This window comes from Sebastes fasciatus, chromosome 1 (assembly GCF_043250625.1).
Source record: "Sebastes fasciatus isolate fSebFas1 chromosome 1, fSebFas1.pri, whole genome shotgun sequence".
NCBI classification, from domain to species: domain Eukaryota; kingdom Metazoa; phylum Chordata; class Actinopteri; order Perciformes; family Sebastidae; genus Sebastes; species Sebastes fasciatus.
This window is the reverse complement of record NC_133795.1, coordinates 25,251,778-25,512,913: the sequence shown is the minus strand read 5'-3', so window position 1 is coordinate 25,512,913 and position 261,136 is coordinate 25,251,778. Positions and strand designations below refer to the sequence as shown.

At 40.7% G+C, this 261,136-nt stretch overlaps 12 protein-coding genes across 48 annotated transcripts; 6 read left to right on the top strand and 6 right to left on the bottom strand.

Annotated features, from left to right (window-relative positions):
• Positions 1 to 39,581: 39,581 nt before the first annotated feature.
• On the bottom strand, positions 39,582 to 42,491 carry ora2 (olfactory receptor class A related 2). Its single transcript, XM_074639764.1, has 2 exons — positions 41,492 to 42,491; positions 39,582 to 39,719 (listed from the first exon to the last, which is right to left on the bottom strand). Exons 1-2 carry the CDS (start codon positions 42,377 to 42,379, stop codon positions 39,714 to 39,716), a joined length of 894 nt encoding a protein of 297 aa, XP_074495865.1. The 5' UTR covers positions 42,380 to 42,491; the 3' UTR covers positions 39,582 to 39,713.
• A 4,965-nt stretch (positions 42,492 to 47,456) lies between these two features.
• ora1 (olfactory receptor class A related 1) lies at positions 47,457 to 49,033 on the top strand. The gene has a single exon (XM_074651696.1). It carries the CDS (start codon positions 47,857 to 47,859, stop codon positions 48,868 to 48,870), a length of 1,014 nt encoding a protein of 337 aa, XP_074507797.1. The 5' UTR covers positions 47,457 to 47,856; the 3' UTR covers positions 48,871 to 49,033.
• Positions 49,034 to 50,281: 1,248 nt separating this feature from the next.
• Positions 50,282 to 64,295, top strand: phtf1 (putative homeodomain transcription factor 1). 2 transcript variants are annotated; one of them, XM_074639773.1, is made up of 17 exons: positions 50,282 to 50,793; positions 51,264 to 51,389; positions 53,161 to 53,217; positions 53,319 to 53,388; positions 53,560 to 53,718; positions 55,025 to 55,205; positions 55,446 to 55,545; positions 56,627 to 56,818; positions 56,968 to 57,255; positions 57,409 to 57,537; positions 58,645 to 58,914; positions 60,487 to 60,618; positions 60,748 to 60,834; positions 61,096 to 61,251; positions 61,414 to 61,509; positions 62,144 to 62,269; positions 63,508 to 64,295. In XM_074639773.1, the coding sequence occupies exons 2-17, from the start codon at positions 51,360 to 51,362 to the stop codon at positions 63,526 to 63,528; spliced, it is 2,094 nt and encodes a 697-aa protein (XP_074495874.1). In that variant the 5' UTR covers positions 50,282 to 50,793; positions 51,264 to 51,359; the 3' UTR covers positions 63,529 to 64,295. The 2 variants fall into 2 exon arrangements, with proteins under 2 accessions (XP_074495874.1, XP_074495882.1); XM_074639781.1 differs by having other exon boundaries at positions 50,465 to 50,793; positions 56,968 to 57,213.
• A 237-nt stretch (positions 64,296 to 64,532) lies between these two features.
• Positions 64,533 to 76,932, top strand: pfkfb2b (6-phosphofructo-2-kinase/fructose-2,6-biphosphatase 2b). Of its 4 annotated transcripts, none has more exons than XM_074639792.1 (16): positions 64,533 to 64,676; positions 65,054 to 65,209; positions 65,862 to 65,987; positions 66,976 to 67,072; positions 68,138 to 68,204; positions 68,408 to 68,482; positions 69,600 to 69,656; positions 69,813 to 69,937; positions 70,128 to 70,335; positions 70,539 to 70,685; positions 72,198 to 72,302; positions 72,411 to 72,540; positions 72,624 to 72,686; positions 72,775 to 72,839; positions 73,589 to 73,756; positions 76,285 to 76,932. In XM_074639792.1, the coding sequence occupies exons 2-16, from the start codon at positions 65,125 to 65,127 to the stop codon at positions 76,348 to 76,350; spliced, it is 1,584 nt and encodes a 527-aa protein (XP_074495893.1). In that variant the 5' UTR covers positions 64,533 to 64,676; positions 65,054 to 65,124; the 3' UTR covers positions 76,351 to 76,932. The 4 variants fall into 4 exon arrangements, with proteins under 4 accessions (XP_074495893.1, XP_074495901.1, XP_074495909.1 ...); XM_074639800.1 differs by lacking the exon at positions 73,589 to 73,756 and adding an exon at positions 74,447 to 74,469 and having other exon boundaries at positions 64,536 to 64,676; positions 76,285 to 76,489; XM_074639808.1 differs by lacking the exon at positions 73,589 to 73,756 and having other exon boundaries at positions 64,536 to 64,676; positions 76,285 to 76,489.
• Positions 76,933 to 78,766: 1,834 nt separating this feature from the next.
• Positions 78,767 to 83,166, top strand: yod1 (YOD1 deubiquitinase). The gene is made up of 3 exons (XM_074639816.1): positions 78,767 to 78,882; positions 81,238 to 81,450; positions 82,410 to 83,166. Exons 2-3 carry the CDS (start codon positions 81,243 to 81,245, stop codon positions 83,108 to 83,110), a joined length of 909 nt encoding a protein of 302 aa, XP_074495917.1. The 5' UTR covers positions 78,767 to 78,882; positions 81,238 to 81,242; the 3' UTR covers positions 83,111 to 83,166.
• A 4,604-nt stretch (positions 83,167 to 87,770) lies between these two features.
• Positions 87,771 to 95,059, top strand: LOC141770088 (specifically androgen-regulated gene protein). Its single transcript, XM_074639756.1, has 4 exons — positions 87,771 to 87,865; positions 92,229 to 92,385; positions 92,653 to 92,848; positions 92,940 to 95,059. Exons 2-4 carry the CDS (start codon positions 92,281 to 92,283, stop codon positions 94,034 to 94,036), a joined length of 1,398 nt encoding a protein of 465 aa, XP_074495857.1. The 5' UTR covers positions 87,771 to 87,865; positions 92,229 to 92,280; the 3' UTR covers positions 94,037 to 95,059.
• Positions 95,060 to 97,281: 2,222 nt separating this feature from the next.
• kif17 (kinesin family member 17) lies at positions 97,282 to 107,516 on the bottom strand. The gene is made up of 14 exons (XM_074639746.1): positions 106,986 to 107,516; positions 105,241 to 105,387; positions 104,220 to 104,321; positions 103,741 to 103,930; positions 101,710 to 102,162; positions 101,474 to 101,568; positions 101,172 to 101,367; positions 100,882 to 100,985; positions 100,609 to 100,718; positions 99,509 to 99,737; positions 99,081 to 99,339; positions 98,875 to 98,936; positions 98,677 to 98,797; positions 97,282 to 97,804 (listed from the first exon to the last, which is right to left on the bottom strand). The coding sequence occupies exons 1-14, from the start codon at positions 107,214 to 107,216 to the stop codon at positions 97,614 to 97,616; spliced, it is 2,490 nt and encodes an 829-aa protein (XP_074495847.1). The 5' UTR covers positions 107,217 to 107,516; the 3' UTR covers positions 97,282 to 97,613.
• Positions 107,517 to 108,941: 1,425 nt separating this feature from the next.
• Positions 108,942 to 116,553, bottom strand: sh2d5 (SH2 domain containing 5). Of its 6 annotated transcripts, XM_074639710.1 has the most exons (11): positions 116,231 to 116,553; positions 115,976 to 116,110; positions 114,862 to 114,927; positions 114,696 to 114,776; positions 114,528 to 114,602; positions 114,292 to 114,438; positions 112,294 to 112,494; positions 112,013 to 112,196; positions 111,500 to 111,605; positions 111,248 to 111,407; positions 108,942 to 110,049 (listed from the first exon to the last, which is right to left on the bottom strand). In XM_074639710.1, the coding sequence occupies exons 3-11, from the start codon at positions 114,910 to 114,912 to the stop codon at positions 109,852 to 109,854; spliced, it is 1,203 nt and encodes a 400-aa protein (XP_074495811.1). In that variant the 5' UTR covers positions 114,913 to 114,927; positions 115,976 to 116,110; positions 116,231 to 116,553; the 3' UTR covers positions 108,942 to 109,851. The 6 variants fall into 6 exon arrangements, with proteins under 6 accessions (XP_074495811.1, XP_074495822.1, XP_074495793.1 ...); XM_074639721.1 differs by lacking the exon at positions 115,976 to 116,110; XM_074639692.1 differs by lacking the exon at positions 115,976 to 116,110 and having other exon boundaries at positions 116,304 to 116,553.
• A 4,298-nt stretch (positions 116,554 to 120,851) lies between these two features.
• Positions 120,852 to 132,074, bottom strand: hp1bp3 (heterochromatin protein 1, binding protein 3). 2 transcript variants are annotated; one of them, XM_074639687.1, is made up of 13 exons: positions 131,939 to 132,074; positions 131,368 to 131,449; positions 129,121 to 129,301; positions 128,288 to 128,350; positions 128,020 to 128,176; positions 127,781 to 127,924; positions 126,144 to 126,203; positions 125,475 to 125,614; positions 124,873 to 124,963; positions 124,489 to 124,648; positions 123,441 to 123,552; positions 123,010 to 123,174; positions 120,852 to 122,287 (listed from the first exon to the last, which is right to left on the bottom strand). In XM_074639687.1, the coding sequence occupies exons 2-13, from the start codon at positions 131,432 to 131,434 to the stop codon at positions 121,765 to 121,767; spliced, it is 1,863 nt and encodes a 620-aa protein (XP_074495788.1). In that variant the 5' UTR covers positions 131,435 to 131,449; positions 131,939 to 132,074; the 3' UTR covers positions 120,852 to 121,764. The 2 variants fall into 2 exon arrangements, with proteins under 2 accessions (XP_074495788.1, XP_074495789.1); XM_074639688.1 differs by lacking the exon at positions 128,288 to 128,350.
• Positions 132,075 to 134,312: 2,238 nt separating this feature from the next.
• On the bottom strand, positions 134,313 to 200,299 carry eif4g3a (eukaryotic translation initiation factor 4 gamma, 3a). Of its 24 annotated transcripts, none has more exons than XM_074639521.1 (36): positions 199,654 to 200,299; positions 187,080 to 187,152; positions 186,454 to 186,558; positions 183,975 to 184,142; positions 181,679 to 181,771; positions 179,618 to 179,650; positions 172,119 to 172,139; positions 169,518 to 169,697; positions 168,413 to 168,524; positions 168,057 to 168,217; positions 166,449 to 166,583; positions 165,019 to 165,310; positions 163,207 to 163,986; positions 161,958 to 162,046; positions 159,245 to 159,536; positions 158,249 to 158,373; positions 156,706 to 156,825; positions 154,508 to 154,663; positions 153,737 to 153,934; positions 152,921 to 153,067; positions 152,528 to 152,764; positions 150,577 to 150,681; positions 148,581 to 148,719; positions 148,096 to 148,247; positions 144,762 to 144,852; positions 144,108 to 144,225; positions 143,796 to 144,022; positions 142,824 to 142,936; positions 141,700 to 141,872; positions 140,228 to 140,353; positions 139,843 to 139,924; positions 139,431 to 139,529; positions 139,076 to 139,222; positions 137,596 to 137,677; positions 137,340 to 137,486; positions 134,313 to 134,904 (listed from the first exon to the last, which is right to left on the bottom strand). In XM_074639521.1, exons 1-36 carry the CDS (start codon positions 199,836 to 199,838, stop codon positions 134,723 to 134,725), a joined length of 5,685 nt encoding a protein of 1,894 aa, XP_074495622.1. In that variant the 5' UTR covers positions 199,839 to 200,299; the 3' UTR covers positions 134,313 to 134,722. The 24 variants fall into 24 exon arrangements, with proteins under 24 accessions (XP_074495622.1, XP_074495741.1, XP_074495586.1 ...); XM_074639640.1 differs by having other exon boundaries at positions 165,019 to 165,259; XM_074639485.1 differs by having other exon boundaries at positions 187,038 to 187,152; positions 199,654 to 199,986.
• A 2,777-nt stretch (positions 200,300 to 203,076) lies between these two features.
• Positions 203,077 to 229,359, bottom strand: ece1 (endothelin converting enzyme 1). Of its 3 annotated transcripts, XM_074639469.1 has the most exons (19): positions 229,160 to 229,359; positions 220,518 to 220,604; positions 217,931 to 218,069; positions 215,585 to 215,797; positions 215,326 to 215,450; positions 215,067 to 215,213; positions 214,691 to 214,756; positions 213,779 to 213,967; positions 213,094 to 213,236; positions 212,802 to 212,916; positions 208,984 to 209,094; positions 208,792 to 208,890; positions 208,567 to 208,644; positions 208,350 to 208,453; positions 207,930 to 208,040; positions 207,136 to 207,203; positions 206,031 to 206,221; positions 205,370 to 205,465; positions 203,077 to 204,029 (listed from the first exon to the last, which is right to left on the bottom strand). In XM_074639469.1, exons 2-19 carry the CDS (start codon positions 220,602 to 220,604, stop codon positions 203,853 to 203,855), a joined length of 2,259 nt encoding a protein of 752 aa, XP_074495570.1. In that variant the 5' UTR covers positions 229,160 to 229,359; the 3' UTR covers positions 203,077 to 203,852. The 3 variants fall into 3 exon arrangements, with proteins under 3 accessions (XP_074495570.1, XP_074495564.1, XP_074495577.1); XM_074639463.1 differs by lacking the exon at positions 229,160 to 229,359 and having other exon boundaries at positions 220,518 to 220,661; XM_074639476.1 differs by lacking the exons at positions 207,136 to 207,203; positions 229,160 to 229,359 and having other exon boundaries at positions 220,518 to 220,661.
• Positions 229,360 to 233,800: 4,441 nt separating this feature from the next.
• On the top strand, positions 233,801 to 256,320 carry alpl (alkaline phosphatase, biomineralization associated). 2 transcript variants are annotated; one of them, XM_074639444.1, is made up of 12 exons: positions 233,801 to 233,972; positions 237,616 to 237,782; positions 242,200 to 242,319; positions 244,830 to 244,945; positions 246,965 to 247,139; positions 249,065 to 249,240; positions 250,086 to 250,226; positions 250,367 to 250,436; positions 250,578 to 250,712; positions 253,731 to 253,922; positions 254,084 to 254,203; positions 255,427 to 256,320. In XM_074639444.1, exons 2-12 carry the CDS (start codon positions 237,710 to 237,712, stop codon positions 255,690 to 255,692), a joined length of 1,584 nt encoding a protein of 527 aa, XP_074495545.1. In that variant the 5' UTR covers positions 233,801 to 233,972; positions 237,616 to 237,709; the 3' UTR covers positions 255,693 to 256,320. The 2 variants fall into 2 exon arrangements, with proteins under 2 accessions (XP_074495545.1, XP_074495555.1); XM_074639454.1 differs by lacking the exon at positions 233,801 to 233,972 and adding an exon at positions 235,273 to 235,289.
• Positions 256,321 to 261,136: the final 4,816 nt, after the last annotated feature.

The following is a 261,136-nucleotide window of genomic DNA, read 5'->3' as shown; positions in this document are numbered from 1 at the left end:
CACACAGAAATCAAAGAACTTTATTCCAAAGAAGCCTGTGTGTGTGTTTCCTCGACTGCCCCCCTCTCTGCCCATATGGCTTCGTGGGGTGGAGGATGCCAAGGTTGGAGGTAGCTGGCACGAATAATTACGATCAAAGAAATTACAATGCAAAAGGAACAGCTGCTACCTCCACTGCTGACAAATCACTGTGAGCGAGAGGAGATGGCAGTAGACGGCGAGCGAGGGAAAGGGAAACGGCAAAGAGGAGGAGAGACGATGTATGTTCTACTATTCAACAACTTTCCCTCTAAGTATCCGCTGCTCCAAAACCCATTTAACATTTAATCCGCAGTGCAAATACGGCCTTTGGTGGCCATTCACCCGAAAGCTGTACAAATACAAGCATCTGCCCAGATTATCTCAGTCTGTCTCCATGGTCGGCCCTAATTCTAACCTACTCTGAAACTCTATCCAGTCTCCAAAGTCTCTCAATGTGATTTTGGGCAAATTAACTTTCCATATTGTTCAGAAATAGACATAGCCTGGTGAAAAGTACAGTACCCTAGTGGACTAGAGGCCTACCAGGACTGCAAACACAGGTGAATTTCGCTCAAATAGAAATTCACTGGAAGGCAAATCAGTTTTTTAAATCTTTTTTTACAAAAGCTCCTTAAGGGATAACTTATACTGGGGGAAACAGTAAAGCAGAGAACATTTCCCATTGCTACAACCTGTCCTTCTTGATGGGACTTTATCCTCAAATTAATATTGAATTCTCCAAGTCTATTAAGTAAGTCCAGTCCCACCTGGTTTGTGGCTGCCAAGGGCTTAACACTGCTTGTCTCGGATGTAGTCCAGGTGCTCTGGGCGTCTGGGACATGTTGTAGGTAACTGATTACTTTCATTCTTTCTAAGACCAGAACCAATCAACTCATTCAGTGTTGTGTTGTGACTTTAAAGGTGCTATTGATAACATTCAGCAACAAGATGCCGCATTCTCCCTCCCCTGTTCCATTGCATTTACTTCACAACAAGTCGTTGCCAGGCACTTAAGGTCAATCTCAGCCATTTATCTGTTATTTCCACGCTAACTGACGACCCAGAGATACCATGTGATACCAACGTAGTTCTGCTATTGGCTCAAAGCGAAAAAAAATTAAATTATTAATTCTCAAACATAATGAATGATGATCTCTGCCCACGGCTTGACAACTACCTTTAAAAAGGTGCATCATATTCTTCTTGCAAGCCAATCAGAGCAGACCAGGCTTAAAGAAACGGGCGCTTAAACGGAGCGTTTCAGACAGAGGGTGAATACAGATACTGTATATTCAGACATTATGAGAAAAATTGTGTTTTTTGAACATTAAAGCATGAAAACATGTTCAAGTAGAAACCCCAAATACAAGTATGAACCTGAAAATGAGCATGATATGTCCCCTTTAACACTCCCCCAAAGACTCAGCAGTCAGCAAAAGTCACAAGGGAGAAGCAGATAAGTAGCGTTCTCCTTCTGTAATTCAATTCAGATGCTTTGAAACAAGGTTTTTTTTATCCATAACCTTGCACTTCCATAAATTCTATATTCTTTATAACCGTTAAATTCCAGCAACCGCAAAGATGCAGATCGGATTTTAGGAAACGTAAACAGTTTTAATGAGCGAGTACCTGTACCCCGAACAGCGTGTTCTTTGAAACTTGGAAGTTTTGGTAGCAGGTTTTTCTGTGAAGGGACTGGTGAATTTGGAGACTGTTCAAAAGTCGCTGATGTTATTATTGATCGGGAATTTCACCAACTTCTACGGACTTGCCATGAAGAAAGCACAACAAAGATTTAATTTTCTTAGAAATGGAAAATGATTTGAGTTGGAGGCGTTTGCTGAAACGGAGGGAAGTAGAACGTTTTAAGTGAAGTGACACACATGACTTCACTAAGACCAATTTCCATACATTTTCCATAACATACAGCACATTTTCCGTGACCAATATTTGCATTTCTGTTTCTATAATGAATTCTCACATTTTAATTGATAGCTTAATTTGAATTTTCCAACATAATTTTTTGTTACCTCATCATAATATGTATGAAATTGTGTTTTTAAAGGTTGGCACCATCCAAACCCGAAAGTTTGTCGACTTTCAAGAGACGGTACCGTACAGAAGACGCCAAGATATTCTGACATTTGGTCCCTAATACGAGTCAACAGTGGATGCTGCGTTTAATGCAACTTGATAGCATCTTCTGTGAGACCCTCCCTGCCAGGAAAACTTAAGTTTCTTTCAAACTCCAAACGACCTGACTTTGTAATATAAACTTTCTGTTAAAGATCTGTCTCAGAGCCCAACCTGATGATATCACCTATTTTCTCAGACTTTAGAAAGCTTCTCCAGAGCCACAGAAAACATTATACACCTGTTTAAATAAGCTGAATGAGTAAACTGATCCTTGTGTGTAAAATCACTGGAGTGCCCCTTTAAGAAAAAAAGATATTACAAACTCTTCAAAGTCGTCAAAAGACAGACAACATGTGACTTCCCTCAACTTTGTCACTTTTTTTTTAGATCCATATGCTGTCTGCTTCCACCATGTGCCAGAGAAAATAATACAAAACACACACATCAGCAAAGTTATTGCACTGTTTGTATTAACAACGGTGTGACAATCTGGAGGCGGTGCGCCATATTGCAAGACCGCCATCACTGCATGCTGAGCGCTGCCAAAGCTGCCATCTGGCAGGTGAGCTGCACACTTCCCACTTGTACCTCTCCTCCCTTTCACTTCCCTCCTCCACTGTTTGTTACCACCTCTCTCTCTCTCTCTCTCTCTCTCTTAGTCTTTCTCACTCCTGCTCTTTTTCCACATCTTCCTCTCCTCTCTACCCGTTTCATCCCTATTTTCCACCTATATCTTCCTGTACCTCCACCTCCCTCCAGGCCTGGATCACACACAGAAACAAGAGGAAGCATGAAGATTGAAAGGGGGATGAAGGAGAGGAAAAAGAGCAAGGACAACAGCATATCGGTCGTGCTTGATGATCTGCAGTATTTTGTTCTCTCCGTTTCTTTCTGCCGTCAGTGTCGGTTTCACTTCGCTGTTTGTGTCGCTTCCTCTCCTCTGCTCTCTAACGTACACCCTCCTATGCAGAGTCCCACTCGTAAATCCACATGTGCACGCACGCACACGCATACAGTATGCGCACACACATGCAAACACTAACACACACACACACACAATACACACACACTAGGGGCTCTCCTTCGTCTTCTTCCTCGGGCTGTAGCATCTGAACAGTCGTGTTTAATCAGTGTCTCTGTTGGCAACGGGGTAGTGGTGGGGGTAGGGTTGGAGGGTTGGAGGTGGGGGGTCTCCAGCTATGGGTAGTACTGTAGTAGAGAGCTGCTGTGCACTCACACACCGTGTAATTGTGTTACATACACTAATTCTCCTGATCTACTATTGCAGCGACTGTGCCTCGTCTTTGCCCCTGACCCACATCGCGCTCCCTGATGTTCAAATTACTCTAAAATCAATGTCACGCTTTGAACTGGTGGTCATTTCAATCAAACGCTGTTTTCCACAGCTGTAGTATAGAGTTTTATTCCTGATTTATTCTTTTTTTGCTGTCTTCTCAAACGTACTCTATAACTCATTCATCTCCGTAGAAGAGATAACACTTAACTCCTGCTGGCTTGTGGGTGAATCTGACAGAGACAGATGTTCTAAATTACTTCACCTACACTGGTCCGGCGTTGTCTCCAGGTTCAAAAGAATCCAGAATGATGCAGTTTCACCTGCAATCTCTCTACGTTATAAAAATACCATTACAAGTACTGGTAAAAATACAACACTGGGCGAATAGAAATCAATGAACAATCCAACGAACAGTCCATGCCTCATTTTGTAGGACGTGTTTTTTATCTGACTCTGCATGGTGGAAAACGGTATGAATATGGGTGAGTTCACCCAACTCTTAAAACCCAGTGTCCAGCCATGAAAGTAATATCTGCCTCTGGAACTTCAGTTGCTGACCAAAAACAATGAGTGGAAATAATTTTTTTCTCCTCAAAGCATTGAAAAATAACATTTGAAAACCTCAACAGCAACTTGTCTTTCCGGAAACTACGTCCAGGTTTAACCGGATGATCCACAAAAACTATTTCTTTAAAATTAGAAAACTGGTCACACTAAGGTCTGTAGAGTTGTAACAGACATTTGTAACAGACATTTTTCAATTGTAATTCAAACATATTCCATTGTATTGGTGTGGTAACATAACCCGGTCTCACGGAAAGGTGTATAAATTACACATTATTACAAGGACATTGCATGTGTCATGAAGACGCATTTTAGGATTTTCACGTGTTACATCCGCTGTTAAGTTTAGGTAACAAAGCCACTTAGTTAGGTTTAGGAAAAACATCGTGGTTGGGCATAAAATAAGTAAACAAAGTAAAATACGTACGGAAACAATGTATAATGAGTATGGAAAACACATTACTAAAAAACACGTCTAAAACTTGACTAACTAAACTTACAAAACAAAACACCGGTCTCGAACACCGGTCTCGTGGTCGAAAGTCTTGTGTTTGTTGGACCCATCCGCCATCAGCGGTCTTTCTCACTTTTTATTTCTAGCTCTAGCTCTGAGCGTAGCATATTTACACGGATGCATTACAGTCAGTTCAAGTACAGACTGCATGGAGTGAAAATGACACGCCAAAGGCAAGAATGGCGTTCTTATGGCGTTCTTATTGTGTTCTTATTGCACGCTACATTCCTTGCGCATTACCGTGTCATTCATACACCTTTTCATGCGACCCAGCTAGGAAGCACTAATATCAGAAACAGATATCTTAAGACCTCGACATGTGAGACCAAAAGTACCTGCATGGCTAGAAACCACCTGGAGTATGGGGGAAAATATGTCTTTTTGTATGTCGGATTAATTGACTCTTTAAAATGGATCTACCGAGTTTAGATTGGTTTTAACCCTCAACTACATCACTAAAACTCCTCTATGAACAGCAATCATCACAACCCGAAACCTCATTTTCATTTATTGCTGTAAAACACAGCGAAAGAGTGAAAGACAGAACTAATGTGGAGATTCATTTGAATTCTGAAATTAGCAGGCAGCTGATAAAGTGCCCGAGTGCATGACTGGCGTGGACACGCAGAGGGAGAAGCCAATCTCTCCCTTTCTTTCTCTCTCTCTCTCTCCATGAGAGGCTTTATCCACTCTGGAGGGGCCAGGAGAATAAAAGCTTGTCCAACTGGCCGGCCAGATAAGCCGGACCAGAAAGAGCACGCGGAGAGGAGAGGGGGTTCATCTCTGGTTTGCATGAGGAGTGAGAGTCAAAGAGCCGTGAATCCAACAAGCACCCCCTCTACGAGCACCCAAACACACACATACACGGAACAAAGATGCACTTGGTCAACAGCATTGTTGAGGTTGGCACTGCTACAGCCGTGTGTGTTTTAGTTCTTTCGGGCTCAGGCTCCATCTCAGCTCCTGCCCAGCCTTATCAGCGTCCCAGTGGCTTCTGCTCTGCCCGGGATGCCAAAGGCTGCACGAGCTCCGGCTGCAGGAGGCAGGAGGCAGGGCAGCAGTGGACTCACTGACTATCTCCAGGCTAAATACTTCACTCTGGTATTCCCAAAGCGACCACTGATCGGATCTAATGCGCTGCCCAGAATAATCCACAAGTGTAAAAGAGTTCTGGAAAAAAAAAATCTGCACAGGCAGTTCTGCTATGTAGGAGGCTTTGTCTAAAGTAGAATGAAATGCATCCCTCTGATAATGCAATGATTTACATACAGTGCTGCCCTGTGATGATGGGTGCATGTACAGTCGCTCGGTCTTCAGAGCATCATCTGTTTGGTTGCTCCATGCATGCAAGGTGGCACAGAAGAGAAATAATTTGATAATCTGCTCATGCAACATTTGATATGACACCTCCATTCAGAGTGCACCACCACCGGACGTCTTCCACTGCGTCCTACAGGCGCGTAAAGTCTACCCAACTTTACCCTCAGCCTCAGCCTGCTGGGCTGCACTACAGGCTGCTGCTCAGCCACTAACAGTAAAGGTAGAGGCTACTCACCTTGAAATAAGAGGAGACTCTTTCATGAATAGCACAGATCCGGTTATTTCTCAGTCAGTCAGTCAGTCAGTCAGTCAGTGAATGTGTGTGGACGCCAAATACAGCGAGACAAACTACCGGTTAATTTATTCTACGCGCTGCAGCCTTGTAAAGTCATCCGGACGCGCAGAGAGCATCTTCTCCGTCAGATGCTGAGAGGGAGACGACCTGCCTCGTTCAGGGATTGATCGTTTTCTGTAACCGTATCTCTCTCTCTCTCCCTCTCTCTCTCTCTCTCTCTCTCTGTCTCTCTCTCTCTACATGAAGTCACCCATCAGTTCACTTGCACCTCACGTACACTGTGCGTTTTTAGACCCAACCTCTCCGTCGCGTCATCCTTTTGGCACAACTCGAGCGCACTGCAATACATTATTTTATGTCTTTGAAGCATTAAGTGGACCCTTCAAAGTGTTCCCTAGATTTAAACATCAAGGCACATAAAAAAAATCTTTATTTATGTGGAGAAATTATCAATAAATGTGATAGAGATTCAACAGAAAAATATTTTTCTGAATATGTGTTTCTAATATATATATATTTTTAAATTGGACATAGCCTGCCTATGTTATCACCAGCACACAGGATGAAGATAATGCCAGGGTATAAAATAGGCCTATTTGTCAAATGATTGCTATCTTCATGTTTTTGTAAAATGACTGCCTTCCACATGGACAAATGGGTTGTATTTTGGGCTTGTTATGTATTTTGAGACATGCATCAACACATCCTCTGAGCTGAAAGGAAATAATGTCACAGCAGCTCACGCACGTACTGGTTATAGGCCCATGCACTCACCCAGTCGGATAGAGACTGAGACAGTCAGGACCATATTTATGAAGCAAGTAATAAACCTTTCTCAATGAATTTATTTTATTTTTCATTCAGAAGTCCAGATAAATGCACACAGCAGCACACACTCCCAAGTTTCCTTTGAAATACTGCCATCTGTAGGCCGAACGATGCAACCACACACACACAGCTGTGACACAGAGCCTTTGTTTCTACAGAAGAAGCCTCATTATTGAGTGTCTTTCTGCTTTAGGTAGAAGATCAAAACATGTGACTGTGACTGTGGAGTAAGAGGGTGTATTGTGTGATGCACGGATTGGATATCCCTGACTCTGAAGGAAAAGTGTGCACACACACACACACACACACACGCAGCCAGGCGGCAGTGTGTCCAGATGAAACTATCACAGAACTGCTTACGTTGCTGAAAAGCTCAGTAGGCATTTTTTCCCGGTGGATGGGTGGATGGGTGGGTGGCACACAGGGTCTGTCGGCCAGCTGTCGCCCCTCATTATCTGCCATTCGGTGGGTTGGAGATGAGTTGGAGATGTCAGACGGGCTACCTGTTAGGGGCGAGCAGCCCTGGGTGGCCGGCGGACTCCCTCCGGGCTGACCAGATGGCAGCTATGCTCCTCACTGGCCCCGAGTCAGGTGCTGGGGTTCATGAGGCCATGTTACACACACACACACACACACGTATACTGTAATGTGAAAACACACAAGCCTGCAGACATACAAACACATATGCAAACACACACCTGAGGCAGGCACGTGCACATTCACAGTACTGGAAATAGCTATGCAGATGCACTCATGGCTGGAGGGAAACTACAGTTTCAGGTGAGAGGAAAAGTGGAAAATGGAAAAAGTTACAGAATAAAGACAAGCTTTTTCAAACGTATATGTGTTGAATAGGCTTTTAGAGATGCGATGATGTGATTTTGCTTGTAACAATTAATTTATAATTGTTAGAATACCTTTGTATTAGGGCTGTCAATCGATTAAAATATTTAATCGCAATCAATTGCATGCTTGTCCATAATTAAAGCTTCAGTAGGCAGAATATTTTTGGCATCATTGGGCAAAAATTCCATAATAACCTTTCAGCATATTGTAATTCAAGTGTTATGTGAAAACTAGACTTCTGCACCTCCTCATGGCTCTGTTTTCAGGCTTTAAAAAATATAGCCCGGCAGACTTTGACCAATCACAGGTCATTTCAGAGAGAGAGCGTTCCTATTGGCTGTGCTCTGGTCATGTGACCGGTGCTTGGTATTTACTAAGAAATCTCAACACGGCTGCCGGGTCACAAACTTTCTCATTTTACTGCTAAACAGTACACTGCAAGATGATTCTGAAAACATTTGAGTTGAGAAATAGGCATTAACGTAACATAATATTGATTCATATTTGATGGTTGCGTTAATGCGTTCAAGAAATTGGTGCCGTTAAGATGAGTTAACGTGTTATTATTGCGTTAACATTGACAACCCTACTTGGTATGGACTGAAATACTGTACCTTTCTCCATATTTTTTATCAGATTCATCAGTAAAGGAGCTATCTATTATGCTGGGAAGGACATTACCAAGCTAAGCATGGTGATGCTTGTATGAGAGACACACAATAGTATTGTTGGTCAAGGCAGCGATGAAGACTGTGAGTAGAACTGAGTTGTAGAAGATTGTTATATTCACTGCACAAGGTAAATCACTCGCCACTGTCTAATTCAAGGGCGGTTGCAGTTGTTAATTAGTTTTCAAGCTGCTGTGCAAACTTGTGTTATCACTCGTTCAAGAGCAGCACTCGCACGGTGTGTTCAAGACTCTGGAGGAAACTCACAGAGAGGAGAAGCCACAGGTTAGCCGCTCAGATGAACAGCGTCTGAATGAGAATGCTGCTCATGCAGAAAACAGAATTGTCTTTGAAATGCCTCATTATATCACTGTAATAGTGCTCTTTGAATTTCCCCATAAAATCTGTTACTTCCAGCAGAGAGGATTCAGCTTCTTGACTTTCATTCCTCTAAACTGATAATGGCAAATATGGAAGCATCACATAACCCTGCAGTTGATACTGTGCAGATGAACATAACATTTTTTGATTAGAGTATTTATGTTAATGTTTATGGTATAACTACTGACTTAAAGGGTCAGTTCCTCAGCTTGACTGATAAATTAGCCAGGCCAATATCTGTATATGCTTAAATTGGTTCATCAACCCATTGCTAGAAAAAGATTGCAAACCTTAGATCAGGCCCAAGACGTCTTAAAATCCCTGCTTTTTTACAATATCTGCAAATGGCAACTTTAAAGGGGACATATCATGCTCATTTCCAGGTTCATACTTGTATTTAGGGTTTCTACTAGAACATATTTACATGCTTTAATGTTCAAAAAACACAATATTTTTCACATACTGTCTGTCTGAATATACCTGTATTCACCCTCTGTCTGAAACGCTCCGTTTTAGCGCCGGTCTCTTTAAGACCCCCTCCGGAAAAAGCCCAGTCTGCTCTGATTGGCTTGCGAGAAAAATGTAGTTGCAAAGGTAGTTCTCAAGCTGTGGGCGATATATTCTAATGAGCCTGCATGTGACATAGGAAGGGGAGCCAAATCTGAGTGAGCCAAATTACATGTTTTCTGATCTAGTCAGCCCACAAAAAAAGTGACTAGGTTGTTGTTATTTCACAGTTTGTGGGTTGGTCGGCACTCCAGATACCCAAATGTATGTGCACAAGTTTTTCATACTGTATGTCCCCTTTAATATGACAGTGATTAATATCCCTATGGTTGGGGAAAGATCATGATTATGGCAAATGCATTATGGTTGAGGTATGATTAGGGTAAGGCAACAAAAACGCTTGGTTAAGTTAAGAAAAAGATGGGTTGAGTTAATAAACAGGCAAACAGTAATTGCAGGTCTGTGACTCACAACACAAACTCCGGTCTCAGACACCCTAGACACTCTTAATTTCCGCCTCACTACATAAAGAACACACTGCTTCCTGTTTTGGCACTGAACGTTGGCACTGGACCAAAATCGGGAGGTGGAGAATTGTACAACATGGATACTGGGAGTTTTATTTTTAACAATAAAATGTCCTGCTCAGTACAAATGGTGGTCACAATTCTTAAAAATGTTAAGTTATGTATTTGTGTAAGAAAGAAAGGAAATTGGCTGATGTCCTTATCTGATTGTGTTTAAACTTCAAATATCAATATCAGTGTCAGCCTTAGTAATAAAATCGGTCAGAGTGATTTTTGATATGTGAGTACTTTTAAAGCAACCCAGCAGATTTCCACAAAATCCAATTCAGTGACGCACAGTGAAAGATGCAGTGTACAAGACAGTACAGGATGTCCCTCCCTTCAGTGGTGTTTATTAACCATAATTGTGCTTGTGTTACATGTACATTTTAATGACTATTTTAGAACAATACATGTAGCATGTACAAAAGGAGCCTACATTGGGCCAGATCAGTGGTTTGCATTGTGATTTTCTTTCAATGTTTAAAGTGATAGTTCAGGTGTTTTGAAATGGGGTTGTATGGGGTAGTTATCCATAGTAGGTGTATTATTTGATGGTAGAGGACGGTCGCCACGCCCCCAGCTTGGAGAAGCAGACAGAAGTACCGACACAGGAGCAAAGCAATGTACTGCTGGACGGGGCCGACAGCAAAACGCATTTTAGCCACCTAAAAGAAAGGCTCACCACCTTGATATCCATTTATGTGTACGCTACATTCAGAATATTTTCCGACAGTGAACTGAACTGAAAGTGAAACGTATCTATACTGTTTTTGTAAATGGAGTCTGGTGGCTTTGAAGAGAGCACAGATAAGTTTCACTTTCAGTTCAGTTCCCCATTGGAAAGGCCTGTCTGACGGCAAGGTAAAGCGGTGAAAATATTGTAAATATATCCATCCATCCATTTTCTTCCGCTTATCCGGGGTCGGGTCGCGGGGGCAGCGGCTAGGGAATTCCAGATGTTCCTCTCCCCAGCAACGTTTTGCAGCTCTTCCTGGGGGACCCCAAGGCGTTCCCAGGCTGGACGAAATATATAATCTTTCCAGCGTGTTCTGGGTCTGCCCCGGGGCCTCTTACCAGTTGGACGTGCCCGGAAAACCTCCAACGGGAGGCGTCCAGGAGGCATCTTGATCAGATCCCCAAACCAACTCAGCTAGCCCCTTTTCGACGCGAAGGAGCAGCGGCTCTACTCCGAACTCCCTCCGGATGTCTGAGCTCCTCACCCTATCTCTAAAGGCGCCCAGCCACCCTACGGAGGAAGCTCATTTGGGCCCCTTGTATCCGCGATCTCATTCTTTCAGTCACTACCCAAAGCTCATGACGATAGGTGAGGGTTGGGACATAGATGGACTGGTAAATCGAGAGCTTTGCCTTCTGACTCAGCTCCCTTTTCACCATGACGGTCCGGTATAGCACCCGCATAACTGCAGACGCTGCACTGAACCTTTCATCTCCTGCTCCATTTTTCCCTCACTCGTGAATAAGACCCCGAGATACTTAAACTCCCTCACTTGGGGCAAAGACTTACTCCCCACCCAGAGGGTGCAATCCACCAGTTTCTGGCATATTGTAAATATAACGTACACTTAAACTGATATTGATTGTTTTAAGGTCAGCCTTTCTCATAGGTGGCTAAAATAAGTTTTTCTGCTGTCCCGATCAACAGCACTGTTTTGCTTTGCTCCGGTGTTGGTACTCCAGTCTGTTTTTCAATGCTGTGGCCATGCTGACCTTCATCTACGGTGAAATACACCTAATATGGATACAACCCCACTTCAAAACACCCAAACTATCCCTTTAAGCGCCCTTTGTTTTGAAAACTTTATTTGGTTACGCCCTAATGGCACATTTTTGCATGCTTTGTTTTGAGTTAAGACAATTATTGTTATATAGGCTATCTGAAAATCCCAAATTTGCCTCAAAGGGCTTTGCAATATTTCTCAACTTCTGTCCTTAGACCAAAGGATGTAAGACTTAAGGAACTCCCCTCCACCCCCCAAAAAAACAGACAGGAGAGGAGGGATCAGACAGACATAGACAGAAGTAATAATCATGAACTCTTATGTTATGGATGGTAAAATTACACTAAACGCTAAAATTACACACTTCATTCTTCCCTTAATGTGGCACCGGGGGGGCACCTCAGCACTTGATCAGTTGAAATGCCTCGATTGTTAACTGGAGTGCTGCTCTGAAATGAACTCTAACACTAAATGAAACCCTAACTGTAACCTCGTCCACAATATAGTAGAGATGTGTTCATTAGGATTATTATGCTGCCTCTCCGGGCTTCTCCCACAGACAGGACCCAAGCGGAGCAGCCAGCTAGATGCAATCTACTTCATGGAAATTACCATAACAACACAAAGCTGTGGAAGGCGGCAATGGGAGGTGCATGCAAATGGAACAGCAATGAAATAAGATCGCAGGCCCAATCAAGCTGTCATGACACACGGAATAATAACAACTGAAAGCCATTAAAACCTTTCGCTCCGAACCGTTACACCTCACTGTGCAAAGAATAGGATTGAGAGACCCTCATATGCCTCATTTTGCCTAAATAGTCACATATACACACCAGGCTTTATCCAGCTCACATCCATCATCTCCAGATTATAATGAGACATTCATCAAAAGGAGTCCTGTGCTGGAAAACAATTATCTATCCCTTTGTCACTTGTTCCTGTTTAGGCTTTTCATATCAATTTCTCTTCTCTGTTGTCCATATAAACATTTTCAGACATGTTTTTTCCATCCAAAAGAAAAGTAAAACCAGGTGCTTTTTTCAGGTTAGGCTGATGGTTTGTGTGGCTTTTTCAAATCACCAGTGCCTGATATAGTTTATTCCTCTGTTTCCATAGGCTTCCAATGTTTTCCAAAAACGATTAAAAACACATTATTGAGTCACATCGTTGCGCTTGGTCCCATTTTCCTTCATTACCATAAACATGGGCACTGTAGTTTATTTTGAGTCAAACCAACATCCACCACCCTGCTGCTGTAAATACTCACTGGAGCACCATATGTGGATAATCTGCTGCTGAAAATAGTCCCCAAAAAGAGGACAATTTACTCCTGTTTTAGTAACGTTTGCTAAAAACTACAGTGCCCAGCTGGAAGTTTTAGGAAAATTATTTGGTCTTTTGAATCTATTGCTGCGTTCCAAATCTTATACTTTTTGCTTTTTGCTTTCATTACGTACTGCAGCTGCCCTTACAAATATGTACTGTTGCATGCAATATGCATACAATTGGGAAATACTACTTTGTCATAACATTGAGCCTTGAACTGTCATCTGTCATTGCGGCGTCTGTCAATGAGCTGTCAATGAGTTGTCATCAGAATGCCATCTGTCTGTGCTCTCTCAGCGACGTGTCTTCCGCTGCACCGAGGATTGTGGGTCAGAATAGCCAGAAAAGCATACTGGCTTGCATACTGCAAAATGCGACCGGATGAAGTAGGACATCCTGGTATTTTCGGCATGCTGCATAATACATCTTTTGGCATCTTTTCTTTTTTTTCTGGCATACTACATAGTGTGCTAGTATGGATAATGGAACGCACACTGTTTCATTAACTTTGTGACAAGTTTTTAAAGATCTCTGTCTGCAAAACCCTGTCTCCTATAAAATTACGTTCCCATATAACTAAACTGCTCAATTACGTTTCTGTCATATTATGTCCTGGGCAGTCTAGTAGTTTCCCTGTGTTTCCTCTGTTTCCCTGTCCTTTTGTCTCCTGTGTGTTTTACCCTGTTAGTCTGGTCTGTCTGTTGAGAAGGAGGTGTGGCCATCTCCTCCTCCCTCTCCTGGGCGGTGGTTGCTGGAGCAGCTGACAACAATCAACTAATCAAGACACACTCTGCAGTATATCAACCCTGGTCTTCCTGCCACTCATCGCCAGATCGTTTTCGTCGCCACAGTGGTAGTAATCTTTCAGGCTCACTTACCTTGCTAATTAGATTCCTTTTTGACTTTGTCCTTGCTCGCTTTTGATCTTGTTGTGCTCATACCTGTTTTTGTATTTTTGCCTAGTGTGGTATACCTACCTGCCAGCTGCCTCCGCTTCCTGCTGCTCCTACCTGCTCACTCTCCAACCTCATTGCTTCCTCTTGGATCACAGTGGATCGGGATTACCATCTGGAGGAACACTGGAACCACATTCCCCATGCTCCTCACTCCCCTTTAAGATTTCCAGTCTTGACTCCATCCACAACAGACTTGGAGAGACTTGCCCTGTCCACCATTTTTGGATTTATTATTAATAATAAATTCTTTATTGTTACACCTTTAAGACCTGTCTTGTGTGTGCTGCTTTTGGGTCCACGTTTTGTTTAACCAGAACATAACAGTTTCAAGGGAAACATATTTTCTCCCGGATTACGGTCCCAGTTTTAAACAGTTTTAAAGACGTGGTTAATGTTGTAAATTGAAACAAAACAAAGAACGCAACAAAACTACTTTGTTAGGTTTGGTAAAAAAAAACTCATGGTTTGGCTTAAAAATAGTACGTTTGTTACATTATTTAAAATAAGTGAATGTTTTTAGTTGGAAGGTGTTAGTTGGACCCATCCACCACAACTCACACCCATCCGTAGTTGACTTTCTTGATTGTTATACTGGTTATTAAACCACGTAACTTTCAATAACGGTCGCTCGATATACTATGTCACCTGCTCCGTGTGTTACTCATTGTACTGTGCGCTTGCTGCGGCCTTCCGCCAACTATCATTACGTATTTGTGATACATCAAGGACAAATGTAATCTGAAACATTGTAGTTGTATGGGAATGTAATTTTTAGGAGACAGGGCTGGTCTGCAGTAACAAATGGACTTGTATTTGGGCTGAGTATCACACAAAGAATGGGGAAGTCAAGGTGTTGAGAGATTTTGATCTTTTCATAGGATTTGTTGACGATAATTAATAATGTGCAATAATATTGTCAATAACAGCAACACCATTGAATTGAATTGTGTTGAATTGAACACTCTATTGAGATAATACTATCACTACTTCTATACTGCAAGTTTTTTAAAGCACTATAACACAAGCAGAGGCTGAAAAATGATAAATGTAGTTGTTACCTGAACTGCAGGTGTATCAGCCAAGTAACTGCTGTGTTATGTGATGCAACGCTGCAACATGGGGAACTGTCATGATATCTGCACTGTGTAGCAAACAAGAACAGCAGTCAAAATCCAATGTTCACCAGCAGCCAGACAAAAACTCTGATCGCTACTAAAGACCCCAAAGGTACGTTCTCAAACCCTCACACTTGTATTTAACACTTCCACAATAGAGTTTCTATAAAAGTAAACTGTGAGCTTCACAGAGAAGCTATTTTCTACTAGAAGGGGTGGCAAATGGTGTAAAGGGAACAAACTGTGAGCAGTTAACTCTTTATTAATTAGCCCCGTCCCATCGAATAATAATTGTCCAATCACAGCTTAGCAACCATAGCCAGGCATGGAGGTCTGTCAAGCTTTGGATTTCTCCACATGCTGAAACCTTGGATGTTTTAAGAGAGATCAATAGGGCGTTCCCATTCAGCCTTGCTGCCAGTAAGTCCCTGAAGCCACTTGCGGTAGCCTACTGCAGTGAGAAATCTCCTGCGGCCCAAAAAGCATTTTCTCCATAGGCCATTATCATAAAAGAGTAATGCATTTGACAACGAGAACTGCACCAAGGTCAATCGTTACTCTTTGTATTATGAGTTTTTTAAACTATGAAGGTTTTGTGTTTCTAAAGTTCTCCCAGAGCCTCGAAAATTGTTTTTAAAGGTGCTAAAGATGGGATTGGGAGCATTTCTATTGCCAAAAAACGTCAAAAGTGCTGACAGAACTCACAGTGTTAACCTGAGGGGGAACCGGAGGGTGGGTGCTATGCTTCCGCAACTACACCATCGGTCAGGACGGCGTTATCAGCTGTAACCGCCGTATGAGAGCAGTGCAGAGCAGCGTCTGTCAGCTAGCCGATGGGGTACACTCACATGTACTAACATGCACTAAAAGCATGCACGGCCGGCCCGGCTATGTCACCAAAGCGATGAGAAGCTCAGATTACAACACACACAGAGGGATCATTCTCTGCTCAGGGAGACATTACCCCTCTATATCTTTACATAGCAAATAATTGATTGATGCTATATTAATGCTCTGGATATTGAATTTAGCACCTTTAAAGTGCGTGACATCATCCCAACATAAAGTCTATAGGCCGAGCTGGTACCCAGTTCTTATAATACATCCATGGCTGAAACCCTCCATCAGTTTGTTGGGTTACAGTTTAGGTAAAAAAATTAAAAAAATGAAATGCCTCATTCACATCTAGCACATCCACTGTGTAGTATTTCTTCACAGTGTGGATGGCGGTCCTGGATGCTATCAGTATTTACAGTAACGTGTTCATACCATCCTGCTTTTAATTGGATTGCCAAACGGTTCATTGTAAAACGTTGTATCTGTGATGAGCTTGAACGGCCATGTGGTGTGGGTCAGTGGGTCAGGTGATTGTGTTGTAGCGGTTGATAAAGATGACATTTCACAGGACCAGATGCACTCAGAGCTGCCAACACAGTTCTCTCATGATGTTCCCATGTTCCAGGAATATAAAGCCCTTGTTTACATAAACATCTAAAAGAGAGTTTAGAGAAAAACCACGTCATGGTCAACCAGCTGACAACCAATACTTGAAAAATTTGGCACATACTAAACATTCAGAACTAAGTATGAAGTAATTAGCTTAAATGAGTTATTGATGAGTAATAACTTATATCAAAGATATAATCATCTGTATTGTAGACCTATTAGTTCTGATTTTTCAATTAAAATCTTTAACTTTCATTCATAACTCAGCCTGCATTTTATTATGTCCCGAGGGAGATGTGGCTGCAAGAATACAATCACTGATGCTTCCACTCAATCTCATTATATCAATTAGTTTCCTTGTTCAACACTGGCTTGATACATTTCGATGAACAATTCATTATTTTATTCATAAACAATCCTCTAAATTCACACTCCAGCAATATGCAAACACTCGAGCATCAACTCATTTACATAAACACAAAAAGGTTTATACACATTAAGTACATCACAGTAGGATTTTTGGCTTTTGTTTGGGTTTTATTGATACCTTAAATGGATCTTTGTGTTTGTCTCTGTGGTATTAAAGGGGACATATCATGCTCATTTTCCGGTTCATACTTGTACTTTGGGTTTCTACTAGAGCACGTTTACATGCTTCAATGTTTAAAAAAAACACATTATCTTTCCTCATAGTATCCGTCTGAATATACCTGTATTCACTTTCTGTCTGAAACACTCAGTTTTAGCTCCTGTCTCTTTAAGAGCCCCTCCTGAAAAGCCCAGTCTGCTCTGATTGGCTGGTGAGAAAAATATTGTGCACCTTTGCAAAGGTAGTTCTCAAGTTGTGAGTGATATATTTTCTAATGAGCCTGCATGTGACATAGGAAGGGGAGCTAAATCTGATTGGCTTGTTGAATAACATGTTTTCTTTATAGGCAGCCCACAAAAAACTGACTGGGTTGTCTTATTTCACAGTTTTTGGATTGGTTGGCGCTCCAGATATCCAAAGCACAAGCACTGAAAAAGTGAGTTTTTCATGATATGTCACCTTTAAACTTTTAGAAAACTGCCGAGCAATCAAATAGTTGATGCTATATAATCTTTTTTTCTTGGGTTCCCTTCATGAAATTTGAATTTCTGTAGATGACACGTTTTCCTCAGGAATGGTGGCTGCTGCTTTTCACACAAACTACCAAGTTCTTCTTATAATGATTCCAAAAATATTAATATTAATAATTTGTTGTTTGTTGTTCTTGTGTGGACCCCAGGAACTGTGTGGTAGCTAATGGGGATCCAAATAAATAAATATAATTTTATTGTAATTTGCAGGCTGTAAAGTTACGTTAATACGTCACATAATAAAATGATAAAATACAAAGAGAATAGCTATCATAATGACATGAAAGTATATAATAAAATAAAGTAATATGCTTACAAATATGACATATCAGTATGACGCAGTCCCATCAATAGGTACAGTTGCGGATGTCGTTTATAAAAAGGGTTTATAACATTGCTATTAGATTCGTGAACCACTTCTTTTGTGTGGATTCTCCTCGTTGAAAGACCTACTAAGGACTTTAAAGCAGCCAATGTTGAAGCAGTGAATAAGAACTGAGTCTCAGCGTCATTGAAGGTGAAACCAAGTAAATGAAAAAGAAACATTTCTATTTTAAGAGTGCAAGAGCGGATGTGTCAAGCTTGAGTCCAAATAGAGCTCAGTTGTTTTACCCTCACAGCTTTGCAGTCTGTTCACATTCAGCTCACTAAACTCCCATATTAGATTAAACTGCACATTTAATGACAGAGGCCTCATTCACAAGTTCATGACAGACTAGAAGTAGGGCAAAAGATTTATGAATTTAATAAACAATCCACCTCCTACGCTGATTGAATTTAGAGTAAATTGACCCTTTCCTCGGTTACAACGGAGTGCAAATGAAGTTCTCCGGTCTGTTTATGTGAGCACGGTGTTTATCACCAGTTTATTACCCTCATTGACTCTGAAGGTATTTTCGCAGGATGCCGCGTCTCGTAGCATTAAGGAGGGGGGAGGCAGACAGCGAGAGCCAATTGTGTGTGAATGTGATATGAAAACACACAGCTTCGCCCATCAGTCATGCATTTTCATCAGCTGACATTTGCTGACATTTTGCGGCTGCCTATTTATTCAGGCGCTTATAATGAGACGAATCAATACTGTAAATATTGAGAAAACTAAGTAGAAGTGGAAGACCAGAATAAGTTTGTAATGATGTTGAGTTGATATGAATCTAATCTAAACTTTTAGGTCATTGATGTGAAATTAAATGCCTTCAGCCACATTCAGAGTCATTTTTAAATAGGCATTCATGTTTTCAAATCTCTTATACAAATTAACCACTTTTATCCTGCTTTGATTTATCTTCCTCTGAGTCTCTTATTAGCTTCAAATATGGATGCACTTATGTACTTGTGTAGTTTTTGAGTTACTCTTTATTACATGTATGATTAAAGGTATAATATGCAACAGTTTCCTAAAAAAACAATGTATAGACTGATACTCAAATAATCCCTCTCAATCATCACTTACAGTGCTGTAGGACCCACTAGAAATGTGTGGCGGTGTCTGTTTCTGCAGAGATCCTGTAGCCCTCTGCCTGTATTTTCTCTTTTCTTCATATTTTGCTTTACTCAGGACACTTCTGGATGTCTGTAAACAACCTTTAGGCCCCACGAGGGTGTTAGTTGTGTGTTTAAGAACGGAACCAGTGGGGAAACAAACTGCTTTGTTCTCACTATGCCCACTCGACCATCGCTGCTCTCTGTGGCCATCTTTGAATGTGGTGTGTTTACGAACATCAACCGACAACTGTTGCATATAATACCTTTAAGTTTTGCCCAAAATAGCAGATGGCACCAAGGCAGCAACCTCCGGGTCTGAAAAGTAAAGCAAATGCAGAAGTGCCTTAAACTTGCATTCGTTCTAATAGCAAGCAGGGGGCGACTCCTCTGGTTGCAAAAAGAAGTCTGATTGTATAGAAGTCTATGAGAAAATGAGCCTACTTCTCACTTGATTTATTACTTCATGTTACGACATTGTAAACATGAGTTTATGGTCTCAATCACTAGTTTCAAGTCTTCTTCAATACAGCATGATGTTCATTTAGTAAATGATGGTCCCATTTAGAGTGAAATAAACAACGATAAAGCAGGGTATGCTTTACGGCGTGGCTACCTTGTGATTGACAAGTCACTACCACAGCATGGGAGTCGTCTGTGTTTTCGTTGTAACTTTAACCCTTTCACAGTGTGTTTTCAGTTCATGAAAGTTAGTTGTAACATTTTGGTCGCCTAAAAATGTCTTATTCAGCATTTGGTTATACTAAGCTCTAGCCTCTCGTGTCACTTCTGGTTGCAAAAAATTAACAACGTCACGGTGACTACGTCTACTTCTTATATACGGTATATGATGGCACCTTGTATTTCCAAGGTTTTTTTACTTCCTAACACGTCTTTGCTTCTTATTTAAATTTGGGGTTTTAGCTCATTCCTCTTTTCCTTACTAAGTTTATGGCTCCATCACTCGACTGTGCATCACCTACATGCTTGGCTTGAGCCTGAACTTACCCTGCTGGGATGTCTACCTGTTCCTGGAGGTCATTCCCTCTGCGAACAGGTGGAAAGAAGTTGATCAGCCCACTCAGCATTTCCCCCATATCCTGTGGAGCAGGATGCACTCTTTAAGCCAAATTGCTCTGGTAACCTGCCCACTGCACACATTTGAGCCCCGTGTATGCATGAGTTCTTCAGAAAGATGGGTTTGGAGGGAAATTAATTGGATCTTTATCAATTTAAAGTGAATTTAAGATATCCCATGTTTTGTTATCAAGCAGGCAAATCAAAGCCTATCATGTGAATGTGTTAAAAGCCAGCACAGGGCAGTGTGCATCATATTTTAGTGCGGTATCAGAGTGCTTCCATATTTAGACCAACATCAGACCCTTTTTATTAAAGAGGGCTTAGAAAATCTTGAATATGTTTGACCTTCTTTACTGGAATTAATTTGCATCTGGCTTATTGGATGAAAGCAATTTAGTGTGCCACGTAAATTGGCATTTTCTTGTCAGAGGAAGATACTGGTGTAAATATTCAGCAGGAATAGACTGAAGCCTTCCCTGGGGCTGCAAATGAATGTGATGAAATATAAAATTGGGTTCTTAAGTATACGATGGAGTCAGTTGATGTGGTCAGAAAGGGGCAGAGGACTGCACTGTTGAGGAGTTCAGAGAGAAAATGAAGGAGTGAAGTAAATGTCTATCACTGCCATTTAACCATCAGCTCAGCGAGGTTTCAGAACTGCACCTTTGCAGATGTTCTGGGGGTCGCCTATTGAAACCTCAGCACAAATTTGGTTTAATTTGCGCTGTAAGAAATGTACCACACACCTTGAGTGATGATAATTCTGAAATTGGCTTCTGAGAATGGCTACTGATGAGCCCGGCTCGGGCATACATTGGACACTGGCTCAGTACAATGTGTGGCGCTGATTAAATCTCTGCAGGGTTTCTCTCACTTTCAGCCTTTATTATTGGATTCTTTCACAATACACAGGGAGGATGAAGCCTGTGCTCAGAATAGAGTTTAATGTGCGGCGCCTCTACCTTGGCACAGGAAATCACTGCACAGTGGTTGAGCAAATAAAAGGAAGCGAGGCAGAGGAAGAGAGTGTGCTTCAGCATCCATCCCTGGCTTTTTGGAAACGATTTAAGGGAACCATGTTAGTTTCACCGTTGGAATTATTATCTAAAATAAAGTGGAGCAAAGATTTCAAATTACATTTTTCACACATTCCCACTGAAGATTTGTATATTGTTTTTCATGGCTGAGCTGCTTTGAGCTTAAAATCAGCACCTGTGTTTGGATTTATCAGTGCATGACCTTTTTTTTTTTTAGATATCTGATCTTACATAATAGTGATAGCAGTAGGCTTTTCATTAGAAACAGAAAGTATATTTCCAGATGATGTATTCTACTGACTACTGACTTTTATAGCGCCATTGTGAGGTTGACATTTGTGTTTTTTGAGTGAAGTGTCTTGACAACTATTGGATAAATACCATTAAATTTAGTACAAACATTTATGTTCCCCTGAGGAAGAATTGCATTAACTCTGATGATCCTTAACTTTTCATCCAGCGCTATCATCAGGTCAAAATTTAAATTTTTCCAATACTTGAGTTTATGACTAAATACCTGCAAAATCAATGACGTTCCCATTAGCCTCAATTATACTTTGTGTTTAGTGCTAATTAGAAAATGTTTGCATGCTAACTTATTAAAACAAATAAAAATTATGTACCTGATAAACATCAGCGTATTGTCATTATCATTGCCAAGCTAGCATTAGCATTTAGCTAAATCATACCTGTGTGTTGCAAATCATATGCAGTTCCTAGTTACTTTGCAGATTAACATTTGAAAAAATCTAAATCTAAAAATCAAATATATTGTTAAACTACCCAACAGTTGCTTGAATGAGTAGTTAATTAAACCAGCTGTTCACACAGTGATAATAATCCAATTCAGAAAACTACGGTGGCCTTCAGGTAATGTAAAATAGCCCTATTTAGAACAAGTGTTTGGTTTGTCCATTTTGGGACTACTGTAGAAACATGACAGTGAAACATGGCAGACCGTTGTGTCTAGAAGGTAACCCTTTATTGTAAAAAAACGTGCGAAAATTCTTGCGAGACTTGCTGCCCGACGACCTATCCTAACCTTAACCATTCGAGGTCAATGCCTAAACTTAACCATCTCTTAAGGGTTTCACAACTTAGGGGTTATCCTGGCTCCCTATGTAGAAAAATTAAAATAGGATTCTTAGTTTCAGGTAATTATACACGATTGAAAACATAGTTATGAATATTATATTCCATTTCTGCTGATAGATCCCCTGAAATCTAACACAACGTCCCTTTAAAGGTGCAGTGTGTAGCGGCATCTAGTGGTGAGGTTGCAGATTGCAACCAACTTAAAATTCTCCTGTGTGCCAAACATGTAGGAGAATGGTGGGCTCACGCAAAAACGTGAAAACGCGAATGGCCCGATCTAGAAGAGCCAGTGTTTGGTTTGTCTGTTCTGGGCTACTGTAGAAACATGGCGACCGGCTCGTGAAGCGAACCCGCTCCATATGTAGATATAAACAGCTCATTCTAAGGTAAAGAAAACACAACGATTCAGAAAGAACAGAAAGATTACATATATGTCCATAGATCCCCCTAAATGCTACACATTGTTCCTTTAAGTAAAGAATCTCAGTACTTCTCCCACCACTGATGGTAACTATGAGCACAGTACTTATTAAGTCTTAAATTAAAACTAATTTTGACTCACAAGCTTGAGGTGAAATGAGGTCTAATGAACATGACTCGCTTAATCATAATAACAATAAAAAGCTCTGATGTGAGGAAGGCATCAAGTTAGACAAATGGCATTTTAATTAGCATAGAAAATGCATCACATAATATGAGCAAATGCACCCAAATAACCTGTCCCACAAATCATGAATCTTATCCTGTCTACTGCAGGTGTAGCGGGAATTAGAGGAAATAATGGGAGAAAAAGTGTCTCATCCTGTGTCATAAATCTCAAATTAAAAATGGTGTTATAATAAAAGTAATAAAAATAAATCAAAAACACAATTGCAGGTGTTTTTTTTTTCATCTGCCTTCTGCTATGCGTTTAAAAATGCAGCTCACTGCTGTGCCTATCGGGCACTTTGCCACGAATGCACTGTCTGTCAAACCTATAGATAGGGAAAGCAAACAAGTCTTTGTATGTCAATTTCAGCACCACGGACAGCTGCACTCAGTCATCTTCCTCCGTGCTTCGTTTTGAAATTGCCGGCCCAAAGCAATCACAAAAGTTTTGATGAGTATATATCTGTCTCCGCAAAGTTCTGATGTGACACATTTACCCACAGAATGCCTTCAGAAACAAGAAAACACACACCTGGGGCCAAATCCATATCTCCTCTTGGTGTAAAATAATTACTGCTCTGACAGGCCTGTCCGGCCCTCATATCACACTATCATCCCCGCAGTTCCTTATTTGGTTTGACGTTTGAATTAGGTGCTGCGATGTGCACATACTCAGAGGTGAGGCTAGCTGGTGTTTGCTGTCACAAAGAGTCACTACGGGAGGGATGATGACGCGCACACCATGCTTCGCTGAAAGCTCTAATAAGCGTAGCCTGACACCCTGCCCGAGGAAAGGTCTGCAATATCAACCATCTGATCAGCAGGTCAGCTGGGATTTGTATCCTGGGCCTCGTCTGATGAATGAATCATTTCCTCTCATCTGTCTCTCAAAACACACCGTGTGTCCAAAGGCCAGATTGTGGAGGACATCAAATACAGACAGGGATGTGAAGAGAGGAGAAAACATAAACACAGTGCTGCCATGAATATGTGAAACCCCTCTTCAGGGAGAAACATGTTGAGGGAAAGAAAAAGTGATTTATGTCGGATGTCTTCAAAGATGCTTTTCCTTGGGACTGATGCACGTCAACAGAATCCGTTTAAAGAAAAATTACAATTTAACTTAGAACACCATTCCCACTTTGTCTCTCCCTCTGTGTCTCTATCTCTGTCTCACTTTTCGCTCAATTTATTTTAATTAGGACCTTGAAGTAATTGCACCTCGTTCCTTGCAAGCTGAGTGATTTTATTTTTGCGAGTGACGGTGGTTTCCTGCGAAGACGTTGGCTGCAGTTCAAGCTGGTTTTGTTGTAGCCCTGCTCGGTGGGACATATTATTAGACAAGCCCCCCTTCCACTCCTCCACTCCGTCCCCGTGCCCCATTGCTTCAAAGTAGTCATTGTTTAGAGTTTGTTGTTGTGGCAGTGGAAATATTAATAAAAAACTAGAATTATATATACTGTTAATATTGTACTAATGCAACGCAGTATTACCTATCTTTAAAGCAATACTGCAAAATGTTAGGAAGTACACTTATTCGGTTTCTTGCCAAGAGAAGATTGATACCACTCTCCTCTCTGAGTGTCGTATCGATCTTCTCATCTAAGGAAGGAAACAAATAAGCTAATTTCCCAAAATGTTGAACTATTGCTGTTAAGGGAATGGCAATTACTGTATTTTTCTTATTGTCAACAAATCCCATTAAAAGACTAAAACCCACAATGAATTGATCCAACAAGTAACAAGTATTGTCTGATTCGTTGTAGCTTTGTCCTCTGTACTATTGGCCTCCATTGTCTTCCAAAAACTATTAAAAGCACCTCATTGAGCTAAACTTTTCCACACTGTGACATCTTGCTTAATTTCAGTGATCATTGGCACTGTTTAATTATTTATCCGTGTTGGATTCATTTCTCAGCATCGGAGGTTGCCACTTGGTAAATACTCGCTACAGCATTAAAGGAACAGTGTATAACATTTCAGGGGATCTATTAGCAGAAATGGAATAAAATATTCATAACTATGTTTTCATTAGTTTACAATCACCTGAAACTAAGAATCATTGTGTTTTCATTAGCTTAGAATAAGCCCTTCATATCTACATAGGGAGCGGGTCCTCTTCACGGAGTCCGGCATGTTGCTTCGCCATGTTTCTACAGTAGCCCAGAACGGACAAACCAAACACTGGCTCTAGAGAGAGACTTTCATGTCACCTTAGTTCTCCGACATGCTTGTGAAACTGCGGTAACGTGAGCCGCAGAGTGCAAAACTGTGGTACCGACAGCCGCCGCCTGACTACCGTTGCTCCTAAAGTAATATTAATATGTTATGGGTGGCCTCTGAGCGAGGCGAACGGCGTTGCCATGGTTTTGCCCTCGTCAGCTCACGTTACCATAGTCTTGCAAAGGAAGTAGTGAGTGGAGTGGTACTCGGTTGGTTGCAATGTGCAACCACACCACTAGATGTTGCCAAATCCTATACACTGCACCTTTAAATGAGTTAATTAATCTGCAACTGAAAATTGTCCCAAAAAATCACCATTTAGTCCAGTTTGAGTAACGTTTGATAAAAACTACAGTGCCTCACTGTTTTAAGAAATTAAAGCCTTTTTTTTGTAACTATATATTTGAGCTTTTTTTAAGATTTAATAGGTAATAGTCTCGGGGCTGAGTGCCTTAAACATGGTAGGGAAGTTGGAATATATTAAGAGATGGACATTTTTGTTTTTTTCATAAGATTTGTTGACAAAAAGAAAAATATAGTAATAATATAATATATATATATATATATATATCCACACTCATCCTTTAAAGCAAATTTGATATGCCTGTTTTGAAATAGTACGTACGTTTCAGTGAGTGATCACTATTTAAACATATATGCTGCAATCCTCCAATTAACATAGGATTACACGTCTTAATCACCGGATTTCAAGCTTCGACTGCTTGTATCTTGCGTGAATCCACATTCATATTCCCCCACCTAAACGGTGATCAACTTCTGATGCTGCTTTTCTCCCACAATAGCTTCCACGAGTCGACTAATCCCGGGTTTTCTCTGCTAAGACGTGCCGACATATTATCAAAGGTTAAGCTACCTCGCAGAGACGTAGGGAGCCCGTGGAATTCAAATTTCAGTTCAAGTTTTGTGAGCGAGCTAATGAGAACCGGGGGATTATCGGAGTTATTGGCCGTGATCAGGTCAATTGGAAGGTAGTCAGGCATCAGGAGGCTGAGTTGGGCCATGATGTCTGCCAGAGGAAGGATGAGGGGGGAAACAGCAGCAGAAGCCCCAGACCGTCTCTGTGACAAGTGGACATGCTCTGGGTCATGCACAGTGGTAATTCCCAGAAAGGTCACACAAAATGACACCTACCAGCATTAAGCCTGGCCCTGCTCTCCTTCCTCCCTCTCTCTTCAGAGCTATAATCTGTCTGATTCGTCTTCCCGGCGCTGCTTGTGTCATCCCTCACACTGCTTTCAGCCCCTCTAATGCCACCTCTGAGAACGAGAGGGCAAAAAGGGCAACCTCTGTCACATCCCTCAGATGTGATGTTTCTCCAGCTGCATCGTACATCCGACTTAAAGGCACAATCTCCCGCAGTGTGTGTGTAACGCCGGAGAAATCAATGAAAATGGATTTCGCCGTGAACGTGTATAAATTTCTATTATTTTTTTTTTATCACCTGCGAAGGAACAGTATGTCAAGGATTTATTATGGTGTTAGCATTACAATGCTAAAGCAATTTGGTCAACTCCAGCAGTAAATTGGCTTGTCACATAAGATAGCATTGCCGTGATGAACGGAAAATGCCAGAGAGCACATTAAATTATGAACGATGGGAATTATATTAACATTTAAATGAGACAGTCATGGTACAGTGGGATTACAAGTTTTCAGTGTTTACGATGTGGAATGATGTATCACGAGGAAATCAGAAATTATCTTTTTTTAGAGTTTTATTACACAGCCGTGGTTGTTCTTTACACAACAGCAGTTTACTTCTAAGTAGCATCCTGATGAAACTGATGTGATAACTAATCATTGTGATAGGCTCATTAACAACACTGGTGTGGTAAATAGATAAGAGGGAGGAGGAGAGCAGCAGCAGAGAGGCTCCATAAGTTTACATTTCTGTTTACTCCATATATCTGCTTCTCGTATGAGAAATGTTGTCATCTTGTGAGTATTTCTCTGGAATCACTGCTCCTGATTCCCCCCGCTGCAGCTCGAGCAATCACACAAAAACATGTCCGGGTGGGACGGGGGGAAGGAAAATGAAAGCAGCCAGTACAGCCAATGACCTTTGCAGACTCCTAGCATGATAAATGTCAAAGGTTTTCTGTTTTTAATTTGTCAGAGTTTCCAGGGAAGCCTGACCTATGCCTACTTTCAGCCACAGCGTTCCCATCACAGCAGTCGCTGAAGCGGCACCTCAAAACCTATTACTACCCGCCTTCGCTAAGGCTGGTGCTGTCAAAGCTGCAAATTAGCCCATTTGCAACCTTTCATAATGCACTGTAGCAAGGAACAGCATGTTTTTCTCAGGGAGGGCTGACGTCGAACATTGTAATGTATTGCAAATGTGACATATTGCAGACAAACCAGAGAATGTACATTCAAATGTGGCAGGTGTCACTTTTGTGCTTTTCTGCAATCCATTATGCTTTCTTAGCAGATTTTGACCTTTTTGTGTTGTAGTGTGAGATGTTGCAGAAAAACAGCAGTATTGTGAAATCAGGGCTTGGATGTGGTGTTTGTTAAGTACTCACATCATTAAACTCCTTCACACTGCACCATCAATATGATTTTAATGACAAATCCCCTGAAATCACCTTAAACCTGTGCAAAATATCAGTGAGAATACAGCATTGTCTGTATGTGTTCTCCTGGTGTGTCTTTACCTTGAACCTTACTGGGAAGAAAATAACAGATTTATTTCAATTTAGCAAGTTGTTTTTCTGTGCAACATTATTTTAAGATTTAAAATAATGAGCCAATAAAGGGCCACTTGGGAGCTGTTCAACAACCCGCACACACAACGCTGACATATCATCACTATTTGTGTTATAAACTTGATATGGAGAATGTGTTAGCAAACAGTTGGTTATTTACACTTCCAGCAGACCCAGAGCAACATTGTCATTCATTTAGAGTTGTGTTTCTGTCCAACGTAAATCCAATATTCACTCTCCCTCTAGCTCTGTTTTTGGTCTCCTCCAGCTCCTGATGGAAATATCTGGCTCTTCAGCTGCATAATGATCCACTGTGTTCGCAAGCTAGTTGCTAACTTTGCCTGTCGACCATTTATTGCTGGGAAGGTAGCATAGAGTCAGTTTATGAACTGCTGCTGCAGCTGGAAACGAGGCTGATCACAACCAAAATGTAAAAATTGCAGTCTGTAAAACTAAAACAATGAGCTGAAAGATCCAAAAGAGAGAAGAACTGCTGAGTTGGCTGATAATTGACTCTTTGCTAAGTCCCGCCACGCAGACTGGCCAATCATAGCGTAGCATCGGCCAGCTCTGACCAGGGTCCGACAACTCTCCGGCTGTGCTCCACAGACTTTCTGGCAATCATTTCAGGTTTTCTTCATTTTCAGGCTGGTTTTGTGGATTTCGAGCTAGTCATGGTTAAATGTTGTGCCTCGGGCACGTGTAACAGTGATACCATTACTGAGAGAGGTTAGGTTTAGGTAATGATTGTGGTTTGGCTTAAAATAACTCAGAAAGTGGTGTTACTCAAGTACGTAAATTGCGTGACAAATATATCAACGTTGACTTTCACACGGGATACCAACGCCAATCTCCTGAGCAAAAGTCTGATATTTTTTGACCCACCCGCCCTGTCCTCCCTACACGATGTTCGCCGCTCTCTATACTTCCTGGTTCATGATTACATGAATTACACAAAAAATTATTTCGTGGGATATACACATATTACAGTGCATTACCTTTCATAGGTATAGCTACAACAGTGTATGAGATGGTCTCTGGTTACTTTTGCAGCTATTTGCTCATGAACTAAACTAATGGACAAGGTGAAATTTTGGCCTGATGATGAAGCTAAAAGGAAAAGTCAGGGGATCAGCAAAGCCAGTAGGAGTCATCCTCTGGGGACCATGACTGTGTGTACCAAATTTCTTGACAATCCATTTGATAGTAGAGATATTTCAGTCTGGACCAAAGAATGGTGACCAACATCCCTGGAGCCACACCTCTAGCATCGCTAAAAACATTAAAATAGAATAAATAACATGGATTTGCACAATATATAAACAATACAATGCTTTGATTAGTTTATGTATCCAATATTTGCTGGTGGATTATCCTATTTAATATTCTGTTTCACAACAGAAATGATATCATCAGCCAAAGATTCATGTACAGCATGATCGATGAGACCTTGGATTTCTTTTTTTAAACCCAGAACAGACATCTGAGTCAGAGGCTTGATCACTGATTTCTAAGGTAGAAGCAGGAGCAGAGGGTTTGTCCCCCTCAAAGCGTTCTTTGTTCCTGTCTTGGAGAGCTTGATCAATGAACGGCTCGTAATCATTAAAAGACCCTCTGGTCGATTCCACATTAGACTCCATCCTCCTTATAAATGGACTTTTTCTGCCTCCGCTTTGTGTTTCAAGACAGCAAGATGGTATTTTCAGATGAAAGTGTTGGTGATCTTGCTTCAAGGTCTAAATGTAGGAGGGAGAGGTCTGTTACAGCTGCCGGAACGAGCGTCATACTGTAGGTACAGTCAGCTACAAGCATTTTTGTGTTTCCGAGCGTCTCTGGGGAAACGACAGCACTCAATGTCACATTACATTTCTGATGATATAAAACAGGCCATTAATTATTATGAACATGGGCTGAAAACCATGACTGAAGATTTGAATACAAACTGTTTGATGTGTCAGTGTCAGAGGGATGTATCCTCAGAGGTCAAAGATGGAAAGAGAAATAATAGCAGCAGAGCTCTTCAGCATGCAGTGAGACTGCAGCACGCTGACCTTCATCCTGTAACCTGAACCTCTCTCCCCTCCTGAGGCCCGATGGGCTGCCAGTTTGGTCGTTTGCCAAGGTCAGGTGGTGGGCCTCGGTCCTGTGGGGACGGGATGAGGTGATGTGTCCAATGCCCTCTACTGTTAATGGGTGTATCGTGAAGGACCGTAGGGGAGTAAAGGATGAAGCTTGAGGTGAAATGGTCTCACTCCTTCCACCTAGGTGTGCCAGATGTGTGTGTGTTTTTGTTTGTGTTGAAGGCTGAGGAGAGGTTGGCGGTGGAGGGGGACGTACAAGACGTAGAAGAGGGGTCGTATTTTGATCTCGGTGCCGTTGCACAGCTACTAGAAACACGTCAGTTTAAATGAAATTAGAGACAAAGATCACTGCTGTGTAATCATCTGTGACGGCTAACATGAAAGTAATTATTTCTAGGTTTATTGATTTAAATGAAACGAGATGGATAGGTTCTCTTCTCTCTTTTCTTCAAGACTGTAGGCAACTTTGATTAATGCTAGTGTGTTTCAAGTAAATTAAATTTGACTTTAGTTTTGAGGTTAGTTTAGTTTTAAGGAATTAGTGGCAAATCACAAGCATGTTGCTGTCATACTGTCATACTGGATGCAGAGGTCAAATTCCATGTCTGTATTTGACGATTAAAAATAAAGTTAAAGGAACAGTGTGTAGCATTTCAGGGGATCTATTAGCAGATATGGAATATAATATTCATACCTATGTTTTCTTTAGTGTATAATCACCTGAAACTAAGAATTGTTGGGTTTTTGTTAGCTTAGAATGAGTCCTTCATATCTACATAGGGAGCGGGTGTTCTTCACAGAGTCCGCCATGTTTCTACAGTATCCCAGAACGGACAAACTGAACTCTGACTCTACAGAGAGCCTTTCGCATTTTTACGTCACCTGAAGGCAAACGTAGTTCTCTACACGCTTGTGTGACTGCGGTAACATGAGCCGCAGAGTTCAAAACCGTAGTACCACCAGCCGCCTTCTGACTTCCGTTGCCCCTAAAGTAGTGTTATTATGGTAAGGATGGTCTCTGAGTGAGGCGAACAGCGTTAACACGGTTTTGCACTCAGCGGCTCACGATACCGCAGTCTTGGAAAGGGAGGAGTGAGCGGAGGGTTACTCAGTTGGTTGCAATCAGTTGGCTAAGGAGGTAGAGCGGGTCGTCCGCTAATCGGAAGATCAGCAGTTCGATCACTGGCTCCTCCAGTCCACATTTAAAGTGTCCTTGGGTGAGATGCTGAACCCCAAATTGCTCTCGAAAGCTGTGTCATTGGTGTGTGAATGAGCATTAGTTTGCATCCTGATGAGCAGGTTGTCAACTGTTATGGCAGCCTCTGCCATCAGTGTATGAATGTGTGTGTGAATGTTGACATGTAAAGCGTTTTGAGTGGTCAGAAGACTAGAAAGGCGCTATATAAATGCAAGTCCATTTACCATAACCACACATGCCACCAGATCCTACACACTATACCTTTAATACTGTTGGACACAAGACACCATTTCTGACCAGCGCCTGCCTGTCCATCGACTCTCTACCAGGATATGAATTCATAAATTATCATCAGAATAGTTTTCTAATGCAACATACAGAAAGGTAAAAAAAGAAACCTGGCAGATCTATAAAGGCTAATCTGGCTCTACTGCTGTGCCATTGATCGTCTGGCTTACTGTGGCGCTCCTCCACACAAATGAGTCGATACATTATTCAGTGCATTGAGACTTCTACAAAACCTGTGACACTACAGAGAGCTATTGGCCTCCGCTGCCTACTTACCTAAAAATGTCTTTATTATCCTCAATGGAACCATGAATTGGCCCTTCAGCTTTCCTCGTATTTGTGTTGATTTACTTATTTTTTGGCTTTATAGATGTGTTAGGGGTGCTGAAAGGTCTTCTATGTGTTGTTCATGCATGATTTACAGCGCTGGTTAAGAGGCAGGCATCATTCGGTGACAACAACAAATATAAAGACATAAACATGTGAGAATCATTAGTTGACATGTTCATCAGTTATTCAGCTTTGTGGAGAAAGTGCTCGCACAGCTCTTATGTTCTCCAGTCTTGTTAATATAAGCTTCTTATTTGGTCACTCGGATCATGTTTTTTGCCTTAACAACACTGTTACTCAATCGTTACTGAAGTGTGTCGGTGACAAGGCTTGAAAATGCTTGATTGGAAGTCTTTTAGAATTTGTTTGGTGAGGGAGACCAATTAGGACTACTGGGTAATCCAGTCGTGACCAGAATGAAACTGCCCGTCGAAATGTGTGGATTTTTGACAGTGCAACAACTTAATATGTAAGAATTTGTTACAAAAGCTTCAACAACTTTGAAGATATACTATATATTAAACAGAAGAAAAGAAGTAGGGACGCTTTAAACCAGTCCGACAAACCTTTGTTAAAGTGTCAGGCTCTTCAGAATGACACAGATGCAAGACATGAATTTAGTATATAGATTTAGAGCTGTGTCATGCTGCTGGCTGTCATTATGAATATATGCCTTTTATTTAGGTGCAAGTAAAATTAATTTCCAAAATCAACCCAAACTCAACACTTAAGCAAGGCTGGAATAACAACTTGTTCCTGCATTATTATATAATCCTACAGCCCCATGTCAAAATTATTAGAATAATAATTATTATTATTTTAGTTAATGTTCTCACATGGTGAATATTCCTATATTAAAATGTGTTTCATCAAATTACCACAAACCAACAGACAGACAAACCACTAGGGGCCCAGGTAGTAGTCCAGTATAGATATGCTGGTTGGTTTCTGGGTCTCTGGGTGCAAAATATGATGAAGCTGCCATCTTTTAGTGTGTTGTGCACCATAGGTATAAGAGGCCTGACAGGAATTTCCCCCTCCCACATAAATGAAACCAGCCATGCACTAAAGGTTTCACTTGTTTTGGAATAGAGGTAAGCAGTAATATACAGTAATTGTTTATTTAAATTACAATAATCATACAATAATGAGGCCATTCCCAGGCAATTATATAAATATGGTACCAGTGCTGTCTGTTGATATGAATTATATCCTTTAAATAAAGTGAGTAAAAGTCACACAAAGTCACAAAATTCTGCCGTCCAGATTACTGGTTCCAAGCAACTTGTAATAAAAAAATATATACATGTTTTATTGAAGTTTTTATTTTACATGTGTGATGAGTTTTGTGATGCATAACAGTGGAGCACAGCTCACTGCATTGACCATCAGTTTAACTGCATACATTTGTCATATTGTGAAATATATTCACTTTGAAAGAAAAACAAATTATAATATTGATTTCAGCCTATTTGCCCCTCAGACATATTTAGGAATCTAGCCTATCAGCACTGCACTGGCTTTATTCAAGTTGCCTCTTTATTGCAGTAGCATAAAGAATCAACAGGTGGCACTCTCTCCTGCCCCATTTCCAAATACTTGAAGGTACACTGCCTGATTTTGTCATACAACAAGCATAACTCCCAAAATGTGGTGTGATACTGTGAAACTCTCGACTGGTATAAACTGGTATAAACTCTGATATGGCTGCGTGAGTGCTGCACTCGTGCCTTTTGTAATTGCTCTGACAGCAGCTGTGCGATGCACAGAGGATCCATCAGATCTATTATTCAGCTTTAAGTGGGTGGAGTGACACCACTTATTCTGAAAAAGCACAAGGAGACTCAATTTTTCAAAGTATGTTGGAGTAACGCTCCTTATCATCACATGTCAACAACTACCCGCCCCGGGCAATTTGTCATCTTATATAAATCTCATCAATAGTGTAGGACAGTGTGATACATGTAAGTGCTCTGTAAATACATATGCAATATATGGAAACTGAGTTTGGACACCCTGCTACAGACTGTAACTTCGGCTCCAAAGAGGCGCCATTTTCTCCGCACATTGTTCTGCACTTCCCTCACCTGTGTGAAGGGTGGTACTAGCAAGATGAGATATGTGTGACTGTTATGTCAGCACATGCCCACGTTGTATAACTTTACAAGGTCTGTTGCTCTCAGGCACAGATAGCAATCTACGTCTGTTTAATAGAGCTGCCGTAAATGTCTCCCACAGCTTTGAATTTAGAGTTGTGTTAAAACATCCTGCTGCTATCTGTGAGACTTACAAATCGAGCGATGCGCTGAAATGACTGAACGCATCAAACTAAATAGATGATAACGACATTCACACTGCATGTTACTGGACAAAATCAGACACAGCTGAGATCGTAAACTGGCCCTCTGCAGGATCCTCGCGACAATCAACAGCAACATTGGCAACTAGCAGCACCGCAGGGCAGAGCTACACTTTGAGTAATAGCTTCACAAACCCCCTGAAGGGAGAATTAAGGAGGTGGACACGATGTGCACAAGCTGAGCACCTCAACATGCTGTTACTGCCGAGATGCCGCTCTCTGCAGGCTTGCTCCATCTTGTCTGCATTCCACTGCGAACTCAGGGAAGTGGCTCATGGAAAATTCCACCTTTGTGGCATTTAGGAGGGGGAAGATGGGAAAGATAAAGGGCAGGATCCTTGTTACTGCTACGGTGTGAATTTGACACAAAGATGGTTGATTAAAGGTCTTTGTTGGATCAGCTGGTTGATTTACAACCAATTTAACAACATGGACATTCTCCTGAATATTCAGCATTTTGGAAATTAGCACTTCAGATATTTACCATTAAAGGAATAGTTCAACATTTTGTGAAATACACTTCTTTCTTTCATTTGCTGGTTTAACGGTTTGTCTATGAAGGACAGGAATTGCGTAAACAATATTGTGAAAGTCTGCTCCAAAATCATCGGAGCACAGCAGAGCGACTTAAACTCTCTCTGAGAGAAACGTGTTCTCCAGAAATATTTTGAATCACGACCACATCCTGTCCAGTGAGTTTACACTAATGCTTTCAGGACGGCGCTATCTGCCGCCTCCCAGAAAGACAAACTGCTACTCCAAGTCGTTCATTCCTTCCGCCATTAAACTGCTGAACGCAGAGTAACTATCTTGAATGACAAAAACAAAAAATGTTTTATTTACTTTGAATGTAAAGTTATTTTTTCACTAACCATATAATGGTTGTCCGTGTTTGCAATTAGGTACAGTCGTGGAATGTAATTTGTAATGTGCAATACTCTTGGCACTTTATTCTATTTATTCCTTTATTCTTTTATCTCGTCTTGTTTTTATTCTTGTATTTATTGTTTTTATTTCAAATATTTGTATTCTTGTACTTTTATTGATCTTGCACCTCCCCCCGTCACCTACTGTGTTCCCTCTGTCATTGATGATTGTGCAGTATGAATGTGTATATGTCTCGGTGGAGTGCAGAAACTGAATTGCCCTTTGGGGATAAATAAAGCTATCTGTGTCAGTATCTGTATCAAAGTTAGGTGAGAGGATTGATACCACTCTCAAGTCTGTTTGGTAAAAATGAAACCACAGTCAGCAGCCAGTTTGCATGGCTTAGTTTAGCATAAAGACTAGAAACAGGGGTGTAAAAACCAAGAGTAAAAATGACAAGTTGTGGTTTGAGGAGGAGACTATTTCGACAAGACTTCAGGAAGTAACTGCTCCCTGCCGAGAAACAGTGTGGCACATATGATAACCCAGTGGTTCTCAACCTTTTTTGCATCAAGGACCCCTAAATTAATGCGCTTTAGGTCACAGACCCTCATTTGATAAGATTTCTCTTCAGGGATCTCCATCTGAAAATATTTTGGTTGTTATATGTGATTAAGACCAGAACTCTATAGTTGTCAACTACAGCTGAGGAGATAATCGTGGAGGAAGTAAAACCTATGATCAGAGCAGTCACTCTTATGACTCTTTTTCACATTAGGCTTACTTCAATAGTGAATTAAATAGCTAATTTAAACTATTCACCACTTTTCTGGGGAGCCTCTGGGACTGCCTCGAGGATCCCTGGAGGTCCCCGGACCCCTGGTTGAGAACCACTGGGGGAACCCCCCATGAAACCGCAAACTGATGTTTTACAGTTCAGTTATTGTACGGATAAAACAAAGGAATCATAGTGTGTTAAAGGTAGGGCAATGCAAGTTATATCACACACATCTACTCTCTGTACCTGCAGAACTAGTAACACATAGGCTACTGTACTGAACAGAGAGCTAACAGCCTCCTCCGACATTTATTCGTAGAGAAGATGTAAATATCTCATAGCTATCTGAGTTGTTTCGGGGATAACTACTGTATGTAGAGACCTGATGTCAGTGTTGCATGATATTCAGGAATGTCACTGGAGTTTTTTGTGAAGTAGTGGAGTGCTGAATTTTGCATTTGGTTCAGTTTTCAGGCATTTTATTCAAAATAAAGAAATACTGTACTCAGCAGACACAGCTCCGCTATTATTCCTGGAGTTTAATTCAACTTTAAAAAAAAACAGTACGAACCATGCCGTGTTAGCAGCCTTTTAACCGCAATCATTTAAAGAGATTAAAATCTGGGCGCTGGGTTTATGCATTCACACATCATTCAGCATGAATCAGCGTCCCTGAGGGACACAGGATTGGCTCATCACAGGATAAATCTCTGCAAACTGACATGTCAGTGAAGCCCGTTCCTCCCTGATATACATTTATTTCTCTCTTTCTCTTTAAACAAAGATCTTGATCTCGATGAGACTACCTGCATAAAGATAAAACAAAAACTAATTCATCCCTGAGTAATAAATTATAAGCCACATATTGAAAGAATACTGACGTAGCACACACAGATACTTGGTTCACGTCAGGGCAGGCCTCGGCTTTCAGTTCAGTTTTCAATTCAAACTGTAGCCCCCGTCTTTCTAGTGAAAGATCATTAATATTCAGTTATTTCTCAGAAGTTCATATGACAACATTTCCATGCCCGTTTATAGAGTTTTCTTTTCTCCAACTCACGGCCAACCTTTTTCTCTCCACTCCTTCCTCTCTCTTTCTATTCCTTATATTGTGATACAGTGCTGCTGGATAGGGCGCAGTGCATCTTGAATGTCTTTCAAGTCTCGGCACAGCAGTGCATATCTTACCTGAGAGCGGTGGAGTTGCAGCAAGCTGCTGCCCTGGGGCCTCAGAGCCTTCCACCCAACCCCCACCCTCCTTCAGTGTGGTCCGTGTCCTTGCTGGTACACTGGAAATGGGCGCAATCTGCAATACAGTTTCCCTGTCAGGGATTATGCAGACATTGTAAAGGTAGAGTATAGTGCTTATTTGGACAGCCAGGTTTGTCTTTTCTCCACCTGCATTTAATATGTTCTCTCTTATGAGTGGGTTTTGACTGAATTAAAACATGCTTTGTCTTGTGACGTTTCTATAAACTACACTGATTGTACATTACATTTAAAGGAATAATTTGACATTTTGGGGAAAAGGCTTATTCGCTGTCTTGCCAAGAGATGGGAAGATCAACACCATTCTCATTCATACAGTACATATCAAACTAACAAGATTGTTTTATTAATTAATTAGCTTAAGAAGTTTTGTTACCTTTGGACAGAGCAAGGATAGCTGTTTTCCCATCTGACTCAAGCTAAACAGAGTATGAGCAACACATTCTCATCCCAACTCGTCACATACCGCTGCTTTGTCACGCAATTATTTTGCATCAAAACCACTGTAGTTAGGTTTAGAAAAGAAATACATGGTTGGTCTTAAAACTACTACGTTTGTACAGTGAAAATGAACGTTGTGAACACGGGAGACGAACGAACAGCTGATTGTAACGTGACGCACAGAACACGAACAGCGGCCTCCTGGATGAAAACCTTGTGTTGTTGGACCCATCCACCTCCCTTCCCGCCCACCCGGTGTGTCTTTTTCCCTCCAAACTACGTCACCACACTCCCGGCGCACTTTCTCCGAGCGTTTACTGTTGCCGCGGATGCATTGACATTGTAGTTAACGGAACGCCCGGTGCGTTTCATAACGGCGCTAAAGGGTGCCGTGTGCGGCGTACCGAATGCCAACGCCCGTGACAAGGCCTCGTTATTTAACGCCCTGGGAATGAGAACGGGCGAGGATTGGAGTGGTATCGATCTTCTCAGCTCTCAGAAACCAATAAGAAGTATTTCCCAATATGTCAAACTATTCCTATAACATGTTGCCACTAGATTGTCTGGTAAAATCAGCCTGTCAGAACTATAAAGTCAACCATTAAACCTGGAGCCTGCAGATTTATGTGGATATTAAACCCGACGGCTGCCAGCTGCATTTCAGCCTTTTCTACAAAATGGGTGTTAATCAGGATAAATCAAGAAATATTTTTGTGTTCATCAGGACAGAACGGGCCAAACTTTCACCTTAACTCCGTCAGAGTTCTTCTCACCGTCTTGAATACAGAGCTCTTTGCTTACGTGCAGCGCAGCATTCCAGGCAAGCTGAAACACGACTGTGTGTGTTCCCTGTCTGAGGGAATCAGTTAAACTGGGCGGATAGGAGGAAATGGGTCACACACATACAACTCTAACCCAAGAGTGCAAAAAAAATAAAATAAAAATGTTAAACTCATGTCACCTCCTGGCAGGTATTCTGAGGTAAAGTTTAGAGCACGTTGCTTTCACATAATTCAAATATTTCCACCAAATGGGCACCGCACTGAAAAAACACTTCTATGATACAATCAGCCCTGCACTTTAAATAAAAAGAAAAATACTAAATGAGTTGATTTACATAAAAGCACGGTTTTTATGGCATTCTCCATCAGCCGCTTCACTCAAACAGGGAATAAATCCTCTAAACAACACGCCTAAAGAAACATCCCTTTGAAGGAAAGGCAGAGACGGTATCAGCAAACCTTAAAAGGGCTTATTACGTCTGTCATTTCCATAAAATGTGGGTTTTGAAAGTACCCCGGGATGGGTTTATTACTGATACATTTTCACCACGGTAGTAATAAGCCGCAAAGTTTCCAGTTGCTATAGTCAACTTGAAGTTTTCAGAGAGATTTTATGGGATTAATAGCTAACTTTCAAGGTTACTGGATTTAATTTAGACATAAAGGGTTCAGGATGCTTTCAAAAATGCTTTTATGTATCATTATAAAATTATTTTGAATTGATTTTAGGAGGTTAATGTGCTGAATAGTGCTTGTTGACACTGTTTGCACGCATTAGTCATCAATTTGTTCCTGCATGTTGCACACGGTGATGTTCAGATCATGATGTTTGTATTTGAAAAGTTGTTTTTTTTGCGGGGGAGGACAGGGTTTGACTTTTTTCCTGTTTAAAGAGGTCTGTATTAGGGTGTGGACTGGCTTCAAGACAGAAAAGGGGGCGAGGTTTAACCCAGCTACTGCATCGCTATTGGTGGACACTGAGGACAAAAATGCCTGTACCTGGTGCAGGTAAACAGACTGACATCAGGCACAGCAAGGGTACATCGACTGACGGGATTTACTGCAACCCCTTCGACTTCATTTGACTGACCGTTCTGGATGACTTGACCGTTTTTATTTTGTGAGTGTGTGGCTTTTGTACAGGTTTGTGTTGCATACTTTGTCTAACTACAGACTACAGCAAAAAACAGACAAGTTAGCATTTGTAGGTTTATTTCTTTGATAAATGTCAGGCACTGGTGCTTTGTTGTGTTGTATTTCTTGTGCATTTCACACATCTTTCCTTATCGAGCAGGTGAGTCGCAGTCAGAGGTTGAACAGGTGACGACGGTGCACGTTTATCAGCTGTTGCAAGTTCTGTTTTAGCTGCAGAATTAAGTCTGAGGAGGGGAGACGTGAAGGTTTGTGAGAGAGGCAGTAATAGAGGGTTTCATTTGTGTGGGTTTGGTTTCTACATGTTTAACAGCAGCAGCCTGCATTCATTGGGCTCAAAAGACTCCAGAAGGATGGGAAACAGTGAAAACAGGTCCTGTCTTGTGCAGGGAGGGAGAGGCCGACCCGACACACCCTTCACACTCACACACAGGAAGAGACACGACACACACACCCTGTTTTTCAAGTATGTTTTCTTTTTAACTAATCTGCGTCTTCTTTCCTGACAGAAAAAGAAAGAATGACATCACTGAAAGCGTTGAAGGGAATCAGCCGTGTCAACTGTGTCATCCCCAGTGAGTCCTCACCGGAGGCGCCAGCACGCTCTAATGAAACCGTCCATGTATTCTATCCTTCATTCCACCGGAGTCTGTGTAACGTGGCAATCAGATTTCAGTGGTTTGAAGAGTAAAACACATGGGATTTGTCATCTGGAGAGAGCTGTCCAAAGAATAAATTCACATCAAAGAGGGTTTTAATTGTTGCAGCTTTTACAATAAAGGTGAATGTTACTGTGACAAAAGATCAACCTCATTGTATGTCTTTTGATGTCAACCTGGTGTTGAATGCAACAGTTCTGCACAAGCACAGAAAGAGGACTTCTCCTCCTCCTCCTCCTCTTCATCACCTGCATTGCGACAGCAGTTGAATAGCGCCGCACTGATTGCACTTTAGAGTTATTGCAGGATCGCAGAGTCCTGGCAGCCCCACTTTATGTCTTTTGGACTGTCACTCACAGGGGTTGTTATGTTCTCCTCACCCCGTCTCTCTGCCCTTGCTTCTCCAAGACATAGCAATTACATAATGACTCCTAAATTCCCACATTACCACATCCACCGCAAGCTCTTCAAGGACTGTTCCTAGACACATTTGTGTCCTCAAATTCGCCTCTTCTTATAACGGCACCCAAAGAACTCAGACATACTTATTCAGCATCGTAGTGAGTGATTCAGTATTGAGTAATGAACATCTTTTTCATCTTTTTTTTCCTTTTGATAATATAGTTTTCCCATCGGGTTTTTAACCAATTCTCTGTTGGACAATTAACCTGCCTCATTAGTATTAGCAGATTCTATTCAAAGCCTTAATTATAGCTAAATAGGCTGCTGGAAGTCATTTGACAGCTACATTGAGCCCCGAGTCACCCAGCTATAATTCTTCCACCTAATTAAGATGGAGAGAACATAAAGAACAAACAAACAAAGCCACATAGTGCCAGATCAGCAGAGATTCATACAGACCTGCATTGAGTAACAGCGTTGTTATGACAGTTTTCTTCCTTAATTACAGACTGTGAGACATGAGGTTCGCCCTGCCCACAGGTACACCATCTCATCCAGAACTACAGGTGTTAAACTCTCATCAGTAATAAACACCATATCTGAAAAGTCTCATAAACAAGATGTTTTAAAAAAACAATAAAAAAAAGCATAATCATTATGAATTCACAACCACGGAGGAAAGGAGAGTGTCTCCTGTAATTCCCTGTCACAAAACATCATATACCCAATATATACAAGACCCATGACCCATGACCCATGACCCATGACCCATGACCCATGACCCACACTTTACAAAGCTTCATCCTCATCATCTCAGCTTCCTCAGCTGCCCCGTCAGTAATCAGCCATCCCAGCAGCAGGCCTCACATAGTAGAAAGACACGTGTCTTTCTCCTGAACAGGCTTCTTCTGCACTACACACCTAAGCCTGCCATTTACCTTCCTGTTGGATGCAATGATGACCACGGGGCTCAGCGCTGCATAGAGTGAGGAGAAGAATATACGCAGGTCAGAGATCAGCGAGGAAGTCATGGTTGTCCTCACAGTGAGCGTATACACCCACAGCCCATTATCTACCCCATAAAGAACCACATACAAGGTCACAAGTGCTACGACGGCTTTGGCAGCCCGTTGCTCGGCCCCACCGCTTACCCTAACGCCACTACCGCTGCGGAGTCCCTTCACCTGCTTGCTGTGCTTGTAAAGGAAGACCAGGATGATCAGACTTGCCAGGGTCATGAGGGTCATGGGCACCACATCTCTGCCCACCTGAGCTGCCCCGTTTGCCTGTTTGGACAACTTTGAAGGGAAGTTGACGTAGCAGAATTGTACGTTGATACCGTGGTTTGTCGGGCTGGAGTCATTTTTGGTGCCGATGGAGAAGAGTATGGCCGCCGAGCTCATGCAGGTGTTGAGAAGCCAGAGGGAGAGGAACACGAAGCCCAAATACTGGGCTACCAAGGTGCGGGCAGAGGCCCAGCGTGATCCAGGAGGGGCGATGCTCAGACACTGGTAGGCACTCAGGACGAAGGTGAGCCAGATTGAGAGGGAACGGCACGTCCTGTAGACAAAGATCACAGCCTTACAGCCCACGTCTCCGAAGATGCTGGCGAGGCGGAAGGAGGCCAGGGTCTCCAGCAGACAGCGGACGCCCACCACCAGCAGGTTGACGCAGGCCAGGTGCAGGACAATGGCATCAGTCGGGAGGAGGCGGTTCTCCTGGTACAGCAAGAGGAGGAACGCCAGGATGACGGTAGCGTTACCCGGGACTCCCACAACAGTGAGGGACAGGTAGAGCATCCCACGGACAAACTCCTCTGATGGCATTCCTGCAGGAATAGAAAAAATAAACAAGGGAGCTTCACCAACAGGTGCATTCAAAAGGATGTTGGGGGGGGGGGAAACACAGCAGAAGTTGACACCCCTACCTGAGAAAAGTAGAAGCTAACAAGGTCTGAAGTGGACCTTGTCCCTGATCCCTCTCTACTGAAGTAGTCGGGTTGTTTGTGCTCTTATACTTGCAAACAGGTAACAGTTGTTGGATCTGTTTTTCATGGTCCATTGACTTCTCTTCCCTCAGCCTCCAATTACTTGAGATCAATCCAGATGACTGATTCTGTCCCCTCACTGGGTTTCAGACAGACAGGATAACACATGGAAAGCTCCAACCAGTGGACGGAGAAACTGGTGTTAATGAGCGGATAATATCTATTAGCCACATGTTAGTCAAAAAAGATTAAAACCGTTTCTCAGTGTCACTGTTCCACTGAGCGGAGACTATTGAATCCTTCTTTTCTAATTACCGATCCTATATTTAAATTTCCTTATAAGACCCTTCATATTACTTTTGTATTTTTAATTCCTGGAATCAATTTTAAAAGCCACTACCTATTAAAACAGACCTCTCTTGTGTTGGTTAGTCAAACACCAACACCACAGTGTCCTCCAGTGGAGGAAGCTGAAACAAAAACCAGAGGACGTTCCACTCAGTCTGCATGGTACTATAGATCATCCACAATTTCCTCTGTAGAGCGTGACAGAGCGTCCGATTTACGATTGTGTAATTCATCCAAAGTAGTAGAGCAGTAAAAAAATCTAAAAATGGAATTAAATCTAAACTGCGAGGATGTTGAAAGGGCAAATAAGTGTTAGTGGGCTGCATGATTTAACTCTCTCATGTCCCGCAGCAGGTAACTGGTAATGAATATTAAGTCCATTTCTCACAAGTACATGATGAGACATGTCCTCCACTGAAATAAAAAGACAAAATGCTACAATATGATCATTAATCAGATTAGTTTAATGCACATTAGCCTTGTGAAATTCACATTTTGAACACGATATAGGAGGATTTCAGGTATTGATAGTGTTGAGTTGGTTTATTGATACTTAATACGGTTGTGGAATGTAACTAAGCACATTTACTCATTGTGCATATTTTAGGTACTTGTATTTGACTTTTCCATTTTATGCTGCTTTATACTTCTACTCATTTCAGAGGGAAATATTTGACTTGTTACTCCACTAGTACTAGATACTAGTTACAAAACATACGATCATTTTATAAAATATGATGCTTTGTACACAATATTATATATAGCTTTACCTTAACTTACTGCAACAGTAACATGATACTAACACATCATTACCAATAATCCAATGATATAATATATAATAAAATATGCAGGGGCCATTTTTCTCCATTGAGTACTTTTACTTTAAGTGTATTTTGCTAATATTACTTTTACTTAAAGGAACCGTGTGTAACATTTATGGGGATCTATTGGCAGAAATGGAATATAATATTAACAAGTATGTTTCTTTAGTCTATGATCACCTGATAATAAGAATCGTGTTTTCGTTGTCTTAGAATGATCTGGGTAAATACACATAGTGGGTCCTCTTTACGGAGTCCGCCATGTTGCACCGCCATGTTTCAATAAGAGCCCAGAACGGAAAAACAAAACACTGTCAACTTTTCCTGCTTTGGCCGGAGTAGATAACGTTACTCTCTTCCATCGCCGCCGCCACTCTCACTCTTGCTTCACCACTCACATCCCACGTACACACACACTCTGCACACTGGCTCTGCTCCAAATGGCTCTAAAGAGGGCTATTTGCATTTTTGCGTTGGCTTCAGTTGATTGCAATCTCCTCACCTCACCGCTACATACCACCAGATCCTACACAAAATAACGTTTTTAATGCAGGACTTTCACTTGTAATTGAATATTTTTACACTTCATCCTCCTCCATTGTACTTCAGAACGCTTCAAAGTTATGTTTATTGTCCTTGAAGGGAGATTTATCTTTCAGCCAGGTGAAACACAGAGTGCACACAGACGTAAAGGTACATAAAGCACAATAAAAAAACTATAAAATGTGATGTGAATAGAGAAAACAGTAGACAGGTACCTAAACTGATGAATGATCTCTGTAGATTTGATTTGAAAGGTGAAGGCACTCAATGGAATGAAAACACATTTCTTAAGATCACTTTGTGTTTTCAACATTTAGTGTGATTGAGTTATTTTACTTGTATGTTAGAAGGATACGAGAAAAGATATAAATATATAGATAAATAAAATCAAAGGTCGTGGGAGGTCAATTTTGCTCCCCTCCCCTTAAATGCAAATACAGAGTCTAAAAAGGCCCATCAATATCAGACGGGAGACTGCAAATCCAAAAGCCTCTTAAACCATATTTTCGCTGTGGGACAGATTAAGTGGCACGGTGAGGGGTGCCACTTAACAACCAAAGCCCTCTTCAACAACCAAAGCCTCAGCAGCATACTCAAAGGTGCAAAAGGTTAAAAAAGTATACATATCTCTGACCTAACTTGACTTGTACATAAATAACTAACTTAAACACTTGAGTGGTGACTTGATTTAAGTTAATACAGCACATAATGATGCAAGAGGATGTATTTCTGAACCAGTTGCCAGGTACATGATATATATATATATACAGGTCATGCCAATAACTATGCACAATGTCTTATTTTTTCTGTTGCATGCAGTAATATATGTGACACATCATATTGTATTCCCGTATAAGGAATGCCTTTATGGATACAATAATATCACTTAATGGTTTTGCATGTATAATAAAATACTTTGCACAATATGAGCTGTACTCAAATGAGATTTTCATACTTTTGATAGCACTTTTTAACACACTTAACACAATCCTGTATTAAACTATAAACTTTACCTCTGAGGATATTATTGTAACGTAATTAGTTAATGTAAAATTTAAATTAAATTAGTGCAATGGGGGAAAAAAAACTATTTGCATCAGCCATAAGCAAAGAAATCAAATGTCAGAAGGGAAAAAATAAATTATTTTGCAATGCAGTGTACTGTTCATGATGCAATCCCCTGAGAAGGACATGCTTGAACTTGCCATTTTAATTAGCTCTCTGAACATGTAAACATGTACAGGGGAATAACAAGTTAGGATGCTTTATTCCAAAGCCCACTCCCGGGAGAAAACATGCTTCTCAAACAACAGTGTTTCAGCATAGACGCAATCAGACTTTTACAACTGAGAAAAGAGAAATATAGAATTGACCAATAGGTTAAAGCACTTTTAATTTAAGACACGTTTGTCATTTACAGTTAAAGAAAATCGTGCTGGAATACATTGCTACGAATTGCAAACTTCTGTTGCAGCATATGTCAGTGCTGAGAGTTAAGAACACAGATGAATAATGGGTGATTGTCCCTATGCCCCAAATTAGTACAGACATGCATTGTTTTATGGCTAATTGTCTTGCTCCTCTGTGTCCTTTAACAGGCTCCCAGGACATGAAGGAGGAAAGGAGCGCGAACTGAAGCACCAGCTGTGCGTGTAAAAGCCTCTTGATGGCTCATTCAAGGCATCATCAGGCTGCTTTTGCATCAACAATAACCGCACACTGTTGTCTCCGCGGGGGCTGTTTAACTCTATTTTTTAACTCCACAGGGAAATAGCATTATAATATTTGACTGACATGCAGTCTTTCTGTCTATAGAAGCTGAAACTGACATGTGGAAGTTAAGGTACAAGGAAATACCACTCAAGTTTAGAATTCACATATGTTTCTCTAATATGACCTAAGGCAGCTCAATTACTTTTCATAATGATGAACAATTCCCCAACTCTAAATCCTAAAACGAATCTGGAATGCTGAGATGATGTACAGCCTGGAGATGTTTGATATCACGTATGTGATTCCAACCCAGAAACTTTACTCTAATTTCCAGCTGCGCTCATCAGTTGTGATTAGGATGTCACATTAAAACTTAAAGGTACAGTGTGTAGGATCTGGCCGCATCTAGGGTGAGGTTGCAGATTGCAGCTAACTGAAATTTCTCCTGTGTGCCAAGGGTATAGGAGAATCTACTGTGGCCGGCACAATAATGTGAAAACATGACTGGCCCTATCTAGAGCCAGTGTTTGGTTTGTCCGTTCTAGGCTGCTGTAGAAACATGCATCCGGCTCCGTGAAGAGAGTGAAGAAACATATGTTGCTTGCTGTAATCCTTCCTCATGTTCCTACTGGCCACTAAAAAATCTATAACATGTTTTCAGTGGAAGTGATGGGGGACATCCATGGAGTCATTTTTGGTACCAAATGAGAAGAGTATGGCTGCTGAGCTCATGCAGGTGTTGAGGAGCCAGAGGAAGATTAACCATGGACCGTAAATAAGAAGTGGAAGTAGTCATGATGATAATCACGAGCCATGACGTCACCCGTTGGTTTGTAGACTGCCATTTTGAAGCCTCGAGTTCGGCATTTTGGCCGTCGCCATCTTGATTTTTGGCCATTACCATCTTAGGTTTTTGCAGCCAGACGTGACACAAGAGGGTGGAGCTAAGTACAACCAAATGCTGAATAAAACATTTTTAGGCAACCAAAATGTTAAAATTAACTTTCATGAACTGAAAACACACTGTGAAAGGGTTAACGTTCTAAGACGAAAACTCGGACAACTCCCAGACTGGACAACGCCGTGGTAGCGACCTGTCAATCACAAGTTATGAACGCCCTAAATCTTACCCTGCTTTATCATCTATTTGACTCTAAATGGGACCATAAATTACTAAATGAACATCATGCTGTATTGAAGAAGACTTGAAACTAGCGATTGAGACTATAAACTCATGTTTATAATGTTTACTGAGGTAATAAATCAAGTGAGAAGTAGGGTCATTTTCTCATAGACTTCTATACAGTCAGACTTCTTTTTGCAACCAGAGGAGTCACCCCCTGCTGGCTATTAGAAAGAATGCAAGTTTAAAGCACTTCTGCATTGGCTTCACTTTTCAGAACTGAGGGGAACACAATGTCCAAATACTGGGCTACCAAGGTCATCAATTTTTTGTGCTGTCACTTCCATTAAAAGCATGTTAGGTATGAACAGGAGGAATGATTACAGAAAGCTAAATCTGTATGAATGTTCATATGGGCACTGGACTATTGTTTTAATTAAGACTTGAAAAAGTGTGTGTATCCTTCAGTCGTATATTCCCTTTGTGCATGTAGTGCTTGCCCTCTGGAGTCACCTGAGTCAGATTTAGTTTGTTGCTTTAATTTGCCAAACTGTGGGTTGAACACCACAATGTTGGCCGATGATCTCGAGGGGCATCGAAGACTATAAATTGCAATCACACGGGCTATTAAACATTTAATGCACAACAGGCTTTACTTTTCAACTTCAGGTGAGCATGATTTTCACTGAAAGACATTCGGGAGATTGCATGATTATATTCAGGCTATTAGGTTTCTATTAGACTTGATCAAGTTTGGTAACTTGGAGGATGGTTCTTGTGTGCAGTGTATTCATAACAGATTTCTCTGTCTGCTTTTCAAATCATGACCGCTGCAGGATCATGGATCTGTGTGTGACCATCAAAGGAGTCTCCTTCCTCTTGCAAACAGGTATGGGCATCTTGGGGAACACTGTGGTGCTGCTGGCGTACGCCCACATCATCTACACAGACCCCAAGCTCCTTCCTGTGGACATGATCCTGTGCCACCTGGCCTTTGCCAACCTGATGCTGCTGCTGACCCGCTGCGTCCCCCAGACTATGACTGTGTTTGGGCTGAGGGACCTGCTGAATGATCCCGGCTGTAAGGTGGTGATCTACGCCTACCGCATCGGCCGGGCTTTGTCAGTCTGCATCACCTGCATGCTCAGCGTGTTTCAGGCGGTGACCATCGCCCCCGCTGGACCCCGTTTGTCCCGGTTGAAGCCCGCACTTCCCTCCCTGGTCCTCCCGACCTTTGCGTTGCTGTGGCTCCTCAACATGGCTGTATGCATCGCAGCCCCTTTCTTCTCTATGGCTCCACGTAACGGCACCGTCCCTGCCTTCACCCTCAACCTGGGCTTCTGTCATGTGGACTTCAGAGACCACCTGTCCTATGTGATTAATGGGGTGGCTGTGTCTACGAGGGATTTCGCCTTCGTCGCCCTGATGCTGGGCTCGAGTGGTTACATCCTGCTGCTTCTTCACCGCCACAGCCGCCAGGTGAGAGGGATCCGTCGCTCTCAGGGCGGTGGGGCAGAGACCAGGGCGGCCAAAACTGTTATCACTTTGGTGGTTCTGTATGTGGTCTTCTTCGGGATTGATAACGTGATCTGGATCTACATGCTGACGGTGGCAAAGGTGTCACCAGTGGTGGCCGATATGAGGGTGTTCTTCTCCTCCTGCTACGCCGCCCTCAGCCCCTACTTCATCATTTCCTCCAACAAGAAGGTCAAGGCTAAGATCGTGTGCTCAGCTGAGCAAGACCAACCGTCATCAGACAATCAGGAGTCGAGTGACAAATGACACTCGTCCTCTATCTTGACAGGCTGTTGACTAACAAGACAGCAGAGTTCATTTTCAACACTGCTGCATAGATGACAGGCATTTATTGAGACAATGGACCCTTTAGATAGTAGTACTAGACGGAAGTGTTGCAATAATGTTTTCTCTTATATGTATATTTTAAGAAAAAATCATAACTATATAGGTGTCGGTCTGCCATGTGGTTTGCAGTCTTTTTGTATGCCAGCAAAAAAAAAACACACCATCTTCATTAAAGCTGAAACAATTAGTCAATCAGTAAATTAATCTGTATCAATCTTGAGAACTGATTAATCGTTTCAGTCATTTTTCAAGCAAATATGCCAAACATCCCCTAATTCCATCTTCTCAGTTGTGATGATTTGCTGATTTTCTTGGTCGTTTGTGATCTTACAGTGATTATCTTTGGGTTTGGGATTGCAATTTGAACATAGCCACCATTAAGGGCGCAAAGGTTATGACCTCTTAATTATTTCAGGGAATTTTTAGGTTTTATTGTCTTGAGAAGGTGTTTATATTGTACAGTTTCATGTACATTTCACATGGTATGGGGTTTTTTTTAAGCCTGGTTCTGATATTTTTAGAGTCAGAATCCTTAAACTGGACTGTTTAAGGTCATTAAAATAATGAGATTTTGAATTTATCCACCAGAATCATATTCCTGGCATTATGGGAAGTGTTTTGAAATTCAAAATGTGGAAAAAGACAATTTTACAGACTTTTTCTGGTGACTAATCAAAATTTGTATATGGCGGTTGCAGTATTTCTAAAAGCTTGGTCCTAAATTTGAAGATGTCACTTTAGGCTTCAGGAAATTTTCTAGATCAAACAATTAATTGAGAAAGTATTCGCCAGAATAATCAATAATTCAAATAATTGTCTGGTTGTTTTTTTGGGTTTTTTTTTATATATTTTTAAAATTTTCATCACAAACAGAAAAACAAAAAACATCTACAGACAGACTCACAAACATACCAACCCCACATACAGAATAATAATAACAAATACAAAATAAAAATATATATAAAATTAAGTAATACAAATAAAAAATAAATCAATAATTCAAATAATTGCCTGTTTTTTTTGTTTTGTTTTTTTTATTAATTTTTTTAATTTTCATCACAAACAGAAAAACAAAAACCAAAAAAACATCTACAGACAGACTCACAAACATACCAACCCCACATACAGAATAATAATAACAAATAAAAAATAAAAATATAAATAAAATTAAGTAATACAAATAAAAAATAAATCAATAATTCTAATAATTGTTAGTTTCTAATCCACTCTGCGGTCTCACTCTTGCTGCTCTCTGATTGGCTGACATGTCAAGTCAGTGGGTTCATTTTGTCCGTATACTAGTCTGTCAGGCAGCACCTTCCCCCTTCTAGTGAGTGACAAGCTTCATCAGTCAAATGTTGTGTTAAAATGTAGCGCACACCAATATTTATTTAACATTAAAAAACAATGGTTGTTGTCTCAATCTAACCCACGGAAAATGAATCTGAACGCAAATTGAGCGATCGCAAAACTCCTCCTGAGAGACAACGCGTAGGGATTAAACATCTCACACAACCACAACAAACCCCGGAAGAGAGAAGCGGAAGAACAGAACTAATGTTACACACAAAGTGAAGTTATCTAACTACAGAGTCCCTGAAACACACGTAAAGGTAGACAGACATATGCAGGAGGAAGAAAACAGTGTAGAAACGCAACATTTGTGAGTTACTAACAGCGTCAGTGAGGTGAAGCCTCGCAGCTAGGAGTTAGTTAGCAACAACAAGACGTTACAACAGCGCCTGACAACAGATGACAAAACGTGTTTACCGAGCAGCTTGTGATGATTGTTGAAGTCTTCTTCAAGTTTGCGTCTAATCAACCCGTACTGTTTAATCTCAGGTGAGTTTCTGTAGCCTCTCTTATTGACTAACGGGATAGCTGTTGTTAGTTAACGGTTAACGGTTTGGCTAACGGTTACTTGGTTACAACGGTTTAACCGCTAGCTAACGTACATTTAAACAGATTCTTGCTTCACAACTGAACAACCGTTACCGTTAACAACCGTTACCGTGGTAACAGTGCTCCTACAGCTGTCTTCATGTTTAGTTTACTCTGTTTGATTTTATTGTGTTGCTTTTACGTCTATTACAAGTACAAGTCCTTGTTCAAAACCGTATTAAGTAAATACATGAGTATTGAAATATACTTAAAGTACCAAAAGTACACATAATGCAGAATGGCCCATTTCATAATGTTATACAGTATGTAAAATCACTGGATTAGTAAATCAATGATGTTGCTAAAAAATCTGTTGTCAAATACATATAGTGAAGTAAAAAGTACAATATGTCCCTCTGTTGTTTGTTTAGTGAACAAATCTGGATTCCTGCCCAGTCCTCTCTGTTTCCTGTGCTCTTTGTGAAATGACCTGACTGCGACTTCACTGGTTCCAGCAGCAGGTGACAATGGCCAGAATAGCCTGGTATCAAGAGAAGGTAAGACAAATGTTTTATTGTTAAAGACATATTTAAAAAGAGTACATTTAAAGGGACTGTTTGTAAGAATCAGAAAAGCTTGTTAACAGCGACACCTGTGGCCGTTAAGTCAACGAAAGTCAGCGTCGGGTTCGCGCTTGTGCTCGCTCTACATAGACATGAACGAGCATCGCTCAAAACAGTGAGGCGACACACGTCAGCTAAAACCACGATATCAATCTATATTTCACCTGCTTGGCAGTAATGTTAGCTGACGATAACGTTACTCGCTGCAGAGCTCCGTCACTTCACGAGACACGGTAAAACTCTGTTGGTCTGGAGGAGCTGCAGCAGTTATTTCTGCACAAACGTCCACTGTACATCCACTAGATATTCTCAGAGCTAAACTAACTCTTCTGCAGTGTGCGCGCATGCACGTGAGGTGGAGCGAAATAGCAAGAACGCGCGTGGTGTGTGAGTGAAGGCAGGCAGGCAGGCAGGCAGGCAACTGAGTACAGCAGAGACTCACGGTCCTGGAAACCAAAGCTACGGTCTCCCACGCATCCTCCGACCGCGGCCAACACTGTTTAACAGACGGGCTTCACTAGATATACCTTTGCGGTTTTGGTGCTTCCATGTAGTTTGTGTTGGAGTCTTGTCTGAACAGCGTAGCCACACGCAAGCGCGCATGGAACACCGACCCGGATTGATTTATACGTGTAAGAAGTTATAAACAGTCCCTTTTAATTTTTCCAACAAACCAATTTCTAATAGACATATAAAGACATTTCTGAAACATAGATTTTGTGATATTAGGACAGAAACAGCTATACATTTATATTATGAATGTACTGTATATGTCTGAAATAATAATAATAAAAAAAACATGTATTCCAAAGAGGCAGACATAAGCCATGTTTTTATATCAATAAATGCAAATGGTCTCAGAAAAAACCCAGCACACACCAGTTCAAGACTGAGATTTATTTATTTTTTCTTAATTTATTTGACAGGGACACTCCTCGTGAATCTACAATTCATCAAATATGTACTTTTTGTTCCTGTTTACCGTTCCTGTTTTTTTTATGACTGCGCACCAACCAAATAAAGTGGGAAAAAAATAGATATGACCTGTTAAACAGGTTACCATACTGTATGTTGAGACATGTAGGGAGATATTATTATTACTAAGCCTGTCAGAGCTCAACGCTGCCAAGGGCACAACATATTTCAACTCCGCTGCATTTTATCTGTGTCAATAAGATCTGACGCCAGGCTGTTTAAGACATGTGTTGAGATGTCTGAAAAGCAGTGAAGCACGAAAGAAAGTGTTTTCAGCTAGTATATAAAAAAAGTCCCATCTCACCTTTTCTTTACCTTTTAAATGTTATTTAAAATATTTTATGTAGGTCTCTTTTGAAATGTTTGTTTCATTATTAATCATTGTGATATGTATGAGCCTCTTAATTAGCTGTTTTTAAACGCAAGATGTAAACGTTTTTACAGCCATACGCCTCAATGCATTTATTAAGACACTCTGATCCTCTCTGTTCCCGCAGTCTCTGCAGAAATGGATGAAAAAAGCATTCTGTTTTAAGGTCCCTTTGATTGGAATAATTTACCATAGGCGTGAACCCAAATGGCAATTTTCTTCCATTTTAACTGGGCAAAACCTTGGTGCAATAAATATGGACAATCTCACTTTGACTAAGGGCTGCATATCCTTAGTAAATACCCCCCGTAGTGTTTAATTTGTAGGAAAAGGATGATAAAAGTTCTGTTGTTGCTACAGATCGGGGCCTATGATCAACAAGTGTGGGAGAAATCTCTGGAGCAGACGGATCTAAATGTAAGACACTTACAAATCTCTGTAAAGAAATAAATAAATATTTGTGTATTCATCTTGTGCATTTACACTAAATCAAACAATACCACTTGCCATTCATCCAGGGTTTGGACAGAAAACCAAGGAGGTCGGGTCACATCAAATCAGACCTCATCGATGTCGACTTAGTAAGAGGTGAGGATCAATAAAGAGTAGTTTTCCATCTGTTTGTTTGATAACAGACATTTACATAATCTGCATACACACAGCTACACAGTAACAAATGCATTTGTTATGGGAGATACCGTCATATCTGTAATGGTTTCGATGAAGCTGTGTAAGAGACTATCTCATTCCTCCCCTCAGGGTCAACATTCAGCAAAGCCAAACCAGACAGTCCCTGGGCAGCTCTGACTCGGAAGGGTCTGGTCAGAGTGCTGCTGTTCCCGTTCTTCTTCCAGTGGTGGATCCAGGTGACCTCCAAGTCCGTCTCCTCATGTATCCTCGTGCTGTACTTCATGCAAGGTTAGCTCACCATTTCTAATCTAAGTTCTGTTCACACAGGGGCTGTGAGTTTCTCGGGAAAACTGCCCTGAATTTGAAAATTAATTCAAACCATTAAAGTAAATTAAGACTGACACGAAAACGAAAATAAGCAGTGAAAAATATTGTTAGTAAACTGAAACTAAATATGAAAAAAACGTTATCTTTTAGGAAAAACTAAAACTAAACTGAATGGATATTGCCTGGTTACACAACTAATACAAATAAAATAAAAATGAATGCAAATTCATTTCAGTTTTAGTTTTTTAACTATAATATATCAGTGCAGATAAAAGGAGACCGCATGAGTTTCTGACAACTCTCGTGACATTGAACCACAGACATTGAATGGACTTCTAGAAGATGGCACTGTCACGCAATTGCTTCACTAAAGTAGCGTGAAGGTTAAACATTAAACATTGTGGCCATTCCTACACAGCTCTCCAATGTGTTGTGTATTTATATGTAGCTACATACTTCTAACACATTATACCTGGCCCTAACAAAAACAAACTAAAACTAAATATATCAAACTAAAACTAAACCTTTCTGAAAAACTAAACTAAAACTGGCAAATTCTGTAAAATGAAATTGAAAAGTCAAAACTAAAATAAAATATTTGAAAACTACTATTATAACCTTGATTCAAACATTTACATACTGTACTGACAAGAACCACACTGTGAATTGACTCATACTACTGACAGATTTCAGTTCTGCTCATTCTTGTCTTTTATCGAAGATATCATTAAAACGTCACTTAGATAAGAGGTTTGAAAAAATAATCCCTTATATTATAAAAAAAACTCTTTTACAATGCTATTAGCAATCATTCATGTGCTTTAAAAATCCACAGAGAAGGAGAATATATGGAGCCAGGTTATAATAAATTAACAAACTTGACATGCACATCAAGTAATGGTTTTAAAACTAACTTACTAAGGGTCCTGTTTAAAAGACTTTTATTGCTACAGTGACATTTTGAGTGTGTGTCGTCCTTCAGACTAGTGCTAAAAGGTTTTTAGATTTTCTCTTTTGAAATTGCTATGCCATGGAAACACACACTCGGTCATTAAAGGAATTAAATACAGTAAATGTTTTTTTAATATGTACCCAGTTCAGTATCTCCATTTCACAGTTTACATTCAGCCATGTGCAACAATAAACGTGTTACCCATCACACCTGAGCCACACAGAAAGACCTCATTAGTAAGCATGAATTCTGTTTATAATGGCTCCCCTAAGAGACCGTTTTGTGTGCTGTTGCCAAATGTTTTGCTCCCCTCAGTGGCAGCGGTGGCGCTGTACACGGAGGTCCCTGGGGCGAGTGCCAGCGAGGTGTTTGGGCCCATGTGTCTGATGCTGCTGCTGGGTACCGTGCACTGCCAGATTGTGTCGACCGAGTCCAGCCGGTGGCCCTCGGGCAGTCCAGCTGCCAGCTGCACCACCAGCCCCGCTCGCAGACGCAGGTGGTTTTCTCATTGTTAGGCACTGCACACTCATTTGCCTTTACAAACACACTCTCACCTCTTGGCACGTGCATAAAATCCCACATTACGCACACAAATAGACCCAAGGACTTTTAACCAACCTAAAGTTATTTGATAAAGCCTCTATGACACTCAATAATTCTCTCACTCCTGTGGTTTTAGCCTGCTGTATCTTCAATCTCTTGTCTTTGACTGTTATTTTTATCTTGTCTCCTTCAGGCCCAGGAAGGGCAGAGGGCTGAAAAAAACGGAAGAAAAGAAGGACAGCGAAGACACAGAGCAGCAGGGGCCCTGGCAGTTCGAAGAAAGCCAGGGGAGGGTACAGTCACTCATCTCACTAGTCGATCTCAGTACTGTGGTATAAAGCAAACAAAGAACTAATGACAGCAATTAAAGTAATTGTGAGAATTAAAAACAAGTCAATAAATACAGCTGGGCTGTATTGGAAAATAAGTTAGAATTAAACTCTACGCCCACAGCTGAAGTTTAAGAGTTATTCATCTGTAACTGATCTTTTTGTTTGTTTGTTTGTTTGCTGTCTCAATAGCCGTAGAAAGGCGGATTGATTTAGGAAAGATAGTGAAGAACGCCTGTATCTTTAATGACCCTCCTCGACTGACTAGAGCGTATAATAAATGAGAACCTTTGTTGATGTTTTATTTACTCTAGTGATATTGGATTGGATTGCATTAGATTGTCAGATGGTCTGTTTATTTTGTTAATTCCCTGTAGTAAAGAACTGTGCGCAAAGATGCCCTAGACCATAGTCTGTATATAAGAAATGGACGTAGTCACCGTGACATCACCCATTGGTCTGTGGACTGCTGTTTTGAAACCTAGATTTCGGCATTTTGGCCGTCGTCATCTTGTTATTTTTGGAACCAGAAGTGACGCAAGAGGGTGGAGCTAAGTATAACTGAACGCTAAATGAGATATTTTTAGGCGAGCAAAGAGACTTATAATTAACTTTCCTGAACTGAAAACACACCGTGAAAGGGTTGAAGTCGTAAAACGGACAACAGGACAACTCCCAGACAAAATGTACATTCAGCTGCTTTTTGATGCACCTACAAATACATTCAAGTGTAATTAAGTCTAGCTCTACTGACTTAGTGTGTAATGTACTGTATATTTGTATAAATGTGTTTTCATCACTGGAAAACATAAAAGCTTTTGAAAAATACATTTTAAGTTATGATATCTAATTTATTATTTTCACAAACTATGCCATTCAAAATGACTAATAATTTGAAAAAATCCTCAAACATGAGTTTACAATACAAATGTCATTTGTGAAGGTTGCTTTATATTACACTATGGTATTATAGTCTGTGGCATTTATCAAATTCCTGCATGTTTTGGAATACATTTTTAAGATTTGTCTCGATATTCTCTCACAGACCTCAATAAAGTCAGGATTTGGGGCATCCGACGAGCTCTCCAGTGATGATGAGGAGGGAGTACAACCAGTGGAAGTCCTTCTTCCAGTACCTCATCAAGAGAGACTTCCTGCTCCAACATTGCCGACATCTGCACCAGCAGCTTCTGTTAGGAAGAGAAATCTAAACCCCAAACCTGCATTAAGACCTCAGGTAAACCTTGTTGTTCCACTCTGTGTTAATGAAACTGGAGTTAGATGTGTACTTTACATCAGTTGTGTGTTCCTAACATAGAAACAAGCCTTTAAGATTGATCACAGTTCAGCATGATTTGAAACAACTCTTTTAAATACTGAAAACAGGAAGGGAGTGGGGCTTCCATCAAGGTGAAGCCTCGAGAGGTGGATCGCCTCAGGCCGATTGTGGGCTCTCGTCCCGCCTCCGACACTGATGATACGCTGTGGGAGGAGCTTCTCCAAGGGCCTGACTCCGCCTCCACGGGGAGCAGTGACAGTGAGGCGAACGGGAGGTACAACGCTGGCATGGCGCTGCCACAAACCACTACTCTGAGCAGTGATGATGAGAGCTTACAGCAGGGAATCACCGGAGTAAGATCGCCAATAACCTTAAATGCCCTTCTTCGTCAACATGTTGGTACATTTTATTCATGAACACTCAAACATTATTAGCGGTCCCAAAATCTCACGGTGGATTTCATGTAGACTGTGATATTCATTTAATTTTTTTTTAACACTGTGGAAGCCACCACTAAACCGGATGTTATTTAATGTGTTTGATTTCAGAGCCAGCTGTCTTGGCTGCAGGCATGTCACCCATCCAAGGACCGTGTCAGTGCCATAATATGGGAGCAGGGCGAGTGTAAGAAGGCAGACATGTCAGTATTGGAGATCAGCGGGATCATCCTCACACGGGTAAACATTATCCTCTTTACATTGGTATAAATTCTGTGGGTAAAATCAACAGCAAGTGCAGCATAATACAGGCGTTTAAAGCCAAACAACTGGACTGTGTGCCTTTTAAGGCCCAGAAACACCAAGTTGGCATCAAAGAACTAGTAGCGATGAAGGTCGACGACTAGTCGGCACGTACATTCTGCGCCTGCATCGGAGGAAATAACTCCACACCAGCAGACGGCGGTAGTCTGTATTCGTCATTCAAAAAGGGAAACCAGAAGACCGAGGACAGCAGACACACAAGCCATATGATACGTATATGAAATAAAGCGGTGTCTGCTGACCATTTTCACACCACTCTCACTGACCACTTAGCTTCATTCCAGATGGCCATGTCGCTGTGAAAATATACATGTATTGGAATGATCAGATCGAAGAAGATGAAAAATGAGAAGAGCCTTCTGTGTTTTTCCTCTTGACTTTACTCGTTGGCTTATTTTCCTCACATCTGTTTCTCTTCTCGTGCACTGATTCGTTTAAGCTGAGCAGCCAATCAGAGTGATTTCTCTCACCGATGAGCTCCACCGTCGATTCAACATGCTGAATCGGCCGGAAAAACTCCAACACGGGCAGATTAGAGCCGATGGTGCAGGACACACTGCAAAAACTAGGCTGACAGACGCTCACAGACGGCCCAAACTGGTCGATGGCCGACCGTCGGCTTGGTGTGTCAGGGCCTTAAAGCCGCATGTGCAACATAATACAGACTTTAAAACCAAACAACTGGACTGTGTGCCTAAGTCCAGTATTTACACATGCTATCTTCCAGTTTGTCTATCACACAGTCACATCTCTGACAGGAAATATTGTAATTATAAGTAGAGCCATCTTCAGTAATGAAATAAAGTGACATATAGAAATTTGAATTAACATTTTACATGATTACGTAAATGCCAAAATGTGATATAATCACTTGTAGACATTAGCAAAATACACATACACAGGCTGTATTAATTTAACACAATGATGTTGTCTGAGTTGCTGTAGCTTTTATCACCATAAAAATGTTGCAGCATAACAAGATGTCTTCTGTCTTTCTCATCTCTCGCTTGTGTTTCTTCCCAGGTGAAGTTGGTGGAGCAGGGCGTGGGTTACCTTATGCTTGGCGGGCTGATGACCGCCACCCTGGCACTGCTTCCCTTCGCCTTCCACGTGGCTCAGCATCTGGACATGTCGAGCCTTGGCTTCGGGTCCCTGAGAGAGCTGGGGGAAATGGTGGTGGGGCAGCGTGGTGCCCATGAATACGCCTTTTTCTTCATCACGACGGTGCAACGAGTCTGCCTCATAGGATTGTTCTTCTTCATGATGTGTGTGGCGGAGAGAACGTACAAACAGGTGAGCACTGACTTTGTGTTGTTTGGATCATTCTCTTGCTCTTTATTTCCAGTTAGGCTGTTTCACTATGGCATGTGTAGTAAAGTAATATTGCATTTCAACTCATTGAACCGCCAAAACTCACATTCCTTCACGTCAGTCATAACTCAGTCAAATCTGAATACACACACGATACATACTGTTAGATTCAGCTTGAGTTACACCTTCCATGGTTATTAATATCTCATATAAACGTCCATGAATTTTCTTAGGAATCATAGAAAGAAAATATACTCCTTAACTTCAGCTCTTGCCTCGTAATCGCCACATTTGTAAGTAATCCTCTGATAAATGCTCACATAAAAACAATACAATAAATACAGAAAGACATTATATTTCATGGTTATTTTTTTATTTGTCCTTTAGAAAAAAATATACACACAAACAGCATACATATATGTATGTAAGATTTGTTTTGGTCATTTTCAAAGAACTTTCATCCATACAGTGTCCTTTACAATCCTATTTCTTTTAGATTGTTGTATCACAGTGAGGGATATGCCTGACCAGATTATATCTGAAATACACAAAGTACATTCAACCCTTTGTGATTGCAGTTTTACTTAACAAGATATATGTTGCTATTTTTCCTTTATGTAAGCGGTCCAGTTTCATTCCATTTACAGGTGAACTGTTATACAAATAAATGATTTTAACATGTTGTCTGTACAACTAACTCACTAACTAATAATATTATACTCTGTACTTGCATCCCCCAACGCATTATGAGAACTGTTCCAAACCTTTTCATTATTACTCCAAATAGAAGTAAGAAACAGGAGTGACAAAATCCTTTCATATTATCCTTTTTTTTCGGTTCGCACTAGTGTGTTTTTTTGGCATTTCTATGGCTGAGAATATCCAATCAACACATATCTTACATCCCAAGAACACTGACACTCTACTCTATCCATTCAATCAATCAATCAATTTTATATAAAGTGTAGAATCACCATGCAGCATGGTCCCAATACACTTTACAGTTTAAAAAAAAAAAAAGCAAACACATAAAATAATAAATATTAAAAGTAAAACAACCAATAAGAACATCAGTATTAAAGGGATTTAAAAAGGGTGATGGACCCGACTAAGTACTAGGGTAAGCTGTAATAAAGTGTCTTGATTTAAAGATTTCAACTGAGCGTGTACAGATATTGCCCTGTCTTTAAAATCTGTGGACTGGCAAAAAAACAAATAACTTTTTCCGAAAATAACAATATGTCATGCCTGACTAGATGTGTAGTAAACTGAGGGAGTGGAAACTGAGCAAAAAAGCCTCAGATCATTGTTTGATTGTATTATTACAGCTGATTTCTAGAGTTTTCAATGCAATGTACTTAAATGAATCCAGACAGTACACAACTCATCCACACTCATCAATCTGTTTATCCACTCATGTTAGCTGCTCCTCCCTCTAGTGGCAGAGAAGAAACATTGAAACAGAATCACCCACTTGACTCTTTGCAGGACTGCTAAACTCTGTCAAGTGCGTTGCATCTCTAACACTAGTGTACGTTCATGTTTCACCAACAGAGACTCTTGTTTGCCAAGTACTTCAGCCACCTGACTTCAGCACGCAAGGCCAAGAAATCAGAGATCCCTCATTTCAGGCTGAAGAAAGTCCAGAACATAAAGATGTGGTTGTCGCTACGCTCTTTTCTCAGGGTATGTATTCTCCTGCTTTAACACTCCCCTGTTCTGTTATTACTGTGCACTGTTTCACCACCGGAGGGTTGCAATGGACTTGTCTGTGTGTGTGTAACGGTGTGTCACTGACTTGCTTGTTGATTGCAGAGGCGAGGGCCGCAGCGCTCCGTTGACGTCATCGTCTCCACCATCTTCCTTTTGGCGCTTTCCATTTCATTCATCATCTGTGCCCAGGTCAGTCATATATCCACTGGAACAGATCTGATCTGTTTAGAGAACACAAATCTAATAACGTTAAAATAGTGTGAGTCTTGCATAGAGATGAAATAACAGGAAGATAGACAGAAAACATCCATCCATCTAACCATATTACCTGAAGTGAAGAAAAATCTTTATAAGCTCTGCGTGATGCAGAGAAAATGTAATTTTCACAGCAACAAAGTGCTGGTGGCTACGACGAGTATGAACACTGTTGTTTTTGTGTCCCTTCGTCAGCTTCTTTCCAGCCACCAGACTTTCCTAGAGTCTCTGATAAACTGGGAGCTGATGGTGTGGGCCTCCTCCCTCGTCCTCTTTCTGTTACGGCTGGCCACGCTGGGCTCAGAGACCAACTGCAAATACAGCAACTCCTCAGTGCTGCTCACTGAGCAGGTAAGAACCCGTGTCTGCAAAACACATGGAGTTGCAGGTTATTCCTCAGTGAGTTCAGCATCATCAGCTGATTCAGTTTTAGGATCATTTAATGCAGGTTTGAATAAATTACTATGACTTTATTGCACAATTCACAGCATGTAAAACTATTTTATGTTTCAGATCAATTTGTATCTCAAGATGGAGAAAAAGCCCAATAAGAAAGAAGAACTCAATATAGTGAACAACGTTTTGAAACTGGCTACAAAACTGATGAAGGTAAGCAAAATTTAGCTCCTTTGTTTTTTGAAAAATAAATTGTCTCATTTTAATTTACCATACAGAGTAGCTTTATCTGAATTATTGTGGTTATTTACAGTATTCCTACAGCAGAGCCAAAACTTTTCACTCAGAATTGTTTTCCAAGTGTAAAATATTGTAAATACTTGTATTTTGATCCCGTCAAAGGGTGGCAGTGAGGTGAAGTGAAAGTGAAGGCAGTATTTTACAGTTGTTTTTCGCCAGATCCTAAACCAAGTCTTTTAGTAGTGAGAATTCACCGATACTGTGTCTCGAAGCACTATTTATACTGTAGACTGCATACTACAGCTGCACACAGCATTTAACAAGCACACTTAAGTCAACAAACACAAAGCCTGACTTAGATGAGAGTATGAATCAGAACTTTCCTTTAATGTTTTTAAGTTTATATTTTTTTAACTAAACCCAAAACTTAAAATAACATGCAGCTCTTACAAATCTAAAACGCTGCCCAAAAGGCAACAACTTAATCACCTTCTATACGTCACTTAGAATTGCCTCAAGACATCCCTAATAACATCCCTAATAAATTCTGGCTTTGACCCATGTTGTTAATTTCAAATGACACTGTATTCCCTCTTACCTCGCCCAGGAGCTGGATACTCCATTCAGACTGCTGGGTCTGACCGTGAACCCTCTGATCTACAACATCACCAAAGTGGTCATCCTGTCCGCTGTGTCTGCTGTGGTCAGCGACCTGCTCGGCTTCAACATCAGAGTGAGACTCTTTCTGCTAAATGTTAAAATAGAAGGGAGTTTGACTAGGGACTAAATCTCATGTTATCTTGACTCCAGCTGCTTCAGTTTGGACAATTTTTAACAATCTCTCTCTTGTGAATACCCCAACTTCATAGAATTGCTATAATAAAACACTGGGGTGGCCTTTTAAATGCAAATTGTGAAATTTTCCATTTATATTTATATGATACTAGCAATAATATATATATAATACTAGCAAACTGTTGGGGTTGTTAGCAGCCTACTGGGATAACTTAGTAATATCTCAGAAACCTCCTTGCTCAGGTCATGGCCATCTGGCAGATAAACAAAGCAAAGCATGCATATTGAGACTTAAAGGGGACATATCATACTCATTTTCAGGTTCATACTTGTATTTTGGGTTTCTACTAGAACATGTTTACATGCTTTAATGTTCAAAAAACACATTACTTTTCTCATACTGTCTATCTGAATATACCTGTATTCATCCTCTGTCTGAAACGCTCCGTTTTAGCGCCTCCCAAAAAAGCCCATTCTGCTCTGATTGGCTTGTGAGAAAAAATATAGTACACCTTTGCAAAGGTAGTTCTCAAGCTGTGGGTGATATATTCTGATATTTCTCCCCTATAAAAAAAAAATGCATGATGTTACTGATGAAGGAGATGATCTAAAACATGCTTTCAAGTTAAATTAATAGTTCAACATTTTCAATTATGTGGTTTCTTGCAGAGTAGGATTTAAAGATCTACTGTGTACCACTCTCATGTGTGTGCAATAAGTATGTAGCTACAGTAGAGCTAGGAGGATGTTAGCCTAGCTTAGCATAAGGACTGGAAGCAGGGTGAAATAACTAACCTGGCTGCCTCCTCTAATGTCACCTCTAATTACCAATTAACCACAACTTATAGTTTTTACATTTCTGTTTGTGTACGGATTAAACAAAAGTTATCCTTATACTGTAGCTGCAGGTAGATATCATTTTGAACTTTAAAGAGAGAGTCTTTATGCTCAGATAAGCTGAGCTAATAGCCTCCTGGCTCTAGTTCTGTATTTATAGCACAGACTTGAGACTGGTATAGATTAATACTGCAGCAAGAAAGTGAATAAGCGTACTTCCCAAAACTGTTCCTCTAATGAGGGATGAAGCACTGTGATTCTGCACTCCACCCTGTGATGATGTGTTTGTGTTGTTCTGTAAGATGTCTGAAAGTTTTATCTCTTCTGCTTCATTTCCAGCTGTGGAAAATCAAGTCTTAATGTGAAAAACAGCAAGCCACTAACAGTCGGACACTGGAGACCAGAAGTTCCCCACCGTCTGCTGCATACAGCATCTCATCGATAAAAAAAAGTGCAAACCTACTGACTATTCATTGTCTGTGCCTTCCAGCTGAAACTTGTATCTCTTGAGTTTCATCAGTCATTCTCAAGCCCGAGATGCTCTGACAATCGCTCTCACATACCATTACTGGCGCCTCAGCTGGTGTCCATCCGCCACGCCACTAACCCAGTGCCTAACCCCTTGAATGTTCAGTATGTGGTTAAATATAGCCCGTGAGTTTGAGGTCTGAGATCATTTCAGGCTTCTGTGGCAACCACAATTCCAAGTGTGTCTTGTACAGATGTGTTGACACAAAGTGAAATGTAAATGTAGATAGTTTTGTTTAGTCTTACACGCTGGTGTTTCTCATCAGTATCTAACTGTTTGTGCTAATCTAATGCCGGGTCAATCAAAAATTTAGGCTGCCAGCTTAATTAAATGAATTTTTCATAGGACTCAAATTTGATTTCCAACCTTTTGTACTATTTAAAGAGGAAACATTGTGTAAGTGGGCTTTTATTTATTTGGGGGTTCTGTTTTAGCACTTAAACTTGTAAATGGTACCTGTAAATCATGACTCTCTGACCACTATCTGTCGTTTTGTGTCGAGGACCATTGTTGAATGAAATAACTATGCAACGTTTGTATAGTTATATATGCTTAAAGAAAATGTTTGATAGAGTAAATAAATGTTTTTCATCCACGGTATCAGTTTTGTGATGCTTTCTTTTTTAACATGCTGACTTCTTCATCCTTTTGCAGAAATCTGATTGTATGTTTTTGTTCTCAGGTGCTTTTTTGAATGAGTGATGGATGAGGGCTGTGCTTTTGACGTATGATGATCTATTATCAACTTTACGGTAGTAATAAAAAAGTGACGTAGAGGCACACACACACACACACACACCTCCAACTTGGAAGGACACCAGCCGGCCGAGGAGGCACCTCCGCACCAAGGACAGGCCGAGCACACTGGCTCCTCCGGCCGCAGAGGAGGGCGCAAACTCTCGGTCCGACAGGTCGTGAGATCCACGTCCGAGGCTGAAGCTTCCAGACCGGCAGGACTCATTGTTTTCTTACCGACCAGGTAAAAAAATTAAAAAAACCAAATGAATAGGCTTATGATGCGTCCTGCATAGACTATTATGTCATCAATTCCATGTGATTTATACTGTCGCATGAACTCAGTCACCCTGGTTAGAGACGAAATCATTGCTTGCTCTTATGATGCGGCTTTGTAAATACCCAGTGAGCTCAGCCAAGCGGATTTCTTCTCCTTTAGTAAGAGATGATGTGGCATCCTTTTGCTCCTCTGGTTGATGCTACCGGGGGTACTTAAAGAAAGCCATGTCAGAACATATTTATAGAGGATCCATAGCTTTGTGTTGCAAGATCCTGTTATATGCATGGAAGTATAATAGGCTGCATTATAGGCCTACATTTATCTGACTCCTCTGTTTCCAGACCAGCTTGGACAATGCCCTACTGAGACAGACAAGAGAGAGCTGATTTTGACTCAAACAAGACTTTTCAACATGTCGAACATCAACATAGACAACGGTTCTGCAAACTCTGCAGAATCCAAGAAAGCAGACCTGAGAATGAATGAGAAGAAATGCTGTAAGTAAAAGTCCAAGTTTCCACACAATAATTACATTTGAACATGCATGACTGACTACTTTATGAGTCCACACAGGTGCACTCCAGTGTAACATAACACCTTGTATTGTTCACTGTGGATTATCACCTTTCTGGGACACTGCAGCTAAATGACTAATAGACTCCAGCCTGCAAAAGACAGAAATAAAAAAAGTGAATTTCTCTAGGCGGAAAAAAAACCCATGTGTGACACCTGTGGTTTCCACTGTTCTTGAGGAAATTGCCTTTCTCTCCCAGGGTGTTTCTTCTTCTAATTTCTTCAGATCCTGTCCTTGATCCCAGTGCACTATATATATATATATATATTATGATTTTATTTTTTTACCAGTACACACATGGCCTAGTTATTATTTTGTCTTAATCATGCAAAGATGGCAACAAAATGCACTTTTGATACAGCATTTTCATTGGTTATGTTGAAATACAGCCAAACTGTTCCAAGACAATAAGTTTACAACTATATTACTTAAATTTCTCTGCCTGATATGCAGTATTTTTTGTTGTTATCTTTTCTCAGGGTGATTAACATTGGAGGGTCAGACATTATCTCCATAAAACTGTGTACGTTTTCTATTAATGTGCTTGACAAAATGTATGTCTGTCTCCTGTGTAGCATGGGCCTCCTATATGACAAATTCTCCAACGGTGATCGTAATGATCGGCCTGCCTGCAAGAGGGAAGACCTACATGTCAAAGAAACTCACACGTTATCTCAACTGGATCGGAGTCCCAACCAAAGGTAGGTAGTACCTGACATGACCTGTTTTCCTTCTGAGTGTCTTAGTCTTAGTCAATTTATCCCGACTGTAAATTAAAGGGGACCTATTTAGCTTATTTTCATGTTTACATGCTTTAATGTTCAAAAAACACTTTACTTTTCTCATACCAGCAGCACCTCTTTTTACCCTCTGTCTGTTTGAGCCCCCCCCAACTCCATCAGCTGGCCCACTGTTGTGATTGGTCAACCGAACCAAACTCTTCGGACTCCGCTCCAGCTCCGCTCTAACTAGCTTTGTTCGAGGGCATGCCAAACTAGCGGTTATGCAAATGTCTTACTTGGTGACATCACCACGTTTCACAGAAGAAAAGGCAGGACTTCAATCAAAGCTTTTTAGGCAGTTCAGGAGCAGTGCTTCTGTGGGGGAGAGTAATTCCCTTTGGAGTGGACTTTGGGTTTATAACTTTGCAGACCTTTGATATGCACAAACAACTATACAACACACTAAAGGAACGGGGGCAAGCACAAAAGCATAATGGGTCACTGCACATATTTTAAATTATAATGGCCATCTTGTCTTCAACTATTCTCTGCTACTGTATATGGGTGCCATATTTAAATCAAATGTAGAGTATTTTGTGGTCTACAAACTCTAGTACTGTATTTAGTAGTTTTAAATCAATATTTTAAATCAGATTTTTATCTAAAAACCATTCAAACAACCTTATCAATATCTGTAGGAGAATCAAAAGGTCTTTGCCAATAATTCATCGAGGGTTATAAAATCAGGGTATTAAGATATATAAGATGTTAATTACTGGTGAAACAGTATTTTTTTTTTTTTACTTTCAAATACTTTGCAATGATGGTCTAAACGTTCTTTGGTATTGTTGTATGTAGCAACCCCGTTTGACATATGTACATTTAAATGTATGTGAAGGTATCTCAGAATAGGAGACTAAATTTAGCATCAGTTGAGTGTTAATGTCATGTGTTGTTCGTTTTGCAGTGTTTAACTTGGGCGTGTACCGCAGAGAGGCTGTCAGAGCTTATAAATCCTATGATTTCTTCCGCCATGACAATGAAGAAGCCATGAAAATAAGGAAGTAAGTTTCACTTTAACAAACGTGCTCATTGTGTGATGTTGTTCAGTCATTACAGAGGACATTATCTATCTATTAGTAAGAGAAGCTATAGCATCTCTACTGTCTGACATAGAGTCAACATGGCTCTGTTTGGTATTCTGAAGCCTCCACTGGCTGCATCAGTGACTAAGCTGTTTTTGGGCCAACAGTCGATATTCAGCCGGGGTCAGCGCAGTGTTCAAACTACCTTAAACCCCTGATCTATAGTTAATGTACACTCACAGACACACCAGATGACAAAGTATCACCACTAAACTCTTGTTGTTATTCGTTTGTATTCAGATCAACCAAAAAGATATATAACCGTCTCTTTCCTTCACAGTCTTATCCAGCAGTGGTAATTGAAATGGAGTTTGTCGTTCATGGCTACCATGAAAATGTGACAGCCTCTTGACAGAATGACAGTGCTGAATCGTGACCTAGATATTAAACAAGCTGCCGCTGTCACTCTGAAGCTGACAAAAGCCCGCCAGGGTGTTTCATGATATCCAACCTGGGTCAAACAGTAGCTGTAATAAAGTGTTTGTCTTCTTGCTATTGGCGGTATCGGCTGGGTGGGGTTAAAGGAATAGTACGCCTTTTCGCTATCTTGCCGAGAGTTAGATGAGAAGTGGGGGCCAGATGGATGGGATTTACTGAACAAAACAGAACTAGATTGTCCCAAATCTATATTGTCCTCCTGAGTTTAAGAGATAGTGACATTTTGGGAAATAAGCTTCTTCGCTTTCTTGCCAAAAGTTAGATGAGAAGATTGATACTGCTCTCGTCAAGCCTGTTACTTAGCTTAGCATAAAGACGGGAGACAAGGGGAAACAGCTAGCCTGGCTCTGTCAAAAGTTGACAAAATCCACCTGCCCTGCAGGTAGACTAAATCAACCCCCAAAAATATTACTTTTCTGTCAAAAGAATAGTCACAATGAAAGCCGAACTCAGTAACGGACACACATGCAATGTAAATGTCTATGATTGGGGCTTTTAGTAGGCTCTTATAGAGGACTGCTTCCATGTTTTCTCTCTCTCCCACAGGCAGTGTGCTCTGGTAGCTCTGCAGGATGTGAAGGCGTACCTGTCGGCGGAGGGAGGTCAGATCGCGGTGAGTCCTCTCTGCTGCTGTCTCTCTATGTCTCAATGTTGACTCATTTCCAAAAGCTAAAATATATCCAGAACAGAAACACATCTGGCATTATGACAGGCTTAATCCTGATCTGTCCTTCAAACGTTTCACCATAGAACGCCCACATTAATAGGCTACATGAGGAATGTGTTCCCCCCCCCCCGTTGTGTTCCTTTTATTAGGTGTTTGACGCAACAAACACAACAAGAGAACGGCGAGACCTCATTCTAGCTTTTGTGAAGGAGAATTCATTCAAGGTAAGACTGGCTAAATTCATAATATGTTCATATTTTGCAATTAGTTCATCTTTTCCCTCTTGGGTTTTGGTGAAAATTAGAATTTGCTATTTATTGACTATGTAACTTTCTCTGAACAGCAGCAGCCACTGTGGCCATAAGTGGCTGAAAAATAATGACACATTAATTTGGCCTTCATCTCCCATGACTATTTAGAGTCAGCTGCTTTTAAGACATCATCATGTGCATTTGTAACCTATAGCCTTAAGTGTGATGCAACAGAAGCACAAGTAGAGAAGGAGCAAAAAAGTCAGTGAACATTCTCGGTTAAGCATAAATTGATTTAGTTTAGATATACTCTCAGAGGTACCCTGTAGAGTTTTTGACCAGTAGTAGCACTCTGGAGCAATGTTTTGATTGCATCTCCTACTTATGCTAGAGGACGCACATGCGAGTGGAACTCAATACTCACCCCTGCTTCCAGTTTCATGCTATTCCACTCATTGACGGCTTTTTTTTTTTTCCAGTAATGCAACAAGAAACGTAACATCACTAAATGCAGAGAAGAAGACTAACAGCTAAAAAAAATACACTTTGTAAATGTTTCATGAGGGAAGAAATGCACTCATCATTAGATGTCAATAATATCACAATTAATTTTGGCAAGAGCTTTAAATTTCCCGGACCATGTATTAGTGGGTATATATATCAACTGCCAACACGATTCATTTTGAATTACAAGGAGGCCTGAGGCTCTGCCAGTGGTCGTACAGACCACAAAGCACTTTGTGTTTTTGCTAAGGATGATTTCCAGACTGAGGTTGCAGATCTGTCTGCAGCTATTAAGTGACAAATGAGAGCCGTTGATAATCTTACAGCTCGTCCAATTGTTTACAATTATAGTTTGAATTTCTTAAATTCAGATAAGATAGGAGGTCTGAGGATAGGACATTGGAATTGCTTCTGTAATAGGAAGGTAGTAGTTTTCCTATCTTTGAAACTTAAGTTAAGATAGAACAAGCAGTTAGGATATTTTTCCATCATGAAGTCCATGGCTGATAATGTGACCCATGGCGTTGATTCAATTACAGGAAGCTTTTGCACATGTTGACCTCATGAGCTGCCTTCTTTCCAACAGGTGTTCTTCGTGGAGTCGGTGTGTGACGACCCAGAGGTCATTGCTGCTAATATTCTGGTACGATCTCATGTCACCAACGAGACTCAAAGGTTTGACTGTGACTTGTTGTCTGGCTCAAACCCATCATCTATTAATATTCACACTCTCTACAGTGTTATGTGAGCACCGCCGTGCTCACTCACATTGTTTGAATGTGCTGAATGCCTTTAACAGGAAGTGAAAGTGTCCAGTCCAGACTACCCTGAGAGACACAGAGAGAGAGTCATGGGAGATTTCCTCAAACGAATTGAGTGCTACAAGGTCACTTACCAACCGTTAGATCCTGATGATTACGACAAGTAAGAACTAATCTGCTTTTATTTGTGTTTTTTAAACATTATTTTGCTTATTTTGGAATGTTTTTTAACCAAGAAGTAAAATTACTTACATCTTCATATATCATTTTGTGGAATTATAGTTGCAGTTCAGAAAAAACACACTAGATGGTGTCAGTAAACAACCATTTGACTGATTCATTGGCACCTGCAGGGACCTATCGTTCATCAAGGTGATGAACGTGGGCCGGCGTTTCCTGGTGAACCGGGTGCAGGACTACATCCAGAGCAAGATTGTCTACTATCTCATGAACATCCACGTGCACTCTCACTCTCTCTACCTGTGTCGGCACGGAGAGAGCGACCACAACGTTGAAGGCCGCATCGGAGGAGACTCTGAGCTTTCTCCTGGAGGGAAACAGGTTCTCTTTCACAATCCTCATTTTATGAACTGCAAAAGCAGCGTCTTCTGAAAACCCAATTACAAGCCTCTCTCAGTGAGATCAGCTCAGTGGGATTAGGTGTACTTATCTGCCATATTATGAGCACTCGAGTCATAACCTTTATAAGGAATTAATGATGCATAGATGATTGGAAACCTTTCTCCGTCTGTCTCACTTCCCAGTTCGCCCATGCCCTGCGAGATTTCATTGAGGAGCACAAAATGGCAGATCTGAAAGTGTGGACGAGCCAACTGAGAAGAACCATCCAGACAGCGGAGGAGCTGGGAGTCCCTTATGAACAGTGGAAGATACTCAACGAGATTGATGCTGTCAGTACCCTCATCATCTAACCTACCACATTTTACAATTCTATGAATTTTTTCAGATTCATAGAGTTCTGGTTTAGATAGAGAGAAACTATATTTTGTATGTTTCTCTGAGACACTTCAGCGTCTTGACCGTACGTAACACAATACCAGAGGTGGAGGAAGTATTCAGATCTTTTACTTAAAGAGGACCTATTATGCTTATTTTCAGGTGCAGACTTGTACTTTTGGTTTCTACTAGAAAATGATTAATCGACTAATTGTTTCAGTTGTACTTGTATATACCGTTGGGTAGATTAATTTATGACAAAACATCATATTTTATAAGCTCTTTGTATGTTTTGCATTGTCGTGGCAACTTAAAATCAGTAGCTGTCCAGATTGAATAGGCAACACAATGCACAAACACAATATTTGTAATCAATTCTCCTAAAGATCTTTAATGCATGCACGCATGGCATTGTTCCTAGTGAATGAGTTCCCTGCAATGAGTTATATACAGCCTTATAAAGTAGCACAGACAACCATAAAACACCTCTCCGTGCCAGGTGTCAACATCGTCCACAGCATGGGATCTAAACAAAAGGGAAACTAACACATGGGTGACATCTAACACATAGGTGAACTGATAACCCAGGGCCATATAATTCCTGCTTTTCCCCATGCTCTGCAGTGTTATACTGTAAATGTATTTCATTTGATAGCTTACAACATCTGTTTCTTAAAGATTACAAAACTATAAGAAGACATTTCATTCAGATTGCATGCAAATAAACCTTTAATACTATAATTTCCATTACAGCATGCACATATCTGAATTTGTAAAGTAACTAGTAAGTAAAACTGTCAGATAATTGTAGTTGAGTTAAGTACAATATTTGCCTCTGAAATGTAGAAAGTGACTCAAGTAAGTACTAGTACCTCAAATTTGTACTTAAGTACAGCACAGTACTTGAGTAAATGTACTTAGCTACATTCCATCACTGCACAATACAAAAGTGAAAAGGGCTTCAGTGTAGAGGTACAAGGAGCTACAAAGCCACGAAGTATTTCAGTGCCTTAGCTCCTTCTCAAACATAAAGCAACATCCTGAGGAGAAACTAAAGGCCTCAAGAAAACCAAAGTTTCAAAACATACTAGTTACAGAAAAGACAATCTGAGGTAGCACAAGAAGAGAAACCTTTATTTAGTCGAGCATATTAATTATAACGCCAATCGGTTTAAACCTCACAGGGACTTCATTGGGACGAAATATTAAAAAAAAATTGATTACACCTGGTACTCTATAGACAATATACCGGGCATAAATATCAATGCATTCTCCTGTCAAAAGATACTGCTGCTATAATCTCTATGTGGACTATATTTAAATCCTGCAGTCATGTTTTCTTGGCAGAAATTTTAAAAATGAATGGAAGCGTTTTTGTTGTTGTTGTTGTTATGTGCAGTGAAAGATCTTCCATTCACCTTTTTACTTGTGCTTTTGACATTAAATGCTCTGTCTTCCTTGTCCAGGGTGTGTGTGAGGAGATGACTTACGAGATGATCGAGAACACGTTCCCAGAGGAGTTTGCTTTGAGGGACCAGGATAAGTACCACTATCGCTACCCAGGAGGAGAGGTGACCTGACACACTCCTTCCATACTTACTGTATGTTTCAGTAAAAACTTGTTTAAAAACATGGCGTTGTGCAGTGAGGTTAAATAGTCTATCCTCTTTGTCTTTCAGTCCTACCAAGACCTTGTCCAACGTTTGGAGCCGGTTATCATGGAGTTGGAGAGGCAGGGCAACGTGCTGGTCATCTGCCACCAGGCTGTGATGCGCTGTCTGCTAGCTTACTTCCTGGACAAGAGTGCAGGTCAGATAGAGCAAACACACACATATACACATACTACATCACACCAGCAGATGATAACATTTACTCTCTTCTTCATCCCATAGAAGATCTACCATACATGAAATGTCCGCTCCACACAGTACTCAAGTTAACCCCTGTTGCATATGGTAGGTCTTTACCTTAGCTTTCAATGTTCTTTTTTCCCCCTCATAATATGCATGTTTTATTTAAATGCATTTTATTTTTATCTCCTAGGTTGTAAAGTGGAAATGTTTTATCTTAACGTGGAGGCAGTGAACACACATCGAGACCGGCCTCTCGTAAGTCGCTCTGGATCGAGCTGAAGCATCGCATTGTTGCATACGTGTGCATTCAGCGTTGAATTAAAGCTTCAAATGTGGTCATATATTATGCAAATTATGTTTTATTGTTTACTTACACTTTAATAATTCAAAACAGCAAATTTCCACATCTAATCCAAAATCCAATAGGCTGGTTGTTTGTTAAGTCTGCTCTTCATCCCCTGTGTGAGGCTTTGCTGCCTTGACTCCCTTTCCTGTATCCTTGTTTTGTTGTGTTCCTTTTATCTTTAACCTTAAAGAATCAGCCTGGCTTGAGCTGCGAACTAATGAACGATAAGTCGGTTGTTAATTTGGGGTTATTTTTACCTTGATGGAGGCAATGGCTGATCCTGCTACCTTGCTTGGCTGATCTAATCATTACTATTGCATCCTGATATTAAGATTATGTGAACTCTGTGAAAGACTGCTGTGTTTGAGCTATTAGTCCCATTTTTAAATCTTTTATTAATCTTGATTGGAGCCGGTGTTTGTCTTGTCTGTCCTGTGCAATCAGAGCTGTGCTTACAGTTCATTCATATTTTGTGTTGTGTGGTGGAATAACGTGGTTTGAACAACGTCTGTCGCTTAAAACGGCTTCACCTGTTGCTGTGGATCGACGTCGAGAGGACGGCTAATTTGCTTGGCTGTGTCTGGTCAGGTGTCCCTTACTTCTCCCCCCCGGGTGTTTGTATGTTCCTTAACACTTGCGGTATTTCATCTCCTACCAGGATAAAAACCCGAGGGACTCTTCTCTCATACATCGGCGGAATAGTTACACGCCCTTGTCCAGTCACGACCAGGTCAAGCGTCCCAGGCTCTACAGCGCGGGCAACCAGCCCTGGCTGCCGCTCGCCCCCACCCCATCAGCTCTGATGCCAGAGGGACGGCAAAGCCAAGTTAGTGCCAGAGTTACAGGCTCCCCCTCTAAATCAGTCACAGTCAACTTTAATCAGTCACCCCCCACCACAGTTGTAACCCTGTGTTTGGCATTACCTCGGCTCAGTTGTGTATCCTCTCGATGATCTTAGTGTCTGTGTCAAGAAATTACGTACATCATGGAATCCATCTCTCTATCTATCTTTCTCTCTCAGGGCATGTTTGGATCTTGAATGGGTTGCTCTCTTCTTTCTACGTTGTCTGTTTCCAAAGTCAGATGTTTGTCTTGCTTGACCTCTGCTTCCCCACTGGGCTGTCTCCGGCTTGAATATGCAGAACGGCATGTCTACTTCTTTGAGTTAACTTTATGGGATACAAAAGACACACAAACATCAAAGACATCTTGTACTGTATTTTGTTACAAGTGATAATGTACACATTATTAGCTATACATAACCTCCATAAATCTACAGTGATGATTCCATTATTTTTTTTAAAAACTGAAATCCATTTGGGAATAATTTGAGAGCAATTTGAGAAAATTCACATAATACACAAATGACAGATTTCAAACTTTCAAAAATGCATATTCATATTCGTATGTGTTGTGTATTTGTTGGCCTTGCCTTGTGGATACAGTGCTTCAGCCCCTCTCCACATCTCTATATCTCTCTCTCTCTTTCTCCACTTCCTCTAAACCTGTTTTACAGCCTCGAATAGGAAGCTGCTGTCTGTGAGTATTTTGGAGATTCAGTACATGTTAGGCAACCCTTCATTTTCTTTCCCACACTTCAACTCATGTCATTGTAACCCATGTCAATCTGTTGTCACAGTGGTGTATTTTTATGGTTTTCAGTCTTTGAGTTTCTCTAACCTTCCATGAACTTTGCACTTTAATTAGAACGAAAGCTGCTTTCATCTCAGCGGCCTTATCAAGAAAGCCCTATTAGACACTGATTCTTTGTGTAATGGCTAGAAGGGAACGAGCAAACTAGAGAAACTCTCGCAAGATAGTTACTGTTAGGCATTGGCCTCTAATGGTTGAGGTTAGGCATTGACCTTGAATAGTTAAGGTTAGGCATTGACCTTGAATGGTTAAGGTTAGGCATTGACCTTGAATGGTTAAGGGTAGGCATTGCCCTTGAATAGTTAAGGTCAGGAATTTACCTTGAATAGTTAAGGTTAGGCATTGGACTCCAATGGTTAAGGCTAGGCATTGAACTTGAATGGTTAAGGGTAGGCATTGCCCTTGAATAGTTAAGGTTAGGCATTGACCTTGAATGGTTAAGGGTAGGCATTGACCTTGAATGGTTAAGGGTAGGCATTGCCCTTGAATAGTTAAGGTCAGGAATTTACCTTGAATAGTTAAGGTTAGGCATTGGACTCCAATGGTTAAGGCTAGGCATTGCACTTGAATGGTTAAGGGTAGGCATTGCCCTTGAATAGTTAAGGTTAGGCATTGAACTTGAATGGTTAAGGGTAGGCATTGACCTTGAATGGTTAAGGGTAGGCATTGCCCTTGAATAGTTAAGGTAAGGAATTTACCTTGAATAGTTAAGGTTAGGCATTGGACTCCAATGGTTAAGGCTAGGCATTGAACTTGAATGGTTAAGGGTAGGCATTGCCCTTGAATAGTTAAGGTTAGGCATTGACCTTGAATGGTTAAGGGTAGGCATTGACCTTGAATGGTTAAGAGTAGGCATTGAACTTCAATGGTTAAGGGTAGGCATTGCCCTTGAATAGTTAAGGTCAGGAATTTACCTTGAATAGTTAAGGTTAGGCATTGGACTCCAATGGTTAAGGCTAGGCATTGCACTTGAATGGTTAAGGGTAGGCATTGCCCTTTAGTTTGGGCATTGACCTTCAATGGTTAAGGTTAAGCATTGCCCTTAAGGTTGGGCATTGACCTTGAATGGTTAAGGTTAGGCATTGATCTTGAATGGTTAAGGTTAGGCATTGACCTTAAGTTTAGGCATTGACCTTGAATGGTTAAGGTTAGTCATTGCCCTTAAGGTTAGGCATTGACCTTGAATAGTGAAGGTTAGGATTGGTCGTCAGGCAGCAAGTCTCACAAGAGCTTTTACAAGTTTTTACAGATCTCAGACCAGATTTCGCAATTAGCGGCCTATCTTCTTGACACGACCGATACTTTGGTAGTTTAATCAATAGCTGTGACAATGAAATCAACTTCAGTAAACTCTTTGATGATAGTATTTGTTAGACACCTAGATATATTTCTAAATGGGGAAATTAATGAAGGAAATCTAAGAGCATTTGAGTATTGATTTTATTGTTATTGCATAATATTTAGTGTGCTTACGATAGGAGCCAATCATACATAGGGTCAGAATGTGATTATTAATTAATCACTTCTTGATAATGTGCTAAAGAGTCTCCACTAATGTGGGATTCAAAGAATGACCTCATTTTCCAAATAGGAACTTAAGACTCCTGGGCCCCCCCGGGAAGCTGTTAGCTTCCTCAAATAGGATTTGCTGCTGTAAGGCATTAATTTGTGAATTTCAGTGACATTTTCTTTCTCTTGAAGGAATCCCTGTGCGAAGGAAGTGACTCTGACAGCCCCGAGGAAACTAGTGGCTCTGTCCGCTTCTGAGTGAAGATGATTGCCTCTTTCTTCATGACATGGCACAATTTGTGCAAAAGTTCTGGGTTCAGTCATGAACCAAAAGATTGTTTTTTTCAAACCACATTTTTGGAAATGATGGTCAGATTATAAGGTTAAGATTAAAAAAATTGTTTTGCTCCTATCTATCTCAACCTCTGTTTAACTTTACTCTGCATGCTGAGGCTTTGAACCGGAAGCCTTTTCATTAGTATCATAACACAGCATGTGCGACAAAATCAATCATTCAACCAAAAGAACAGGCGACTAATCCTCATTGTAAATACTACAATGCCTTACTGCACTTTAAGTATATCGTAAGCTCCTCTTTATGAATGTAACAACAACAATTATGCGTCATTATGATGAAAATCAATCTTCATTATTGCAGATAGAATATGTTATAAAGTAGATGCTGTAAAAATATTTTTATAATGAACGATCTGTAGTTGTGATTATTGTTATAAAATGTATTCTTAGCCATCATCTATTATGTCTTATGTTACTGATTTGGTTTAGATTTGAGAGAATGTACTTGTCGGGTTCTGAAGGAAATTAAAATACTATATTTGAGTTTCTTTCTTCTGTTTTGGAAGCCTTGTATGTTGTATGTCTTGTTAGATAAATCCACCACATTGCTGGACATACTGTATACCAGCAGTAGTTAAAGAAACTCCATTTGCATATATCTAATGTATTAACCTGGTGTTATCTGTCACAGTGTACACTAAATCTTTTAATCCATTGTTCATCTTGCCTGTATATCACAGAAAGGGATTTTGTGCAACAAAAATACAACATGTTGATGACATCTGTGTTCATGTTATCATACTGGCCAAACATTTCTTTACAAATGGCTTTGCTTCAGGCCTCAGTTATTGAAAGAGATATGAAATCAAGGGCATTACAGTTTATGTTTAGGGGACAGATGGGTATAAAACCTTACAAATTTATTCTGTCAAATCTAAGCAGAAAAAAACTGTTATTACTTAAACGTTACAGGGGTAGTTGAGATCAGTTAAAAAGACTACAGTAGTGAAGTACAGAGAGGTTGTGTTCCAAGGCTGCATGTTTGGGTGTTAGCGTAGTTACAAATGTCAACGGGATTTAGAATGAGCTTTTCTTACTTCAACAGAACAGAACAAGGATGTAGCCTATAAAGATAAGATAAGATATTCCTTTGTTAGTCCCGCAGTAGGGAAATTTGCAGTGTGAAGCAGCAAAGGGGATAGTGCAAAAATACTAGAAGCATCAGCTAACACAGTAAAAAAAAAAGAGCTAAACAAAGTGTAACAAAATATGAACCATTTAAATAGAAGGAAGTATAAAAATATGAGCAGTATATACAGTATTGACAATAAACAAACTATTAACAAAATTGCACAAGTGGAAAATGATATTGCAAAGAGAAATGGATACAGCTTTGGAGCCCCAGGGCCCTGTTCATTCCTATGAAAGTTGCTCAGTGGCGTATGAAACAAAAAAAAGTTAAACTTCCAAGAATAAAATCACCCACATCCTCATGGCTATTTTCCACATCCTTGGGACCCAAAGAGCAAGCGCAATTGCATTTTTTGTTTCTGTTTTCCTCTACAGGGCACTGCACAAAAGCCTGAAAATTGTGCCCAATGTTTCCTAAGCCAAATTTCAACGCTGTATTTATTTCTGATAAAATTGTGTGTTGTCTGTCCATCATGTTCCCATGGACACCCCCTGAGTGGTTCTTGGACCAGCCCATGTGAAATCTTCCTGGCCTGCACTTTATTGGCTCAAATTCAAATTCAAATAAGCTTCATTGGCATGAATGTTCAGGTTACATTATTGCCAAAGTGAAATTACATATTAATGAATAATTACATTTCACAAGAAATAATCACAAAATAAACACAATCACAAGAAATAATCACAAAATAATCACAATCACAAGAAATAATCACAATCACAAGAAATAATCACAAAATAAAAATCACAATCACAAAATAATCACAATCACAAGAAATAATCACAACCACAAGAAATAATCACAAAATAATCACAATCACAAGAAATAATCACAACCATAATAAATAATCACAAAATAATCACAGTCACAAGAAATAATCACAACCACAAGAAATAATCACAAGAAATAATCACAAAATAATCACAGTCACAAGAAATAATCACAACCACAAGAAATAATCACAAGAAATAATCACAATCACAAGAAATAATCACAAGAAATAATCACAATCACAAGAAATAATCACAAAATAATCACAATCACAAGAAATAATCACAACCACAAGAAATAATCACAAAATCATCCTAATCACAATATACCAAATACATTTTAATATATTTTATTGGCTCTCTATTATTTCTATTAGGGTATTTACGGTACAAGCCGTGTTTCCATGCGTGCCTTATCCAGACAGGGAGCGTGATGACGTCGAACAGACGTAACCTGACGTGCTACCCATCAGTCTCTCTCACTGGATGTTTATTGTTTGAAGCTTTGAGGCTGCAGTCAGTCAACAGCAGGTAAGAACAAAACAACATAACTCACCTCGTTCACATGTCGCTTCATACACCCTGTCGTGTATGAACATGTCAGCTGCTAGGTAACAGAATTCACCAAAGTTTACCTGGATGAGAAACGCCTTTAAACACGGTGCACTTTACAGGCTAGCATGCTAACGTTAGCATGGTGCTACATGATATAAGCTGCTGTTAACGTTTGTCTGTGACTCCATGGCAACTATGTTTCTACCAGGATAAATGTCACCATATCAACACGGCTTGTTCCTCAAGTTGTGCTCCACATCATGGTGTGTTTGTCTTGCTTGGCAGGGAGTTCCTAGCTTATCTGTGAGTCTAGCTAGCTGTTGAATTAACTAAGTGACAGAACAAAGAAAACAAAACAAAACCAAGCATGTGTGTCATGTGTTTCAGCCTCCTGATGCTGCTCATCAGCACTTCACTTGTGTTGCATTTACAAAGCAGCTTTATAACAACGACCAGCAACATCCAGATTCTTGCTGTTGTTGCACAAGTTAGACTAACAAACACAATTAGCAAGCTTATACAACTAGCTATCTACCTAAAAAGCATGTGAGTTAAGTAGATTTCACCACCAACTCTAGCAAGACAACACCTTGGGGCAACTTAGAGGCATGTTTTTAAAGATTAGAGATGGTCAAATCCCCTCAAAGATGTCCTAGTTGAGTTACAGATAAGGGACAACTCGACTTTTCACATTATATAATGGTTATTATGAGTCGTATTTGGCACTTCTTGCATCATTTTCTGTAGAGTTGTGCCTCATGGGATGTGGCCCAGTTTGTGCCTCTCACATTAGTCACTCTTTGTAACTTTTTGCATTGATGCATTAATGAATCACACTTTGAAAAACTTGTAAAACATTTTGATCCATTAGACATTTCTCTAACCCTGTCTGTCACCTTTTCCTGCCAAGGTGTTTGTTTGTTTGTTTATTAAGATCCCCATTAGCTTTTGCATAGCAGCAGCTATTCTTCCTGGGGTCCACATAGTTTCCATGGTGACAATACAAAAATACACATTCACACTACTCATAATACACTAACATAACACATGGTAATGCACGTCAACTGTAAATAAAACAATAACAACTGACACAGTTTAAATAACAAAAACACAAAGAAAATAGAGCGGCTCTGACTGAATCTATCATGATCTAACAGATAAATATCATCCTTTAACATGGAATGTCCATAATACCTTTACACACCCAAGAATACTTATTAATTACTAAAGTTTCTTCTTAAGTAATGCTCTTTTAGTGTTTTTTTAAAACCATATATAGTATCCTGCCAAGGTGTGTTTTCATTCCATGACCCAAATACAGATGGCAACCAGAAAGTATAGCCCAACTATCTGCTCGCCTTTTAGTTTTTTGGTCAGGAAGGAGCCCTACCTTTTTAAATACAATTTTGTTTTTATATATGTGTAAAGGCCACTCCTCAGTTGAGGTAAATATTTGAGGATTAATAGTAATCTTAAATGATACTGATACACTGCATTTTGTTTACTTATGGTAAACAATAACAGATTGTCCGACTTCTGTTACTTACTGAAATAGTAGTTTTGAAAACTAAAACGTTTTCTGTTGTGCTACAGAGATCAGAAAACTACAATACACACACCATCTTCACTTTGTGCTCATTTGAAATCAGCCATTATTGGCACTTCCAAGCAGCCCATATCCACTTTGACATGATAATTACAAAATAAAAGTGACTTTTATTCACCAAAATAATTCTTTGACAGGCCTTTTAATTACTTTTTAAAAAATACTTATTCATTCAATCCTTAGAATGGCAACAGTCTAAGTCACCAAGATAAACAACAACAAACAGTAAATGGCTTCATGTTTGTACTGAAGATTACCCCGTTGTCAAAATTTATTTCAAACCATTTAAGGAAGAACAAAGTGATATATGATATTTTTATGACATACTATACTATGACTTTTATATAACCTACTATGACTTTATTGACTCTTATTACATGCTATACTATGACATTTGTGACATTTTTATGGCATGCAATACTATGACATTTTTTGACTTTTATTACGTACTACACTACGACTTCATTTATGACTATTTTTATGACAGCAACAGAAATAATTCTATGCCTGGATATGAATACGGTTTGATACATTCCAGTTAGGGTTTTACAGTCATTCACAAAAAAAAAATTACAAGGTTGATTTAATATTATTTATTAATCGAGATGTCTAGAAAGTCTCCTCTTGAAAGCTATAGTCTCTGGACAGCAAATGCCTTGGTCGATGAGCAAAGTTCATACCAAATACCAGCTGTGTTACTGATACGTTGTCACATGTTTTTGTAGGTAGGATGTTGCGGCTTCGCTGTAAGACCAAAAATGGGAGCCACATAATGCAGGGCTTGACTCATCAGTCCTGTGTGCAAGAGCTGAAGAGTAAGGTGGAGGAGCTGACTGGTATCCCCTGTGATGTGCAGAAAATTATGGTTGGTTATCCACCCTCCAGCCTTGATCTTCGAAATGGAGACGCTCACCTCAAGGACTACCCCATCAAATCAGGCAAGTTGTCAAACATCCACATAAATTCACACCATTTATTGTTTATATGACTATTTTATTATTTAAATACATACATGTTTTCAAGACATAACATAAGTGCAATGACTGAGTCAGACATTTCAGTAAGTTTTGGAAGAAATATTCATTATGAAAATTCTGGACAGTGATCTATGAATCAGTTCATGTGGGTTGTAAGTTGCTGTGGAATATTTTGAACTTAAAGGAGCAATATGTAGCACTGACAGCTAGCGTTTAAAATGGGAAACAGCAGTCCAAATTCAAAAGATACATAAATTCAAAACATCGGAGCTGTGGCCCATCCGCTCCTTCGGTGTGACTGATAGCAGTTTGTGTAAATTTCCACAATTTGAGGGTTACCTTCCAGATGCGACCGCGTTAGCCTCTGGCCAGCGGTAGTCGGAATCACTTCACCGGCTGTGTGTCTCAAATATTCACTTCCGTGATAACCCAGCTGCACACGGACCACAGAGAGATGGGTAGAACGTAATGTTAACGTTATCTCTGTTGATCCAGTGTGTTGCTTTGCTTCCATGGCTGCAGAAGGCTGTTTGGCGCGCCAGTTTGTTTCATATGTGGCAACGGGGTGTTGAAATGGGTAGTGGACGGGGTCACACAGGCCAAAACAAAAAACATCCGGACTGTAATGGAAATTTCAAAGGAGAACACACTGGCTGTAGTGTTGTCAGAGAAGCCAGTATTACAGTTCAGCATGTTTCCTTAATCTCTGACGACATATCATGGTCATTTTATGATGTATTACCGTAAATATATTACATATTGGTCCTTTAATTCTTTAACGCTGTGAGGAACTTAGTTCATCCCATTGTATTGGAGTGGCAGCAGAAATCTCAAAACATGGCAAACAAGAGGTTTTTCCCTCTCAATCTCTTCTTACCAAAGTCTGACCAGGCTGAACTATGTTGCATCACCCTCTGCAGGAGACACACTCATTGTCGAGGAAGAAAAAAACAAACCAAAGCCTCCTCAGGATCATCCCACTGTGACTAAAACACCACGCCTGGAAGCCTCACCCACGCTGGCACGTCGAGTGGTCCCAGCTGACAACTCCTGCCTCTTCACCAGTGTGTATTATGTGGTGGAAGGTGGTGTATACGACCCCGCTTGTGTCCCTGAGATGCGAGGCCTCATCGCCCAGATTGTGTCAAGTGACGCCGCAGCTTACTCCGAAGCGGTGTTGGGAAAGACCAATGAGGAGTACTGCACTTGGATAAGACGTGATGACACCTGGGGGGGAGCCATCGAGGTGTCTATTCTGTCCAAGTTTTACCAGTGTGAGATCTGTGTGGTGGACACTCAGACAGTCAGAGTGGATCGATTCGGGGAGGATGCCGGCTACCACAAGCGTGTGCTGCTCATCTACGACGGCATCCACTACGACCCGCTGCAGAAAGAAACGCCCGGCTCCGACGCTCCGGCCCACACTATCTTCTCCACCACGGATGACGTAATCCTAGCCCAGGCCCTCGAGCTGGCAGACGAGGCTCGCCGCAAGCGGCAGTTCACGGACGTTAACCGCTTTGCATTGCGCTGCATGGTGTGCCAGACGGGCCTGGTGGGACAAAAGGAAGCTCGTGAGCATGCCAAGGAGACAGGCCACACTAATTTCGGCGAAGTGTGAACACTGTTTTTGTCTTTTTCTCCCTCTCACAAATAAAAACCACCACCAACCCCGTGCCCCACGTCTGGCAACTCTGTTGGTCTATCTGTCAATCTGCTTGTGTGATCCTCTACCTCACATTGTCCAGCGACATCTATGGAGAATCTGCAGACAGTGTGTTCAGCCTCTAACCTGTTCAGTATTACTTTTTAACTGCTGTCAGTTCTCAAAGTCAGAAACGCTACTGCAGTGCTCCGATGTCTTTAAAACCATCATTATAGTCAGTTAGGGATGGTTTCAAATCTGTTCAACTGGGTCAAGTAAAATATGCAAACCATTCTTACGATTTGTTTTAATCTCTTTTGATTACTCGATGGCTGGGTTATATTGATATAACAAACCAAATAGCGACTGATGTGTTGTCAATTAGAAAATGCGCCAAATTGCCAATACTTACCTGTGAGTGGCTAAACTTATATTTGATAAAACCACGCTATCTGGCTCTAGAAAGAGTTTAAAACTACCACTAAGAATTATTTGCACTATATGATATGATCCTATTCACTGTTGTCTTAAGCGCAGCACACAAAGTATGACTGTTATTCATCACGTTGGTTATGTAGCATGTTTTTTATTTCCCCAATGTTGACAGATGTATGTCAGAAACACTTCCAATATTAAAAAAACGGATAATTTGGTTAACTTTAGATGTCTGAATTGGTCAGCACAGTTGTGCTGTGTTAATGCTAAACTGGATTCATCTTTATACAAATATGACATCTCTTTGAATTATTTGAGATTGAGGTTTGAGATTGAGGTTATGCATTTTGAAATACAATGTCATGTTGCAAATTGTGATCCAAAATTAGCCTAATTACTTATGTGGGACTTTATCGTGTTTTTCCCTTTCCTTTTTTTGATGTTGCAATGTGGTTTATCAGTGAGCTTATTTTAGATTAGACAAAAAAAAAGTAATGGTGCTGAAAACAACACATTTCACAAAGTCTGTAGCTGTTATTCTTCATGGGTACGACAGTATTTCAGGAGTGTCATTTTTTAATTCTAGTGTGTTCATTTTCAAATGTCAACATGCTGTATTTTTTTTAATGTTTTTTTTTGTTTCATATTACTGAATATTTTTGAAAAACACCAAGCGTGATGATGTGTTTGCGTGTTGGATTTCAGAACACAAATCATGGTGAGAGGGAAGTGTACTGACTTGAAATCTGAAAGGAGTGAGTGTAAGATATGCTATATGAGATAAATCCTGCTCACTTACTGCATTTACTGTTCAGGTACAGTCCACAATGTGTTTAGCTAATCAGCATTAAACATTTATCTTTGCAATTTAAAATTTTCCGTTCACATTTGCAGCCCAAAAATATCTCTAGTCAGGGTGTAAAAACAGGGTGTAAACTATGAGTAAAAGTCCATTTTATGGTTTAATATGTAGTGCATGTTGTCCAAAAAACGTTCCACCGTATGTTTCGTACAACTGGAGCATGTTCTCACATCATGTCAGGCATCATCTCTTTACTAATTCCTTTGATATGCACTGCCTATAAGGATGAAGCATGCATTTACTTATGTTAAACCACAGCTCAAAAGTGTTAAAATGTTGTCTTTGAAGCACAGTTTATTGTGGCCTCATGTTGTGCAGAACCAGTATTTCTACTTCGCATATCTGTGATGGTAGTATTGGTACCGAGTTGTTGCCAAAAAAAATTTATTGTGGCCAACTTTTAGAGTTTTCTTTTTTCAGATTATATTTTGGGCTTTTATGCCTTTAATAATAGTGATAGTTATGAAAGGGGGAGAGAGAGAGAGAGGGGATGACATGCAGCAAAGGGCCACAGGTCGGATCTTTCTTTTTTTCAGACTCCGAGATGGCGCTGGGAATAAACTAAAGGCAAAGCTTAAATATCAAATAATTTCTTTATTTGAATGTGAATTACTATTATTTTTCCCCTCGTTTGTTACATTCAGGTGGTTAATTTCATTTTTAACAGTGATTATGGATTAGTCAGCTTGCATAAAAGTGAAACTATGAAATGGCTTTGTTGTATTTTGTATTTACCAAGTTCTCATGACTCTTCAAGGACAATAACAATGAATGTTGCACACAAAGCACTACAGAATAACTGGATTTACTTGATTTTTTTCAGTGTTGTCACAATTAAAAGTTATAACCGACTGTGTTGTGTACGAGTCGTTATCAACTTTTTATTTGTTTATTTGCGATTATGTTTTATGCCTGTAGTGATTGTTAGAAGTGATTGTTAGAATTCTACACAACCCATCTATTTAGCTCCTGTTGGCAATCAATGGCCACTGGGAATAAGCCTTTGTTGGCTAAACAACATCCTGTGCCATCGTAGTGGGATTACACTACCTGCATGTTATTTTAAGGAACTTCTACCCTTTCTTAATAGGATCTAAGATTTATTCACCAGCTGTTTGTAGCAGCAGTGATAGCTGCTACTTCTGGTCAAACAGGCCATGTGACATATAAGAGGTACAGTACACTCAACATTTGCAGTTAGCGTTTAGGCCTAGACTAGTTTGTGTCTAGAGTGATGAAGGGATATTTTTTAATATGTATGATAAAGACCCTTCTTTTTTTAACTGTATTGACCTTTCCCATGCCTCACCTGATTTTTATCTGTGCATTTTCTTCATAGTAGGCATTATTTATGGCTACATGTTGACATGTTATAGCAGAAAAACCATAGGTGTAATTAATAACTCAGCGGCGCTCTTGAGTGGGATGGAGCCATCGTGATTAGATATAAGCCCTTTTTCTCCTATGACTAGCTAATACATGTATGTATGCCTTGAAAAAGCCTGTCTTGCCAGCTTGCAGCTTGAAAAAGTCTTTTTTATCTGGTGTTGAGATTTTAGCTGTCCCAAATGCATACAAATTCTATATTGTATGTGAATTATAAATGGTATACAGTACTGGTGAAATGCAACAAAGTACATTTACTGAAGTACTGTACTTAAGTACAAATTTGAGGTACTTGTCATTTATTGTCTACTGTGTACTAGTATTTCCAGTTTATGCAACTTTATACTTCTACTCCACTCTATCTCAGGCAAATATTGTACTTTTTTGTCCACTACATTTGTCTGACAGCTTTAATTACTACTTATCTTTTCAGATTACAATTTTTCATGTCTTTTATGATTAAAACAACACAATAGACAGCTGATGCAGCTGTGCCGCAAGTCATATTTAATTGACATCACTTTAAAATGACTGCTCCGATGCAAAGATGTCTTGTTTTTTAAATGCCTCTCATCTCACGTGGGAGGGACTGAGACGCGAGGAGTCGAGGTAAGGCACCGAGGATGTACAAACTGAGAAATGGGAAAGGCCTTATGACTTTTTTTATTTTTTCAACATACTACAATAGGACTTTTTTTCAAGTTACTATACTATGCCTTTTCATTTTTTCAACATACCATACTATTATTTTTTTCGACATACTATACTATGACTTTTTCATCAAAAAATGTCGTAAAATGTCATAAAATGTCATAAAAAAAAGTCATCAATGCCACACGCACTTGGCACTGTTTTCTTTGTATATTTTACTTTGTCATTAGAAATTAGACCTGAAAACTTACTCCGCCACATAAGGATCGAACCCACAACCTCCAGTATTACCAACCAGATATCTACCACATCTATTTCACAAGTCATACTGTAGAATGTCAAAAAAAGAGTAGAAAAAAGTAAAAGTATAGTCTGTTGACGAAAAAATCATTGGATAGTAACCAAAAAATAAAATTTTACAACATATTATACGAAGACTTTTTTCATAAAATGTTTCGACATATTATACGATGACTATTTTTATGAAATATTTCGACATACTATATTATGACTTTTGTTCATGAACATTTTCAACATACTATACTATGACTTTTTTTCCATAACATTTTTTGACATACTATACTATGACTTTTTTGCTTAAAGTTTTCGACAAACTTTATTATGACTTTTGTTCATGATCATTTGCGACATACAATACTGTGACTTTTTTTCAATGAAGCTTTTCGACAAACTATACTATGAATTTTTTTCAGGAAATTTTTCGACACTATACTATGACTTTTTTTCCATAACATTTTTTGACATACTATGCTATGACTTTTGTTCATGACACTTTTTGACATACTATACTATGAATTTTTTTCATGAAATTTTTCGACATACTATACTATTGTACCCACATAATAAGTAACATATTCAATGCAGGACTTTCACTTGTAACAGAGTATTTTTATAGTGGTATAGTAGGCTAGTTTTAATTAAGTAAAGGATCTGAATACTTCATGTCGAGCTCACATGCTGGATATTGTCAATAAAGCTATTTAATTAACTTAATTATTAGGCTATTTATTTAACTATTTATTTATTTCTTAATTTAATTCATGTAACGAAAATACCACTTAGAGTAAATGTTTACATTTCCTCTCACAGTAGATAAGGACTTACTTGTGGAGTAAGGAGCCTACACACTACAGGTAGCAGAGAGAGTTAGAAACAGAGACACTGATTAGCAGATTACTGCAGTTGTAGGTACCATGACAACAAGGGCTAGTGCGTCTTAATGAGAAGGCTGCTCTCTGATTGGCTGAGAGCTTAGAGCACAAAGTCCCTCCATGCAGGTAACACAGAGCCGCTCACTCACTCACTCACCCGAGTCTTCACCTGCACCAGAAGCAAGAGATGGATAACTAAAGACTAATGCAAGGAGATTCTTACAGGTATGTTCTCAATTAATGCAATGTACAGTTTGTGATCCGTTTAATCTATTTACAGCTTGTTTATACAACACTTTAAATTAGTTTACATGGTGTTTTTCTTCTGACGTTAATATAAGAGATGAATGAATAACTCATATTAATTAAATTAGCTTATATCAACCTGAGTTTAAGATAATTTATGATAGCTTGAACTAGTTTTATTTCTGCCCAGCTTCTGTTGCCACTTCATATTTGTGTATAGTATTATATAGTTGATATATTAATGAACTTCTTTACAGGGTTTAGTCAGCCTTTGTATTATTTGCAAACTAGTTCAGTTGTCATTTGGGACTTAAGTAGTAGTTTTATATATATATACCAAACATCCTTTGATCAATTGGACGTTTTGTATGTTTTGTAAAGACTGTATTTGGGGCAGATAATCTTTATTACAAAGGAAGCATAATACTTGAATCTGAAGGCCAGGTTGAAATGAACAGTGATGATTTGACCCAGTTGCTCAATCCCCTTCAAACAATGCATTAAGGATCATAAAAGCTTGGCCAGTTGCTCTTTTATAACCACAATCAAAACAACACTGCGACTGTGTTATTGAAGCAGAGATTACAGTTTTCCAAGGAGTTGGACATGGCACTTAAATTTATTGCCTCAACCTCGGCACATCCTGCTTTTTTTTCTGTGGCGGTTGCTACTGTACTGTGTTGATAGGTGTATCTATATGGAGATAACATTATGATGTATACTCATCCCTGTCCTTTCACAGGAAACAGTGGTTAATGACTAACTACCGCCTTTTTAGTCTGAGGTTTTGTTATGACAAGGGAAAAAACCCAAGTCACACAGCACAGGAACTTTCTATAATACTTAGGGAAGGCAAATTTGATTACCAAAAATCAGTAGCTTTAAAAATACTCCGTCAGAATTGTTATTTGCATGTAATCAACCCAGATTGTGTCAGGTTGAAACAATAAATGTTATCTCAGATCCATATCCTCACCTGCATGCAGCGGGACACATGGGGACATTTCCATATTGGCCATGGCGATAGGGACTTTTACAGGGATGAGATGACGAAGCGTGAACAGTGAACAGGAGTGCTTTTGTGCCTTGTCTTGGCTTATCTAGCAGCCCTTCCCTCTCAGGTGTTGAAACTTATCCAAAAGTGAATTTCTTTTCACTCGGATCAGACAGACGTTCCTTTTATACAAACCTTCTACAGCTCTACTGTAGAAAAGTCAAATGTATCTCCTTTACAGTAAACGTCTCACATTGCCAGCATAGTGCCTATATTTAACATCCCCAGGAGGACACTAATCCCAAACCATGATATTAATATTTACGTTCTCTTTGTATCGCACCACGTTAAGCTCATAATAATTTCTGTGGACAAACATACACCCAAATTAATAATGTTGCAGTCAGACAACATGGTCGAACTGGATATCGTATGGCTTTCAGGGGATCGTTGCTGCTGCCCTCCATTCCCTCTGAAACTGATCCGGTTGAGGAAGATTAGGAGTGGCATGTGTGCTGTAATCTGAGTCACATGCAGTTAGAGGACTAGTCAGATATCTGTCAGAAACACACTAAGCTATGATACCCTGTCATTCTGTCCAGTCAACAGAAAGATGGTGTGCATGTAAAACACACCACAGGCTTACACAGGATGTTACGTGTGGATGAGATGATATTTAGGCAGGTATGTCTAGATAGAAATCTAGAAAATTGCCTAATAAATCAAACATTACTTGTCCTTATAAACATATGCAGTAGTTTTAGCCAATTAACATCACTGTGAACCATTTGCCAAATATACCGCACTCTTTTAGATGGACTCACTGGTTATCGCTTTCACCAGTTAAGAATGAAAATGAATGTGCAGAGTCTTAAGACTAAATTAGATGATCATTAGTTAACATTCAGTCGCCTTTAATTTTTTTACAATTGCACAGTAATGCCATTGTGAGCATGGTTTTGAAAACTATTTGGGAGCTGTAACACCTTACCTTTTTTATCTCTATGTTATCAGAAAATCAGACCTAGAAGAATACTAAGCAAATATGGATGTTGTGAAAATAATATAGTTTAAAATCTGTCTTACTGTTTTGCATTAAAATGGTTGAAGCAATTGATTCTTAAGTGTATAAACACTTCAGTAGTTTTCTGAAACTGTGCCTTTGAGCAAAGACATTTTACTTAATGAAAACAAAACTTACCAATGGATGGATCGCCTATCTAGAGGAGGTTTAATAATTGATTTTACAGAGGCCGTAAAGGAATTCTTTAACACTTTTTATTCACTTGTAATAGTTTTTGAGTTGTCTTTCAACACTCGCAATAGTTATAGTTTTCTCTTGTGATATACATTAATGCTGTGCCTGCCACCGGACACATTTGTTGTTCTTTAAATGGCATCATGATGTTAGTCTACAATTGAGCGCTCTTGTCCAAGTCATGCTAAGATATTATAAATGTGTTATGAAGGCACAGATTCTTGAGCAACCACAATGCACTCCATGTTTACAGTACAGGCTAATAACATTAAAGTAACCCGGGACTAAATTTAACCCTGGGTTAACATAACTCCAGGTGATCCTGACATGTTTGACTGTTTATATTTAATCCTGAGCTAGTAGTAAAGACGGCTCAGCCTGATCTGGAGCTGTCCAGTCGCCTGTGGTGCTGATTTACGTTCATTTTGTCTGCTTACATTCTTTGGAAAGAAATGTATGGCTCACTTGGCTCCAAGCCATATATTGTTAATCAGTGTCTGTGCACATTGTACGGTCAATTACTTATTAATTATAGAGGAAGCCAAAGTCTAAATTCCTTTACAGCTAAAATCAGATGTGGTCAAAGTTCTGGGGTTTAGAATGATGGTTGATGCTTCTACAGATAACACTGACTTTCTTTGTTTTGTTAGAGCTGTGATTAGAGCTTTGTTGATCAATAAGTGCATGTCGAGCCCTGTAGAGTTTCACTGTGCGAGAATTCACACAGAACATCAGGCATGATTAGTATCTAGCATATTTTTTGTTGCAAAACTTGCAGGTTCTTTTTTGTTTTCTTAATGCATACCGTTGTTAGTGGTCTGGACATTGTAGGAATCTGGTCATTTCTCAATACCAGGAACCAACTTATTGGTGCCTACTGCCATTATTAGCTTCCTTCCATCTCTCATTGAAAACTATGTGTTAAATGTACTCTAAAATTAGATTTTACCATTTTTCCAGCAATTTGGGCTATTTGAAAATTATGACATTACAAATGTCTGTAGAAAAGCCATCATAAAATCACACCAGTGTGTTTTCTGCCTACAGGTTGTGCACACAGTTATTTGTAAACTGCATACCCGTTCATGCGAATTAGAAATGGCTGCATAAGGTTATCACTATAACACAAAAGCAATTGTAACGTTAGACCAAAAAGATTGCAAGAGATATAATGCAAACGTGCTGCAAGGGAATGCAATAGGAAAGTATTTTAAAGGGCAGATCCATGTGCGTTCTTTTCTGTTTGTTTGGTTTTTTTTCAAATTGAAACGCCCAATCAGCCGTTAGCAAAAATCAGTGACGTAGGTTACCATAATAAGCTAATCAATAAGGTTATGAATAATGTGAATGCTAGCGCTAGCTAGCGCCAGCATTAGCTGTGCTAAGTTTGGAAATAACTGAAAGGGTTGGTTCAGATTTTTTTAAGCTGGGTTGTATGTATGAGGTTAAATTACTTTTGGATCTGAACTAGTGTGGCATCCACAGCAGTACATCGCTTAGCTTCCGTGCCGGTACTTCTGTCTGCTTCTCCAAACTGGGAGCATATCGACCGCCAGTTAAGTTACCTGTAATACACTAATCAATGGCCATAAGGATGGCATGTAGCAGCGTCATCATGCAGAAACTTAGGTCAGGTCACATGGGAAAAAGTTTTTAGAAGGTCTTTTGGAAAAAAAGCATTTTGACACTAAAATATACATATTTCAACTAAGATTTGAATGTTTGGATTTGAATACATAAGAAACACCACTGTGAAGTTACAGGATGATATAAAAACCTAAAAACAATTTCTAATAATAATGGACCCATCCTTTAAAGAAGATTCCCAATGTGATCCTTTAGGGACTCATTTCATACTGTACAAAAATGCATGCAAACCAATTGCTGTCTGGAATATAGATCAAATAAAAAATGTGGAAAAGTGATAAATAGAGACATAAAAGATCTGGTTAAAATAGGCAAAACTAGTATGTTACATTAAATAGAATCTACTTTTGAATGCTCTGCGTTTTTTTTTAATAACTTCGCTCTGCCAAGCTTGTAGAGGAACAATTTTAATTTGAACTCACCATGTATTCCTTTTGTCACAGGGTGAAACACAACAATCTGTGCTACTAACCTTAGATAAACTAGGGCACTAAGATGCCCAAAAGTGATACCTGGCCAGGTGGCATTGGATTGGAGACGACGACTGGCATGGACAGTGCTGGCAGCTGTGACAGCGTTCTCAGCGCCAATTCTGGCTTTGTAAGTTACTGACCTTACCTCCCAACTCTTCCCAACTTATTAGTTTTACTACTCATTATACAAAACAACATGAGATTATGTATCAAGACAAAACCATGAAATTTGAAACATAAAAGCAAAGTGATGCAACTGGTCTCATAGTTTTGTGTGTATTTAGATGTGAAGGGTTTGTCTGATAAAATGTGATGTCAATTTCTAAAATCCTTTGGGATATCTCATTGTGGAACTGTTGTCAAAAGGAAAACATTACTTTTTTATGTATTACAGAGTGATGATAGTCTGGAGCACCTGACTGCTGAAGAGAAGGCATGTCTCATGTTTTTGGAGGAGACTATTGATTCTTTGGATACTGAGGAAGATAGCGGACTGTCCAATGATGAACCGGACCAACTCCCCTGCCCTGGCAACCTTGCCAACAAACTGGCTGATCTGTCAGCCTCCATGAGCAAAAGCAAGCTCAACAGTGAGTTAACCTCCTGGCACAGATACAGAATTAGCTAAACAGTTGTCAATTAAATACTTTCTAGTGACAAACGTGTTTGTTTGTGTTTCAGGTCCACAGAAATATGCCTGTACGGAACCTATGGAGGAAAATGTTGATACCAAACCCATGCATAGCTACCTGGTTCCTACACCTTTTGTTGTGGCAAGCAGCTCTCCATGTCCTGTACTCAGCACAAAGCCGGGTGTCCCTCCAGACAAGAACCTCAGCTCTAAGCCTCATTTCACTACTTCAAGCAACAAACCTGATCACAACCACAACCAGAAACCTGCTGCTCCCCAAGTATCTTTAGAGGTCAATGTTGTGATACCTCCTCCCACCAAACCCAGGGACTACTCGGTTAGGACAGCTGAAGTTTTACCTAGAGGTCCTCTGTCCTATGACGCACTTGTTCATCTGCGGAGGAGTGCCTCCGCAAAGAAGACACCTTTATGTCCCATAATAGATCACACTATAGAGTTGGACAAGCACCTTCCTGTCACAGTGGAAGGCCCAAACTTCGGAAATCTACCAAGATCTGACAGATCCCACTCAGAGGCTTTTAAGCCTAAAATAGGTCCTCCGGTTGTGGCCCCCAAACCCCAAAAGATTCCTACCAACATATCTGTGAAAACACAAAATGAAGCATCCGTAACCTCAGACTCTTCATACGATGTCAAGAATGCAACAGACCCCAAGGTCGTGAGACTGGAGGCTTTGCAGAAGCTGGGTCTCCTGAAAGACCAAGAGCCAGAAAACGAGTCAGTAGCCCCACTGCCTCCCCCTAAACCTCACTCCTTTCTGGACCCAACACCCAACAGATTTAAAAAAGGTCCATCTAATGTTAATCCACAAAGAAGCCCTTCGTTTTGCTATTCTCAAGTGCCCACAGAGCCCAAGATCAAGCCTCTGCAGAGCAGTGTCAGTTTCCATCACTACTCCAGATGTGACCAACAGCCTGAGTCCGTATCACACCCCGCTCAATCCAATAGATTAGGGGCAGCTGGTCTGCAGCGCTCTGCTACCCTGGACAACCACAGAAACGGTGGGAACTGTCAGCCCGTACCGCGCAAACCCTCAAACTCAGTCGGGTATACGGTGATGGTGGTGCCTGGGATGGGAGCTGATCGAAAAGAAGCCCTCAGAAAGCTCGGACTGCTCAAAGACTAAAGCGTGTAAACAGCAGAAGTTTGCCTGCGTAAACGCAGCGCTCAGAGAGAGAGTTCAAGAGTACCGTCGGCTTAAAGAGAGTTAGAGCTCTAAGTGGGAACTTGGCACTGTGGCACTTTGGCAAACTAAAGCAGAAGAGGATGAAGAAGAGGAGGAGTTTAAAGGGCAAGACCAGCACTTTTGATATAGGTTTTAATACAGGGGACTGGACTTACTATTGTTCTCCTGTAGGTTTCAATCGGAAAATGCACCTTCCACATTTCAAACTCCTGAGGCTCTACATGTTTGATTAAAATGGTGTGTTAATGTAGATCCATCTAATCAGAATCTCGTATGTTTGCTTTAACAAATTTCAGTTAGATGTGATTTGACACGGCCAAACATGACACCTAATCAGCCTAAGGGTGCATGGGTTGCTGAATGTTTAAAATACATTTTTACAGACACTAGAATGCACACACAAATGTATGGCTATAATAATTTATTTGTCTAAATTCACCAATAGAAAGATATACAGTACAGTATGCCTAGCGAGCCATATTGTGGCTTTCCATTAATCATTATACTGTGCATAACTTGCTGCTCCACTGTATTTCTACTTAAAAGGAAACATCAAATCACCAAATCAACTGATTTTTTTTTTTTTCATTACTGATTGTTTCACAAGTCACAGATGTGCCTATAAGTGGATTGTTGAGTACATTCCTTGGCGCAAAGCCTCAAAGAAGAAGATCATAATTATTGTAAAACAAAATTCTGAAAGTGTTTTGGGGTGATTTTTCAGTGTTTTCTAATCTTTAGTAGCAATCAGCAGCACATTATTATTGAGATCCGATGTATCAATAGCTCACAGATTTGTTTCTACTACTATTTTATACATTATATATGGTTGAGATGGTTTTAAATACATGTGACAGCCTTCATCATATTAACACTGGAGATATGAAAAATGATAATGTGATTATTTTTACCCACTCTTTACCATTTCCATAAATACCAGTGAAAATAAAGACGTCTGGATGTTATATACTGCGTAGTGTTATCTTTATCCTCACAAGTTTAAATACAGTCCATCTGTTTCTCTGCAAGCAATAAATAGAGCCAACATTTTGAATTACGCAGCTTAGTTTCTGAAACTCTTAGACTGTTTGACTTGTGATTTGAAATGTGATTAGCTTGAGCTCTTAATGGTTTGCCTTTTCAGACTGAGCTGTGGAGCAACATCCCACAGAGTTGGTGTGGCACAAAGAAGCAAAAGGCCCTTTAATTCAGTCAAACTACCATCCCTGTAAACCGGCATAGTGGCTGTACGACCCTGCTTCATCCAACACTCCACTTACAGAATGACTACGAGTCACACTACTCATCTTACTCGCACTCGAGCGACGAGAAAGCCTGCTCAGCTGTTCTTCCATTATCCGATTATCCTGAGCCCCACCTCCGTGTGAACTTAGCATACCTGTGCTTTCCTTTCTCTGTTTCCTCATTAACCCTTGCAAGCAAGACTTCTAATACCACCGACTTACTTGAATGGTCATTCGTTATGCAACAGTCTTGAATTAGTGTGTGGTTGATTATTGCGAGGGACTGTTACAGTTCTGTAGTGCTGTCTCTCAGTAAGGCAAGGGGCTCGCCTAATGGGCCGGTATCTGTGTCTAGTATGTCTGCACACAGGCAAACAAAGGGTGTCGAATTTTGAAACTGACACGGCTCTCTGCCGGTCAAGTAATATTAAACAATGGATGAAGAAATCAGGCCATAGCCAAATTTAGATATATGATACTCAGACCGAAAGTTGAGCTGCAGAAAGGATTGAGTTTATCAGTAGGGATACAAATGCAACTATGGAGTTGACTACATTTTGTGTCTGCCCTATTTTAGGATTATTTTAAATAAAGGCTGTCAATCGATTAAAGTATTTCATCGCGATTAATCGCATGATTGTCCATAGTTAATCGGGACTAATCGCAAATTAATCACACATTTTTTAACTGTTCAAAATGTATCTTAAAAGGAGATTTGTCAAGTATTTAAGACTCTTATCAACATGGGACTGGACAAATATGCTGCTTTATGCAAATGTATGTACATATTTATTATTTTAAATCAATTAATAACACAAAACAATGACAAATATTGTCCAGAAACCCTCACAGGTACTACATTTAGCATAAACAATATGCTCAAATCATAACATGGCAAACTGCAGCCCAACAGGTAACAACAGCTGTCAGTGTGTCAGTGTGCTGACTTGATTATGACTTGCCCCAAACTGCATGTGATTATCATAAAGTGGGCATGTCTGTAAAGGGGAGACTCGTGGGTACCCATAGAACCCATTTACATTCACATATCTTGAGGTCAGAGGTCAAGAGACCCCTCTGAAAATGGCCATGCCAGTTTTTTTTCCTCGCCAAAATTTAGTGTAAGTTTGGAGTGTTATTTAACCTCCTCCACAACAAGCTAGTATGACATCGTTGGTACAATGGATTTCTAATGTTTTCTAGTTTTTCAGTTTCTTCTCTCTAACACTACAATCATAAAATCACAAGATTTGTTAATGCGTTAAATAAATTAGTGGCGTTAAAACAAATATGTGCTAACATATTATTGTTGCGTCAACTTTGAGTAACTTATTTTAAATAATTCATTATCAAAATTAGGGCTGCCCCCTTTTAGACGATTAATTGGTCGTTTTAGTCTTAGTTGACTAAGATTTCTTTAGTCGATTAGTCATTTTTCGAGCACACCTCTGGGAAACACAAGATTTAAAGTGATGCTTTGTGTGATTCTTTGCGGAGAAACTCGGTTTCACAGATCTGTTGATTAAATCATCTAATCGTTTAGTCGGCAAAATCACGTGTCGAGTGTTAGTCGACTAAGAATTTATTTGGTCGAGGACAGACATAATTAAAGTAAATCTATTCAACCTTTTGACATTGTTTTCTAAATTAACACATTTAACCAGGGAATAAATTGAGGGTTCTCTCATCTTTATCAGGCTTAAGTAAAGTCACACCAAAATCCACAATGCTGAACCCAGAGGTCATATGTAACATGAGATACCTACTTGTCAACGCTGCTGCCTTGACAACAGTCCCCCTGACCTATTTGTGACAGTGGAGTCAGACTACAAACCGGTCTGACATGTTGATTGAGATCTTATGTGTTATTACTGTTCACAACACACTCAACAAGACATGTTTGAATGGCTTTTTGTAAAGTAAATGAAACTAGCCATGAAGTGGATAAATGAATGCATTTTATTTTATCTTTTCAGCAGCAAGAATTTTAGATGTTAGATAAGGAGCAGGTTAAAACTGTGGTTTGCAATCAGCAACAGAAAAATACATTAGAAGTTAAATATTATAGGAGCTGAACTTTGAGTCTCACAGTGCACGAATCACAAGTTTTTAGTTACAGTGCAAAAATTGAAAGGTAGTATCATACTGTAGGCAGCATTTGGTTCAAAATGAACATTCAAAATGTGATAGGGTTCAGTCACAGTTTATACAATCTTTTGGGTCAAAAACAGATGACAGTGAGATGTGTTTAAGTATTGTAGGGAAGAGTCTTTTCAAATCCCCTCGCTGTGGATGTGAGATTTGCTTTTTTTGCGCCTCACCTTACTGTTGGACACTGGGACACCCAACGACTCCAGCCGGAAGGGCCGTGGCATGACGGAGTCTGAGCTGACAGACGGATTCATGGTGGAACCGCTCACAGTGAGGTGGGTTGCCCCGTTAACCAGGGGAGGAGAGTGGATGGCTGAGGGAGAAGAGCTCCATCAGATGGGTAAAACCAACATGAGAGGGGAAAACGCCTGAATGTAAATTGGTTTGGCGTTGTGACTGCTGCAGAAAGTCGTCTCAGTTGTAGCTTTTTAACATATCACTGACTTTTTAACCACTAAATTATTTCCTCAATTTTTCTAACTTTATATAATTTAAACGTGATTACTTTGTACCGTTGTTTAAAGGTACAGTATGAAGGATTTGGCGGAATCTAGTGGTGTGGTTGCAGAGTGCAACCTACTGATTACCCCTCCGCTCACCCCTCCCTTTCCAAGACTGTGGTAACGTGGGTGCAAAACCGTGGTAATGCCGTTGGCCCCGCTCAGAGGCCATCCTTACCATAATAACACTACTTTAGGAGCAACGGACGTCAGACGGCAGCTGGCGGTACCACGTCTTTACACTCTGCAGCTCACGTTACCGCAGTTTCACAAGCGTGATGTAGAAATATGGCGACGGTTTGTCCATTCTGGGCTACTGTAGAAACATGGCATAACAACATAGCGGACTAAATGAAGAGGACCCGCTCCCTATGTAGTTATGAAGGGCTCATTCTCTTAGTTTCAGGTGATTACACACTACTGAAAACATAGTTATGAATATTATATTCCATTTCTGTTAATAGATCCCTGAAATGTAACACAATGTTCCTTTAAATTTGTATTTTTTCTTGGCTTGATTAATTGATCCCCTCAAAGACCTGACACTTCAGACTCGAAAACCGGAAACACACACAATGATGACAACCTGCAGATTTTACCACAGTGAGAAGGAAGTGACGTCATTCTGCGATAAAGCTAATTAGCCACCTAAACTGTGTTTTTTGTCTGCAGGTCCTGGTCTTACCGTGTCCCTTGGCAGCTTCACGTCCCAGCAGTTGGCTCGCCCTCTTTGACTTGAAGTAGCTGCTGGCGATGTTCTCACTGTCACTACGGTCCAGCATCTCCTTGTACCTGTCCTCCTCCACCTGATAAAAACACATGGAGGGTTAAGACTCTGTGAGTGTTTCGTGTGTGTGAGATGATGCATGAAACATAAACATACCATGAACTGCTCTCCAGGATCAGCAGCCGAACCTCTGCCAGATGAAAGTTTCGGAGCCACAGCTGTGAGAGAGAAAGAAAGTGAGATCATATTTAAGGGAAAGAATCTGCAAAACATATATTTATACTCTAAAGCTACATCATCACTAAAAATGGATGATTTTTTTACTTAGTTTATTTTCTATATGCCCTCTTCACACTTTGCACCTGAAGGCAGTGTTGTTTTCTGCACCGTCACGTCCGGCAGCCTCCAGGCGGCGCCCTCCTCGTCCCAGACGGCTTCTTTCTTCAAGCGGTCCAGGTTGCTGTAGTTACAGTCGCGGCGCACCAGGGGCACCATGCGCTCCAGCAGGCCGTGCAGTAACTTGCCCTCTATCTCCAGCCGCCGGATTGTTGCCAGGTAGTCATCCCTCTCCACCTCGAACTCTGCCTGCAGGTCACGGATCTCCAGTTTGGCTGCTTTCAGCTGTCACAACAGGTTTTATGGCTGTATGTCAGATCATACAATTCACTGCCACGAATTTCTGTGGTATTTTGTACTGCACACCCTGAACCCATTTGTTGAACATTGCTCCAGACCCACTGCATGTCCCACAGAACCTGTTACATTTGTCCCTACGGCCGCTGTGACCCACCTTGCCCTGGACCTTGACCAGCACTTGGCTTTTGGCATGGACCTCTTCCTGGATGGAGTTGTAGACGTTCAGCAGCACGTTTTCACTGTCCTCACTGTTCTCTGACAGAGCGCAGATAAGATGGACTTTTCTCTGGTCAGCGAGCTTCTTCCTCTGCTTCTGTCTCTGCTGTAACTCTTTGTTCCTGGCCTGCTCTCCTCCAACCACCTCCTGCTCTAGCTGCTGCAGTCTGGGGAGAGATGGATGAGTGGCAACTAGTACTGATAATGGGCTTTTTGAGGCCGAAACATAAATATTTGGGAGTAGAAATCTGGTAATGACTTATCAGCCTGTTGTAATTTTTAACAAAAACACATACCGGTAACAGGAACAAACACTCTTGATACAGATCGCTTCCTTTTTTTTTGTTAAATTGTGATAGACACATGCTGAAATCATACTGAGCAGGACATTTTTAACTTGCTCTCTAGTGTACAAAATTACCTAAAACCTTGTTTGGCATTTCTTTACATTATTTTTTGTTACTTTTTGGCCAACATAGACACTATGGCTGGGAAACGTTAAAAAAATGATGATACCAGTACCAATACCAGTACACTTAAAGTGGTACAGAACCCAATAGAGTACTTCATTTGATAATTTTTTTTCTACTTCACTGGGTTGTAGCTGCTGCGGTAGTGGGCCAATCATACATCGCATTAATTTGAAGAACGTTTTTGGTGATTAGCTGCAAACAAAACCATATAAATAGCCATAGACTTTTTCTAGATCTGGGACAAAAAGGATCGAATGCAGGTATCGTTTGACTGGAGAAGTTTCGATACTACTTGGTACTGGGTTGTATTGAGTACCGATATCCAGCCCTGATAGACACCGATACCAATATATCTGCAATGAGCTAATATCGGCCAATAAATAAAAGCATAAAATACCCATCATGTATTGTTCTTGAACTGTTGTGTTCACAAGAACGTGTCAGACCATTATGTCTCCACATCCTGTGCACAATTTTGGCAAGACATGATGTGGAAAGACCTTTATCATAAAGTGTAAGCCGTTCTGATTTGTTGGTTATGTGTGTAAAATGGGAGCTCACAAACCTTTCCAGGACGTGTTGCTGGTCCACAGGCCCTGCAGTGATGTCAGGTGATTCTATGAGTCCGACTCCGTCTAGGTCTTCATGGACACCGACTGCTGACTGTACGGCAGGCTGGCTCACCAACATGAAATAATACACAAGAAGTTTCTAATAATACCATAGTTGTATTTTCATGCCAGCATCATTTCAAGCCGTTGTTTTCTGAAGTGATTTAGGAACTATAACAGGTTTTGAATAATTAGTGGTAAAGGTGGAAGGTGCTAGTGAACAGTACCTTGGTCAGGGAAGTTTCTCCAGTTGTACTGTGGCACATGGGATCAGTGTTGTGGCAGAGCTCTTCCTCAGCGACCTCTGTCATACAGCTGGCGCTCACTGATGCTAAGAAGCAAGACAATCCAAAGCAGTGTCAGTATACAGGAGGTGTACACAATAACAAGAACAATGCAGTCATATACAGCTACATTGCTAATGTTCAGTTTTTGTTCAGACTTTGTCAGGAGTGTTGATTCACTAGAGCTTTTTGACAGACTGAAAAGCACCGAAACAAATGTTTAAACTAGTTACATGGTTCTTGGGGAGATGGTTTTCTGCTGTCATTCTTTGGGACGGAGCTCCCCCTGCTGGCTTGAGCCTTTTCCAGATTGGACAGCTTGAATTCATAGGAGGAACACAGGGCAGTGATGTCCTCCTGCAGCTTTGCTTTGGATTCCTGCTCTGCATTGTACTCAGCCCGCAACTTGGCCAGCCTTTCTTCATACTCCTGTGGCGAGAGCAGAATACAGTCAGTCCTATAAATCACCTGGTTCTTATTCAAAGCATGTAGAGATGTGAAGTGATGTATTGGTGTGGGAACGGCCTGTAGTTGCCTCTTTAATCTTGTCCTTCTCTGCTTCTGTGGTGCTGGACTGTGGCCTTGAAGGAACAGCAGGGGATGCTTCAGACAACTGACCAGCCAGCAGAGCTGCATGATAAACAAAAGGACAAGACAGGTAATACAAATCATTCAACAAAGAAGCAAATGAAACATCCCTTTGGCAATAATCAAATAAAAGGATGTTGTTTCCCTTATATTAAAAGGCTAGTCACAAAATATACCACTTACATGCAAGGTTAGCGGTGCCCAGCTGGCCAGAGACGAGGGCACGCAACTTCTTGATCTCCTCCTGGTACTCTCGGAGCAGAGCATCCTTGGGGTCCTCATTGATGCGAGGTCTGTTCTGGATGCTCTTGGCCCGGTTGGCGTAGCGCAGCGTGCTCAGGCTCTCTTCATAGTTGTTGTCAGCGGGGGACAGACAGGCGATCATCAAGGTGCGCGTGTTTCCTCCCAGAGAGTCCTGCAGCAGCCTGGTCAGCTTGGAGTCCCGGTAGGGGATGTACTTGGAGCGTCCGTCCACCAGCGCAGAGATGACGTTGCCCAGGGCCGAGAGGGAGAGGTTGATCTTGGTGGCCTCGCGGAACCGCTCACCTGTGGCGCCGGTCTTAGACTGACGCTCGCTTCCTGCCAGGTCAACCAGGTTGAGTTTACCTGCTCGTAGATGATCCTGGCCGTCTGCATCTGAGAATGTGGGGTGACAAAGACAATGTAGATAAAATATGAGTTTGCAGACATAGCCGTTTACACCGTCTTTTTATTATTAATCAGTTCTTTGTGCAATATGCCTGTTGTGTTTTTTATGCTTTCAGCCATAATTAGCGGTTCTCGCACTTTTACTTATTTTTAATTTCAGAATTATTTTTGTGGTTCATCTGTTTAGAATTGCCAACAGACTTGACTCGACTGTTAGATTGTTTAGCTGTGTTTTTTTCTTATTCTTTGTATAACTGAGTAGCCATTTTGCACCAATATTTAAATTATACAAGGAAAAATCCCTCCTAGTAGAGACGGAGCTGGCAATTTCTCTATCCATGGTGGCAAATAAAGCAGGATGCAATGAGGCCATGAAGCACATTGTGTTTTTTGTTCACAAACAAGTTGGCTACCTGGCTAAAATTGAACACAGTTGTTTAAGAGGAGACACCACAGGTGAATAGGCTAACATGTTTAACAAGTAGATATCACCATGAAACTTCCCCAGTTGGTTACTTACATTAAGGTAATCATTTTCTGTATTACAAGTTTTCTGAAAATGTATGTTTAAATATGCAAATGAGGCATTCTTTTATCAAATACGTGATACTTTGCATACATTTCCAGAACAGAAATCTGAACATTGGAAAAAGCCAGGTTGCATTTTGTTGAAATATTAGAGTGAAAAGCTTTTACAGAGGGAATTTTGGATATCTCTTTTTATCACTCCATAAATCAGAAAATTCTGTCAACAGCCACAAAAGAATACATTTTCACCTTCTTTTTAGGAATAAAATGTTCTATAAATCCGGCTATGAATGATATATGAACAAACCCCTCACTAAAAACCTTCAGAATATAGATAGGAAACTGGAAAGTTTGGTGGATGTAAGTGCTACTGAAGTCGAGATTTCTGGCTCAGAGTCTGACAAAAACCTAATTTTGAGAAAACTGCTTTTAAAGATATGGATTGTAAAATTCCATACATTTTGTTAAACACCACAGGGGAATAGGGTAAAAAAAATGTTACTAATAGATATCACTGTGGAATTTCCTCAGTTGATTACTTACACTAAAACAATTCTTTTTTTGTATTAGAAGTTTTCTGAAATTTCATGATTAAATATGAAAATAATGCATTATCTAATGCCAACTTTTGGTGAATTTAGGAGAAATCTACAGACGCAAGAAGCAAAATAGCCCAAAATCTCAAAATTGACCAGTGCATGAAAAATTATGTTTCTTTCTTTCATTGTTCACATTCTTTTGAAAGCAAAATATTTATGATTTTTCTGAACAAGGCATTCAGGGAAAATATAATTTCAGCGGAAAGTGGGTGCACAAACAAAAACAATGGCACAAAAAATAACTCCTGAAACACACTAAGCATTACAGCTTGATGGTATCTTGCTCTTCAATGTTGAGCAGCTGGTGACGTTATGAGATGTAATAGGATCACATGTTCCTACAAGCACGTTTACGCAGATAAAAATCTCACATTGAACAGATTGTAGATATGTGTTTCAACATTTTAGAGGGGTTGTATCATTGTGTTTGTGTGTTCACCTATGTTGCAGATCTCCAAATGGATGGTGAAGATGGAGTGTGAGCGGGAGGAGTCCTTGTTCATCAGCGTGTAGCCCACCGCCCGGTTCCCCCAGCCTCGCTCTATGATCCTCTCGCACTCCCCCACACTGTGCACAGTGTGCATGGAGAGGTCGCGCACATACACCCCGCGCTCTGGATGCTCTTTCAGCTAAGCATTCATCAACAACACACAAAAAAACACAATCCTAATCAGTCACCAGGTGCAAACACCTTGACCTTCAAGAAATCATGTAACTACTGTGCTTTTAAGTCACCATGGCAACTTGCACAGTATTGTCCACAAAACATACAGAAAGCACGGTGTTCACTGCAAGTGAATAGTCTGAGAAACAAGTTTTTATAATGACTGCACTTACCAAAGAACAATAAACCTTGTATCCTCTATAGTTACACAGTGCAGTCTGTTTTGTTTATTGAAAGTGCTTCAAGGGGCTTACCTCCAATCTCTGTTTGGTGTCATTTCCCAAAAGGTCTCGGACTTCTTCGTTGTAAATCTCCAAGTAGGAGGCCCTCACCAGGAATTTTGTATTTTCTGCACACTAGCTTGCACACAAAAACACACACGCACATAAAATTATTCTCTCAAGCGTAGACAAGCCTGGACAGAGACTAGACCCAAGTATGCATATGGCCCCAACAGGAAAATGAAACATACTGGAATGAAACTTTGGCACGTTTTGCATGAAATCTATGAATGCATCAGTTGGATATGTTGCACAATTAAACCTGCAGTAGGCAGAATGTTTTTGGCATCATTGGGCAAAAAAATCCATAATAACTTTTCAGCATATTGTAATTGAAAATAGACTTCTGCACCTCCTCATGGCTCTGTTGTCAGGCTTTAAAAAATCTAGCTCGTGACGGGAGATTTTGGACAATCACAGGTCATTTCAGAGAGAGAGAGAGTTCCTATTGGCTGTTCATTCAACGGCGGCAACTGTCAATCACTCGCAAACTCCGTTCAACGGTCAAACTGTAATGCCTATTTCTCGCGTAGAATGTTTTCAGAAACATCTTGTAGTGTACTGTTTAGCTGTAAAATGAGAAGGTTTGCCCCGGCTGGTGGGCGGTGCTTGGTATTTCCTCAACTGTTCTCAACATGGTTGCCGGGTCACAAACTTTCTCATTTTACAGCTAAACAGTACACTACAAGATGTTTCTGAAAATATTTGAGGCGAGAAATAGGCATTACAGTAACAGAATATTGATTCATATTTGATCAGCGCTGCCAAGTTTGACCGTTTGATCAGAGTTTGCGATTGATTGACAGTTGCTCAGAAACGGCAGGCTCCAGGTCAGCTGTGATAGGTTGTTTTCCTCCGGTCTGTGAAATCTTGCAGATACTGTCTCATGCACTACTGTCAGGATATGGTGACTGTTTTATAAAATTAACTTTTTTTGATAATATTTGCTCCAATTCTACCCACTGCAGCTTTAACAAGAGTTTGCCCAACCTACCTGAATACTCTCAAAGATGTGCTCAAAGGCTCGTGGAATGACCCCCCTCTGGGCTGCAGGATTGGACACCCCCTGCATGGTGAAAGACTTCCCACTTCCAGTTTGTCCATAGGCAAAGATTGTGCCATTGTATCCCTCAGTGACGCCCTGTTAAAAAAAAAAAAAAAAAAAAAAAATATGGCATTAATGACCTTTTGCATGTAATCTTCTTTAAAATGGACCAACACCCTGCTGACCTTTGTAAGTGACTGACAGCAGACTGTTAAGTAAATAATGAAGTCTCCAGAGCATTAGCAATAAGATATAGGCCACTGGTGTTGGACTGGGGGTGTCCAGTGACAAGATAAGATGAACCTTTATTAATCCCCGGAGGGAAATTCAGGTGTCAAAGCAGCAACATCAGTACACATCAGCAAAAAGAGTGAAACATGGGAGAGGTAAAGGTATACAAAAATTATAAAAACAATGATAGAGATATAAAAGATACAGAGTGAATGGGTGAACATAGTGTGTACAGTCCGTCAATAAATAAATGTAATATGTACAATAAATAAATGAAATATGTACATTAAATAAATGTAGTATGTGCAATAAATAAATGTAATATATACAATAAATAAATGTAATATGTACAATAAATAAATTCAATATGTACATTAAATAAATGAAATATGTACATTAAATAAATGTAGTATGTGCATAAATAAATGTAATATGTACAATAAATAAATGTAATATGTACAATAAATAAATGTAATATGTACATTAAATAAATGAAATATGTACATTAAATAAATGTAGTATGTGCAATAAATAAATGTAATATGTACAATAAATAAATATGTACATTAAATAAATGTAATATGTACAATAAATAAATGAAATATGTACATTAAATAAATGAAATATGTACATTAAATAAATGTAGTATGTGCAATAAATAAATGTAATATGTACAATAAATAAATGTAATATGTACAATAAATAAATGTAATATGTACATTAAATAAATGAAATATGTACATTAAATAAATGTAGTATGTGCAATAAATAAATGTAATATGTACAATAAATAAATGTAATATGTACATTAAATAAATGAAATATGTACATTAAATAAATGTAGTATGTGCAATAAATAAATGTAATATGTACAATAAATAAATGTAATATGTACAATAAATAAATGTAATATGTACAATAAATAAATGAAATATGTACATTAAATAAATGTAGTATGTGGAATAAATAAATGTAATATGTACAATAAATAAATGTAATATGTACAATAAATAAATGTAATATGTACAATAAATAAATGAAATATGTACATTAAATAAATGTAGTATGTGCAATAAATAAATGTAGTATGTACATTAAATAAAATGTAGTATGTACATTAAATAAATGTAATATGTACATATGTGCAGTCTATAAAGTGGTATATAGGGTGTATAGTGTAAAGTAAGTGGTATATAGGGTGTATAGTGTAAAGTAAGTGGTATATAGGGTGTATAGTGTAAAGTAAGTGGTATATAGGGTGTATAGTGTAAAGTAAGTGGTATATAGGGTGTATAGTGTAAAGTAAGTGGTATATAGGGTGTATAGTGTAAAGTAAGTGGTATATAGGGTGTATAGTGTAAAGTAAGTGTAAAGTGCGCCAGTGGTTAGAGTCCTAGATGGGTGTTTCTGTGTATTAGCAACAAAAAACTGAATCAAAAGTGGTTCCCAGCAGGAGCTTATACCTCAACCAAAGGATATGCAATCTCGTTGTACATCTGCTCGGTGGTCTGGTCGATGAAGTAGGTCCCATCGAAGGTGAACTGTTTGGGCGGCTCGTCCACTGCGCGGGGTTTCTCTATGAAGCACTGGCAGCGGTGCAGGTCGATGGACAGCACCATGTCGCAGCCCAGAGCCTTCTCACGGTCATTCAGAGGCCTGCAGCGGACCACCACCTTCACAGACTCTGACCCCATGTGTCAGCAGGCAGGCAGTCCACAGCAGCAGCTGGCTTGTTCAGTAGATAACACTTCTCAGCTCCGCTTCATGAAGACATGTCTGATAGAGCTCCTCATTAACCCAGATGACTAGCAGCTCACATCCCGCTGAGAGAAGATGACGACCAGAAAGATATAAAACACAAAGGTATGGAAACACACAGGAGATTAAAGATGATGAAGTTGAGACGGAGTTATGTCCAGACACGGTGGACTCAGTCCTCCTCAGGTGTCTCTACAGGTCGCTGTCACTCCGCTCCTCTTCTCACGGTGCTTTCACGTTGCTTAGCAACCATAAACAACCATTGAGGGGCTGTAACTGTCCCAGACCGGCGGCCATTTTGGGGAGGAGCTAGTGAGGTCACTGGCAGCAAACTTTACACAGCTGGGTGAGTTACTGTAAAGTGGGGCACTGCATAATGTGGGACATCTAAGCTCCAGTGGGTGTGACAAATAAAAGTCAATAAAACTATTAATGTCTTTCTAATATGTGAATGCTTTAAAACTATTCTTTATTCTTAAAGGGACTGTTTGTAAGAATCAGAAATGCTTGTTTACAGCGACACCTGTGGCCGTTAAGTCAACGAAAGTCAGCGTCGGGCTCGAGCTTGTGTGTTGCTGGGTTTGGATTTAATGTTGGCTTCATATCACAATATATTTCAGAAATCTGAAATGCAAACAATTTCCCACATTAGGCTAATTCACTATTACTACACAATCTTGTTTTTAATAGTTGTGTATAACCAATACAAATCTTGAGTAGATATCTTTAACATTGCACTTAGTTACTCATTTTTGCTGGCGAGCAAAAGCAACAGCTAAGTTTCACACTGCTGGATGATGTTTTCTTTTGCCTTCACAAAGTTAAATAAATGTGAAACTATTGCATTTTAAACTGTTTTAGAGAGGCGTTGATTCAACTTTAGGATCATTTTGGAGGATCTCGGCTAGTTTGTGATGCTGTTGACATGTATTACATTATAGAAGAGTTTCTGCTGTTTAGCCTACCCCATAGACTGTATAAAATAAACCCTCATTGATATAAATGGGGTGGACAAAATACGAGCAACGTCTGTCAGTATAAATGCAATAGGCCTTTTTTCACTGAAGACATTTTAACATGTCACAGTAGGAAAAGCACCGGTGTAAATAATGAAATGAATGATGGATGAATTCCATTAAGCTGCTGTGATTTCAGGTTTCAGGTATCGTACATGCTGGGTCACTGTCACACTCACTGGGACACTTGAATACAGCAGAGCTATTGTTAGTGTCATCAGTGACACCTGTGCTTTTCCTACTATGACAAGTCTAAATGTCGGCTGTGACAAAGGCCTATAAATTCAACAGCACCACAAACTCCAGCCTCCATAATGATCATAAAGTTGAATCAACACTTCTCTAAAACAGTTTCAACAAAAGCTGAACATTATAAAAAAATGTTAGGATGTATTATTCAAGACTGCATTAGTTTAAGCTATGTGAATAAACTGGCAACTGAGTGTTTATCAGTGCAGAAATCTCCTGCGACCCTATTAGCACATGAGTCCCATGTGGAGTTCTGCCCTGAGATTTAGAAACGTTGTACAGTATAAATTGACTAATAATATGTGAGAGCAAGTAGCATCTTCCTCAATACCAAAACTGCAGGTGAGGTTGTGCTATGTGGAGTCATAAATAATGGAGAACAACATTTTCAGGATGTAGGTTGAAAACAGAGAACACCTGACATTTAATCTCAAACAGCGGTGAACAATATGAAAACTGTTTGTTGGCCTAATGTAGAAAAGATGGTGCAAAATACTCAAATCAGTTACTTAAATTGTAATGCAGCCTCTTGGATTAGAAAAACAATATCACAGACTTCATACCACTGTATGCAGTTTAATATACCTTGTGCAGTGTTTTTAAACAAACATTACCAGTTAAAGTTACCAGTAAACCGTGACTGCACACAAACGTTAAACAGAGAGTTTGAACATGTCTCTTCTTAGCGGTCATGATATAAGTGCACTAATAAATGGAGGTGTCAAGATATAGAAAATATTTGGTGTCTTGGTCATATTTTCTTATACCAGGACACATCATCGTGTATAGGATTACTGCTTACATATCCTCCAGATGTAATGTCTTAACACAAAGACTAATGTGCAAGCAAGATTAAAATTCAAGGAATAATAAAATTTGATCAGATATATTTGTGCAACATCTTTACAATGCAAGAAAAAAATGTGGCTTTGCCATCAGGTGCAACAATGTGGGTGATTAAAACACACCACAGTTTCAGTTTGTTACGTTTTATGTCTTTAAAAGACAAATAAACTCCTCTGGTGCCTCATAGGCACAAATAAAAAATATTTTAAAAAAGATTATATTGAAAAACTTAAAAAGCAGCGAGCACAAAATATTACACTTTACAAATAAGTACCCTCTGATGAAATGTCTTGTGCACGATATACAGTGCCAATACTGTTAATAAGTGCATTGTATACAGTAACCTCCAAAAAACACCTAATGTGATTTAAGGGTAAGAGATGATATATGTGCAAAATTAAAAAAAAAAAGATGACACTTATTCTTAGGTTGGCAGTCCACAAGTTCCAGCGTCCAGGGTTTAAACCCAGTCCTTTCTGTGGGTACTTTTCATTTTGGCTTTGTTCAGGCTCTTGAGAGGCTGTGGTTTGCTGGTGTTTTCCTCCCACTCGTAACAGTGGTTTACCCGGGCGCAGCTCAGCCGACACGCCAGCTCATTCCGAGTCGCTGTGTAGTGGTCAATCAGCTCTGCTATGGAACTGAATTCAGTCTTGCATTTCTGCCACAAAGAAACAGAAAAATAATTATGTTTTACTAGGGGTTACACAGAATTATCAGTTTGCTGAGACAACTACAATCAAATGCCAACAATGACTCGATTATTCTTAGTTTCAGTGGAGTTTTAATATAGTCTCAGTGCTCAGTTCATGAGATTTTGCCAGTGGCTACAGTACCTCTGGGTCTGAATAGTGAAGCCAATGCTGAAGAGCCTTAAACTTGCATTCTTTCTAACAGCCAGCAGGGGGCGACTCCTCTGGTTGCAAAAAGAAGTCTGATTGTATAGAAGTCTATGAGAAAATGAGCCTACTTCTCACTTGATTTATTACCTCAGTAAACATTATAAACATGAGTTTATGGTCTCAATCGCTAGTTTCAAGTCTTCTTCAATAAAGCATGATGTTCATTTAGTAAATTATGGTCCCATTTAGAGTCAAATAGACCACCCTCTCGTGTCACTTTTGCTTACAAAAAACAAAGACGGTGACGGCCAAAATGCCAGACTCGAGGCTTCAAAACGGCAGTCCACAAACCAATGGATGATGTCACGGTGACTACGTCCACTTCTTATATACAGTCTATGGATTTTGCACACCAAATTAGTCCAAATACTTGCAATATTTTGGCACAATAATTTAAAATGTAAGAATATTTTCCCTCACACCCAATATACTGTAGAACCCTGTTTCTAAATATTGCACTTAAATAGAAGAGAAATATGTATCAAGAAATCCAGATTCTACAATTCAATGTGGTTATGCAGTACTGAAAAAACTGCATCTTATGTTTATGATGTTACGCTTGATATCAACTTGATGGATTCTCACCTCTTGGAACAAACAGATACAAAATACACATGTAGCTTTGTCCAAATAATACTTTTTCAAACTCTGAAACTACCCAAGAGGAGATTTATAGAAGGTCAGACTTGTAGGGATTAATATTTGTATGAAATATCCGATATAGGTGCCTTTGATACAAACCTTGTATAAAAATATTATTACATATAACAATATTATTGTTAGTTGATTGTTATTCATAAAGTAACTAGTGGAAAAGGGAGTGGGGAGTGAACCATTTCCTCTGTAGCTCAGTCTACATCTTATCATTTTGTTTCCACTTCTAAGTAAATATTATCCTGGCAGACTCACTGTTTCCTAATAATTATGTAGAACATTCCACATTGACAAAACAACTACCTCGAGCAGGAATTTCCCTTTACGGGTGTTTTCGATGAGGTGGGTGATGAGGCCAGTGGGGAATCGAATGATGATAGAGCCACATTTGGGTTTTTTGGGATGTGGGCACAGGAGGTACGATCCCAGCACATCGTCTGCAAGCAGGGAGTAGCTGCTGTCACTGAAATACCAGAAGATACGCAGTCAGAAATCCGAACAAGACATATAATGGCTAGAGAAAGCATCTGCGTGAAACGCATGAGCGACACTCACGTTGCGATACCATCCCAACACCAGACTGCTTGAGCCAGTGCTTCTTCTGATTCGGCCAGGCTCGGAGCGCGGGATCTCTTCGCCGGCGCCTTGTCTTGGTCCTTTCCTGATTCATGTTTAAGAATAGAAATCATGAATTTGGAGATGTTTACATGCACAGAGGTCCAAAAGTGGAGATATTCCGTCGTGTTTGCGTGGGGAAACATTCAATGTAATCCCAACTCTGTGATGGAAAATGTTTGGTTTTAAACAGGACTGAGATGAGCAAAGCAAGCGGTGATGAAATAACCCATAAAACAAAGCTTGTGCTTCAACGCGTTAAAGCTAAGAGTCAACAGTGAGAAGCTTAAAATGTACGCCCAGTATGACCCACGTGAGACCAGAACATTATCCATCTACCTTCTGACACCACGACAGACAGTGAGTGGCTGCCCGTCACCTAAACACTGAGGGGTTTGCTTTACCTAATCATCTCTTTGAATCTTGAAAGCACTCTGTGAACACTTGGCCCACCTTGTGACGCATTCAGTCGCTCCTGAGCAATGCGCTGTTTGAGTGGTGTGAAGGTGAAGGAGCGGTAAGCCCCGGAGCACATCCCTTTAGCGCGCATGGCTTTCTTGCGCACCAGGGAGGGGGAGGAGGTGGGGAAGACTTCATCTTGACTGCTGGTCAGTTCATCGGAAGACTTGTGATTCTTCTGTAGATCAGGGGAAAGAAAATGAAGGGAAACACTGAGGTTGAAGTAAAAATACCATGTTGTAAGAGTGAATACAAGAAGACATTCAAATCCAAACCTTAGTCCCTGGAAACAACCCGAGAAAAGGGGCTCGTCTGAAGGACACCAGGGCGCTGACGCTCAGAGGGAAGCCGTGGTTGAGCAGGGAGGGGTTGCGGCGAGGCAGTGAGCCAACGGATTTTTCCTGGGCCTCCTCTGGGTGCTTGTCTAAGTAAGACAGCTGGAAACAGCGGCAAAGCAGCAGATTCAGGAACTGTGCCTGCAGGAAAGAACGTGGAAACAGTATTACTCAAATGGTATTATCAATTTTGGAGCAACATAAGGTTCTACCGTTCAACAGTGCTATTTGACAAACCAAATTGTTATGTTAGTGACATGGTTGCCTTTTTTCGACAGGTCTGAGCTACAGTTCAAAGGGCACACATCGTGCTCATTTTCAGGTTCATACTTGTATTTACATGATTTAATGTTAAAAAAAACACATTATTTTTCACTTATTCACTTGAATACTTGTTTCTGATTGGTCAATCACGGCGTTCTGCAGTCTGTAATTTCTCTATAACAGACCGTTGCTGTGTATAGCAGACCGTTGCTATGGGCGCAGTTCAGATGTCGGACTCTGGCGGACCGTTTTTGTGTCAAAATATTGATTTCTTCAGTATGTAGCCGTGTAATAAGCAGGATAATGTACAGCTAGCTGGTCATTGTTGTGAAAGAATCCCCTTCAGGGCGATGAGAGACCCCTCCGCTTCGCAGCATCGCCCTGTCAGCGATTCTTTCACAACAATGACCGGCTCGCTGTACATTATTCCTTACGGTCTGTCTGAATACACCAGTATTCACCCTCTGTCTGAAACACTCCGTTTTAGCACCTGTCTCTTAGCTCTGATTGGTCAGCTGGCCCACTGTTGTGATTGGTCAGCCGAACCAAACTTTACAAAGTCCACTTGACTCCTCTCTAACTAGCTTTGTTTGAGGACATTAGCCGCTAGGCAAAGTGTGTCACTTGGTGACATCACCATGTTACGGAAGAAAAGGCGGGACTTCAAGCGAGGCGTTTCAGGCAGTTCAGGCGTAGTGTTTCTGTGGTGTGGACTTTGGGCTTTGTAACTTTTCAGACTTTTTATATGCACAAAAAACTATAGAAGACACTAAAGGAAAGGGAAATAGCACAAAAGCATTATTGGTCCTCTTTAAACTAGTATATACACCAATCAGCCATAACATTAGGTCAGCATGGGCACCCTGACTGGTCTGCGGCTACGCAGCCCCATATGCAACAAGCTGAGATGCACTGTGTGTTCTGACACCTTTCTATCGGAACCAGCATTAACTTTTTCAACAATTTGAGCTCCAGTAGCTCTTCTATTGGATCGGACAACACGGGCCAGCCTTCGCTCCCCACGTACATCAATGAGCCTCGGGTCTGACCCTGTCGCCGGTTCACAGGTTTTCCTTCCTTGGACCACTTTTGGTCGGTCCTGACCACTGCAGACCGGGAACATCCCACAAGAGCTGCAGTTCTGGAGATAATCTGACCCAGTTGTCTAGCCATCATAATTTGGCCCTTGTCAAAGTCGCTCACATCCTTACGCTGGCCCATTTTTTCTGCTTCCAACACAAAGTTTAAAGTTCAAAATGTTCACTTGCTGTCTGATATATCCCACCCATTGCCAGGTGCCATCATAACGAGATAATCCATGTTATTCACCTGTCAGTGGTCTTAATGTTATGGCTGATCGGTGTACATATAATACTTTGATGGACTTGGTCGCAGTATTTTTAAACGGTCAGCCTCTCATAATACACCAACCTACATGTCTCTTTAAATACAGGGCATTCTCAGTTTGATGGATCACAAATAGGCTTTTTTATAATGATCCATATGAACCATAATGTCAAAATCACAAATATTTCACAGCCATGTTCCACATTTGCACTAAAAAAAAAAAAAGTGTCTCTGACTCATGGGAGCTTTAACTTTCTCTGTAATTAATAGTAAATCCTAAACTTTAGAAACACTTTGTTGTAATAAATGACACTGATCACGTCTTACTGCTCTGGAGTGCCTGGCTTGGAAGACATGGCAGTACAGCTGGGCATCAGTGCTGCCTGGGTTGTGGGAGACAAAGGCAAACTGGGCATCGATGGGCCGGGCGGTGGACAGAGAGACTCTACGCAGAGCGTGAGCCATCAGGAGAGTCTGCAGACAGTGAAGGTGACACATACAGTGAGACAGCATGCTCTTCAGACCAACCCGTCTAGGAATGTGCATAACGTTTTCATAATTACCGTTTCATCCTCATTATACATTTTCACACCTTTGCTGGAGAATTTTAGGGACACAGACTTCCTTCTTTTACATTTCTGATTAAAGATAACAGACATATTAGATATTGTATTCTCTGTTAAACAAGTACAAGTTGTTGCTTTTTGGGATAATGACCATTTAAGGCTTACTTTAAGGGACTTCAGCTGAGTGTGCAGTCTCTCTATCTGATCATCCAAGCAGCGGTCGTCCACAGGGAAGGAGCCCACATACTTTACAGCAAAGACACAAGTTTAGGCAAAACACAACACATAAAAAGACACCACCGTAAATGTAAAATCACATTTCTAGAGTTACCTCTGCTGATCTAGTCACTGTACCATCTTCACTGACCGGTGCCTCACCCATGCTGGCGGTTTATCTCTGTAAAAAACAAGACAGCAAGAACATCTTTCACCAAAGGCCACTAAAAATAACAACAATACTGGTTTAAAAGGTTTTCAAGGCTTAAACCAGATACCCCATCATTAGAGAACTGGTATGATGTAATTTATGAAATATTTGTAATGGACAGAATTACTTTCTCTATGAGGTTTCAAGAAACTAAATTTGAGGAAATTTGGAAGGAGTGGAAAAAGTATATTTCCCCAAAACGCCCTTCTTTTGTTTAATTTTTCTTTTTTTCTAAATGTAATTTTTTTTTATTATTATTATTATTTATTTTTATGTTATTTCACATGAAAAGCACCCCATGCTTTATTTGTGTGTTCTATAATTTCATTGTAAAAAGTGGAAAAGTTGGTTCACTTCATATTTGTATCTAATTAAGTATGTTTATGTAAAATGTCTGAGTAAAACCAAATAAAGGAAAAACAAAATGAAAAAAAATAAAAATAAAAAGCTTTCAAAACTTGCACACAAGTAGGAAACTAAGTCAAACAATCACAATAGTAGTGCTACAGGATTTTTTTTTTTTAAAGTGTACAATAAAGTGAAGGTTTGGCACCGTATTGTGGACTGAAACAATGTACTATTTAGTTTGAATAATTTTGATATAAATATGCAAAAAGGAATGTAATCAGTTAAATTAAAAATAAAAAAGTGGAAAAAAAATAAAAGTGGAAAAATATAATATTAAAACATAAAAAATGCAATACAAAATTATAGTTTTCTCAATAAATAAAACAGTACAATGATACTCTCCACTTCAAACAATAAGTATGCTGTAAAATACTTAATTTTTTAAAGTAAAGACATCCCCTTGTTTGTTTTTGTTATAGTAAACTATTTGTTTGTTGCCTGTGATTGCATGCACACAAGTAGGGAACTAACTCAAACAATCACAATAGTAGTGCTACAGGAGGTTTTAAAAGAAAAAAGAAAGTGTATACTAAAGTGAAGGTTTGGCACCGTGATGTGGACTACAGGTCCATGTTGAAATGTTACAGGAAGAGAGGAAGGTGACTGTTACCTGTGGTTGTGATAATCCTTGTTATACTCGGTGCCTGTGGACCGTTTTGCAGGTCATTGCACCATTTTATCCAATTTTTTTTCAGCACCGTAAATGCGTCAAAGTCGCTGATAGCACACAGGAAAGTTTAGATATCTGTGTTTTACAGACAGAGGAAGAAACCCCAAATGACTAACTTCGGTGGAAGAAACTTTTCCGTGTAGCCGACAGCTCAGGTAGTTGTAGTAACGAGGCTGAGAAATCACAGACACTCACTTTTCAGAGTCGCAGAACCTCCACCACAACCCGCCACCTCCGCCTAGCTGACACCTCCGCCCTCCTTCCTCACCTTTACCTGCTGCTGCCGCTCCGTGGTCTCAGGTCTCAGGTGTGCTGCTGCTGGTGCTGGTGCTCGAGGCGGGGCTGGAGGGAGAGGAACCGGGGGGGAGGAGGAGGTGAATGAATGAGGAGGTATATGAACACGTCGACCCTTCAGATATGTGACAGTAAGCGGAAGATAAGGCGTTGAATCCCTCCTCCTCCTCTAGATCCTCTCTGTGTCTCTTTTTCCAGCTCCTCCACACATTCCTGCTCCTTGCGCAACCCACCATGGTGACGTCACACGACCAGTGGTGGGAAAATATACCTAATACAACAGTACAGTTACAAGTTACAAGTGAAACTGAAAATAGAAACTGATATGACATCTTATCATCAGCAAGCTAAGAAGTTTCATAAATGTTTCTTGTTTATTAACCTTATATTATTCCATGATTTATCCCTATTTGATTTTTGGTAATATTGTTTGGGCAAGTACATAAACCTCCAATCTTCATAAACTTTATTTGTTGTAAGACTGGCAACTTTGTCAAACTCTAAGGAGGCATCTGTTCCACTGTTCAGGAAACTGAACATTCTTTCAGTTTATGAGTATATGTGTTTATATATAAATATATTATCTTGCCTTCTTCTTTACCATCATCGTTTAGCAACTTCTTTAAATCTAATTCTCAAATTCATTCACATAATACTAGACAGGCTAATCATCTTCACCTGGACATGGCCAGTCCTCCCTCAGATATCGAGGTGTACAAATATGGAACACCAAAATACACGTTATCAAGAGCTCGTTATCCTTAGAACATTTTAAAAGGAAATTATCATCACATTTAATTCATGATGTCTAATTATCTTTGGATATGTTTAGATATATTTTCTTTTTTTCTGTACTGTTTTTTGTATGTATTTCATTGTTTTTATTGGATTGTTTTCCACTGTTTGGTTGTTTTTCCTGCACATTTTGTGTACTTCTTGTTGTTGTTCAACTTTTGTTGTATTTTTAAAATTATGTTATTTTAGATCTTTCTTCCTTTTTTGTTAGTTTTTTTCTCTCTCTCCTGGGTTGGGGGAGGTCCTTTGTATAAGCCTGTGGCTTCTTGACCTCTCCTGACACATTTCTTGTTTGTTTTTCATTGACTGGATTTTGTGCAGTTTTATATATGTGCAAATAAATAAATAAATAAATCTTGATAATGCTGACATTTTACTGTTTATCTGTGTACAGGTCAGTAGTTTAATCCAATGTTCTCTAACTTTGGGGTTAGAAAAGGACCACAAGATGAATCTTGGGCTCATGAGATGGTAAATGGGGTAGAAAAAAATAAAAAAAACAAAGTTTTATTGTACAAATTCACATTTTTTTTTTTTTTTTTCTAGAATATTTGCTTTTTTGTTACATTTTGGATGCTCGGATATTTTAATTAAACCCTCTGAGAAGTTTAAAGAGGTAATGTTTGTTTGGTGCAGCTCCAGACAACTCAGACATCTGAGACGTGACCATGGGCCACAACCAGACACTGATTTTGTCACAAGCCCACAAAGGCTTTGGGAACCACTGGTTTAATCTTTTATTGTAAAATAAATGTAATATTAGTTACATTTTTATTTTTAAGCTTATAACGTTTTTAAATGTAATCTCAATCCCAAAAAAATCTAGTAGGCTAATTATAGCTGTCAGATACTAAATTTAGGGAAGTAAAACGTACAATATTTCCTTTTGACATGTGGTGGGGTAAAAATAGCCTAAGATTGACATACCACAGTACAAATAAGTAAATAAATATACTAACTTTCCACCACTGCACAGCTTCCTTGAACCTCTCTTCCACACTGAAACAATGTACTATTTAGTTTTAATAATTTTGATATACGACGACACGAGGCAGAGGAGGAGTTACCCGGCCCGGAGGAAGCCCGGGGCCCACGTCTGGAGCCAGGCCCAGACGGAGGGCCCGTCAACGAGCGTCTGGTGGCCGGGCTTGCCACGGAGCCCGGCCGGGGATACCCCGAAAAAGGAACGTGGCACCCCCCTCCTCTCCATCCTGTGGGCTCACCACCTGCGGGAAGAACCGCTTGGGTCGGGTGCGCTGCCACACGGGTGGCAGTGAAGGCCAGGGACCTCGACGGACTGGACCCGGGCGGCAGAGGCTGGCTCTGGGGACGTGGAACGTCACCTCTCTGTGGGGGAAGGAGCTGGAGCTTGTGCGGGAGGTGGAGCGCTATCAGTTGGATCTGGTAGGGCTTACCTCTACGCACAGCCTCGGTTCTGGAACCGTACTCTTGGATAGGGGTTGGACTCTATTCTTCTCTGGAGTTGCCCATGGTGCGAGGCGCCAGGCGGGTGTGGGGATACTCACAAATCCCCGGCTGAGTGCCGCTACGTTGGAGTTTACCCCGGTGGACGAGAGGGTCGCCTCCCTACGCCTTCGGGTTATGGGGGGGAAAACTCTGACTGTTGTTTGTGCGTATGCACCAAACAGCAGTTCGGAGTATTCGGCCTTCTTGGAGACCCTGAATGGAGTCCTGTATGGGGCTCCAGTAGGGGACTCCATAGTTCTCCTGGGAGACTTCAACGCGCACGTGGGCAACGATGGAGACACCTGGAGTGGCGTGATTGGGAGGAACGGCCTCCCTGATCTAAACCCGAGTGGTCGTTTGTTGTTGGACTTCTGTGCTAGTCATGGATTGTCCATAACGAACACCATGTTCGAACATAAGGATGCTCATAAGTGTACGTGGTACCAGAGCACCCTAGGCCGAAGGTCGATGATCGATTTTGTAATCGTATCATCTGATCTGAGGCCGCATGTTTTGGACACTCGGGTGAAGAGAGGGGCGGAGCTGTCAACTGATCACCATCTGGTGGTGAGTTGGGTCAGAGGGTGGGGGAAGACTCTGGACAGACCTGGTAAGCCCAAACGCATAGTGAGGGTGAACTGGGAACGTCTGGAGGAGGCCCCTGTCCGAGAGATCTTCAACTCACACCTCCGGCGGAGCTTTTCTGGCATCCCTGTGGAGGTTGGGGGCATTGAACCCGAGTGGACGATGTTCAAAGCTTCCATTGCTGAAGCTGCGGCGGTGAGCTGTGGTTTTAAGGTCTTAGGTGCCTCAAGGGGCGGCAACCCTCGAACACCGTGGTGGACACCGGTGGTCAGGGAAGCCGTCCGACTGAAGAAGGAGGCCTTCCGGGATATGTTATCTCGGAGGTCTCCGGAGGCAGTTGCAGGGTACCGACGGGCCCGAAGAGCAGCAGCCACTGCCGTGACGGAGGCAAAGCAGCGGGTGTGGGAGGAGTTCGGAGCAGCCATGGAGAAGGACTTTCGGTCGGCACCAAAGTGCTTCTGGAAAACCATCCGGCACCTTAGGAGGGGGAAACGGGGAACCATCCAAGCTGTGTACAGTAAGGATGGGACACTGTTGACCTCAACTGAGGAGGTAATCGGGCGGTGGAAGGAGCACTTTGAGGAACTTCTGAATCCGACCAATACGCCCTCTATGGTAGAGGCAGAGCTGGAAGCTGATGGGGGACCATCATCAATTACCCTGGTGGAAGTCACTGAGGTAGTCAAACAACTCCACAGTGGCAAAGCCCCGGGGGTTGATGAGATCCGCCCAGAAATGCTGAGGGTTGGGTCATGACCGAAAGAACGAGGTCGCGGGTGCAAGCGGCCGAAATGGGTTTCCTCAGGAGGGTGGCTGGCGTCTCCCTTAGAGATAGGGTAAGAAGCTCAGTCATCCGTGAGGGACTCGGAGTAGAGTCCTTGCTCCTTTGCGTCGAAAGGAGCCAGTTGAGGTGGTTCGGGCATCTAGCACGGATGCCTCCTGGGCGCCTCCCTTGGGAGGTGTTCCAGGCACGACCAGCTGGGAGGAGACCACGGGGAAGACCCAGGACTAGATGGAGAGATTATATCTCTACTCTGGCCTGGGAACGCCTCGGGATCGCTCAGTCAGAGCTGGTTAATATGGCCCGGGAAAGGGAAGTTTGGGGTCCCCTGCTGGAGCTGTTGCCCCCGCAGCCCGATCCCGGATAAGCGGTTGAAGATGGATGGATGGAATTTTGATATAAATATGCAAAAAGGAATGTAATCAGTTAAATTAATAAAAGTGGCGAAATATAATCTTAAAACATAAAAAAATGCAATTAAAAACTTTGTTTTCTCAAGAAATCAAACAGTAGTTACACTCTCCACTTTAAACAATAAGTAGGCTGTAAAATACTTATCCCCTTGTTTTTTTTTTGTTATAGTTAACTATTTGTAACAACCCTGAGGAAGTGAGATGGTTAAATGGTGAAACATTTAAATCGTTAAGTTAATTATTTTTAAATTCCTTCAAGGACCCCTGCTAGTCCCAGCAGCCCTGAAGCACCGACCTACAGGTATACATCAGTATACAACACCGTGTAGTTTGGTGCAGAACGAAGAAACTGTTAAAACAATTCATGACTGATAATCGTCAGGTTCAATACCTAATACTACTTTATGTTCTGGAATCAGGAAAATGTGCGCTTTTATATTGAAATGTTCTCCCTGTAAGCTAAATAAAACCACAGCAAGAGTTTACAAATATAGCCATTTTATTAATGACTTGGAAAAAAAAAGCTTAACAACACAAGGAATACATGCATGCAGGGTATGTATGAGCTATTATCCTCCTTTTTCATATTCACAACACACATTTCTTACAGTTTGGTACTGAATTACAGCTGTGAAGCAATAAAATCAAGTTATGTATATGCTTGTTACACACACATATCAAAAAAGACATTTTCCGCAATGAAATGAATACTAACAGTGTTTCATCCGCAACCTGTCACCTGCAGGCCTGATCTTTTCTGGGGGCATTTTTTTGTTTCGTTTTAAATAAACAAATAATCATTGTTCACAATAATTCATAATATAATCATAAGATGGATAAAAAAATTCTGATTCTGATGCAGGACTGCACGGTCAAAAATATCGTAATTTCATCCCAGGACAACAACCTTAAAATCTGTTTTATAAAATATTAATATCAGGAAAGGTTTCATCTTTTCAACCCATATCTTAACTTAAAATGGACATTTCTTTTCTACCTTCAAACACTGATATCTGACTTCATTTGATATTAGGAACGTGTGCTGCCAACAACTCAAGAGCGGGCGAGGAACGGATATAAAAACGGAAGTCACTACATGGCTCTAGTTACAGTTTGTCGGATCTCGCTATGCTTCCCGATCTGGCAGCTGGTCACATGTCTGTTTTAATGGCAACACTAACTGAGCTTTTCTACACATGGTGATTAAAAAGGAAATTCAGAAACTTTCAGTGTACAGTAAACTTGGTAGGATAACATTCTTAATCTACAATAGAAATAAAAAAAAAAACTACTGCCCTGTTAAAAAGGGAGAAAATGATAAAAAGAGAGCGAGAGAGCACTGAAACGAAGCGGCAGATTCAGAGCGGCCCAGTTCGTGGAAGGTGCTCCTGGGCTCAGTATTTCCCTCTCTTGGACTTACGAGTTGACTGCTTGGTGCTCTTCGCCCCCTTTTTGACTACGGGCTCTGGGGATGACTCTTCGGGCTCGGGCCGCCTGGAGCCGCCTTTGGTCGCCGGCTTTTTGGCCGCGGGCTTCTCTGGAGAGGACTCTTCGGGCTTGGATCGCTTGGACCCGCTCCTCGTCGTCTCCTTTGCGACCACAGCCTCCTCGGGGGATGAATCTCGGGACACCGGTCGCTTGGCCCCCCTTTTGGCCAGTTTTTTAACAGCTGGTGTTTTGGGCTTTCTTGCAGGAGCTCCCCTCTTGACGGGCGTGGCTTTAGGTGGCGGTGTGGATTCCTTCTTAGCGGCCGACGGTTTCCTTCCCCGTCTCTTGGCTGACGACACTGCTTTCTTGGCGGGAGACTTCTTTGCGAGGGGGCGTCCCCTGCCTTTAGCTTTTGTCTGACTTGCGCTCCGAGATTTCTTGGCCGGCGGGGGGCGGCGAGCCTTGGGGGGAGGCCTCTTCTGAGATTTTCTAGAAGGAATTTGAACAGGAAGCTTTTAGTTGAGTAGAAGGAATGTAATTATAAACACATCACATGTGGGTGCAACGTTATTAGAAAACAGCATCAATTAAAAGAGTAATGTCTGCACACTCACTCCAAACCACACATTTATTTAGATTCATGTTGGATCTGAGTCAGGTCAACATGTTTAAAGGGGACCTATTATGCCTTTGTGCTATTTCCCTTTCCTTTAGTGTGTTATATCGTTTTTTGTGCATGTAAAAGGTCTGCAAAGTTACAAAGCCCAAAGTCCGAGTCAAAGGGAGTAACTCTCCCCCACAGAAACACTGCTGAACATTAAAGCATGTTCTAGTAGAAACCCAAAATACAAGTATGTATCTGAAAATAAGCATATTAGGTCCTCTTTAAAAACGGCTGAGGACATAATAATACTCTTCTTCTCCAAAAGGGAAAGTTTTTATTGATTTTCATTGTGTACTACTTGAATTGTTAATTATTCTGAGGTGTAATTCACACCAACCTACTGGTACACATATACAGATGCTGTAACCACTTGTTAACATTTTGACCTGATGAAGATGTGATTGGGATCAAAAAGTTGTCCATCTAAATAGATTTATGGTTTTGAGTCAGTGTGCAGCCAATACTGTTTTCACGAGTGTCATTAGAAATGATGGAGGTGCAGACTTCAAGCCTGTGTTAGGGATACTAAGTACAGATCAACACCCACCTCCTCCGAGAGGGAGCTTCGTCCTCAGACTCTTCCTCCTCTTCCTCAGACTCTTCTTCTTCTGATTCCTCGTCAGAAGATTCAACCGTCCGCCTCCGCTTGGTTGCAGGGGGAGCGTTTTTCTTTGGAGGCTCGTTGAACTTGTCTGGGTACAGGATGGTAGGGCTGAAAGAGAAAACAAAATAAAAAATCTTGAGTGTTCAGTTTTTTTGTGAATATTCTGTCCAAAGCAAACTGCTGACTCATCAGTCTGGATTCAAATGGAAAAGAAATACACTTTGTCAAACTACATACACTATGGAAAGCTCGCTGAATTGACTAAAGAAATACAAATTATAACCTTGAGAGAAAGTGTGATAAAGAAAAATGGTATTCTGAGTATTAAAATCTTTACATAATAGAACCCTTTTCTCCAAAAGTAGTTGCCATACCTCGGGTAAAATGGGAAGGATAGCTGGTAGGTCCCTGTGAAGCCGTGACCGGTGATCTGCTCCATCCAGCCGAGGACTTTACACTTTGTCAGGGTCCTCCTCAGACTGGCCACTAAAGAAAAGAGTTCCCCTTTTAGTGACCTCATTTTGGATGCACAAACCTCGTTAACAAAACCCTCATCACGCAGTGTATTTAGGTTTAATGTTACAAAATGGAAAGAAAGCACACTTTACAAAACAAGCTCTTAAAGTGACACCATCAAGCTCTTGTAAGCTCAAAACGCAGGTGTAAAAGTTTGTTTCACTCTCCACAGAGAACAGCGTCTGTGATCAGCTTGCATTCGTGTTGTTACAATGGAATAAATAGCGATCAGTTTTCATGTTTTAAAAAGGTAAAAAATGGATGCCTTCACATCACTCCTTTGGCACTTGAATATTTAGTGTCATGGAGAAATTCTTAAGATCTGGAGCAATGTTTTCAGAGGCTTTAAGCGTGCTCGCCTCCTGCATTGGTGAGAACTAGCTGTATTGAGTCTTGCATTTTGTTCATAGAGGAAATAATTGACTGACGTGCCTGCAAGCCAATCAGTAAACTGCAATTGGACAGACGGAAGTAGCTAGAGGTTCATCGGCACAGGGCCGAACAACACAGCGTTATGAACATTCACTTACTGTTGTACGTATTGAGTTGAATTTGAACTGTGATTGTATGAGTGTGGGGGGGTATTTGACCAGATGTGGGTGAAAAAATGCGTGTCTGAAACATAGCGACACTATGGATAGACAGCAGAGAGGAGGATTATGCTGCAGGTGTGGTTTTGTAATGTTTTATTAACTGCCATGTTTTTGTGAAAACGGGTCACTATTGGAATCCATTGTTCTCAACATGAACAAAAAACACACAAACTTTTGATTTTTAATAATTTAGTGTACTTTTCCAACTGGAAACCAATCATTTGAAACTTAACCCAATTTGTAATTACCTGAGAAAGCAGTCAGGGGAGGGGGAGAGAGAGGGGGGGGGGGGGGGGGGGGGGGGGGGGCTTACCTAATTGGTACTCCTTTCTATCCTTGTTTGCGTCCACTAGGTATCTGCGTAGAGTGGTGGTGCTGCAGGTTTTAGGTTCATTCATGGCTGTGATGGCGGCTGTGATGGCGTCCTCCATGTTGCTGCCCTTCAGCAGGACCTGGTTCCCAGAACGCTTCAGCTGGGACAGTCGGATATAAATATTTTTAGGATCTCAGGTCATTTGCTTTTCATTGAATCTGTAGCTTTTAACCGTGTTGTCAGCTACATCTTTGTCCACCATAGTGGCTCTCTCTAATTTCTTCATGTTGCCAACTGCTCATCACTAGAACTGTAAAATGTTTACGCTACCAGGGACTCATTTTGGAACAAAAATGAATAAGACTGTGTTATAGAGAGCTTTACCTGGAATGTCCCGCTGGCTCCTTTCCCAGTGATTTGCTCCAGTTGTCCCTTCTCGACTGCCCTCACCAGGGCTGACTTCAGGATGTCTGGCCTGAGGACAAACCAGTTAATCATTAATATATTCAATAATAACACAACTTGACACACCCCTTTTTATAAGTTACTGAGCCACTACAATCCAGCGTATGGCTGTGTCATCTTTGAGGTTTATCTTTTAAAATGTAGTTTTTCCATTTTAAATCTAGAGTATGTCTGGAGCTTTTAGAGACCACCAATGATCTGTAATGCTAAAAAACTTTAATTGACAGTTAATTAATTTCAGTGTAGATCAGGGATGGATTTATCTTCCATTGTCAAGGTAAATATTACACTTTTGCAGGTTACAGCATTTCAAATCCAACAATTTGCTTGCATCTACTATATTTTATATCGTCAATAGTTCACTTACTGTTAGATTAAAATTGGAAACTTTTGAAAATTTAACGGCTTATTAGAATTGCAAATAACATCTGAATCAACAATGAAAATAATCGTAAGTTTTTGCTTCGGTTGTCTGCAAAGTTCCATTAAACAACATTCAACAAGAAAAAAATACTCCGTACCTGTTTGCGATGTTGAAGTTGGGGAAGTGCTGCTCTAGGTATTTCTTGATCAGGTAGTAGGAGGCCTCTTTGGGCTCACAGAGCTGAGTGATGATGAGAGGAAGAGCATCTCCCAAAGCTTCAGTCTTCAGAGGAGGTTTCTGAAACACCATCCGTTTACAGACATGATGATTAAGAGCAATCACATCCCAGTCTCATAGGAGAAAATGGCAAAAAGGAAACTGTTGAAACTACGTCATTGACATAAGGATTAGATCTATGTGATATTGTACTGTGATTTCCTACTGTCAATAAAGAAACCCTGCAGTCCAAACTATTATGATTAAAACTTAACTCATGACTTTACGAAATAGTTCAAAATTTTGGGAAATACGTTTTCTTGCCGAGAGTTGACGAGAAGAAGATCAATGCCAGTCGATGGTTAGCTTAGCTTAGCACAGAGGCTGGAAACAGGACTCTGTCAAACAGTACCCAGCACTTCTAAAGCCCAATAATTAACTCATGTTTTATCTCATTTGTTTAACCTGTACAAAAACCCAAGTATATACACAATAATAATCTATTGCTAGGCAACCAGCACGACCTCCAGGATGTTGCTGCTCCCTGCCAAGAAATAGTCCGGCACAACTATTGTGCATCCCTTCACTTCAGACCTCTGCTGTAACATACCTTAGTCGAGATGGACACCTTCCCAATGGCGAAGGTTCCTGAAAGGCCTTTACCCTTCAGCTGTGTGAGAGACAGATAAAAAACAAGAGTAAGTAAGCAGACCAGACACATTTCAATGAACATCTGTGAAATAGACCATTTGTAAAGCCAGTCAAGCGGGATGCATAGGGCTCCAGTAAGAGCGTTACTTAAGATTTAAAGCTGGAGTGCGGGCCTTCTACATATAAATGAACGTCCATTATATTCAAGCCCTTGCCGAACAAGTGTGCACAATGCTGATTAACCCTTTTGCCACCAGGGAAGCTCTCTGTATTTCTGAGTATACCTGAGTGGTGGTGTCTGGGGCGATATTTCCGTGCTGGTGCACTAGAAGAATGCTGATATACCTTACTTGTTCTCACAACGATTAGTTAATTGACTCCACAACAACGTTGTTTTAGTGTGCAGTACACAAACTGCTGTCAACTTACCTTGCTCGCTCACTCACTTACAGCTGTACAGCGCTCCGATTGGTCACACGTTATGTCAGTCTACCTGTATTACCCAATACCTTTACAGGGGACCGGGAAACTAGACATGCTTGTCAGCATATAAATAGATTATAAAATCGTGGTGTTTTTGCAACTTCAGCATAGAGGATTGGGATGTTTATTGCAACTTATAATCAATATCTTCCGTCTTACCGAGAGAAAGCAGCACCGCTCGCTCACTGGAGCCGAGTCTGTCTGTGTGTTTTTCTCTGCACGTCTGTGGAGCAGCAGCCTTCAGTGTTGATTGGTCATTGCGGATGACGTGTAACCAATCACATAGTGCTGTGGGCGGGACATTGAGCCAGACTGCACAGTGGAGAGCACTGACAGCAGGCTGACACAGAGAGGCTGATCAGAGCCAAAGTAGCGCATTTATAAATGTATTTATTTTATCGGTTAAAAAAAATACAGATACCGATAATCAACAAAATGCAGAATATCGGCCAGGCCGATAATCGGTCGATCCCTATGTAATTCAAATAATACTATTTTTAATTACTCTCACTGCCAGCAGGGGGAGACCAACATTCAACGCTTCAGCTTTAAAAAGTTTGGTGGATTGTGTATTTTTTTATCATTTCAAAACATAACAAAATATGAGAGCAAAGGCCTAAATAAAGGATTAAAGGGTGTTTGTCTGTTCTAATGTACCCTGCAAATGTAAGTCCAGCGAACTAGCTTACAGTAGTAACCAATCCCAGCATTAGGTTGAGCGGTATTTCTTAGTACATTATGTTGTGGGGTTAGGAGTCATGGTGAAAAAAGGGCCTGTTCACAACAATGTAGTTTTCCCCCAATGTGTGGAAGCTGGTCCTGGATGCTATCAGAATTTAGGTTAACGTTAGCAGCTCTATCCTTCTCTTTAGTGGATTTAGGGAAGTCTACACTCCCAGCAACACCAGCCAAACTCTTAATCCCCGTTTACAGGATTCTGGTTTTAAAATGAGTCAGCTTCTGAAGGGTCAGTTGCATTTATTGCCAAGTACACATATTTGATAATGTCTATGTTGAAAATGTTTCGATTTAAGAACGGTGCTGTTATCTACATCCTTGCATGGGACAAGTATGAACATTTAAGACGTTTTCCAGCTAATTAACATTCCTTACCTGTTTGATGGTGCCCTTCTCCAAATGTTTCTTCATTGCTTTCTTGATGAGAAACTTCTTCTTGCTGAGCTCCATCTCTGGGTATTTCTTCAGAAGATATTTCATGAAGGACTGGTATGAAACTCCAGACTTGTCATTACTAGACTGTAAAAGACAGAGGACAGGAAATCAGATTTTTTTTTAAACAAGAAGAAGAAAAAACAAACCACTGTTCACGGATTTACAGGGTTTGTACACACCGTGATAGCTTCGATGAGGATATTATCCACTTTGTGCTGAGTGCCTGCAAAGTTGGCGACGGGAAGCTTTTTGCTGGAAGTGACGCTAGCCCACGCAGGGATCGTCCTTTTCACCTTCTTGACTTTGGCTTTCTCGTACTTGTATCCATCCTTCAACCTGCCGCCGAAAAAGGGGGAGCGGAGACACAAGTTCAGTGAAGTGGTTCGTTTCTTTAGCAGCGATATTTCACTGTGATTGTTACCACCCTTATCTTTATCACATCCTCACCTTAGTAGGAGAACATAGCAGTGTGTTGCACACTGTCCAGCCGCGCAGTCCTTGCATTTGTCCCTTTGTCACCGACGGGAAAGACAAAATGAAGTTTGAGAACATCTGTCTTAATGATCACCATGGTAATTTGACTCTACCTGAATTGCTACGCTAGTGTCAGGTAAAGTTTGCTTTGTCAATGTCTGGGAGAAGGAATGGAGGAGAAATTATAAGTTGTTTACGTGGAAAGCCAGGTTGATTATCACTAATATTTCATCGCTTAATGTGAGGTTTTTCTCCCCCACTGGTTTCCTTATAATATGCGAGGACATGTTTTTGAGGGAAGGTCAAAACAAAGGTCATTACGTTTTCATGAAGAAAATATGTCCATGAGGCTTTAGAGATGTCCAAACAATTAGATCATCTATAAATAAACGGCAGGGCTGTTTCAAAAATCCAGAAGATATTTTTGCTTATTTATTTTTTAATAAGTGGGCAAAACAAAAATATTTTCTTCGCATTATTCTGCATGTACGTAGCTTTTAGTAGATAATGCTGCCCGTTCTTTGAGATGTGGACTGAGCCGGTAACAAATCGTCAAACTTTCGTGATGCTTACGTCCTCTCCTCCTGGACTCCTCCGAGACTTGCGGACAAAGGGACCAATACATCTGTCTAATGAATGTGGCTGTGACAGATCACAGCCTTTGGTAATGCAACACCGCAACCATGAGGGGAGCAGCCTGCCGTTATCCAGCAGAGGTAAGGATAATATAAACAGATAAAAGTGCTGATCAAAGTGAAATATCGCAGCGTTCAGAGTTGCACACTAGCTCTCTGTCGAAAACTCACTCTTTCTTCTCTGTCCCTTCTTCACCCTTCTCCTCCGCGGCTCCCTCTGCCTTATCTCCATTCTCTGTGGGCTCCGTCTCGCCAGCGGCGTCGCCCTCCTCGCCCTCGGCCGGCGCAGCCGAAGATGCGGCCTGCTCCTCGTCGTCAGCAGAGGGGGACTCCTCTGAGGATGCTTCAGCCTCTGTGGAGGAGGAAACCATTGAAATTAAGACCAAAAAGTATGTGTGCGATAACGCTGTGAATATCACAACAATCTTTTAAGTAGCTCTGGGAAATAATTAAAGATCTTATTGATAACATATTTATGTAGAAGATTTTTTTTTTAAATAATTAAATTTTTTTATTTTTAATACTAAATGAAAAAAAAAGGCTTTCCTAAAATATATATATATGATTGTGAATTAAGCATTAAAAAATGTTGGCGGGTCCAAAATGAATGTTTTGTTTTTTCTCTGTTGAAGATATCTGACGCTTGGTTCCCACTTCTAACAAGGCTTGCGGGCCAATAGCATAACGACGTTCACGTGGTATCTCTGAGTCGTCAGTTAGTGTGGAAAAAAATGGCTGAGATTGACGAGGAGTGCCCAGAAACGACTTGTTGTGAAGTAAATGCAATGGAACTAACGGGGGAGGGAGAATGTGACATCTAGTGGCTGAATGTTATCAATAGCACCTTTAAGTTAGCAGTTTAGCTCGAGTGAGCACTGCTGAAGCTTTACAAACAGCATAATGACAGACAAATATGTAAATATCTTAGAAGAAATACATGTTGGGTAATAACGTTGGCACCTACAAATAAAAGTTTGCCACCAATTTTGAGTCAGGGCACTGATGTAGGGACAGGAAACATGGGATAGAGAGAAGGTACAACATGCAACAGAAGTCTCTGACAATTTCATGTGTTCTGTTGCTGTATTTCCTCCTAAAACGTACTGATGGGACAAAGTATTTCTTATATATGTACATTCATACTTCCTGATATGTATATGTTCTTAATATGCCCTTGTACAAAGTATTTCCTTTTATAATTGTAATATAACTTATTATTTTAATGGAGCTTCCCAGCAAAAAGCATTTCACACCATTGTACCTGTATAACCGGCGTGAGAATAAACATCCTGAATCTTAAAGGTCAATGCTACTGCTCCGGTTGTACAGGATTGTAATGCCTCTCCAGCATGGGATTTTTCCTTGTTTTGTCTTGATTTCCATACAGTGGTGCATTATTTGGCCTTGGGGACTGCAGATTGGCCGTATCTGATGTAGTTAGGCCATCCATCAGTGTTTTGTTTGGCATCAAAACGTTGGGTTAATGGCTTAAATGTGTTTTTCGCTCTTATTTTGAAAGGGTTCGATGCAATATCCTGAATGTATTCGACTCTTCCTCCTTGTCCCAATATATCAACATTATATTTTTTTCTCCTCAAAGATATATTATCCAATTTAACTCTGCATGAAAGCACAAAAATATTGTAGTATTTGACATTTTATTTAGGTTTTTACATCCAGGTCTGGAGACTTGCTTCCGTGATGAAAGGTTGTAAAAAAAAAACAAAAAAACACTGCATGTCCACATATGCATCTTAAATAAATATTTTTAAAGGGTTTGATGCAGTATCCTGAACGTATTTTACTCTGCCTCCTTGTTCAATATATCAACATTATATATTTTTTTCTCCTCAAAGATATGCTCTTATCCAATTATTATTTAACTCTGCATGAAAGCACCAAAAATATTGCATAGAGTATTTGATTCTGATATTTTATTTTAGGTTTTTATATCTGGAGTCTTGCTTCTGTGATGAAAGGTATGATATATTATTATTAGGTATGATAATATCCAATTCTTATTTAACTCTGCATGAAAGCACTAAAATATTGCAGAATTTGACATTTTATTTTAGGTTTTTATATATCTGGGTCTTCCTTCTGTGATGAAAGGTATCATATTATTATTATTATTATTATTAGGTATATTATCCAATTCTTATTTTACTGCATGAAAGCACCAAAATATTGCAGAATTTGACATTTTATTTTAAGTTTTTATATCCATCTCTGCAGACTTGCTTCCGTGATGCAAGGTTTGTAAATAAAAACAAACAAACATTGCATGCCCACACATGCATGATCTGCAGACTGCTACCCAGTCCCACTGTGAGTGGGCTGCACACAGAGTCCTGATGACGGTGCGTTCACGGGGCTCTGTTGTCCAGGTGATGGACGACCTCTCGAGCCAGTCTTTACCTTTCTCTGCTGCAGCGGAGGGGGGCTTCTCCGGGGTCGGAGTCGCTGCTGCTCGGCGTATCGGCATCACACTGAGATTAACCTGAGCATGAGGAACATGAACAGACTTAAACACAGTGGGAAAGGCACGTTATGAGCAGCACTGGTTCGGGGCCCATCAGTCTGTTTGGTGCGTGGTTAAACATGGCGACACCGCCAAACCCACTTCATTCATTGAGGCCCATTATACAGACACAAAACAAGAAGAAAGGCTGCTTTTACTCCGCTTTAACCTTCCTCAAGACAACCCCATGCTCCTTGCTTTACCCTCTACCCTTTATGAATGCATGTTTATCATTTAAACAGGAGAAAAAGACATGAGTTGCTGGAAATTTTCGGCAAATTTCGCCATTTTGTGCCTTTGGTTCACACACACACACACACACACACACACAGAGTAATGGCGTCGCACCAGGCAGATATAAAGACTCATTTAGAGTAGAAAACACCGGACTATGTGGTTTTTACAGCAGCGCATTCATGCATCTACACGTTTAGGTAGTAACCTGTGCGTACCGCGGGTCAAACTTACCTTTGACTTGTGGAGAAAAGTGAGATACTTTGGAGTAAATTTCTGCACGATCTCTTTATTTAGATTTCTCTGTTTACGAGCCCCGCCCCGTTAGGACCGTTGGTCACGTCGCTGCGTCACACCAGCACGTCGCTGCGTCACACACAGCAACGTCGAAAGGATCCCCAACTAACGACACTAACCTTTGAAATCTGCTGTTGTATAGTCGATTTAAACTAATGAAAACTGAGATTACTGAGATGTTATGTCCCTATTCTGAGTTAACTTGATATCCTCTACTATACATGTCAATGCAATTTGAACACATAGTTAATTTAACTCAAATAAATCAATTATTGTCATGTAAGCATTAAAAAACTACAGATCTAATGAGGTTTTGGGTGGTTGTCTAGGGCAAAGGCTCATGGGAAGTGTAGTTGCCTAGTGCTGATAAAGTTAAAATGAAGAGGAACACAACTTTTTCTTATTCAGAGCAGCAGTAGAGACACATTAAGTGTAAAAATAGACCAAAAACATAAGAAACATACTTCAGCTTTCTGTCTGTAATGAAAAAAAGGCTAGCTAGAAAACATGTTACTGAGATTGTATGTCCTTATTCTGAGTTAACTTGTTGTCCTCTACTTATACAGGTCAATACAATTTGAACACATTGTTAATTTAACCAAGAAAACATATAAGCATTCAAAAACTACAGCTCTAATGAGGTTTTGGGTAGTTGTTGGGGGCAAAGGCTCATGGGAAGTGTAGTTGTTTCCTAATGCTAACAAAAGTTGAAATGAAGAGGAACACAACTTTTCTTATTCAGAGCAGCCAGTAGACACATTAAGTGTAAAATAGACCAAAAACATTACTTTAGCTTTATGTCTGTCTGTAATGAAAAAAAGGCTAGCTAGCAAATATGTTACTGAGATTTTATGTCCTTATTCTGAGTTAACTTGATACCCTCTACTTATACAGGTCAATACAATTTGAACACATCTTTAATTTAACTAAGATAAATCAATTATTGTCATGTATGCATTCAAAAACTACAGATCTAATGAGGTTTTGGGTGGTTGTCTGCAGCAAAGGCTCATGGGAAGTGTAGTTGTTGCCTAATGCTAACAAAGTTAAAATGAAGAGGAACACAACATTTCTTATTCAGAGCAGCCAGTAGACACATTAAGTGTAAAATAGACTTTAGAAAAATACTTCAGCTTTCTGTCTGTTTCATTGTGTGTGGTTTAAATTTGATTATTTCACTGTAAGTTATTTCTCTCCAACTATTTTCTCAATTAATGGATTAGTTTGGTCTATAAAATGTGTGAAAATAGTGAAAATGGCTGTCACAATTTTCTAATTTGACTTCTTAAAATTGCTCATGTTGTCCGAACAGTCTAAAACCCAAAGATGGAGTGACATACAACAGAAAAGCAGCAAATTCTCACGACTAAGAAGCTGAAATTTTCTGTCAATCGACTGTAAAGACAAGCAATTGCATCATAGACTGGTTAAGCAAGCCACATTTGGTGATCTGATAAGCATGTGACCACAGCGGCATTGTAATATGAATGCAACTGCATTCGTGACCACATTATATACATATCAGCTGGATCTTTACACAATCTAGACACAAAAATATAAAAAAGTTGTGGTCAATTACAAGCAAGAATTAAACTGCTGCAACTATTTCAAAGCCAAGGGAACAAATTGAGTTCATTCATAACGTTTGTCGATGCTCAGCAGAACAAATCAGTGGCTCACAGTGACTCCAGCTGCTCTTCCTGGCCACATCCTACAACTCTTCTTCTGAGGATGCTATCCAAAACGGGAAAACTGAACACACAAACACACATTAAGTCGTAGCAAAGTCACCAAAAGAAGCAAATCTGGCGACCCCACAGCTCCAAACACCAACCATCAAAAGAACAAATCATGACAATCAGCATTTTTTTTAAATACCTTTTTTGTCTTTAATGTATTTACAAGCTTTAATCTGCTCTGTAGGTCTGAAGTATTACAAGCATTTAATGTTCAGCGACCCTGGCCATTTGCTTTTTAATGTTGCATTTTTGCTCATTTTATTTGAATGTAACCGGTTTGTTCGTCTCGTTTGTTTTGACAGTTCTGTGGACTGAACTTGCATCGTTTCTTGAATGCATACCTCTACCTCTTCACGAGGCGTATGTACATTATCAACGCAGAGCAAGCCGAGGCTGAGGGAAACACTTTCTGGTTATTAGGAGATAACCTTTGACCTCAAAACGTCATACACGGACAACGTTAATAGTTTCTGTGCATCCACTCCTTTTTTATCTCTGCTTCCCCTTCATCCCAACATCATTTTGTGTTTTACCCTGTTTTAAACCAAACAGTGTGGAATCCAGGTAGGCTATTTTATTTCACAATTATTATTTTGTTATTATAATTAATTACATTGTTATTTCTGTTGTTGTTCTCATTTGTGAGCATCTGCAAATGTTAAATAACTTTCATATTTGCAGTCCTTAAAAAAATAATAAATTAAAGAGTCCAGAACCTATGTATCTTTTAAGTCTCTTCTTAAAAAGTAACAAAACAAAAGTAAGTTAAAATTTAAAACAAAAATATTTTCTATGTATAATACAGGTATTTAGTGCTTCCGCCGTTGGAATCCAAACTCAAAATGTCGGCATGTTTCAGAACCGTACCGCAGAAAAAAATTCCAGCCGTAAAACATGTCGTCCTGCCCATACACCCATTTTGAATGTTTGTTTGTTTGTTCTGTCGTGAGGATGCAGTTCTACTACGTCGTGTCCCCCCTCGTCAATTGTCTTCCGACTCCTCCTCCGCCTCCCGCAGCCAGGTGAAGAAGGCCGTGACGGACTTGAGGGCCACACCCTTACCCTGCTGCTCGGCAGGGTCTTTGCTCGTCTCCCACTTGTAGAAAGCGTCCTCCGAGATGACGTCCTCGTCATACAGACAGTCAAAGAACATCCGGAGGAGGTCTGGAAGACAAACACACATCAGTCATCTTTGTGGCTCTGATGAGGATTCTTGAATTGAGAGAAGAGTCTTTAAAACTTCCTGTCCTGCTGCAGTACTGCTGCGTGCAGTCTGCCCGTGCATAATTTAGGGTAAGTGGCTTTAGAGGGAGGCCTGAAGGGACGGACTGTCAGTGTTGCCGACTTTCTTGCTAGATTTAGGGACTCTTGGATGAAAGTGCTGCTAGCTACTTTCATTGGAAAAGACTCTGCAACATTGGACTGGGTTTTTGAGTTGGATCATTTTTTTTCAATTTAGCTTAGTCTTGCTGGTTTCTCCAATGTTACCTCCCCAAGCTTTAATGTTACAGAGTACAATAATATTGAGATTCAAAATTAACTGTTGACCCAACCGACCCGTTATGAGAGCTATTTCGCACCATCCGACCTGCAAAAATATGCATTAATCCACCATCCGAACCCGCCCCGCAAACTGCCAACTTCATGCATTATACTGTAGTAGCACAATTGTCAGGACTGAGGACTGAGGACTGAGGACTGAGGACTGAGGTCTGAGACAAGGACAGAGACAAGCACACAACCTCTTGACAGCGTATTACGTGGGATGATGGCACAGAATGTGTTAAAATTTCGTGCTGCCACCATGGCTGGTGTGTGTGTGTGTGTTGGAGAGAGAGACAGAGAGAGGGGAAGAGAAGGTGGACTATCGCACGCAATGTTCTGTAAGTTATAAATATCTGCTGCGCTGTCACTTTTTGACCCGACCGCCTGAATCCGCGATATTTTCTAGTAAGATCACCCACAACCCGCCCGACCCGCGCATCACTAGTATCCAAGGTCAAGAATCAATTGAATCTGAACTTTCAATCCAACATGAACGAGAAGGCCTTTAAAGGGGAGCTACGCCCATTTTCAAAGTTCATACATGTTAATCATATGGTCTAAGACAGTTCAAAAAATATTAGTAAACATGAACAACTCTCTCCCAAATCCAAAACTAGAGTGCTAAAACTCAAACTTGTGATGTCATAGAGTATAAAGTAGGTGTGTCACGATGTTGATTCTAAATCGGAAACCGATCTAAATGAGCTTCCAATTTTCGACCATCGAAATCAAATGCAGGATCAGGGATTTTTTTCTCTCCGCCCCCACCTACTTGCATGCATCCGCAAAAAAAACAACACCTCAAAGACAACACAGCATATCTTATCGGTAGCCTGCAGCTGCACTTTGAGACACCACGAACACTGCCGGAGTTGGAGATGACAGAAACAACAGAACTGGAAAATCCTCCTGCTTCCCTGAAGTCACCGGTGTGGCATCACTTTGCCTTCCTCGTAAGTTACGTAGACAACAAACGTGTCTTGACAGAAGAACTACGGTTTGTAGGCTGCAGAAGATTTAAGAGACTGCAGCAACCAAGAAAACAGCGCTCATTGAACTGTTTGCCGATTTTAGCTGCGGTCGTGCTATCTCCACTTGAAATCTATTGTGTGTCTAACATCGCTTTGTACGGTAAAGCGGGGTCGCTTGCTATAGTATAAAGCACGTAGGCACCGACAGGGACGTCATGGAGCCTTCAAATGTGCCTTGTGAACTCTGATTAACTCTAGCTGTCCTGCCATCTAGTGGATCTTCTTTTTGTTGAAAGTGTAAATGACAGTTGTCAGGGCATAAAACCAATGATCTGCTGATTTTTACGAATCAAGACTCCTTAGTCTAACAACGGAATGTTTAAGTCGAAAATTGAATCGAATTGAATTGTGACCCTAAAATTGAAAGTGGATTTGGAGAATTGTGACATCCCTTGTATAATGTGTGGCGCTGCTCCATAGACAATGAATAGGGAGAGATGTTGTAGATGACACTGAGAGCACCCAGGGGAATGATCTGAGTATATGGGAACATTTCCTTTTTCACTACTGACAACACTACCAGAGAATAGAGCTCATTTTGGGTATCATTGTTTTTGTGGGTCCACAAAATCAGTCTCCCATTCATTGTCTATGGAGCAGCTCCAGACTTTATACCCTATGACATCACAAGTTTGAGACTTACTTCTCAAGTTTCCGGCTTTGACAGAGTAGCTCATGTTCACAAATATTGATTACTAGGCCACGGAGATAACATATTGAAATTCTTACTTTAGGTGGTGTTCCCCTTTAAGTGCTCAGGAAAAAATGTGAATATGAGCATCTATAATTCCATGACAACTGGGCGAACTCAATCTGCTGATGAAGATCACGTGACATGATCAATAGCTTCAGACCAGCTGTTGAACGGACCTTGTGGTGAGATTATATATACAATAACATTGCTTCAAATATTGGTGTACATTTTTAATCTTCTCTGGTAAGAAATTATGAAAAAGAGTACACGAAGAAAAATAACTTAACTCCTCCCACCTCCTCCTAATGAAACTAAGATGCAGCACTTACTTGGAGGCTGATCGAGGGCGACGATCAGCGCCTGAAGTGCATAAAGTGCTTGCAGCTGTCGCTCAGTGTCTGAGTTAAGGTACTTGAGTAATACAGGCAATCTCCTCTGGATGATGGCCGTGTCCACTCGACAGTTGGTGTTATCATCTGTTCGGTAAAGCAGGAGGCAGAGTGAGTGCATGCTGATAATGTAATCAGCGGTGCGATTTTAGCAGAATAGAGCAGCAGTGTCTCCTCCAGGTGGTGGAGTGCTTACCTTTCACTGCTGCCTTACACACAGCTGTCATCAAAGCCCTCAGGAAGGGAGACGAGCTCATCTGAGATTCATCTAGGTTTGCCTGGGAAATGGAGCACAGGGGAGGACAGAACACACAACCTGTCAATTTCACATGGCTCAACACAGTTGCAGTCTTCGCAGTTATGCTACGAAAGAACAGGAAACACCTTTAACCCTGAGAGACACACATATACTTTTTTTAGGGGGGTACAGGTGGTCTTTAGGGGGAGATAGCAGGTCAACAGTAGATGTCACATAGACGTGGTGTTCATCATCTGAAAGCTGGGGACCTGAAGATTAATTTGAGATACAGCTCAGCACTGTGTGTCAATCTGTTCTAGTCATATATCAGAAAAAATAAATAAAATAATAATAATTAATTGATTAAAACAAATTGTGACAGTGTTTAAGGGCTTAGAACATTATGATAGAAGTATATGATGGTCATTCCCATGCTCACTAATGTCTCATAAGTTGTTGCAGCAATTTTTGGCTTGATACCATTTGTTACACAGATTTGGTGCTAAATTTAACAATTTTTTTTACCACTCAAGAATTGATAAAAATGATAAAAAATCCCCCCAAAATACCACATTAAGACACAAAGACCTTGAGGAACACCACAGAAAAAGCCATGCTGTGATTTGGTATAAAAAAACCTTTGACATTTCGAGATTTCTGCAAGAATTGCATTTTTCAGCGATCGGATGGCGAGCACTTCTGTTCTGAAAACTGCTCAGAAACCCCCTTATTGTCAATCTACCTAGGAAAGACATCCATCCTCTGAATGCTCTAGGTCTGTAGTTTGTGGTTGTAAAGTTTAATGAGGCTGTGATTATCCTAGAGGTCACCACAGGTCATTTTATACAGTGATTTCAAGTTTCAAAAAAATGGTCTCACTACAATGAAATGTCTACTATGAGGACTAACTTCATCACACATGAATACAATTGGGTTCATTGGATCCACAAGAGTCTCGGCTTTATGCAATCCAAAGACTGTTTATGGACCCCAGTATGCAGAAATATTCAAATACACCATTTTTAGAATAGGCGAAAATAAGGATTGAGGTCAAGGGACCCTTTTGGAAATCACCAGTTTTTCCCTTGCCAAAATTAAGCCTAAATTTGGAGCGTTATTTAGCCTCCTTCCCAATGGATTCTTTAGTTTTTTTCTAGTTTCATATGATACCAGTATCTTCACTCTAGCTTTAAGACTGAGTCTGCTACAGCCTCTGATAGACAGTAATGTTGGTGAGGATCACCGGTGATCCAGCGGGTCCACAGAAAAAGTGTCTTAAATATTTCTGCTCATTACTGGCTGCAAATGAAACTGAACTGTGCCAGAGTTTTACACATCATTAATAACAGACTGCCCCTCTGAATTTATGCCGCTAGCTTGCAGAATTGGATGTTTCTTCTCTGAGAAATGTGTGCAAAACATGTGTCACTTCTCATACCTCTACCCAGTCGAAGATCTGCTCGTCGCTGGCCATGTCCTCCAGGAGGAGTCTCTCCAGCTGCTGGCTCAGCTCCTCAGGAGACATGATCTGTTTGGACAGAGCCGCCTCGGGACTGGAGTCGTCCGACAGAACGAACTGGAGTTTCTGTTTGTGTCCAAGACGACGGGACATCGATATGATAGAGAAGTGAGAAATAAGAGGAAATGTGAAAAGAGGAAGAGGAAGAACGATGGAGGAGGGGGTGGGAGTAGAATGTGCTCTCTGTCAACTTCTTGTATTACATTCGTATAAAGAAATAGTTTTTCAATAATATTGATTTTTCTCGATTTGAATGGAGGCCTTTATCACAAACCTGTTGTGAGATGAAAGCCTGGACATCCTCTCCCTCTGGCAGGAAGTCGGTCCAGTTGAGGCCAGATTCCCTCCACAAAGAACCCACAGTCCTATGGCTCTGTGGACACAAGAAGAGACAACATCGCACCTCTCTTCTTTGAAATATCTAATTTCTTCTGACTGGTTTCCAGGAAAAAAGATTTTAACAAGCTGAAAGAACCAAAACTTGCTACTACTTGCATTTTGCACCAAAAAAGCCATTTGACCAAAATATCACCAATATAATCGACCCTTAACCTCGATAGACATTTAAGTTCATCTATGAACTGTATACACCCCCAACTACAACGGAGCTATTGATTATACTTCACTGGCTTTATTATGAGAGCAGGTAACATAATTACACAGCTGAAGATTAAAGTGTTGCTTACCATTTGTTTGCATAGTATGTGCAGTATTTCAGATATTAAGATCCCAGCTCTTCCCACAGGAAGCAAAGGTTTGCTTAATTCACTGTGAACAAACGGAGAATGGAGAAGTTGAAGAACCCAATAAGACGATTTCCTGTGCAGCTGTTAAGTCACTGTTAACAGTTACATTTTCCTCCAAGTATAGCCTGAAATTAATCTTGGAAATGAGAACAGGAAGGAGGAAGATATACTAGAAAAAATGTGACCCAAAGGACAACAACCATTTCATTTGGTTCATCAAGGAAATATATTGATCAAAATGGTGTAATGTTTTCCTGAGCAAACACCAAATGTTACTGTATTTGTAGCATATTCTCTCCTGAGTATGGAGTGAATGCCTCAGTACCTAAAGAGCTCTCTCATAGAGAAGCCCCCTTCCTTCAGCACAGGGCTGAGCAGCTCGGCCAGGTACAGCCAGATGTGGGGAATGTCGATGGACATGTCATCCGCTTGTTCCAGCGTATCTGCCAACCTGAGAAAATAAAACAACACAGTGGTGGTTAGGAAGCAAAGAAAAATGATTATATTACTGTTCCTGTGGTCTAAAAGGTGACAACTACACTCACACATATACGTGTATAAACTAGTGCCGACCTCGACCAAATAAATTCACAGTCGACTAACGCTCATACGATTTTGTCGACTATTATTAATCAACAGATCTGTAAAACTGAGTTTCTCTACAAAGAATCACACAAAAGCACCACTTTAAATCTTGTGTTTACCAGAGATGTGCTCATAAGTTTCTTGGAAATAAGTCATTAAGCATGAAAAAGAAGAAAAAGAAATCTGAGTCGACTCAGACCAAAATGACCGTTTAGGTGACTAACAGCAGGCAGCCCTACTATAAACATGTATAAAACACAAAGCTGCTCAAATACATAAGTTACTATTTATTATTTTATTTAAGAAACAACTAAATATTGATTAACACCCAAATCATTTTTTAATTATGATCTTGAACGGGAAAATGTTTGAATGTCACTCAGACAAGAAAAAATACACTCTCTCTGCATTTGTTTGATCTTTACCAATTTATTTCTACCTGACGTCACTTTGAGTTTTCCTTTTTGAGTTTGAGAGAAGTTCTGAATTTGGATGAACTGACTGTTCTGTACTGAAATTACAGCTAACCTTCAGTAGTGTTTTCTTTTAAGATTACAGGACACTGAAGAACTAGAAGAGAGTTATGATCCCATTTTATGGTCCTGTAATACAGGAAAGATGAGCACTTGTACTCTCAAGAGAAAAAACAACCCTTTTTGAAAAGGCCTTCATGTTTACACAGTAATTATGGGATTTTCATACCAATGTGTCTTTTGAAAAACCGCCACCAAGCAGAAAACTGGATTCCTATCGTCATTTAACAGACACATAACACGATTTACACATGTTCAAATAGTTTGTTTCAGAATTACAGATTTTATACGATGATCAATTTACTGGCCAAATTAATCTAAACTAAAACGAACAGGAACAATAACACACGGTATTACTGAAACAGGAAGAAATGAAAGTATATATGACAGTAAGAAACTGTGGAGAACTATAAATGATATTCTAGGATCTATGGATAACACAGCAACAAATAATGGGGATCCCAATAATCCATGAACCAAAAAAATCATTAGAAGGTGACATCTTAGAATAAGAAAATGTGTTTCAATCAATATTCCCACTTTATGGGAACACAGCAGGCACAATAACAAAAAGCTGGCACGCACAAAAAGAGCCTGTGGCTTTCCAAAAAGTTAACGATTAGCTCCTTGTACGTAGAAACGTATTAGGCTGAGTGCATTAAAGAGTAGCTGAACTGACCCTTTGTAGAACTGGGGTTTGGGCAGGATGCCCTGCTGCACCAGCTGGAAGAGGAGCTGGCCCACGTGGTCCCGTGTTATCTGACTGCGCTCCAGGGTCGACTCCACCCCGACGCGCACGAAGATGTGCAGCTGAGAGTCCAACTCGAGCTCGTCCACACACTGAACAGCCTCCTGCAGAAAACAAAGAAACGTGATCAGGACTGAGTGGAACTAGTAAGAGAAGAGGAACTTAAACACTACATGCACTTTGAATTCTATTAGTTGTTGTTGCATGCTCAGTGATAAAGCTATTGCTCTGATATTATCAACCTTGTAATTAAAGAGCAATACATTAAAGGGATAGTTCAGGTGTTTTGAAGTGGGGTTGTATGAGGTACTTATCCACAGTCAGTGTATTACCTACAGTAGATGACGGTCGGCACGCCCCAGCTTGGAGAAGCAGACAGGAGTTAATGTACTGCTGTGGACGGGGCCGGTAACAAAATGTATTTAAATCACCAAAAGAAAGGCCCACCTAAAAAAAAATCGATATCAGTTTAAGTGTACGCTATATTTAGAATATTTTCACTGCTTTACCTTGCTGTCAGACAGCACAGACTTTGAAGAGAACATAGATGGATATATCCCCGTCGGAAAGGGCTGTTTGACGGCGAGGTAAAGCAGTGAAAATATTCTAAATGTAGCGTGCACTTTAACTGATATTGATTTTTTTAGGTGGGCTTTTTTAGTTGGCTAAAATACGTTTTGCTGCTGCTCCCGTCCACAGCAGTACATTGCTCTGCTTCTGTGCAATAACTTCTGTCTGCTTCTCCAAACTGGGGGTGTGCCGACCGTCATCTACTGTAGGTAATACACTGACTGTGGATAAGTATCTCATACAACCCCACTTCAAAACATCCAAACTATCCCTTTAATCTACATACTTCATTAAATGTATTTTAAAGAACCAAATACATGATGCGTCTTTTTTTTTTTTTTTTTTTTTAAATTGACACAAAGCAAATTAGGCATTTAAATCATACATTATGTGAAAATAAGGCATAGATGAAGAAACAATCACTAATTTATCAACTGAACACCTAAACAGGCATCTACTGTTGATCTTCTCGTGAATATCAGTACCTTGTAGTCATTTATGTGCAGGAACTCGTCGATTATGGCCTTGGACTTCCTCTCTATCTCCTCCTCAGACAGAGCAGGTCTGTCCGGGCTCTGGACCACTGGCTCAGGTTTCACTGTCGACGGAAAAAAACCAACCGTGTCTGTCTGTGGTTAAGAGCACGATGAAGATCCATGTGTGGTCTTCTCTGATTGAATCACATAAGCATCGACTTACTCTATTCTGATATTCATCAATATAATAATCGCAGATTATAAGCAAAGTTTTTCAATTTGTGATTCAGATTTATGTTTTCTGGGACGACATATCCAAGAGAAATAATCACTGACTACCCTAAAGAAACCACAAATAATAGCCAAAGCCAAAGTTATGGTGTGATCCTTTTGTTTTCCACCTGCTGTTGCTCCTAAATTGATTTAAATGTGTTGTGATACACAGAAAAACAATATACAAGTAAATTTATATATGGTTAAAATTATGATTATTTATGTTTTCTGTTTATTTTGATTATATCATTAAAGGTGTGTTTACATTAGTAATGTTTGTGAACAGTAGACAAAAAGGTTGATATCAATTATGATCAGATAAGAAACTGAAATTAAAAACAGTGTATCAGTTATTTATATGATTACAAAATAATTGATTGGAACTTTAACGTTTTAGCTGTTCCATAAAGTAAATATTTATTTTCTGAGTATTGTAAATAAAATAAGTAAATAAATTGCAAAAACAAGACTTTCTAGAGCTGCTGCTGGTTTGAGAAGAAACGCCAATAAAATAGTGACTATATTCCACATTTGATAATATAATTTGATACTATAAGTAACGACAAAATTATAAAAATGTATCCAGGATTTTTGATGGAAAATAAAACTTGCTCACAGCTTAAAATGATAGAAACCAATATATAGTCTGTTTATATATTCAAAATGATTTCATGCATGTTCAGTGTTGTGCAGCACAGTGCGTCTCACCAGGCTCCCTGACTCTGCTGCGCTCTGGCTCTGTTTTGTCCTCGGTGACACTCGGTCTCCGGGGCTCGGCTCCCTCTCGCTCCCGGTCCCTCCACAGCTCCTCTGTGTTTTGATTCTCCAGCAGCTCCTTCGAACTGCCTCCCCTGGTGAACGGTCCGGGCCGTGACGACGGAGGGGCAGCGATCAGTGGCTTCTCGCTGCGTTCTCTCCCTGCACTGCTACGACTGCTGGGAGAAAAAGAAAACAAGTCAATCGGGGCGTTTCTGTATGTGTGATATTAACTATCAGAAGCACACGGTGTTGTTTCTTTACCTTCCCAGAGTTCTCCTGGGGTCAAAGTCGGGGTTCTGTGGAGGAGTGGTGGACGGTTGAGGTGAAGGCGTCGACTGCAGCGCGGAGAAACGATTGAGGCCAGCTGTCCGAGATAGTTCTGTTATGAAGAGAAAAGTTAGAGGAAATATGAATGACAGAAATGATCAGAAAATCAAAGGAAATGATTGTGGATTATTAGAGCTAAGGTGTTGTTTCACTTGAGTCACTTCATGCAGTGTATAAAGGACTAATATGTCAAGAGGGGAAGAAAGTACAAAATTCAATGATGATCAATAGGAAAAAAATTCTAGTGAGCTTCAGGCTCTCAAAAAACGCTCCCGATGCTGTCGATGTGACACTCACCGCCACTTCAGAAAGCGATTGGTGAGGTGTGTGGGGGGTCAGAAAGTAAGCAGGGCTGGAGCTTCTTTCGGCCTCTTTTTTCAGTCTTTACACAACTATTTCTGTCACTTTGATGTGTACAAATGAGTCCAACACTGTGAACGCCTCAGAGGACAGATTGTCCAAAAGTGTACGCCATTATCCCCAACAATTCCCAGCCTTCGAGAGTGGCTGTTTGGAACAGCTATTAACGTTCTTGTCTTGTCTTCCGATCCACTGTGGTTTTGGATCAGTTTATACACGTTTTCTTACCTGAGTCACTGGCCTTGGCTCCTCCACTGCTGCCCTTCCCCCACGTGACTTGAGCTCGGGGGCCCAGCTGGATCTTCTCATCCATTTGAGGCTGCAGAAACAGAATCATTTAAAAACAAGCTCATATGGAAAAAGGCAAAAGGCAAATGAGGAGAACATTTGAGGCAAGATAAATGACTTACATGACTTAAAGCCCCCCTCCAGCATATTTTGGAATTTCTAAAATATTTCATATTTATTTGAGTCAGTCTAAGTTGATCAGCCACACTTGTAGCAACTCTTGACGTAATAACTAATCATAAGGTTATAATTTAAATGTAATAAAAGCTCATAATATAATAATCAGCACATATTGTAATAACAGTTTTGTTCAAAAGGTAATAAGTTATTACATAATGAGCACATTATTACATTATAAACTAAAACAAAGTTGAATAATGTAATAAATTCAGCACATAATGTTATAATTAAAAAAAAAAAAAGAGTACTCTACTTGTCTTCTTAAAGCAGAGGAACCCCTTTAGTTTTATATGACACAAGTGGAGTAGATCATTTAAAGCAACTGGACTTTGTCTGTTTGGTCAAGAGGACATTTTCATATATCAGTTCCATATTGATGAAGCCACCTGGATGAGAGACTAAAAGATATCCAGTGACCTGGACCAATGAGAACCTTTACAGAGATGACGCTGATTTATTATACTGGTGATTCTAAGCATGTGAAATAACTGTTCTACACATACTTATTCCAGTTACCGTAATTGTTAGCTGATCCAAGCAGCAAACCATTTTATGTAACAATAATCAATGCAGTCAATACTGAACCTCACGCTGGTCTCAATGCTGTCCATTATCCATTATCCCGCTTATTACACGGGTACTTACTTAAGAAATCAACAATTTGAATCAGAACTGCGCCCATAGCAACGATCTGTTATACATAGCAACGGTCTGCTATAAAGAAATAACAGACTGTAGAACGCCGTGATTGACCAATCAGAATCGAGTATTCAACAAAGACCTGTTATAAACATGTATAAAACGCGAAGCTGCTCAAATACATAAGGTACTACAGTATATTACTATATAACCATCTAAACTTGGTTGAAAAAAAGATGCAATCTGGTTTCTATAGTAATGAATTACATCTGACTATTAATCACACCCCATTCTCTGTTTGAGAAAGAACGTTAACAAAAAGACAGGAACTGTCTGGAGGAGGGCTTTAAACCTGCAGGTACATGATTGTCACTTTAGCGTTCTAAGCTGCCAGAAATAATACACATCAATCAGTGTAGATACTAATACGCTTGTGTTTCCTAGCCCTAACAATCTGACTAAGGACTTTTAAAAAAAAAAAAAACTAAATTCCTCTGCAATCCACCTTTTACACCAGTTCATTTGTATTTGGGGTCTCAAGAACGCACTGGTTAAAACCTTTGATTCAAGATGTTCTTCTGGTGCGACTAACACTGAGAATATGTCAGAATTCCTCCTGCAGGGGGAACTAGTTTTCTTTTTACAAACCATTACCTCATGGATCCAGCAGAGGGACTGCGTACTACTGAACATAAACCACAATAATGCAGATCAGAAGAGGGCAGGGACAGTGTGTGAGTAAACATAATGAGCCACAGGATTCCTCTTGGTGCCGTGTAAACAGTTATCTGCTGTGCACAGAAACTTTCTACGGAGAGAACAACAACCACCGGTGAAGGAGCTGCTGACTGATGTGGAAAAACACTCTGGGAGACAAACTTGTCCCGACACGAAGAACAACCTCACCGATTTATCTAAATTACAAAGCAGACCTGACAATATTCAACCAAGACTCAGTGAACAAAGCAGCCTCGTGATTCATCACTGAATCAGACTCAGAAATTACAAAATGCTGCAACAAAGACTTTCAGGCCAAGTATGGATACTTGATCAGTTTCTAATCAGTGGTCATTGGGATTTTCCCAAAGTGAAAAAAACAGTCTTCCACTCCTTGGGTGACTTTACTGTCTTTCAGAGTGGAGGTAGACTGAAGGTACTGGTATCACATGAAACTAGACTTGAGTCTAACTACTCAAGATATGTGAATGAAAATGGGTTCTATGGGTACCCACAATTCTCCTCTTTAAAGACATGTCCACTTTATGATAATAACATCAGTTTTGGGAAAAAACAATGCGGTTTATTTGCATGCAGTATAAATGTGTTATTTACGCCTATTCTAAAATGGTGTGTTTGAATATTTCTGAATACTGGGGTCCCTAAACAGTCTTGGAATTACATAAATTGGGTATGACTGTAAAGCTGTAAGCTGCTCCAATGAGCCCAATTGTATTAATGTGTGATGATGTTAGTCCTCATAGTAGACATTTCATTGTAGTGAGACCATTTCTTTTTTTATTTGACATCACTGTATAAAATGACCTGTGGTGACCTCTAGGATAATCACAGCCTCATGAAACTTTACAGCAACAAAGTAAAGACCTAGAGCATTCAGAGGATGGATGGCTTTCCTAGGTAGATTGAAAATAAGGGGGTTGCTGAGCAGTTTCCAGAACGGAAGTGCTCGCCATCCAATCGTTGAAAAATGCAATTCTTGCAGAAATCTCCAAATGTCCAAATTTTTTAAAACCAAATCACAGCATGGCTTTTTCTATGGTGTTCCTCAAGGTCTTTGTGTCTTAATGTGGTATTTTTGAGGGATTATTGATAATTTATATGAATATTCGAGTGGTAAAGAAATGGTTAAATTTAGCACCAAACTACTTAAGATACTTGATAGAGCATGGGAATGACCATCGTATACTTCTATCATAATGTTCTAAGCCCTTATACAGTTGCAAAATGTATTTAAATTAATTATTATTATTATTTTAATTTCTCCGCTGCACCTCAAATGAATCTTTTTGGCATCCGTGATGTAAAAAAGAGGTGTGTCGTGCCATGTTATGAATTGAATTAAAAGTTAAAGTTGTTATGTTGTCACTGTTATGCTCATCTGAAAGAGATCATAAAATACAGAGGTAGGCTACAACAAAGCAGACAGATGATGCAGATGTGCCACACGTCATATTTAATTGAGTTGCTTTAAAATGACTGCTCCGAAGCAAGGATGTCTCATTTTGTTAAATGCCTGCTGCCTCCACTTCTCCCTCCTCCTCCTGTGTCTGCCTTTCCCTCCTCCGTTTGCATCTCTGGTGAGAGGGACTAAGACGCAAGGAGAGGAGGTGAGGAAAGGAATCAAAGATGTACAAACTGAGAAATGAGAAGAGTCTCCTGTATTTGAGTGCTTGCTTGGTTCATTTGTACAAAAAAAAAAAGCAGCAGCATATCTCACCTTGGAGATCTTTGGGATCTTGGTGGGGTCGATGGTCCTGCTGTTCTTTGTCATGGGCACAGTGTTCCAGGTCTCTTCTCTCTGCACGCGCTGTTCTCTCTGATCTCGCTGCTGGTCTCGCTGATCTCTCTGATCTCTCTGATCTCTTGGATCTACGAGGCCAAAGAGACAAACGCACACAAAATACAGTTTTTTAATTGAGTTAAGTGAAATCTAATGTCATTTTTCATTCATTAAATCAACAGTGAAAGCTGACAGAGTGACATTTTTTGGCTGTTTCTTGCTATACATGATGAAATATTATAGGTCAGCTAACAGATGGGAGTGAGTGGGGGGGGCTTCCTGTCTGCTGTTGGGCACAATAGCGTCTCTCTGCAGGCTATAGGGACGGGAAGTCTCTCTGTATGCTCGCAGGCTTCCTGAGTCACTGTAGCTGTGCCGATGTGACTCTAAGCCTTAAAGAGGATTTAGACTGCAGGCCTGACCTGTCCGTCTCTTGCTGTCCTTGGAGAGCAGTGCCTGGTGCACTTTTCTCTGCTCCTCCTGCTCTTCAATCTTCGCCTCCTTGTGGATCTGCTCGATGGTTTTCGGGCCCTGGTCGGCTCTCCTGGACACCCAGTTGTGCTGCAAGAATAACGAGAGCCACAATGACATCAGAACTGAATCAAGCGGTAGTGTCAGTAGTTTCAAACTGATTTCTTTTACTTGATCTGAGCCATTTCAAATGACCGACCTTAAACATCTTCAGAGTATTGTGGGTTTTTATCATAGCAGATATACCTCTATCAGTTGTCAAGCACAGAAAAATATCCTGATTGGTGATGAGTTAGACAATGATCATAACTGACAGACACATGTGTTAACAAGGTTATCAGTTTCAACTTGCATTACAACACTTCATTTGTTATTAACATTTGTTTCATTCCACGATGCTGAACATGCCGCTTTTGGTCTTTAAACAAAGTGGATCCATTGCGCTGCATAAGTAGACTTGCTCATTTTCATTTTAAATTTGACGAGAGCGCAGCACAGCGGGGCTCGAATCTGTGTTTCCAGCGTCTTGCAGGAGACAGTGACATTGACTCAAACAGCTTGTGTTTGGTAAGAGTTACTGTAGGAGAGAATCACAGTGCAGATATCTCTGGAAAGCCTGACATGACACTTGTCATGTTGAGACATTTGCTCCTCGTTTGTTTCTCTTCCTCCTCATGTTTGTTCATCAACTCTTTATTCATGTGTTAGTTTGTTTGACCGGGACAACACAGATACATATTGTAACATCAGGAAAATCACTGCATCAGATGTAATGTATATATATATATATATATATATATATATAGAGAGAGAGAGAGAGAGAGAGAGAGAGAGAGTGAGAAAGAGATGCAGAGAAAGAGAGAATTACTGTAGTTCTACAAAAAATGTCCATATGTTGTCATGTCGGAAAAGACCCAAAATGAACACTGTAAGCGGACTACTTGATTACTATAAGCAAATTATTTAAACAGCTTTTGTATTGGCATCATTCTGTCTGATCCATATAAGCGGTTGATCACTGTAACTGTGATCACTATAAGTGGTTTCCAGTGTATATGCATAGCGGTGACAGCCTTGCGGTGACAGTGTTGTAGTCTTTTTGCAAAAAAACATATTGATTAAAATAGTGCATTATCTTATATTTTTGTCATATTGACCAGCCCTAATCTGACTTTACACCCACATACAGTATATATGGATTAATTGACACTATGTCTGGTGAGTCCTGTTTTAAAGCCGCTGGCAAAACACTAAAACAGAACTGTGTACATAATATGTGATCACATTTTTACTGTGTTTACAGTTTACTTGCATCACTCAATCACGTATGATAGAGTTAATGGCATTCATTCACTGTTTTAACCTATTAATAAACATACAGTATACATATGTGTTTACAAACATTGTAGTGCATTGAATGCGTATTAATATTATAGGACACCGTTATAGGAAAGTTCTAATTATGTATTCTGATCATGTGTTATCAGCAGTGATAGGCTCTACAGTGTATTTCCCAACAGGTTTTTCTCCCATCACTCTTTCTGAAAAGGTGTTAAAATTCAATAACAAGAGCAGTACTAGTAATCCATTTAACAGAATATGAGCAGAATACCTGATGCCATGTTCCAGGAGTTCAGAGAAATCAATGAAACAAACCTCTGCGGGAAAATTCATCGTGAAACCGAGCTGGCATGAACATGAGGCGGGACAAAACAAACATCACAACAACACACACACACACACACACACACACACACACACACACACACACACACACACACACACACACACACACACACACACACACACACACACACACACACACACACACACACACACACACACACACACACACACACACACACACACACACACACACACACACACACACACACACACACACACACACACACACACACACACACACACACACTCACACACACTCACCAATCTGAGGTCTATGATGTCTTGTAACATAAACCGTATCCGAGATGTGGTCTTCCTCTCCTTGACGATTTTTTCCATCTGATTGAAATACTGATCCATCCGAGGCTGCGGAAAGAGAGAGAGAGAGAAAGAGAGAGCGAGGAAGTTAATTTGAGACATGGAGGTTATATTCTTTATTCCTCTATTCAATTTTACTGGACAGCGGGTTTCAGGGATTTCCGCATTATTTCACTAAACTGACAGATTGGTCGGTTTGTTACTCGGAGCAGAGGCCGTCCTGACCGCCCGAGATTAAATTGGAACAATTTGGGAACTAAAACTGTAATAGCCCAGAAAGCACAGACGCAATCCCACTGTGATGGCCCGACATTAAAACAGCCATGTTGACAAAATGACCACATTAAACATGGTGGAACTCAACTGAAGGACAAGATGAGTTAAGACAACACTCTGTAGGATTTAATGTAGAGAAATTACTCTTTTCTGTTGGTAAACAGGGTAAAAATCCTTCAGTAGCAAACAGAGAAAGAAACAGCAGATTTAAGTTGTTCTGTTGAGTTCAGAGCGGTGGTCCCTGCTGGTCACAGGGCTTTCCTTTTGCAGGATGACCGGTAGATGATGAGGATCAAACCACACATCACAGGGCAGCAGAGAGAGAGAGAGCAGACAAGCCCTCGAGTCAGCTGTGTCTCTCCAAACATCTGAGGATTCTCGCTGTGTCCAGCTGGGAGTCACTGATGTCAACAGTAGAGCCAGTCAGACAGACAGAACAAAGCAGAGCATCCACTATGGGGATATTCCCGTTTCCTCATAACCCACATAAACAGTTTCTCCTCTGCCTCTGGAACCGAATGTAGCCCAGCCGGTGTGGGAGTGAATCCCTCCACTACTTTCTCTTTTATGCCGCTCAAAACCGCGTTGCTGTAGATCATAATCCCCGCCACTATCACCTAATTTGCCAAGAAACCGACCAAATATAGAGGAATTCATCTTTGTGGCATCTACAGCCGGCAAGTAAAACAAGTTTTTACTACAGCTAGAGATAAACTATCAGGCCTGCTCAATGTGCCAGTGAGGCTGTTAAGGTTACACATACACTCTTTATAATTCATAATAGATAACAACTGGGGCTGCCGATTGATTAAAATATTTAATCGTGATTAATCACAATTTAATCACACATTTTTTATCTGTTCAAAATGTACCTTAAAGGGATATTTGTCAAGTGTTTAATACTCTTATCAACATGGGAGTGGGCAAATATGCTGCTTTATGCAAATATATGTCTATATTTATTATTGGAAATCAATTAATAATACAAATGACAGATATTGTCCAGAAACCCTCACAGGTACTGCATTTAGCATAACAAATATGCTCAAATCATAACATGGCAAACTGCAGCCCAACAGGCAACAACAGCTGTCAGTGTGTCGACTTGACTATGACTTGCCCCAAAACTGCATGTGATTATCATAAAGTGGGCATGTCTGTAAAGAGGAGACTCATGGGTACCCATAGAACCCATTTTCATTCACAGATCTTGAGGTCAGAGGTCAAGGGACCCCTTTGAAAATAGCCATGACAGTTTTTCCTTGCCAAAATGTAGCCTAAGTTTGGAGCATTATTTAGCCTCCTTCCCAATGAGCTCGTATGACATGGTTGATACCAATGGATTCATTAGATTTTCTAGGTTCATGTGATGCCAGCATCTTCACACCTTAGCTTTAAAACTGAGCCTGCTACGACCTAAAAACATGCTAGCTGTTTCCCCGTTTCTAGTCTTTATGCTAAGCCAACCTGCTGGCTGTAGCTTCATATTTACCATACAGACATGAGTGGTATCAATCTTCTCATCTAACTCTCTGCAAGAAAGCAAATTTCCCAAAATGCTGAATTAGTATCACCCACTCAGACTCTCCTAATGAATCAACTTTCTTCTCCGCCTCACCTTGGCCTTCTCAAAGTCCAGGTCCTTGCCGATGGTGGTGAGCAGCCTGCACAGGCACTCCAAAGACTCCTGGTCGTGGTTCTTCAGCAGCTTGACGACACAGTCGTGCATGATGGCCTCCGTCAACATCTTGAGCTTGAAGAGCTCGCCGATGAACCTGATGTTGCCGATGGAACGCCGCCGGGCCTTGTCCTTGTCTTCCACCAGCTCTTCCTGAAGCCGCTCGCGCTCTGTCGTCTGAGGGGACCCAAGGCAACGTCAATCAAATACTTGCCCAAGGAGGTTATTCACAAAACCGCCAGAGTTTCATTCTCTCCCCCCCCCCGTATTAAAAATGCTTTGATACAGATTGAAAATGGGTGTCACACTTGAGTAATTCATAGAGCACATTACCGATGCAGCAGAGTCCAGCTCTTTCTGCTTCCTCTCGAACACCACGTCGTCCACGTTGTCTCTCTCAAACTCCTTCTGGCAGCGGTTTAGCAGCAGCTTGCGAAAGTTCACGGAAGTGTTGGGTTTGTCAGTCATGGGCACCTTGAGCTGTACAGGAACAGCAGACATAGTAGATTATAGTAAAGAAACAGAAGTATAATAAAGGCAAGTTAGGTGACAAACTAAACCTTTAAAAATGTAGAACAGTGACTCGAGTGTCCAGCAGACGAGGCCACAGACTTAAAGGAGTTTTCTGCAAATTGTTAACAGAGTTCCTCATTGCAGAAATGCTTATTTAATGAAAAGCGATCCATTTGAAAGGATTATCAAAAGATGACATTTACTACTTCAGTCCAAACAGTGTAACAGCAGCTCTTCTTCTCACCTCCCTCTGCTGAAGATAATGGGTGTAACACATCTTACGATATCTTCTTGCAAGTCATCAGAAAATGATAATGCTCACACTATATCATCACATTGTATTGAACTGTGTTGTATTGCACACCATTATGTTGCATCGAGGCAGAGATGAATCTAAAGCCATCGATCCGTTTGCGGCTGAAACATTTAGCAAGTTGTTGAGATGCAAATTGGATTGGTTTCATTTGGGATTGCACAAACGTAGCGTAAACTGCACAGTCTGTGCAATTCAGAGAAGTTTACTTGTTGTTGAACTAGAATTCCCCTGTGAATTAATGAACCAGAGATGAGGTAAGATAATTCATTCACTTCCCTGCCTGCTTCTCTACCCTTAAGTCGACACGACGAGCTGCTTACCGCGATGAGGCAGCGGCACATGTTTCCATAGGCCACGGAGAAGCTGGGCTCGTCGATGGCCTTCTCAAAGACCAGGTCGATGACCCCTTTGAGCCTCTCTTCTGTGTTGATGGTCAGCTCCGTCACCTGCTTCATCAGCTGGGCGAACTTCTGAGGTGTCAGCTTGTTCAGGATGCTGCGTACCTTCTTGAAGAGCTCCTGAGAGGAATCAGTCATTATGAGCACAATCATTTTATTTGAAGATTATCTTGGACATATCATTAAAAGCTAACTCTGTTACAGGGATGGCAATTATTGATAGTTTCTGATAAAGATACCATTTTACAAAATGCATATTTTCCCTCATAACTGTCTGTTTATTACGTAAAGTTGTTTCCTACTGAGGTAGATCAAATCATTTATTGAGTAATAACAAGTAAACTTTCATTTTGTTTTCCAATTTTTAAAGAATTAAACCAATTGATTCTGTTATGATCTACAATAATTGCATCTGCCATTTTTTTCCTCTTCTGTGAAGTGTCTTATTTCACCCATAATGCATTGCGCAACAGGGTATCTAAGTCAGTGTTACATTAGTCACTCATAGGGAAGCTTCATGCAACAGGTAAATTTAAGTGTCTATAGCAAGTCTGACTTAAAGTTAAATTTAAGAGAAAGACTAGGTCTATTTTTATGCAACCGGCCCCTGGGTGCTGATGTCTGGGAAAGCTTCTCTTTTGTGCATCTTTTCTGTGTGTTTGTGTACATGCTTGTGTGTATATTTGGCCCTACCTGTGTGTTTTGCGCCTCAGGATCCTCTACAACAACCTCCGGCCTCTTCATGCCAGGTTTCCAGGCATTCTCGGATTTTTTCAGCTGAACGTCCTCAACCGACACGTTCATGATGATCTTCCTGGGTGGAGGCCGCCGTGCCCCGATGTTCATAAGCTGTGAACGCAATGAAAGAATACAGCACGTTAATATGTCTCGTCACCAGCTACACAATATATTATAAATTGTCTATCTGCAATGAAAAACAACAAAATATAACCACAAAAAAACAACATAAAACAAAGCTAAATGACTTGGTAGCTCATAGTTCCTTGTAATTTTAAGAGCCATGTGCAGACAACACATCTCTGCCAGAATACTCTCTGAAATTACCTTGTGAAATATATGAAATCTGCTCTACTTTAACTGACCCTGCATTGTCTAGAAGAACAGAACTCTAATGCAGGGGCGTCAAACTCATTTTAGTTCATGGTCCACATGCAGCCTAATTGATCTCATGTGGGCTGGACCGGGAAAAACATTGTATAATAACCTATAAATAACAACACCTCCAAATGTTTCCCTTTTTAGCATAAAGAAGTACAAGTGCACTCTGAAAAACATTCACAATTAATAAACAATCGCTTTACAAAACAAATAATGAGCAGCCTGAGATGTCTCGCTGATCTCTCAGCTACGACTAAAAACAGACTGCTGCTCTTAAACCTGCCAACAATTCATTTATCTTCACTGTTCTCAGTTGTCCTTGCAAGTTATTGTATTTTCCGCCAAGATGAGTCTGATAGTGGCGCCAAATATTATATTCCTTGAGCACTGAAAGGTGCTGTGAAAACACCAAGCACACTTTACCTCTGAAGAAATACAGTAGGAACTGGTCCATTTTTCTTGGAAAACCCAACACAGTGTGTCTACTTTTCTCCTTTGTTGACATTTTCCACCGGCGGCTCCTGCATGAACAGTAGCCTGTGCTTGACAGTTGTGTCACGTAGCCTGTATGTAAGCATGTGGGATGTATAAAAGCGTATCCAGCATAGGGCCTGCTACTCTTATGAGGACTCCCAGTGGATAAATAGCAGTGCATTTTATTGAAAAATTGGAATTAATGACTTCTCTGCATTTTTCACACTTTGCAGTTATCCAGTGTGCCGTATTGGACCCTCTGGCGGGCCGGTTCTGGCCCTCGGGGCGTACTATGTTCGACACCCCTGCTCTAATGTGTTGCATCACTTGAGTAGGTTTATTCTAATAAAACAAATCTTGTCTCTGACGATGGTAAAACAGTGTTTGGAGTGGTATATTGGAGGGCTTTCCCAAATGCCACTTTTTGTTTTTACACCTCGTGTGGACGGTGCTACTCACGCCTCTATCTGCGCTCAGCGTCTCCTCTCCTCTTCCCTCTGTGTGTGTGAGTGTAGATGTACCTCAAAGTCGCGTTTACGGAACCCCTAAACGGCGCCATTTTGAGGCTGCTGCTGCCTGCGCATTACGCACCGCCTCTCTTGCAGTGCCCTGCTGCAAGCTTGAGCGTAATGAAGCCTGCGGAGGCTCCCGGTCAGCCTTTTTTGGCCTGAGCCCCCCCATGGGTTACGTTATGACATAAGCAACGGCTTGGCTCGTCTCCGTGACATGACTTGGGAAAGACTTAGCCAGACATTTCTCCGTTCTTGGATGAGATGGACGGCATAGCACGTGTCTTTCGGTCAAATCAAAAGCATTCCCTTTTAAGGATTCTATCATTCTACATTATTGTTGTTTGTATTTATATTTGTTATGAATAAGAAGCGTTTTCCAAAAGGTTTGGTGTGTTTTATGCATGTTTGTAATCCAGAGGGGATAAAAAAAACACCTACCCAACGAACGAATAAGTGAATAGTCTAATATTTGGGTCCAGCCCTAGTTTATTGGAGGTTTTCTGTGTTGAATCAGTCACTGAACATTTATTGGACGTCGGCTGAAACCAACTGGAACCAAGTACTTCAAGTTGTATCCCATTATCCTCTGGCTGTGAGAGAAATGTTTGAAAGATGTGTAATATCTATTGCATTTTTACTCCCCTTAAAATCAGCAAGTTGTCTATTAAACATGACAAATTGTGTGTTGAGAGGAAATGGAGGAGTGTGTGCGTGACTTTATGAATGATTGTGGCAGCATGAGTAAGTGTGTGTGTGTGTGTGTGTGTGTGTGCACGTATGACTCACTGAAGCGCCTCGTCCTCCGGTCATTTGCCTGCCAAAATCTGCAAAGGCAGGTGTGAAATCAGGTCCTCTGGAAATCACCCTGGACTCCGGCGCTCGAGATGGCAACTTGTTTTGGTTAATCTGCAGGACACATAACATACACAATACATCATCACATACACACACATATATATATATATATATATATATATATATATAAGATGAGCTGAACAGCAGGGGGAGCAGTGATCCCCTAATAATAATGGCAATAGGGTAAATGGAGGCAGCCTGGTGAGTGTGTGTGCATTTCTAACCCAGTGGTCCCTTAAAGGTGACCCGTTGTAAATGACAGTCATACTACATTAACAGCTTTTAGTTTATGTATTTTCACTGTACGGGTGATAAATTATGTTCAGCGGGATCAGCGGGCCATTCACTGAGAGAAGTCAGAACCAGATGTGGAGGGAAAGGAAGGAAGAAAGGAACGCAGGAGAGAGAGAGAGAGAGAGAGAGAGAGAGAGAGAGAGAGAGAGAGAGAGAGAGAGAGAGAGAGAGAGAGAGAGAGAGAGAGAGAGAGAGAGAGAGAGACAGATAGTTGTGGGGGAGGAGAGAAGAACAAATCCAGCTCTTTGTCTTTCAGCTGTCCTTGACTTCCTCTCCATTCTTTCTCCAGTGAGATTTCACTTTCTCCCTCTGAGAAAATGAGACTTTGGGATTGTACATCGCCGGGCCGGTTGTTCTTTTTGGAGAGGTGGGGGAGGGGCATGTGCTCTTAACACTGCCAAGTGTGACATAATAGCAATGTGATTTTAATCAAAACAGCATTTCAGCGGGCCATATGCTCCACCCATACATATGTGTGGATCACAGGAATGAACCAGACTCTGTGGGCTGTATCTTTGATTCCGCTGCAACACAATCTAACAAACTAATGTCTGAAGCACTGCCTGTTGCTCTGAGCTTATGATGAAGAACCCTGTTTCATGAAGTTTATTCAAAACTAGGGCTTCAGCTAATGGCTGCTTTCATTATTGATTAACATAATGTATCATTTAATAGCTTAAATCGCTCAGTCTTTAAAAGCTTAGAGAAAATTATGAATAATTTCCCAGAGCCTGAGGTGAGATTTTCATTTTGTCCGACTAATAGTCTGAAACCGGATGACATTGAATTTACAATGATATAAAGAGAAGCAAAGCAGCAAATCTTCACATCTGAGAAGCCGAAACCACTGAACGTTTGTTTCATAACTGACTTTAAAGATTATTGAAATTATTGCCAGTTAATTTTCTTTAGACCGACTCATCCTTTCAGTTTCATTAAAAAGAATATCTTGAACATACATGTTCTACTTACAGAACCCAACATAGACTAACATTGTGGCTCTAAAGGACAAAGAAAATTAAAGCATTTTTTAAAGCTACATTTAGAGACGGAGCTCCTGAGGGAAACAGACTGCTGCACAGGTAACTTTTAAAACAAACAACATATGGCACTGAGAGGTTTAAGGACATGCAGGTCTGAGTATTTATGCAGGGCTATCTGCAACAACGGGCTCACTCACCTTGTCCAGCACCACATCACTGATAGGCGGGAGACCCTCAGGCTTCTGTACGCATGCGGGCATGAACTGGAAGCCCAACAGGAAGTCCCTGTCATACTGACGCTTCCCACTGGGCTCAGCCAGGTCTGGACCACCGAGCAGGGGTTGAGAGAAAAATCGCAAATATTAGGGCTGTCATGCTATTAAAATAATTAATCGCGATTAATCGCAAATTAATCACACATTTTTGCCCGTTCAAAATGTACCTTAAAGGGAGATTTTTCAAGTAATTAATACTCTTATCAACATGGGCGTGGGCAAATATGCTTGCTTTATGCAAATGTTATTATTATTATTACAATTATTATTATTATTATAAATCAATTAACACAAAACAATGACAAATATTGTCCAGAAACCCTCACAGGTACTGCATTTAGCATAACAAATATGCTTTAATCACAACATGGCAAACTGCAGCCCAACAGGCAACAACAGCTGTCAGTGTGTCAGTGTGCTGACTTGACTATGACTTGCCCCAAACTGCATGTTATTATCATAAAGTGGGCATGTCTGTAAAGGGGAGACTTGTGGGTACACATACAACCCATTTTCATTCACATATCAGAGGTCAAGGAACCCCTTTGAAAATGGCCATGCAAGTTTTTCCCTCGCCAAAATTTAGCATAAGTTTGGAGTGTTATTTAACCTCCTTGGCGTTTCATATGATATCAGTATCTTCACTCTGGCTTTCAAATTGAGCCTGCTACAACCTAAAACTTGCAAGTTGCGTTAATGCATTAAATAAATTAGTGGCATTAAAACGAACTTGCGTTAACACGTTATTATCGCATTAACTTTGACAGCCCTAGAAAATACAGTACATATATAAAACAAACGGAACTGAAAATAATTGAAGTAAAAGCTACACTCAGGTGTTAATGCTCAAAATTTGAATGTCACAGAAATGTATTTGATAAAACGAAGCATCTGTCCAAAGAACGGGGCCCTTCTAACCTTCCATGTCTTGTGGGGCCCCTGTGGAGTTCTCCTTGTCTCCGGGGGTGGCTCCGCTGTCGCTGCTCTCCGTCTCTGAAGTGTGACCCGCCCCGTTCCTCATGGGCTCCATCTCGGCTTCACCGTTCTCCTCCGGGACGGCGGGCTTTTCGTCAGCATCGGGGCTGCTGGCGGGAGCTGGAGCAGGGGTGGAGGTGAGGACTGACGGTAGGGGCACCAAGCTGCTGCTCAGAGGAGCAGGAGACTGCAGGGCCTGGTCTCCAGCAGGCTGATCTACTGGCCTGGGCTCGTCCTGTGTGGGAGGCAAGGTTGAGTTTTCAGATCTCCATTAAAATAATTATGCCCTGCTTCATTATCATTTAGCGAGATAATAAATTCCCAACAGCTTAACGGTTGCTGCCGCGTAGCTCTCATCACATTTAAAAACTAGTAGCATCACAATTTCTCCACATAACACCGCCTATAATTATCAGTTAGAGATGAAAGGAGGTCATCTGCAGACAGGGTGACATAAAGAAAGGGTCGAAATGCAGGAGTGGAAAATGAAGGATGGAAGAATTAATAGAGTGAAGGGCAGGCGACTCACGGATGAATGAGAGACGATGAAATGCAGAGAGGGCAGAATGGGTCAGGTACAAACAAAAGACAGAGAAGGCAGAAACGTGGGAGGACAATAAGCTTGCTGGTGTTCCACCGGTGGCACAGAGTGGGCAAGTCTATGCTGGTATGATTCTCTCTTCACCATCCCTACTGTCATTATCTGAAATATTATCTGTACATGCAACACCATTTACGCACAGAAAAAAAAGGATTGTTCTTGTCATTTTTTTAATGTATTGCAATTCATGTTCTGTGTTTTATGCCGGCCAGGACACTCCTGTAAGTGATCTTCAATCTTAGCGAGACACTATACTTTCTTCGTCTTCAAAAAATAAACAGCAGCTTCAAGTGGGGGTCTCCAAGAGAAACAACTGTGTCAATGAGGTAATGCTTTGAGTCCAGTGTTAAGCCAGCTGCACTGTACAGACCAAATTTGTCCAATATAAATTAAAAAATTGTGAGTTTTGTTAACTTTTCACTTGAGTCTGAATTCAGAAGATGAACTGAAATGTGCTTTTTTTAATACTCTAAATTAATTAAATGTGGGTTGCTAATGTTAATTTTTTGTAATCTGCATGAAAAGTTTCTGACTTAAATAACATCTCTTCTTCACTCAAAGTGCCTGTTTCAATGTAACCTAATAAAGAAGCCATTAAAAAGCCTGTGACACCGGTTTTTGGTGTTGTGAAAATTCTCCCACAGCGACAAGCCCAGAGCAAAACAATAAAGGAGAGGAAACGAGAGTGGGAAAGCGCTGATTTTACATACAGTGGGCTGGGTGAGCAATGAAGATGATGGATAACTCCTCGCTGCCGTTCTCGAACCATAACAACACCCCAAAGTCATTTATGTCTGCTTCCCCCACCACACATGTGGAAGCATTTTCCACTTGAACTATTGCCCACATTGTGCATTTCCTCTTCTCTCTCTCACCCTCTCTGTCCTGATCCTCCAATACTCTGTAGGCATCTTAAAAAGTCTTGTTCCAAAATGAGATACCAACCATTTAATAAAAAATGTGACAAAATATCACAAAATGATGGTAATTATTAAGTAGGTAGGATTTGTCAACAGTTAAAATACTACTTCTACCAAGAGACTATATACACAGGCTGTACGCATGTCATTTATTTTTACATTCAAAGCTTGTACTGAGGTTTTGGAATGAAGCTTTAAATGTCTGTCGTCATATTTTATGACGTCATCACCCTAAAAAATAATAATAATAATCCTCAAACAAAATCCTCAATTTGAATAAAGTGATTGATCAGATGAAATGAGTCATTTATATTAAATTAACTTTCTTTAATAAATATAACTTGTCAGTGTGTGCCTCCCTTTGTGTGCAGCAAGCTTTTTGACCGCAGTGAAAAATGTTGTTTTTGAAAGGCTAAACACCAACAAACATGGAATGAAGCATTTTGTTAAGATAAAAACATGTTGTGAATTTTGGAAATGATTGCATCTCTCTCTTTTTCAATTAAAAGGTTGACGTTTGGACCTTACACGATTTGGATCACACGAGTCGGAAACAATCCTACACAGCCACCACTGGCTGGAACCTAATTCTACAAATAGTATAATAGTATTCACTGCCGAGCCTGTTCGTAAGCGGTACCGGCAACGTTATCTTCGCTTCACCTCTCTCTCCTCTCCTCCGCTCCTCCGCTCCGTGTGTGTGTGTGTGTGTGTGTGAAGAGGCTAAGCCCCGCACTCGGTGAAACACGAGAGCAAAGGATATTAATGATCGGTACGCCGCTGCAGAATGAATATAGGGGAAACACCGATTAGTGTAGCATAATCTCTATATGCATCTGTGCAGAACTACCGGGTTTAAACTGAATGAATAGACATGCAAAAAAAAGAAGCTGCGCAGCATTCGATTCTGAATGTCAACGTTATGAATGAAGCTTTAAAGTACTTGGTACAGCCCTAACACACATTCATAACATTTGAAGGCAAAATTATCTATATACTTAAATCTACATTATCTTATATAAACATTATTTGTACACGTGCTTTTAATAATTTAAATCCAAATGTATGTAAAGGACTTGGAATACTGTTGTTTCCTCGTCCTGCACGGTGAGCAGTTTTGGGCCTTTCGTCTTACCTCGTCCTCCTTTTGAGGTGTGTCTCCAGCAGAGTTCCCTTCATTTGGTTTCCTCCAGCTCTTTGGTATAGCAGAAGCAGTCTGATTTACTGTTGGGAAATACAAATGCAGGAACACGCAATCAGCCACAGACGGTCATCAAACAACACAACCACGATGGATTTGAAAGTAAAATCTGTGTTTAAAACAAAACGATGCAAGAGAAACATCTTTTTGTCTGTAATAGAAAATCTGTTCACATTTAAATCTGGGTAAAAAAACAGCCCAGGCAAATATTATTTTTTTTACAATTGTTTAAAGCTACGATGGATGAGTATATCTGTCAATATGATGAAAACCAGAAAATGACATGAAATGCTTTAAAGTCACTTTAACTATGACGTCTACTTAGTCCTAACATGATAAACCTCAACCATCTCTGACCAAAATAAAACAAACAAACATTAATTTAGCAGAACAAGAGGGATGAATGGAAAAAGTTTCCCACGACCATGAGTCATTATGTTTTAAGGAGATTGCCAGGAAATCTTCCATGACACACTGACATAGCTCACACCCTAGGTTTCCTTCTATTTAAAAGTCCATTGCTATACCTCACATATGCTATTATTCTGTACTTGTGGGCACTTTTGTATTTGTCATAAATTGATCTTGCTCAAATTTATACAAAACAAGAACATGACGATAAACTGATAAGATTAACTGACAATTCTCATGACTTTGAACAGGTGAAAGATGTTTGACAATGCTCTCATTCTGTTTGAGATCAAACCTTTACCACATTAACTAAAAATTGTACGCTGAATCTGACACTGAATGGAGACGAAAAACAACTGCCGTAATAAAGTTTAACACGCCTTGGGTCACTATGGATGCATCCCTTTTTGTCCCGTTTTAATTACAGTGTCAGGTGTGCAGTTATACAGACAGCAAGTCAATAGTGCTCTGACCATGCTGATAGTTTATTCTATTTCTTCTTGGGGAGTTAACTGTGTCAGCAGAGTGTTTCATGAGAGATTATCTGCAATATGTGCTTTATGGGCGTTCATAAAACCCTCTAGTGAATGATACACTTAATTTAGCTATTTTGGCGTAATACAAGTAGTGTACTCATAAAACTGCCTCTCATTTTCGGCTGGATTGTCACCAAAGAACACTCCTTTGTTGCAGGTTAAAACACTTGTTATGGAAACAAAAGATCTAGGATACAATAAATGTTACAGTAATTGAAATGCATCAGATTCAGTACCTGTAGTGGGACTCTTCCTAGTGAGTGCTTGGTGCTGGGGCTCCGTTTTGCTGTCAGTAATGCCTCCATGTGCTTCTGTACCCCCTCTGGGGACAAAGTCTTTAGTGTCTAAGGACTTGCTCGGCTCGTCGGCCTCTGTCGTGGCCTGCACTAGAGGCGGAAGGCCGAGGGGGAGCAAAACCGGCAAAGCTGGGGCTGGGCTTGAGGTCAGGGTCACTGGCACCACAGCCACAGGTGCCATAGGGGCGAGCGCAGCAGCAACGGGCAACTCCGGCCTCACGTCAGAGGGCAAAGTTTCAGAGGAGGAGGCCTCTCTGTAAGCGGGAGCGGAGGCCTGGGGCTGGAGTGCAGCTGAAGACAGAAGAGAAGGCTCGACAGCCAGTGTGTCCAGCTCGATCCCAGAGTCCGCGAGGCCGTTCAAAGCCTTGGGAGCCGGCGCTGGCGAGGCAGCCGAAGTTCGTGGGGCGTCCGAGAGAGGCTTGTCTGTGTTGGGAGTCTGAGGTGGCGCCAAAGAGGGCTTGTGCTCCCCAGCTGAGGAGGAGGGTGAAGAGGCTGAAGCGGTGGACTCCCTGGCTGAGGGACGTTCGCTGTTGTTGGCCACTGAAAGAGGGAGAGTGACGGGGGCGGTCATCGAAGCAGGGAAGGGAAGCTCTGGTTCAACAGTAGATGAGGGCTCAGTTACAGGAGTTTTGGCCTCAAGTCTCTCTACAGGGGCTTCAGGCTGCACAAGCCCAGGCGAGGAAGACTTCTGGACAACTGGCTCCAGTTTTGGCGTATCATCTGGTAGAAAAAGAGTTAAAATAAACACACAATTAAATCATCAAAAGGTAATATTTGCATCTATTTCTTTAAACAGATAACGTGTGTGAAAATGCTTGGATGGATATTAAGTTCATGACTGTGACAGCTCCAGGCTCAATAAACCAGAAAGACAAACATTTTCCAACATTTGCATGGAGGGTAGTAGTTTAAACCTGCAGTCTGAAGCTCACTAATAAACCTCTACACAAACGGAGAACTGGCTTCAAAACTTGTGCTAAGAAATGCTGGTTGAAATATTCCAGCTAATTACTGGAAAAGCAGGGAGCCCTGCTGACACCACACTGTGATTTGTGAGGGAAATGAAAGTGAAAGCGTTGAATGTGCAGCGTGTTCTGGGGAAAAGAAAAACGATACAGAAGATGTGTATGCAAATCATTGTTTGAGCAAAAGAGTGGAGGGTTACTGAGGCTGCTGTTGCACATGCAATAAAACCAAAAGATGACATTGCCTGAAAGACAGTAATGACACAGCAGTAAAACAGACCAATATTTCTTGAGGATCAAATGTTATATTTTCACTATTTGTACATAAAGATATGGTTAAAACTAGTGTAACGGATTGTCTTTTAGTACCGAAGCCGCACGCAGAATATACAATATGCAGATTGATGTTCCACCCAGACAATTTTAGCCGTATGCTGTTAGCAACATATGCTGAGGTTGGCACAACAAGCTGAATGGCGTGCGAGTCAGTCACACTATGGCGAGCACAAATGAAACGCCGGAGATGGAAAATCCGCCTGCAGGTTACAAGTCGGCTACAGCAGCAAAAAAAAGAGAGAGTTGTGTATAAGACAAAGACGGCGTGTCAGTGTTGTAGGATATGTGCCAAACTTGCACCGAACCATGACTCCTAAGCCCGGGTATGAACCGAGATGCCGTGACTTTTGTGTACAGCTGAACCCCCAGTTAAACTGCATTGGTTAGACTGTTAAGATTTGTTAGGAGTTGTGCATGTCATTTAAAGAAAGAGGGGGATGCTGGTGCAGACCTGGCCCTGGTTTGGTGTCTGAAGCCCCAGTGGTCGACGGCTGCTGTGGCTGTTGGGGCTGCGGTGGCTCCAACGTGTAGCCTCCAGGATGGGCCTGCTGTGGCTGAGGAGGCTGCGACTGCTGCTGCTGCTGCTGCTGCTGCTGCTGCTGCTGCTGCTGCTGCTGCTGCTGCTGCTGCTGCTGCTGCTGCTGCTGCTGCTGCGGCTGAGGCTCTGGAGTCTGGCTGCTGCTCAGCTGCTGCTGCGATTTGAGGTAGAAAATGTGAGGATAATGAGGGTGCGGCCATAAAAACTAGCAACACAGAAAACCAGAGAGACCGGCACAGAGATGTAGGTAAGCACGTACACAAACAAATAAACAAACAAGCCCGAATGCAGGATTAAGCAGCAGAAATAAGGAGTCCAATGGGAGGTGTGGTTAGATTAAGAGGACAGCAATGGAGGACAAGACAGAAAATGAAGATCAATGTGGGAGGAATGGCAGGAGGAGAGGAACGGCTCGCAACAATGCAGAGGAAAAGATACAGAGAGAAATAAATGAAAAGGGGGGCACAAAGAGACAGAGAAAGAGAGGAAAGACTGTTAACATCCACAGAAGGACACAGGGAGGAAGAAGGCACAATGTCCTTCATCAGAATCCAGGAAAGCGGTTTTATTTGGGCTTGGTACATTTCATGTATTAAAATGTGCCAACGGTGTTAGTACAACGATTTTCAGCTTCAATAATAAGACCCCAGAGCCCTGCTGGTCTCCATTCTACATCTACATTGATTTTTTCAAAGAACAGAATGGATAGATAACCAAATCTGAGTGGATTCTGTAGGAGGAGCAGGAGAATACAGACAGTACATAATGCAATCTACTGTAAAAGATAGTGAGTGAATAGAAAACAGTGATAGAAAAAAAAGCAGGTGTAAGATTAAAACAGCTGTTACCAAGATTATAGTGAATTCATTAGGAGAAGATTACGTGTAAAGGGTTTTTTAAGAAGTCATGTTACCCACCTGCATGTCTAAACATAAACTGTATGTGATATTAATGAAATTACTCTTTTTCATTATTATTCTTTAGGCCTTTTTAACCTAAATAGTCCCAGGACCATATGACTGGGGCTGATGTGTAGCTGAAGAACATAAACACTTAACCACGTTTATAGAATACTAATAACAAAAGTGTTTTTTTTTTTTTAGAAGTCCTGAAGGTTGATCTGGACAGAAAGCCATCATGAATTCCTCATGAGAGGGCAAGTTGGCCGAATAAATAACCAAAGACACAGAGGCTGTGTCCCGTCCGTCACACACATGGCAGAGAGCAGAAAGGATCACACTGCAACAAAGGAACATGAGATGTCTCTCCTCTCCTCGACTGAAGCTTCAGTCGAATCAGCTGCTCTTAATGCTACACCACTACTGTCAGTACTGTAGGCCTACCTGTGGGGGTGTCGGGGTAGAGGAGGGGCGGCCGACAGGAGGCGTTGAATTCCTGCTCCCTGAACCCCCTGCCATGATCTCCTCTGTGATATCCCTGCCACCCTGATTGGGGTCACGGATACGGATCTGGGAGGACAATGGCACAAAAAAACAGACCTCACTAAAGCGGCCGAGTCTTAGAGCAACCCTGCCTCAGCCATGTCTTACGCAGGCTTACCAGCTGCAGCATTATACACTAATGAGAGTTAATAATAACAGATATTATTCAAAATATTGAATCTATTTAAACAAAGGCAAATTGATTCTCTTACTCTCAAACACAAAGAGAAAATGGAATAACTGAGCAAACTCCATCTGCTGACGAAGATTATACTGTATGATAACATCGAAAGCTCCACAACAGCTACTAAATGAACTTTGAGGGGAGATTGTTTTGTCAGCTGCTGTTTTCCGAGGTCAAAGCTGGACTGTGTAGCTCAACTTTCAAGCCTATATGGAAGAAAAAATCCTTAAAAAGCTCGGGAAGAAATGGAAATTTGAACATCTGTATGAGTGCGACAACTGATAGAAATCATGATGTCTTCGAAAACTCCAGAATAGCTGCTAAATGGGCCTTAAAGGGATAGTTCAGGTGTTTTGAAGTGAGGTTGTATGAGGTACGTATCCATAGTCAGTCTACAGTAGATGACGGCCGGCACGTCAGCAGTTTGGAGAGGCAGACAGGAGTACAGACACGAGAGAAAAGCAATGTATTACTATGGACGGGGCTGTCAGCAAAACGCATTTTAGATTTAGATTAAAAAAATTACATCCCTTTCCCGACTAGGAACTGAAGCCGTTATCTATGCTCTCTCTTTAAAGCCACAAGACTCCTTTGACAAAAACAGTAATTTTACTTGACAGAACATGGGAGCTGCTGGTCTACCGCTGCCCTGATCGATTAGTTTGTTTGTGTTATTGTGTGACTTTGGTGTTTTAAAGGGTTAGTTCGGAGTCACACAATAAATCAAACAAACTAACCGATCGAGGCAGCAGGAGACCAGAAACTTACCGTGTTCTGTGAGTTTAAATGAGTGTTTTTGTCAATTGAGTCTGGTGGCTTTGAAGAGAGTATAGATAATGGTTTCAGTTCCCCGTTGTAAAGGGCTGTCTGAAGGCGAGGTAAAGTGGTGAAAATATTCTAAATACAGCATACACTTTTACTGATATTGATGATTGTAGGTGAGCCTTTCTTTTAGGTGGCTAAAATACGTTTTGCTGCCGGCCCCATCCGCAGCAGTACATTGCTTTGCTTCCGTGCTGGTACTCCTGTCTGTTTCTCCAAACTGGGGGCATGCCGACCGCAGGTAATACACAGGCTATGGATAAGTACCTCATACAACCCAACTTCAAAACACCTGAACTATCCCTTTAAGTTGAGATTGTTTTTCCAACAAAAGATTACAATTTTAATTTGTACTATTATTTTACAAGCTTCCATGAAAGCAAAAGATTCAAATTTGACAAAAGGAGGTTTAGAGTGTCAAAGACAATCAAAAATCTATTGGGGAAAAAGCATCTTATATGGACCTCTAGAAAAAAAGACAAAAGAACTACTAAGATACTCACTGTTTTCTTCTCACGCTTGGCTGGTGGAGGTTGCTGTGGTGTAGGCACTATGATGGGGGGTGAGGGGGGATACACAGTCTGTCCTTGGTAGTAGGGTGGACCAGCTGTGGGGACGGGAGCAGGAACCGAGGGTGAGACAGGCGGGTGGTACCTGAGGGGATCTGAATACATTTGGGAGAAAGGAAAAACAAAAAGAGAAGAAAACAGATATTAGTACAACGGATACACAGTTACACCCCGCTGCTTTGGGGAGGCACACGAGGCTGATAAAGTTGTGTGTATTTGTGGTTAAATCAGATTTAAATTTGACGTGGAAATAGTACTTGATGTGTGTCTTTGTTGGATTAATGACTCACGATATGGGGCAGGGTACTCCCCTGGTCCTGGACCCTGATAGAAGGTGCCAGGCCCCGGAGGCTGTACAGAATACTGCTGAGGAGGTCCCACATAGGGCGTACTGTGGCGATACTGCAAGGAAAGAGGACAGAGAGACAGCTTAACATATCAGATACTGTACAAACTTAATTTTAAAAACTGCTCACTTTTGCAATCAGTGATGTTATTCTTTTGAATGTTCAGCTTTTATTTAAGGGATTTTAATCGTCCTTCTGTGAGATTTTGGATAAGCCCTCTTTCAAATTCTGCCTCGACCAGTGTTATGAACTGTATTTCTAGTAATCAGTGAAATCCAACCAGGACCAGCTGCAACCAGAGTGTTTTTCTCTTTTGTCTACAGCACAAAAACAAAAGAATCGCAGGTGCTCTACGGCAGTAAATGTGAAATTGAAATGTTTTTGCTTAATTTTCGCATTAGACAAAGGGTAATGCTAATGTTTGGAATATGTGTTTGTTATGATAAAAGGGGAAAATGCTTTTATATATCTAATGTGCAGACATAACTATAGCTGGAACTGAGGTATGGACCAAGTGGTAACCTCCGGGTCTGAGAAGTGAAGCCAATGCGGAAGTGCCTTAAACTTGCATTCTTTCTAATAGCCAGCAGGGGGCGACTCCTCTGGTTGCATTAAGAAGTCTGACTATATAGAAGTCTAAATGACCCTACTTCTCACTTGATTTATTACCTCAGTAAACATTGTAAACATGAGTTTATGCTCTCAATCACTAGTTTCAAGTCTTCTTCAATACAGCGTGATGTTCATTTAGTAAATTATGGTCCCATTTAGTCAAATAGACCATAAAGCAGGGGATGCTTTAGGGCGTGGCTGCCTTGTAATTGACAGGTCGCACCTCTAGAGCGAATCAACACATGAAAAATGATCACAACTGCTGAAGCAAATGTGACATTAACATATAGTTGCTTACTTCTAATCAAAGATTGAAAGTGTAATTGTAATGTACAGAATCTGTGTTTGTTATAATAAATCTAAATAAGAAAATCGCTGGAACTGAGGTATAGATCACATGTAATTTTTAAGACCCAGTTCAGTGCGTCTGTGTCACCTGTGGGATGTAGTACTGTGCAGCCTGTGGGGAAGGGAAAGGCATGGGTCCCATGGTCATCATGATTGGTTGGTTAGTGGGGTAGACAGCCGCCGTGGGAGTCTGGGAGCCAGGCCGTAAGGAGGGTGTGTTTGCAGGGATGGCGGGCCTCGCAGTCTGCATCTGAGTCCTCTGGAAAAACTGAAAGCAACATGTGAGAGAGACGCATTGAATAAAAGACATTAAGTGCTATCCCAGAGGCAGCAGTCTCATTTCCACATGCTGCCACGCTTTATCGAAACTACAAACAAGTACAGCTTTTCAGATGTCTTCACCATTTGGCCTGCACATTTCTCACAGTGAGACAGTTCTGGATTTTATCAGCAGCTTTAAAAGAAGGGGGGAAAAAAAGAGGCCAAGCACCGCGACTTTCTCTGAACTCAGACTGAGGGATGAAAGGCAGACATGCACACTTTCATACTACTATTTAATGCCTCTATAATCAATCACTCTCTGTTTCTGGTCCTAATTCCTCCTACATTCATCTCATCAACTAAACAGAAGCTTTAAAAGCATCATCAATTCATATTGAGAAAAAACGTAGTAAAAGGAAGCCATGGCACAAAACCCTACTAGTATACAACTACAGAGTGAACTGTCTCCATTCTTCCAGACATTCACAATATGCCCCATGTTCATCATGAAGTTTATTATGGTTTTAGGTTATTATTACTATTATTATGAAGGTGGGATGGAGGCAGACATATACAAATGATTGAAGTGGTGGATTGTTTCGCAAACAGAATGGAGTCTGGCTGCAGAACTTCTGTGTTATTGTCGTCGAGGGACCTTTGTGGTATCTTGACTTGAATTTTTTTTAACACCTTGGCAACTTATGGTTTAGCAATACAAGAGTGAAAAACCAGGATATACTTGTATCAAAAGTTGTAAACAAAAGCAGATTTCTCTACACTTTGTGGGTTTTGGTTTGTTCTGTGATTTATCTCTAATTCAGGTTTTTTGTTCTCCGTTGTATTCCAGTTAATCAGGATATGATTTAACCAATAGTATAGTTTTTAATTTTCATTAAATAATATAACAGTGGTGGTTTAGACTTTTGACTAATTGGCTACGAGACATTTCCCTTCACTGAATGAAACCTGACGCCACTGCTACAAACAGAGGAGGAAGGAGATAAAACTAAAATGTAGGGTTTTGTCACAGATATATCCCACAGCTATACAGAAACACTGGTGCTTTAAGGTAGTGATTTTGCCTGGAGGTGGGGGTCATTGGGTTTTTAAATGTCTTTTTTCCTTCCTATGGTTGGATAAGCAACAAAGGACTTTGGATCGCTTTCTGAAAGCAAAGCAGACCAGACCTCGCTGGCAGAGACCGGCCTGATTACTGTTTCCTGCAGAAAACATGAAGGGGAATAGCCAAAGTGTAAATTTCCTTACTTCTTGTTTTTTATATTCTCCTAAACTCTTTATTTTTTGGCCAGTCTGTCTTAACTGTAAACAAGCTGCACCAAACTCCACAGCTGTAGAAAATAAAAACTCTTGGACAGCTGAATGGCTTCAAATACCTCTTTTTGTGCCTGAGCAGCTTGGCCAACTTTGCAGTTGTACTGAATGCGTGACGCACGGCATGGCGCTCTACATCGGGCAGCAATATGGCCTTTTCTTTTCCGTCACACAGCATAGAAAACTTAAAATATACTCGTAGTGACTGCAGCTACAATGACCTCTACACAGCACGTGTCACAATCAGTTAAAAGTTTAATATTGGACAGGCTTTGTGTGTTTGGACGGGCCTGAAGAAAGACCACCGCCAACAGCTGTGACTGACTTCTAAACAAGTAGGGCTCACGCTGGGAATACCCAACCACGCTCACACTGTGCTCCAGTGAAGGAGAGCAGGATAAACAATGCTGTAAAACCCGTCTAAAAATATCCAGGAGGGAAATCACCTTTAACATAATAAGTCAAGTTCAATGGCTTTCTTTTTAAATAGCCCTGTGGAAATCTGGGAAACGACCAGGAAACTGTTCATTACCAGCCGACCGAAGACGGTCTCAGTAAAAAATCGCTGGCAAAGCAAGAAATATGGGTCGACAGACAAAACAACTTTTCAACACTGTCAACAAAAACAAAAGTGCTTTGTAACTTAAAGCAATCACTGAAACAATAAGTGTGCTCTCCAGCAACACTGAAACCATGCGTACATCAAATGGGCATCTACATAATAATATTAACGCATTTCCAACAGGCAACACTTTATCACATAGATGTAGAAGGAAATACAGTACACTTATCTTAGGGAGCAATACACAGTCTCTTTCATTCCGCATGCTGTTCATTACATTGTGCAAGAAGATGAGTAATGAATGGAGCAGAAACTACAAAATGATGAAATGAAAAGTGCAGTAATGGTCCTCTAAAGGATGAAAGACTAAGGGAATAAATGATAATGAAAGACCTCTCTACTGAGCATACACTGTAGTGAAGATGAGGGGGGTGCACAGGGTTAAAAGTTAGGAGGGATGGGATCATTTGAGGATGATCCTCATCATGCCATGCGGGTCTGCAGAGAGACTTTAGAAAGAGAGGTTAATGTTACCTGGATGGGCCTGAATCCTCCCTTGAGTAGTGAAAGCAGGAAAGAGAGAAAAGCCAATGGGACACTGCACCGGTGAGACTCAATACAACAACAAGCAGGCGATCATTCACCCACACACATCAAGACAGGAAAGTACCCAATTATTTCCATCCACCTGACCCTGTAACGGGTCCTGAGCTGCTTTGATTGGCAAAAATAACAATAGAGAAGACCCCGAGAGTGACAGCTGGTTTATCGTTGAGTGGGTGGTAGAGTGGGGGGGAAAAAAAGCTTAAAAGTCACAGTGAAAATGTCACATCAGCATTTGACTTGTGTGCTGCCACCCTGACATAACACACACAGATCTCCACATGCACATAATCCTCTCTCACTTTCCTTCCAAGCAGGTTCTGAAATTAACTTTTTTCACTGCCCGCCACTGTGGCAGGCAAGTACTTTTTTTTTGTCTTCCACTCAGAAATTTCATCTGCCGCTTTTGAAATCTCTGCGCTAAAAGAAGGAATAACATTTTAGATCTAGCGTCACTCGATGTTCGATATATTTTACAAAAAAAACAGTGTTTGAATTACACTGTAGCTTCCGGGAGCCCTGTTTTTCGGGGTTGGGAGGGTACTGTACACAGTACTGTACTGTATTATTGTCATCTATAGTGATTATTTGTATAAAAACACAAGTCAAATGATTAGGGAATAAATTATTGTATTTTGCTTTAAATATTTGCTTTGATTAAAAAACATTGTGACATAAGTAGTTTTAATGATGTATTATAAGCTGCTTAGAGCTAGTGTTAGGAAGTTAAACAGGTCATAATTCCTTCTCTAATATCTATTAGATATTGCTGTGAAAACATCTCAAACAAACAACTATTTATTCCATTTTCTCGCAAAACTTCATTTTACGAGATTACATTTGAACACATCATGATGTTAGAATTTACCTTCACCCGATACTCATTTTTTTCAGAAAGTTGAACACACCATAATGTCGCACCATAACCTCTGTTAACGCTAGCAGCTCCATTATTTAACCAAGCAGGACTGTGCTGCCCACAGACTTCTAACAGGTAACGTTTCTGACTCTCCTCCTGTTGATTTCAACACAGATTTGTTGTTCACAGTGTTGCATTATCAGGGGGAAAATAGTGTGCGTCTCCTCAGGTTTAGTAGTCGTAGTAGTAGCGCCATGCTTTTGAGCGCTTTTTTTCTTTCCGCCATGGCTCCGGTCCCAAACAACTGAAACATGATACAGCGTGTGTATGCCGTTGCGTCATTGTGCAAGCGTAACTGTCAGAAAGCATCAATACAGAGGAATCGATAGTCACGAAGGCATGTGATGCCAAGGAATCGGACAACTAGGAACCCGTTCTCTATTCCCATCCCTAGCGTTTTCCCCGCCTGCCAAAGTGGCGGCTGGCCTGACGATTTGACCTGCCGCTGCCAACAATTCACCCGCATTTGGCGGCTGGCGGGTGATAATTTCAGACCCTGCTTCCAAGGGGTATTTCCTTTCTCAAATTGTGCAGCCTGAGTCTGAGTGTCAGTCTACCACAGTTTACTATTCCAGCCCCAATGGACCTGGCAGTCACCTGCCAAAAGTAACGCTGTTCTAACTTTTTGAAACACTGTCAACACCATTACCTGTATGCCGCATGTTGAGGTGGAAATGCAAACAAAAATGTACGGTATGTTAAAGGAATAGTTGGGGTGTTTTAAAGTGGGGTTGTATGAGGTACTTATCCGTAGTCAGTGTATTACCTACAGTACAGGACGATCAGCACACCCCCAGTTTGGAGAAGCAGACAGGAGTTACCGCTCAGGAGCAAAACAATTTACTGCTGTGGACGGGCCGGCAACAAAACGCATTTTAGCCACTTAAAAGAAAGGCTCACCTAAAAAAATCAATCAGTTTAAGTGTACATCATATTTAAAATATTTTCACTGACTGCTTTATTTTGCCGTAGGAGACACCCCTTTCCGACAGGGAACTGAACCGAAAGTGAAATTTATCTATGCTCTCTCCAAAGCCACCAGACTCCATTGACAAAAACAGTATCGATATGTTTCACTTTCAGTTCGGTTCCCTGTTGGAAAATATTCTAAATATAGCGTTCACTTAAACTGATATGGACTTTTTTTAGGTGGCTAAAAAATGCCCCAGTTCCACAGCAGTACATTGCTTTGCTTCCATGCGGTAACTCCTGTGTGTTTCTCCAAACTGGGGGCGTGCCGACCGTCATCTACTGTAGGTAATACACTGAAGATAAGAACCTCATACACCCCAACTATCTCTTTAAAAGGTCCTGCTATTATTTGACATGGAAACACTCAGGGGTAAAACTCAGATTAATACAAGTATTTACACTCTGAACAGCTCCCTGGAGGATACAACAACAACAGTTGTTTGTTTTAGTGTAATTTCCACTTGCTTTGACATTTTGGCTCGCACACAAACGCAAACAAAAGCCGTGTTTGAAATCCCCAAAAAGTCAGTTGCACCAATAAGTGGAAGGAAACAATAAATGAAATAATGATGATCCTTGTTTGAAGACGGACTTATGTTTTGGCCAAATGAATGAATTTTCTGATCTCTATGCACCCTTTACTGTGCATCGAGTGTGTTTCAGGGGGACAATGGCTGTTTTCACCATTGGTATAAAAGGCCACTGTTCGGCTTCATCTGCTTTCCGACTCCACTTCCGTGGTGGCACAAGAGATCCCAGAGCCACTTTGTGACAGCCAGGGCACTTGTATGTGTGTGTGTACACACTAATGCGGGAACAACACAGCCGACACACTGACACCATACTATTAATAGTCTGTTAAATATTTGTCCACACAGAAGCATCCAGAAGGTGAGGATGTCGGACAACAAGTTACACAGAGCACATCTTGGGGTGTGAATCACACATCAATCTCAAAAGTGGGCAGCTGTGTGAATCATTACGCCGTGAATCAACAAACACAAAGGATAACAGGAAGTCACATGGGCTGAATGTCAGCGCCCAGACATGTCTAAGACTCTTAGCATCCACAAGGTAATACATCAAAAGCACCATAAATACTGCACTGCCAGACATGAACACATTAACATGCCCTTGATAATCTAATGACATTGGTTCACAAAGTGTCAGCTGCCTAACAGGATCCAGAGTGTAATATACAGCCATGAACACAGACACACACACACACACACTGGGGCCGGTCCACACAGCTGTTCCCGACTCTTTCCTTGACTTCAGGCTACCTGAGCACTGGCACGAGAAATAATCAGCATCTTAAAGGAATGCTTCACCCACAAAACTACCACCTGTATATCAATTAGGGCTGTCAATTGAAAATATTTAATCTTGATTAATCGCATGGTTGTCTGCACATTTTTTTATCTGTTCAAAATGTACCTTAAGGGGAGATTTGTCAAGTATTTAATACTCTTATAAATATGGGAGTGGGCAAATATGTTTGCTTTATGCAAATGTCTGTATATATTTATTACTGGAAATCAACTAACAACACGAAACAATGACAAATATTGTCCAGAAACCCTCACAGGTACTGCATTTAAAAAACAATATGCTCAAATCATAACATGGCAAACTCAATCCTAACAGACAACAACATCTGTCAGTGTGTTGACTTGACTATAACTTGCCCCAAACTGCATGTGATTATCATAAAGTGGGGAGACTTGAGGGTACCCATAGAACCCATTTTCATTTTCATATCAGAGGTCAAGGGACCCCTTTGAAAATGGCCATGCGAGTTTTTCCTCACCGAAATTTAGCGTAAGTTTGGAGCGTTATTTAACCTCCTTCGCGACAAGCTAGTAAGACATGGTTGGAACCAATGGATTCCTTTGGTTTTCTAGTTTCATATGATGCATTATCTTCACTCTAGCTTTAAAACTGAGCCGGCTACATCCTAACGTTGTGTTAATGCATTAAAGAAATTAATACCGTTAAAAAAAAATTGCGTTAACGGGTTATTATCGTGTTAACTTTGACAGCCCTAATATCAATTACTCACCTCGTACTTACCTTGAATTCTTAAAGAAATCTTTGTCGTTCTCGCATGCCTCCACGGCGAACAAAGAATCAAAAAACAGGGAAATGTCTTGATGAATTGAAGTAAATGGGGGGTCGTGTTTAACAACAGCAAAACTTTATCAAAACATCCGTTTACTAACTCACAAAACTGCAGCATAATCCAAGTCTCATTTATCCATTCATAGGCTCACTACTTCCCCAAAACATGCTTTCCCGCTAAAACATGCAAGCGCACTACTTAGGCCTATCACAATAATTACTATATCGGCTTATGGTTCAATATATGGACATGATCTCGATAGTTTTTGCTGACCTTGTTATTGCCCGTTGTGTTTACATGTCACCAACATTTTAGCCAACATGATACCAGAATAAACAGCAGGGTTTTTCCTGCCATTATAAGACTTGGGCGCTTCGCAGACATCACACATTTTTGTTAACAAAACCCTGAGAGTCGATTTTATTTATTGTTTTGGTTGTGTGGTTTTTATTTTAGTCATATTTTATTTATTTAGGATATTTTAATATTTGGTTAGCACTGTCACCTCACAGCAAGAGGGTCGCAGGTTCAAACCCGGCTTGGGGCTAGGTTAGTTAGGTTAATTGTTGACTCTAAATTGCCCATAGGTGTGAATGGTTGTCTGTCTCTATGTGTCAGCCCTATGATAGTCTGGCGACCTGTCCAGGGTGTACTCCGCCTTCACCCAATGTCAGCTGGGATCGGCTCAAGCCCTCCCGCGACCCTGAATAGGATAAGCCGTTACAGATAATGAATGGATTTTAATATTTTTTTTAAATTCCAATGTCTGAACATCCTGATGAGTTAAAAGCTCATTGCTCTTTTAAAGGGTGTACTTATATTATCATTATATCAGTGACATTAAATGGTCTTGGAGGTGGTGGGAGAGAGGAGGATGATGGCTAAGCTGTCATCCATGATGGGGAACGACTCCCACACCATGCAGGACACCATCTCAGCACTGGAGAGCTCCTTCAGCGACAGGCTGCTCCACCCCGAAGTGTGTGAAGGAGCGCTGTCGCAGGTACTTTCCTTCCTGCAGCTGTCAGACTCCACAACCAGCATCGCTCCCAGTAGACCAAATACACTTACACACCAAATACTGACAATAACAGCACTGTACTGTATACTGACTGTGCAATATCATTACTACTCAGGTGTAATTCATACTGTGCAATATTTTCAGATGGAATTTTCATTTCATTCTCACTGTGCAATATCATTTGTCTGTTTATTGTCAATACTTTATATTCTGCTCCTATTTTTATAATTCCTTCTATTTAAATGGTTCATATTTTGTTACACTTTGTTTAGCTCTTTTTTTACTGTGTTAGCTGATGCTTCTTGTTTTTTGCCCCTTTGCTGCTGTACACTGAAAATTTCCCCACTGCGGGACCAATAAAGGAATATCTTATCTTATCTTAAATGATAATAATATATATTTCTAGGACAATATATTAGTTACCGTGACAGGCCTAGCGCTACTCGTCCGTGCAAGTGTGTTTTAAACAGTAAGGTTTTAGTGAAGATGCATGTGTTTTGGGAAGTAGTGAGCATACGAGCTGGATAAATGAGACTTGGATTATTCTGCACAAGCTGTGTAAGAGAAACGGATGTTTTGATATAGTTTTGTTATTGCTAATCGCAGCCCCTCATTTATTTCAATTCATCAAGACTTTTCTCGTTTTTTTGGATTCTTCGTTCCCCGTGGGGAGGCATGCAAGAAAAACACAAGTTTTCTTCACAAATTCAAGCGAACACTGGGTGAGTAATTGATGTACAATTGGTCAATTTGCGGGTGAAGTATTCCTTTAAGACTAATTCTTGTAGCCATTTGTGTCCAACTGGAATTCGGCTTTTAGATGTAGCTGTGAAGAATTAATCTAGACCACAAAATTACAATACAAACAATACAATACTACAACAATAAAACAGCCAATTTAATTACAGTACCTTGGTGTAATTACTGGAAACAAATGAGACCCTGGTCTCATGAGGGTGTTCAAAAATGTCTCACAGATTTAGCTGTGCGAGCACAGAAGTAACAATGTCTCCGTTTCTGTTTTCTGGCATGAAGCAATCTGCAAAATATCCTTGAACACTAGCCCGATAGCAAATAATGTCACTACTACGCTTGGATCAACTAATGCCTTACAAATAAAAGGGAAAAATATATCTGATTACCTTCCCACATCAAAACACTTAAAACGACAAGTTGGTGTTAGCTACAGCAAGAGCTGATATTCACCCCCAATATCCTGTTTGAAGACATCACATCACATTAATGGAACTGCAGTGCATACAGTATTAATGCTGCATGGAAGTGCCCTGCAGTGTGTCCGGCACCATTGGCACATTAGCTGTTATCGACGGTGTGTTCGTGGTAGATGCAATTGAAAGAGAGCACTCTCTGATTAGCAGGTTATCCTGGTAAGTGACTTATTTGATCCTATAATGTAGCTTCTTGTTATTTTTTTACCTTCACCTTTTTTTCTTCTTCTTCAATAAGCAAAACACTATACGCTCACAACACCAGTACAAAGTTCAAACATGTAATCATAGACTGACTAGTCATTTCTAGGGCTGGGCAATATGGCGATATGCATAGTCAAAATGTCTATCGTATTTATTTTTCAATACATTTAGTGTTGCACTCGTTTTTTAAATGAGAAAATACTCAGTACTTCTCATTTGTCAAGTATTTAATTACAAAATGTACAACAGTAGAAAAAGGTTTTACCATGTAGTTACTACATATAGACTAATCATATATTATTTTTATATATATACGTATATACACACAAAAGAAAACCTACGCTACGTCGTGATATATATCGTTATCGAGATATGAAATGACCTATGACCTATATCATGATAGAAGATTTCAGCCATATCACCCAGCCCTAGTCATTTCCTCTTCGGTTAAATGTGATGAAGATCAGGATTCTATCATGTTAAATGCCTTATAGTCACTCAGAAAAATATATGAACTGCATGGAAGGCTGGGAGAATCACAATCATTAACATACTGTGCAAAAAAAGGGTTACTTGTTCCGCTCAGAGCCCAAAGACACCCACAAGCTTCATTACATCTCAACCTGATGAAGACTATTAAATAACAATTCAATTTCTTGGAATGAACTCAGATCAATCTCACCACAAAAATAAACATGAATAGTGCGAGAACACACCCGTCAGGAAACTGCTCTGTGCACCTGGCTGGATACGCTGATTAAATAGCAGCATCCCATGATAATTAAAACCTCTTTAACTGTATCCAAGACACTTGAAGTGCTTTCAAATCCAAGACTTTTTTTTTAAGGAACAGCAGACATCCCACAAACAGCCCTTTTGCCAGCAGGTACCAGCAAAAACTGCTTTGATGATGATGATGCAAGAGAGGGAGCAGGAGGGGGGCGTTCAGCGGGGGTAAATTACCTGATGGTGGGTTGGTCGAGGGCCCGTAGCAAACTGGTGGGGGAGGGAGGAGAGGTCCAGCAAGGAGATTGAAGCAGTGATGGCAAAAAGCGGGGAGAAGAAAGAGCATAAGAGAGACACAGAGATAAGATGAGCGATGGGGGCAGATGCTTGAAAATACAGTACAAAACCACAGAGCAACAAAGCTTTAGAGACACGTGATGCAGCTCTCAGACCCAAGTCCACGTGTGTATTTGCAAATATTAGCTTTAAGTGATTCCTAATTGTGAAACAAAGAAAGGAATATAATTTGTATGCTTTGAGGCATACTATAGTGGGATTAAGATAATTTCCGGTTTCCTATGTGGCAAACACACTGTAGCCACACAGTTTAAAACAAGACTTAAGCCCATGGATGTGTATACACACACACTGACCGAGGTCTGGTTAGCTTTGCTCTATAGATGGGGGCTGGGCAGGAGCCAGGCAAGATTAATAAATAAATGTTTACTAGGTGTGTGTGTGTGTGTGCGTGTGTGTGTGCGTGTGTGTGCAGGGAATGCTGGCAGAGAAAATATTATATTTAGAAATCTCTTACTAGGCCTGTTGTGGCGCAAGATTTTCACAAAAGGTGTTAGTGACCTTTACGTGGCTTTCCTTAGGCTACACTAAACAAAAAGTGTAACACAGAGCAGCTTGACTTTATATAAATAATGTAAACAAACATTGATAATTTAAACTAAGATAACATAGACACAGGGAACAAGCTTTTAACTTTTATGTTGTGCTCCTACCCCACCTGGACAGGGCTGTAACAAACGGAAATAAATGACACCAGTGTAGACTCATGTCCCATATGCCACCGGTGATACAATACCACCGACCACAACAAGCCTATGAGGGGCCTTTAAGGAGACAACGAAGGAGACCTCATTAAAAAAAACAAATTTAAAGTGCCTTACTGCCATGAGCAGATTTAGATCGGTCAACATTTCTGGAGCTCTTTGCGACTTCTGAACACCAGGACCCTCCATCACTGACTCAATCAAACAGGGCTCCAGAGTGCGCATATGCGACCAAAAATCTGTCAAGTGCGACTAAATATTTTCATTGGTTGCACCGGTGCGCCTGATATTTACCAGGTCTGTCTCTGTGTGTGTATGTGTGAAACCGCGCCCTGTACTCCTCTCGAGCAACATCACAACCATAAAACATACCGGTAGTTCGAAATGAAGAAAACTACTGATAATTTTTTAGTCAAGAAAAATGCTGTGGTGCCCGGCGTTACACCTGTCCCCAGCCCTGAACGGCCCTGCCCAGACCCGTCATCAGCGGCGGAGGTTACCACGAACTAATCTGTCACCCCTGTTCCCGGTAAGATGCCTAATTCTGATCAGAGGCGCTGGATTCATTTCAGAAGTGGGCCAAAAAGTGTGTGTGTGACACTGTAGGCTACATTTAATAACATGAGACAACTTCACCGCTTATTTCTTCTCTGCTCCGATGATCACCAAACAGCTGATCTGCTCTGAGCGCAACTGTTTCTCGGTCACTCGACCCCTCGCGCACACATTACGCTCCTCTTACTGTATACCAACGTAACTTATTACACGGCTTCGTTGAATTCTCGTTTCTTGCATTTTACACATTTTCTTCATCTGCTCCCGTTCGCAAATCAGGAACGAGGGCATAGCGTGTGTGGGGGGGGGGCAATGGCCCCTTGGAACCCCTTACTTCCAGCGCCCTTCTGATCCAAGATCTTTGGTGGAGATGGCCTGATCCGACTCAAAAACATTTATCTGAACCTTTATTCCTGGTAACAATCATTTACATCATTGTGTTAAGAAATTGTGTAGGCCTATGGGAACTGACAAAAAAAGGTAACATTTTAAATGTATTATTTTGGAGCCAAAAGGCGCAGTGAAAAATGTTGTGCTGGAGCACCTAAATGAAAAAGTTAAAATGCACCAGTGCAACCAATGTAAAGAGTAAGTCTGGAGCCCTGCAGTCACAGTAAACCACAAACTGTTTGGGTACTTGGAGGCAGGTGTGCTGTAAATCGAAGACCAGAGGGACACTCACCGGGCGACTTTGTGGCTGTGCATTCATTGGCTGTGTCTGGGGAGAATACACTAGAGGGGCGGAAACAGCATTTTGTCCAGGGTTGTATGGAGACTGTCAAAAGAAGAAAAGCAAAGACAGACAAGAGAAGGAGAGGGTTCATTATAATACAGACCAGGAACTGTGCCGAAATCAGTCACTAGTCTTTTCATTAAGACATTTCACAGACCAGTTCTAACTTTAACGATACACCGCCAATACTAACATGGATGTTGCTGGGAGAAAATGTTTTCGATTTGGGGTTTATGTGCTGCGCAAAGATAATTGGTACCCTCCAGGACTGCAAACCCTGTGTTGCTTTATTCCTCATCTAGTGTGCAGCGGAGCTAGGCAGAGTTGGGTTTAAGCAGATCTGCTTACTCTACTCCAAGCTGCTGCTGGTATGGTGGTGATAATTTAAGTTTGTGCTGGCTGACAAGACGATCTATAGAATGCTGGTGTGAGAGGCTACAGCTGCTTCAGGGTGAGGCAGTGGGCCATTAGGCTATAACGGTGAAGTGGAACAACTGGATTCCTCGAGAGCATGGTCACATACTTTCAGAGAAGCCGAGTCACGGAGACGACATGCTTGTGAACGAGAGCGGAACAGCGGTCCGAGATGTCGGCATCACAGTAGCAGTGTCACTGTCTGACAATGAGTTAACGATGAACCCGTTACATAGATTTACCACTGTATTTATTTCGTTTTTTTTCCTAATAATAAAGTGTAACCAGATGATGTGATGAAGTCTTAATCATAGAAGGGTGATGTGTGGGTGAAACTTTCTTCCCATCATGCGCGTTCCTGACTTATTTCTGTTGTGTTTTGGTCCTTTGAATTTGCCCTATTCTATCTCCATCACGTGTGTATAGATCTCATTGTAGTTACGGACGGAGAAGGAAGTCCCTTTAAGTTTTCTACCATGTATAATTAACCCTTACCTGACCCCAACCATCTCTAATCCTAATTAATGAAATACTCTCTTACCAAAATCCAAGCTAATCACTTTGCTTCTGCCCTTAACCCTGGTAGAATACACAAGTTAACACCCACATACCCTTTTAAAACGTATTCCCAATCCTGATTAATTATTTCCCACTTTGCCTTTCCACACAGCTTTCACCCCAGCATGACTGGCAATGCTTTCAAATGTTAAACTGATGGTGTTGAAGCTTCGCAGAGGACTGCAGGGCTCACAGATCTGGCTCCAATATGTTTAAAAACAGACCTGCACATTTTGAATTTAGGTTGAGCAAATGATCGTATATCATAAACCTCGTGGTGAAATAGTGATCATGACTGTCAGGTGATTCATGTGGCGTGGTTTTACCAATAGGGCGGACACAATGTAGTATATCCTCCCACAGTGACACAACCTTTTGCAGCTGACAAACCAGACAATGATCAGTGACAGTTGGCTCTTACATCAAAACATTAATCAATGTAGGTGGTTAGTACCACAACCTCACAGCAAGAAGGTTCTGGGTTCAAACCCATGTTCTCCCATTTGTTCGCTCCAGGGGCTCTGCTTTCCTCCCATAATCTTAAGGCTAACAGGTCATGTCAATTCAAATGCGTTTCTCCATATATGCATCAGCCCTGAAACCTAATCAGGATATACTATTTATCTCCATTCTGCCACATGCATGCTGGGCTTGCCCTCTCCAGACCCTTATCAGGATTAAACAGGTGCTGTATAGAGACTATAGTAGATGCATGTTTGTCTATAGGCACCAGTGCATAGAGATTGATACATTAATCTGAATTGCATTCAAATAATACAATTATGCACACATGGCTTACTGCTGTATTAAAGCAATGTAAAAGAAAAGGGACAAACAGAAAAACAACACGTGTAAGAAGCTGATGTAAGAAAAGACAAATAACACACGTCAGGGGCCGGTGATATGGGCAGAAATAATATACAAAATATCAGCATTATCTCAAAATAGACAGTCAAAAAGTTTAACTTGTGTTCATCCAAATTATTTTTTTCTAGAACAAAAATCTAAAAGATTTTGAAAAAGAAATTGTGCTCACAATGTTACACTGTGACAAGTTTTGGTTTAAAAAATAACTTCTCATTCATTTAAACATGTAAGTCACAACATATTTATGTGACATTTTGTCATGATGTGATTGTATTGCTGAAATGATAATTCTAGAGTAGCATTGCCACCAAGCCAGAACACAAGTCATAAAAAGCAAAGGGGACAAATTGACAGATCAAACATGAATACGCAGAGAGGTTTACGGCGGACACAGTGATAAACTCACCCCTCCGCCTGTCTCCCAGCCCTTAGGGTAGCGATATGGGGAAGCTGTGGGTAGTGATACCTGAGAGAGCCCCGGGGAGTGGGCATGACCGGGCGGGGTGCCCGCCAAGTTGGGGTGTCCCTTTGTGATGTCGTGAGCAGTGTAAGGAGGGCCAGCATGCCTGGGTACCTGCATTACATAAAAACAGTACGGTTAGACAGATACACTTTATATCAGACTGATGCACACACACACTCAAAATGACGTAGAGGAGGAACAGGAGAGGCAGAATTCCACAGGTCATTAGTCCTCCCTCCTGCTGAGGAATGTAAATTAAGCTAAAGCTCGAGGATTAGCCGCTGTATGTGTGCAGAGGTTGAGACCTGTGCTATGGATGGGTGTTGAGAGCCTGCAGGGTGGCTCTGGCCTCTGCCTGCAGCCTGCTGTGCCCAATTATGCTGTGCAAGGATGTCTGGGCAAAAGTGGGTCAAGTAATCATATTACAATCCCACTCATCTGTGATAAATAAGAGTGCACCTGATACAATAGATACGACCGAGTCATGCTTAACAAGCCTCCTTCAATATGGGCAGGGAGAGAGGAGATTTGACTCAGCTCTGAGCCTGTGGTGTGGCAGCCAGGATGGGCCTTGGCTGCTGCAGCTGTGGGCTGGCACAACTGCAGGTGCTGCAGCAAGCCTGACACACCAGGGAATGAGACAGGATACTGCAGGAAGAAAGCAGGAGGTACTGAGACAGAGTCAGCCTGGAAAGCTGGGCAATCCACCTCTCTCTCCAGGGCCTTTTTTTTTTTTTTATCTCTACGCACCCTGGCCGTTAAAGCTTTTACAGCTCAAGCAGTAAAGATCTACAAAATGAGATTGTATTTAAATCTACAGGCAATATTCTGTACAGTCTCTATAGTACCAATCCCTGTCTGCATCCCTCCATCTTCTATGTGTGGCCCACTTCCCTCAGATGACCTGGGATAAAGCAACTAATCTAGCCGCTGTTGCCAGGGGAGGAGCCTGCTCTGCTTCAGGCGAGTGAGTGATTCTGAGGACATACAGAGTGATGGGATGGGGGAGGGGAGGCGAGAGGCTGTATGGGAGCTGTACATGAGGGGAAGGGGGAAAAAAAGAGTGTACAAGCCCCACATCCACTGCAGAGAACAACTGTTTCATGCCATGGGCACGGTTTATTTCCACCAGTGTCATCATTGTTGCAGCCCAACGCCTTAAAACGAGGATAGAAAATCTCATAAAATCGGCAGCGATTCCAGTACTGTTGTTTTAACAGTGGATAAATAAGCTCCAAGCATACAGTGGCTTTTCTTGTGCAATGTGCAAGCTACCTTCTGTATATCAGAAATCATATCATCACTGAAAGCATTTCTTTGTGGCGTCAAATAATCAAAGTGGCGTTTCTACGGCAAACTACAGTGCTCGTAAAAAAGATTGTAAAAATGAAAGCACGATGGGAGCTAACAAACACACGAGTCGATATTTCCCCACAAATGACCGCTACAATGTTAGAATTAAAACGTTGGGGAAGCCTCAGCGAGCGCCGTGACTGTATTTATTGTGTCATTTTTGTGTGAGGAAAATCAATAAAATGTGAAGTGAAAAGGGAAATCAATATTCCTGTCTTCTAATTTTTGTAGTGAACATTTAATAGTAGGATTGCCGATAATCAGTATCTTACAAAGCCCTTTAACAAATCACTAGCACTCCAGATAAATGCACATTGGGCTTATCAGAGAGGAGAAGCCCAGAATGGTGCAGCAAAGCACTGAGGGTCTGCGAGCAGCAGCAGCAGCAGTGCTCAACATGGATCGTTGTACAGTACGATGCCCACTTGCAGATGGTGTCTGCCATGTCCTCAGAGGAAAGGGAGGATGCCATTTGGGGATTTGTCTTTGGGGGGATACAGTAGGTGTGGCCGGTCACTGACGGGACAATAAATGCCCACCCCCAGAGTTCAGCCAAGGACAGCATATGAAAGCAATTTCTTTCTCTGACCAAATCTAACAGTCTTCCTGAGGCCCCTAGCTGAGTTATGTGAATATTATTATGACAAAGATCACATACAGGAAATGTTAATTAACTCCTGAAGGAGACGATGAATGGCAAAGGTCCCCTGAGGTGACAAAGTTCCACAGCAGACAGATCACAGCATTTTGTCTTTACAAGCATGCATTCTTCTTTACGTAATAAAAAGAAAAAACACAAATGCATGTTTACAGTGCCTGTAAAAGCTATTCAACCTCGCCCAGAGATTTGTTTACACTTTAAAAAAATATAGCATTTTCAAAACAATCTGTCACACAATGTTAAAAAAACATTCTTAAAAAAAATAAATAAATCATAGGCTGAATAGTTTTACAGGCACTGCCATCTTGCATGGTATGACATATTTAAAACGCAACACGCATTCAGTTGCCAGTTTATCAGGTACACTTGAAGGGGTTTACACTTGAAAACGAATGCAATAAATCCTACCTTCATAAAGGTTACAATGTTCTTAGGAGGAAACTGGTGCGTTTCTCCTGCACTGAACTTCAGTTGGGCGCTCTGCCTCAAAAAAACAGCAATGTCTGTGGCACTCTGTGGTCAGGTCAAAAACAGCAAAAAGAATCACCTCATGTGTTGATGTTTTTGGGGTTGGCATGAAGCCTACATCAAAGCATAATTATAATGGTTATAATGTTCTGAGAGGAGTTTCTAATATTGTGTCCACCCTATTTATATCAATGAGGGTAGAATGAATATTAGAAACCCCTCTCAGTGAGATGCAATGCAGTTCAACGGCTCCAAAAAATTACCATAAAGTTAAATCAACATCTCCATTAAACAGTTTAAACAAAAACTTAACACTGCAACCCTCATGTAGGTAGTGTTGCATAACACTGCAGTAGTTTTATAGCCAGGTGTACCTAATAATCTGGCAACTGAGTGTTTGTTTTTGGTACAGTCATGGTCAAAGTGTATGCAAATTACATCCGGTCCGTATTTTAGATAGGAGTCTTATGTGTGTGTATTCTGTATCTGAAGTGTGTATTTTCTGTACATGCACTGCAGCATACCGTTGGATGTGTTTGTGAGAAGGGCTGTGTACAGTGACTCACGCTGTAGACAGCAGCGACTCCAGGCTGTGTGGGGAAGATCCGGTCGTCCAGTGATGGCTGAACCCGTGGGATTCTGGAGAGAGGTGGGTTAAGGAAAACTCTAAAAGACAACTGGGGCCAGTTGCAGAAACCTACTAGTCTTGGCCTTAGACTCGTCTTAGATTGTCAGGTTAGACTAGTCTAATTACGCCTGTCGGTTGCATAAATATTAAGACTTAATTTGAGAGCTTTGTTGCTATGGCAACAATCTGTTAGAAGGTCCGTTAGCTAACTATTTCAACTGTTTATCATTACTTTTAGCTATTTGTTAGCTGACTGTTTCAACTGTTTACTCATAACTTTTTGGGATTCTTGTACCATATTCTTGAAATGTTTCTGAAAATCTTTAACGGTTCTAACAACCGTTGGATTTATGCTGTTTAACTTTTTGTTATTTTCTCCCATACTTGGTGTGGTGTTGCATCCGACATTTTCTCTTCTGTAAAGTGTCTTATTTAGCCCATAATGCATTTAATGACACGCTAAGCCAGTTTTTACATTAGTCGCTCATAGGGAAGCTTTATGCAACCGGTAAATTTAAGTGTTTATAGCACGTCTGACTTTAAGTTATGTTTAAGACAAAGACTTGGTACATTTTTATGCAACTGGCCCCACTGAAAAACAGTTTCATGCTAGATAAAAGTTCCTCATCGGGTAAGATTCCTGTCATATTTTATGTATTTATGTAAGACACAGTGTTAAAATATTGCTGACTAAACCACATGAAGAGACTTGATATAGTTTGTATGCAAGTTCCCCATTTAGCAAAACACTCTGCTGAGATTACCTCATTCGTCACTTCGATGTTTTTATGCCTTTAGCTGATTCAGATTCCAAAGGGCTTTCCTCAAGCCCTAATGGCTCTGTAGTTTGATTTCAAGGATCCCCCAACCACCCCACCCCGCCCAAAATGCCCCGACTCTGAGAGTACACTGTGTACCTTCACCATTTTGCAAGAGTTAAAGGGAAAATCTGAAATGGATTTTTTCTCTGGACCACTTCAGGCAATGGGACAGACAGAGCAGCAGATTAGACAACTGCAAGCTATGGAAAAGCAAAAGCTACAGCTTCATTCAATATTAATTCTCTATTCTCTTTTTCTTATGGTAAAAGGTAGAATAGGAAGACAAAGAAAAAAAAAACTCCTGTCACAACACTTGTAAAAATCTATAACACTCCAGGCATTATTAATGCTTTGGGCTCCGTTTGAACAGAAACCAGAACAGAAGATAACTTTAGGGCTTCCGAAACATGCAATAATGAGACAATCACTCAGATGTTAAGAGGAGACAAAAGAGGGAATGTGCAATAGCCACATAGAAGAGGGAAGCCCTGTGGTTAGTAACCTGCTCAGGCAGTTGTCCATGACCGACAGTCTCACACACACACATGGTCACATGGTTTAAGGGAAACCAAATGTCTGGCTTTCTTCCTTTCACACAAATCACGCCTCCATTTCCCCTGAGGGAAGGGTTATGCTAGAAAAGAAGTAGGTCGTACGATGTGTTGTCCGGCCACGACGTATAGCAAAAGTGTTTGGAGTTGTTCAGAAAGGCCACACTCAAAAGGTGGGCTGAAAAGCCAGCCGTCACAGTTAAAAACTGGGATATCAGCGCAGATGTTCAGACACTCTCTCCGGGAAGAAATTCATGGTGTTGCACTCAGCTGTTCACATAAAAAGTACCACAAATAGTTGTGGAACAAATGAAGAAAAAGAGAGCTGAGAGAGAAGTTTAAACCCAGCATACTTCCTAACCTCCGCACAGCTGGCCAATCAGGCCGGTAAGTGGGTACGAATGTCGCATCGTAGGGTTCGGAAAGTTACAGGAATGGTTGGACGCAGCCTCCCCGCTAATCCTACGTCAGAAAGGTGTGTGGGGAGGAAAGGGTTTTCTAAAGGTATTCCGACCATCCGAAAAGCTGTTCTGACGGCGTAAACTGGCCCTTTAAGTCAGTTTACTCTGCTCTCGCCTGTAGGGCCCCCTGCCAGCACCGCTACCCGTAACCGACAACACAAGAGGGAGATAAGGAGAAAAAATAATCTTTTTAGAAAGAGGACTGCGCTTCAGAAAAGCAGAAGCACAGCAGGAAGCATTATCTGTTTCATTGCCGGGGAATTTGGGAAAACAACATGCCCACCCCCACAGACACACACCCAGCAGACATACACACAGAAATTAGGGAGTAATTAGAGGCTCTGTCTCTTCACAACTGACGTGACAGTCTAGTATTTACCATTTTTATGTTTTGCTTTGATGTGCCAAGAGCACCACGTCTTAGCAAAAACCAGAGAACCAGAGAGAAAGACTGAAAAATAATACACTAAAAGTTGTATTAGTATATATTTTCAGTGATTCGCAGATAACTTTCCATGATCTGAAAAGCCATAATGCAGTACATCCAATGCCACAAAGCACGAAGCAGTAGGTGAGAAAATGAATCGTCAGAATCACTCGCAGATGCTTCCTGACCCAGGTCTGGTGGGTGACAGACACAGGAGAGGGGGGAGCTATCAACAGTGAGGCAACGTGATCTGTCTGCTCTACATGACCGCTGGTTGGCAACTGTGTCAGGGACTGTAAACAGAGGGAAAGGCAGCAAGATGTGCACAGGTGAAGCCAGGGTTCAACCCGCTGGAGCAACGGGAACACAAATCTACCTGGAGGTCAGGGGCTGCCGTCAACAGCGGCAAAGGGTAGGAAAAGCAAACACTAAAATTATCAGATAAGATGAGACTTGTAAATCTTTCAGGGATTTTGGCAGACTTGATCTTTTAACAACCGCTGCCAACTAGCAAGAGCTTATTTAAATGGCTTAAAGCCAGCAGCATGCAGCTTTCTGTTATCTCAGAAGGCAAACACCTGTAGTCACAGCCGAATGTTGGTACGCCACAAACTAGTAGACATTCAGTACATGTCTTTAGCTGGAATAGTCTTTCATATCATGTTTTGGGGGAAACTCAGGCAATAAGGCAATACTGAACATAAAATCTATTCTAAAGCAAATCAATATTTAAGCAACCCAGCAAGAAACATATTTACTTGAAAACCAGTTTTGTTTTCCCTCTGGACAACTTGCAAATAAACTCAGTTTCTGTGCCGAAATAGGTGTTTGTTATCTGTAGCAAAATTTCACTTCAATTTTTTTGGCCTCTAATCCTGGTTAGAACGGATAGCTAGCTAGAATGGACTTCTATTTGTGCTAACAATATGATACACTTTCCACACTAAACTTAAACAGTTTCAAGATTGACTGCTGCTGGTAAAAATATCCCTTTTCACTGATATTCATCATGCACAGTCTTATCCAGGTGATCACGCTGGGAAAGACAAAATGTCCCAAGGTAAAACATCATTTATGTCAAGCCCCCCCCATGCGGGTGGCCAGCAGGTAACCAGATGGATGCAGAGACACTCCTCAGTCAAACTCTTCTGCGTGTGTGTATCAGGCACAACCATGAAAGTGGCTGACCGCACTAATTAGATATCAGTCATTAGTTTGATCTCCATTAATTTTCTGCTTGAGCAGAGAGGGCGAGCACAATGTCAACTTAAAGACTTACAACAGGGATACTGCTTCAGGGAATAGGAGCGCCAGTGTGGCGGAAAAATTACCTGCGACATCCAATTGGACCGAATTACACCAATGGTGAGATTCACATTTGACCCTCACTGCGACTGAGAAGAAATGCAGTGGTGGATTGAGTAGGGATACACCGGTACCGATATCGGATCGGACATCGGGCCGATACTGACTCAAATGGCTGGATCGGGTATCGGTGACAATGGGGCCAATCTATTCAATTCAGTTCTCTGTTTATATACTACATTTTATATACATTATATACTGGAATTTGAGTTCCTGTTGAAGTGTTGACCATTTTGTTTCTGCATTAAAAAGGTTTACAGTTGAATTTTAATTCCTGTTAATTTTGAAGATTTTTTTACCAAGTTGTTGGTGTACGATTCATTATTTTAATAATTAATAACAATTCAGTAAATTCATATCTACGTATTTACAGTATTTATTACATCTTGTTTTACGAAGTGGGGAAAGCGATGTTTAACTCAAGCCTGATGCTGCCTTACACATAAAAGAATAATCCCAGCCACTTCCACACAGAGAGGCATACAGCTCATTAATTAAACACTGGTATCGGATCGGCACTCAGTATCAGCCAATACCCGAAGCCCAAGTATCGGTATCGGGAATGAAAAAGTCGGATCGGTTCATCCCTAGGATTGAGGGTACATAAATGAACACCTCAAGGATGCAGCTATTCAAACTCAAAGGACATTTTGAAGACAGTGACCACAGATTCTTATGACAATGCAAGGCAGGAAAACCCTCACATTTCAAACAGGGTTCCTATCTCCTAAATAAGGCTCGTCTCATTTTTCATCTTCATCTCATCTGATCATTACAATACACGGATATTTTCACAACGACATGGCCATCTGCAATGAAGCGGTGGTGAGTGAGAGTGGTGTGAAAATGGTTGGCAAACGCCGCTTTGTTTCATGTACGTATCATAACAACGGCTTGTATATCCGCAGTCCTCGGTCTTCCAGTGTCCCTTTTTGAATGATGATTATAGACTAACACTACCTGCTGGTGTGGAGAGTTATTTTGTCTCACACAGGTGCAGAACGTACGTGCTAACTGGCCGTCGGCTGTAGTGTTTGCGGAGTGTTCAAATGCGACTTGTCGGCCAAGACAAAGGAGATGTGAGGCGACGCAACTGTCGGCTTTCATCGTCACTAGTTCTTTGATGTCGGCTTGGTGTTTCTGGGCCTTAAAGCAAGCCCATGCTGCTTCTTCTCCTCTTAGGAGCTTCAGCCACTCCTACTTGTCCCTTGACTCTACAGTGACCTGTAAGCCTCATTTAGGAGGGGGGGGAGCTGCAGCGGCGCCTGCTTCATCATTAGCTTACTGTAAAGCCACTAATGTGCTGAGTGTGTGTGAGAAAAAGAAAGGGGAAGACAGGAGGAAATACAGCCTTACAAATAGCAGGGGTGTGATCGGGAGGATGATACAGCTCAATAAACTGTAATCTGCTATTACTGATTAAATTAATGAATCACAGCTGTGTATTTAACAACCTCAAGCCCTGAATGAATCGTGTGAAACTTCCAAGAAAAAAGAGGCAAGAGAGGGTCAGAGTGAGAGGCGAGCTCTGTTTTTGCTGAGCTACCTGCTCTGTAGACAAATAGCACCTAAATCAAAACAGCAATGTTTGTGCTGCCATATAATAACACATTGCCACGGCAACAAAACGTCTTGTGTCGCATAAATATGGTATACGTTTAAAAATACCGTGCTTCCTTTGAATGACACGGGCTACCTGGAAATCTCAGTGCAAGTGGAGAGAGCACAGGAAGTGAGTGGAGACAGCCCAGATGGTGCAGACACAAACCCTCCTTCTCCCTGCTGGCCCACTGGCCACTCTTTACACACACACACACACACACACACGCACACACAAAGCTCTCACTGCCTGCCTGCTGTTGCTGAGACTGCTCTTTCACTACAGTGCGAACGATAGGTGGTAGGATGGTGGATTTAACTCTATAATGGTGCGCTCACACGAAGAGCGAAGCGAACTTTTGTCGGAGTGCGATTACATACAAAGTCAATGCAAAGACGCGAATAGACATGAATTTGCGCCAGGCGCGAATTTCACGTATTCGCACCATTCGCATGAGTTACAATTCAACTTGAGCGAGACATTTGCGTGATGCTGTGTCGCAAAAGCCTATCAGCGTTGAGATTCTCCTCCTGTCGTCACTGACGTTCTGTTGCTGTTGAATCAGAAATGGAGGAAAAAAATATTGTAGCAATCTGTGGTCACCCAGAGCTACGATAGTACATCGTATTTGTACATAGACCAGATGAAACTCTGTGTATAAATATATGTGTATAAACCACAGTCTGTCTGTGGTATAACCAACAACATCGCTGCCGTATTTATGCCTTGCTGACGTTATCTTGAGTGTTGATGGAGCAACTGCATAGCCTGGCACTGATCGATCCAAACTCCATTCAGAAAACAAGCATTTTAAAATGTGTTTGCTTGTCATCTTGCGGACAGACCTGACAAAGCATGAATTCAGATTTTTTACACATCATCATTATTATGTAGTTATTTCGTCATCCTTTTGATCTGCTTATTGCAATTAAATCACAGCACAATCTGTTTATTTTGGGTTCATACCGCAGTAGCGACGTGTGGCTTGCTAGATACAGTCAGTGCAATGGCACTGTATGTGAATACAGCTCGCCAACGGCAGATGTTATGAGCCCACACACGACAGCGTTGGGTTTTCCGACATATCTGGGACTTCCACAACATGTACAAAGCAACACCAGCGGTTATGTCTTCCACTTGATGGCGGAAATTGCTATGAGACAAGCGCCTTCTCCTCTCTGGCACGTCTAGCGCGAATGTACACAAATGATACCGGCGGTTCAACTCGCGCGAGTGAAGCGAGGCGAAAATTCGCTTCTCTCTTGGTCTGAACACAGCATAACAACCCAAATCTTAAGCAACAATAGCTCTGGATTTCTGCAGCGTAAACTGTGATTGGTTTTTAAGATTAGGGAAACAGGCAGTCAATCTGCACTTTAACAAGGAGGTAGATGCAGAAACAAATGTAAATACCAAAAATACCACCGGCTCTTACAGGAATGAATAAAGTTCAAGTTGCCCTCTTATTTGGGTTTCAATTAAAAGGACTTTGATCACGATAAAGAAATGATGATGACATGGAGAAGCCTGAGACGGTTACACATGGCCTGCGCTGAGAGGGCTTCTCTTCCCATTTATTGGAAAGCTGGTCCTAATATGTTATAATCTGTGTAGGTCCAGTCTGCTGGTCTCATTCCTCCAAATGATGATGTCTAAAGACCAAAACATATTGTGTTCTTTTGAGAGAGACATGGGAACTTTCGACATTATGTCTAGTCTGCATATTTGTTGGGAGGGCTAAACTCCATTAGCAACCGTGACGCTGTTGTGTATCCCTGAAACGCTGCCAAGGTGCGTTAAAAAAATGTGAAAACACTTCCTGTTATTTATTCAGTGACCATAGTGGACGCCAGTGACAGCTATCTTCTGTTAAACTACTTGAGCAAATATGAATTAGATGGATGGAATGTAATGATGACTTGTGTTGTTGTGGAATTGTGTCAGACACAGATGAGAAATTACGTGAGCCAAATCACACTGACCGAGAAATGTAGAATTTGCTGGGAAACAGAAACAGAAACTCAGGCCAGTAGTCAGAAACAGCAGCCAGGAATACATATCGCCTGCTTACTGGGAGCCAATTTCTTCTGAAATGTGCAACAACAGAGGACTGAAATAAATAACCAAAACACCAACAAGAACAAGGGAACAGGGACAACTGAGAGAAATGGTTGCTAAACTCTACCAGCGTTGCTTTGCGGTTTACAGTACCGCACTTACTAACCCGTTTCAATTGCACACAAATCACGTAATTGTTCGGCTGCAGTCAGTGTATTCTAACAGTACATGTAATAATGCTCCGACACAAATATTAGCACTATATTGGCAAATAGTGTAGCACTACTTGCTGACAAGTGGATGTGAACATTCTCAACTCCACTGTCGACCTCGCAGCATCCCGGTGTGGGTGGGATGGATCTCCAAACACAGAGTTCACTGCAAACACTGAGTACTGTAAGAACAGTTGAAAGCAATGGGAGTATAATCACAAAATCTCAGTTTTTCAACAATTACTGGTTGCATTTGAAAAGCGTTTTTTCTAGAGTAAATACAGGTGTTGATTCAAGATTGCGTATAAAAAAAAAACGGCCGCAATAATGTGTAAATGTCACTTGAGATGAAAACGCCGGGAGAGCTCTGACAGTGTGCAGAATGTCTTCCTCATCAGGCCACTCCCTCCTTGGAAAGAACAGTCCTGCATGCTGGCTCATAACAACTCAGCAGTTTATTTATAACAGCCCACGGTGAGTATGCTCATGAGAATATCTTCTCATGCAGGCTGCACACACCTGTCCTAAAATACAGGACCACGGTGCTGTGTGACCCACCAGCTGGGTACATACGTTACGTAAAAAGATATCTCCTAACTTAATACCGGCTGTGACGGCACGCCTGGCTCGCAGGTTGAATTCAACTTTACTGCTCTTTATTGACACAATGCTGTCATCTGTTTGCCCAAACGTTCCTGTTAAACCGTGACGACAAAAAAAAGTTGTGAGAAAGGGGAAAAGGAGTGAGCGTCTTCAAAGAGAGATGAAAGTGCTGGACCATGAAAAGCTGGGGGGTTGGAAAAAGGGGTGCCCAGGGAGACGAGCAGGGGGGGGAATGGGGGAGAAGCCCTCAGTTTTCTCAGCTGGGTCGGCGGTGGGGAGAGGTGAGCTGTGGGGGGATGGAAGGAAATGAGGGAGGGCTGAGGCAGGCTGGGTGACCTGGGCCTTTTGTTGGCAGATGGTGGGAAGCGCCACCTTGGCCTCTCGCTCTGAATGCTAAGCAGCGCTGCCATTGTCTGACAAGTGCAGCAGCAGACGCATGCGCTGGGTGTTTCTCTGGCAACCAGGAACAGAAACAAACTGCCCTCCCCCCCGCCCCCAACACTGCTCACATATGCTTATCTGGACCTCTGTGCATCTCAGGACTCCACACAAACACACATGCCAACATCCTCCAAGTGGGAATTCCCATACATAGGGGAGCCCTGGCCAGACGGAGCGGAACATGCTCCGTCCATCACTCCTGACCTCAGAGGTCTAGAGAGAGAGTGAGAGGTCAGACAAGTGGCGACACTCAGAGGGTCTGTTTTCATATAGATAGACATGAAAATCAAATGCAGTGCTGTCTAAAACGGGGTCCAGGGACCAGCATGGGGACCTTGGAAATTACACAGAGGTCCCAGGACAAAGCAGACTAGTTTCCTGCAAAGACACTCATTTGATGTCGGAACAATTTGTCTTTTCTGTTAACTCCCACCTACTTTACAGATGGTTATGTAATGCAAGAAAAACAAAAAAAACTCGGACTTTTTATTATAGTGAAAGACATTCAACAATGGGCATTTAGTATAATCCAATTACTTTTCCAATTTACACCTTTATTTCTATTTTCTAACTAGGGCTGACCCGAACGCTTGGAAGTTTCGACCGTTGCCATGGTAATCGACCTGCAAATCAGGATTCGAATGCTTAGTTTTTTGTATGTAATAAAGTATAAATCCTGAAATAGCCCGTGAAATAAGGAATAATACCACAACATTATTCATATTCAACTTTAAATATTATTAGTTCTACTTAGACGGATTATTATGTGTACAGCGGCACTGTCCCGAAGCTTCGAATACCTTTGAATATTTATCACCGAAGCTTCGAAGCCCAGAAAATTTTATTCTGGAGAGTCCTATTTCTTACATTTTTTTTATGTTTATACAAGCGCAACTGTAATGCCCACATTTCCCACCTGGGATCAGGGGGGATATTTCTGATTCTGAAATTCAACAGCACCACAAACTACAAAATGACCAAACAGTTGAAACAATACCTCTTCAACAACAAAACTAATACGATTAACTTCTTAAAAGTAAGATTTATTGCATGGCCATTGCATTGGATTGAATTAAATGTACATTAGCTAGGTGAAACTGATAAACTGTCATGGTATCAGTGTACTGTTTAGTGTATTTGCCTCCAATCCCCATATGGATACAGGTGGGGACGTAATATCATATACACCTTATAGAGTATTGGATATTTTGGATTAAATTGAATTGTGTTCATGATATTATTATCTCAAACCTCTGAATGCATTCTGTCAAACAGGTGTTAAAAAGACGGATTATATCTTAATGCCATTTAAAAAAATATATATATATAGCAACCAGAATTGAATTAACCATCTTATTGTGCTATACAGCTCTCTGCCACAGGTGCGTCTTTGTACATTTAACAGGGACAAAGTTACTCCTACATCAGTGGATCAATAGCCACAACTTCATTAAGAGGGGTCAGAAATGCCATAATGTAGAACAAAATCAGACGGATCACTTCTAAAGCTAAGCTAAGCAAGAGTGAACAAACCAAAATACAAGCCAGATACAGCAAGTATGACCAAGAGGTGTGACATCTCCTACTTTAAAAAGAGAAATATTTACCATTATTCTAGTCATTATTATTTATCCCTATCCCTTAAACAAGACATCAATTTAGTAAATGCCGTTCTGTACTCCAACTGGTAGGCACATCACATCATACAGCTAAAAGTAGGTTAAACAAATTTCAAAAGCCTGGAGAGTCAATCAAGGACATGGCACAACAAATAAAGAGACCATTATGTTGGGTTTGCGTTGCTCATCCAACTCACAGACAACTGAAAAACATCACAACACACTGTAAAGCAAGACAGGTTTTGATACTTCCACCTGCCATAAACAGCTACTTACTGTCCCTTACAGATGTCAGAAACACAGGGCGGCTGTGATCGTGGGCGGCAGGAAATCAGGTTGAGACATAACACCCCACAGCCAAACCACAACAGAGGCTGTCAGATCACAAAAGGCACATCTCTCTGCCACTGGCAGGCAGGAAGACGTCAACCTAATCCTCTATCTCACACTACTGCCACCATGCTGTAAATAAAACAGGAGGTGACATAACCACAGTGACTTCACTCCAGCAAAAAGTAGGGTACAGCTGTATCACTGTTTACACTCAAAGGTAAAGGTGTGTTTAGGGGCAATGACAGTGCAAACCCAGCACGTTAACTAAATGGACAACAAAACAACAAAACTGCATTTTTTGAAGACAAATTTCTGGGGAGAACAAGTTTATCAGTTGATAGTAATTCATATCAAAACACATGTCAATAACAGTCAAAAAAATGTAAAGCTACTTTCTAATTTCTACATGCTGTCATCTTAAAGAGCTCACCGGCCCAGGAGGCACTGACAGACAGGCCTGTCAAGGTGCATAGTAGCACCTCTTCAAAGAGCTTAAGTCATGTGAAAAGGAGGGAAAAGGAGGAAAAAGGAGGTGCAATAATTCACCATAAACCAGGCCTTGTAGTGTACATGCTAACATCAGCCCCCAGGTCATCATCACCCTGAAATGGATGAAGCTTTACGTTGCATTCATTGACTTACTACTACCATGCTGTAAATAAAACAGGATGTGACATAACCACACCACAGTGACTTTCACTCCAGCAAAAAAAGTAGGGTGCTGGTGTGGCACTATGTACACTCAAAGGTAAAGGTGTGTTTAGGGGCAATGACAGTGCAAACCCAGCACGTTAACTAAATGGACAACAAAACAACAGAACTGCATTTTTTGAAGACAAATTTCTGGGGAGAACAAGTTTATCAGTTGATAGTAATTCATATCAAAACACATGTCAATAACAGTCAAACAAATGTAAAGCTACTTTCTAATTTCTACATGCTGTCATCTTAAAGAGCTCACCGGCCCAGGAGGCACTGACAGACAGGCCTGTCAAGGTGCATAGTAGCACCTCTTCAAAAAGATAATGTCATGTGAAAAGGAGGGAAAAGGAGGTGCAATAATTCCCATAAACCAGGCCTTGTAGTGTACATGCTAACATCAGCCCCCAGGTCATCATCACCCTGAAATGGATGAAGCTTTACGTTGCATTCACTGACTTACTACTGCATGGACTACAAAACTGCATTTTTTGAAGACACATTTCTGGGGATAACAAGTTTATCAGTTGATAGTGATTTAACAAAACAGTTCATATCAAAACAAATGTCATAAACAGTAAAAAAAAATAAAAAATGGAAAACTACTTTATAAAACATCTAATTTCTACATAACTGCTAATTTCTACATGCTGTCATCCTAAAGAGCTCACCGGCCCAGGAGGCACTGACAGGCCTGTCAAGGTGCATAGTAGCACCTCTCCAAAAAAAGTGAAAAGGAGGGAAAAGGAGGTGCAATAATTCACCATAAACCAGGCCTTGTAGTGTACATGCTAACATCAGCCCCCAGGTCATCATCACCCTGAAATGGATGAAGCTTTACGTTGCATTCACTGACTTGTGCACCTTGCTAGTAGCTCTATAGAGGCTATTCAGCTAGTAGCTGGTTGGTCACCGTAACTAAGGCTACTGCACCTTGCTAACCACCTAGCAACGGCTGAACAAAGCCGGTAACCGGTGTAGCTTTGCATATGGACGGGAGCTTCGCTTACAACCACATATAATGTCACTTTCTTCTATCATTAAATGCATTCAAGTATCTTTAAATGACAGCTATGTTTAAATTACACACTGTGGTTCCCATACACATTTTCCGTTAGCTTTGCCACCCGGCTTTGATGAGCTAGCTGTTAGCATCCTGAGCTAGCTGATTGTCCCCTCCCCTCCCAGGCAGCTCTCTCTCGCTCCAACACCACACCATCAGCCCGCAGAAACCTCCTGTTATCTACCGCTAATAAAACCAGCAGCACTGTCTTTACAAAGGGGGGAGTTAAATGCATTAAAATCACAAGTCAAAAGGATACTGAGGTGTCTGCTGCACGGCGCACGGCTGCTGCTGAGGAGGAGCTGTCGTCGGGGCTCCCGGCTGCAGAGTCAGGGTAGCCCGCAGCTGGCTGGCCGGAGAGGGACCACCACCACCACCACCTCCAGGTCCGCTGACTGCGACAGCGGCGGCGGGCTTTGGGACCACTTTCGGTGGCAAACTCATCGCAAAAAAATAATAAAATAATACCTTAATAATAATAATAAATACTGATACAAACAACGACGCCTAGCTCGCATACATGGATGGAGATTCTGTTGAAAGCAGCAGGCCCTGAATCCCCTTTAAGTGAGCTGGTTGAGTAGCAACACAACACGGTGTGTGGTTCTCATGGAGCGTCGCTGTTCGGATCCGCGGTGCTGTTCATGGGGCCGCTGCTGGAGGAGGTTTAGCCTCCCTCCGTCAGCCCGTCCGGAGCCTCTAACAAGGATCCGGGTTTTCTTTCAAAAATTAAATAATAATCGCCACGATATCTTTGAGTTGAAATCCCCCCCCTTTACTCGTGAGATCTACCTCTTCTTCTTCTCCTCGGCACGTATGTTTTCTATCATTTTTTTCCTCACAGAGATGAGAGTCTTCGCCAACATGGCGTTGTTGCGGCCGCTTCCAGCAGTCCGGGTTAGGACAGATGATTCGGCAATCCTCGGCAATCCTCGGCCACTTACGGATTCACTCGGCTCAATCAACTATACTTACGATCGGGATACCAAGTGCGAGGTTCACGTGTCCATATTGTGTTTGAAATACTGTTTTTGTTGTTTTTCTAATATGTTTATTGGGTTGTCTTATTTTCACAAACACATTAATAATAATAATAATAATAAACACTGGTACAGCTCAGATCAAAAAATGAATATAGGAGGTCATAGGACCTTTTTAAAGAAAAAAAATGGTTACTTAAAGGTCCCATATTATAAAAAAGTGAGACTTTCATGTTTTGTTTTGTTTTTACCAGTGCGAGGTTCACGTGTCCATATTGTGTCTGAAATACTGTTGTTTTTTTTCCTTTTTAAAAATTTTGTTTTTTAAAGAAAAAAAATTCTAACTTATTATATTTTGTTCTCAGAACTAGGGCTGTCAATCGATTAAAATATTCAATCGCAATGAATCGCATGATTGTCCATAGTTAATCACGATTAATCGCAACTTAATCACACATTTTGTATCTGTTCAAAATGTACCTTAAAGGTCCCATATTATAAAAAAGGGAGATTTCATGTTTTTTTATTATAAAGAAGGCTTAAGTCCTATATAAATACTGTGAAAGTATCGAAACACTCAATTCACAGGGAAATACACACACAGCCCGTATTCAGAAACTCTGCATTTGAAACAAGCTGTCAGGATTTCTGCCCATTCGTGATGTCACAAAATAGTTACTTAAAGGTCCCATATTATAAAAAAAAGTGAGATTTTCATGTTTTTTATTATAAAGAAGGCTTAAGTCCTATATAAATACTGTGAAAGTGTCGAAACACTCAATTCACAGGGAAATACGCACAGCCCGTATTCAGAAACTCTGCATTTGAAACAAGCTGTCAGGATTTCTGCCCATTCGTGATGTCACGAATATATCCCCCCACTCGGCGATCTACCTCTTCTTCTCCTCGGTTTTCGTGTTTCTTTCAAAAATTAAATAATAATCGCCACAATATCTTTGACTTGAAATCCCCCCCCACCCCCTTCCCTCATGAGATCTACCTCTTCTTCTTCTCCTTGGCGCGTATGTTTTCTATAATTTTTTTCCTCACAGAGATGAGAGTCTTCGCCAACATGGCGTTGTTGCGGCCGCTTCCAGCAGTCCGGGTAAGGACAGATGATTCGGCAATCCTCGGCCACTTACGGATTCACTCGGCTCAATCAACTAACTTACGATCGGGATACCAGTGCGAGGTTCACGTGTCCATTATTGTGTCTGAAATACTGTTGTTTTTTTCCCTGTGGATTTTTAAAAATGGAAATGAATAACTGTTTTTTGTTTACATTTTCATTTTTATTCATCATTGTTGTAGGTCTTTGGTACGACGGTACGAGTATTAGGGCCACATTGAGGAAAATAAAATAAATCTGAGATTTCGAGAATTAAGTCATAATATTACGAGAATAAAAGTCATAGTATTATGAGAATAAAATCATAATATTAGTATATATATGTATAGTAATATAGTAGTAGTAATTTTACGTGTTATTTTCTTTTTTTCTCGTAAAGTAATTACTTTATTCTAGTTATATCACAACTTTTTTTCTCGTAAAGTTATGACTTTATTCTCGTAATATTACAACTTTTTTCTTGTAAAATTATGACTTTATTCTCGTAATATTACAACTTTTTTTGTTAAGTTATGACTTTATTCTCGTAATATTACGCCTTTTTTTCTCGTAAAGTTATGACTATATTCTCGAAATCTCTGATTTCCCCCCCCCTCAATGTGGCCCCTACCTCACTGCAAATGTTTTGCGGCTCCAGACAATTTTTTTTTTTTTTTGCCTAATATGGCTCTTTTGATAGTTAAGGTTGCCGACCCGTCCTATATAAATACTGTGAAAGTATCGAAACACTCAATTCACAGGAAAATACACACAGCCCGTATTCAGAAACTCTGCATTTGAAACAAGCTGTCAGGATTTCTGCCCATTCGTGATGTCACAAATATAAAAATATTTAGACCATTTACACAGATTTAAACGTAAACATTCTAAATGTGTCCCAGTTTATTTCCTGTTGCAGTGTATGTGAATGTCATCAGCTGACAGGAAGTACACATGAACCCAAGCTGTTGCCTCGCAACGCAATTCTGTTGCAATTCCGTTGCAATTCCGTCAAAATGCGTTAAAACGCAGCGTTTCAGACAGAGGGTGAATACAAGCATATTCAGGCAGACAGTGTGAGAAAAATAAAGTTTTTTTTGAACAATACAGCATGTAAACATGTTCTAGTAGAAACACAAAATAAAAGTATGAACCTGAAAATGAGCGTGATATGGGACCTTTAAAGTAATGTAAATAAAAAAAAAAAAAAACATGTCATTGACAAATGCTAACACACAAGAAGCAAAAAAAATTAAATATTTTTAATTACATCAAGTTGCACAAATGTTTCAAGTAATTTGCCTGTATGCTTGGCCAAAAATGCTTCACAACCAGTATATAGCTATTTACACAGTATAGTTCATGGCCTGTACTCTGCACCACCAGCAGGACTAAGGATCTGTGTGTTATTAGCGCCATCTATCGTTCTTCTGGAGACTTTGCAAATCAGCAAGACAATTTTCTATTGAATTTACTGTAATTGGTTAAGTAGTGCCATCTGAGGCAGTGGATACTATCTCTGTGCAACCAAAAGATGTGTGTGTATGTGGCTGTGAGTTCAAGCAACTAAACAAATTGTGGACATGAGACAAACGTGTTTTAAGATTGGTTTTACTATACAAAATAATTTGTGACAAACTCTTACTCATAAAAACAGGTATGACACATCATAGCTTAGCCTATACAACCAAGTTCTGGATGAAAAAATATGTTGTTGTATGTATTATGTTTTAAAGTTATTGCTGTGCATTTCTTAGTTCCTCCATTCCGTTTCTGATTTGTACTGGTCTTCCATTACAGAAATGAAACGGCAGCAATGGGAGACAAATATCACGTCAATATCTCTATAAAATAACAATTTGACCAGATTGTACACAAAAATGTTTTGTATTAAAACATATTTATACCATTCTTAATTAACAATCCATATTGTTTTTCCATAAATAAAAATACAATAAAATCAATTGGAGCAGATCCAAGCACAGTGAAGAGTTACAGGAAAAAGAAAATATTTATCACTTTATGTGACAAACAAGCTGTTCACAAAATCGGAGAGTGGTCCCCCCCATTTTCTGTAACCATTTGTTGGGTTTCCAGTGTTCAAAAAGCGCATTCATAGCTACATTTAACTTCAGAAGTTGGGGAAAAGCGGTTCGCTAAACCAACAGTCCTTGTGGAGAAGCACTGAAGATTGCAATCCTCCACACAGAGCAGGCACATTGTGTCCTGTTAAGGAGCCTGATAAGCAGTGACAAGGCAATAGGAGTTTCAGTGGTTCTTGGGTTCCCCATCCGGAGAGACTTTGTCAATCTATTCTCCCAAAACGTCCATTTAACCCCTCGCTGACAAACAGGGCTGAGCAATGAGGCATCACCAGAGCTCACACTTGTGTTTAGGGTTCATGGGAGCGTCTGCTTTGCAGCCAAAGTGCTTTGAGAATTCGCGTGAATTGGAGATGGTGCCGATGACTCTGAATCTGGACGGACTGTGAGGATCTGTGATGATGCCCTCGTGTGAGCTTTCGGGTGTCCTGACGGAGCACCATACCTGCAGGAATAATAAAAGGATAAAGAAACAAAAAATGAGGGATTCATTTTTTTCCGCATGGTCCTTCAAAATTATTTGCTGATTTCTGTGAAGAATTATAAAAGTTATTTCTGAAGAGACTGGCCTGAATTGTTTGCACCACTCATGATTTTTCTAGAGCTGCGACGACCAGTCAACAAATTAATGAGTCGATCCAAAAACATAATTTCATGCAAAAATGGCAGAAAATGCTGTTTTCAGCCTCTCAAATATGGAGATGTCCTGCTTTTCTCTGTTTTATATCATATTAAACCAGTGGCCCTACTTCGTCATATTTTCTTTTGATTAACATCAGATGAGCACAATGTTTTGTTCGTCTGCGAAGCTGTCCATTCTGTAAACCTACAGACTACTTGTTTGAATGAACACCATGGTTGTATAAAGAGACGATTTGTTTACTGTTCCGACATCAAAACATTAATTGCGTGTCACATTTTCCCCCGGTCACGTGCGCCCCACGCTTTGAGAACCACCGTATTAAACTGAATATCTTTTGGTTTTGGACAAGACATTTAAAGACATCACCTTGGACTTTGAGAAACTGGGATGGGTATTTTCCCCTATTTTCTGACATTTTGAAGACCAAACGATTCATTTAAAAAGTAATCGGTATATTAATTGATAATTAAAATAATCGTTAGTTCACATCAGCATTCATTTCTTGTCATTACAGCTCATAAGTGTTTTTGAGGTTATTCATTTTTAATTTTCTGTCCAGGATTCGTATATGTTTGGGCTTGTTTTATTCTGATATTTAACTTAACTCAAGTCAAAAATGTGTTTTTCCTCTTGTTCCTTCACTGTGATGTTTGAGCTTCACTGTGCAGACCGATGTACAGTATGAGCAGTTTTGACACTTGGAGGCTTTTTTCCACATTTATTTGCTGAAGGAGGAAAGTTTCTCTGTGCTCACCTTGAATCGGAGTTTAATACGTATGAGCAGGATTTTCAACTAATCTGGAGCCAACCACAGTCTGGTATTCAACTTATACAAATGTGATGTGGAAACTTGAAGCCTCCAGGGCACAAACACAGAGAATTTACTTTTCAGTGAAGTTGGGAGGAATCTTGTGTCCAGCAGTTAAACTTTGGAAATTAACTATATTTGCATATTCATAGATTATGGATTTTTCACAGAGGGAGAGTGCGTAGAACAGATGTCTATGACACCATATAGTATTTTCATTTGTCTTAAAACATGTCTGGAGGGGAGCTTTAAGAAACACGGTACAAACAGCAGTGGTATTATAGTGTGCAGACAGTATGATCGAGTTAGAAGAAAGAATAGGAATGACACAAACCTGGGCAAATCCTACAAAAAACAGCTGATCGTTCGTCATTCCCAGGGCAGGCAGCGTGGCCTCCTCGCCGTTCTTTTTGATCCAGTTCACATAAGCCTTTGAATCAACAAACGATCATGTTACACACATGCAGTCACTGTTTTTGCTCATGTGAATGTGTATAATGGTATAGACCAAGAGTAAACAGAACAGCCACAGTGATATTTCCCTCTGGTTCACATGCAGGCTGCTTTTACTTCCATATGATTTGCTCATCTGCTTCACAGCTCATGACCTTTCATTACATGGAAAGAATGTGTGCATGTGAAGAAGTAACCAGAGGCTGACAAGGCCACTCATAACCACCTGTTGCATTTCCAGGCTTCACTGTAAACCAGACAAGCTGCTTTTTTCCAATACAGATGAATGGATGTGACCCACAACGGCATCGAAGGATAAACTAATGCGGGGGATTAATGTGGGCTCTGCGTGATAGTTTTATGACCTTGTAAACATGCAATCTGACAACGTTGCTGTAGGAAACATAACAGCAGTGGTCTGAACTTTCTCTCTTGCACCAGCATTTGTCTAAATCAGCGACAGAAAGCCACTCGTGCCCTCATGTTTTAACCACACACAGAAAGCATTCAAGGTTACTTAGGATTCCTATCTGACATCAGACCTTGTAGGCGGCCTTGAGTCCACCGTTGTCGGCGATGTTCTCTCCCAGGGTCTGTCTTCCATTCAGAGGCTCCTTGTTGATGCTGTAATTCCCATACTGCTCCACCATGCACTGCGTCTGCTTCTTGAAGGCCTCCACAGAAGAGTTCTTCCACCAGGGACGCAGGTTGCCATCTTTGTCGTATTCCCTCCCTTTGATTAAAAGAGTGAAATATTGCTGTATTCTCTGCCACATAATGCTTCAAGACATTTCATTAATCCAATCATTTAATATCAGAGGGACAATGTTATTTGTCATCCTCTGAAATGTAAATTGTTTGAGGGGGACATATCATGCTCTTTTTCAGGTTCATACATGTATTTGGGGTTTCTACTAGAACATGTTTACATGCTTTAATGTTCAAAAAGCACATTATTTTTCTCAAACTGTCTGTCTGAATATACCTGTATTCACCCTCTGTCTGAAACGCTCCATTTTAGCGCCCGTCTCTTTAAGACCCACTCCGGAAAAAGCCCAGTTTGCTCTGAAATTTACTGAGTTCCAAATATCCATACTACCATACTATTTAGTATGCCTGAAAAATAATTAGTATGTCCCAATAAATAGTATGTCAAATGCAATATGCCAAAAATACCAGTATGTCCTACTACTACATCCGGTCGTATTTTGCAGTATGTAAACCAGCATGCTTTTCTGGCTATTCTGACCCACAATGCTAAGCCCCAGCGGATATATGAGCAAGAGGGTCAAAGTTCAAGATGCAATGTTATGACAAAGTAGTATGTCCCAATTGTATGCATACTGGATGCTACAGGACGTACTTTGTAAGGGCAGGGGAAAAAAGTAAAAAGTAAAAGTAATAGATTTGGAATGCACCCGAAGGTCTCAAACTGTGGGCAGCATATTCTTATAAACCTGCATGCAACATAGGATGTTGAATCACATGTTTTCTGATCTAGGGAGCCCACAAAAAACTCACTGGGTTGTTTTATTTCACAGTTTGCAGGTTGGAAGCCACTCCAGATACCCAAATGTATGAAGACAAGCACTGAAAAAGTGAGTTTTTATGATATGTCTCCTTTAACATTGAAAACGTTTTACCAACCTTGGTCATCAAAAGCATGAGTCAGTTCATGTCCCATGACGACTCCAATTCCACCAAAGTTAAGAGCTCTAAAAAATGTAAAATTGAACATGAAGCACATCTTTATAACCCTGATAACAACTTCTCAACATTTGTGTGTATGGCCCACAATATGCTTAAAGCAGACGTTTTTGAGGAAACAATTTTTTGGGAAAAACACTTTGAAAAACCAACTTAGATGAGAAGATCAATGCCACTTTCATATCTGTCCGTTCAATATGAAGCTGGTTAGCTTAGCTTAGCACAAAGACTGGAAACAGGAGCAAACAGCAAGCCTTAAACAGTTTGTTTAATCTGTATAACAACCAAAGTGTAAGTGACAATTTGTGGTTTTACGTATTGTTATGTGTGATACTATTTTTTTCTTGTCACTGTGAGTTGTGAGCTGCCCACTTCTCAGATTTGTTCAGCTATTCAAATAAAATCAAATCAAACTGAATATTCAAATAAAATGAATAAATTAAGTCAAACAAAATAGCAGTTTAGTCTGATTATCAAGCTGCGGCACACCACAGGACTCTCGTGTGTAGTTAAAAAACAGCTGCTAAATGACATTTCCTGTGGATGATGCTGGTTAGTTGTATTTTTTTTTTTTACTACCAGTACCGTTTTATACTTCAATGGTCTTTTAATACTTATTCTATGCTGCTTTTATGGTTTTGTGAACAAAATACTATCTTCCACTTGTTTTCTATTCTATTCTATATAACAAAAACATGATTTAGTGAACCTGAAGTGCAAAGCAGAAGACCTACTTAGGCCAGGAACGACTGTAAAACGGAGCCTGGAGGATTCCTGCAGGCAGAACCATCTCATTCTTGGTTGGGTTGTAATATGCATTCACGGTCGGAGGGGTCATGCTCCACCTGAAAAAAACAAGGAACATATGGATATGGATATAATATAATATGGATTCTGCCCGCTCTGCTGTGCCAGGCTGACTGCAGATCGGTTTGAAAGGCATGGGAACCATCGTCTGTCCCCCCCCCCCCCCCTCCCCCGTAGCCTAATTAGAGACAAGGATCAGTTCAGCGGAGAGAAGTTGGTTGCCTGGGAACATTTTGTGGATGGCAGCAGTATTCTGCTGAGTCAGCGTAATGGGAATGTGTCCCGTCGGAGTGTGCAGCCTCCTCTCTGGGGACAACAGGGGCGGTGGAGGGATGGGAGCAACTCACTGGTTTCTGTTGGGAGTTTTCCTCAGCTGGTCCGCGGTCACTCTGGCTGAGAAGTTGTAGTACTGCATGACGTTTTGGAAGTACAGTTCTGACACCACCTCGAACTAAAAGAGAGAGGAACCGGAAGTGATAGAGAAATGGAGTTCAGTGTTTTAGTGAGATATTATGTGATAAATAAAAGGGACAGGACATATAATACAGTTGCACATTTACCTACATCATTGAACACTTTGTCCAGCTTTGTGGCGTTCATGATGAACTCTGGATATCCGACCATGTTGTATATTGCATCTGCCTGTGACAAATAAAAAAAAAGAAACTGTAAAAGACAAATTTTCACACCAGGTGGCAGTACTGTATATCTCAGACACGTCAGCACAAAAAAAAACACAACTCCTTCAGATGTAAATGTCCCTAAAGCTACACAATGTCTTCCTCCCACCTTTTCTTTTGCTGCTTTTTTCGTCTCAGAGTCCATCCAGCTCACGTCCTTCAGGCTGTCCTCAAACGCCCATTTAATGTCTCCAACCATATCTTCAGCCTGAAGCACAGAAGAGACAAAAGAAAGTCAGAGGCCCATCATCTCACACAGCAGGAGCAGCTTTTTGTGAGGGGAGGAGTTTGAAACGCTTACAATGGCCTTGCTGTCCTCAGCAAAGGTGGCTTTGACAAACATGGCTCCCAGAGCGAAGCCCAGGGCGCTGTCCGTGTCGCTGACGCACAGCTTCCAGCGCGGAGTGCAGCTCTGCAACATCAAACCAACACATCAAGACATGTTAAGGAAAAAATGCATCGTCACTGTTTGATAACATTTGGAATGTGATTTTCTTTCAGTGTGTCATATTTAGTTCAACCCATTTTGTCTGCTTCAGTTAGTCACTTCCTACGTTTCCCAGAATGAACGTGACAAAAACGTGGGTGGACTTGTACCATTCAGCCGTGGGCAACATGTGTAGGTGGAGAGAACTGTAGGGATGGTGACACAGTAGCGAAATGACAGTTATACCCTTTTTTTTCAACAAAATTAGCACGTATATGCAGGTTTTTTAAACACGGGAAAACACGCTAAAATAAGCGTTAGTCTCCTTTCCTATTGCCAGTAGGCCAGAAGTAGACGAGTGTGCCTTTCTGCTTGTTTCCTGGTGTCACGAACACGCCGGAAAACAGAGTTGGTAAACAGTGAAAACGTTACGATGGTTTCTTCTTTTTTATATCTTTTACTTATTCAGTCTCTCTGTCAATCTCTCAAACCACAGTTGAATTGAAATTGATTATTGAAACTGGAGTCTGGTGGTTTTGAGGAGAGCAAATTAATTGTATGTTTTGTACGTTAATAAATTATGATAATTGTCCAAATCACTGTTGATTTGATTTATTATATATTCACTTCAACGCGTGCCACATAACATCGCGCCTGAAATGGGGTGAAAATGATCCACCCGGGTGTCATGTTTCCATCACTGCTGATCAGAGCTGGAGCCGATAAATACCCGCGACTACTGCAGTCATTTGTCCCAGGAATGAATACCGATCGTAACCTTTCCCACTAAAGACAAAAGCCAGATGTTAGTGGGCGTGAGTGTTTTTTTTGTAGATAGTGCACTATTTCTCTTGCAAAGCCCTGTGATAGTTTAGCGACCAGGCCAATCTGTTCCTGCTTCTTGCCCAGTGCATTTAAAATGGATAGATTTCTCCCTATACTGTATGTGAAGTAGCAACCTACACTCTCTATTGGTTGTATTCCTGCCAGAGAATGATTTCTAAATTTGCCATTTAGAAATACATTTTAAGACATCAAAACAAAACTATATTAGAACAGGTTTTAGGCATTTGAACTATAACTACCACCGTGAAAATAATCTTTAATATTCTTTCTTTTTTAAAATAGACTTAAATCCAATGACGAAGAACAACTAAAGAACCGTTTTGTAGAAGATTCATTTAAAAAATAAAATCAACACAAATCAAAGAAATGGTTGTGATCTTCTTGAGAAATGTGTGACCTCTACTCTCAGTGTTTTTGAGACAAAGCTGAGCTGTTATCTCTCTGTGGGCTGAGAGACAGAGTGTTCTCTCTAAAGGAATGACTGGTGATTTTTTTGTTTTTTTTGTTCAGACAAAATGGCAACGGTCAGGACACCCCACATGCCATTTACACTCAGAACAGAAGCAATGCAGGCGAGCAGACCACCAAGAACTTGGAAGTGAATAACAGAGGGGAGTGATTTCAGTGGGGGAAAGACTCACATCCTAACTTGTAAAGGGCAGTTTCACTTCATGCTGAACTATTCTTTGACACGTTTGTCTTTACCAAGTAAGACAAGATTAGCTTTTGAATTGTTATATGTGTAGTTATATGTTTTGCTATTTTCTGAATTTGTTAAAAATCAATGTTTTAAACCTACAAAAACATATAACATACTCTAGTCCTGCATGTTAAAACTTTGATTAAGCTCACAAACAGAAAAGTTTCCTCCAGTGAATGTAAATTTGCTTATTTGTGTTATTTTTATTATTTTGTGACCACAACTTCTAGATGTTAAGCTGGCAATTTTGCATGTTGTTCATCACTGCTTATACACATATTTACAAAAGATTACAAGACATAGACACATAAATACACATAATATCTATTTCCAACAGCTGTGTCTCCAACCATCTTAAAAAACTGATTTTACATCTTAACTTTAAAATCAGATCTCACACTCAACCAGCTAATTCATAGACTGCATGTAAAAAAAACAACACAGTCCTTATATGACAAAGTTATTATCGGGTGAAAGGAAGGACAAGGACGAATGAGGATGCATGTATACATAGATAAAGAGGAAACAAGGTCGGACTGAGGAAATGACGAGTGTTCTGAGCAAAGCAACAGCAAGTTGTAAATGCGTGCATATAGGCACAGATGGAAAAAGAATAACATAAAACAGACACACAAAGAGACACCCATGCAAGGTTTGAGGTTTGTTATTAAAGCTTGACCTTAGTTGGGAAGAAGGCTGAGGAAACATGATCTGGCTCAGATAAGGGCAGGGGTCACCAGAGCCAGTTACTCACTGAGATGGTACAACTTGCTGCCTAGTCAATTAATGTACACTTAGACAGGATGTGTTAAAGTCTGAATATCTTTGACCATGTGTCTAATTAAACTCTTATTTCACCCAATTACAATAAACATGCTTTCTTTTTTATCTGTAGTGTAGTGGCATCTTATTTTGGTTTGAATATCTGTCGGATTTAAGATTTATATACAGTTTATATATATATATATATGTTGAATGTTTTAAAAGTACATTTTCAATGTCTTAAACGCAGAAAATACATTTCCATTCACCTCTATTGTTCTTGGGAGGCTAATATCTCAGAGGTTAATCTCATAACCTAAGCATGAAAGGTCAAAACTATCTGCATGGCTAGATGACTAATTTCGGTGAACTGACCTTTTAGCCTCACCATTAACCATCTGACTATGTTAACATGTACATGTCTTTATTGTTTTTTTGGTTGGAGCATTTTTAAACAAACAGTGTGTAAGATTTCCGGGGATCTATTGGCAGAAATGGAATATAATATTCATTACTATGTTTTTATCAGTGAGCGTAGGGGTATTCAGTTGGTTGCAATCTGAAACCACACCACTAGATGCCTCCAAATCCTACACACTGTACCTTTAAACACAAAAAGAGGATATGATCTATAGAGTAAAATCACAAGTTTTCTTTACTGTGCACAAATGTGAAACTTCAGTTGTGGATACCAACTTATTTAAACTGGTTTAGTTTATTTTAGTTGGATGTAATTCTTTTTGGGATACAGGGTCATACAGCTACATGTAATTATGTTTCCCTTCATTCTACCATACTGCTGCTCTAGCCCGAGGTCTTTGTCTTGCACACGTGCAAACATAAACACCATGTTAGAAACACAGTTCCACATACAGGAATCAGGTTTGTGCAGCAGAAATGTAGCTGTTTAAGCAGATTTCTCTTTTAAACCTCTTACCCTAACTAAATAAGGAAACCAGGTTTGTTGTTTGCATATAGATTAAGAAAGCAGGTTGCTGACTACAACTGTAGTTGTCTTGTCAAAATGAAGTGAAAATGCTGCTCCTCTGTTAGCGCCAATTTCCATTTATCTACATTCAGTAAAAATGAATCTTCTGCCAAGTGTCACACACAAGAACATAAGGGTCAAGGGAAAAGCTCTCCAAACCAAGCTGTTTGGCTTTGGGCCATTTCCTCTGTCTGTATATACTGGACTTCTAAACAGCCAATAAAGCAGAAAGACAAAACGTTGATACTTGTATCCAGTTCACAAACTAGCTGCTAAAAATACATTATCTGGATGAGAATCTGCTCCATTTTTTTTATCTGCTTAATCCCACCTCTGTGTTTAAATCTCTCTGCGTCATGCTGGATTATAGTGACGGTAAAAAATGTCATCTCTCGCCTTCTTTGTTCCGTACATGACCTCGAGGAAGCGCTGCTCTGCATCCTGGAACCTTTGGTCCAAAATTGACACCATCTTCCTCACCACCTTCATTATCATGTAGTTGTTGAGTAGGCTGAAAAAGGAAATATCACATTCATTGTTTTGTTGCCCACTGCCTGCCAGAATGCTCACCATTGTGCATTTCAGTAGGAGGATTTATACATGTAAACAGCGTAAATACATTGACACACATACAGTATAACATACAACCTGCATTTGACGCATAAATGGAAAAACTATTGAGGCTGACCTTTTATTGGTTTTAAGTATGAGTTCAGAAACTTGCTGGAGGTATTCTTTGGCATAAACAACCACCGGCTCTGACTCGTTGAGCGGCACGGGAGCAAAAACTTCTGTGAGGTATGGCATCCAGTCCACTGCAGGAACCAGAGTCTGCAAAGACACAGATAACACACACACACACACACGCTGAAACAAACACTGAGACAAAGTCTGAACACAGGCATGCATAGTTTCTTTACACTCCCACATCCTGATGATTTACATTTATTCTGACATTTTCAAATTATATAGCTTTTCACTTTCTTTGGTACAGCGCAGGAGTAGTCCTTATTTGTAGAAGATTATTCTCTTAAAAGGGATAGTTCAGGTGTTTTGAAGTGGTGTTGTATGAGGTACTTATCCACAGTAGTTGACAGTCGGCACGGGGCCGGCAGCAAAACGAATTTTAGACACCTGAAAGAAAGGATCACCTCAAAAAAACAACTGATATTGATTTAGGTGGGCCTTTCTTTTAGGTGGCTAAAATATGTTTTCCTGCTGCCCCCATCCACAGCAGTACATTGCTTTGTTCCCGTGCTGGTACTACTGACTATGGATAAGTACCTCATAAAACCCCACTTCAAAACACCGCAACTATCCCTTTAAGTGCTATATACTGTTGTGTTGGCAGATCAAACCGTGGGGACACTTACTGTCAGATCCTTGGCCTCCATCTTATTATAGATGAGCTCCTCGTCTCGTCTCTCCTCCTGCGGGACTGTGATGTTGGCCAGGGTAGTTTCAAAGTCCACAATCTCCTCCATCAGCGTCCGAGACGTGGCCTCGGAGCCACCCAGGAGAACCCCTAACTCCATCAGGAAGTTGTGGTATGCCGTCAGATACTGCAGAGTCCAAGCAGGCAGCACAGTGAGACGGAGACAACGGGTGTGTATGTGTGTTAAAATTCAATTAGGAAAGTCATCCTAAACTATGCAAACACAAGCTACTTGGCAGAGTTTGTTTTCCCTTGAAGCTGAAATATTTCTCTTTTAATATTTATTGACTTTCTCAGCAAACATCGGCAATGAGCCTTTGGGTATTTTCCTAACTAAATTTTCTTTCTTTTTTTTTTATTCTCATTACAGAAAATTACAGATCTTGATTTGATGACCTGACTTGAGGTTTAAAGCTGCAGTCGGTAACTTTGAGCAAATAATATATATTTTTTTCCATAAAACTGTCACTATATCCTGACATTAGTGCATGAGACAGGTAATCTGTGTAAAAATCAGGTTCCTCCTGTTCTACTAATGGCATTTGCAAGATTTCAATCATAGACTGAATATAAATGAATATAAAGATGGGCGACACATCTCCTCTTCCTCCCACTGTAAAAAGTGAAATCTTGCAAATGCCATTAGCAGCACTAGGAGGACACAGAGGAACATGATTTCTTTCCAAAGATTTTCTTTCTCATGCCCTACCGATACAATGACCGTTTTATAAAAATAACTTTTTATTATTTTTGCTCAAAGTTACTGAATGCAGCTTTAATATTTTTCACTTCTACTATCCAACTTTGTACGCCCTTAACCACTGTGAAACCAACACCTCGCTCACAGTACCTTTTCATTTGCTGTTTTGTTGAGGTAGTAATCCCGTGAGGGTAGCCCCAGGCTGGACTGATCCACCTAGAGACAAGAGAAACACACTGTGACTTTCAGTTCGGCCTCCATTTCAACTCTCACAAACAGCCTTTTGTTTTCATTCCTGCGTTGCCAGCAGGCAGGCTAAAAGTAGAAGATCATATCTTTGCCATTTGTTACGCTCTCAGGAAGCCCTGCAGAGGAATGAACTCTCTTGTGTTGGAGGGAATGAGATGTAATGTGATGAATTTAAAAAGGTAGTAAGTTTATTGGGATGTGATCAAAGGTTTCAGTGAAAAAGCCCTTTCTGAGATGTAATAAAATAGCCCGTCTACAAAACCCCTGACCTCCTCACCTGGATGATGTTACTGTTGGAGTTTTTTGAGTCGGTGCTGACGAACACGGTGAAGAAAGGCGAGGTGCGATAGTTGGCCGACACCATACGCAAAACTTCCTGGAAGTTGTCCTTGTGCCAGGGTTCGGTCAGGGCCCATCCTCCTATCTGAAACAGGCAGCGTTTAGGCAGACACTCAAGAGATCGCTGGGTGCGCGGTTTCTTTTTAATAGAAATTGAGGATTGAAATGATATGAATGTATTTGATGTGTAAAAATACCTGGCTGATAAGCTCCTGTAGTGGTTTAGCTCCTAATTCTTCAATCTTGGCCTCGTTCATGCAGGCCTGATAATATCGCTGGGCCTTTTCCTCAGCCTTACTCAGATCTTTCATCGTCGTGTTTTCTGCCCAATAATAAGATGTAAGATTAATAACGTGAATGAAGCTCTGGAAAAATGAGCCGGAGAAAAACACATAGCACCTTCGCCTGGGGGTGAAGGCAGCTGTGGACACTGAATTACACTCAATCAACATTTACCTAATAAATGCTTCATCACAAGCATGTTGTGCTCCCAGAGGTTGCTGAAAGGTCCCCAGCGGGACTTGCCCTCGGGGAGGGGGTTGCTCTTCACCCAGCCGCCACAGGCAAAGTTGTAGAAGTCATGACAGGGGTCTACGGATCGGTCCAGGGCTCCCATGACCGCACTAGCCACGGTGATGCACGGCTCGGTTAGACACAGACCCGGGTGAGCTGCAGGAGAAAGGAATTTGAAAAAGAACATGTTTAATTCATAGTTCACTTTTAAACCCTCGGCTTCTGAGGACCACTGTGGATAATCTGAGAAATATTTCATGGTAGGACATCCAAATACATGTGAGTTTTCAGACCATCTGGAAACGGTTATTTTATAAGAAGTTACAGCCAAGATAAACAACCTGGAGGGAATATCTCTCCTTAAGAATCCATTCAAATAATTAGCTTGACGATCTCGTCTTTGTCGGAGGCACTGACACATTGATTATGCAATTTTCTGACAAATAAGTAAACCTACCTAGCCCTGCAGCTGGATTCTCTCACGCGAGAATCGCAGGGTCACATATCATATGAAAATCCATCTTGTCAGGCTTCAACTATGGTGTTTGTGTGCAGCAAGCTAGATCACGGACCAATCGGAGTCTTCTGAGGAGCGACTTGCAGCTACGGACGTGGCTTAGGCGCGTGTGTGAGACGACACAGAGAGGCAACTGCTTGTTCTAAACAACAAGGGCGGCTCCTGAAGAGGTTAGTGTAGATGCTGCGATAGCATCAATTATATCAGAACTGGAGAGTATTTCTTCACTGAAAGAAGAGCAAAAAAATGTCACTGGCGGCTTCTCCGATCGTTCTGTGTGATAAACCATCTGCCGTTATCAGGTTAGGTCAACTAGATAGACTGCCAGATAAAGGTTCAGGGTCCTAGATTTTTTTTAAACTAAAGTTTAAGTCAGTCACTTTGCTTTTAAAAGGGTATTTAACTGGCTCGTAGATGAATGTCATTGCTCCTTTTGTGTGTTGTGTAGAATATTATTAATCGAAAGCGATTAAAAGGGGCTTTTTTAAAGTCTAAACACAACAGCTGTTTAACTGGAAGAGCTTTAGTAAACTAAAGAAAGTGTTTAGAGAAGTGCAAGTCCTGGTGACAGCTCACCTCTAATGCTGGACTTACTGTAAGAGACTTCCATCTGCCCATATAAGGTATGAAACAGAGACGGAGACAGAAGTTACGAGCAGCGATGAGGTTTAGTGCTCCGAGGAGAATTCATCCTTGTTCCTTTTATTATTTCAAAGTGTGATCTGACATGCGGTTCTGAATGGGAGGAAGTGGCATTGGGTTTCCCATGATAAAATTGAGGAAACCGGCACAGATGAGACGCCGTCCGCCTGGATGTGATGGTAAATCCACAAGCCCTTTTTCCATAATGAACAAGCTCAAGGGAGAGATTAAGAGTTGTTTTTAGGCAGCTTAGCTCAAGGTGTGGCTTTGGTTTAAAATAAATAAATACATATACTTTATTAAATAGCACCGCCCTGCAGTTTTTAAGGCTGGGTAGATAGAGGAGAAAAATCCAGGGCACCTTTTTAATGACTTTTGTTTTTTTATACCTCTTTTGCCTTCAGTAGCTTTATAGACACAACCTAGCTTTATTTATCATTATAAATAGGGGTAGTGACCATTTCGAGAAAGTCGCCAAGTCGGCAACAAAGCCTGTCACTGCAGACCTTCCTCCAAAGCCACTCCCTCAAAATAATCATTATGAACATAAACATTGAACATGGCTATTGTTAGAACTCACAGCTGTCAAGATAGCAGCTTGTGGAAGACTCCGGTGGCGCACAATGAGTGCACGGGCAGGTAGGTGGACAGGCAGGTAGGCCGTCCAATCATTACATGTTTTTGAAGAACATTACCAACCCTAGCTTTAACTTTGGTTTTTGTGCGGGTTAAACAAATGCGATAATGTGTTAATTTGTGATCTTTAGAGGTGCTGGTTTGTTCACTGTGTTTGTTTCTCACTGTTTCAAGTATTCATTCAAAGCTAAGCTAACCAGCTGCTGGCCGTAGCTTCATATTCAATGGACAGAACAAGAGTAGTATCAATCTTCTCATCCAACTCTCGGCATAAAAGCAAATAGGTGTATTTCCCTAAAAGTCAAACTATTCCTTTAAGCCTTTCTCCTTTTGTTTGCATCTTTTTATTTCAAAATTCTTCCTCTTTTAGGAAATACTTTTTGATTTGACGATATATTTAAAAAACTTCCCCTGGTCAGACGAGTTCACGGAGAGCGCAGGTGTTTCTTTTCAGTGTGTGTCACTATTGAGTTTCAATAGAACTCCAAACTCACTCTGTTTGTAGAAAACCCCGGTTGTGATGAGAGATATGAACAGGCCCACAGACACGACGCACACTAAAAACAGCAGCCTCCTCTCGCTCGGTGTCCTGTCTGACCAACATGTGGGACCGCGGCCGTGCAGAAGAGTCACCTGCACACAAACACACAAAAAAAACACACTTTAAAGTACTTCATTTAATCCACTTAGTCAAATATGACAATTTTAGCATGGTTAAAAAGATATTAAAAAAGACTTAAACACACACTCTTTGTTGAACTAATGCCGTGTGGAAAATTCTGTCTATAGTCAAAACAGCTTCTCAGGGACTTGATGACAGGTTTGGTTTCAAAGCACAATGGCTCCTCTATCGCGGCGCTTTCAACCCTCCTACACAGAAAAGGTTAAGCATTCTTCTATTGTTCCCTCTCTTCTCGTTTAACATGCACTCATACAGGAGATTTTCCTTTTGCCCTACATTGGGATAAGACACAATATTCCTGTTGAACCACATCTGCTTTGTTGTGGTTCACCTATAAACAATGAGAGTGTCAACCACAAAAGAGTCAGCCAAGGGCAACGTTAACCAGTTAATAGATATTCTGCTGCAAAGCGTCTCGGAAAATCAACAGGGAAGAATAATTAAGTTAGAGGAAACGGCATACTTTGTGGTCAGTGGCTGGACATTTTTTAAAATCAATGATTGGTGCAGTGGATATTGAACCAGCACACACTGCTACTGCGCTTTCTAATGAATGTTGCTTTAGATAAAGCTGCCAAGGGTGTTTATTTCCTACAGGAATGGTTCCAAGGGCCACTCGCAAGCCTTCCACAGGGCGTATTTAGCACTCTGGCCGGTCTTTGAGTGTCCCCGCTGTAAATAAAAGCCAGGACTTGGACCTCACATGCATCCTGTGGAAGTCAATTACCCCTGTAGTGTATATATAAGGATCCGATTTACCGTTATTAGCTTGGATGAGAGTTCAACAGTCAAACTTAATGCGGCTGAATCAAATGCCAAAGCCACGGTGGGTTCTTAATCCCTGGAGCTCAGCACGTTGGGTTGGTTTGAACCAAAACTGTGTTTCTGTAACTGAGAAAATCACACTGCCAAGCTTGAGAACTTTCCATCTGCAGTTTATCGAAACCGCGTTTTATTACATTGAAAACCACGGTAAAATGAGATTGGCAGGGATTATGTCAAAGTATTAAATCCAAAGCACTCTTCAGGTATACTTTTGGTCAAATAAAGTATGTGAGGAATGACGGCGTTGAATGATCTCAGCTGCTTGTTTTGAAGTAGAAGAAAAAGGATCAAACTGTCTATAGAAGTGTTTAAACCATTGAAAAGTTCCCCTGAGCAAACCAGCAGTTTTACTTTATGAAACCATAAATAACAGATAAGGTAACAGAGAAAAGATGTGAAAATACAGCAGTTTTACTTACACAATATGTCAAGTGGCAAAAAAATTGGCGGTACATGACTTGTGGAAAAAGTACTTTAGGATGAACTACACAACAGCTGGATAGTATGAAGCAGTCTGTGTGTGTGTCTGCTGTTTAACATGCAGTTTAAGGCCAAAAATGCTCTTTATCCACTATATCCTCATAATCATAACTGTTACAAAGCATTTAAAGATTTAATTAGTGTGTTTGTACGTGATGTCATTTGTTTTCAGGGCTCTTTTGTAAAAGATGTTGATCTCAAAGGGAATTTCTGAATACATAAATCTTAACTAACTAAGATTATCAAGATGTTACAGTGAGATAACTCCTAACTTCAACAGTTGCACGTGTTATTCAAAGATTTTTAAATAGAGTTGGACTCGTTATTTCTCTGACTCTGCAAAAAAAAAGGGCCCATAAACTGAACATCAACCAGACACGGATGTCATGTACTGATAAAAAAAAAAAAGAATTCATGTAAATTATATACAAAAGTATAAAAAGATGGTTAAAAAAACAAAAATAACTACAGTAGGGGTATCACGATACACCGGTATTGATGATAACCGTGATATTTAAAAATGACATATTGGTATCGGAGAAAACCAACGCTAACATGGAGAAACCATGCAAACTCCACACAGAAAGGCCCCAAGCCGGGTTTGAACCTGCGACCCTCTCGCTTGGTTACAGACTGTCTCTGCAACTCCCTACACTCCTATTTTGAGTGTAATTTTGTTAATTTGCCAAAGGAGAGAATGCACAAAATAAAGTTAAAGATGAATTTTACAGATTTTTCTTTCAGAAAAGCCCAATACTACAGTCATTAAGCTCCTTCCGCAGTGCAGCATGAAGCATCTGCCTAGCAGGTTGGCCTCTGTAACATATTATGTATGGAAGCTCCAAAGAAGCATGGTTCAACGTTTCAACAAGAAAAGAGTTGTGGACAGACGTTAAATCAAGTAGTATCTGACGAATGTTGAACCAGTAATTCAAAAATGATTGTTGCATTTCTACTTGAACTGGTTCCTCTTCATGAGGAATTGGATTGATTTACAACCCTGTGCACCAGTTAACACTTTTCAAAAGCGACTGTATGTAATAACACAGCGCTGACAGTAGCCCATACTTAGATCGGGATGTTTGCGTGTTTACCTGCATAGGTGACGAAGGGTAGATGTCATCACCGGTGGAGTCCACCAGGTCCTCCTCGTCCAGCGTGGCTCTCTTATACGATGACATCTGAAAAGTTAAATGCAGAAAAGACTCCCTCAGTGTTTCCATGTTCTTTCTAGTCTCCCACTGATGTGTGTGTGTCAGAAGTGTGTGAGAGGCTTCAGGGTTTCCCTCTAAAATCCATCAGGAGCTATCTGGTTTGGAGCGCTTCCACTCAAACAACCGAGCTGACTCTCAAACAGTGCGTCAGTCCTCTCCTTTCAAAAAGCACCGTTCTTTTCCCATCAACCCCGACAACACCTCTCACAGCCCCCATGGCAGATACCCCTGCCGGTGTCAAACGTCACAACACCAACAACAAAAGTCCTCCCGAAAGCCCTTGTGAGATCTCCTCTCTTCCTCTTTAACCGTTTTATGTCTCTTCCTGGGCAAACCTTTTTTTTTTCTGGACTTCCTGCTCAGCCCAGTCTATGCAAACACGGCACGAGAGAAGACGGAACTAGTGAAAAACAGGAAGGAGCACTGACTTGAGCGACTTGCATCACTGAGACGAAAGAGTGTGTGGAAGTGATTGTGTGACTGTGTGTGTGAGTGCATTCCCCAATGTGGTTTCACTTAGATTCGGGGAGGGAGCTTCACACCCAGTGTCTTTTCTATAGGACATGATACACTCGGGGGGAGGAGCCCAGAAAAAACATCCTCCTCCCACAACATGCTTGTAGCCGCTGCCCGTGGCAACCGTTACCTGATAGGCACTTTAACCCCTCACCAACACGGCCACTAACACCACATACAAACACTGCAATTTAAAGGGTTTACTCATTAAATGCGAGCAGAGTTAGAGTGTCAAAAGGTATTACAAACTTGTGTGATAAAAAAGGTTTACAAAGAAGGCAAACAAGAATGTGTCACCTCCAGACGTTACAACTAAACTGCTAATATAAGTTAGAAAGCACTACTAACATGACATCCACACAAGACTAAATCCATTTATGATGGAAAATTACAACAAAATAACACGTAGGGCTGAGCATGTGCCCATTCCTGAATTTGTTCAAAAGTCATATCATATCAGTCATATCAGTCCCAAGTTTAAAAATGTAATGTTAATCTAAATAAATTTAAACAATGAATGTAAAACATTGTGATCTTGAAGTATAATATCACAACTGCAGACAGAGTAGTTTATTGCTAATATCCAATATATCATGCATTTTTCTAGGGAAACCTACATTCTACGTGTATATATTAGGGCTGTCAATTGATTAATATATTTAATGGTGATTAATTGCAGGATTGCCAATTTAAGTTGATTGCAAATTAATTGTGCATTTTTTATCTGTTCAAAATGTACCTTAAAAGGGAGATTTGTTAAGTATTTAATACTCTTATCAACATGGGAGTGGACAGATGAGCTTGCTTTATGCAAATGTATCTATATATTTATTATTGGAAATCAATTAACAACACAAATCAATGACAAATATTGTCCAGAAACCCTCACAGGTACTGCATTTACCATAAAAAATATGCTCAAATCATAACATGGCAAACTGCAGCCCAACAGGCAACAACAGCTGTCAGTGTGTCAGTGTGCTGACTTGACTATGACTTGCCCCAAACTGCATGTGATTATCATAAAGTGGGCATGTCTGTAAAGGGGAGACTTGTGGGTACCCATAGAACCCATTTTCATCACATATCTTGAAGTCAGAGGTCAAGGGACCTCTTTGAAAATGGCCATGCCAGTTTTTCCTCGCCAAAATTTTGCACAAGTTTGGAGCGTTATTTAGCGTCTTTCTCGACAAATAGTTAGTTAGTAGTCATTAGTAAGTAAGCTAGTATGACATGGTTGGTACCAATGGATTTCTTAGGTTCTCTAGTTTCATATGATACCAGTATCTTCTCTCTAGCTTTAAAACTGAGCCCGCTACAACCTAAATATCACAAGTTGGGTTAAAGTGTTAAAGAAATTAGTGGCGTTAAAACGAATTTGCATTAATGCCTTATCGTGTTAACTTTGACAACCCTAGTATATATACAATCCATCATAAATCCTGAATGCAATTATTTAAACCAAATGTTTCTTCATAATTGTAGACAATCGTTCGTCCTGGTTATTCTTAAACAGACGTTGTGCAATCCATATTTGAAGCTGAATAGAGACTTTGAAAGGCAGGCAAATGGAAGTAGGACACAAACACAGTTTTTGGCATGGGACTGAAAGAGATCAATTTAAAGTTTGGAACCGGCTGTCACTTAAAAAACGATAGACAGATATATTAATACAGGGACTAGCATTAGATGATCTAAGTTATTAACGTTTCCTGATGTTGTTGACGGATTGTTCACATCAGTAATGTTTGTAAAGGTAAATTAGATCCTATATTTTGATTGTATGATCAGCTGATGAATACAAATTTCTTCTTTTTCATCTATGAGCCAACCTTCAATAGTAAATAATATAGCTGTAATTTATATGGTCAAACAAATTACTGATTTTGGTTAAAAGAAATAAAATGTTAATTTAACCCTAATAGATAAAGGTCCTATAGTTGAAACATAAGGCGCTACAGAAACATGTTTTGCATTTGATTTTTCTAAACTACAGTAGCAGCACTGTAAAGAGGGTAATAATTAACCTCAGCTGCCTGTCAGCCTGACAGAGACACACCTCAACACACAATAGAAGAAACACCTGACTATACTTATTCTAACTCAGTACAATCTCAGTCTCGCTCCTTCATGCTCTGGCTTGCAACTTCCCATGTTAAACGGGGACACATGAAAAACTCACTTCTTCAGTGCTTGTGCACATCCGTTTGGGTATCTGGAGTGCCTTCCAACCCACAAACTGTGAAATAAAACAACCCAGTCAGTTTTCTGTGAGCTATCTAGATCAGAAAACATGTGATTCAACAAGCCATTCAGATTTGGCTTCCCTTCCTAGGTCATATGCAGACTCAGTAGAATCGCTCCCCCTCTGAGTACCTCCACCACAGACTGCATATGTAGATGGACGGCACGTCTCCACTGCCTCCAACAGATTGCAGAGTCTGAGCAGTAGTGATCTGGGGGGGCTGGAGCCGCGGTATCGAGAGCCCATACTCCGGTCTGAGTCAATCACGAGCCGAGCACGGCCACAACTTGTTAGCTTGTTCCGTGACGTTTATGGAAAGTTAAAAGTTACATCTCTCGTACAATTCCCGAGCCTCCGGCTGCACGACTACTTCACTCAAAGCAGCTGTCAATCATGACGTCTTACCCCCTTTATATAGTATCAAATAAGTAAGTAAAACCAAACTTAACAGTAAAAAAATGAAAACTTGAACATACATCAGCGTGATAAGAACTACCTAAAATGACAGAAACCATCTTTGGGAAAAAATTACTTGACGTGTACTTTGACTTTTTAGTTTGACCCGTGTCCCATCCGCTAACATGGAGGGGGCGGGATTTTTGACCTGTACTGCAGCCAGCCACCAGGGGGCGATCGAGATGTCCTGGCTTCACTTTAGGGGAGCTGTCATGTCGTCCATCTTTATATACAGTCTATGTTCTCCACCCACGGCTTAAGAATTACCTTTGCAAAGGTGCATCATATTTTCCTCGCCAGCCAATCAGAGCAGACTGGGCTTTCTGAGTAGGGGGCCTTAAAGAGACAGGCTTTTCAGACAGAAGGTGAATACAGGTATATTCAGACAGACACAGTATGAACAGAACATTAAAGCGTGTAAACATGTTCTAGTAGAAACTCAAGTAGTATTAACCTGGAAATGAGCATGATGTGTCCCCTGTGACTGAATATAAATGTTTACTTGATGAAGACAGATTCGATTTTCTTGTAAACACAACCGGGAGGCAATCCAGCGGCAGAGCCGTGCTTTATTTTTATTTCCCACTTGTTTCACGTAAACATGTCACTGAGGCAAAACCACGTTCCCACCACAAGCACTTCAGGGAATTCCTGGAAAACCAGATTCCCGTTAACTATCAAACGAGATGCCGCAAATGAACCCCAGTAACACCGGGGAGGAGGGAGCTGATGTTGGCTTTATCTCAACTCTAAAACACCCAACGACAAATAAAATCATACAAACCCTCCCTGTTTTAGTGTACTTTTAAACGCAGCACCCGGCCAGCTGAGTCACATTATGGGCTCATAAAAGGACTGTTGGGACAAAAGATGGAGAACCAAAGTGATGAGAGATACAGAGAGACAGACAGGGAGGGGGGGAGGGGAGGAGTAAGAGGACAACGATTGTTTTTAGGACACTTTCAATTACATAAATGGCTTCAAATGACCTATAGCTGGAAGCAAAAAAGAGGCTAATGGGGATATTGATGTTTCTCTCTCTCTCCACACTGCATTCCAGCTGTTCCATTTAACAAAACAAGGGATGCTCAGTGAATTACTCAAACTGACTTTTACCTCACAAAAGTATTACACGCCGAAAAGTATCCCTGATTGAATCATGTGGTTTGCTTCGCGGCCGACAATGGAGAGCAACAAATCTACTGGTATCTACTGGCACAGACCATTGTTATTGTCGCACACACATTCCTCAGCACACAATCACAGTTTCTGAACACTTTCCTGGCATCGGGGTCTGTGCAGATGTGCGTGCACATGTTGCCACACAGATTGACCCCCCCCCTCCTCCCCCCTGAGCTGAATGCCTTCCATTTCCTGTTAATGATATTTGGTGACTAATATCAGACATGTTTTCTATGAAGTTTTGTAACCTTGAGTCATGTTTAATCCTCCCTCCTCTGTGTCCTAATCCTATTTATCCTGAAACTACGAATTACATCTAAAACATGAGGGCATCAGCATGCCGTAACTTGCTGTAATGGTAGGAGAGCGAGCGCTGTGTCGTCGAATAACAATCTGTAAGAAACTGCTGACGTCCTGACTTTCTGGAAGTCGCGCTAAGTGGCGACTGGGAGCCATTTGAAAACTACGAAATGATGCGGGTCTCATAATAATAGTCTTTGGCCAAGGTCAGATGTCTTCCCAAATACAAGCTGACAGAATGAGGGGTCACAGTCCCACGATTCTTGGAAACGGCGCGAGGCCGCGGCCTTTGAGCGAGTCCGTTAACCACAATCATGCGTCAGTAATTCGTCACTGATCCTGCGAACCAGGCGATTATTTGTAGTGCAGGGGCATTCCTCCAAGAATAACTGGAACGTGTTTGTGTTTGGGATTGGGTGCTGCGTGTACCGCGGCGCACGGTGTTTGACAGTTTGTGTCTGAAGAGAAAAATGAGAACAGGATGAGAAGTTATAGAAGAAGAAAAAAAAGGAGTAGTGTAAAAAGTCATGAAGCTGACAGGACATGAGTGGAAGGAAGGAAACTAGAGGCGATTTACAGGGCATGTTTGACGTAAGCTGGCAGTAAACACGTTTTGCAGCTGAGGGAAGGTGGCTCCGTTAACCACCAATTGGCAAGCCAGTCAGAAGCAGAGGCAAGATGTGGTTTTGAGACCACAGAGGAACAGTGATTAAAGACTACACGCCAAAAACAATCTGAGTGACAATCTAAGCCTCACATTCTGTGTGACAACTTAAGTCGACCTCTGTGATTTGAGTCATGTATCTGTTGAAATACAACTTCTGCTTTTCAGGCTCGAAAACCTCTCCGTCACCTAGAGATGACACGGACAGCGTAACCAAACTTCCTCTTCTGAAGGGGTAGTTTTGAATGGAGGTTGTATGAGGAACTTATCCATAGTAAGTGTATTACCTCCAGTAGATGGATTTTGGAGAAGCAGACAGGAGTTAGCAAAGCAATGTACTGCTGTGGACGGGGGCCGGCAGCAAAACATATTTTAGCCACCTAAAAGAAAGGCCCACCCAAAAAAAAATCTATATCGGCTTAAAGAAGACCCATTATTCTTATTTTCAGGTGCATACTTGTATTATATCCGAACAGGGAACTGAAGCCGCTGTATCCATCTATGCTGGTAGATGCCTTTCTTTTTGCTGCTGACCCCGTCCACAGCAGCACATTACTTTGGTCCCGTTCGGTAACTCCTGTCTGCTTCTCTAAACTGGGGGTGTGCTGACCGTCATTTACTGTAGGTAATACACTGACTATGGAGAAGTTCCTCATACAACCCCACATCAAAACACCTGCACTATCCCTTTAAAGCAATCAGTTAACCCTTTTAGTGAATCCCAAAGGAGAAGGCCGAGGTTGGGGAAAACATTCCAGGAATACCACGCTGCCAAATGTAAACATGGTGACACTTCTTACTACAACAAGATCAAGCAAGCACAGTTCAAACAGTTCCATTTGATCCAACATACCAGCACATGTCGCAACTATATTATTGTGTACAAGGTTGTTTACTGCAGTGGCACAAGCTGCCATATACTGTACCTTGGTACTCTTGACCCTGTGCAATGTACAGTATGTGCTGGTGTACGTATGTTGACTGTACGTTCACATATCAAATGCAGCAAACAAACAAACAGGGCTGATGACTCAACATTCATAAATACAACTAGCCGCTTCAGCTCTAACACTTTATCTTTCATGTTCAGTCCCCTGTGTTTCTGCCTGAAGGCAACAGATAAGACAAAGTTGTCTCAGGCTTTAGTTCCTGACCTCTGACCTCAGGACAGCACTGGAAAAGTCTTTCCCCTCACCACGCAGAGATGTTTCCTTTGGAGAAAACACCCTGATAATAAAGGGTTAAAAAGCTACTTTCCCAGGCAAGCAGCTTTTCCCCCGCTCTGGAGTAGGATTGTTAAACTAAGCCGAGGGATGTTTACTAGATTCATAACACTTTCGGTTTATTTTTAGTCATGCATGTGCCAAAAAAATAATAAAGAGCTTGCATTTTCTCTCACGTGGTTATTAATATGCAGGCTGCCGCTCTGAAATTCTTCAGATTCCTGGTTGACAGAGGATTCTAAGTCATTCTTCTGTACACGTTTCAGGTATTCTGACGTATGTGCAACGATCAAATATCACCCAGTCAGGTCTTGGTGTCACCGTCATGCACTAGATCTGCAAGCAGCCAACGTGCGCAGTATCGTAAAACATACCATGATACTCCCTCTTTACATTACATATTTATATATATATAATGAAATATTGTATAATAACTGTAGATTATGGGATTTTTACATCAGCCGAATGTCCTACTTTTGACTTTTTTGCAGCATAAGGTCAGGATTAAGAAGGAGTGGCACATGGAAGCTTGCTTACAATAAGATTTCCAGCCACGGCAGCACAGACAGATAACAGGAGATTACCTGTTCCTGCTGTTGTTATGGTGCCCTGCAGAACACTCGCCCATCACCCCTAGGTAATGAATAACCTCAGAGTAAACCAAGCTCGCCAAGTGCACCACATCCAGGGCTGGGTAATGTTATTAAACCTATCAATCACACAGGCATTAGCCTGTGCGATTGGTGATCTGTGTCTCTCGTATTTCATGGGCCTGCGCAATAAAAGCAAGCCAACTTATAATATTCCGCCTACGGGTTTGAATTTGTAGCATCATATTGTTGCATTTTTACATGCACAACAAAGCACCAACTGTCTGCATGTGATAACAAGATTCTTCAAGTCATGCCCAGCTGACTTTAAAGTGATGCAATCTATATTTTAGCAATAAATCAGCTTCGATAAATTGCAGCATCTAAGCCTGTATCCAAACGCTGTTTTCTACTTTAAATGCAATAATTTCATTTTTCTGTGAAGCACTTTTGCTTTTAAAAAATGCAACATAAATAATGTCTTTTTTCATCTGATTAACAAGATGATCCCCAAGTATGTGCTTTAGGGTGGGCTCGTGTTGCAAGATCATGACATGTTTACTTTAGAAAAGACATTTTACATCTGCCATTGTTGGTGTATGTTCAAAGTTTGTGTCTGCTTTTTTGACTGATGATCTCTTTCATGTAGTTGCTTACAGTCACCTCTCCAAGACCCCCATATGATGAACGAACGCATAAAAGTCCAACCTAACATTTAGACAGTGAAAGTAAATGTTATTTGTATGCCTCTGCGACCATTAAATCAAGCAAAAACAAACATGCAGTGACTGTATTGTGGCTACACACACACTCTTATTTCTGGTGTGTGTGATGTGGTTTTGGCTGCAGCTTGCATATAGAGGCAAAAACAGTTATAGCCTATACACCAGGCCGCTGAGAAATATAGAAATGTCAGCCTGTTAGGTGGTACAGGGGTAATTTGATGTTGGCTATATGACCCACTGAAAGAAGGCTACCCTGAGTACATATGCAGCTCAGATGAGGGGAACCTTGTGGGTGTAAAAAAACAACAACAGAAATATATATATTACACTGATTTCACAGAGTAAAACACAGCTGCAGTGAGGTCACTGACCCTCATGCAAAAGGTCCTGTACACAGCCAACGTCACAAACTTTGCAGTTATGTAAGAAAAATATCCACAGAAGTACATTAGTGTAGCAAAACATTTAGTTGCATGTCAACAAGATTGTAATTATCAGCCCCAGCCTAGTAGTACTGAACACGTGGTGTTGTGTCATAGCTCATAAAAGATGATTTTAGTTAATTAAACGTTTTGGTTTATTGACTTAGCTGTATGTGTGAGTGAGAGGACATGTTCTTACCCCGTACTGCTGTCAGATAGTCCTCCTCCAGCCTCTCTCCGTGACTCCGGTGTGCTTTCTGACCGGAGGACAGAGAGGGAGCCTCAGACTGAAACAACCAAAGAAGACTGAGCGCTTCACTGTCAAGATAGTTCACATCCCTCTGGAACGTTCTGCGCTGCGTCGCCTCACCGGAAATCATCTCGATACAATGTAGCAACACTGTAGCCTAAATGATGAGAGGCGGTGTTGTTTTGACAGTCGAGATGTCTCAGGATATCCTGTGGTTTTAAGTGTGAAAATCGATCAAGCGTGATAAAGTGAGCAGGCTTGTTTATGAGCATGTTGTTTTACGAACTTCCAGTCATGAAACTTGAGTCCTATACCTTGTTGTTTTAGGCACATTTTGATTAATATTATTTACAAAAATGTAAATGTCCAGGACCCCCTTGAAAACGAGATGTTTCATCTTAAGGGTTTATCCCTCTAATAAATATCCCCATCATTGTCACACACTATGGGGTTGGTTGTCCCTATGTTATTTTAATGGGGGGAAAAAATTCAAAAACATTGAATATTCTTAAAGATTAATTTAATTTCATTGAAATGCAACAGCTTCCTGCATTGAGAGAACATTAAACAGGAAAAATCATTCCTATAAGTGTTTTTTTTTTATCTTTATATAAGCCTAATACTGGACAATACTATCACTTACATGTGACAAGCAACCCTGAAGAGATTGTGACAAACATCCCCAACTGGATTTCTTTTTTGCTAGCGACTAAGCCAACAACCACATGTTGTAGCCTAGCTAAGAGAATCTAAACTAGCCTGTAGCTCTCCCTTCATACTTTCTAATGGTGATAATTGTTTTATTATGAACCCGATGAGTAAAACTATTTACAGTTTGATGTGAAAAACACTAAAAGTCCTCTCACCTCATTGTCAAGTGTCTTACTCCTGAAATGACCCTGTAGCTGACCTCTGACCCCAATTCTGAAAATGTCAGTATAAATATTCTTTTAACAGCGCCCTTTAGGGAGCGAGATCTAATGAATGTGACAACCAACCCCGTTCTCCCCTACTCTGAAAGAACATAGGATGAGTTGGGTGCACTTGAAACAAAATCCCCAAATCAATCCTGTTCGAGCTTAAAAGGACAGTGGGTTCAAATATTCCATAACAGTCTGCTACCCTGACACATATGCTATGCTGAGGCCTATTTGATTGGGGTTATGTACAGTAAGGGGGGAAAAAGAAAGAAAATAAGTGGTGGATGTTGTATTCCACATTATTATTATATACTGTATATTGAGACTGTTTCATATAAGCCTGTTCAGCTGCCACAGTGACATCCACAGGAGGCCACAGGAAACAGCAAGGAGCCTACTAACAATGTAGAATCACATCAATTAGACAGTCGGTCCATAATTTAAAGCCTATACCTATTTGATAGGTTGTTAATAAACAAAAATGTTTATGTTTATTATGTTTTAGTTGCTAATTGCTTAGTAAGTTACATTTGTACATTTACTAAAGTACTATACTTATATTATTTTATTTATTTTGTTAAATACAATTTGTAGGTACTTGTACTTGAATAATTCCATTTCATGCTACTTTATACTTTCAGGAAATATTGTACTTTTTACATTTTCTTGACCTCTGTAGTTTTTAGTTACTTACAGATTGTAAAGATTGTTGAGTTTTGTGTATTTTAAAGGGCCATATAGGGAGGGGCATTGCAAACAAGCTAAGGCAATAAGTGCTGCGGTTTGTGGCATTGGTCCATAGGCTACTGTATATTTCTCCTAAAAAAATAAACATTAAATACATTAATAAACTATGTCACTATTTATAAAGTAGTTAAAATCCTAAAATAGCTTCATTTAAAACAGCCACAACATCAAATCTCTGCATACATGTTGATGCATCAGTAGCCTATAATCCAATGTTATAGGTCCTAATATATGATCGTATAACACTGACAGAGCCATTCTCCTGCATTAATATATATATATATATTTTTAATAAATACATTTTTATGATACACCTGCAGCCTTTTAACTACAAATTTGAAAGTAAACTTTTACTTATTTTTAATTTTTTTATTGTGTCATAAAGTGATTACAAAACAAGTGAAGACATGTGCAGGGACATACAGCGGGTAAAATAAGTATTGAACACATCAACATTTTTCTCAGTAAATATATTTCCAAAGGTGCTACTGACATGAAATTTTCACCAGATGTTGGTAACAACCCAAGTAATCTATACATACAAAGAAACCAAAACAAATAAGTTCAGAGATTAAGTTACGTGTAATAATGTGAAATGACACAGGGGAAAAGTATTGAACACGCTTACTGATATTTATTTAATACTTTGTACAAAAGCCTTTGTTGGTAATGAAAGCTTCAAGACGCCTCCTGTATGGAGAAACTAGTCGTATGCATTGCTCAGGTGTGATTTTGGCCCATTCTTCCACACAGTCTTCAAATCTTGAAGGTTCTGTGGGTCTCTTCTATGAACTCTGATCTTCAGTTCTTTCCATAGATTTTCAATTGGATTCAAGTCAGGTGATTGGCTGGGCCATTCTAGCAGCTTTATTTTCTTTCTCTGAAACCAATTGAGAGTTTCCTTGGCTGTGTGTTTGGGATCATTGTCTTGCTGAAATGTCCACCCTCGTTTCATCTTCATCATCCTGGTAGATGGCAGCAGATATTTTATCAAGAATGTCTCGGCACATTTTTCCATTCATCCTTCCTTCAATTATGTGAAGTTTGCCAGTACCGTATGCTGAAAAGCAGCCCCACAACATGATGTTCCCACCTCCAAACTTCACTGTTGGTATGGTGTTTTTAGGGTGATGTGCAGTGCCATTTGTCCTCCAAACATGGTGTGTATTATGGCATCCAAAGAGTTAAACTTTGCTCTCATCTGACCAGACTATATTCTCCCAGTATTTCACAGGCTTGTCCAAATGTTGTGCAGCAAACTTTAAACGAGCTTCAACATGCTTTTTCTTCAGCAATGGAGTCTTGCGTGGTGAGCGTGCAAACAGGCCATGGCGGTTGAGTGCATTACTTATTGATTTCTTTGAAACAATTGTACCTGCTAATTCCAGGTTTTTCTGAAACTCTCCACAAGTGGTCCTTGGCTCTTGGACAACTCTTCTGATAATTCTTTTCACTCCTCTGTCTGAAATCTTACGAGGAGCAGCTGGTCGTGGCCAGTTTATGGTGAAATGATGTTCTTTCCACATCCGGATTATGGCCCCAACAGTGCTTACTGGAACACTCAGAAGTTTAGAAATGCATCTGTAACCAATTTCATCAGTATGTTTTGCAACAATAAGGTTGCAAAGGTCTTGCGAGAGCTCTTTGCTTTTACCCATCATGAGATGTTTCTTGTGTGACACCTTGGTAATTAGATACCTTTTTATAGGCCATCAGTTGGGACTGAACCAGCTGATATTAATTTGCACTGACAAGGGGCTGGATTGCTTTCTAATTACTGATAGATTTCAGCTGTTGTCTCGGCTTTCCATGCCTTTTTGCACCTCCCTTTCTTCATGTGTTCAATACTTTTCCCCTGTGTCACTTCACATTATTACACATAACTTAATTTCTGAACTTATTTGTTTTGGTTTCTTTGTATGTATAGATTACTTGGGTTGTTACCAACATCTGGTGAACATTTCATGTCAGTAGCACCTTTGGAAATATATTTACTGAGAAAAATGGTGACGTGTTCAATTCTTATTTTACCCGCTGTATATATATATATATATATATATATACTGTATATATATATATAAAACAAAAATATATAATACAGAGAAAGACAAATAGCAAAGTAACCCCCCCCCCCAAAAAACAAAAACAAAAACAACACAAGGGGATAAAAACAGGTTGAAGAATGTGAATGTGTATGTGTGTGTGTGTGTGTGTGTGTGTGTGTGTGTGTGTGTGTGTGTGTGTGTGTGTGTGTGTGTGTGTATGTGTGTGTGTGTGTGTGTGTGTGTGTGTGTGTGATGTGGATAATTGGTGTGTGTTTGGCATTGAATGAGGCTAGATGGTCATATATGACATATATCTACTCTTAAACACATATACTGTACACATGTACACATGCACACATATCCACACACACACACACACATGCAGATATCCTTCCTTTTATGTGTAGAACATAGGGGGAACAAAAACAAAAAAAAAAGAAAAGAAATGAATAAAATATATATATAATACAGTATATACACATACACACACATATATTAATAATATGAATAATAATAAAGATCATGATGATGAGGTCATGATAATAATATCAATAACAATAATAATACCAACACTTACAATAATAAGTGAGATAAATAAATAAATAAATAATAACAATAATAAAGAAAAAAAATGTTTTATGTTAATTCGAAGATCATATATAATTATAACTGTGTATGTGTGTGTGCGTGGCTTTTAAAACTTTTACTTATGATGGAGTATTTAAATAGTTTGTACTGTTAGTTACAGTATAATGATGGAGCTCTGTGCTGGATGCATCATCCGTCCGACAGGCGGAGCTCTCGGTCCATCTCCTCCTCCTCCAGCAGCAGCAGCAGCATGGCATCGTTATTTCTGAGGGTGTTTTTTTTTCTCCCTCGTGGGAAACAGACCGCTATTCTCAGACCCACAGCGTCAGTCCAACAACTGTGGCCTTATAAAAAGGACTGAAAGCCGCGAGGAGGACGCACACTTCAGGGTGAAACACATGAATGAACTGTGCTGAACATCTGGGTGTAGATATTTGTCCCGGATAATAACTCCACTTTGCAGTAAGTAAAACAATACAACTTTTTTTTTTTTTTTTTTGCGGTTTTTCTAACACAGATAACGGGTTGCTTTTGGAGGAATGCGCTGTCGGAGTGTCGGCTGGGATTTTGGGTACAGGTTGTTATAGCTATAATAGAACATACAAACTATAAGCTATTCTGTGTTTTTGTGCATATTTCCTCTGATCAGCATCCACTCAGTTTATCCTTGTTTTGATGCAATGTTAAATAATCCAGTCTGGGTTTTACAAGAGTTTAACACGAGACCAGCTCTGTTTAAACACAGTTGTTCACCAGGATTAAGTGCTGGTCAGCAATAAGTCATGTCGCTATTCATTCATTCAAATCATACAGGGTTTTATGATGTAATTTTGGATAGTTACATGAAAGTCTCCAGTTGGAAATTATAGAAGTGTTTGCAATGGAGTCATGGGTTTCCCTGCCTATAGGAGGTTGCAGTAAAATACATTTCTGTCTCTATTTATATCTTATTTATTTGTTTTTTCAATGACATTATGTCAAATATTGCATGTTTTTTTGCAGATATACATGGGAAGCATGAACAAGTTTGAGAGGCTCTACTTTTAACTGACACAACTCATAATGTTTTTGACACAATGGTTATAAAATCATTATTTTTTATTTAGCCACACATAGTGAGAGGGATCAAGTATTTACTCAAACAGAAACAATAAGTAAGATGCCCCACATCTCCCCAGTGTGAAATCATTCAGTCAAAATGTTAGTTATTCTGTGTGCATACAGGAGGTTGGAGGAAGCAGCCTGGTGTGAGAAGCAAACCAAGTTGCCTATTTAAAAACTGGCAACTGTGTTTAGTGTTCTCGCCAATTTAGAGTGAACAGAGAGCACATAACACCATTTCATCTGTCTGAAGACCAGGCACAGTAGAGTTTTGATAGAATATGTTGGATGCCAGCCTCTCATCCAGCAGCCCCTGCACTCCTCCTGAGCATAATTTAGAAGCCTATAATCCTCGCTTCAGAGCTGCTACCTGCTCGAGTGACACATTTAAGTGACTTGCCTCAGGCTTCAAGCTGAGCTCAGGAAGGAGCTCAGTGTGTGAAGTTATTTGGTGCTGGGGGAATTTTTACCCCATTTGACACCCCAGCTGGATGCACCGGAGCAAGCATGGTGACACCATGACTGATCCAACATTTCATCTGATCCTGACCACTGTCCTGTCTGGCATCCTGATGTTGGCCGTGTTGGTGCTGCTCTGCTACTTTTGCTGCAGACTGGCTGGTTCGCTGCCCTTGGCCGGACCCGGCAGCTTTTAATGGCTACTAGTCTGAAGGAACGGTAAAAGCAACTGTCATCTTGGATTAATACTGTACCTTGTTATTATATCCACCTGCTACCGCCTGGTTGGTTGCAGGACTTTCCTTTTGGTTCAGACTTGCCTGTTTTCTTACACCAACTGTGCCAGTTACCAGTCTGAGCAAGCTTTTGGACGAGGTGATCTTTCCAAGCTGTTTGGAATTTTATTGTAGTCTAATATGAAAGCATGAAAGCTGGAGCTACACACCTTCAAAGGTGTGTAGTGAATAACAACAGGCCAAAGCTTGTTGGGAAACACTCTTCATAAAAAAGAGGGTGATTTAAAGCGTCTGTAGGCAGAATGTTTTTGGTATCATTGGGCAAAGATTCTGTAATAACCTTTCAGCATATTGTAATTCAAGTATTCTGAGAGAAAACTAGACTTCTGCTCCTCCTCATGGCTCTGTTTTCAGGCTTTAAAATATCTAGCCCGTGACGGGAGACTTTGGCCAATCACAGGTCATTTCAGAGAGAGGGCGTTCCTATTGGCTGTTCGTTCAACGGAGGCAGCTTTCAATCACTCACAAACTCCGGTCAAACGGTCAAACTAGGCAGCGCTGATCAAATATGAATCAATATTCTGTTACTGTAATGCCTATTTCTCTCCTCAGATGTTTTCAGAATCATCTTGTAGTGTACTGTTTAGCTGTAAAATGAGAAAGTTTGTGCTCTGGCTGGTGGGCGGTGCTTGGTATTTCCTCAACTGATCTCAAAATGGCTGCTGGGTCATACATTTTCTCATTTTACAGCTAAACAGTACTGAAAACATTTTACGTGAGAAAATAGGAATTACAGTAACAGAATATTGATTCATATTTGATCAGCGCTGCCTAGTTTGACCGTTTGATCGGAGTTTGTGAGTGATTGACAGCTGCTCAGAGACGGCAAGGCTCCTACTCGGCTCTGATTGGTTGTTTTCCTCCAGTCTGTGAAATCTTGCAGCTGCCATTAGGAGCACCGGAGGACACAGGAGGACATAGAGGCACAGGATTTTTTTTTTCATATTACATGTCTCATGCACTACTGTCAGGATATAACTTTTTTTAATCTTATTTGCTCCAACTTGCCTACTCCATCTTTAACAATATAATGTCGTATTATCTCACAATTAGGAAGGTACGGTTTGTTTGCACGCAACCTTGTCCTTACTAAAAAACAACAACAACAAAGAAATATCAAAACCTCCTGTCAGAATTGCACAGGTGAAGTATTTTTCTTCTCCTGGGTAGCGTGTCCAGTCAATCACTCGCTGTTAATCGGCTTTGTTATGGCCTTTAAACCTCTCAGTGCTATGGAGCTCAATCCCATTAAAATGACCTTGGCTATAAGCACAGGGAAGAAAGAAGGAGGGTGTTAATAATTACAGATGAAAGCCTGACTGGCCAGGACCCATAAGGGCCCCCTGTTGGGACTACTTACATTCGCAGCGAGGCCTCCAGCTTAACTTTACCAAGCTCTCCTTTTTGCTTCTGCTGCAAAAGCCTGATGGACCTGATACTTTTTACAAACAACACACACAAAAACATCTTTCATCGATATGACTTTGATGGCATGAAAACAAACCGATCGCTGGTTGCACTCTCCAGCCTTAGTTTGCCTGTTTTTCTATTTAGAAAGCCTATATGAGAAAAGAGAGCAAGAAATATTACCACTTATCTCCATGATTTTTGAACCAATACTCCGGTAGGGCTTTGTATCGGCAAGAATCTGGTGATACGATACGTATCGTGATACAGGGGCTACGATTTAATATATTAAGATAGCAGTGATACTGTAAGCAAGGCGATATATTGCGATTTTTAAAATCAAATTTTTATAAAGAACACACCACCATTAGCATAAAATCTGAGTAAAAAAAGTAAAAAAATGTTATGCTATCAGAACAGTGGGATCTGCATTTGCATTTACAGTCCCTGTAACATCCAACATCATAGCACTACTTTAAGAGGGCACTACACTGAAAGGGCACATACTGTATCTTTGCAAATGATGATAATCTTTACCAATTAATAGTGATTAGTGTTTTTGAGAATTGATACAATATCACAAAACATAATATCACAATACTCAATATTTCTGCTATTGTATTACACCCCAATACTCCAGTGGAGTTGCCAGTTCAATATATACTGTATATTGGTCACTTACAGAGAATTGAAGCGGTGCAGCATGGGTGTTGTTTGCCTGAAACAAGTATGTGTATTCAAATAATGACGCACAAATACGCATTAAACCAGTTTGTCAGAGTCAATGTGTGACAACATGACACAGACTTAATCACTAGTATTTGTTCTTCTTCTCTCTCTAGCTGTGAGGCGACTGCCGACAGACTTCCTCAGCTTCTCAAAGTGGCATGTGAAGGCTGTCTGGAGTGACGTGTCAGCCGCACTGAGTCAACAACAATGAAGGTGACAGCCCTGCTCGTCATCTGCTCCTGTCTGATGTTGGGGAGTTTGGGGAAGCCACCATTCCCTGGTAAGTTACTGTGTTGTTAGTCAGTCGCCGCAAAAACAACAACAACTACAACAACAAAACTAGAATTACCGCCTCGCGGTTGTATGCCTCCGCCAACTAGTCAAGTTGCAGTTTACATCCATGTCTGTCCAAAATGTCATCACTTCATCCTTTTATCCTGTTAGACATTTGTGTGAAATTGTTATATTTAGCATATGAATTCCTGAGTTACAGCCATAATTTAGGTCACAGTGACCTTGGTATTTGACCACCAAATTCTAATCAGTTCATCCTTGAGTCCAAATGGATGTATGTGCCAGATGTAATAAAATCCCCTCAATGCGTTCCTGAGATATTGTTGTCACAAGAATGGGATGGATGTGAAATGACAGTGACCTTTGACCACCAAAATCTAATCAAGTGGACGTTTGTGCCAAACTTGAAGAAATTCGCTGAGGGAGTTCCTGAGATATCGTGTTCATGACAATGGTACGGATGGACGGACGGACAACCTGAAAACATATTGCCTCAAGCCACGGTTGTTTCCAGCGTGGAGGCATGATAACTGTCCAGCTGTCTGTAATGCATCGAGGGATGTTCAGTACACTCCTGTTCCAGGTTGCAAGACAATGTTTGGGACTTTTTAAGGAAGTTCATGTATCCACATAGATTTCCTGTTTTTATAAAACACTGGATATTTTCGATGCAAATAACAGGAAATTATTATTTAAATATCTCCCTGCTGCTCTGTACTGTAGGAGATAGATGTGTATTTGTCATCACATTTTATAATGATGAGGTCAAATGTGTAAATCTCGCTTTTAGATGATTTGACTGGTTTGGTGACAGTTAGAGCCGCTGTGATTAGTCAATTAATCGATTAGTCGATCGACAATAAAGTAATAGGTATTTGATAGTTGAAATATCGTTTTAGTCATTTTTAAGCAAAAATGCCATAACATTTGCTGGTTTAAAGGTGCAATGTGTAAGATGAAGCCACATGCTCCAAAGAAATATGAGGCGGCATTCTATCTCTACTACTGGGTCCATATCTAAATCTAAATTTACCATCATCAGTAATAAAAAAAAAAAGAGCCAACTACTAACTAACAGCAGAGCAAGAATACGCAAATTTCAACCATACTGCTGAAACTCTGAGAGCCGGTCAAAATAACACTGCTATCTTATCATCTTCGCGTGTGGCGCTGGCCTATAGATTATGTTAACTATCTATATGTTTACTGTGACACTAACCAGGGCTGTATGGTCCGCGTACGTTTTATCGTGATCAGACCTACGGCGCTGGGGTTTGCACTGGCTGAATTCGAGCTAACTGCTAACCGCTAACTGAAGGTCCGTCTCCCGGAGCTACCGTACGCCCTCCTCTCAGTGAAGTAGTCTTCTGATGGCGAGGTGGACGAAATCCAAACACAATTCGTTTTCTCATTTCTGCCACTTTGGATTTAATCCAATAAACCAACTATCAAAACATACAACGGACCTTTAACGTGACTGACAACCCCTTGGGGCAGCTCTACTCACAAGGGCAGACTGGACACTTCGAGGGACGCACGATCTGACTTTTTCAGTCCCGATACCGATACCTGGGCTTTGGGTATCGGCCGATACCGAGTACCGATCCGACACCAGTGTTTAATTAATGAGCTGTATGCCTCACTGTGTGAAAGAGACTGGGATCATTCTTTTATGTGTAAGGCAACATCAGGCTTGACTTAAACATTGCTTTCCTAAATTTGTAAAACAAAATGTACCAAATAAATACATAGAAATTCCGTGGATTGTTATTTATTAATGAAATAATTCATTGTACATTGCAAAAGAATCTTCAAAATTAACAGGAATTACAAATCAGGTATAAACCTTTAGCAACATATTGGTAAAACTTAAACAGGAATTAAAATTCCAGTATATAATGTATATAGTATATAAACATAGAATTGAATTGAATAGATCGGCCCGATTGTCACCGATATCCGATCGACCTATTTGAATCTGTATCGGTACGATATCCGATCCGGTATCGGTATGGGTGCATCCCTAGACGCTACAGTGACTCACTGTCGCCTCTCGGGGTACAAGTTGTATTACAAGACAGGAAGGGCCGGGGCTAACTCGTCGTAGAGTAGCTATCACTGCAACACAATACATAGACGTCTCTGACATAACGTCAACACTGTAACCTCTTCACATTCTGTTGATAAGAGTTACTTCATTCCAGTGTGCTTTGCACAAGGCAAAGCCTTGTGCAAAGCACACTGGTCTATTATTCGACGCGTTTATTTCTTATTCTGACTTCTTCCGTGTGTGTTTTTTGGCACGCTACTCCTCCCGCAGCGTTGCCAGCACCTGTACAAAAAATACATCAAAACGTGCGGAATGAGCGGGAATCGAGTGCTATGACCTGACTAAGAGATTCGCGCAGCGGTTTCCGAGAAAAACGCCCGATAGCGCGATTATTTTCTCCATAGGAATGCATTGAAAATCGACGTGAAGAGAGCTCAAAAACACTCCTCTTTAGGGCCATACAGAGTCGCCATACTTTAACGTAGAAAAATTATTAAAAGTTTAAACGGGTCAGGAGACTTGGGACTTTATTGGGCCTATCATCCCCCTTCTTCTAACCTCACTACGGTCCTCAGACCCCCCCCAGCACCAGGCACACTGGTCAAAATTTCTTGCGAAATTTTCTAGTGAAGTCTTACTATTCCTCTTCTTACGGTTTTTGCTGCGCTACTCCTCCCTCAGCGTTGCCAACAATGCCTGGAAGGCACGTTCACAGTCATCATTCCATATCACTTTCGAGGTTGATTTTTTTGTTAGTTCGGTGAGTGGTGCCGCCAATGTAGAGAAATGGGGAACAAACCTTCTGTACCACCCCACCAGTCCTAAAAAGGATCTCACTTGCTTCTTGGTCAGGGGTCTTGGAATCATCTGTATGGCCTTTATCTTCTCTATTTGTGGCCTTATCTGCCCACGGCCGACCAGGTACCCAAGGTATTTCACCTCCTCCTGAGCCCAGGAACACTTGTTTGCATTCAGGGTCAGCCCAGCTTCCTGTATCTTGCTTAGGACGATTTCAAGATGCTGCAAGTGTTCTTCCCAGGATTCACTGTAGATTACCACATCATCAAGATAGGCAGCTGAAAACCTGGAGCAATCATTAAGAACAATGTCCATTAATCTTTGAAAGGTCGCAGGTGTGCCATGAAGGCCAAAGAGTAACACAGTGTACTGGAACAAGCCCTTCCCTGGAATCTGGAACGCTGTGTATTCTTTGCAAGATGGGTCAAGAGGCACTTGCCAGTAACCTTTACAAAGGTCTAATGCTGTGATGTAGTTGGCTTTCCCGATTCTCTCTAGCAGCTCATCAATACGGGGCATGGGATATGAATCAAAACAGGAAATACTGTTCAGTTTCCTCATGTCTGAACAGAACCGAGGTTGAGTACATTTTTTCTTGGGAACAAGCACTATGGGGTTTGACCACTCACTTCTGGATGGTTCAATGACTCCCATGTCCAACATCATCTGCACCTCCTTCTTCAGTGGTCCCATCATTCCAGTGTGCATAGAAGCACAAGGCAAAGGTATTCACCTACTTTTCAAAATAAAATCCCTCAACTCTTACTGTATGTTAACAGGAAACTAAACACTCCTCACGGCCCCCCAATCACCATGGCAACCACTGACAGACACGCACGCAGCGAAAGGGACCTCACTATGGACCTCAGACAGTCTGAATCTGCCCCCCCCCCACCCATCCCCCAGCACCAGGCACACTGGTCAAAATTTCTTGTGAAATTTTCTAGTGAAGTCTTACTATTCCTCTTCTTATGTTTTTTGCCGCGCTACTTCTCCGGCAGCTTTTCCAACACCTGTACAAAAAGTACATCAAAACTTGCGGAATGATCGGGAATGGTGTGCTATGACCTGTCTAAGAGATTCGCGTAGCGGTCTCCGAAAAAATCGCGCGAAAGCGCGATTTCTTTGCTCCATAGGAATGAGTGGCAAATCGACGTGAAGAGAGCTCAAAAACACTCGTCTTCAGGGCAATACAGAGTCGCCATACTTTAACGTAGAAGAATTATTAAAAGTTTAAAAGGATCACGAGACTTGGGACTTTATGGGGCCTATCATCCCCCTTCTTATAACCTCACTGTGGTCCTCAGACCCCCCCCCCAGCACCAGGCACACTGGTCAAAATTTCTTGCGAATTTTCTAGTTTTTTTTAATGTTTTAAACTAAAATTCTGGCCAGATCTTACACATGGACAAATAACTTTTGGTTTTGGACTGTAGCTCACATAAAACAAGACGTATAAAGACACTAGTTTGGGCTGTGGGAAATTACAACAGGCCTTTTTCATTTTCTGACTTTCTATCCAAAGCTAACCACACTTGTTTATTCCCCTACACAGATCAAGAGAAGGATCCCAAGTTTTGGAACACCTGGGCCCAGCAGACCCTGAAGAACGCTCTGACTCTGCAAACTCTCAATACAAAAACAGCCAAGAATATCATCCTCTTCCTTGGAGATGGTAAGCCACACAATCATTATGTTTACATCCGGAATAATGGCAAGAAATTATGAAATTTCCCCAAATGCTGTGTGACTGGGGATGGTAGTAACACCTTTTGTTCAGCATCACTCCCTCAGTGGTCCACTCACTTGGACGTCTACACAATCACACATTATGTGAGTTAATGCCAAATGCAAAGCGTTCCGTTGTTACAACACTACGGGGTGAGTTGTAACACTTGCTGGGAAAGGATGTAACAATAAAAGGTAATTTACTGAAATAAGATCCACACTATCCAATTTATGCAAGAACTCTATTGAAGAATAAACTGTTTTGAATAAAATAAACTATTTAAAGTGACAAAAAAACACTTATTTCTTATTAATTTTATAACTTTAAATCTAGCACAAAAACAATTGCTGTGTGTTTTTGAGTAAGTGTGTGTGTATTTAAGGACTGTATTCCTGAATATGCATGTGTCACAAAGGCCTAAGGGTTCAATTACTGTCACAGTTTAGGCAGATGTAGATGGGTGCCCCTGGGTTGCAGGCTTTGTAGGCCCAGAACTGACTTTTTAAATGGTAAATGGACTTGAACTTATATAGCGTTTTTCTAGTCTTCCGACCACTCAAAGCGCTTTACACTACATGTCAGCATTCACCCATTCACACACACATTCATACACTGATGGCAGAGGCTGCTAAGGTGCCAACTTTGCCCATCAGGATCTAATCTAAATACTCATTCACACAGCGATGGCAATAAACTGTTAAAACTATTCCCATCCCCAGGCAGGCATTACATAGCTAACTGTTTTAGCATGTGGATTTGCATCAAATTAAAGTAGAGAAACTGCTACTTTAGGTTATGTAAGACAAACTATTGTATCTACAACAAGGCTCCAGACTAACTTTTTTACTTTGGTTGCACTGGTGCGCCTAACTTTTTCATTTACTGTAGGTGCACCAGCACATAATTTAGGAGCACCCAAAATGTTTTACTGCGCCTTTTGGCACCGCAATAATACATTTGAAGCATTTTGTCGGTTCCCATAGGCCTACACCATGGATGTCACAATACCAGAAATTTAGTAGTCGATACCAATGCCAGTGAAATTCCATGATTCTTGATACCACGTTAAAAAACAAAAGTAAAACAATAAATCCTGTGCACTTCAACATCCACTCCTTTATTACAGTTTGCATACTGTTTTTTGTTAGGAAGTTAAACAGGTCATAATTCCTTCTCTGTTATCTTTTTTATATTGCTGTGAAAACATCTCCTTCAAACAACTGGATTTATTCAAGTTTCTGGGCAAAAAATAATCGTTATAAAAGTGTTTGATTTCTTACCGGAAAATAGTTTTTTTTGGTCATAAAATAAAGTCACAACGCTTCTTTTGAGAGCTCAAAAAGTAAATGGGATTACACGATATTGTTGACTTCACCGCAGCTCTTTTCTGATTGGTCAAACTGACAGTGTTATAACTAACCCAGTGTTACAACACTCCCCGTTCTCCCCTAAAGGTGGAAGGTAAACTTACTGCTGAAGGATTTGAATTGCAGTAAGCTCACCATTTTTAATGTTTACGATTATTTATGGACAATCCAGCCGAGTCAACAGTTTTATTTAAGCTGAAATGATGTTACAGAGGATCCAGTGATCCAGCAGAAAATTAATGAGATTTTTCAAATGTTTTCTATCACGTGCGGTGAATGAATAGTAGCAAACAAAACAACCGTGCTGCCACCAGATCACTGGCCTTCTGTTTGTGCTGGGCCGTTCATTGGTCACACAAAAACTTTTATCTTCCATCTGGTCTCTGCTCTCTCTGTTTGGACTAATAGGCACAACATGACATTCTTGCGCACTGCTGCGTGCACGAGGTCGTCACAGCGCAGTTAGAGAATAACAGGAACCGTCTTGCAACTTAAAAAACGGTGGTGATACATATCAAGGAGTGGTTGCCTAACTGGAAAATGTTTTCCAGAAAACCCCCAGGATTCTGTTGAAGAAGTCAGACTCACAGTTTTGCACAATAAATTGTTTCCTTTGTGTAGCTAGAAGCCTGAGGTTTTTTGTCACGTGCAAACTTTGATTACGCACGCAGGGCTGTCTTCAACATTACTGTAAGTGATCGAACTTGACCTGGGGCAAAGATGAGAATCAGATTTTAGCAATGAGATTATTATTCTCATATTTTCCTGCGATTATCTTTCATGTCAGGCAACAAAAAGTCACGTAAAGTAATCATCCTGCATGTTACAGTTTAAAGAGGATCCTTTCTTTCTGTGACCTCATCTGTTTGCCTTTGTTTCTTGAAGTAATTTATATCTAAGAAAATGTTTTGCCTCACAGCAGCCATCATGTTCTAATATGTCAAAGAATGCAACAATCTTTCATGTGTGGCATACTGAGCACAGCGGTGGATGAAACCTGTTAATGTTTCTCATGTGCAGTCCCTTTGTTTCCCGCCCATTAGGGGAAACTAATGCAATCCTAACGGTCGACCTGCTTTCGGTGTTTAGGGATGGGCATTCCCACGGTGACGGCTGCTCGAATTCTGAAGGGTCAGCTGAACGGACACAGCGGAGAAGAGACGCAGCTGGAGATGGACAAGTTCCCTTTTGTGTCCTTGGCCAAGGTTTGACTTGGTTTATTATTATATATGTACAATATGGCTCAATGTATTGATCTCGCTGTGGCCATTAATGGCTTCCTGACAAGGCCTGTGACCGTAAACAAGGTCATTCAGTGGGTCAGTGTATTATGTTACAGATTTGATAAAAAGACAGAAATCATAAAGTAGTTTGATTATTTATACCTCATGAATCATCAGCAACTATATGAACCAGTTAAACAATGAGTCTGGTGATATTCTGTATCTTTCTTACTGCCAACAAATCCCATGAAAAGACCAAATCTGATCCGTGCAGCCAAAGCCTGATACAGTTTAAAGACCTCTATTGTTCAAAAAACTATTAAAAACACACAAATTACACGTCGTTGCACTAAGTGGCAGCTCTAGCGTCAAGTGGAATTTAAAAACACGTGTCCTTATTACTGTTTAGTTCTATCATTTTTTTAAAAGTTGATTATAAAAGTAGCATTCAATTAGTCACATCAGGTTACAATTACAAGTGCAGAAAAATGCTTCCTCTGTGAATACTATCTGGTAACCAATCTGGCCAATTACACAAACTGAGAACTTCCTGGAATAATACGGTTGACAAACCACATCCATTCAGAGAAAAACAAGGTCTGGAGAATGGCTTAAAGTAAGAAAGCTACACAATACTTTGTACACAATACAAATGATCTCAATGTATGAACAAAAACAAAGTGTCAAAAGATTTGAATAGGCCTAATTAATGAGGATACCCGCTGTGCGAAAAATTAAGCACTGCATATAAAAACTGATGCTGGTATTCAACTGAAAAAGAACTTCACGCATTAAACAAACATGCTGTAAAAGGCAGTGGTAATAAAAATCAATAATATGCCAGTTTTCAGTTATTCTCTGATTTTGTGCCTGAGCTAACAAGCCATGAAAACATCTGGAAGGAAAGTCAACAAAGGCTCTGTTCAAAATTGCATACTAACGTACTGTTCATAAAAAGTATGACGCAAAATTGAGTATGTTGTGCGTTCACACTGCATAGTATGTGGATTTTGTGTACACAAGAAATGCCCAGATGTACTCTATACTAAATTAGCAAAAATGTCTGATTATGATACGTGAGCTTACTGGACATACTCAACTGCCCCACAATGCATTGCATCTCTTCAGACTGTGCAGTGGTGGACTACAAGGCAGACGTTCTGGCACCAGCCATCAACAGAATGCGTACAAATGTGAAAAAAAGCGAGAGCTCACATACATTATGTACTGTAGAAAACATATTTTATAGTATAATAATATCATAATTAAATTATTAATAAATTATAATAATATAATAATTAATAATAATAATAATTATTATTATTAATAATAATAATAATAATAATAATAATAATAATAATAATAGTTAATCTTTTTAATTTGCCTTAAAATAATACTAGAAACTCAGCGAGCTGCGGCCGTTTGATTCTGCGGCAAAGTGCACGAAAACAAAATTAGGTAAAAGTTTAACTTTTTTTGGTGAAGTGCGGCCAGAGAGGACCCGCAACCAATCAGTAAACAGAGTCCTGTGACTCCATGTTGACCTATGTTACAAAGAATTTCTTCCTGCCTGAAACATATGAACACGACTCCCGACCGCAGAAAAAATTAATTATTGCAGCGGGCCGCACTTCGCCGCTGCCTGGTGTGAATTCGGCGTTAATTCTTAATTTAGTACGCAGTATGCAGTACATGCTGATGCAGTACATGCTGATGCAGGATGTTAGTATACAATTTCAAACACAACCATAATCGAAAGGAAACACAACCATCCTGCCGATGTGAATAGCGGTGCAACTAATGATTAACCGTTTAGTCCAAAAAATGGCAGATAGTAGAAAATGCCGTCACACATACTGTGTGACGGCATACATACTGCTATTTTAGGAATAGACCAGTCCAGTTAGTGTGATGTCGATCACAAGCATACCAGAAAGACTATAAACAGTCCTGTTTGATATTTGAATTCTGACCACATGTCAATGGCTTGTATCTCTGCAGACGTACAACACTAACGCACAGGTGCCAGACAGCGCTGGCACTGCCACAGCTTACCTCTGCGGGGTCAAGGCCAATGAAGGCACGGTGGGTGTGAGCGCAGCTGCTGTCCGATCCCAGTGCAACACCACGGAGGGCAATGAGGTCACCTCCATCCTCAAATGGGCTAAGGACGCAGGTAGAGTGACATTCAATAAACAAAGCATAACACAGGGATGCAGAATTTTAAGTTCTCTTTTGTTTGCAATCAAATATCATGTGTTTCATGTCCGAGGAGACCTAATTGTGGTTGTAGTTGAATGCTGCGTTAATGGGAAGTGGGAAAGCTCACCAGGGCGACTTGATCGCTCAAAGCAAAGACTTTGAAGTGCTCTTGAAAGTAATGCTCTTAATACATGTTTTTCCACTCTGCTCATTCCCCTTTTCAGCCTTTGAACCAAAATTATCTTTAGAGCAGTTGGCATTAACTTAACCCAAAGAGTTATTTTTTGACGTATTCTCATTTAAAACGTCAAAAACAAATTTTTTTAACCATTAATTTTTTCGAAAATCTCTATCAGGCCACCCTTGCTATGAAGTTTCGTTATTTTTTTTATTTTTATTTTTTAACTTCCCGAACCCTGATGTGTCTGCTTCCTCGAATTCATTTCACGTTGTTTTATAGAGTTGTTGACGTGTCAACAATTTCAATAATCAGTTCAATGTGTCCGTAAAGCCAGAACACAACATAGAGACAAATCTCATGTAAACAGTTTTTGATCAAAAGACTTTGTAAAGTGTCCAAATGAACGACATCTGACTTTCATCACAGCGTTATGCAATGTGCTTGTTGTGTAACACAAGACGTTTAGTCTTGCAGCTCAAAGAAGGAAAGGACTGTGCACCATGGATTTTCAGAGGGCGGTGGTGGGTATAAGTAAGGAGTGGGTGAGGGTTCAGGGGTCATAGTTAATAAGAAATCCAATTATTCCCCAGGGAACACGGCAGGCAGCAGCTGACCTCCTGCACAGAGCAAATAGAAATGTGAAGAGTGATTTTCATCAGGTCATTTTTACGAGACTGTCCTCTGCTGGTTTTGCCTTTAAAGTTATACTTTTTACACCCAGAAGATTTATTAGCAGAATTTTTTCTTCTTTTTTTTTTTAAATGCTGCTAAATACAGGTTCATTGATCATTGGTGGACATGACAGACTAGGTATGAGCAATATCAAGATTTTCTTGTGGGAACCTTGACTAGGCAGTAAAGTAAAATGGCTCTGTGTCGGAACGAACATTGGTACAATCTAGTGCTCTCGAATTGAACTTTCTGAGATGTGATTTACTTTCATATGATTAAAGGATAGGTTTGGACCATTTTAATACAACATTCACATGCCCACATCATGTCCATTAAAATAGTTATTAGTTGCTTTATCCATGCTGGCTGTGAAGTGATCGTTCCTGTCAGAGATGGGGGGACAAAATTGACACTCCTTGTTCCATTCATCAATGCATTTCAGCTTCAACCAAAGCTAATATGAAGCTTCAGCACTCTGAGTTAGCAAATCAACTGAGCATTTCCCAAACACGACAGTGACCTCTAGCGACTGTAGTAATTATGACAGGAGCAGTAGCGGAAGTCAGGCGCTAAAGTTATAGACAGTGTGGAACTCTTTGGGGTGGGGGTCGGGGGCGATGGATGGGACACAAAACACAGGCTTTTTACCCAGGAGGCTGAGGTGTTGCCTAAACCAAAAAAAGTTGTAGTTTTGTTGCCTAAACCTAAAGAAGCATTTTGTTTGTGTTCAATACATAACGTTTCATGCCGTTTTGCCGTGTTGCATATAAGTTTCGCTTTCACTTCTACAGCGTAGTAGGTGAAGTAGGCCCCTAATGACCCACATCTATGGTGCATTTAACATCCGATAACGCCTATTTAATGGCCTGAAAACAGTTGAATTGGTTGCACAGCACTATCCCTCCACTACAGCTCAGCAAGGAAACACTGCTCAAGGAAACACACAGAGGGAATTCATCTTGGTCTCAACATGTTCTTTAATCAATATGTGTGTGTGTGTGTCTGTATGTGCGTGCATGTGTTGTGTGTGTATATGTCCATTGCAGGCAAGTCAGTGGGAATCGTGACAACGACCCGTGTCAACCACGCGACTCCCAGTGCTTCTTACGCCCACTGTGTGGACAGAGACTGGTACTCCGACGGCGAAATGCCAGCTGACGCTCTGAGGGACGGTTGCAAGGATATCGCCAGACAACTCTTTGAAAACATTCCCAACATTGATGTGAGTCAAACGTATCTGATTCGCAACTTATTTACGAAGGGTCACTAGAAAGCCCTCAGAGTTTCAGGAGATTTTTAGGTAATATAGGTTGCAGTGAAAATGCACAACTGAGCAACAGACACATGTTGAACATCTACGTTTTGTCAACTTAAAGAGTACCAACATTGGACTAATCAAAATCATAGTAGAAGTGTAACCTAGCGTTACTTTCAATATTTTTTTTGGAATTGAATGTTACTAGAAAAAAACAAACATTAAAAACTAGCACTATCCACTGTGTAGTAATGGTTATTTCCCCACTGTGAGAAAGCTGGTCCTGTATGTTACTAGCCTATATCAGAGTGTGGGCTACCATTACCGTCTCTGTCCTGCTCTATTGGAATTGGGAACATTTACACTCAAGCAACCCCAAAAGACTTTTCTCTTATAACATTAAAATTGAAATATACTCTTTGAAAATATAAACATTAAAGCATAAATCTAATCATGTATGCCCATACTTAAAATTTTAGGACTAACTAGCGTTTCATGTCTTCTACATGGATTACAACTGTTCAGGACTTTTTGCTTGGGACCTGTTAGCTTTCGCTTCAGTCTTTTAGCATGATATGTAGCCAATAAGTGCATAGTTAAGTTCCCTTTACAGGGTTCTTGTTTTAAAACGAATCAGCTTGGAACATTAAACTTTTAGCCGGAGACCCTGTTTTCAACCTAGCTTCATTAATTAGCTTAATTAATTAGCTTAATTAACTAGCAACAGCTGATAAAACGGCGGTTGTCATTCCAGCCAACAGTAAAACAGTTATGTCTAAGATTGTAATTTTTGTCTTCTTGCGTCTTTGCAGGTGATTATGGGTGGAGGGAGGAAGTATATGTTCCCCAAAAACACGTCGGATGTAGAGTACCCCGGTGTTGCGAAGCACAACGGCACAAGAAAAGACGGAAGAAACCTGGTGCAGGAGTGGAAGGACAAAACGAAGGATAAAGTAAATTTCTCCTTTTCTTTGCTCCTCTCGTTTCTCTGCTCCCTCTTTTATCTACCTAATTACATTTCCATATTTTGGAGTTGAAAGTGACTGCAGTGCTACCACTCACACTGTTGCTGTACATTTGTGTCTTTGTGCAGAAAGGCCATTATGTATGGAACAAGAAGCAGCTCTTATCACTGAACCCTAACAACGTGGATTACGTATTGGGTGAGTTTCCAGTCTCAGTGTCATTATAAAACTCCCATTGAAGTGTAAATGAAGAGCCATACGTGCATGCATTTGCTGTAGGCCTATTTTCTGTGTGTAAATATCCTATTTCTCCTTGAACGGTGCCTTCTGTTATTCCAGGTCTATTTGAACCCGCGGATCTGCCATACGACTTGGAGAGGAACACTGAGAGTGACCCCTCGCTGACAGAGATGGTGGAGGTGGCCATCAAGATCCTGAGGAAGAATACAAATGGATTTTACCTGCTTGTCGAAGGTGAGTTTGTGGCAAAATTGGATTTCGTTGGAAATTGGAAATCGTTTTGGGGGTTTCACAAAGATCTGTCTGGCTGATCTACTGACTTAGTTAAGTCGTAGTTTATGTCGAACACATTGCAGATTTCAATAATGAATGTCCCTCAAGGCGAGGAGGCCTTCTAATACACAAATCCATGGAAGTACCGTAAGTAAACAAGTCGCCGTTACTGCGGTGGCGTCTCCCTACAATATGTGCACGTTTCAATGCAAGCTGTCCTAAAAAGTGTACAGTTTTCTACTTTTACCTTTACTTTCTATGCAACGTTACTTTTGATCATGTCTAGGAGTTCGGGAAGAACCTGAGCAGCTCTCAGCTGCCTAACGTTACCCCATACTTGCCAACCGTCACGATTTTCCCGGAATTTTCAATGCCCTCTCCCGGCTTCCTCCCGGGTCACAATTCTCCCGCATTTCTCCCGCTTTATGGCAAATTTTTAAAAAAAAATTCCCTTATGTTATCTCAACATGTTTCTGGCACTGTACAGCGTGTATAATATCTACTGTTTCTACCCCTACACCTATGTCTTTGTCACCATAGTGCAGGAAACAAAGTCTCTCAAACTCAAATGTTTGTGGGGGAGGGCACCCAGACCCCACGCTTTGGTTTTGAAATCCTCCCTATTTTGGATGTCTCAAGGTTGGCAGGTATGCATTAGCCTGACATGGTGGAACAAGTAACATCAGCTAAGTTAAGTTAGTAAGTAAGCTTACGGCGTAAGTGAGCTGAGACACTGTCTAGGCTCTGTGGTGGTCCCACAGAATAAGTTAACTCAATCAACTAACTGTGGCGTTATTGTGAAATATAACATTAGCTGCTCTAACTAGGGCAACCTAATGACCACAAAGTAAACATCATTAATCAGTCGGCATCACAAACAGAACACGTACAAAGTGTCTGTCAACCTTGTTAGCTGGTGACTCTCAGCCGAATGCGTTGTGTTTGCTTGCAGTGACGGCAGCTGTGTCCTTGTAATCACTTTTAGATACATAGTCGCCTGTGTTTATGATCCACCATTTATGCAAGTTGCTATGAGCAACCACGGATGCTTTCGGCTGAAAGTCACCAGTTAATACTGTTAGCAAACAGTAGAGTCACTACGACTTGCCACCGCAGTAATGGCGGCGGGGTTATAGATGTTGGAACACACAAAATTTTGCATGTTGGCATTATGTTTGAAAAGCTACTCGGTCGGCTTACTTGGGATCTAGTCATGTTTTTAAGTGTGAATAAAAAATGGTCCAACATCTCTAAAAAAACGTTTTAAGCCCAGATAGATGAACTTATCATTGCAGATTTCTGAAAGGGGCTTTTCACAGCTAAAGTCTGTTTGTGAGATCCAAATCAAAGTCTTCCTTTGTGAAAGCAAATACAGTTCATGTTGTGTTTATGTGAGACGTCATAAACATGTGTGAGTGATGGATGGTAGAAGCAGCAGGGTGGCCTGTGGTCAGCGAGACTGTCCGTCAGCTAGAGGAATACAGTTGTTTACAAGCAGCTATTTTGAAGTCTTTTTCCTTGCTTCCAACTTCACCTAATTGTCCCTTCAAGGGAAACATATTTTGCAGCAGTTAATAAAATACAATGAGAAACATCAAAAATTCAGTATCATTTACATGGAATAGGTATGAAAAACATAAAAGCCATAAAACATCGAAGACAAAGCAGACAAGCACTCAGAGGCAGGGACAACAATGATGTATAAAACAGCATTTATCAACTGTGAAATGTAATAGTTCGTGGTTTAAAGGAATCTGTTACTGTTTATTCTTGGCAGTTAATGTAGGAGAAGAGAAAACATGAGCCATTCCCACAAAAAGTCTGTATTGGTCTGGTCTTATCATCATCATTGACATTGAAACAAGGACTGAGGAATGTGGTGTTGATAACTATGTGTCCTTGGCCGAATCTGTTGAAAGACGCGCGTTTATAGTCAAACACCTGCAAGTACGACAGCGATTGTTCAGCCAGACTGAGCGTGAATAAAGGGGTCAGTATGCATCAAACAGAGTGCTTGTCGGGTCGTTGAACACCGTCTGAAAGAAGGTGAACGAAGGCCCCCCACACCTTTTTGACGGCGGAATTGTGGGGCCTCTCTGAAACCGTCAATCTGACAATCGTTTCCTGTTCACGCAGCGGCAGGTCAGGATTATGGAGGGGAGACAGTAAGCAGGGTTTGAAGTGAACTTCGCTCTAAAGCAAGTCTTTTTTTATTTTTCACACAAATACTTTGGCACTTTTTGTGTGTACTAATGAGTGCAACGCCATTAATGCCTTTGAGGAAAGACTGAGTTTGGTCCAACAGCTTCAAACAACATGTCATACAAACTAGTTTGTTTAAAGCACACCACCAGGCATCAAAGTCACAGTGAAACAGGAGTTAAGAGCATCTTTAGCTGCTGTGATGTGACGTACTTATGCGTGAAACATAATATGTGGCCAGGGATAAAGAGGGATTTAAACATAGACTGTATGTAAGAAGTGGACGTAGTCACCGTGACGTCACCCGCATTGGTTTGTGGACTGCTGTTTTTTTGCAACCAGAAGTGACAAAAAAGGGTGGAGCTACAACCAAACGCTGAATAAGATATTTTTAGGTGTTCAAAAATGTTACAATTAACTTTCATGAACTGAAAACACTGTGAAAGGGTTAAAGTTGTAAGACGAAAACACGGACAACTCCCAGACCGGACAATGCCGCGGTAGAGACCTGTCAACCACAAGGTAGCCACACCCTAAAGCATACCCTGTTTTATCATCTATTTGACTCTAAATGGGACCATAATTTACTAAATGAACATCACGCTGTATTGAAGAGGACTTGAAACTAGTGATTGAGACCATAAACTGTAAAATTTGACAATGTTTACTTTGGTAATAAATCAAGTGAGAAGTAGGGTTATTAGATATGCTCTGAATTTTGAATTTAGCTCCTTTAAGAGTCTAACAGCTATTTGGAAATATCTGTCCCTCTGTCAGGAGGACGTATTGATCACGGACACCATGAAGGCAAGGCCAAGCAGGCTCTGCATGAAGCTGTGGAAATGGACAGAGCTATCGGCCGGGCAGACCTCATGACCAGCACCCATGATACACTGACTTTAGTCACTGCCGATCATTCTCACGTGTTCAACTTCGGAGGCTACTCAACCAGAGGAAACTCAATATTTGGTATGTAATGATAATGATGTACATCCAGTTCTGTATATGGGATTTTTTCAACAACAAAAATTTTTTTTTACTGCACATTTGTCAACATATCTTTGTTGAACCACATGTTTAGTGTTTCAGGTGTGGTTGTGTTGTGATGATGGGGTTTAATGCATCCACAGGTCTGGCCCCAATGTTGAGTGATGTTGACCACAAGCCCTTCACCTCCATTATATATGGGAACGGACCAGGTTACAAACTTGTGAACGGCGCGAGGGAGAATGTCTCCACTGTTAACTACGGTAAGTAAAATCAATAACGAAAGATTACAGTAACTAAACTTCTATGACTTTCCTAAAAAAATGATCTACATGTATTTTGCTGTAAATGGTGTATTTTTTATTATTCCCCAAAATAACCTTACAAATGTAGATATTGTGATATCACAAGCTATTTTAGTTATATAGGGATACAGAGGAGACATTTCACAGACATTTTTAATGTGTTTTAAATCCAGCCTTGTTTACATCCACGTTTACTATCAGTCTTCTTCGTCTTCCCTGCCTTTGTTTGGGGTCATTCCTGTTCTGCAGCAACATTTCTGTCCCCATGAATTACTTCCTCATATTTTTATTTAAAATGTGTCAAATATCTATAATAAATGACTTAAACTGTAGATAAAGGTATTCTTTATAACAAAGAATAATGCATATTAAAAATACTTTAGTAATCAACTTCGAAGTAATCAACTTCTACAAGAAATATAACCCATAAAAATATAAAACACGCAAAATATTCTTTAATTAATGTATAGAATTTATGATTATATATATATATTTTTAGGAAGGACTATAGTTATTATTATTATTATTTTTTTTTTTTACCATTTTCATCATTTACTGTATGTCCCTGAAGTCATTTTCCACCCAGTTAGTTAGTAGTTTCTCCAATTCCATTGAGACCATTTTCAGGAAGTTTACATATGTTTTTGGAGAGAACTCAAAAGGAGTAAATTAAGGTGAGCATAAACTAACACTCGTAAAGTTCTACCCTGTTAGGCTAAATTATGAAGAAATTTGGTTTGATAAAAAAAAAAAGTAAAACATATTTGATATAGTTATAAATATCCTGTTCATGTGTAGAAGGATAGCTAGCTAAACCTGGATCACTCACAGTTTGTCCACCCTGTTAGGTCTATAGACGACTATAAACCAGTCTAACATTACCCGTAAGGATTATTATTTGAGTGCCTGGGATTGTACAGTGTGTTCTCCTGACAGTTAAACATGTCACATATTTGCACATTGTTAAAATAGTGTGAAACCATTAGCATCACTGTGCATACGTGTATGTGCATCCCTGTGCGTGAGAGAAACAAAACGTGGACCCTCTCGTAGAAAAACAGCTCCGTAGTGCTAAGAACAAAACCTCCTCAGGGAACCTTCAACTTTAGGTTGGACTTTTTCCCTTCATGCTCCAGGACCTAAAAACAATATTGTCTTTAAATCTTTTCTCTGCCTTTCAGAGGATAAGAACTACCAGGCCCAGGCGGCTGTGCCTCTGAACATGGAAACTCATGGAGGAGACGATGTGGCTGTGTTTGCTAAAGGTCCCCTGGCTCACCTGCTACACGGAGTCCACGAGCAGAACTACATCCCCCACGTGATGGCGTATGCAGCCTGCATCGGCCAGAACAGGGAACACTGTAGGTCAAGCAGCGGGTCTGCCAATTTACGCCCCGTCCTCTCAAGCATCGCAGCCCTTCTCACAGTCACCCGACTTCTGTGCTGACCTTCCCCCCCGACAGCCCTCATCCTGTTAATAACTCCGGTTAACCACCAGATTTTAATTTGTTGTTGTTTTTTTTAATTTTCCAATTTTACTCCACACTATTTTGATCATGGGACCACTGTTAGGGCTTTTTTGATGCCTTTTTGAATGATAACTAATTGACAAAAGCATAAGTTTATCAATTTTAGGCTGTTCAGGCAAATATGTAAAACAAATAATTACTGAAATGCAAAGTGGTGTTGCAGAGATCACCACCAAATCAGAGATCTCAGTTGTGATTTGTCTATTGAGTAGTGAGATGTTATTAAGCCTCTTTGTTAAATGTGAAACCCTTTAGGTTTGAATAGATAGATTGGATTTACAAATGTTTGAATTTGTTTCATATTTTAGATGTGCCGTTAACAGAATCTACCTCATAAGCTTGCAAAAGATCTCTCATATATGGACAAAATTTATGCCGAAACCAGAGGCAACTGAATGTATAATTGAGTAAAAAAGAGTAAAAGATATATATTTCTTGTCATACACCTTGCAAAAAAAAAGCACTGAAAAGGCCCACCCACCATTGTTGTGTCCAATAACAGAAGTTGTAAAGCATCTTAACCAATAAAAGAAATGTGTTCTGATCATCTTTTGTCAGTTTTGTTTCAACATTAATGGTTTAAACCTGTCCTAAATGTTCTTTATATCAGATTTTACTTATATTTTCCAAATACATAGTTTCTCCTACATTATTATAAATTAGTGCTTTGAGTGTTAAGGAGGCTTTCACATCAGGGATCCAGGCCAAGATCCGAGTACACTTGAACACAAAGTCCAGTTCCTTTGATAAGTGTGAACACTTTGTACTGAGCCACTTGAAAAAGGTGGTCATGAATACGGTTCATGTGTTCTGGGGTACGGTTTGCATCAGGTGTGAAAGCCAACTGTACCAAAACACGGAGGTGGACTGTTATTTAACGCGAGTAGCAGTCAGCTTTGAGGGCTGAAGTAACAAAAATGAATTGATAAAAGTAGAGGTGAGGAAAATGGCTGTGAAATGAAAAATGGAGTGATAAATTATCAAGTGATTTGATTAATTTAAAGCCGATTTGACTGAAACAGTCGTGATATGATGAAAACACAAATTGCGTGCTGTAAACAATAAATGTCAGTTGTGTCTTGTGAATGATGAATGGTCGACAGTTGATTATCAGAGCAACACTGTTTCAAATAAAATGTCAATCAAGTTCATCAAATCAATTGACAATGTATTACTATATTTTTCAATTCACATACATTCTTATGGACTGCACGGTGGTCCGGCTTGTGGCCCTTCTGTGTAGAGTTTGCATGTTCTCCGCGCGTTAGCATGGGTTTTCTCCGTGTTCTCCGGCTTCCTCCCACAGTCCAAAGACATGCAGGTTAGGTTAATAGTTGACTATAAATTGCCCGTAGGTTTGAATGTGAACGTGAATGGTTGTCTGTCTCTATGTGTCAGCCCTGTGATAGTCTGGCGACCTGTACAGGGTGTACCCGGCCTTCGCCCAATGTCAGCTGGGATCGGCTCCAGAAGAGAAAGAACTGTGTTTAGAAAAAAAACTTTATGACACAAGGCCAATTAAAGGCTGATCGCTGACGAGATGCGCCATTACTTCAACACACAAGGTCAAAAATACAGTTTTTGTGTGTTTTTTTTCCGGCAAGTAAGCTATCACACAAATTAGTGATTTGTCACACGACAGAAATACCTTTGTCAGTGAATGTCTTTCTTTTATGGCGTCACATATGTTGTATGTTGTACTTTTCCATCTGCTCTGTTGTGGGTTGTGTGGATTGTGAATGAACTGAAGACACTTATTCCTTGGCATCATGTGGCCACCACTGCAAAATCAGAGGAGGACTAGTGTTGGCTGAAGCATGAAAAGGAGAGGAAGTCCTCATGCTGTCATTTTTATATTCTCAGTATCAGCTGCTTAGAATCTACTGAGGCCCTCGGGGGGGACACTTAATGCTGTTATGTAGTCTTGCTTTGCTGATTAGGATTTTTCTTCTATTCCTCTTGGCAGCTAAAAAATGTTGTCCTGTAATCTTGTTTCATCTTTTGTATTCTATATTTAGAGATAGATGATGATGGGTATCAGATTGTATGGCATGAATATTCAAGTGAGCTCTCCACCCCCCCAACTTCCTCTCGCTTTCAGATAAATGTGTACACGACTCACAGTGTTTCTTATGTTTCCTGAATAATAAAACCAAAATGGGTGATGAAACCAGGCCAAGGCCTTGTATGTATGGTACTTTTGGAAATCTCGAAGATTTTCATTTAAATAAATGTGTGTTAAGTCACTACAATATCAGTCTATTGTCGAAGGAGGTTGTTGCCTCCTTTGGTGATGGAGGCGATGGCAATGGTGACTGAGCCTATGGCACACTGATGAAAGTATTGCAACATTATATATTTGCAGTATTACAAACTGTGGCGATGTTCCCGAAAAAATGCTATATTACAGTTTTTTCTCCATGGTATAGGCCTACCCACAAAAAAACAGAACTATGCACTCAGCTCTGAAACCTTGAATCTCAACAAAAAGACTCCAGACTGCTAATCTATAAGCACAATTCCACTGTTTTCACTAAAATAAAAATTCAAAATAAAAAAAGGACTGAAATGCCAAAGCTTTGCTAATCAATCCATCCGTAAACGACAAGTCAAGCAGTTAAGATGAAGAACAATAGCTGAAGACTTCCTCTTTCACTCACATGCCTCAGCTGAAAGCAAGTCTGGTCTATAGAAATCCTTGAGGTGGCCTCACCAGACGTACAATTTTCTCAGGAAAGCCATGTCTGGTGAGTTCATATCATGAAGCCATGTGTAAGGCTGCATACTAGAAACACTGTAATTTTCTACATCTCAAGCGTCTCCCCATTTGGGATATGGCCTTTTTGTCCAGCCAGTATGTACACAATGTCCACAATTAGTTTACAGTTGAGGCTTTTGCCTGGTACCCTCCTAAAAGGGTCAAATACCAGTGGTTGTGCATATTTTAGCCTGTTAACTACAATCCAAGTCTGCTTAACATCACAAGTAAGTATCCAGTGATTCAAAAGGTCTGGTGTTGTGTCAAATGATGGCAGTTTACCTCGATTAGAGAAACAATTGCCCTCTCAGCTACAGCCAACAAAAAAACAGCTTGTTGTAAGTCGACTTACAGAAATAACAAGTCTTAAAGGCCCTGCACACAAACAGGTGTTTTCAGTAATGTTGGCTGATTATATGCTTGCTGAGGTTGATGGTGGGACGTCATTGGACTCCCTGCACTAATAATGACAATAAAGGTGTAATTTGTATCGCCTAACAGGTGCAGGAAAGCAGAGAGGGAGATCTCAGTCAAGCACAGATGCACAGTCCAGCTTGTGTTGATTGAAAAATGTTTTCAGATAGGACACATCACTTACTACTGATTGGTTAGGGCACAGAAAAACAAAACAATGACCACTACCAACAAGAAATCTGCATTAACATTAAAGGCAGAATGAGTAGGAATTTCCTATAAAACAATGTATAGACTGATACAAAAATAATCCCTCTCAATCATCACTTATGACCCATAGAAGTGTGTGGTGGTGGTGTCTGTATCCGCAGAGACCATGCAGCCCTTTGTCTGTATTTACTTATTTTGCTGTGTTCGGGACGTTTCTGGGCGTCAACCTCTATAAAAACGTAGCAACCAGGTGCCATATCGGGAGCACGTATCCAAGAGGAAGCTAAGAAAATGGCGGTCACAGCGTCAAAAAAACGCATATATAGTGAGGCGAAACTTCAAGCGGGCAGAGCTTGTTCCAGAGTGAATCTGTGGTTGGCTTTCATCCGCCTACGAGAACCCTAACCACAGTCAGGGGGCGTGCTCTTCTGGTGTCGTTGAGCCGGGAAGGAGGGGCTGTTTAGGCAGATGTCAGCCAGAATGAATAAAGTGAAAGGAAATGACAATCCAGGCTAGCCAGTCATTGGTTTCCCTTTATTCTCTTACAGTATGAAAATAAATTATTTGTAAAACCTGCTCGAGTTGCGTAATTCATCAAAGTTAGCATAAAGTCGACATTAAAAGTTCCATTATTGTTATGCAACCCGATATCATGCCTTAGCATGTAATAGACCCTCTTGTCCAACAGAGGATAGCGTGTCAAGGTCACGTTTTGCCTCACTGAGGCGTGGATATTAGACACGGGAATGAAGGTACAGTACCAGCAGGGGACAACAACAAAACTTAATTAGGTTTAGGAAAAATGTCATGGATGGCCTTAAAATAGTATGTAAACTTAGTACAATACGTACGGAAACAAACGTAACTTACAAAACAAAACAAGGGTCTCGTACAGTGGTCTCCTTGTTGAAAGCCCTGTGTTTGTTGGATCCATCCACCTCCACTCCTGCACACCATAAGCAGTCTTTCTCACTTTATATTCTACGTCACTAGCTCTAAGCATTGCATGTTTATGCGGCTGCATTTACATTGTAGTCAGTAAAGACATAGCGTACAAATGACACGCCTGAAGCAAGAACGGGATTGTTATTACACACTTTTGCCTTGCTCATTATCTTGTCATTTACACGCCTTTTATGCGACCAGGCTGGGTAGGGAGGTGGTGAAACTGCATTATAAAGCAGATGGCGGTTGTAATATGCAAAAGTAGGTTTCATATTACAAATACAAATACAATGAGAGTGAAATCCATAGGCTTTCTTTTCTTGTTTTTTTAAAGATGATTTTTTTGGGCATTTTGAGCCTTTAGTTGATAGTTGAGAGAAACAGGAAATGTGGGGAGAGAGATAAGGTGAATGTCATGCAGCAATCGGTCCGGCCAGCCGGGATTCGAACCGGTGACTCCGTGCTCAGGGCATTTGTGCCCTAACCACTTGGTTGCTCCGAAAGCCAATAGCTATTTACAGTTACGCTGGCCAGTGGCCACTCAGTACAACTTGTGCTGTATCTGGCTAAAGTCTTGGGGAAAGTGTGCATTAATATAGCCTCAAAGAGGAGCTGGAAGAAATGAATATACTGTATAGCATACGTATGATACTGTCATATGGGATTACGGTTGGAGTTTTCCGACCTTAATGCATTTTAAGACGAAATATGGGGAAAGCTAATGCCATATTTTTTTCTTTAAATCTAAGAAGTTCTATTTTATTCAACAGATTTTTTCATGAACATGAAAATAATCTTAACATTGTCAGATACTAGTATTATCTCTGTCTGCTGCTAACTTTCCTTTTTATCAAGACGTAGATATTGCTCGCATATAAATTACAGTATATGTAATGCTCTCTGTAGAAGTCCTTCCTTGTCAGTTGTTCATCAGAGCCTCGAGTAGAGCTTTCACTGTCAGCCTGATGTAATGGAAAAAAGTGCAGCTGTCCTGCTGTAGATATAGATCTTGATCGACCCTGAAAAGTTCTGACT

Excerpts from the sequence above, each read along its gene's own strand:
- ora2 (XM_074639764.1), bottom strand. The coding sequence starts at position 42,379 with ATGCCATCAGAGGAGTTTGTCCGTGGGATGCTCTACCTGTCCCTCACT.
- ora1 (XM_074651696.1), top strand. The coding sequence starts at position 47,857 with ATGGTTCTTGTGTGCAGTGTATTCATAACAGATTTCTCTGTCTGCTTT.
- phtf1 (XM_074639773.1), top strand. The coding sequence starts at position 51,360 with ATGGCCAGAATAGCCTGGTATCAAGAGAAG. Across the intron at positions 51,390-53,160 it reads TAGCCTGGTATCAAGAGAAG|ATCGGGGCCTATGATCAACA; the intron begins GTAAGACAAATG and ends TTGTTGCTACAG. Across the intron at positions 55,206-55,445 it reads AGCCCCGCTCGCAGACGCAG|GCCCAGGAAGGGCAGAGGGC; the intron begins GTGGTTTTCTCA and ends TGTCTCCTTCAG.
- pfkfb2b (XM_074639790.1), top strand. The coding sequence starts at position 65,125 with ATGTCGAACATCAACATAGACAACGGTTCTGCAAACTCTGCAGAATCC. Across the intron at positions 68,483-69,599 it reads TGAAGGAGAATTCATTCAAG|GTGTTCTTCGTGGAGTCGGT; the intron begins GTAAGACTGGCT and ends TCTTTCCAACAG. Across the intron at positions 72,840-73,588 it reads CACATCGAGACCGGCCTCTC|GATAAAAACCCGAGGGACTC; the intron begins GTAAGTCGCTCT and ends ATCTCCTACCAG.
- yod1 (XM_074639816.1), top strand. The coding sequence starts at position 81,243 with ATGTTGCGGCTTCGCTGTAAGACCAAAAATGGGAGCCACATAATGCAG. Across the intron at positions 81,451-82,409 it reads GGACTACCCCATCAAATCAG|GAGACACACTCATTGTCGAG; the intron begins GCAAGTTGTCAA and ends CACCCTCTGCAG.
- LOC141770088 (XM_074639756.1), top strand. The coding sequence starts at position 92,281 with ATGCCCAAAAGTGATACCTGGCCAGGTGGCATTGGATTGGAGACGACG. Across the intron at positions 92,386-92,652 it reads TCAGCGCCAATTCTGGCTTT|AGTGATGATAGTCTGGAGCA; the intron begins GTAAGTTACTGA and ends TATGTATTACAG. Across the intron at positions 92,849-92,939 it reads GAGCAAAAGCAAGCTCAACA|GTCCACAGAAATATGCCTGT; the intron begins GTGAGTTAACCT and ends TTTGTGTTTCAG.
- kif17 (XM_074639746.1), bottom strand. The coding sequence starts at position 107,216 with ATGGGGTCAGAGTCTGTGAAGGTGGTGGTCCGCTGCAGGCCTCTGAAT. Across the intron at positions 105,388-106,985 it reads TTGCATATCCTTTGGTTGAG|GGCGTCACTGAGGGATACAA; the intron begins GTATAAGCTCCT and ends TTTTTTTAACAG. Across the intron at positions 102,163-103,740 it reads TTTGGAGATCTGCAACATAG|ATGCAGACGGCCAGGATCAT; the intron begins GTGAACACACAA and ends CCACATTCTCAG.
- sh2d5 (XM_074639710.1), bottom strand. The coding sequence starts at position 114,912 with ATGGGTGAGGCACCGGTCAGTGAAGATGGTACAGTGACTAGATCAGCA. Across the intron at positions 112,197-112,293 it reads GGTTGTTTCCAGGGACTAAG|AAGAATCACAAGTCTTCCGA; the intron begins GTTTGGATTTGA and ends CCTGATCTACAG. Across the intron at positions 110,050-111,247 it reads AAGGGAAATTCCTGCTCGAG|AAATGCAAGACTGAATTCAG; the intron begins GTAGTTGTTTTG and ends TCTTTGTGGCAG.
- hp1bp3 (XM_074639687.1), bottom strand. The coding sequence starts at position 131,434 with ATGCCGATACGCCGAGCAGCAGCGACTCCGACCCCGGAGAAGCCCCCC. Across the intron at positions 124,649-124,872 it reads GAGCCAGCGGGACATTCCAG|CTGAAGCGTTCTGGGAACCA; the intron begins GTAAAGCTCTCT and ends CGACTGTCCCAG. Across the intron at positions 123,553-124,488 it reads TAGAAAGGAGTACCAATTAG|TGGCCAGTCTGAGGAGGACC; the intron begins GTAAGCCCCCCC and ends TCTTTTCTTTAG.
- eif4g3a (XM_074639485.1), bottom strand. The coding sequence starts at position 199,838 with ATGAGTTTGCCACCGAAAGTGGTCCCAAAGCCCGCCGCCGCTGTCGCA. Across the intron at positions 165,311-166,448 it reads CTACCCCGACACCCCCACAG|TTTTTATGGCCGCACCCTCA; the intron begins GTAGGCCTACAG and ends CTGTGTTGCTAG. Across the intron at positions 153,068-153,736 it reads TGTGCCGCTGCCTCATCGCG|CTCAAGGTGCCCATGACTGA; the intron begins GTAAGCAGCTCG and ends GTTCCTGTACAG.
- ece1 (XM_074639463.1), bottom strand. The coding sequence starts at position 220,646 with ATGGAAACACTGAGGGAGTCTTTTCTGCATTTAACTTTTCAGATGTCA. Across the intron at positions 215,798-217,930 it reads CGGGGTTTTCTACAAACAGA|CTCACCCGGGTCTGTGTCTA; the intron begins GTGAGTTTGGAG and ends TTTCTCCTGCAG. Across the intron at positions 208,645-208,791 it reads AAAAAGCAGCAAAAGAAAAG|GCAGATGCAATATACAACAT; the intron begins GTGGGAGGAAGA and ends TATTTGTCACAG.
- alpl (XM_074639444.1), top strand. The coding sequence starts at position 237,710 with ATGAAGGTGACAGCCCTGCTCGTCATCTGCTCCTGTCTGATGTTGGGG. Across the intron at positions 244,946-246,964 it reads CTTTTGTGTCCTTGGCCAAG|ACGTACAACACTAACGCACA; the intron begins GTTTGACTTGGT and ends GTATCTCTGCAG. Across the intron at positions 250,713-253,730 it reads ATTTTACCTGCTTGTCGAAG|GAGGACGTATTGATCACGGA; the intron begins GTGAGTTTGTGG and ends TCCCTCTGTCAG.